This window comes from Bubalus kerabau, chromosome 2 (assembly GCF_029407905.1).
Source record: "Bubalus kerabau isolate K-KA32 ecotype Philippines breed swamp buffalo chromosome 2, PCC_UOA_SB_1v2, whole genome shotgun sequence".
NCBI lineage: Eukaryota > Metazoa > Chordata > Mammalia > Artiodactyla > Bovidae > Bubalus > Bubalus kerabau.
This window is the reverse complement of record NC_073625.1, coordinates 82,306,706-82,595,063: the sequence shown is the minus strand read 5'-3', so window position 1 is coordinate 82,595,063 and position 288,358 is coordinate 82,306,706. Positions and strand designations below refer to the sequence as shown.

The window sequence follows — 288,358 nt, the reverse complement described above, 5'->3', positions numbered from 1 at the left end:
AATAGTAAGAAAAATCCTATCCTACCTGTCATCCTTACTGGCTTACCTTGTGACCCACCACCTCACTATGCCATTGCTGACATCACACAAGTGTGGCAAGCAAAATTTCTAAAATGCATACCTGCCCACACCCACACCCCTGCCACACACACACACACAGATGTCTCCCATAACCCCAGATGACATGTGATATGATATCATTCCTGCGCTTATGTTATGCTCTGTGAAAGTTGACTTTAAAGCAGGGAGATTATCCAGGTGGGCCTGATCTGATCACATGAATCTTTTAAAAGCAGAAAGCTTTCTCCAGCTGATAGCAAAAAGCCAAGTCAAAGAGACCTGAAGTGTGAGAAGGACTTGCTGCTTATGAGGATGGAAGGAGCCACCCTAAGAAGGACTGCAGATGGTCTTCTAGAGATAAAACCAGAAGCCCACTGATGGCAGACAAGGAAACAGAGGCCTAACATAACTGCAAGGAATTGAATTTTGCCAATAAACAGGGAAGACGCCATGCTCCCGTTAATTACAAAGCCTGCAAATACCCTCTGTTCAGCCTTGTGAGACCCTGAGCAGAGAACCAGCTAGGCCATCCCAGATTTCTGACTTACAGAACTGAGTGATAAATGGGTTTTGTTTTAAACTGCTAAACTGGGGATACTTTGTTATGCAGCAACAGAAAACTAATACAACTAGTAACAATCCTAACATTTACCAAATGACTCACTGAACTTATATGATGATTTGGGTCTGTAACAAAGTACTTCAATTTGTCATATGTTGATATCCTAACCACTGAGCAAGCATACACATTAAGACAACTATAGTCTGCCCTGGTCTTTTAAGTTCCTTTTTCAGCAACAATAAAATTTCTTATCATTATTTTTAAAAAACTGAACAAAATCTATATTCTAACAACTCACAATTTACTAATAATATGACTGAAATTTGAAGAAATATTGACTAAAGCTACTTTCTTTGAAGGGAGATTCCATTTTCACCCCAGATAGATCCATATTAGGAATCATTTTTAATAGTTTGATAATACTGCTTGTCAGCAGCAATATACATTCTTGTTCTAAAATGTACCTCTATCATCCAAAATATTATTCACAATTGCCCACATGTGCCTGCTACACATCTGTTTTCAGCTTTTCTATCCCTATTCCTAGATTCTACTCTAACTTTTCAATGCAGTGATTTCTTAAAATTTCATCAACCACAAATTAACCACCCTTCTCCCCTCCCCCCATTTGCAAATGATTATCCACACCTGAAGACTTTACAACTTAACAGTACTTCTCTGCTTGCCTGGCATTTCTTTTAAGACTATTTTCAATAATCCCAGCATCTTAAAACAATTTAAAAAATTGATATGGATGTGAATGACTTATTAGCAGTCCAGTTGAAAGAAATTAACAGGTGATTTAATCTGAATAAAGGGAGAAATAAAAAATAACACGAAAGTTTCGAGTAGATGACCTAAAGGAAGATGCCAGTAACAGTAACAACAACAAAAAAAAATACAGAAGAAGAAGCAAATCTGGAAGGAAATAGTGAGTAGATTTTAGATAATTTAATGTTTATTCAAATACTGAAAGGAGAGATTTGTACTAAGATTTAAAATTTTATACAAAGATTTACAACTTTATACTAAATCCTAATCTCCTCTCCCAAATTTTGGATTCAACTCTCTTTTATTAAGTAAATCTGTACTTTTCTTTATACCTAGAAACTTAATTTCATTTGTATGTAATAAACTATACTTAATGTGAGTATAAGCCCATACTCTCATGTAAGAAATCATCTTCTACTATATTTCTCTTGGTAATTCAAGGATTGACAATCTCCTTTAGGAAATATTTTTCCAAACTTTATAGCTAGTTTGCTATTATGACCAAGCAAGGAAATTTCACTTCCAAGTATAACCACAAACCCAGCTACTTTCCTCTGTAAACTATTGTTCCAACATATTTCAGCCTGAAATTTTCCAGCTGTGCTCAAGGGCTTCTCGCAACCACATGGAAACTATTTCTTGGGGCTTATTTTTAATTACAGCCTTTGCTCTTTTTTGGTTCTTCAGATAGTTCTGCTCCCAAGGTTACATGATGCTCTAGAGACACAACATTTGTGGCACCACCACTGTGCGATATTCTACAATAAGGAATATCATAGGGCAGATGGAAGCATTACCACAGAATTTGGATTTGTTTCTGTACTTTATTCAGAAGGATGTCCATATTACCATTAATATGTGTGCTTTGAACTCATCAGATGTTATTCATTCAGTTAGATGCCTGTAAATATACCACACACTAGGATCCCACAAAATGTCATGCTAAGCAAGATCCATACCCTTAATGACAGAAGTGGTAACATACATTACACATCCTTCCAGTAGGAAAATGTAGTAAAGAACATTGTGTAACATGTCTGTCTTAAGAAGCAAGCGCCTACTGATTGATGTGTCTTACTGGCGAAGCTTTCACGTGAACTCTCAAGTGAAGTCCTGTTTATTTCTCATAAATCATCAAAAGTAAAGCCAAAAGTTCAATAAGGTAGATATAAATGTTTTCAGTTTAGTCTGAAATAATTATAATGGATATATTCCTAGTTCTTCCTCAAATTACTAGAATCTCAAAAGTTAAGGTTAATTCTAAAGTAAATCCAGAATTTGTGTATTCCAAGAAGGGGTTAAAAAGATCCAAGATGTAGTCTATCCAACAAGAATGCAGGGCCCACCATACTGCTTAAGGACTATTCAAGAATTGGCCAAGAAAATTAAAATGATTTCTTTATGTGGCTGTCTGGAACATAGTATCCTGCAGTGGCTTTTGCCTTAATTTTTAGAGCTTTTTTTAATTAAAAGGATCCATACACTATATTCAGTATAATTTTTTTTCAGTGAAGTGTGTATGAGGAAAGAGGTGGAGTGAATGTAGTGTTTATTAACTGAAAATTAGTTAAAGTAAAAGTGTTACTTATACAAGGTAGCTAATCATATAGGATAATTCCCTTTCTACAGATGATGAATCTGAGATTCAGAGCCACAGAATGACTTTCCAGAAAGGGCTGAGGAAGATTTAAACTAAGGTGTCTGTTTTCATTTTGAAATTCCAGTTCTCATACTTCGACTATATAACACATGGTCCTCTCAAACTTATCACATTATTAATAGAATTTTTGTTTGAAAAATTACTATTGCCAGAGTTAAATAGCAAAAATAACTGTGCCACAAGACAGTGGTTTCCAAGGTGGGGCTCCCTAACTAGCAGCAGCTGTATCATCTGGGAAATGGTTAGAAATAGTCTTACACTCTAGTCCTAATGAATCAAAGTCACAGGAAGTGAGCCTGGGCAATCTGTGTTTTTACAAGGTTTCCAGCTGATTCTGGTACACATTCAAGTTTGAGCTCTAGAATAGGAATTCTCAACATTTGATGGTGCATCATTATCACTGGCACAACTTTTCAAACTCGGATGCATTCCCTACAGTCATTGCATACGTGTAATTCTCACTTGCAGAAAAGGTTGTGTGACATTGCTACAGAAAGTTCATGAGAGCAGCGAAATTCAGTTAAACAAAGAGCTTCATTATTTTCACGTTTGGTCAATCTAATGATAACACTAAAGCAGTGGTTCTCAACAGGGGACAATTTTCCACAATATATTTTACAATATTTTCACTATTGTGAGATTGAATTGTATCTGTAAGGATTTTATGTCAGATATTTAGTTGAATATTTGTTTTGGGACCTGTGAGTGGAAATACAGTATGACTTAATATATTAGAGTAATAAAACAGATAGATCTTGCCTTCTAGATATATCTAGACTTGCCTTCTATCTATCTAGACTCTATGTATAGTTATAGAGAGATGACGTCTTTGAAGAATAATATAAACATGTATAGGAAAAAACACCAACCAGAGTGGAGAAACCTCATTGAATATACTGGTTTCATGGACTGAATTGTGTTGCCCAATATTCATATATTAAAACCTTATCCCCCAATGTAACTGTATGTGGAGATAGGAAATAGAAGTAAATGATTAAGGTTAAATGAGTCATAAGGGTGGGACCCTAATCCGATAGTTTAGTTCAGTTCAGTCGCTCAGTCGTGTCTGACTCTTTGCGACCCCATGAATCACAGCACGCCAGGCCTCCCTGTCCATCACCAACTCCCAGAGTTCACTCAGACTCACGTCCATCGAGTCAGTGATGCCATCCAGCCATCTCATCCTCTGTTGTCCCCTTCTCCTCCTGCCCCCAATCCCTCCCAGCATCAGAGTCTTTTCCAATGAGTCAACTTTTCGCATGAGGTGGCCAAAGTACTGGAGTTTCAGCTTTAGCATCATTCCTTCCAAAGAAATCCCAGGATTGATCTCCTTTAGAATGGACTGGTTGGATCTCTTTGCAGTCCAAGGGACTCTCAAGAGTCTTCTCCAACACCACAGTTCAAAAGCATCAATTCTTCGGCGCTCAGCCTTCTTCACAGTCCAACTCTCACATCCATACATGACCACAGGAAAAACCATAGCCTTGACTAGACGAACCTTTGTTGGCAAAGTAATGTCTCTGCTTTTGAATATGCTATCTAGGTTGGTCATAACTTTCCTTCCAAGGAGTAAGCGTCTTTTAATTTCATGGCTGCAATCACCATCTGCAGTGATTTTGGAGCCCAAAAAAATAAAGTCTGACCAGTCCAATAGTACTGGTGTGCTTATGTATAAGAAGAGGAAGAGACACCAAAGAGCTCAATCTCTCTCAGAACATAGACAGAGAAAAGGCAATATGACAACACAGTGAGAATATGTCCATCTACAGGACAGGAAGAGAACCCTCACCAGAAACCAACCCTCCTAGCACTTTGATCTTGGACTTCTAGGTGTTAGTTAGTACTGTGAGAAAATAAACCTATGTTGTTTAAGCTACCCAGTCTGTGGTATTCTGCTATCACAGCCCGAGAGGACTACTACTGCTAAGGATGACTTAGCAGCAGCAGCAGCAGTCCTGGAGAATAGCTACATTTACCCACCCACAAATGACTGAAAAGCACTTACTGGTAACTAATGTAACTTGCCAGAACACAGTATAGAACTTGTTAAAGGAATGCAACAAAATCTAGCACTCAACAACAAGAAATTGACCATGTCTAGCATCCAATCACGGAGAAGGCAATGGCACCCCACTCCAGTACTCTTCCCTGGAAAATCCCATGGATGGAGGAGCCTGGTAGGCTGCAGTCCATGGGGTCTCTAAGAGTCGGACACGGCTGAGCGACTTCACTTTCACTTTTCACTTTCATGCATTGGAGAAGGAAATGGCAACCCACTCCAGTGTTCTTGCCTGGAGAATCCCAGGGACGGGGGAGGCTGGTGGACTTCCATCTATGGGGTCGCACAGAGTCAGACACGACTGAAGCAACTTAGCAGCAGCAGCAGCAGCAGCAGCATCCAATCAAAAACTTCTAAATGTGCCAAGTAGTAGGAAAACATGAATCTTACCCTGTTTAAAAAAAAATGTATTGATATAAACAGGCCAAGAAATGATAGGTATAATTAAAAGACCTTAAAACAACTACAATAAATATTTTAATATGCTCAGAATTTAAGAGAACATAAATATAATTAGGAAAGAATTGGAAGATATAGAAAATACTCAAATGAGACTTCCAGAAATGAAAAATCTATTATCTGTCATGAATATGTCACTGGATGGGTTGTCAGCAAATTAAACAATTCAAGAGGGGAAAAGAGAAGTAAATGGAAGACACTGCAATAGAAACTATCACCAGAAAAGCACAAATAAAATTTTAAAAATATATAGAATCTCAATGTCCTGTGGGACAGTATTGACCAGTCTAACCTGTGTTTATGGTGTCTCTGAGTGGGAGGATGGTATGTGAAAGAAAAGAGTAGAAGAGAAAAAATATTTGAAAAAATAACTTTTTCCAAATTTGATAAAAACTGTAAACCCAAAGACTAAAAAAACTTATGCAAGATTTTTTTAAAAAGGAAAACTATATTGAGAACATTATAGTTAAATTGCTGAAAATAGGTAATAAAGAGAAAACCTTAAAACCAGCCAAAGGAGAGGAAAGATTTGTTATGTATAGAGGGCAGTGATTAGAATGATTTCAGACTTCTCACTGTCAAAAATAGAAGGAAAATTACATTTTAACATCTTGAAAGAAAACAAAAAGTCAACCTAGAATGTTTTACTCATATAAATATCTTTTAAAACTAAAAGTGAAAGGAACTTTTCAAAAAAGCTGAGAGAAGTCATATTAATAGTTTCCAGTCAGGAATTAGGAAAAATGAATAGAACAGGCAGAAGAAAAATGATACCAGATGAAAATGAATCTGTATGAAGCAGAGAAGAGCATCTCAAAAATGGTATGTGGGCAAATAAAAAATACCTTCATCACCAATTTTAATTTATTTAAAATGTCATTGAAAAAATTACATACATTAATCCCTCTAAACCTGTATATTTTTTAAACAAGTTTCCCATGTATTTATTTCTGTAAATTTTCCATTTTTTACCCTGAGGGTGGATTGCAAGTAGAGTAAATGTGAAAGAACTCTGTATCTTAATTTCATCCCTATAAATTATTATTCACTCTTTATCATTTGGTTTCTTTTCACTTTAATATTGCAGCTTTGTGGATGTGGATGACATTTAACTATTTTAAGACCAATTAGCCAGTTCTGAAGCACCTTCAGTGATTTCAGCAAATAACAATTGCTCTTCAGGACACACTGGTGCTGGAATTCTCAGTCTGGAAAAGAATGTAAATGGCTTATATTGAATGACATAGCAAATTCACTCAATAGGAAAGAGCCTCGTATTTTTCACTGTCTGCCAAAAGATACTCAGCACAGTTTAAAGGATCTACATTCTTGCAAATTATGTACTGAACATAATCACTGGGATTTTTTTATTCTTTCTTTCCCCTTGAATAATAAATTCAGTGAATATTGCTAAAACACAGTTCAGTAACTGAATGATCAAAATGTTTTTCAAATGAAGTCCTTTCAACTATCAAATTATCAAATTCATGGCTGACTGGAGAATTATGTTGCAAAAAACTAGTGAAATATCACCAGAATCAAACATTTTTAATGGATTTCTTACTCAAAAAGCTCTATTCCTTAAACACTAAGCATATCCTGTGCAAAGTATTTTCTGAAAAAATAAATATAAAATTAAAGAAAAAAGAAAACTAATAAAAAAATTCTTTAAAGTTTTTAATGTTTAGAGTTGGAATTTTCCTTGTAGAGCAGGAAGCAAAAAACCTTATCTTGTACTTTCTTATAAACCCTTCAATGGCTTCCCACAAATTCAGGAATAAAGTCTACAGTCTGTCATTTCACTCACCCAGCTGAATGTTATGCTGGGCTGGAAGAAGCACAGGCTGGAATCAAGATTGCTGGGAGAAATATCAATAACCTCAGATATGCAGATGACAGCACCCTTATGGCAGAAAGTGAAGAGGAACTAAAAAGCCTCTTAATGAAAGTGAAAGAGGAGAGTGGAAAAGTTGGTTTAAAGCTCAACATTCAGAAAACGAAGATCATGGCATCTGGTCCCATCACTTCATGGCAAATAGATGGGGAAACAGTGGAAACAGTGTCAGACTTTATTTTTTTGGGCTCCAAAATCACTGCAGATGGTGATTGCAGCCATGAAATTAAAAGACGCTTACTCCTTGGAAGGAAAGTTATGACCAACCTAGATAGTATATTCAAAAGCAGAGACATTACTTTGCCAACAAAGGTCCATCTATTCAAGGCTATGGCTTTTCCAGTGGTCATGTATGGATGTGAGAGTTGGACTGTGAAGAAATCTGAATGCTGAAGAATTGATGCTTTTGAACTGTGGTGTTAGACAAGACTCTTGAGATACCCTTGGACTGCAAGGAGATCCAACCAGTCCATTCTGAAGGAGATCAGTCCTGGGTGTTCTTTGGACGGACTGATGCTAAAGCTGAAACTCCAATACTTTGGCTACCTCATGCGAAGAGTTGACTCATTGGAAAAGACCCTGATGATGGGAGGGATTTGGGGCAGGAGGAGAAGGGGACGACAAAGGATGAGATGGCTGGATGGCATCACCGACTTGATGGACATGAGTTTGAGTGAATTCTGGGAGTTGGTGATGGACAGGGAAGCCTGGCGTGCTGTGATTCATGGGGTCGCAAAGAATCGGACACGACTGAGTGACTGAACTGAATTGAACTGAACATAAAAAAATCAAGACCATCCCCAAGAAAAAAAAATGCAAAAATGCAAATGGTTGTCTGAGGAGGCCTTACAAATGCTGAGAAAAGAAGAGAAGCTAAACGGGAAGGAGAAAAGGAAACATATACCTATCTGAATGCAGAGATCCAAAGAATAGCAGGGAGAGATAAGAAAGCCTTCCTCAGTGATCAATTCAAAGAAATCGAGGAAAACAATAGAATGGGAAACACTAGAGATCTCTTCAAGAAAATCAGAGATACCAAGAAAACATTTCATGCAAAGATGTGTACAATAAAGGACAGAAATAGTATGGACCTAACAGAAGCAGAAGACATTAAGAAGAGGTGGCAAGAATACACAGAAGAACTATACAAAAAAGATCTTTATGACCCAGATAACCACGATGGTGTGATCACTCACCTAGAGCCAGACATCACGGAATGCACAGTCAAGAGGGCCATAGGAAGCGTAACTCTGAATAAAGCTAGTGGAGGTGATGGATTCCAGTTGAACAATTTCAAATCCTAAAAGATGATGCTGTGAAAGTGTTGCACTCAATATGCCAGCAAATTTGGAAAACTCAGCAGGGCCACAGGACTGGAAAAGGTCAGTTTTCTTTCCAATCTGAAAGAAAGGCAATGCCAAAGAATGCTCAAATTACCGCACAATTGCACTTATTTCACATGCTTGCAAAGTAATCCTCAAAATTCTCCTAGCCAGGCTTCAACAGTACATGAGCCGACAACTTCCAGATGTTCAATCTGGTTTTAGAAAAGGTAGAGGAACCAGAGATCAAATTGCCAAAATCTTTTGGATCATCAAAAAAGCAGGAGAGTTCCAGAAAAACATCTATTTCTGCTTTATTGACCACACCAAAGCCTTTGTGTGGATCACAACAAACTGTGGAAAATTCTGAAAGAGATGGAAATACCAGACCACCTGACCTGCCTCTTGAGAAACCTGTATGCAGGTCAAGTAGCAACAGTTAGAACTGGACATGGAAAACAGACTGGTTCCAAATAGGGAAAGGAGTACATCAAGGCTGTATGTTATCATTCTGCTTATTTAATTTACATGCAGAGTACATCATGCAAAATGCCAGGATGGATGAAGCACAAGCTGGAATCAAGATTGCTGGGAGAAATATCAATAACCTCAGGTATGCAGATGACACCACCCTTATGGCAGAAAGTGAAGGAGAACTACAGACTCTTGATGCATATGAAAGAGGACAGGAAAAAAAGTTGGCTTAAAACTCAGCATTCAGAAAACTAAGATCACAGCATCCGGTCCCATCACTTCATGGCAAATAGATGGGGAAACAATGGAAACAGTGACAGACTTTATTTTCTTGGGCTCCAAAGTCATTGCAGATGGTGACTGCAGCCATGAAATTAAAAGATGCTTGCTCCTTCGCAGAAAAGTTATGACCAACCTAGACAGCATATTAAAAAGCAGAGATGTTACTTTGCCAAAAAAGGTCCATCTAGTCAAAGCTATGGTTTTTCCAGTAGTCATGTATGGATGTGAGAGTTGGACTATAAAGAATGCTGAGCACCAAAGAATTGATGCTTATAACTGGGGTGTTGGAGAAGACTCTTGAGAGTCCCTTGGACTGCAAGGAGATCAAACCAATCAATCGTAATGGAAATCAGTCCTGAATATTCATTGGAAGGACTGATGCTGAAAATGAAACTCCAATACTTTGGCCACCTAATGCCTCATTGGAAAAGTCCCTGATGCTGGGAAAGATTGATGGCAGGAGGAGAAGGAGACAACAACAGAGGATGAGATGGTTGGATGGCATTACCAACTTGATGCACATGAGTTTGAGCAAGGTCTGGGAGTTGGTGATGGACACAGAAGCCTGGCGTGCTGCAGTCCATGGGGTCGCAAATGGTTGGACATGACTGAGCGGCTCAACTGAACTGAATTGACATGACAGGTCGTCTCCTGCCTTTCTCAGCCCACCGTGCTCAGTGTGCTAAACAGTTTCAAGGCCTATTAACCTAGTAACATCATTTCAGTCTGTTGACCTTGCCAAACTCCTTCCCCCTGAGGACCTCCCCAGATGCTGTTCCCTCTGCCTGGAATGTGTTCTACCCGTCTAACATCATCTCCCTCCTTCTTCTCTTCTCATCTGTATCAATTTAAACTATTATATTCTTTATTTTTTGTTCATTGCATTTATTTCACATAGTAATTGTATCTTTTTATATCTTTGGACTGACACTGTATTCCAGTAGGGAAATATCACGTTGATTCAGTCTCTATCCTCATGTCTAGGAAGTGCCTGGCACAGAGTAGGAACTTCATGTTTGTGGAATGAGTGAACAGCTTGATTTGCACATGAATTTATGAATGCCTTTTACCACAAATGCCATTTCATTCTTAGATGAAACCCACAAACTGTGGTGGTATTTGCTATTATTTTATATGCGTTAGTGGGTCTTTCAAGAACACTGTATACTGAAATTGATTCATTTGGCATTACATGGATTCCGCCTTGTAATATGGAAGAGCAGTTAAAAGCATCATATGTGAACATTTAGAGGTAACAGATGCATAGAAATTCTAATGTTCCTTCCCAAAAATCCAGTGCCATACACATGTATGAACTTGTACTAGAAAATGGAAGCACTTATTTATGATAAGATGTTATAAAATGGAAAGGAAAATCAGTGCGGGCATTGTAAAATCCCCATTTCAGTGTGAGAACTCAGCAGTCCACCAGCATGGCGAGGTGAATCTGTGCTGCAACATCTCCACACTGTGGCCAAATCTAGAATCATTTACTTTTCCTTGGGAACACAAGCTTTTCAGGTCTTAAGTAAGGGTAATGCACACAAGCATTCATTTAATATTAAATGCAACTAACTTGAATAATTCCTTGAAAATTAATCTCTAAGAATTTTATTAGTACCCCTTAATCATCATGGCTTAATGTCATGCTGGCACAGTTTACTGTGGTTGCTTTTCTAACGGCTCACTCCTCTGTTTTGCATCCTACTCATATCCAAAACCAATTTTTTTAAAAACTCAAATGCATGATTTAGAAAAAAATGGAAACTATACTGTATCTCTCTTCCTCTATCCTAGCAGAAGTTTCCTCTATTAACCATTACTCCTTTCACCCAAATTTCTCTAATACACAATAACCTGAATTCTAACCTTAAGCTTAAATTTTACAGTTACTTCAAAATTTTGTGCCATTACATTGAATATTTAGATCAACTGTTTTCAATATATATTCACTTCAAAGTGCTTTGTGTACACCTCTCTTTTTCTAGTATTGAGTGAGAAGTAAAAAGAGATTTCCTAAATGAAGGGAAAAGGGAGAAAAATCTATCTAAATTTCCCAATTCTGCTTGGTCAAACTTCTGTGATGAAAAAAAAATTGAGTTGATGTGCTTTCTCAAAGAATTTGGCACTTGATAATGAATTCTACTACTTTGCTTCAAAAATATTAATCTATAAAATCTCTTGATTGACTTGTCTGTTAATACTTTTACTATGTAATAGAGAAAAGGCATTTTGTTACCTAAAATCATTCTGCATTTTTACTTCATCCAACACTGACAACTTTCTATATTAGATTCTATAGATGGTATACTAAAGATTTTTCCCAAGTAAGTCCCTCCTCAGTTCAGTTCAGTTGCTCAGTCGTGTCCGACTCGTTGCAACCTCATGAACCGCAGCATGCCAGGCCCCATGTCCATCATCAACTCCCAGAGCCCACCCAAACTCATGTCCATTGAGTCGGTGCTGCCATCCAACCATCTCATCCTCTGTGGTCCCCTTCTCCTCCCGCCCTCAATCATTCCCATAATCAGGGTCTTTTCAAATGTGTCAACTCATCACATCAGGTGGCCAAAGTATTGGAGTTTCAGCTTCAACATCAGTCCTTCCAATGAACACCCAAGGGTTGGATCTCCTTGCAGTCCAAGGGACTCTCAAGAGTCTTCTCCAACACCACAGTTCAAAAGCATCAATTCTTCGGCGCTCAGCTTTCTTCTCAGTCCAACTCTCACATCCATACATGACTACTGGAAAAACCATAGCCTTGACTAGATGGAACTTTGTTGGCAAAGTAATGTCTCTGCTTTTGAATATGCTATCTAGGTTGGTCATAGCTTTCCTTCCAAGGAGTAAGCGTCTTTAAATTTCATGGCTGCAATCACCATCTGTAGTGATTTTGGAGCCCCAAAAAATAAAGTCTGACACTGTTTCCCCATCTATTTTCCATGAACTGATGGGACTGGATGCCATGATCTTAGTTTGCTGAATGTTGAACTTTAAGCCAACGTTTTCACTCTCCTCTTTCACTTTCATCAAGAGGCTCTTTAGTTCTTCTTCAATTTCTGCCATAAGGGTGGTGTCATCTGCATACCTGAGGTTATTGATATTTCTCCCAGCAATCTTGATTCCAGCTTGTGCTTCATCCAGCCCAGCGTTTCTCCTGGTGTACTCTGCATATAAGTTAAATAAGCAGGGTAACAATATACCACCTCGACGTACTCCTTTTCCTATTTGGAACCAGTCTGTTGTTCCATGTCCAGTTCTAACTGTTGCTTCCTGACCTGCATACAGGTTTCTCAAGAGGCAGGTCAGGTGGTCTGGTATTCCCATCTCTTTCAGAATTTTCCACAGTTTATTGTGATCCACATAATCAAAGGCTTTGGCATAGTCAATAAAGCAGGAATAGATGCTTTTCTGGAACTCTCTTGCTGTTTCAACGATCCAGCAGATGTTAGCAATTTGATCTCTGGTTCCTCTACCTTTTCTAAAACCAGCTTGAACATCTGGAAGTTCATGGTTCATGTATTGCTGAAGCCTGGCTTGGAGAATTTTGAGCATTACTTTACTAGCATGTGAGATGAGTGCAATTGTGCGGTAATTTGAGCATTCTTTGGCATTGCCTTTCTTTGGGTTTGGAATGAAAACTGACCTTTTCCAATCCTGTGGTCACTGCTGAGTTTTCCAAATTTGCTGACATATTGAGCGCAACACTTTCACAGCCTCAACTGGAATTCCATAACCTCCACTAGGTTTGTTCGTAGTGATGCTTCCTAAGGCCCACTTGACTTCACATTCCATGATGTCTGGCTCTAGGTGAGTGATCACCCCATTGTGGTTATCTGGGTAATGAAGATCTTTTTTGTATAGTTCTTCTGTGTATTCTTGCCACCTCTTCTTAATATCTTCTGCTTCTCTCAGGTCCATACCATTTTTGTCCTTTATTGAGCCCATGTTTGTGTGAAATGTCCCCTTGGTATCTCTAATTTTCTTGAAGAGATATCTAGTCTTTCCCATTCTGTTGTTCTCCTCTATTTCTTCGCATTGATCACTGAGGAAGGCTTTCTTATCTCCCCTTGCTATTCTTTGGAACTTTGCATTCAAATGGGTTTATCTTTCCTTTTCTCCTTTGCTTTTCACTTCTCTTTTTTTCTCAGCTATTTGTAAGGCCTACTCAGACAGCCATTTTGCGTTATTGCATTTCTTTTCCATGGGGATCGTCTTGATCCCTGTCTCCTGTACAATTTCATGAACATCCATCCATAGTTCATCAGGCACTCTGTCTATCAGATCTAGACCCTTAAATCTATTTCTCACTTCCACTGTATAGTCATAATGGATTTGATTTAGGTCATACCTGAATTGTCTAGTGGTTTTCCCCACTTTCTTCAATTCAGTTCTGAATTTGGCAATAAGGAGTTCATGGTCTGAGCCACAGTCAGCTCCAGGTCTTGTTTTTGCTGACTGTATAGAGCTTCTTATATTATAAAAATATAATCAATCTGATTTCAGTGTTGCCCATCTGGTGATATCCATGTATAGAGTCTTCTCTTGTGTTGTTGGAAGAGAGTGTTTGCTATTACCAGTGTGTTCTCTTGGCAGAACTCTAATAGCCTTTATCCTGCTTCATTCTGTACTCCAAGGCCAAATTTGCCTGTTACTCCAGGTGTTTCTTGACTTCCTACTTTTGCATTCCAGTCCCCTATAATGAAAAGGATATCTTTTTTGGGTGTTAGTTCTAAAAGGTCTTGTAGGTCTTCATAGAACCATTCAACTTCAGCTTCTTCAGTGTTACTGGTTGGGGCATAGACTTGGATTACGTGATGTTGAATGGTTTGCCTTGGAAATGAACAGAGATCATTCTGTTGTTTTTGAGATTGCATCCAAGTACTGCATTTTGGACTCTTTTGTTGACCATGATGGCCACTCCATTTCTTCTGAGGGATTCCTGCTTGCAGTAGTAGATATAATGGTCATCTGAGTTAAATTCACCCATTTCCTTCCATTTTAGTTCGCTGATTCCTAGAATGTCGACGTTCACTCTTGCCATCTCCTGTTTGACCACTTCCAATTTGCCTTGATTCATGGACCTGACATTCCAGGTTCCTATGCAATATTGTCTTTACAGCATCAGATCTTGCTTCTGTCACCAGTCACATCCACAGCTGGGTGTTGTTTTTGCTTTGGCTCCATCCCTTCATTCTTTCTGAAGTTATTTCTCCACTGATCTCCAGTAACATATTGGGTACCTATCGACCTGGGAGTTTCTCTTTCAGTATCCTATATTTTTCCCTTTTCATACTCTTCATGGGGTTCTCAATGCAATAATACTGAAGTGGTTTGCCATTCCCTTCTCCAGTGGACCACATTCTATACCTCCTAGAGGGAAGGAACAATGTTTTCACCTCCTTTTGTTTCCTCATAAGCTCCTAACATAATTTGATGTCTATAGTAGGAATCTAATATATTTAGAATGAGTAAACAGGCAAATAATTATTTAATCATTTTATCAAATGTTGATCTTTGTATAGCTCTGAATCATACATGATGTGCTAATATGCCATGTGATTTTTACCTAGTTTCTTAATTTTTCTGGGATTTTCATTGCTTGTATATCAAATGAAGCAGGTAATTTTCCCCAAGGTCTTTTCAAGATTTAGGATGCTATGATGATTCTGCAAGTGAAAATAATAATAATTTATTACATTAATAATTATCAGATCAGATCAGATCAGTCACTCAGTCGTGTCCGACTCTTTGCGACCCCATGAATCACAGCATGCCAGGCCTCCCTGTCCATCACCAACTCCCGGAGTTCACTCAGACTCACATCCATCGAGTCAGTGATGCCATCCAGCCATCTCATCCTCTGTCGTCCCCTTCTCCTCCTGCCCCAAATCCCTCCCAGCATCAGAGTCTTTTCCAATGAGTCAACTCTTCGCATGAGGTGGCCAAAGTACTGGAGTTTCAGCTTTAGCATCATTCCTTCCAAAGAAATCCCAGGGCTGATCTCCTTTAGAATGGACTGGTTGGATCTCCGTGCAGTCCAAGGGACTCTCACGAGTCTTCTCCAAAACCACAGTTCAAAAGCATCAATTCTTCGGCGCTCAGCTTTCTTCACAGTCCAACTCTCACATCCATACATGACCACAGGAAAAACCATAGCCTTGACTAGACAAACCTTTGTTGGCAAAGTAATGTCTCTGCTTTTGAATATGCTGTCTAGGTTGGTCATAACTTTCCTTCCAAGGAGTAAGCATCTTCTAATTTCATGGCTGCAGTCACCATCTGCAGTGATTTTGGAGCCCAGAAAAATAAAGTCTGACACTGTTTCCACTGTTTCCCCATCTATTTCCCATGAAGTGATGGGACCAGATGCCATGATCTTCGTTTTCTGAATGTTGAGCTTTAAGCCAACTTTTTCAGTCTCCTCTTTCACTTTCATCAAGAGGCTTTTTAGTTCCTCTTCACTTTCTGCCTTAAGGGTGGTGTCATCTGCATATCTGAGGTTATTGATATTTCTCCCAGCAATCTTGATTCCAGCTTGTGTTTCTTCCAGTCCAGCATTTCTCATGATGTACTCTGCATATAAGTTAAATAAACAGGGTGACAATATACAGCCTTGATGTACTCCTTTTCCTATTTGGAACCAGTCTGTTATTCTATATCCAGTTCTAACTGTTGCTTCCTGACCTGCATACAAATTTCTCAAGAGGCAGATCAGGTAGTAACAAATATAAATTTTTTAACCACATGCCAAATATTTAGGATTTACTATGACTTTTTCTAGAGAAATACGTGAAGGAGAAAGCTACTGAGAGTCTATAAAAATATGAACTAGACCATACAAATGTTATTGACAAAAAACTTGAGTACACAGAACACCAAAGTTATATTTGTGTATCTGAGCAACTGGTTATGTCACATGCTGACAGGTTAGTTATAAAGAAGAACAAAACTAGAACACATCTAATCCCATTAATCTAATGGATGCAGCTAAAATAGGTAAACATAATAGGTATTATCCCTAAACTTGCTGGCACAAAGTCGTTTTTAAAACTTTAGGACTTTAAAACCTTACCTCTGTCCATGGGAAAAGTGAAGCTAGACTGTTGGACTACACTTCATTTGTCCTGTAACTGTTTCTGGAAACTATTGTTTGGTAAATGCCCTAGAGATGAAAAAATTCCTACAACAATGATAAATAGTAAGGGAAAAAAAAAATCAAAGACTTGGAATTAAATTACATAATTAATTAAAATAGCATTAGAAATGAATTAAAACTAAGTCATAATCAGAACTTCATTAGAGTTTTTAAACATTTTTAGCCTTTCTTTTAAAACCGTTCTCTCAGTAGGCACTGGTGACCTATGAATCATTAAATTCAGTTCTATCTCCTTTACCTTGCTTTAGCATCATGTTATGACCACCTACTTAGTCCCTTTCTTAGCACTGCTTTTGCACCTATTCCTGGTTCTCCTTCAGCATACTAAAAACAGTCATTCCAGAAAATTCTATCCCACCAGTATTTTCTTGTTTCCTTTGGATTCTGTGTCTTTTAATATCATATTGACTAGATACATGGTTCTCAGCTGTCTTTTTGGTATCTCTATAAGGAATAGATAAAATTCAGTGTGCTTAAAACTGAACTTTCTTTTCAAAATCAGCACATCCTCCTGATATTTCTGTTAATGACATTGCAGTTATCTGTGAATCTTACATGTTATCCCACACTCCATACTCAGTCAGACTCTGAATATTTTCATTCTTATCTCAATATTCTTTCTCACACCCATCTTTTCTTCCCCACTTCCAGTGCCAGCCTCCTAGTTACAAGTACCTCTCCTTCATCTCTTGCCGGGAATGTTGCAGTGGTTTCTTAAGTATGCTTCATGTATCAGATCGATCATTTTTACCACACAAGTCTTGATTTATTTCATACAATTTTAGTGTTTCTAAAAGCACACACCAAATCTTTTAATGTCCTGCTGAAAAAGCCATATATATCTTTCCACTGTAGGTAAACAAAATCGAAAACTCTAATGGTCAAAGCTTTTCCTGAGCTTCCTAAATAACATTTCCTCCTGTTTTCTACCTGTCTCCACATTCAGATGGAACCGAACCACCCTCAGTTCTCTTCGTTTGCACCTAATTTCAGGGCAGAAACTCATGGTGTTGCCTCTGGTGCCCTCTTTACCTCCATCCCAGCCTTTCATCCTTTTGCTTCTTCAGACAGCTTGTTACTTTCCTTGATTCCCTCCAGTCAAATTTGATATACTCACCCAACCCAACTCTTATAGTCCTTAAAAAACACATATTTTTAAACTATTTCAAATATATAAAAAGATATATAGAAGAATGGGGTTTCCCAGGTAGCTCAGTTATATAGAATCTGCCTGCCAGTGCAAGAGATGTGGACTCAAACTCTGGGTTGGGAAGATCCCCTAGAGAAGGAAATGGCAACCTACTCCAGTATTCTTGCCTAAAAAATTCCATGGATAGAGAAGCCTGGTGGTCTATAGTTTATTCTATAATTTAATTACAATATATTGTTTTACTTATTCTATTTTATTAGGTACTGTTGTTACTCTCTTACTGTATCTAATTTATAAATTAACTTTATCATAGATATTTATGTATAGAAAAAAACATAGGATTTGCTACTGTCCACTGGGGGTTAGAAAAAGGAAGAGAGTTCCAGAAAAACATCTATTTCTGCTTTATTGACTATGCCAAAGCCTTTGACTGTGTGGATGACAATAAACTGTGGGAAATTCTGAAAGAGATGGGAATACCAGACCACCTGACCTGCCTCTTGAGAAACCTATATGCAGGTCAGGAAGCAACAGTTAGAACTGGACATGGAACAACAGACTGGTTCCAAATAGGAAAAGGAGTTCATCAACGCTGCATATTGTCACCGTGCTTATTTAACTTCTATGCAGAGTACATCATGAGAAATGCTGGGCTGGAAGAAGCACAAGCTGGAATCAAGATTGCCAGGAGAAATATCAATAACCTCAGATATGCAGATGACACCACCCTTATGGCAGAAAGTGAAGAGAAACTAAAAAGCCTCTTGATGAAAGTGAAAGAGGAGACTGAAAAAGTTGGCTTGAAGCTCAACATTCAGAAAACGAAGATCATGGCATCTGGTCCCATCACTTCATGGGAAATAGATGGGGACACAGTGGAAACAGTGTCAGACTTTATTTTTTTGGCTCCAAAATCACTGCAGATGGTGACTGCAGCCATGAAATTAAAAGACGCTTACTCCTTGAAAGGAAAGTTATGACCAACCTAGATAGCATATTCAAAAGCAGAGACATTACTTTGCCAACAAATGTCTGTCTAGTCAAGGCTATGGTTTTTCCAGTGGTCATGTACGGATGTGAGAGCTGGACTGTGAAGAAAGCTGAGCGCCGAAGAATTGATGCTTTTGAACTGTGGTGTTGGAGAAGACTCTTGAGAGTCTCTGGACTGCACGGAGATCCAACCAGTCCATTCTAAAGGAGATCAGTCCTGGGATTTCTTTGGAAGGAATGATGCTAAAGCTGAAACTCCAATACTTTGCCCACCTCATGCGAAGAGTTGACTCACTGGAAAAGACTCTGGGATACTGGGAGGGATTGGGGGCAGGAGGAGAAGGGGACGACAGAGGATGAGATGGCTGGAGGGCATCACGGATTCAACGGACATGAGTTTGGGTGAACTCTGGGAGTTGGTGATGGACAGGGAGGCCTGGTGTGCTGCAATTCATGGGGTCGTAAAGAGTCGGACACGACTGAGCGACTGAACTGAACTGGGGATTAGTGGAATGAATCCCCTGTCGATAAAGGAGGACTACTGTATTTGCTGAAGTATTTAAGGAAGGATGAAATAATATATCTGGGATCTGCTTTATAAAAGAGAAAGAACTTTTAACAACTATAGTTGCCGGCACAGTAAATGAGCTATCTAGGGATACAGTGATTTCCATCTTACCAAATATGGTCTAAGAAATTTGGGTGCTGTAGAAAGAATGTCTGCCTTACTTTTTAGAGAGGAATAGATAATCTCTATGATCTCTTCAGACTCTCAAACATATAATTATATGATGAAATGCATTATTTTTATTAAATGTGATTTTAATTAAAGATATTTAAATTTCCAAGAATAATTTCTGATTGAAATCACGAGTAATATAAAAACATAAACAAATATCTATTCATATATAAATGATAGACATGAGTAATGTCATTAACTAAAAGTCTGTTTATATATCATAATTATGATATTAGAAATACAGTTTGCAAATTATTAAACCAAACCCTTACATATAATCACGATAATCACCATGGAGGATTTTGCATAAATAATCATCTCCCAATACCAGAGGCACTATATAATATATCTGCATGACAAACTATTGAAGAATATATCCCACATTCATGAAACACAGTAAAATTTAATTGTCAAATAAAAAATAAATGTAATTGAAGAGCTGAGAGTATTCACAAATGTCAGCTTTATGATTCAAGGACATGGCCCCCTTTGAAGAACATAGAACAGAGACTGCATTTACCATGAAGCACAGAAGACATCTAGATCTGAGATGATGGTTGGATTTTACTTCTCTTTCTAATGTCAATTGATTATGAATGGTGCCTGGAAAAATGCACTGAAGAATGTGTGACCCTCTTTGAGCTCAGTGGGAAAAAAATGGGAAGATTGATGACTGGTGTCCACTACAGTTTGGGGATATAGGAGGGTGGATGAGTTAAGTATTTGCCAATCCTGCAGTAGACCATTAAACATTGACTCACCACAAATCTTTTTCCTCCCACCTCTACCACTTTGACTAGCTATAAAAACTTTCACTGATATTTAAATTGTTACCCATTCTTTCAGAATATATCCTATTCCAGCAAAGTAATAGTTATTTTGAGTAGGCAGAATCCTTTTTTTTTTTTTTTTAATCTTGAGAGTGCATAAAACAGGGTGGCATTCCAGACTTCTTTTCGGCAGATACCCTTCATCCATCAGACTTCTTTTCAGCAGATACCCTTCATCCAGTATAACAGAAAACATTAATTTGGAAAAGAGAAACCAGGATGATGTGGATAATAATAGTACCCCCCCCCAAAAAAATGCTGATTCAATGTCCCTCCTTCTGTCTGGGTCCCATGCTGTCCCTAGACTCGTCCTGAAGCTTTCCCTTGTTGCAGCATCACTGCAGCTGTTAACTCCCACCGTTGGCATCTGCCCCAGTACCCTCTCTAGTCCTTGAACATTTTGTGATTTTGATGTCTACTTTATATTTTCATTCTTATTCTTTTACTGTTAATTGTAGTTATAATCATTTTAATTTTTTGTTAATGTCAGTTAAAATCTCTGAACTTTTAAGTAGTTGATTTACAGTATCATGTAGTTTCAGCTATTACACCAAAGAGATTCAGTTATATTATATTTGGTTTTCAGATTATTTTCCATTTTAGGTTATCTCAAGATATTGAATATGTGTTGTAAATCTTTCTTGGTTATCTGTTTTATACATATTTATTGTTCTTATTATTGCCATACTCCTAATTTATCCTGCGCCCCCTTCCCCTTTGGTAGCCATAAATTTATCTTCTGAGTCTGTTTCTGTTTTGCTTTTACAAAGTTTATTGATTATGTTTAAAATCTATGTACTGGCTTATTCAAATGATCTTCAATCCTTTTTAAAAAATTTATTGGAGTAGAGTTGATTTAAAGTGTTGTGTTTCAATTCTTTTATGTATTTGCCTATCCTGTTGTGATTTTTCCCTTTCCTGTAGATTTTTGCTCCTTTTCTACTTAGAGATCTTTAATATGTCTTTTAGCGTAGATTTAGTATTGGTGAATTCTTTCTTTCAGTTTTTGCTCATCTGAGAAATTATCTCTTTCTGTTCTAAATTATAATCTTACCGGGTAGAGTATCCTAGGTTGCAGATTCTCCCTTTTCAGAACTTTGAATATGCCATCCCACTCTCTTCTGGCCTGCAGAGATTCTGCAGAGAAATCTGCTAATAGCCTTATGCAGGTTCCCTTGTAAATAATTCTTTATTTGTCTCTTGCTGCCTTTAGAATCTTCTTTTTGTTTCACTTTTGTCATTTTAATTACAGTAAGTTTGGTGTGGGTCTGTCTGGTGTCACCTTGTTTGGGGCCCTCTTTGCTTCCTGTACCTTAATATGTTTCCTTCTTTAGGTTGGGAAGTTTTCAGCCATAATTTCTTCAAATACATTTTCAATCCTCTTTTCTTTCTCTTCTCCTGATACCCATATTTTGGATAGATTTACAAGCTTTATAATAACCCATGAATCACGTATGTTGCTTTCCTTCTCTTTCATTTGTCTTCCTGTCTGATATTTTGAGTGGTTGGTTTCCATTATTCTGTCTTCTGGATCACCTATTCATTCCTCTGTGTCATTTAGTCTGCTATTCCTTGCTTCTAAATTGGTTTTTATCTTGGTAGTTCAATTTTCTAATTTTCATCAGTTCATCTTCATAGTTTCTATTACCTTGTCACAATGATCTGCACTTCTATCAGTAATCTTTCTTAATTTTTTTTAACATTTTTATCACCTCATTTTTGAACTTGGAGTGTAGTTGACTGGTGAGGTCTGTTTCATTATTTGTTCTTTCAAGGGATTTCACTTGTTCTTTCAACTGGCAGTAGGCTCTTCTGCCTTTTCATTTTATTTAAATTTTTCTGTCTTTATGAATTTAGAAGAAACAGTTATCTATTTTGGTTTTGAAGGAGTGTTTTTATGTGGGAGCACCTCTGTATTGCTGTGTGTCCAATATTTTCGATATGGGGGCTGATTTTGGTATGGATGTCAGCCATCTCTTTCCTCGGATTATGCTGGACATTGTCCCCTTGATGGGTGAGTAGTGTTGCAGTGTGTACAACCCAAGCTGGATGTGCGTTCAGGCTTCATCTTTGCTCCAAGGTGTCACCACCCTGTCCAGGGCAAAGTCCGCTCTTGTTGGAGTAGAAGTCCTGTGGGTGGGTTGGATTAAACTTGCCCTTGAGTGCATGCCCTGCCAGAAAGAAGGTGATTGGTGAAGCAAGTCACAGCAGACCTAGGCACCACCTGTAGAGGCATTGGCAGTTCCACCCAGAAGCAGCATAAGGTTTCATCCCTTTCTCTGTTGTGTTCATCCCAGGTCCAGTGCAAGGCTATGGTGTAGATTAGGCTGAATGTCAGGGTGTTGTGCCTGCAGCAATTGAGGTGACTATCCTGCTGCCTGGACTCTGGGGTGCCAGTGTGTAGACTTCTTCCAGAATCTGCCTGCTCCAGAGCTAGGGTAAGTTGCAGAGTGATGTGGGTGGAGCCAGGGTACTCTCTCTGGGAAATGAATCTCTGTGTTCCCCTGCCCAGGGGCTGTCAGGCTGAGATTCAGTGCTTATTTGCAGCTCATTCTTGTGACGCTGCTGTGGCTCCACTCAGGCCCTTCAGTCTGCTTCTATGGAACTAGATAGAGTGCTCTCTCTGCCTGAGACGTAGTGCTTAGCCACTGCGTGTTCTATGGCACCACCCACTGCATGCATTGACAACCGTCGGCCGGGCCTAGCCTGCTACCCCCATGTACATGCTGACCATGGTCTCCAGGGTTCCTCTTGGATCACACCCTAGGTGCCACTGTCTCTCTTTGTATCTAGATTGAACTCTGCCCTGATCTAGCACCAGCCTGTGGTATGGAATGAGCAGAGCTGAGGTATTTGGCTTTTCAGACTGAGAAATGTGGTGAGGTGGCAGCCACCGGTGCAAGGCTCTTTCTGCTGACTTAGCAAGCCAGCACATGCACGCTCCTCACAAGTAGAGTCTAGGGTTCTCCAGACCTCTGTCTGTCTCAGCAGATTTCTCAGCAGGCAAAGAAAGGGCTTTGTTTCTCCATAGGGTACCCTATTACTGGGATGCCTAGATTGTGAGTCTACATGCCCCCTTCTCTGGGCAAGGAGCCACCCATGGAGACCACCTCTTCCTTAGTGATCCCTCCCAGAGGTGCAAGTCCCAACCTAAGGCCTTTTTTTTTTTTTGTCCTGCCCAGTTACATGGAGATATTTCTTGCACCTGTGGTATGTGGTAGATCTGCCAGTTTCTAGTTTTCTGTGAGAAATTGTTGCACAGGTAAATGTACTTTTAATGTGTTCATAGGGAGAGGTGAGCTCTGTCTGCCATCTTAGTGACAGTTTTTTGTCTCTTTTGTTCACTGCTCTTGCATTCACCACCAAGAATGGTGCTTAGATCATAGTAGGCAAAGAATAAATTCTTAGTGAATAAATGCTTTAATAGATGATTAAGCTAACAACATTGCATTCAAGTGGGCATGTTGTGATTGGTTTAATTTCACATTTGGAGAGATGCCTTACTATAAACAAGGTTCTGTATAACAGATTTGGGTCAAGTTATGTGAACTAGACCTAGGATAAAATTCAGATTAAGATATATTTAACATTTTATTGCTATCAATTATTAATAATTATTAGAGTTAATTATGTTTCTTTCCATTCCCAAATCACCACTGAATTCTAGATATACACTGCCTTAAATTTATACCATTGTTTTAATCTTCTAAATTGCTTCTCTACTCCAGTTGTTAATACTGTATTTTCATCTATTTTACAAACTGCTGCCAAATTAATCTTTCTAAAGAGCACTATGACAATCATGCCCCAGAAATTGACTGTGGCATCTTGATGCCTAATGCAAAGTCTCTCAAACTGGCCCTAACCCACCTCTATAGACTTTTCTTCTACTACTTCTACGTCATCACCTTGTGCTCCCACCACCGAGCCTTTGTGAGTGTCACCAATTCACATATAAAGATGATCCTCTACATCAGAAACAGGCAACCATTTTGTGTTTAAAAAAAAGATCAGATAACAAATACTTTAGGCTTTGCAAATCATACAGTCTCTGTTACAACTACTCAGCTCTGCCCTGTAGATACAAAATGAGCCCAACAGTAAGGGAATAAACATAGATGTGCTCCAGGAATATATGAATTTCACATAATGGTCATGTGTTACCAAATTTTATTTTTAAAACCATTTAAAAATATATTATACAAAACAGATGTTGAGCGAACTTTGACTCCGGGGCCAATTTGCCACCCTTTGTTCTACATGGGTGTAAATCCTGCTCTTCATTGACAGTTCAGTCTATTCTGTGAGTGCTTCCAAATTGTTAGTACCAACTATGCCATCTTCTTCCTATCAAACTTTCTTCTGTTTAAAAAAAATGACCACATTCTGTACTTCTGTGTAACCGCAGTAGCACATTATGCCAATACTAGACACTCAGCATTTGCTGTTTTCTGTCACTACTGATAATAACTTTGATGAACATTAGTTATATCACATTTAACCGTACCTTATAAAAAGAAAAATTAAAGACTTGCTATTTTTTAAAAACATTTTTGTATTAGCTTATTTCTTTCATCCTAAGATATTTCCTCAGCCCCTCCACATACGCTAACTCTATATATCCATTGAGTGTGATGCCAGGCTTTGGTACCAAAAAGTAATTGAATCAGTGGTGCAGCTTAGAATCAATGGACTCTTCAGTTCAGTTCAGTTGCTCAGTCGTGTCCGACTCTTTGCGACCCCATGAACTGCAACATGCCAGGCCCCCCTGTCCATCACCAACTCCCGGAGTTCACTCAAACTCATGTCCATCGAGTCGGTGATGCCATCCAGCCATCTCATCCTCTGTCGTCCCCTTCTCCTCCTGCCCCCAATCCCTCCCAGCATCAGAGTCTTTTCCAATGAGTCAACTCTTCGCATGAGGTGGCCAAAGTACTGGAGTTTCAGCTTTAGCATCATTTCTTCCAAAGAACACCCAGGACTGATCTCCTTTAGAATGGACTGGTTGGATCTCCTTGCAGTCCAAGGGACTCTAAAGGGTCTTCTCCAACACCACAGTTCAAAAGCATCAATTCTTGGGCACTCAGCTTTCTTCACAGTCCAACTCTCACATCCATACATGACCACAGGAAAAACCATAGCCTTGACGAGAAGGACCTTTGTTGGCCAAGTAATGTCTCTGCTTTTGAATATGCTATCTAGGTTGGTCATAACTTTCCTTCCAAGGAGTAAGCGTCTTTTAATTTCATGGCTGCAATCACCATCTGCAGTGATTTTGGAGCCCCCAGAAATAAAGTCTGACACTGTTTCCACTGTTTCCCCATTTATTTCCCATGAAGTGATGGGACCAGATGCCATGATCTTCGTTTTCTGAATGTTGAGCTTTAAGCCAACGTTTTCACTCTCTTCTTTTACTTCCATCAAGAGGCTTTTTAGTTCCTCTTCACTTTCTGCCAGGACACTTCAATTCTAATCATAAAAAGGAAAAATAATTTTTCTACAATTTTTTCTTTTGATTATGAGCTTAGCAGACCACAGCTTCCTAGATCTAGGAATATGGTTTTTTTTTTTATTTTTAATTTTATTTTATTTTTAAACTTTACAATATTGTATTAGTTTTGCCAAACATCGAAATGAATCTGCCACAGGTATACCCCTGCTCCCCTGGTTTTGATTTGAAATATTCTATACAGCACTCAGATTTTGTCATATTTTTAGTTTCAGAAAATACTACCATAATCTAAAGCACATATTAAAGTGATTTTCCTCCCAAATATCTGAGTCCATGAAATAAAAGTCAAGTAGAAATGATATGAGTCCTGCCCTTCAAACTTGTTTGTCTGCATATCCCCTGAAAGAATGCTTGTAAAATTTACTCACTCACAAATTTTGAGTTGACATCAGAAATATTATATTATTAAATAGCTGAAAAGAAGTAATTTCTATTTTAAAATAAGTGTTAATTTTTAAAAATGTATCCAACTTAATTGTTTTTCTACCGACCAGTATCTATTTAAACATTTACAGACTTTTACACCTGGAAATTTTACTTGCACTCCTTTAATTTGTACTTTATTTCCCCGCTTTCTTTTATTGAACATTGATTTACAATGTTTCAGGTGTCAGCAATCAGCTATATATAAATATTCTCTTTCAGATTACTTTCCATTATAGGTTATTAAATACTGAATATAGCTCCCTCTGCTATACAGTAGGTCCTTGTTGTTTATCTGCTTTATATATAATAGTGTGTATCTGCTCATCCAGGCTTGGCGTGCTGCAGTCCATGGGTTGCAAAGTCAGACACAACTGGGCAACTGAACATTTGTTCATCCAAAATCCCTCATTTATCCCTACCTCCCTTTCACCTTTTGTAACTATAAGTTTGTTTTCTATGTCTGTGAGTCTACATCTGTTTTGTAAATAAGTTCTTTTGTATCATATTTTAGATTCTGCATATAAGTGATCTCACATGTTACTTATGTTTATCTGACTTAATTGACTTAGTATGTTAATTTCTAGGTTCATCTATGTTGCTGCAGATGTCATTATTTCATTCTTTATATGGCTGAGTAATATTTCATTGCATATGTATTAATTTGTATTCCAGTTGTCACATAGAATTTTATCTTAATATATTTTATTTTTTAAAAACTTATTAATCACTATATAACACTTCTATGCAGGAAAAAAATTCACAATTTTTAAAAATTTTACTATGTTTAAAGTGTTAAACATGTCTTCTGGTTATTATAATTTTTAGTTTTATATAATTGACCAAAATTCTGTAACTAATTCACACACGTCACTGAAAACCCATGATTTAATGAAGCAGGTTATTTCTTATATAAATCAGTTTGTCATCAGTTTTGTCTGTTAAATAAGCATGAGAAAGTATGCTTACACTAATAAGTAGAGAGGAATGAAATTATAATAGTTGAGACATTTTCTAAGAGTTGTACATTTTAGTGTATATAAACTTTAGATCAAAAGGCAAAAAACATGTGATTTATTGCCAAGATTCATTTTAATAAATGATCAGATGACAGATCATCATCTGATGATGTTTTTCTTTAATTGTGTTGAAACCAAATTAATTTTAATGAAAGCTTAGCAACCACCTGACTTGCAAAGCTTTTGTTGAATGAAAATTGTAGTGATTCCCTTTCCCTACACCAGTTATTTAAAAATTTTGATTTTTAAAATTTGAGGTTTTGATACCACAGAGTAATGCACTACAGTGAAGCGCAGGAGCGGTAAGAGTAACTGTAAAAGGAAGGTTGGAAAAAAGGAAATGGCATAGTGCCTAGACCATAGGCCTGGTCCAGTTAGTATAGGGAGAGGGCCAGTACTGAAGTTTAGGAAATTGGTTGCCTTAAGACCCTTTGTTGCTGCTAAGTCACTTCAGTCATGTCCGACTCTGTGCGACCCCATAGACGGCAGCCCACCAGGCTTCCCGTCCCTGGGATTCTCCAGGCAAGAACACTGGAGTGGGTTGCCATTTCCTTCTCCAATGCATGAAAGTGAAAAGTGAAAGTGAAGTCGCTCAGCCGTGTCCGACTCTTAGAGATCCCATGGACTGCAGCCTACCAGGCTCCTCCATCCATGGGATTTTCCAGGCAAGAGTACTGGAGTGGGGTGCCATTGCCTTCTCCGTAAGACCCTTTATATCAGTTTAAATTTTTGGAGTCTTCAGGTACTCTCAGAGGTACATTTTCCTGTTGGAAGTCCACTAGTACACAGCCCATTCTATGACAGACATAGAATACTCAGAGAAAAGCCTTGGCCACAAGATGTCACTAAAATTCCATGTTCTACTTTAAGATGTTATTACAAGCTTCTTTACTTCAAAATAATCAACAGCAACATTTGAGTTTTAAACAAGAGGGGGATAAAGTATTCTTAATGCCTTCTTAATTTCAAAGAAAAAAATGTGATGGGGAAAGAAAGGATGATGAAGACAAGCAAGTTAGTTTTTGCAGTATTATGCTATCTGAGCCTATACTACTTTGTTTCTAGCAAAATGTAATCCAATAAACTTTAAATGGAATTAAAATTTAGTAATTTAAAGCAGGGTACTCTTAAAATGGAACATCTTGTAAAAATAAGTATTTTATTAAAACTCCTAGAAAATTAATACATTTTGTGGATGAAAATAAACCTATTCATTTCATCAGATTTACCTTAGAAAATCTGTTTATTCATCTACATAGCTATGCAGCCCCTAAAACTTTTTATAATGCAAGTCCACTCAGATTTGAAAACTTAGCACTTAGCAATTGCTTAGTTTTTTAAGAGTGATGTATATTTATAGTACTCACTATGTACTTTAGGTATTTTGAGAACTTGTTTATTGGCATGCTACATTTATTACCAGTAAAAGTTATACTAATCACTATGCAAAGTCTAGCAGTTAGGAACAGGCATATTTTAAAGTTACCTGTGTATAGTTCTTGGGACTTTCTCTAACATGCAAACCCAAGAGTTTCAGAAGACCCAGCTTTATAAGGACTAACTTATAAAATGAAGAAAGATATCACAACAAGCCATCTGAATGTAGGGATATAAATAACATAGATTTGCCTATTTACTAATTATAATGAATGAATATATAATAACTAAAAAACTAAATATAATGAATGAATGCTTTATTTTGGCTAGGAAATAACAAAGAATATGAAAATCATCTGATGAAAATATCCACCCCCATCCATGTATCATGCAAAAACACACCCTTGCTCAACATACATCTAAAAGAATATGTACTGATTAATGATAACATTCTGAAAATGTTGATAATTGTAATTCATAAAATGTGAATGAAAGAAAATAGGACTTTTTTTATGTCATCTCTAACTTTTTATTGAAGTATAGTTGATTTACACCATTGTGTTAGTTTCAGTTTTATAGCAAAGTGATTCACGTTTGGGATTTTTCTTTTGCAGATTATATTTCATTATAGGTATTATAAGGTATTGAGTGTAGTGACCTGCGCTATATAGTAAACCCTTGTTGCTTCTCTAGTTTATGTATAGTAGTTTGTATCTGTTAAACTCATACTCCTAATTCCTTCTTTCTCCCCTCCCTTTCCCCTATGGTAACCAAAAATTTGTTTTCCAAGTCTGGAGTCCGTTTCCATTTTGTATATAGATTCATTGCCATTATTTTTTAGATTGCACATATGAGTTATATCATATAGTATTAAATTTGTTTTCTAAGTCTGGAGTCTCTTTCTGTTTTGTATATAGATTCATTGCCATTATTTTTTAGATCACACATATGAGTTATATCATATAGTATTTGTCTTTTCTCCAATTTATTTCACTAAGCATATTCTTTAAGTTCATCCACATTGCTGTAAATGGGAATAGCTCCTTCTTTTTCTTAGCTGGGTAATATTCCATCGTGTGTGTATAGAACCACTTCTTCCTAAGTCAGTTGTCTACTGTGGACACTTAGGTTGTTTCTGTGTGTTAGATATTGAAATAGTGCTGCTATGAACATTAGGGTGCAAGTATCTTTTTGAATTACAGTTTTCATATTTTCCAGATACATACCCATGAGCAGGATTACTGGATCGTATGGAAGGTTCTATTTTTAGTTTTAAAGGAACCTCTGACAGTTTTTCACAGTGGCTGCTCCAGTTTAATTCCCACCATGTTAGAGGGTTCCCCTCTACTCCATACCCTCACCAGCATTTATTATTTGAAGACTTTTTGATGATAGTCTTCTGACTGGTGTGAGGTGATACCTCATTGTGGTTTTGAGTTGTATTTCTTCAATAATTAGCAATGTTGAGCATCTCTTCATATGCCTGTTGGCAATCTGTATGTTTTCTTTGGGAAAATGTCTATTTAGGTCTTCTGCATATTTTTTGATTTGGTTGTTTTTTTGATATTGATTTGTATCAGCTGTTTGTATATTTTGGATTTTAACCCCTTGTTGGTAACATCATTTGCCAATATTTACACCCATTTCATAGGTTGTCTTTAGTTTTGTTAATGGTTTTCTTGCTGTGCAAAAGCTCTTAAGTTGGATTAGGTCCCAGTTGTTTATTTTGCTTATATTTCTTTATCCTTAAGATCTAAGAAAATATTGCTATGGGTTTACATTACAGAATGTTTTGCCTATGTTCTGTTTTGAGTCTTATGGTGTCATGTCTTATAAAGGTCTTTAAGTCATTTTGAGTTTATTTTTGTATATAACATGAGGGAGTGTTCTAACTTCATTGATTTATATGTGGTTGTCCAGCTTTCCCAACATCAACTGCTGAAGAGACTGTCTTTCCTCCATTGCCTGTTCTTTGTCACAGTCTCCTTTGTCATAGATTAACTGACCCAAGGTGTGGGGGTTTGTTTCTGAGCTCTCTAGTCTGTTAAATTTATCTATACTTGTTTTTGTGTCAATATCACACTATTGTTTTAAAAACATTTTATTTTACATAAAAGTAAAGCCAATTAACAATGCGATGATAGTTTCACAGCAAAGGGACTCAGCCATACATATACAAGTATCCATTCTTCTCCAAACTCCCCTCCCATCCCAGGCTGCCACCTAACACTGAGCAGAGTTCCCTGTGCTATGCAGTAGGATCTAGTTGGTTATCCATTTTAAACAGAGCAGTATGAACATGTGGATTCCAAACTCCCTAACTGTCTTTCCCCCCCATTCTCTCACCCTCCCTGGCAACCATAATTTTGTTCTCTTAAGTCTGTGAGTCTGTTTCTGTTTTGTAAATATGTTCATTTTTATCATCTTTTTAGATTCTTCATATAAGGGATATCATATTTCTCCTTCTCTGTCTTACTTCATTCAGCATGACAATCTCTAGGTCCACACATGTAGCTGCAAATGGCATTATTTCATTCTTTTTAATGGCTGAATATTAATGGAATACAATATTCCATTATATATGTATATGTACCACACCTTCTTCATCCATTCCTCTGGGATGGACATTTAGATTGCTTCCGTATCTTGGCTACTGTAAACAGTGCTGCAGTGAACACTGGGGTGCAGGTTTCCTTTTGGATACCTATTTCTTTTCTCTGGGTATATGCCCACCAGTGGTATAGCAGAGTCATATGGTAAAACTTATTTTAGCTTTTTCAGGAACCTCTACACCGTTCTCCATAGGGGCTGTATCAGTTGACATTCCCACCAACTGTATAGTAGGGTTCCTTTCTCTCCACACCCTCTCCAGCATTTATTATCTGTGGATTTTTTTTTTTTTATGATAGCCATTTTGCCTGGTGTGAGGTGATATCTCATTGCAGTTTTGACTTGAAAGTGAAAGTTGCTCAGTCATGTCCAACTCTTTGCAACCTCATGGACTATATAGTCGATGGAATTCTCCAGGCCAGAATACTGGAGTGGGTAGCCTCTCCCTTCTCCAGGGGATCTTTCCAACCCAGGGATTGAACCCAGGTCTCCTGCATTGCAGGCAGATCCTTTACCAGCTGAGCTACCATGGAAGCCCTAGAATACTGGAGTGGGTAGCCTATCCCTTCTCCAGTGGATCTTCCCAACCCAGGAATCGAACAGGGGGTCTCCTGCATTGCAGGTGGATTCTTTACCTACTGAGCTATCAGAGAAGCAGTTTTGACTTGCACTTCGCTGATAATTCGCAATGTTGATGATCTTTTCATATGTCTCTTGGCCATCTGTATGCCTTCTTTGGAGAAATGTCTATTTAGGTCTTCTGCCCATTTTTTGACTGGATTGTTTTGATGATATTAAGCCTTATGAGCTGTCTTGATTAATGTTTTTAGTCTGAAGTCTAGAAGGGTTATGCCTCCAGCTTTGTTCTTTTACTGTTTCTAAAATTTCATTACACTATAAAGAAATGCAACAGATTTTTGTATCCTGTATCCTTCAACCTTGCTAAACTCATTTGTTACTTCTAATAGATTTTGTATGGAGACTTTAGAGTTCTCTATATATCATATCTACATATCTCTATATATCACCAGGGCTTCCCTGTGGCTCAGCTGGTAAAGAATCTGCCTGCAATGCAGGAGACCTGGGTTTGATCCCTGGGTCAGGAAGATCCCCTGGAGAAGGGCATGGCAACCCACTTGAGTATTCTTGTCTTGAGAATTCCATAGATAGAGGAGCGTGATGAGCTACAGTCTGTGGGGCAGCAAAGAGTCGGGACACAACTGAGCGACTCTTTCTCTCACACACACACGTCATCTACAAATAGTAAGTTCTATCCCTTTTGTTGGGTTTCTGTCACTAAGATTTCTGACACTATGAGAGTAGGCATCATGAGAAGCTATGTGTAGCCATCCTTGTCTTGTTCCTGAATTTAGTGGGAAGGCTCTTTTTTTCACTGTTGAGTATTACGCTGACTGTGGGTTTGTCATAAATGGCTTTTATTATGTTGAGCTATATTCCCTCTGTATCCACTTGGGTAAGAATTTTTATCAGGAATAGATGTTGAATTTTTTCAAATGCTTTTCTGACATCTTATTGAGATGATCATGTGTTTTTTATCTTTCCTTTTGTTAATATGATGTATCACATTGACTGATTTGTGTATGTTAAACCACCCTGTGACACTGGAATGAATCCAACTTGATTATAGTGTATGATATTTTTTATACACTGTTGGATTGTTTGCTAATATTTTGTTGAAGATTTTTACATCTACAGTTGTTAAAGATATTAGTTTATAATTTTCTATTTTTGTGGTGTTTTGGTATCAAGGTAATGGTGGCCTTATAGAATTAATTTGGGAATACTCCCTCCTCTTCAATTTTTTGGAGTAGTCTTCAGTGAAAACAAGCTCAAATAAAATTTCAGGATCATCACCCAAGCAATGAGATCCAAATATCTGAGGAGAACTCACCAGAACACCTGAGGAGTACCAAGAAGCCAGAGGGGCACAGTGGGCCCGTTCTGGTACTGAGCGCCAGTTCCAGGTAGACTCCAGGTGTCCTCTGGTGAATGTCTCTGATATCCAGGCAGCTGCACCAAGCATATGTCAACAAAACAATTAGTCAGTCTAAGAAAGAAATGGAAAATTTTGAGCCAAATTTGAGGACTATAACCCAGGAAGAATATCTCACAAAGTTCCAAGAACCATTCTACCCATCAGAAGGCAGTTATACAAATTTTTTAAGACAGAAAGCTGTACATTGAATGATAGGTTATTGACAGTTTACACAATCCAGAGCTAAGCACTCTGTAGCTCCTTACAAGATCAAGAAGGAATGTTATCTTTAAGGAGTTATCTTGTTGATGCTAGGGGAATCTTGCTCTTTATGGTTAACCAACTATTTCTGCTGATGGGGTAGGTTTGGTTGATGCATAATGTAGATACATAATGCACAGTAGAGAGGAGAGAGGAAGTCAAAGGGCAGAGAAATAAATTTGTTTAAATCCTTGTTTTCTATAAAATGAATTTTATTTCATAACCAGCATTTCCACACTTTTCGTGAGTCTACACATCTTGAGCCCTTCTATCTGTCCCAGTAGTTCTCCCCAGCATCCAAGGGGGCTTGTCTGCTCCGTGGAGGACCCTGTGACTGGGCTGCCCAATCTGTGGCTCAGCCTCCTTGCTCCCCAGGGTGAGGGTCCACCCATGCAGACTGTTTCTTCCTTTCACATTCCTTTCAGGGTCTGAGGTCCCAACCTTACTCTTCTTCTTCCATCCTACCAGTATGTGATTTTTCTTAAAGCTTCTGTTGTAAACAAATTCCACAAGTTTCCAGTTAGTTTTCCAAGAGAATTGTTCTGTATGTGGACGTATTTTTGATGTGTTTGTGTGGGAATGTGAGCTCCATTCTCCTACTCCACCATCTTGATCTGAACCCTGAAAATAGGTTCTTTTAAAATTTTTTCACTCTACTACTGAAAATGTTTCAAAATAGCTTTATTTGGATGGAGAGTAAAAAGAGATAGTTAAATTGATCTGACAAACTGCCAGAATATGGGTTATAAAAGGACAGAAAATAAGAGCATTGACTAGCTGCTAAAAAATGATGGATGATTCCAGTTGTTAGCGAGAAAAGGTGATTACTCTGTTTTGTTTTTTTTAAACAGTATAGTCAAGGCTATGGTTTTTCCAGTGGTCATGTATGGATGTGAGTTGGACTATAAAGAAAGCTGAGTGCCGAAGAATTGATGCTTTTGAACTGTGGTGTTGGAAAAGACTTGCGAGTCCCTTGGACTGCAAGGAGAGCCAACCAGTCCAATTAGTCATTGGAAGGATTGATGTTGAAGCTGAAACTCCAAGACTTTGACCACCTGATGTGAAGAGCTGACTCATTTGAAAAGACTCTGATGCTGGAAAGATTGAGAGCAGGAGAAGAAGGGGAGGACAGAGGATGAGATGGTTGGATGGCATCACCGACTCAATGGACATGGGTTTGGGTGGACTCCGGGAGTTGGTGATGGACAGGAAGGCCTGACGTGCTGCAGTTCTTGGGGTCATAAAGAGTCAGACACGACTGAGCAACTGAACTGAACTGAAAATCAGGTCAGCATAAGCTTTTAGTGTACAACTTGTTCTATAAGAATGATATATAAGCAATTTATCCCATAAATCTGTTCTGTATTACCATGTTCATAACAGAGGAAGCTTGTCACTGCTTTGGTATTCTAATAGACATGTGAGGCCCCAAACCTCCTGTTTTTATGAATACACATACCAAATTTCTTTTTAGTCATATATTTTCTCTCACAATAATCTTCTTGAGTTATCATAAGAAAAATCTACCTGCAGATAATGTTAAATGGGTTCCCAACCTGTCCTCTGCATGCAGCTCAAGAAAGAACTTTTTCATGTTATGTTGCAATACCCTAATATACCTAATGTTTCTGAATTAAGGCAAGAAAATAAGATGGAGGTTAGGTGGGGATAAAGCTCTATACAACTAAGCCATTTGCAAAAGACTTCTGTATTACAATTAACATTATGGACCTGGAGGAATGTCTCTTCAAGAAAGTAGGTCAACAGGTTGAGTATGCCACATGAGCAAGGCACCTAAAATCAAGGAAAAGCCATTTACTGACATTAACAGTGTCTGAAAGAAATATTTTTAAACTCTGCTCTGATCTCAAAACCTCATGTGAACACCTTTCCTCTAAAAAAGGAAGTATCCAGGAAAAAGTTTTCACCTCATGCCCATTATAAAAATGGTGTAGACTTAAAAAGATAAAACTTGCTCTTTTCTTTCCCCTTCGGCATTGGATCAACATCTAGACAGGTCATAGTTGATAATTAACTGTTCTTTTTTAACAAGATGAGTTGTTTGACTTTTTTTTGCATAACACTTTAATTTACCTAGCCACCACCTTCATAGCTGCCCTAAGAGCTGGCATTCCATCATTAAAAGATCATGCTACATACTTTCTGTGTGTGTCTGCTTAGTTGCTCAATCGTCTCCGACTCTTGTGACCCCATGGACTGCAGCCTGCCAGACTCCTATGTCCATGGGGATTCTCCATGCAAGAATACTGGAGTGGGTTGCCATGCCCCTCTCCAGGGGATCTTCCCAACCCGGGACTCAAACCCAGGTCTCCTGCATTGCAGGCATTCTTTACTGACTGAGCCACCAGAGAAGCCCACATCCTGTACTGAAAAATAAATTTTGGTGAAGACATCCTTTTTAGTCTTCACCAAAATTTATTTTCCAGTATATTATTATTTTCTACAGATTTTCAGGGATGAATTAGGACAAGTTAAGGACTTCTCTCTCAATATATGTAATACACATATACCCAATAACGGGTCTGAAAACATCCTCTAGAACACATATGGAAGGAATTACTCTTCTGTGTTGTCACTAAATTACAGAACTTTCTGATAGAACTTTTCCAGTACTTTTGTCCTGATTATATGTTATTAATGTTGAAACTGGTTTTAACAAGCTTTCAACAAGTCTTTTTTTTATATTATTATTATTGCTATTACTGTTACAGATTTGATGTTTGAACTGAGTCTACAAGTTCAGATCCACATGTAATGGATTGCTTCACGGTTGTTGGGAGGCTAGTGTTACTATATAATTTTATACATAAATAACTCCTGAGGATTACATCTGATGGCAGGAAACACAGGACAGATGGATATAATCATTAAGAGATGCTAAAATGTGCCTGAGTGTCCAAGAGACTTATCTAAGGTAGGGACCCTCCTAAGGCAGGGACTTAAGTTATTAATCTTAAGTGACACGGCTTCACACTACTAGGTGCTGAGTGAGCTGTAAGCCAGGTGCCTGGGACAGAAACTGACAACAGTCTCTTACACTTGGCCTTAAGGAATGCAATTCAGGATGATGCTTCTATAATTCTGGACTCTCCTCCATCTTGTATAACATTTTAAACTGAGATATTTTATAATTACTCAGAAAAAATAAAATTACCTAACTAAATTCATTTACTAGAGAAATCAATGTTTTAAAAGGATCTGAAGACTTCAGCAACATGCAAATATATGTGCTACTGACCAATGGTAAATAGATTCAGTCCAAAAAGTTTTTTCAGATGTTTATTACTGTTCTTTCTTATATGGTTTAGTTGATGTTTTGAAGACATCACACAAAAGCTCCTGCACAGAACATACAGATTCTAACTCCATTCACGCTGAAGTTCTTTCTACTATTTACATTATGGAATTTTTATGAATAGTAGTATTCATTACTATTCAATCATTTTTCAGTTACTTATTTTTGTGAATTGGAAATAAGTATCAACTGTAAGATGCAAGTCTAATTAATTTACATGAAAATTAATAGAAAGTGCCTTAGTGAAGATGAACACCTTGTTGACTTCATGCAGGCTAAAGTAAATTGACCAACAGTCCTTGTATACATATGTATCTAATAATTAGAAAGAACATAGTTAAAAATGAGATTTTCTATGAAAACCATATCTTACATTTAAAATTTAGAAAACATGAATTGTGTGCAAAAAATTATAAAAATACATTTGAAAAAATATTTCATTTTTTTCCTTCTGAACTATGAAACTGTTTACTATGGTCTCCATTCTTTTAGCAGCATTGCTCTAATCTGAAAATTAGGATTTTACCTACAATTCAGATTAAGCACTAAAATATGTCAATGGTTAAAGTAGTAAGGGTATCAATGAAAAATCACAGAGAACCACCTTCTAATAATAATAAAATAAACTATTAACCAGTAATCATTGCTTTATACAAGTTAAAGTGAGAAAATAATTAAGAAACTAGAACAAATAAGCTACTTTATGAACCAACTGTCTTCTGTTAAAATACCTGCTACATAGTAAGAACTCAATAAACGTTCACCAAATTCAAAGAACATTTAAGAGAAAAAACCGATGTTATTTAAAATCAACTTTCCCCCTCAGTCCTAAACTCTTGCTCTAGCATAAGGCTGCTCTCAGAATTAAAATAATGGCTTATTCTACGTTTCTGATAATTCCTAGGAGCCCACTGTTCATTAATTTTGATTGTCCTATTACTAGTTCCAGCATTAAAGCTCCTGATATGCTAAAATTTTCTAATGTTATCTAGTTTCTGCACTCTAAACTCATTTTATCATAAAGCTGTATTTCTCTAATAAGTGCAATCTACTGCAAAACCTTCTGTCTGCTCTACAAATGCTTTCCATTACACTTCCTGGAATAACTTAACAGCAGGAGCCACTACCCATCCGGAGCCATGCTTCCCTCAGCAAAATCCTATCCCAAATCTGCCACTTGTCTTCAGTGTCACTCCTACCACTAATCTCTTAAGAGTCAAAAATACTTGATTATTAACATCTTTATTTTTACTGGGGATTACTGGCAGTCTCCGTGCAAGAAGCACGGCTGAGCTACCCCATGCCCAAGGTCAGGGGTGGCGACCCAGAACGCCAGGTTGCTATGGTGCAGGAACAGCAGAGAGGAGCAACCCCACGTCCGAGGACGGGCGGCTGCGTGGGCGCAGGAGGGCCAGAGGAGCTACTCCACGTTCAAGGTCAGAAGGGGCGGCGGTGAGGAGATACCCCTCATCCAAGGTAAGGAGCAGTGGCTGCACTTTGCTGTAGCAGCCGTGAAGAGATAACCCACGTCCAAGGTAAGAGAAACCCAAGTAACACGGTAGGTGTTGCGAGAGGGCATCACAGAGCAGACACACTGAAATAATAATAGCAGAAAACTAATCAATCTAATCATACGGACCACAGCCTTGTCTAACTCAACGAAACTATGCCATGCCCTGTGGGGCCACCCAAGACGGGCGGGTCATGGTGGAGAGGTCTGACAGAATGTGGTCCACTGGAGAAGGGAATGGCAAACCACTTCAGTATTATTCTTGCCTTGAGAACCCCATGAACAGTATGAAAAGGCAAAATGATAGGATAATGAAAGAGGAACTATCCACGTCAGTAGGTGCCCCATATGCTACTGGAGATCAGTGGAGAAATAACTCCAGAAAGAATGAAGGGATGGAGCCAAAGCAAAAACAACAACCAGTTGTGGATGTGACTGGTGATAGAAGCAAGGTCCGATGCTGTAAACAGCAATATTGCATAGGAACCTGGAATGTTAGGTCCATGAATAAAGGCAAATGGAAGTGGTCAAACAGGAGATGGCAAGAGTGAATGTTGACATTCTAGGAATCAGAGAACTAAAATGGACTGGAATGGGTGAATTTAACTCAGATGACCATTATATCTACTACCGCGGGCAGGAATCCCTCAGAAGAAATGGGAGTAGCCACCATGGTCAACAAGAGTCCAACATGCAGTACTTGGATGTGATCTCAAAAACAATAGAATGATCTCTGTTCGTTTCCAAGGCAAACCATTCAGTATCACAGTAATCCAAGCCTATGCCCCAACTAGTAACACTGAAGAAGCTGAAGTTGAACGGTTCTATAAAGACCTACAAGACCTTTTACAACTAACACCCAAAAAAGTTGTCCTTTTCATTATAGGGGACTGGAATGCAAAAGTAGGAAGTCAAGAAACACCTGGAGTAACAGGCAAATCTGGCCTTGGAGTACATAATGAAGCAGGACAAAGGCTAATAGTTTTGCCAAGAAAACGCACTGGTCATAGCAAACGCCCTCTTCCAACAACACAAGAGGACTCTACACATGGACATCACCAGACGGCCAACAGTGAAATCAGATTGATTATATTCTTTGCAGCCAAAGATGGAGCAGCTCTATACAGTCAGCAAAAACAAGACCAGGAGCTGACTGTGGCTCAGATCATGTACTCCTTATTGCCAAATTCAGACTGAAATTGAAGAAAGTAGGGAAAACCACTAGACCATTCAGGTATGACCTAAATCAAATTCCTTATGATTATACAATGGAAGTGAGAAATAGATTTAAGGGACTAGATCTGATAGAGTGCCTGATGAACTATGGACGGAGGTTTGTGACATTGTACAGGAGACAGGGATCCAGACAATCCCCATGGAAAAGAAATGCAAAAAAGCAAAATGGCTGTGTGGGGAGGCCTTACAAATAGCTGTGAAAAGAGAAGCGAAAAATAAAGGAGAAATGGAAAGATAAGCATTTGAATGCAGAGTTCTAAATAGCAAGGAGAGATAAGAAAGCTTTCCTCAGTGATCAATGCAAAGAAATAGAAGAAAACAATACAATGGGAAAGACTAGAGATCTCTTCAAGAAAATCAGAGATATCAAGGGAACATTTCATGTGCTGAAGCTGAAACTCCAGTACTTTGGCCACGTTATGCGAAGAGTTTACTCATTTAAAAAGACCCTGATGCTGGGAGGGATTGGGGGCAGGAGGAGAAGGGGACGACAGAGGATGAGATGGCTGGATGGCATCACTGACTCGATGGACATGAGTTTGGGTGAACTCCGGGAGTTGGTGATGGACAGGGAGGCCTGGCGTGCTGCGATTCATGGGGTCACAAAGAGTTGGAGACGACTGAGAGACTGAACTGAATTGAACTGGCAGTCTGTAATTTGGCCTTCTATCAACCACTTTACACTTTTCTTGACTAAGACATGGACTTATATTTTAAGCATATGCAACAAAGCAAAAGGTTGTATAGAACACTTTTTCACATTTAAACAGTTATAGTGATTAGAAAGTAAGACAGTATTTTAAAGGCTTCATACTTTTTTCCTTTTCTATTCTAGATATGATCTGTAATGTTTTTATGTATATTTCCTCTGTAAACAGAAGTACATACTGCACAGACATCCTTAAAAATGTTTGGAAAAAACAAAGAATGCAGAGTATTTTTCAATGAGCATGATTTATGAGGAAGCAAAATAATTTCCTTAACAATGAACTGCAAATTCAGTTAAAATATTTGTAAGTTGCTGAGAAGGTATACAGTCACAAAATCATGTGTAACTTTTAAAAAAATTGTAGCAGACCTTAGAAATCATCTGGTTCACTTTTACATGTGAAGCAATTGAGTTGAAATTCCTTCAAAATAAGGAAGTAGCAATAGTCAGACTGGACTTAAAGTGCAAGAAAAAAATAGGCTTTGTAATTTAAAAAGAAACTAAACCAAAAAAAATAAATAAAGCCAGAGTGAAAAAAAAGTCTCTACAACAAAACTATGTGAACTTTGGCACATTATTTAACTTTGGGGGCCTGTTCTTCATCTTTACAAAAGCATAGACTTTAATAATTCTGTCGACCAAAGTGTTGTTAATTTGAATTCATATTCAGGAAAATAACTTTGGCTTTATTCATTAGAAATTTACTGAGTATCTAATATATGTGCTAGGCAATGTCTTTAGCAGATACACAAAGGACTAGGAACCTATAAAGCTCTGAATAAAAACTAGCATTTGTTCCCTTACTTATATCTTTAATAAACATTATTGAATACTGTGTGTGCAAAGCAATGGAAATACAATGGAAAAGTAAAACAATCCCTGCTTTCAGCTTAAAATCTTAGTACGGGAAATTCAACTAACAATAATATCTAAAGTGCTAAAACTTTATAGCAGAAACAAAGTGCTCTGATAAATACCAATATTATAAAGAGGGTCCACTTTTGAGAAAACATTTAAGCCAAATCCTCAAAGATGAAAAAGCAGCCATACAAAAAGCTGGGGAAAGATTATTCGTGATAAGACAAGGTACACAAAACTCAAGAGAAAATAAAGTTTGACTTACGGAGAAATTTTGTTTTTAAACTCCATTTCTATTAGAGTCCTTTTCTTTCTACGATAAGGCTGTCTGAAGCAACAAAAAAATTAAATTTTACAACTTTGGATACTTTCCAGTAAAAGCAAAGAGCTAAGTAAGCACAGGATAAATACAAAGACTACATAGCTACAGATGTCCGCTGGACCAAACAGTGTGTCCAAATGAATGCAATCAAAGCTAGACAGTGATAAAAAGACCGTGAAATTCGGATTTTATTTTGTAGGTAATGTAACACCAGTGAAATATCTGAATGTGGAAGATATGATGAAAGCTGTAGTACTTTAAGGAAATTTTAATGTCACAAATATGCAAGAAATATTAAAGCAAATAAGAAATTATTACATAACAAGGGTTAGGTAAAGAGGGTCTAATTTCAGCAGCTAAAACAGAAAATAGTACTATAGATATGCTACATCCAGAAAGAGCAAGAAACTGCACGTATGAAACAAAAGACTATCTCTAAGGCCAAAAACACAACGGTGTCACAACAGGAAGGAAAGAGAACCAGGGCTTGTGACACAGGGAGTTCAAGAAATCTGATATAAATTCTTACATTTTTAAAATTTTATTTTTTTAAATTTCCCAATTATCCAATTTATCCTTTTTCATAAGTAATACTGTCATACATTAAGATTCTTTTATCTTTCTTCCAAGTGGTTTTATACCACTAAACAAGCAACTCAAGAGGTAGAATATAATTACAAGAGGAAACAGTACGCATGACCGCTCCCGCCAAATCCAGGTGAACAATTCAAAGGCATGTTTGCTTTGGAAATGTGACAGCAAATGACAGTTAGTCAAAAAAGATTCACCAAAAACTACTTTAGGGACTTAGCTGGTGGTCCAGCTGTTAAGACCCCATGCTACCACTGCAATGAGCAGAGGTTCGATCCCTGGTCGGGAGCTATAAATAAGATCCCACATGCTTCTCAATGCAGCCAAAAACACAAAACCCACAACCTACTGTAGATACAAGGCACTATGTACAGTAGTTACCACACACTGGCTCTCAAACTCTAAAATTTGGGTTTAACCCTAGGCTCTACCATCAGCTCTGAAAGCTCGGGAAATTACTCAACCCTATTTTCCAATAAGTGATAGCTATCCACAGGATTAAATGAATTAAAACACACAATATGCACAGAAAAGTAACTGCCATATAATAAATATCCCAATTTAGCTATTATTTATATTATGCAAGGCACAGGTGGGAATGATTGTGAAATAAGGAAGAATCTTCAATTCCAGGAACTATTTAGGGAGACAAAAGTACCTTTAACAACTTGAGAACAATTAGTATAGTACAAGATCAGAAACAGAAAAGATTAATTCAAGTTTATGAAATGCTTCAAGCAAAAAGGCTGTAAGTAGTTATGATGCTTTGTTCAGAAAACATCCCATCAGATAAGTAACACAGCTGGCAGTGAACAGCAAGAGATTCCCTCAATGCTTAACTCATTAACTCAAATATTACTAATTTCATACTTGAGATTTAAGTTGTTTTATAACTTAAGATGAAATCTGCCAACCAAAGAACCCTCACTAAGTGACTCACTGAAAAAGTAAATGAGATTAGACCAGGGATTCCAGTAACAATTCATGACTATACACAAGGAACTCTGGAGTTTCTGGTTTAATAATGTGGGGCACATTATAATTCACAGTAAATATCACTCAACACTTTACTGAAAGACTATAAGAAAGGTTCAAACTAGGAAAAATAAAGCTGAAAGGATTTAGTGCACTCTTCAACAACACAGAAATATTTTCCTTCCAGCTCTAGCAAAGGGCCTAATGCAGTTCTCACCTTAAGACATCTAAAACCAGAGAGCTGAATTCAAAGTAAGTTTAGGTAAATCAATCTATTGATGTATTGTTTTCTCGTATGCTTGATTCACTGACTTACAGATTGCAGATGTTCAATAAATACATGCATATAAACCCAGATGTAGAAAGTCTCATTTTCCAGCACCACAGCTGTGCTACGTGCATTCAAACTGGCTAGATACACATTTCATCACTTTCTCCAAAGCATGGCCATTAAACTTATCTTGTCAAAATAAAATGAATTCTGCATTAATATTTTTGTTTCACTTGATACTATTTTAGTAGGTTTTGTCATAACATCTAACACCTACTGAAAAAGAAAAACTCACAAGTTAACTATCATAAACAACAGACTTTCTAGAGAGTATTCTTAGTAAGATTTAGCCTTTTAGCTTAAGGACTTTGGTAAGAGCACAAAATCTTCTAAAAATAATTTAAGTCTGCAGGAAATAAATTATTATGGCAGGATTTGGATATTAAATATAAGGATCCCTACAGGACTCACAGATGTGCTTTAGGGAAGTCCAAGAATTCCCTGAATTATGCAAAAATTATAATAATATATGCAGAGGATGAGATAGTTATCACCGATTCCATGAACATGAATTTGAACAAACTCCAGGAGATAGCAGAGGACAGAGGAACCTCTAAAGCCCACGGGATTGCAAAGAGTTGGACATGAATTAGTGACTGAACACCAACATATGCAAACATATTTTTTATAGAGACAGAATATACCTCCCTTTTTTCAAAAGGTCCCCCACAACCCAAATTTAAAAAGGGGCATCTACATTTGTGAAAATAGATGCTGAGAAATGGTTTTCACTCATTTTTATGACTTTTTAAGCCATAAGAGCTATTTTGCTAAAATCCAATGTTTCTGATTATCTTTTTTATTTAGTTATACCATTATTCTTTCAATCCTTTTCTGGAGTGCTACTACACTAACTGGGCTTAACTAACTAGTCTTCCTTTGGCATAAAAATGTTGCCTTTCTGATAGCCCAAGAATGTTTTCCTGTGTTTGCCATTTTCAAGTTGATTTAATAAAACTAGAGAGGGTTTTTTCTATTACTTGATATTTTAGTAAGACACATGAAATATGTTTTTTGGTATTTTAGATACTAGTAAAACATCCAAACACAACAAATACGTTTTCATTTTAACAAAAAAGGATATTGATGTGTCACTGTCAGCTACAGCAAATCAGCCTCCAGTAAATAGACCAGGTATCCCCTGGTTTGACCACTGAATTACTATGAATTAAGTGCACTTTTAGATGTTCTCAAAGGCCTGGCCAAGCTTTAACTGTCATGAACAAATTTCAATTCCTCTAGATCTTTCTCTGAACAGAAATACACACTTCCCCAAAACTGTTTCTAGGCATCTTGCTGGTGGTGGTGGTTTAGTCACAAAGTCATGTCCAACTCCTGCGACCCCATGGACTGTAGCTAGACAGGCTCCTCTGCTCATGGAATTCTCCAGGCAAGAATACTGGAGTGTGTTGCCATTTTCTTTTCCAAGCCATCTTAGGGCCCTCCAGTATATCCTACTCTGACCTTTATGTCAGTAAATTTTAATGGGAAGTTAAAATTTTATCCTAATTTGGGGCCTAAAAGTTTGTGCATCTACATATTAAATTCCAACAGATTATATAACCCCAAGACCACCACTAATGACTAGAACCAAAGACAAAATCTAGATGCAAAAAAAGTCTTTTATACAGTAGGTTAAATGTCTTTTACTCATTCATTCACCCATTCACTTGGACATTAGATCCCACTGTGTAGCCAGCTGTGGGGATTCAAAGGAAATAAAATATAGCTCTAATTGTGCTTAGTCACTCAGTTGTGTCCAATTCTGTGTGACTCCATGAACAGTAGCCCTGTTTGTCCATAGGATGTTCCAGGCAAGAATACTGGAGTTACCATTTCCTTCTCCAGGGGAATTCTCATTTAGTGTATCAGAAAGATTTCACATTTTTAAAGGGTGACTGAAGGGACATGCAGCCTAACTTGTACATTACACATTCAAAAATTCAATACTGAACATACCTACAGGTAATTTCTGCCCATGCTGAGCATCTTCCTTTGGTATTATCTCTACAGTATTTGACAGCAATAGAACAAAGAAAACGTCAATAATTTTAAATTTTATCCTTTACTAAGGATATCTATCAATTACATGTTAAAATGATACTTCAATCTTAAAGAACAAAAAAAAAACCTAAACAAAGCACTATTCTTACAGCAAACTAAAGGGATTTCCCTCCTTTATTAAGTTCTTATTTGGGGATGTATGAATTTGTACTCTTCATAAGAGGCATGGCACTAAAAAAAATTACAAAGATCATTCTTTTCCTCCTGTTTCCAAAATTTTGTAAGTCACCCTAGATGATCATGAGCTGAGCTAAAGTTAAAAAATTAATATGTACAAGCACCTCATCACGACATTTCCCAGCTGAATTTTTTTCCAAATGACATTTCTGCAAATTAAAATTATTAAATAAATTCAGATTCAGCAAGCAGCTGCTGGGTGATAAGGAATTTAAACTTGAAAGCAACTGTGTAATCTGGCAATCTAATCTTGTAACTCAAATCCAGTAAAACAAATTAGAAGTGAAAAAATCCTAATAATTTTATGATGTGGGAATATATCTCAATATATGTTTAATGTGGGGTATTGGTCACCTAAGGTCATTCAAGAGAAAAAATTCATTTAAATTACAAACTGGGTATACCTTTTAAAAAATTTCAACAGTATAATAAATGCTCTATAAAACTGTTAGCTGAAAGCTTAAAGAAAAAATTCTGTTTTAAGAACAGCACTTATTACCCAAAATACTTCACAAAACGTTGCATATTATAAGATATTTAGCTTGGACAATAGTTAACTCTGAAAAACGTTCATTAAATATTTTAAAAAGCAAATGAAATTTTTCTCCACCAGCTAAATTTCTGTACTTTTTCTATGAGAATGTCATTCAAGTTTCTAAAATAACCCCTGACTTTAAACATCTCTAATATATGTACTTCTTTTTAAAGCAATACTGTCATAAGATGCATTTGTAAAATTACTTAGATTTAGACAAAAGTAACTGAAAAACTTAAAGGGGAAGCCTTGAACACTATTAATTTTTTCCCCACATGAAAAGTACAGATAGCAGCAAAATACCCACTAAGTGAAAATATTAACCAGTTTCGAAGGCACATTGTTAGTTACAACATCTGAAGTGGGATTTATTTGACGAATTGCATGAAATTTTCAGAATATCTGCTGCAACTCAAGTAGAAAAGAGGCAAGTGTTCACATACTATGTTAGCTTGTAGTCAAGAAAGCCATTTCAACTAAAATATGTCAACCCCCCAATATGAAATCACTTAGACATTGCTGATGTAGTATTTGGATGAATTTCTGTATAGAAGATTTTTCAGACTGACAGTGTACTCAGAGCTTCAAGGGCTAGGTAAAATTAGTTCTCTTCTGGTCAACAGTGCCTAACTTCCACTAGGTGAATCTTGGTCTCCAATCCCACTGTCCAGTGCCTGCCTTACATGGAGTTGTACTTCATGGGACCACACAAAGTGTTTACATTATAAAAGGCTTCTAGGTCACTTGGTTCAAATGTAATAGCCGGTTTCATTAATCTTCCAGGAGCAAGGGAACTCTCTCCTGTAATTCTCAGGTTGATAAATTTGATTTTCCAAGTATTCTCCACGAAAGGGCAGCGGATGAGTCCAAAAATTTGTTCAAAAATGCCCAAACAAGTGTTTCCTCGGTGGACAGTCCCAGCAACTCCAACCATAACGAGACCATGGGGAGAAGCAGCACATTTTAGTCCATGGGAATCTAGGTTGGGACTGAGAAAAAGATACTCCTCTTTCACTAGTGACAGCAGACGAAGGCTCACAATTTCTGCTCCATGGTAGTCTATCACATTTTGTTCAGATGTGTTGTAATAAAACCTAAGCTTGACATCATGCCAGAAGTGCTGTGGCCCCCATTCATCTTGAGGTGGTCCCAGAAGAGGATTCTGAGAATTCAGAAGTTCAAAGAACCACTGACAGAATTCTTCACCTAATCGACGAAAATCAACCTTTTCGGCGTTTTTTTCTTCTTTCTCCTGCTGATTAATAAAACCAAGGTTAATTCTCATATCTATTTTCTATCTAGGCTATTTCAGAGTCAAGTTTTCATGTACTAGTTGTAGCAGAAAGGAAATGAACCACCTATGAACTCAATGATAGTACATTCTTTCTCAAAATGGGGAGGTCATTTAAGAAACTCTCAGTTTAAACTTCTGACACTAAGAAATTAAGATTCAACCAAGTCTCTTAAAATATCAGCATAAATTAAGTCAATAATAATGATTTACATAAGCATTTTCTCTTGATTGTGGCAGTGAATCACAGGTATGTTACCTGTCAAAACTTTCAAACTGCTTTAAATGAATACACCTATTGTGGTATATTTCATATGCAGCCAACTTTACAATAAAACCAGTCTTTAAAAGACACCTCTAAATTTGATTGAACTACATTATTTTCTATGATTGGGATTAATTTCATACACAGGAAATATGTTTTCCAAAGGAAATACTGTAAAAATACACCTGACAGACTACCATTCTATTCACCATGTATTCCAGAGCAGAGTACTTCACCCAGATGTTTAACATCTTATATTTACTGGGCACATGCTACTACTAAATGTACTGGGCACTGTGCTCGCCACTTAAGTGCTATTTCCTTCTATCTTCACAAGTCTTATGACACAGATTTATTGTTATGCCTGTTTTATAAAGAAAACAAGGCCCCCTAATTTGAAGTCACATCTACATGATTTCAAAGTTAACACTCTTTTCAGTACATTAAGGAAGCCCTAGAAGATCCTTTCCTAATGTGAAGGCAAACATCTCTCACTTAATTTAATGTGAGTGTGTAGTTTAAAAACTTCAAGTTATCTAAAGGGTCAATAGGTATTTAAATATTCACACAGTATTTAAAATGCACAGTTGAAATACAAAGAAATACAAACAGTCAATGTCAGTTGGAGGAAGTTACTATAACAGGGACTTTTTTCATAGATAACAAAAATTTCTTTCATTTTTGCAATCTAATGCCAAAGAAAGTCTTCAAAATAAGAAAGGGCTTACAACAGCATTCTTTTAAAGAAGGAGAAAAAAAAAATTAGAGAACCAGAGGCTAAATTAAAATTAAATTGACCCTGCAGTCTATCTTGGAAAGGGGCATGGCAACCCACTCCAGTATTCTTATCTGGAGAATTCTTCGGACAGAGGAGCCTGGTGGGCTAGTCATAGGATCATGACTGAAGTGACTTAGCATGCATGCATGCAGTCTATCTACTGTCTTTAAAAATCAAGTCTCCATTTGATAAAGGGCTGCAAAACATTTTTCCCTCACAAATCAACAAAATATCACATATACATTACTAAATATTAAAAAAAAAAGGTTCAAAAGGTAGGGGATATATGTATACCTATGGCTGGCTGATACATGTTCAAGTTTGACAGAAAACAACAAAATTCTGTAAAGCAATTATCCTTCAATAAAAACAATTTTTTAAAAATACTTTGGTGCTTTACTGCTCTTTCTTTAGGATGCAAAAGACATAAAGCTAAAATTATAAAAAATAAACATTAATTAACCATGTCACCCCATATCTATGATTAGCTAAAGATTCTTACACAAAACTATGGTTTAGGATATCACTATGAAATCTGTTTTACCTGTTCAGAGAGTCTAATGTCCTCTGTCTTAACTGGCTCTGGTGTTTCCTTCAATTTTGGTTGTAACTGCTTTTTCCAGTAATCCTTTGCATGCTGAATAAGATTGTGTTTTTCAGTAGCTGGAGGTATAATAACACCCTGTGTTGCCAAGTACTTAAATATGATTTCTCGGTGGACTTTTCTTCGCCTCAAAAGTTCTTCTACACTTTGACTGTAGACTAATATTGCACGAATGGCATCTAAAAGAAAATTGTAAAGATTAGCAGAAAATCATGAGTCACTTGTAAATTTGTCCAGGGTTAGCAGAAACACTATCAAATGATATTTTATAAACTCTTCTCATGGCATTATTGCTTTTGAATGAGATGGTTATCATTTTTAAAAACCAGGAAGTGGGTTGTCAGGTTTTGGGTTTTAAAAAAAATTTCTTTATAAATTTCCCTACCTAAAATTCCTCCTTCCTTTTACTTCTCGTGAGAGACTGTGAATTTAAGCATTTTAAGGAATAGTTGCATTTTAAGAAAAAAACTGAATAAGAGAAAAAAAAATTCTTTCTAATAAGGTCAATAGACCAACATTCATTTACAATCTCTAAAAACAGACAAAATTACAATTCTTTTCAGTTCAATCTCCTTACTCGACAAATAATGAAAGTCAGGGATACATAATGCATCAATCATCATACTTGTAAGAAGTGGCAGAGCCAAGACCGTCTCTTTTTTTTAGAGAATTTCTGTTAAACAGACTAAACATTATTTTTATATGTATGAGGTATGAAAGTAGTGAAAGTCACTCAGTCGTGTCCGACTCTTTGTGACCCACTGGATTATACAGTCCATGGAATTCTCCAGGTCAGAATACTGGAGTGGGTAGCCCTTCCCTTCTCCACGGGATCTTCCTGACCCAGGGATAGAATCCAGGTCTCCGGCATTGCAGGCGGACTCTTTACCAGTTAAGCCACAAGGGAAGTCCAAGAATACTGGAGTGGGTAGCTTATCCCTTCTCCAGGGGATCTTCCCAACCCAGAAACTGAACCTGGTCTCCTGCATTGCAGGTGGATTCTTTATCAACTGAGTTATCAGGGGAGCCCATATGAAGTATACAGAATGGCAATAAAATGAACTCCTATATGCACACCACATAGCTTAAGACATAGGAATAATTAGTATCTTTGAGGTCCTCACTTTACCTTTCCCTACATAATGCTATTCCATCTCTCTCTTTACCTTACATGTAGATACTCTCCTAACTGCTATTTATCATTTCCTCGATTTTCGTTCTTTTTGGCTCCCCCTCGGGGCTTGTGGGATCTTTGTTCTTCGACCAGGAATTCCAGGGATTGAATCCAGACCTCCAGCTGTGGAAGCACAGAGTCCTAACCACTGGACCACCAGGGAATTCCCTCAATTTTCTTTATAGTAGTACAACGCAACCATGTATCCCTACAGAATATAGTTTGGTATTTCTCTGAATGGTCTATAAACCTAATCCATCATTATATTACTGTAATTTTATTGTTTCTGAGATTAAGCTATGTGGATAAACACAGCTGTAGTCAACTGATTTTCAGTACTGTACCTAAGATAATTACAGACTATATCACAAGATATTTACTTTTGTTTTATAGACTTATTATGTGTATCCAAGTACAAATACTATTGCTTTGAACATTCCCACACTATTGGTGAATGTGACTAAAACTGTAATAGATTAAAATGCTGAATATAATTGATGGTGGATCTAAAAGCAAACAAGAAATGAAACTACCCAGTACACTAATGTCTCCCAGCCCAGAAGGGCAAGGAGAATGATCATCACCTGGAACCTGTTACAAAGGTAGAATTTCTGGGCCTGCTCCAAAACTACTGAATCAGAACCTGCATTTTAACAAAATCCCCGAGAGATTCATGGGCACATTTAAGTTTGAAACACTCAGGTAAGCAATCTTCCATTTTAGGAGATAATATCAAACTTGTTTTCCAAAGTAGTAGTTCCAATTTACACTCCCCAGTAGTTATCAAAGACTTACTTCACAAGATAAACAATACTTGAAGTTTATATGTTTAGTTTTTGGAAATTTGGTACATATAAAAGAGACCATGTATTTTCGGATTTTATTCCATTGCTTTCTAAAGATGTTGACTATATTTTCTTATGCTCTTCCCGCCCCTTCCACCACCCCAGAAATCATTCTTCACGTCACCTTACATTTTTGTATGGGGTAGTTTCATTTCTTGTTTGCTTTTAGATCCACCATCAATTACATTCTAATCTATTCATCAATAGTGTTAGAAGGTGATTACCATGTAAAATACATAAATGCCAAAGAACTACATTAATTCTAAAATTATTTTCAGTCTAACGTCTTAGAAATTCATTTGGTGTTCATGGTTCACTTTCAAATGAATCCTCTTAAACGGTGAAAACGTAAAAGGTCTTAAAAGAGAAAGGCAGTTTTAAGAGGCAGACTCTGATACTTAAGTCATAAGCTAATATAGGAGTCAGAAATTTTCCCATTTTAAAGTAAATTTCAGCAAATTTAAAATAAAACTAGTCAGGTAATATACAACATGATAAAGGCTTACCGCTTAAGCTACTCATTACATTACAACCAAAGAATATTTGTAATCCATGAAATCTACTCTATCGAAATGTTTATTTGGTTCTGAATGTAGTCCTAGTACACAGAATCATCTCTGAAAAAATTTGAGTCCAAAAAGAGACTTAGATTCAAACTGTCTACTGCTCTTTTATCACAGCAGTTGTTTTAAGCTCATAAAGCAGCAGACTGATAGTGTTTATGATATCCTCCCCAAGCTCAAGCAAATAGGCAGCAGCTGATACTCTTCCCCTGATCGAAACTGAAAAAGGAGAACAGCCGACTTCCCGGAATTTCTTTTAAAAAATCACTATTCACGTACCTTGAATTTTCGAAACGAAACAAGCAGCATCTGCCCATAACATTTAAAGGATTAAAACCTGGAAAGCAGCGCCATTTTCAGCCCACCATTTCCCCCAGTGCTTGGCGAGGCGGGGGTGAGCCATGGATGGCTACGGGGCAACACAGCAGCTATACTGGCCACGATTCCCGGGGGTTCCGTCCAAGTGCAGTCGCGGACCGGCCGTGAGCGAGACATACCACGGCCTCCACTCGCACACTCAGGCAAGCTGGGGAGCCTGAGGATCTCTCCGATGGCCACCCTTTGGGGGTTGGAGGGTGGGGTCTACCCCTTACCTTGGCGGTCCTCAGGCTGCACCAGACGGTTGGTGATAGTGTCGCAGAGGGCCATGATCTCATCGTTGTCCAATAGGCTGAGCAGGTTACGACAGCCCTCCATCTCCGTGTAGCTGAGCCCCGTCATCTCGACCCCCAGAATGGGGGGAGAGGACGCCGCCAACAAAGTCGCTTCCTTAGGCCCAGCGGGCCGGCGCCTTGGCAACAGATACCGGAAGTGCCTTTCCGGCCGTTCACGGCTAAAGAGCCTCGGGTATTCCAGACCCGTGGGCGGAAGCCGTAGTAAATGAGGGCACTCAGGAAACTCGGTGCTCCGATCGGTGGTTCCGGGCTGCTGGGAACTGAGAGAAGTATCTCGCATCTCTCTTCAGGGAAGCTCCGCGTTTACACCGGAACGCCGGCATTCTACAAGATAAAACGAAACCCTCAATTCCTCAGGAGTCACGCCTCCAAAAGAGCGCCTGGGAGGCCTGCGCAGTACAGGTGCGTGGAAAGCTGGCGGCGGCCCCAGCGCAAGGCGAGCTCCCGAGATGCAGCGGGGCCGACCAATGGAGGCGTCTCCTCCCCGCCCGCGGGGCCGGCCCCTCGGCAGCGCTCAAAAGTTATCTGTGGCTACTTCAGAATTGGGTGGTACACCTGAAGTTTTATATTCTTAAGTTACATAGTTGTGTGTTGAAACAATCTGGCGTTGTTTAACGTTGTACTTGGAAAAGTTTAGGAAGAAAATCACCTACCCTATGCTACGCGGGTCCGCCTTTCAGCTTCACTGGCCAACAAGCTGGGGTCTGCTATTGCTTCTCTTCTGATCCTCGCCGGCTTGGCTTTAGTCGAGGCAATATTGGGAATGGTTTAATGTTGGGGACTCTGAAAACCAGATTGCCAGAATTTTATTCCGTCACTTATTAACTGTGACCTTGAGCAAGCTCTTTGGTCTCCCAGTTTTCTGTCTCGAAATAGATACAGTAGAGATACTTACCTGATGGGGTTGTTGGAGCGGGGGAGGAAGGTGAAGAACCGTAGCGCCTAGAAAGAGTCCAGTATGTATTAGTTCATCACTGTCAGTGTCAACATTTACGAGAGGGAAACTTCAGGCTTAAATGCACTGTCACTGGCTTCTGTCTCCTTCCGTTGTTTTAGCCACCGTTTAGATTTATTAACATTAATTAGATTATTGCCAGTTAGTAGCTAAAATGTGCAAACTTGCATATCCAGATGAGCAAAATTAACCTTTATGTAAATATTACAGCTAAATATCAGTCAAAATGTGCTGTGAATATAGTCTTAAAGATAAGGCATTCGAAGCATATTTAAACTGACTTGCCAGTGGATGTCATTTAGGGTACATTTCAGTTATCAGATACCAATTCTTCGTTTTTCATTAAGCGTTGATCGCCTACCGTGAGAAATGACACATACCCTTCTTTGAGAAGCCTTTGGGAGTGTTGCAAATAAAGAGATAAGTGCTCATAATCCTGGTGCGGAGCCACATGAAAGACATGCCCAAAGTGTGTGTGTGTTTAACGTATTTACTGAGCACTACTCCCTCACTTTAACTTGCCAGGCACTGTTCTTTATGCTGGGAACAATTATAGGTCTTTTCAATTCAGTTCAGTGGCTCAGTCGTGTCTGAATCTTTGCGACCCCATGAACCGCAGCACGCCAGGCCTCCCTGTCCATCACTAACTCCCGCAGTCCACCCAGACCCATGTCCATCGAGTGAATGATGCCATCCAACCATTTCATTCTCTGTCATCCCCTTCTCCTCCTGCTCTCAATCTTTTCCAGCATCAGGGACTTTTCCAGTGAGTTAGCTCTTCACATGAGGTGGCCAAAGTATTGGAGGTTGAGCCTCAACATCAGTCCTTCCAGTGAACACCCAGGACTGATCTCCTTTAGGATGGACTGGTTGGATCTCCTGGCAGTCCAAGGGTATCTCAAGAGTCTTCTCCAACACCACAGTTAAAAAGCATCAATTCTTCGGCGCTCAGCTTTCTTGATAGTCCAACTCTCACATCCATACATGACTACAGGAAAAACCATAGCCTTGACTAGATGGACCTTTGTTGTCTAAGTAATGTCTCTTTTTAATATGCTGTCTAGGTTGGTCATAACTTTCCTTCCAAGGAGTAAGCGTCTTTTAATTTCATGGCTGCAATCACCATCTGCAGTGATTTTGGAGCCAAAAAAATAAAGTCTGACACTATTTCCACTGTTTCCCCATCAATATGCCATGAAGTGATGGGACCGGATGCCATGATCTTCGTTTTCTGAATGTTGAGCTTTAAGCCAACTTTTTCAGTCTCCTCTTTCACTTTCATCAAGAGGCTTTTGAGTTCCTCTTCACTTTCTGCCATAAGGGTGGTGTCATCTGAGTATCTGAGGTTCTTAATATTTCTCCTGGCAATCTTGATCCCAGCTTGTGCTTCTTCCAGCCCAGTGTTTCTCATGATGTACTCTGCATATAAGTGAAATAAGCAGGGTGACAATATACAGCCTTGATGTACTCCTTTTCCTATTTGGAACCAGTCATGTCCAGTTTTAACTGTTGCTTCCTGACCTGCATACAGGTTTCTCAAGGCAGGTCAGGTGGTCTCATATTCCCATCTTTCAGAATTTTCCACAGTTGATTGTGATCCACACAATCAAAGACTTTGGTATAGTCAGTAAAGTAGCGATAGATGTTTTTTTGGACCTCTCTTGGTTTTTCGATGATCCAGCGGATGTTGGAAATTTGATCTCTGGTTCCTCTACCAGCTTGAACATCTGCAAGTTCTCGGTTAATGTATTGCTGAAGCCTGGCTTGGAGAATTTTGAGCATTACTTTACTAGCATGCGAGATGAGTGCAATTGTGCAGTAGTTTGAACATTCTTTGGCATTGCCTTTCTTTGGGATTGGAATGAACACTGACCTTTTCCAGTCCTATTGGAGCTTGCATTTTAGTAAGAGACAGAAATGTAATAATGCCAGGAAATTCTATGGCGAGAAGTCAAGAGGGATGGAGGAGAGGATGTTGATAGTATATACAGGCTGTGAAGAAAGGCTTCTTTAAGTGACACTGAAGAAAAATCTGAAAAAAGTAAGAGACTGAACCACAGAAGAGTGTTCTAGGAAAAAGCAGCAATAGAGGTTCTGAGGAACAAACAGAATGCTTGGCATATAGGAAAGAGGCCAGGAGGCTGGAGCAGCTTGTGCAAAGAGAAGGCGGTAAGAAGTGAGGTTAGAGCTGTAGTCAAGATTGATCTGGAGCAGGGTTTCTCAACAGAGGCATTATTAACATTTTGGGCAGGATAATTCTTTTTTGTGGGTCTGTCCTGTGCATTATAGGATGCCCAACTGCATCCCTGACCTCTACCCAATAGATGCCAGTAGCACCTTCTCCACTAGTTGGGCTGCCAAAATATCTCCTTCCTCAAATAGTTCCTTGGGGTGGGGGGCGGGGTGGTGTGCAAAATTCCCTCAGTTGAGAACCACTGATACAGAACCACCTCTCCAAAAGTGCTTTCTAAGATGAAACTATTTTGCATCTGTGCTAATATAGTAACTGTCAGCCGGCCACACATAGCCATTGAGCTCTTGTAAGGCAGCTAGTATAGCTGAGTCAGTGAATTTTAAATTTTATTTGAATTTTAACAGTTACTTGTAGCTAGTGGCTACTGTATCAAATAGTGCAGTCTAGAGTCTTACAGCCCATTGTAAAGACTTTGGCTTTAATCTTTTACCTCAGTCTGTATTTCCTATTCTTAGTCTCTTCAGACTAGTCACAGTGGTTTTCTTGTTTTTTATGTCTTAAACTTACCATGCAGGTACTTGCCTCAGAGCCTTTGCTCTTACCTGGCACATTCATCATTCCCTCAGATGTCCGAGTGGCTGTCTTTCCCTTACTTCATTATTTCCCCTGCTCAGCAGTTATCAAAAGTGCTATCATCATCTCTTATCATCCTGTTTAAAATCACCACCTACAATGCCATGCTTACTTATTCTTCTCTACCTACTTTTCTCTATAACATTTATATTGTACTTTTGCACCTACCCACCCCCTGCCCCACCAAGTAGAATGTGAGTTCTGGGATTCAGGGATTTTTATGTTTTTTTTTTTTTGTTTTTTTTTTTTTTTATTGTCTATAAACAGAGGCTGGCACATAGTATGCAATAAATATTTGTTGAATAAATGAATGAACTGTAAAGCCATTGGAGGATTATCATCAGACTGGATCATCTTGGCTGCTCTTGTCTAGAACAGACTGCCAGAAAGGCAAGGATAAAGGCAGGGAACTCAACTCAAAGATTAATACAATAGTCCAGGTGAGAGTGGAAAACATGAAAAGTCAGGGATGACTGGAAAGTTTTGATTTGAGCAACTGGAATTGCCGTCTACTGAGAGGAGGAAGACTGGGAGATACAGGTTTCAATAGAGAAATCCAGAATTATCAAGAGAGATCTGCTTTCTGGAGAGTGTAATGATGCTCAAGAAGATTAAGCAAAGAATGAGTGAAGCAGAAAAAGTAGTACAGGTAGAGGGAGTAGCAGTGAAAAATGCATGGAACAACATGGCTGTTTTTTGGCTAGAACAAGGACAGTACAGGAGCCATAACATGAAAAGAAAGTAAAGTCAGTAAAATTGTAACAGGAAGGGCTCAGCACTAGGCCCTTCAGGCACTTAATTCTTAAACTTTGAAGATTGGCTCTCCCCTTTTAACAGACATGTAAGTCTGAACTCTGTGGGATGGGCTTAGTTGCCTTAGCTATCATGCTAGAATTTGAATACATTTGATCTCACATCTTTGAGCTTTTCTCATTAAACTACATTCTGGTAGTTTCACTGAATACTTCATGGGGAAAAAAAAGTTTTCTAGATTAGCAGATTTGGGGTATAAGATCTGGTAAAAATATTCATTCAACAGTAGTTGTTTAAAACCTATTAAAGGTGACTTCCTTAAATGCCCTGGAAATTGGGTTTCTAAGAAGGCTCTATACATTTAATAGTTTACATGCTAGGGAAATATGAAGAACCTTGTTGATTTAGATCTGTGGTTTTCAAACATTAGTGTGTATCAAACCCACCTAGATGACTTAAAGACAGATTGGTCCCTCAGCTGATCAAAAATTTAGCATTTCTGTTTTCTTGGGGACAGGGCACAATGTGACTTACGGAATCCTGTGAAAGTGCCAACTCCTAACCACTGCACTGCCAGAGAAGTCCCCCAAATTTAGCATTTCTAATAAGTTCTCAGGTGATAATGCTGCTGTTGTGGGGACCACACTCTTAAGAATCACTGCTAGTAGAGAATGAAACATCAACCAGCCGTGTCTACCAGACTTCATCCCTTGTCTCTGAAATCACTGATCTTCAGGCAAGTCTAACCCTCTCCACTTGGATATTATCAGATCCACTTGTGCCCCACTTTTGTAGGGAAAACTGCATGACAGAATGGAAACTACATGACGTGGTTTTAGGAGGAAACATCAGATTTTTCATTCTCACCTCTGCGTTTATTAGCTATGTGACTAGCCAGGTTACTTAACCTTCCTGAGCCTTCGTGTCTAAAAAGCACTGCTGCTAACCATATTTGGGTTAATAATTAGAGGTAACATACATAAAGTAAGCTGATACACAGTAATTTTTTCTCCATTTGCATTACCCATAAATAAGGCATGGATCTCTCTCCCATTTTTAGTTTTTATTCGAAGTAATACTGGATTGCCTCCATTTCAGGTATGGGTAGATATACAGCCCAAATTTCTGGCTTCATTATCAGTTGATTCTTGAAATCAGTATGAATTTTATGCTATGAAAGCAATCTAACTCATTTGTCTTGGAAATGTATTTAAACATTCGATTGCTTCCCAGCATTCCTCAAATTCAGAAAAGAAAAAATAGGAAGTCGAGATAACCCCAGTAACTTTATATCTAAATACCTCAATGCATTTATTTAATCATCTAAGATCATATGACCATGAATCATAGATGGTGGATCCTAGATCTCAGCTCTGGAATGCTTTAATAACTTTCTCAGAGTGTTTTTCAAAGCATAACATTTGTAATATTTGGAAATCACCATAATTAACAGAATATCTATTCTTTCATTTGCAGTGCTATCATCGCATCAAAGAGCTTCTCTTTCTACTTCAGCCCTCATTAAGTTGAAAATTATAGCAAAAAGTATAGGAGGTTTGCCTTTGTTAGTGAGCCTAAAGAGTAGAAGCCCTCATGACCAAGGACCTCCCTTTTAGGTACAGGTTACTAACTGGCTTAAACATGTTCCCACTGAGGTGCTTCTGTAGGAACCAATTATCATAATGTACATCTTATTTCAAAATGACTTCACAGTCTTTAAGTTCCACCAGAGGCTCTTCATCTCTGAAGATTTACCAATGTAGATCAGTCCATCCACTGTCCTGGAGAGTTCTGACATTTGTCTTCATGTACTAAGTTTGCAGAGGCTACTATTTCATACTGAAACTACTTACCTGAAATAACTTTAGTAAACAGTGTTCTATCAACTTGTAATTCCCGCATATGGACATTAGTTTAAACAATGTCTAAAAATATCTATTTTGTGTAAACTTTTAGAGTTTTCTGTTTTCCATGTATTTTAAAATCACTCAATAATCTGAATATAGTAATATTAACTGAAATACCTCATTCTCTTATGAAACATAAATTTCTTAACATTTACCTTAAGCCTAATTCCTTTTGAAGTAATGTGCTACATAAAACTGAACACTTCATTACCAACAAGGACAATGTTTTATTGAACAAATCTATGTACAGTACAAAAAATTTCTTGAAATGAGACACTATTGTTGATTTATTGCAGTTCAATGGCTCAGTTTTAATTTGTACTCTTATAAAATGCAAAGTAAAATAATTTAATGTTCAACAAGGAAGCACAAATTTCCTTTCTTGCTGAATCTGTAATACCTTTCACGTATTAACAATTCCAAAATGCATATGCAGCATTTAGTCATTCTGAAAAGGTGTTTTACAGTACCAAATAAATTAAAAAATAAACACTACCATTCTTTTTAGGTTTTTCCACCCATACTACAGTTTGAACCAAATATGAAAGGAGTACGGCTGTACTTTCAAGTGTGATTTGAAGAGAATCACAAGTTTGATGTTATAAGTTATCTTTTCATTATATAATTGGTGGTTTAAAAGAAAAAAAAAAAAATATGGCTAAAGCCCAAAGTACCAGTGTCCTTGTCCACGAAGGGTCTCCTTTTCTATCTTCTCCATAATATCTGAGCAGCAAAATTTCAGATTTGCTATTCTTTTGACCTTACTGAAACATGGCAGAAAGCTAGTATTTAATATTTCAATGGAAATTTTTATTTGACAATGAAGGATTGAAACCTGGTCCATGTAAGATAAACACACCCTTAAAATAGAAGGAGTAGAGAAGAAAAAGAGAAGATTTTGAGGAATAAGAAGAAAGCTTCCTTGTCTTCTGAATCCCACATTAAAACTGTTAGAAGTTTATGCACCTCGTAAAAGCAAAATGATGTAAGTTTTATAAGGCATACATAAGAAAATGCACATATTCTTTCAATAGCAATTATTTGATAAGTAAAGAGGTTAGAAATAGAACATTGTGGTCCAATAGAATTTTATAAAACAATCCCTTGATGTATAAACCAATTTGATCTCAGTCTTTCATAAAGTTTTCCCTTAGTAAAACAAAGGTAGAAATAAAACTTCAAATTAAAGACAAAAAAATAACAAGTGGAATATGTTTAAAATATTTTGGTATGAACTACAGAATGAATGAAAACAATTTGCAGACATGGATTTATGTCAATAGTTACAACTTATAAAAAATAAAAAGTTAAAAATGTGATAAAATGTTAAGCTGTGATTTTAAACTTCTGGAAAAGATACAAAGCAGAAATATTTCAAAATAACTTCATTGCCCATATGAACTAGTCTCCAAACAGGCTTTTTTATTACATGACTGAACTGAAATAGAACTCAAGTATTATATTTTAGTATCAGGAAGCATGGAAAATGGTTTTTCTTTAGTTGACCTTAAAAGACATAAAAATCTGATCAAGTTGTTTATCTTATGTTATTTAAATGTAAAATCCATAGCCTAATATAGGCTACATAACAAAACAAAAACCTGATTTGATTGAAATGGACTGATGACTATCAATTGCATAGTAGTAAATGCCTATGATAAATAATAAAATTGGGACATTATTTTAGATATCTGGTTTACCATGACCTGGAAATCCTAATTTAATAAAGTCTGGATGCTGCCCATGAAGAAAAGTCTCACTTCCTTAGTGGCTTCATTTAAGAAGCTTTAATATCCAAAAATTTCTAATGTAGGGTCTGATGAGATTATATACTTTGAACAAGAATATACCAGTTGGAATAACTGGAATATTTGGTTGACATATTTGTACGTTAATAGCTCTGTTTTTAAAGAATCTACCTTTGCAGCTTTTGTTCATTTTACCCCTGCTATAGATTAATACCCTATTAGGTAAAAGGAAGTCTTTAAGCGTCTTCTTTTAAAGACTATATAAGTGGAACACATCTGAGAGGGTATTTTTAAAAACTTTTTAAACAATTTATTGGCTATTAAGTTAAAATCTTCCTTAGGAAAATTACTGGTCATCAAAGAAAATAAATGCATCAATATATCTTAACTGTGTTCTTGCTGTGCAAGTTTTTGTGTAAATATTTCCTTTAATATATAAAAATCACTATTCAGGCCAAATTTATCAGAAATAAATAAGAAAGCATGAGTAATATGGCTTATTTTAGAATAAACTCTAATTGAATAAAACCAATGAATTCTTGACCTGATTCTTGGCTGTGTTATTTTTTTTTACAGCCAGTTATTTTCATAGGACTGTACTTAGATAACTCACATTAATGTCTAAAGGACCTTACTATGAATCATCAAGCAATGTCCTAACACTACTCTATATACAAATAGAAATATCCCAGTGTGCTTATACCATTATTCACATTGAAAAATTTGCAATTCAGTGTTTTCTTTCAACTAAGACATCTAAGACAGCCTTTAATGGTCTTACATTCCTCCCATCTCTCCCCAGAGTTACCAATAGTATTGAGGCTGCTGCTTACAGCTCATTGGTATTATAAAAATGGAAAGTGGAAGGTTCTGTCAAGAGCTCATTAGCAAAGCACTATTGTTTTGCCTCCTGTTAATTTTCAATGCTGGCATGTCATTCATTGAACTCTGACCTAATCAAGCCTCTGGAAACAAGTTACAATCTTTTATGGCTAGGATGGTGATAAGTTTTATTCTTTCAATTTCTAAATAATAATAAACCAAATAGAAATGGTTCTTTAAAGCATGTTTGATCCAAAAGAAGGACAAAATCTGATTACGCATGACAAGAATCCTATTTGTAGAATACTTTAAATTGTTTATTGTAAACCACTCCTTCTTTTATATATATATATAATGGGTTAGTTCTTCCCTTTCTGTAAGGCCATAGCTGGTTATTCTTTTTGACTGGTTGCCTGAACATGTTTCTCACATAAGCGAAACTGAACATGCTGCTATTGATCATCATCAACTTCTTTAAAAAAAAAAATGTGGTTTCTCTGGATAACTGGTACTTTGGGAGTTTTGTAATAACCCTTTTGGAGTCTAAACCAGCACATCTCCTCTGTGGGTTCATTCTAGAAAATGTGCTTTGTCTTTATCTTTAGTAATCCAAGATCGCTCTAAAATTAAGGCCATCAGGGAAATAGCAAACTGATGATGCATTTTCTTGTAGTGCATTTTGCACACTACTGCTTGATCGACAGATCTTTCTGAAACATTTTTATCAGGCACCTGTAAAACAGAACACGTCTGTTAATTCATATTTTATAGATGTTCATCTAGTATTCTAAGTTAGATTTCCTGTTTGTTTATACCCTTACTCATTCAAAGAATATTAATATTAGTAGAAAAGCATGTTCTTCTTTAGCTCAGTTTTTCAATTATTTTGTTTTTATTTTTTGTTTTTTTTTAAATTTTTGTTTTTGTAATAGAGGCTCAGCTTCACTTGTTTTATATTCTGGCATGCAGATGAAAAACACTTTCATCTTAATTAGTTTGTCTTCAGATTTCTTATTACATAAAAACATAGAATGAAGAAAAGCCTCAGGTAGTTAAAATGTATGATCCAAAAAGTATGAAAAAACTGTGTTTACGTTCTGGCTTCCACAAGTTCATAGGCCTATGCCTATGCAAATTACTTGTGAATGTCAGTTGTTTGATATATAAAACAGGAACTTATGGTGCTTATATGGATTACACGAAATAATGTATGGAGTAGTGCTTTATTATCTGTGTTATACAAATGTTAATTTTTTTAACCTTATGACGATTTATGGCATTTTCTACTTCTACAGATATACCTACTGAGAAGACAGCAGACTTACTTTCATCATCTGAATCAAATCCAAAGAGGGTCTGACATTTCTTTTGTGCAAGGTGAGCCTCAAGTGCTTCTGCATTACAGTAGGTGGTCAGGCATTTGCCACATCTTAATCTTTTCACTGATTTTTTACAAACGTTATCTTGATCAGAACAGGCATCTACCCTATCAGTCAGAAATTTTCTGCGTTTTGGCATACTAAGGTACCGTTCATCAAGGTAACTGGGAGGCAATGGTCTGACATATGGCTTTGTTAAAATTAAGCCATATGAAGTGTGTTCGCTCGTCGGATTTGGTTTGGAAGGTGCCTGAGATACTGGCAGGGTATTGTGTTCTTGTGGTACAACACTGGGTAAAATGGAACCGTTTTCTGTCCTGATTCTATTTGTATCAATTTTCAAAGCAGGATCTGATGAAACTAAAGGTGTCTGCTCTATTCCACTGTGTCCATTGACTAAATCATTAATACTACAATTATTTTCAGAATTTGGCTCTATGTCAGGCATCTTTTGGTCTGTCAAGCTTGTATCAGAAACAGTGTCATCAGAATGTTCATTTCCATTCTGAATTAAACTGTCTGTTTTCTTTTCCATACTTTCTATACAGGTCTTTGGTTCTGTAATATCTTTCCTTGATTTGCTAGTAGAAACTGGCAGACTAGTAGTCTGTCTCTCATTACCAGATGAGTCTTTTTCCTGATGATTAGATTTTAAGTCTGTAAGAACATCCCAAAGAATTGCTTCACTTGGTTGTGCAGATGATTCTGGTGTTTTACTTAAATAATGCTGAGCTTCATGTTCATATAGCAGAGGAAGATCTTCAAAAAGCTCATGGCATTCTGGAAAACTACACTGAGCTTGAAATATCCTGTGACTTTTTGTGTGCTGAGCAAGTTGGAATGGCAGCTTAAATGCTTCATTGCAATTAAAATGCAAACAAAAATACACATTTGGATAGCTGTGTCTATTAAGGTGATCTATAAAATGTTGAGAATCTTCAAATTGCCTTTGACAAAATTTGCATTTTCCTTTGCTCCACTTCATTACTGTTTGCCGCACATTTAAATCAGTTGGATGTACAGTCCTTGCATGCTTATTCAGAAATCCAATTCTTTTAAATATCCTGACACAGCCAAGAGCAGGGCATTTAAAATTTCCTTCTTGATCTGTTGCATATATGTCTTTTGGATGGCACACAGCTCCATTGATTTTATGAAGTACTGAACTTTCTTGATTCAGGTCATAGTCATCTTCTTCATAATCACCTTCCTCATCTTCTTCCTCCTCATAGTCATCCACACAGATAGGTAATGGCTCTGAGACATTATTTAAAGAAGTATCAGGGCTGCCATTTTCAGTAATGTTTTCAATAACATCTTCTGATACATTTACAGGAATTTCAGTGAATTTACCCACATGTGCAGGGATGACCTCTTTGTTTCTGTCACTGGAACCGGTAATAGTCTCTACTTCCAAATCTTTATTATCAGAATTCCCATTTTCAAATGAAATGAAAGTATCAGAACAATTCATTTCTTCTAAAGCAGGATTTTCTTGATCCTCTTGCTGAGCTGCAGCAATTTGCTGTCTCTGTATTTTCTTAACGTGATTCTTTAAATGCTTCTGCATAAGTCCTCTGTTTCTAAATTTCCTGCCACATATCACACATGAAAAACTGCCCTTTTTCTGATGAGCCTGGGCATGCCTTACAATGTGACCACCTAGAAATTCCTTGTTACATAACATACACCGATGCCTTGGGACATTGTGATCTACTCTGGAAGCATTAAGAGCTGTAAGGTTTTTCTTTGCGTTAATAGGGCCTTTTGGTTGCACTCCAGATATATCATCAGGATCAAGCTCTCCAAGGCTCTGATCTGTAAGAGAGTCAAGCCCTTCCTCTAAACTGTGCTGATCCAATGCCTTTTTTACATTACCTGCAGAATTTTCCAGTGCACTTTCATTTAGAAATCTAACTGCTGACTTATCACTCAGTAATGCTACACAGTTTTTCTTAATCATTATGAAATTCCAGAATTCAGGATCAAAAAACAATCCCTTTTTCAAAATTGGAAGTAATTCAAAACGAACACGATTTTGAACACTACTTGTGCCTTCATTGTATTCTTCATCTGGACGTTTGTAAAGCTCTTCAACAGTATGATAAGCTTCCAAGGAGCGTTCAAGAAAAAATATCGAGAGTGCACAAATCCTGAGAATCTCCAAATCATTTGGTAAAAAATGTGCAATTGTTTTATAAATTAGACATTTAGTTTTGGGATCATCATGAAGATCTAGTTGTAGAGCACAACCACATATTTCAACACAAATTTGTAAGCCTTCTTCTTCAACCTGTAAAAGAAAAATATTACCACTGAATACCTTCTAAAAAATCAACACTTACTAGTTTATCTTTTTAAAATACAACTCTGAAACAAAAGCTGAATAAACAAACATAGTATTCTAAACATGCAATTTTCTTCAATGGGTAGCCTTGTTTACTCTTTTTTAATATATAAAGAAATTTATTTATTTTACTTGAGAATAATCTGGAAAAGATAGCATTTTAGCTTCAATTTATTTAATTTTCAAGTTTATGAGCCTTACTAACCATAATACAAAATATTATAACCTTATGGTGATTAAAATATAAATGCATCATAAACTTATGGTGATTAAAGTTTATTACAAATCTAGATTTTTTTTAAAAAGGATGGCTTATGGAAACTCTTTCATAAAGCTGCACTAAATATTATTTTACTTATTAAGTAATATTATTTGTCAATATAAGCAGAGAAATGTAATCCATATAAAGAAGGCAATTACCAACTTTCCAAATCAGTAAGGTATCAGAATAATGAACGTACTGAAAGTTATCTGAAAAGTATTCAAGCTTTGAAACTTTAACTAATGACTCAAGTATAACTGCATCAAGCTTTTAGTTGGGAATTTGTTGATTATCCACCTGAATTCAAGTTATAAATAATGCCTCTAGTGATTTGGAATGATCTGCTCGTTTGAATAGAAAGAAATGAAATAGTCTGTTTTTAACAGTTGTGTGTGTGTATCATATCGGCTGCATATGGTAAATTACGGATGACGGGGGGAACACAACTTTGCCAGCCTCGTGTCCTCTATGTTCCTTACATGCTGTGTAACCCTTACTTACAGTTCTACAAGCAGACCTTAACTTTGCATATCACTTTACCTAGATGGTAAATTCCTACCTATCTCCTACTCATTCTTTGAGAATCCTAAATAGCAGGGACAGTATCTCATGTGGTTACTATCTTCTGTGGTTAGCACAGGAGTTGGCATATAAAGACCTTTGAATAAGTGTTTGCAGAATGAATGAGATCAGATATATTATACCAATTTTAGTCTTCTGTAAATCTACCATTTACAACTTGGAATCCTTTTCTGAATTTAAATTTCTTATTTCTTATTGTTACTTATAATTTCTAATGGTCAGTTACAAAACCTGCATAAAATTTTCCAGATACAGCAAATGCAAATCCACTACTTCAAGACAATTCATTCTCTTTCTCCAAAGTTCTATCTACATCCTCTACCTTTCTTCATGAATTATAATGTACTTAGTTGCTGAGGTTTAAAAAAAATTCAGGATCATCACAAAAGGGAACAGGCTAAGGCTACTTTCTAACCTGAAAGCCTTTAACAATTCCACTACATTTAGGAATTGTTTCAAGTTTTAGTGTAATATTCAGTCCCTTCTGAATCTCTAGCAACCTGAACCCCACAGTAACTAAACTCTTTGATTAGTTTCCCCATCCATACTCTCCTGTTAATGCCACTGGACAGTTATGAGAACCAAATAATAAAATGAAGAAAAGAGGCTCTGTAAACTATGAAGTCCTCTACAAATATTAGTATTATCCTATTTTACCATTTAACACCCAGCTGAAAGCAGCCTCCTTTGTGAAGCTTTTTCAGATACACTATCTGTAACGTCTCCTTCTGAACTCATACAGCATTCATTATCTGTGCCTCCTTTCACAGCACTGAGGCATATGAATGATCTATTCCATCAGATAAAAATGTTTTTAGTAGAGTGTATAAGAAATTAAGCACATTGTAAATACTTACTTCATCTTTGAATTTTTCTTATCATGTATTCTTAGGTTGACCATGCATGTGACATTGAGAAATTTCTAAGATAATTGACTGAACTTCACCTATATTTTAAACTTTCTGTAAGAGTCTCTCAGTTTTTGGTGAAAAGTGAAAGTTTTAGTCACTCAGTCATGTCTGAGTCTTTGCAACCCCATGGACTGTAGCCCTCCAGGCTCCTTTGTCCATTGGATTTTCTAGGCAAGAATACTGGAGTGGGTTGCCATTCCCTTCTCCAGGGAACTTCCTGATCCAGGGACTGAATCCAGGTCTTCTGCACTGCAGGCAGATTCTTTACCATCTGAGATGAGAATCATTTGTTTAAAAAATATAGACAGAAATCTTTATTTTTAGAAAAGTTTTACAGGTGATTCTGATGCACTTCAAATATTAAGTGCAAAATTTGCACTCTATAGCATAGATTTTTTTTTTTCCATTTTTTGGTGGCACAAGAGGTTAACTTTGATGATGCATTTAAATGACAAATCACTATTTAATAATGAAGCTATTAGTTGTAGTTAGCTAAAAAGAACCTAAGAAGTCCTCTGATACAATGCTTTATATCATGGGAATATGATACAAAACTTTGTATCAGGGGAATATGATCATTACATGGTCATACATCTAATGAGTGATGCAGTAATAAATATGATAAATGCATAAATGTATAAAAAATTAAAATATATTATTTAATGGATGCTTCCTTATGTATTTAAAAGTAACCCACATAAAGATTCAGTTAAATGGAGCTATCTAAAATGTAAGGTAGCTTCATCTTTCCTATCTTTGTCTTCAAAGTTCTGTTAATATTTGAGGAAAAAAAGTAAAAAGATCTATAGGATCTACTTTCATGTCTATATAAGAATCTTATGTAGAACTGTACACACTTGCCAGTAGCCCATGAAAAACTTGCTTCACAAACAGGTCATGGGTTTTTACTCTTATTTTAAATAAACATTTTAAAAATTTGTCCTTAGGTTTCAAAAATGCCTCAGAATTAATTGTTCCTTTTCATTCTAAACATCAAACTTAAAACTATGAACTGTATATTTCTCTATGACAGTGAATTAGGTATTACCTATAGTTACACAAAGATCATCTGCAAATTAGTTAAGATTATATAAACAGGATTTAGAATAATGTTAAAAATGACAGGCTTATTTAATTTTAAGAAAAGACAGAACAGCTTCTTACAGAAGCAAGTTGTTCCCACATAAAACTTTATGTAACACTAAATTGGCTTTTTATCTCTTTTTTTTTTCCCAGTTATTTTCATTTATGTATAAGCTTTGTGTCTTGGGAGTTTGAGGTTAGGGGGAGGGGAGTATATAATATATGGAGAACGTGGCCTTAAAATCTTTCTTTACTTCAATTACATGATCAAATAAATTTTATGAGATGCAAGTTTCCATGAACTGTCATTTAAATTTAACTTAAAATGAAGGGATAAATATATACTATTTACCTCATCTTTAATGATTTTCATGAAAGGAAATATGACTCTCACATTAGTTGCTGTTCTTAAGAGCTGGTAGCACTGATCTACAAAAACTTGTTTTGAAGGATTAGACTTTAGCTGAAGTTTACTCCATATGAAAATCAACTCCCTGTAAATGAGAAAAAAAGAGAAATATTCAAAAATAGTTTATTCAAATACAGACATTACCTGTCTTTCCTTTATTCTGTAGTGCCCTGGCTGGGATATATACAAAGTGGGTGTAAGTGGATATTACTTTAACTCCAAGCTACTTCCAAAGCTACCTGTTTGGGACTAACAGAAGCTGGGGGAAGAGGAGAGATCAGAAATTACAACTTGCAATGGTACAGAATGTATCCCAATCATATGCCAACAAACCTAAGGCATCTCTAGTACTTGATCAAAACACATTCTAATTTCAATATACCAATATTAATGAGATTACTTAAAAAAATAACCTTGACCTTTAAATTAATATCCACTTGCAAATTTAGAAATCAATGTTGTACTTTCTGCAAAGAAGAAATGGTTCATACTTTTAAGATACCAAAAGTACTACATATTAAAAGTATTAAGTATATTATAGCACTGATTCTGAAATTTTATGTTTTACACCATCTACTCTTCCATTACAGTGTAGTACTTTTAAAGGAATAAGCTATGGACCATTTAAAATATTTCACAGGTAGATTCTTTTCTAAAATATGGAGGGCAGAGGAATCTGGTGTGCTGCAGTCACAAAGAGTTGTACACGACTAAGTGACTGAACAACAACAACAGGAGTGAGGAATGGGTTCTGAGACAAAGGAAATTGTAAGGTATAGTTGAAATGTTTGGATATTAAATTTCAGCAAATTAGAATTCCTTGAAAAGTGTCATAAAAGTTACATAAAGCATCTTAGTCTAGAAAGTATTAAAATAATTGATGAAAACATATTTCTTTTAAAAGCAATATACTGGTCTTACGTTTAGATCTTTAATCCATTTTGAGTTTATTTTTGTGTATGGTGTTAGAAAGTGTTCTAGTTTCATTCTTTTACAAGTGGTTGACCAGAGTTCCCAAAAACTCCTAGAGGAGAACATAGGCAAAACACTCTCTGACATACATCACAGCAGGATCCTCTATGACCCACCTCCCAGAATATTGGAAATAAAAGCAAAAATAAACAAATGGGACCTAATTAACCTTAAAAGCTTCTGCACATCAAAGGAAACTATTAGCAAGGTGAAAAGACAGCCTTCAGAATGGGAGAAGATAATAGCAAATGAAGCAACTGACAAACAACTAATCTCGAGAATATACAAACAACTCCTACAGCTCAACTCCAGAAAAATAAATGACCCAATCAAAAAATGGGCCAAAGAACTAAATAGACATTTCTCCAAAGAAGACATCCAGATGGCTAACAAACACATGAAAAGATGCTCAACATCACTCATTATCAGAGAAATGCAAATCAAAACCACTATGAGGTACCATTTCACACCAGTCAGAATGGCTGCGATCCAAAAGTCTACAAGTAATAAATGCTGGAGAGGGTGTGGAGAAAAGGGAACCCTCTTACACTGTTGGTGGGAATGCAAACTAGTACAGCCACTATGGAGAACAGTGTGGAGATTCCTTAAAAAACTGGAAATAGAACTGCCTTATGATCCAGCAATCCCACTGCTGGGCATACACACTGAGGAAACCAGAAGGGAAAGAGACACGTGTACCCCAATGTTCGTCGCAGCACTGTTTATAATAGCCAGGACATGGAAGCAACCTAGATGTCCATCAGCAGATGAATGGATAAGAAAGCTGTGGTACATATACACAATGGAGTATTATTCAGCCATTAAAAAGAATACATTTGAATCAGTTTTAATGAGGTGGATGAAACTGGAGCCTATTATACAGAGTGAAGTAAGCCAGAAAGAAAAACACCAATACAGTATACTAACGCATATATATGGAATTTAGAAAGATGGTAACAATAACCCTGTGTACGAGACAGCAAAAGAGACACTGATGTATAGAACAGTCTTATGGACTCTGTGGGAGAGGGAGAGGGTGGGAAGATTGGGGAGAATGGCATTGAAACATGTAAAATATCATGTATGAAATGAGTTGCCAGTCCAGGTTCGATGCACGATACTGGATGCTTGGGGCTGGTGCACTGGGACGACCCAGAGGGATGGAATGGGGAGGGAGGAGGGAGGAGGGTTCAGGATGGGGAACACATGTATACCTGTGGCAGATTAATTTTGATATTTGGCAAATCTAATACAGTTATGTAAAGTTTAAAAATAAAATAAAATTAAAAAATAAATAAATAAATAAATAAATAAATAAAAGCAATATACTGATTATGTACTTTGAGCCCAGCACTTAAAGCTATTAAATCTAAGGACAGTTTGACTACTATCATAAAGGTGCACATACTGTATTTAGAGAGACAATACAGAGAACACAAAACAAAAAATGATGGCAAGCAACACAGAAAGTAAAACCAAAATTTCACTTCCATTTCACACTAGCTGTGTGGGTGTTCCTAAGTTTCAGTTTACCGCCACTATTTTTTTTTTTTTTTTTTTTTTTTGCACACAGAATTCCTTTGAGAAGCTCATGAGGTTTCATACCATGCTCCCAAATCTCTAGCTCTGACTTCTCCAGTTTGCATAACTGGTTATTTCAATTTAATTGGTTTTTATCACTTTAATCCATTTCAGTTCAGTTCGTTGCTCAGTTGTGTCCAACTCTTTGCGACTCCATGGACTGCAGCACGCTAGGCCTCCCTGTCCCTCACCATCTCCCGGCATTTGCCCAAGTTCATGTCCATTGAACTGATGATGCCATCTAACCATCTCATCCTCTGTCTCCCAAAGACACTAAATATTCCTCTAACCTGTTTGGTTCTAACCTGTTTGTTTTTCATAGTCTCTAATTTTTATTATACTTTTGCCCACAATTTTATCATTCTCAATGTTACCACCTTAGACCCTTTAATTTTCCATATGTACTTCTATAGGGGTTGCTAAACTAATCTGCTACCAGTCTCCTAGATTATTTCATTTAGTACTTGTTCAGTATGCTTTCTGGTATTAAAAGCAACAGAAACATGGGTTTAGGAGTCAGAAGGATCAGGATATGAATCCTGGGCATTCTTCTAGGTTGGTTTCCTCAGTGTCAGTTAATGTGCTTTATTTATTCTCTTTTTTGTTTGTTGATTGCTCTACTTGGAAAATAATTATTTCTAAGATGAGCTTATCTGTCAAAGTCCTTATCAAGTAACTCATGAAAACTTTCATGAATACCCCAAACTAAAGTGATAATTATTTCAGAACAGATCTTATCTCTCTTACTGATTTCATGCCTTCGTAAACTTCCTTGTTTTAGAAGGCCTGTTTCCTCACATATTAATGCATTGTAAATCTTCTCAATGACACACTGTATGGTGGAGCTAATGGAAAAGAACAGGGATTGAGAATAAATGAGACCTACTCAACAGGCCTGTGTCTCAATCAGGTATTACATACCAATTGGGATGGTACGGCCCAGTCCACAGTGAACCATCATTTTCTAAGAATAGCCCTAATATACAGGGTTGGAACCTCAGTGGCCATGCCTTCTATATGACCCTCCTCACTGTTCCTGAAATATTAATCTAAGGATGGGAAACTGACCTCAGTTCAGTTAGAACCCCTGAAACGGTCTCAACTCTAAACTAGGAAGCCTGGGGAGTGTTGCCATTCTTCTGGTCTACAAAAAGAAAGACTGAAGCCAACTGGCAGATCAGAGATACTTTTAAAAAACCCCAGCAATCTCAACATCCTTGTTAGCAGTTATTTTTGAGGACCACCCATATCTCTGCCCTTGATGTGGCTTGTGTAATATATCCCAGTATTCATTCAATAAATGCTACCTTTTCCCTGAACCAGTTATTCCAACTCCATTTTGTTATTATTAATAGCTGTGTGGCTTTTACTTCTTTTATCCAGAATTTTCTTACACATAAAAAGCATTAAGACAGATAAGTGAAAACACCTAGATAAAATGTCTAGTATATACTGATGTTTAATAAATTGCTCACTGATAGTCTTCTTTGTGAAGACCAGAGGGAAACTTTAATGAAGCTTCTGTTTTCTTTTCCCAAAAAGGGTCCGTACAAAAAACATAGCACTGGGACTTTCCAGTGGTGTAACAATCCGCCTTCCAGTACAGGAGATGCAGGTTTGATCCCTGGTTGGGAACTAAGATCCCACATGCCTTGGGGCAACTAAACCCCCTCACCGCAACTAGAGAGCCTACATGCTGCAGGTTAGAGAGCCCGCACCCTTAAGAGCCCGCGCACCACAGGTAGAAAAGCCTGCAGGCCACAGTGAAGAGTCTGCAGGCCTCAATGAAGACCCAAGTGCAGCAAATAACAAACAAAAAGCCTCACAGCACTGATTTGGTGTACAAACACATTTCCCAGGTAGCTCACTGCTAATATAACCATCAAGTTATCTAATTGCAGAGAGACTATAAAATGATTTATAGCCACCCTTACCACATAGATTTTTTTCATACTATACCCATTTTATAATAAGTAATATTTAATAGTAGAGGCTGCTCAGGTTTGAATCTTGGCTTCATTTACCCCATAAGATTGCTGGAGTAAATGAGATAATAAATATATAAAGCACAGACTAATGAAAGCACTCAGCCAATACAAGCAGCTGTTATTATTATATTATTATTGATGGTGAGAGAACTAGATTAGTAGCTTGTTTCATTGGCTTGAGTCAAGAATAAAAACTGGACTGTACATCAAGTTTTGTCCTCGGAAAGGAGAGATGAAGAACAAGCTGAAGACCAAAATGAAACAGACAACACAGACCTTGTAAGCTGGAAGAATCCTGCTATTTAAGTTACAGTGAAAATCAACTTTTACAAGAAAGAAGACCCTAGCACTCAGAAATATAAAGGAGAGAGGTAAAAGAAGTAAGAGGACAGGCAATCAGAACTCAGCCTACTCAGAAGGAAGGACAAAGAAGCAGGCTAAGGAATCCTTTTTTGTTAGGCAGCTGGGAGGCACACACCCACCTTCTATTTTTAGAAGGTGACTGTGGCCAGGAGCAGGAAAGATAGGCTCTGTTCTATTTTTGAAGTTCCTCTCTAAAGAGTAGAAATTGGTTAGCCAAGAGAAGACGAAAATAAAATGTTTTCCTGGTTATTTTTTGGTTTGTTTATAGGTGATTCCAGTTTACTTATGTCAAAATGAAAGACTAAAGATAGTCTTAAATAGTTTAATAAAGCCAAGGGTAGAGAACATTCCTATCACCATAGAAAAGATATATTAAACAGTAATGACTATACATTGTTTCAAAATAATTACCTATCAAGAAATGATAATACTTTGAAAACTACTTAGAAGTGTAAGTCTTAACCACTATCTCCTGATCCTCTTCTCTATTTGCAACTCCAATTTACATAGTACACTTTTGAATAAAAATTTGTATAATCTAACTTATAGTCCCACAGAAGATAAGTCCGCTAGTTTCTAGACCTAACTCTATTAACTAGCTTTTGACTCCATCTCTGAATCTAAAGATTTTAATCTATAACATCTATATTAAATAAGTTTATCTTTACACCTCCTTCAAGCTATTCTTTTAAGTATCTAAGAACTTAAAATTTGAAAGCATTCATTAAAAAATATTTATAGCCCATACCATTTCATATTATTTTGTTAGGTAAATGAGACCTAGTTTTCTCTCAAGAATTGGTGACATGTCAAAGTGGTAGTATTGTGTCTGTGTGTACTGAGGTAGAGGAGGCAAAAGTTATTAGGATTTTTTTCTAATTATTTTTGATTTTATCTAATAGTAAAATACTCTCAAATTAAATACTCTTAAATTAAAATACTCTCAAACCACATTCTGAATTACATGATTACTTGGATCATGTAATTGGATGCTTCATATGTTCTAACAACTTTGTAATGGCTTTTTAAATGCTCAGAAAAACTAACAGTCACATAATATCATTTATATTAGCACCCCCTCACCCCCTAAATGAACTACTTAGCTATGAATCTAGCAAAATATGTATGAGATCTACATGAGGAAAACACAAAACTCTGATGAGTGAAATCAAAGGAGTAAATAAATGAAAAGATAGTCCATGTTCATGGACAAGAAGACTCAATATTATCAAGTTATTAGTTCTTCTCAGCTTAATCTACAGATTCAACCCCAATCTAAATCCTGGTAGTTATTTTATGGATATGGACAAACAGATTCTAAAGTTGTTATGGAGAAATAAGAGACCCAGAATAGTGAATATAATACTGAAGAAGAACAAAGTTGAAGGACTGATACTACCTAACTTCAGGACTTAATATAAACTAACATAATGCAGACAGTGTTGTACTGGTTTAAGAATAGACATATAGATCAATGGGAGAGAACAGAGAGCCTAGAAATAGATGTACATGCTGCTAAGTCACTTCAGTTGTGTCCAACTCTGTGTGTGACCCCATAGACGGCAGCCCACCAGGCTCCCCCGTCCCTGGGATTCTCCAGGCAAGAACACTGGAGTGGGTTGCCATTTCCTTCTCCAATGCACGAAAGTGAACAGTAAATACAGTCAATTGTTCTTTGACAAAGCAGCAAAGGCAATTGGAGCAAATATCTTTTCAATAAATGGTGCTCAAACAACTAGACATTCACATTTAAAAAAAGATGAATCTAGACACAGATTTTGTGTGTTAAGTGGCTTCAGTCATATCTGACTGTCTGCAACCCTATGGACTGTAGCCTGCTAGGCTCCTCTGTGGGATTCTCCAGGCACAGACCTTACACCCTTCACAAAAATTAACTAAAAAGGGATCATGGTCTAAACAGAAAACACAGAAGACCTTATGTATGGTGATGCCTTTTTAGATATAACACCAAAGACATGATCCATGAAAGAAATAACTGACAAGCTGGACTTCAGTAAGATTGAAAACTTCTCTGTGAAAGACAGTATCAAGTCACAGACTGGAAAAAAATATCTGTAAAAGACTCATCCAATGGATGATTGTTATCAACAATATACAAAGAACTCTTAAAACTGGACAATAAGAAATCAAATAACCCAATTAAAAAACAGACTAAAGATCTTAACAGATACCTCACCAAAGAAGGTATACAGATGGCAAATAAGCATGTGAAAGCGTGCTCCACATCATATGTCATCAGGGAAATGCAAACTACAACTAAATTAAAACAGCAATGAGATACTACTACATATCTATTAGAATGGCTAAATCTGGGACACTGAAAATAACAAATGTTGGTGAGGATGTAGAGCAACAGGAACTCTCATCCATTGTTGGTGGAAATGAAAAATGGTACAGACACTTTGGAAACCAACTGGTCAGTTCCTTACAAAACTAAATATACTCTTACCATAAGTTCCAGCAATCATGCTCCCTGGTATTTACCTAAAGGAGTTGAAAACTTATGTCCACACAAAAACCTGCACACAGATGTTTACAGCAGCTTATTCATGACTGCCAAATCTTGGAGGCAACCAAGATGTTCTTCACTAGACAACAGATAAATAAACTGTGGTACATCCAGAAAATGGAATATTATTCAGCACTAAAAAGAAATGAGCTATCAAGCTCATTTGAAAGCTATCAAGCTCACATGGAAAGACGTGGAGGAAACAAAAATGCCTATTACTAAGTGAAAGAAGCCAATCTGAAAATGCTGTATACTATATGATTCCAACTATATGATACTCTGGAAAAGGCAAAACTATAGAGATAAGGGGCAGAGGTGGGAGGGAAGAGATGAATAGGTTGAGCAAAGAGAATTTTTAGGGCAGCAAAAATACTCTGTGCGATATTATACTGATATATATCATTATATGTTTGTCCAGATACATAAAACAGTTAACAGCAAGAGTGAACCCTAAACATAAACTGGACTTTGGGTGATTAATATATGTCAATGTAAGTTCATCTTTGGTTTAAAAAAAAAAAAAGTACCACTGTGGTGAGTGTTTTGATAATGGGGAAGGATATGCATTTGTGGGGACAAGGAGTATGTGGAAAATGTCTGTACTTTCCTCTCAATTTTGTTGTAAACCTAAAACTTCTCTGAAAAATAATCTCTTAAAAAATTTAAAAATAACACTCTAAATGTAATGTAAAACATAATTATTTCATTATAACACATTTCTTAAATATTAACACTGTTTATTACTGGCACATGATCATTTTCTTTTTTAACCCTTAGGTCTTACAACCCATTGTTTCTTGCACAATAAATGTGTGTGTGGGGGAAAATGGCTTAACATCTTCACATAACTTTTAAAAAAATAAGGTATAAATTCTGCTAACGAATTCTCCTTCTGCATCCCAGCTCACCATTTCTTTGTCTGTATTATGAACACTTACCAGATACAGTACATATCCCCATTCTGGAGCTGTGAAATAAGAAAGGATTCACAGAGTTGCAAGGCTAACATAGTCTTGCCTTCTTTTTCAGTGTTACAGATGATATCAATTCCACTCTTACAATCAGTTTTCAGTAAATGCTATAAGATGGAAAGAAAACTCAGTTCATATCATTAAAAATATCTAGAAAGATAGTTGTAATAAATTTTTAAGCATTCAGAAGAATTTAGATTTCTAATTTTCTTCTACAAAGACAATGAATTATACAGAACTATTTTTATGGTTTTCCATAGTTTCACTATATAGTACCTACAGTTGATAATGACCACTTTTAACCTCAATGTCCATAGCTTGTAGGTACGTAGGGTCCATATTAGGAAAAGATTAATTCTTTCATCTTAAAAAAACACCAAAGTAACAAACATTGGAATTTAATTTCTTAGTATTTTAAGATGCAAAATCCTGATGCTTCTCAGTTTTTATTTAACCTGTCACACCAGAAACTCACTCAACATGAATAATGCTTATCAATGAAAATTTTAATTTCATCATTTGTTAATATGAGCTAATTCAATATGAGCTTAAAAATGGTATCAAAGGGAATAAATCTAGATAATGTAATCTTACAGCCTTTGATAGTACTGTAAAAGGAATTTACCAAAAATGGGCTACGTATTTTTTGGTAAGTTTAATAGGCAAACAATCTCAAACAATACCTCTCGGAATAGGTGATCTTCTACAGGTGACATAAACAGACAGGTGAAGAGTGCTTGATGGAAGTACAAGTCTTTACTGATTTCTGGGTGATTTATACAACATTTAATAAGAGCCATTGCTTCAGGTATGCGTTCACAAGCAATTAGGTATCTGGCACGTAGTTCAAAGAATAGTGGATTTTCAGAACTTAAATATTTGTTCACTATATTAAAAAGAAAACAGACTCTTATTACTCTCAAGAAAAGACTGTCTCAAACATTTTTCTTTGACACTTCAGCACTAACATGTAGTATCTAATTAAATCAACTATTTAATTAAATAGCATTTTCCTTATTAGGAGTTTGTGAAAAGAATATATCAGTTAAATGATTGAAAAAATGGCAATAAAAGACAACAAAACTGTGCCCAAGAAATATTTGCTGATTCTTTCTCAATCTAAAGAAAGAAGCAAAATTAGAAAAACAAACAAACATGAAATACTCTTTTTTTGTGTTCTCTAATGTTAAAATATGTTTCAAATGGCACAGGATCTGGAATTTCTTTCTAGTCTAAGATTATGAACTTTGTCTTCTTACCATTATTTTCATTACTTTAAGATTAGAAGGCTAAATCCTAATCTGCCATTAAAACCATATTAATTCAGATTAATTATAGCAAAATATAATTTGAATTAGTGAAAAGTTCAGTCATAAAAGAAATATTTTATTACTTTCTAACAAAAAAGTAAGCTAAATGTAATGTCAAATAGGACTGCTTATTAATATATGTCCATTAATATATGCCCAAGGATAATTACTAAACTTAATACTTGCTTTTACACAGTTTTAAAATATATAAACACCTTTACCTACGTAAGTTTATTCAGACCTAACAACAACCTCATGACAGATATAATACTTGTTTTACAGATCACAAAACTGAGTCTCAGAGAGGTCAAATGACTTGCCCAAGGACAAAGAATTAATTAAATAAGTGGCAGAGCAGGAAATGGAACCCATATTTCATAATTTCAAATACAAAAATGTTTTAGTTAATTATATATATTTAATCAATAGCTTCTAAAATGCCTATGAGTAATGTTTTATTTGGGCTTCAACATTTGCCTTGCAACTCTGTTTATAATATATGAGCAGCATACAAATATGATTTGTATAGTTAATGCAAAAATAAACTTCAGACTAATCTTTACCCTAATGATCACGAGTCGAGTCATCCACATTAATGAGCTTCTAGAGCAGCTTTTCCCAAAATGAAGTATGCTAGGGTAAGTATAAAAGGAGTACGTATCAAAGAACTACACATAGTATGTGCTGTGCTGTGCTGTGTTTAGTTGCTTAGTCGTGTCCGACTCTTTGCAACCCCATGGATTATAACCCACCAGGCTCCTCTGTCCATGGGAATTCTCCAGGCAAGAATACTGGAGTGGGTTGCCATGCCCTCCTCCAGGGGATCTTCCCAACCCAGGGACTGAACCAGGTCTGCGGCATTGCAGGCAGATTCTTTACCGTCTAAGCCACCAGAGAAACCTATAACTGTGTATATAAAGGTACCAGCCTCACACCGACCAACAATGGGTTTGTTCTAGCTCCTACTTAGAGAAACCTGTAAGTTATCTGAAAAATCCAAACTCTTCTCTCTTGTTCTCACTCCCTATGAATCTGTCTTTGCCTAGCTCCTATCCCCTCTGGCCACATTCCCCAGCTTCCTCAGAGATTCCTTCAAAGCTGTCACCCCTGCCTTCCCTAAATTTGATGGTTCATACGTTCCCTCAATAACCCTACTCTTCCTCCTCCAATGCAACTACTGCCTCTGTCTTCAGTTTTGGTTTTTTTTTAATTCCTTTCTTAGACCTTCACATCAAGTGCTAGTTCTCCTTTCTATCCCTTATATTTATACAATGATACCACTGCCACATGTACCTTAGCTCTTTCCTTCTAGTCTTGTCCTACTTCCCATCTCATTCCACCACTCTCATTATTTCTCCTGGTCTTATCTCTTTTCATCTTCTCTCACATCTTTTCTTGTCCCCTATGCTTGTATCTGGGGGTCAGCTTGCTTGTAAGCCCTAGAATCATAGCCCCTTCCCCACTCAGTTCTACTCACAACCCACTCCCACCCCTTTACCTAGGACAAATAGAAAGATCCTAACATACTCAGGCAGTTGGTGGTGGGCAGTGTTTTCTCCCCAATGTCTGAATGGTTCCAGAGGTCTTGTCTTTTCCCTCTGGCCATGTTATAACTGTACTCCATAGGCTCTCTCCATGCTCTCAAATGTGTCCAGACTTTTGTGCTTATTCTAAATTTCAGTGACTCAAATGTTCTGGGGCTCAGAAATAATACGGCAAATATATATATATATATATTTTTTTTTTTTTTTTGAAGAATTAATTAGAAATAGTTGACAGAGCTTCCTGGAGGGAGGAGGGTTCAGGATGGGGAACACAGGTATACCTGTGGCGGATTCATTTCGATATTTGGCAAAACTAATACAATATTGTAAAGTTTAAAAATAAAATAAAATTAAAAAAAAAAAAAAAAAAAAAAAAAAAAACACCAGGCTCTGCCACCCTTGTTCAGGATTTGTGACCTGGGTTACAAGCTTTGGCCTTTCCTCTGGCTACCAACCTGCTGAGGCCTAGGGAAGACCCCGTGCCATCCAGCTGTGTCCCGGAATGCAACCAGCACTGACCCAGGGGACCTGCACAACAGAGCTACGAATCGATGGTGGCTTTGACTGAGAACAATTTGATCAGGAGAAAGAAATTTTCAGAACCCATGGACTAAGCGAAAATGCCATTAAAAAAAAAAAAAAAGAAAGAAAAAAAAGGAGATTTTGGCTCATTGGAATCTAGATTAAAGAGAAGGTGATGTCAAAAAGGTATGCAGATAGTAAGGGGATGAGGCAAAACTCCTACTGATGAAGGAAGTTTGGGAAATACTGCTCTAGAGTATTTGGAACTGAAATTTACTTACTCATTTAATTAGTCAGACATTCACTTATGCATTCATGTGGTCATTCATTCAATAAACAAGTACTGATACTGAGCACCTACTACTCTGTACCAGGCACTGGGCTAGGTGTAGGATATGTTAGTGTTTATCAAAACAAAAGCTAAAGGACCTCCATCCTTCATAGAGTTTCCTGTATAAGGGAGATTCCATGTGCTTAAGCAGGGTGTTGCTTTTTTTTTTAAGGGTGTTCCTACTTAAATAGATTTTAAAAACATAACTGAAGTGACAAATACAAACTCTTTGTAAATAAGTAGCATCTGGATACTAAATATGTTAACACTCTGAATTTTAATAGGGAATTACTAGAGATAGTTTTACCTAATCTTGTGTCAAATCACTCTTGGGCTGGGTTAATATAGCAAATTAAACACACTTCATGTGAAAATACATTACTCTTATTCAGTACTGTAAATAAAAAACACTAATACTGCTCTAGTTAGAAAATGAAATTGTGTTTGTTTCTCACAAATGAAGGTTTAGATTTGAGTCTCCTGTAGTACCTATCTCCTGAGATGCTGGCTGGGCTTTTAGAACAGCTTGCAACACAGGATCTTCCCATGGGCCACCATCTCTAATGATTCGAGTCACCAGTTCCAGATTCACATTTCCATATCTGCGGAGGTGATTCTGGCATTCCTAGGAGAGAAAAATCATTTTGGCTTTGTGAATTTAAAGGGGTTAAAAACTAAACTTGATCATCATTGTCAATAAAATGACTGATGGTCAATAAGGCAGCTGTTAAACTATAAAAGAGAAAGGGTTGCTTTAGTAACCTAATTAGGGTGTCAAAACCCCATTAGTACACAAATAGGCTTTAATGCCAAAGGTTACACAGTTCATACAAAATTGGACTTAGAAAATCCCATTATAGCAGGGATAAAATGTAACCGAAGGGAAAAACATAAGGGATGCATCATTCCTAGGAAAAGAACCAGGTCGCAAAAATATAAAAAGTGTATGTTCAGTTATGTGAGGGCTCATAAAGTTTCCATTAACAATGGCAGGCCTGACAATAAGAAGGGAATAAAGAGGTCCCTGTCCAATGCAGACTCTGGCTGGCAGGTAGGTACAGGTCCTTGTCCCTGATCCCAGATGTAGAATCTTAGATGTGGCAGAGGCTGGAAGATGGAAATTCTATTCCACTTTGTTGTATAAGTAGATTTATAGTCTTGAGATGAGAAATGACAGGTTGAAGGAATGAATCTAGCCTATAATATGAAGACTTTGCATTAGATTTAAGATAAAGATACTATTGATAAGTTGGGCATTAACTGATAATTTGTCTATGCATTTGTGTGGGTTACAAAAGATATTTGAAATGTTTTCATAGACTGGTGATTAAAATATGAGTTATATAACATAAGTTTGTAAACAATGTTAAAGAGAACTTGGTTTACTGAATTTATTTATTAGACTTAGATTTACATGATTTAATCATTTGATTAGGCATCTTAGATTCATTATGTACTTTGTCAGGTGTTTTTTAAAATGTTTCATGGAATCTGATAATTTAAAAAGATTAACTGAAAATCTAGTGAAGTAATAGATAGATTTATTTTTTAATGCATAAATTGAACTTAAGGCCTTAAGAAAAAACTAGATACTGACATTGGCAATGCTAAAAACTGGAATAAAATGCACATCACTTAAAACACAAACAACTGTCAAAATTTTTTTCTGTGCTCAAAAAATCCCTCAGACATGAAAAACTTAGTTATAAAGCGAAGCTTAGGATAAAACCACATACATTTACAAATTTTACTTAGATGAATCATTAGGCTACATATTCAAGGTGGCAATTAACATTTTGCTTTTATTGGCACTTTTCATTCATTGTTAAAATACATGAAAGAGGCTTTGTCTTCTAAGAGAACAAGGCAGCAGAAGAAATCAAGTTTCAAGACAAAGAACCATTCCAAGAAGTACCACTAAGTCAAACATGAAAATAGCCTCTAAAAGTCATTTATGGAATTCCCAAATTAAAATAAGCAGGCAAGCAAACAAAAACCCTATAAACAGTGGGCAAATTACTTAACCTTTCTGCTTTTTCAGTTAACTCTTCTACAAAATGGATACTAAAAACACCTACTTCATAGGATTGTTGTGAGGATTAAACAACACCTAGTACTGAAAAGTGCTTGGGACAATGCCTGGCACATAACAAATACTTAATAAGTGCAAGTTACTTTTTTTCTAGTATGTTTAAAGATTCTGAATAAATATTTAATTTTAGGACACCCAACTGCTTAGCATAAAATTAATTTCTATATTTCCATGTGTCAGCATGTTATAGCACTCATAAAAATAAGGTATAAAGTTATTGATCAGCCATGATTTTTTTAACACATGGAACACAGTAATGATCTGGGCAATGACTTCACGGATAAAAATTATAATCAGTTTCAAACCTCAAGGTAAATAAATTCCTAAATTGCTCTAGACATACGTATCATTGCCCATACAAATTAAGCTACTGTAAGCTGGCTTTTGGTCCAAAGCACAAGAAATACGGTAAGCTGGATGCCAGCCCATGAATCACTGGTGAGGCTTTCACTCTGCTGTGGAACTCTTGGTGAGGCACCAATAATATAGCACTTAGCACTGTGGGACCTAAAACAGGACTTGGGTCTCAAGTCAAAAGATGATGAAACAGATCTACTGCTAATATCTTAAACTTGGCAGAAAATAAGAAACACTTGGAGGTCTTGTTAAAAGATGATTCCCAGACCCCAATTCAAACCTACTGTTTTAATTATTAAACCTACTATTTAATTATTATAATTTAAAGTTTCTAAGGGAAAACCCTAATAACCTGTATGTTTAACAATAGCTAGCCCTCAGTCAGCTCTGGCATATGTTTTCATTGTACTTCCTACATTTAAAGTGCACTGTCATAAATGTTTATACTATAAAGTATATACTTGCACTCCTACCAATCCTTCTATTAAAATTAGTAAATTAGATTAAGTTCATTTTCTAAGATACAATTATATTTAAGTGAAAGTTTTGTTTTTTGGTGCATGCATTCCTTGAGTCAAATACAACATGTTTTGGAGACCACTTCTATGGGGAAGTAAATCTGGATAGGAAATAGAGATGAAATAAAGATTTCACTTTGGTCTATTTAATAAGACACAGAATGAAAGAAAAGTTTTTAAGTATCTTTGGGCTCATTTTTCCTTAAATAGTATGGTGAATGGTTTTCAATTTAAAAGCTCTCAAGTGAAAAAGGAAATACTTAAATCACTCTAGATTTACAACTTATCTTTTCTAGAGTATATTTATATTGTATTTTTTAGGAGGTTTATTTAATTTAAAAACCTATATATTAACTTGGACCTATATATTAACTTAATCCTTTATTTACTCACTGCATTGTACTAAATATAATTCCCTTGGAAACTTACATTCAGCCTTGTGTCTTTGCCAAAGTAGAGAGAAAACATAATTTCTTCACTCTTCTTTTATAATCTGTTTAGTTCCAGAAGACTTTTCTTTCACAAACTTGCTGTCACTTTGCATGTCTGTGTAGCTGCAGGTCAGTGTTCTGGTCATTACACAAACTTAATCTGAATCCTTTCGTTTATCATAGTATAAAAGTTCTTAATACTTAAACTTCATATTTAAGGACCTCTGAATTTACCAACCTAACTCATTCACCTATGAATGAACACCATGACTCCGCTTCTCCAGCCTGGTTTTTAATGTCTCCTAAGCTTATCTCATACTTCCTTGCCTATGCCTTTTCTCCTACCACTCTCCCCTACAACTTTCTCCTGTCTTCCCACTGAGAAGCCTCCACTAGCTACCTCAATCCATAATAATTCTCCAGCAGTACTGAAAATCTGTACAACTCCACTCTTCTGGTACTCATTATATAGGAGAAAGGCCATGCATTACTGAGTAGGTGTTGCCATCATCTTACTTCCTAGGTAGTTAGAAGTTTCTTCAGTCAGAAAAGGAAAGTATACCAGAGAAGACATATTCTTAAATAATAGATAACTTTTAAAATCAAATTAGGATTTTATAGAAATCTGTGAAAGCAGAAGCATTATGAAATATGTCTTATTTTGAATGAAATCAGATTCCAGAATTAAGTATAAAATACCACGTCAAATTCATTCATAAGCAAGATATTGCAGCAGATCAGAGCAAAAATGTAAAAGGTATTCAATGTGATTGATTTATAAAACCAAAGACTTTAAAACACAGCAAACTCTTTATAATTTATAACACCTGGAAATGAGAATGATCATATCTTTTATTATTATATTTTCATTAGCTGTGGTAAAGTACTTCAAAAGGGGTAAAATTCAAAGATGTTATGCAGTTTTCTTTTACAAAAAGACAGTTCTCACAAATTTGCTGTTCTTCTCTGTGATAGGTTTCTGAGAAGTATTTATCTGATGTTTTTGAAAAAATTAGCATTCTGAGTTTTCTAATATAGAAAGAACAGTATACAGTGAGAAAGTTATTACTCTGAAAAAGAAAGTTCTTAGGAGATGATCATTTAAAATAGATGCTTGGATGTATTTACATCATTACATGACTGTTGTTGCCCCAATTCAATACCAACTATAATGCTTGTATTTATGACATTAAAAAAATGTAATTAGAATTTTCTGTTTAAAACATGCTTCATTTGGAGCATTTTAATGAGTTTTCAGTTTATTTGTTTAAAAATGGTTACTGTTCAAGAAAACAGTGATTTCAGAAACAACAAATTTAGTCAAATTTAGTCAAATTGCAAAAAAATTGCAAATTAAAAAAAAATTTTTCAAATTTAGTCAAATTGCAAAAAAATTGCAAATTGCAAATTTTTTATTAAAAATTTTTCAATAATATTGTCATGTGAGTGTATGTTCCTCGGTTCTTTGTTTTGTCACAACAAAGATTTGGAGTGACGATATGAACTTAAAATTTTTTAAAAATAAAGCACATTTAGTCATACTGGTGTCATTAAAGTTTTACACTGTTAAAATATTATTTTACTACATATTTTTATGTTTTATAATAGTTGTTGTTTAGTTGGTAAAGTCATGTCCAACTCTTTTGCAACCTCGTGAATTGTAGCCCATGAGGCTTCTCTGTCCATGGGATTTCCTAGGCAAGAACTTTGGGGTGGGTTGCAATTTCCTCTTCCAAGGGGTCATCCCGACCCAGGGATCAAACCCATGTTTCCTGTATTGGCAGGCAGACTTTTTACCACCGAGCCACCTGGGAGCCCATACAGTATTAATGAAAGTGAAAGTGTCCATCACTCAGTCGTGTCCCACTCTTTGCAACCCCATGGACTGTAGCCCACCAGGCTCCTCTCTCCACGGGATTCCCCAGACAAGAATACTGGAGTGGGTTGCCATTCACTTCTCCAGGGGATCTTCAGGACCAGGGATCGAACCTGGGTCTTCCACATTGCAGGTAGATTCTTTACCATCTGAGCCACAGGGAATATTTCCAAATACTATAGTATTTGTACATGTACATAAAATAACACCTATACACATATTGGAGATATATGTTCAAACTTAAAAAGTCTGAATGGGTATGATATCAGAAGTCTAAGGATTCCTAGTTTTAGGTATTATTTATTTATTTTTGTGTTTGGTATCAGTTATAAAACTCATCTTCTTCTATTGATCCTAATGGCTTGGCAGTTTTCTTCAACATCTCCTGGTCTGCTTCTTCCTTGCCATTATTACAGTTTGTACTCTAGTCGATGCCTTCATCTGCTATCACTCAGATAGCCGCAGTAAAGTTTCTTATTTCTCTCTCTCCCCATTAGGGTGGTCTTGAAAAGGCTTTAAAATGTTAAGACTATGAAGCATTTAAGATAGTATAAATAAAAACATTTCTTTAAACCTGTTCTTTTGACCCATACATTATTGCACACACATGGTTGCATCATTTAGATTAGGGAACACTGGAAAGATGGCTGAGTTGAGAATAGGATTCTATAAACCTCAACTCATTTGAGCTTAAGTTTCTGATCTATAAAACAAGGAATTATTAGATTAAATTTCTAAGGTGACTGTCATCTTAAAATTATAAAAAATTCACTATTGCATATAAATTATCCATATTTCACTTTAAAAATAACTAGAAATTATGTACTTATAAGTGAACTATTTGGAGAAGGCAATGGCACCCCACTCCAGTACTCTCGCCTAGAAAATTCCATGGATGGAGGAGCCTGGTAGGCTGCAGGTCATGGGGTCGCAAAGAGTCGGACATGACTGTGAGACTTCACTTCCACTTTTCACTTTCATGCATCGGAGAAGGAAATGGCAGCCCACTCCAGTGTTCTTGCCTGGAGAATCCCAGGGATGGCGGAGCCTGGTGGGCTGCCATCTCTGGGGTCGCACAGAGTCGGACACAACTGAAGCAACTTAGCAGTAGCAGCAGTGAACTATTGGGGCTTTTGAAAAAATAAAAATATTAATGAGTTATTGTCTCCTATTTAATAAACCTGATTAAATTTTTTTACATTTAAAATTTTTAGGTAACAATATAAATGTTACTTAGTTTTTTTCTGAAGGGGAAATCAATCATAAATAAAGTAAAACCACCAATTCAGAGTATAATCAGATTTCAGAATTAATTGGTAGTTGCCGTAACAGGCTTCCCTCGTGGCTCAGATGGTAAAGAATCCACCTGCAGTGTGGGAGACCTGGGTTTGATCCCTGGGTTGGGAAGATCCTTTGGAGGAGGGTATGGCAACCCACTCCAGTATTCTTGCCTGGAGGATCCTCATGAACAGAGGAACCTGGCAGGCTATAGTCCATGGGGTCACAAAGAGTAGGAAATGACTGAGCAACTAAGCACAGTACAGCACAGCACTTTCAATTTAAAGACAGAAAATTTAATTTCTGCATATCTTATTAAGAAACATTTACTTCTAATTTAGTTCAAAATTATTTTTACATAGAAAGTCTGAAGATTACAAAGAAATATATTTCTATGTGTGTTATCTGAGTATGAAAGTACAACCTACCCTACTATCAATAATTTAAAATAAGTAATGAAATGATATGGCCATCAGAGAAGTGCTATTGTTACAGTTCTAACCTGTAAGACAGACCCTGAAGCAGAATTAAGGTAGCTGCAAGATTTACTTGAGCACAGGTTCCTAGGCAAACTAAATATAAAATATGACTCCGTGAATAGGTCAGTCAAGAGAACAGGTCACAATATGGGTTATGCTACAAATTGACAAGTTACTAAAGCTCCAATAAATATTGTTGAATGAATGAATAAAATTTCTCAAGTCTTTGGTTTAATGATTTATTTAGAAATATTTTATCTGGGAAAATATATATTACTTTAGGTATTAATATGGTCAGATAATATGGGAACACAATTTTGAAACTGCTTCTCACAGAAGGTCCTGCTCTTAAGCTGATATTTGTTGTTCAGTTGCTCAGTTGTGACTGTTTGCAATCCCATGGACTGCAGCATGCCAGGCTTCCCTATCCTTCACCATCTCCCAGAGTTTGCTCAAACTCATGTCCATTGCATGGAGTCAGTGATGCCATCCAAACATCTCGTCCTCTGTCATACCCTTCTCTCCTCCTGCATTCAATCTTTCCTGGCATCAGAGTCTTTTCCAATGAGTTGGCTCTTTGCATCAGGTGGTCAAAATATTGGAGCTTCAGCATCAAGCCTTCCAATGAATAATCAGGGTTGATTTCCTTTAGAATTGACTGGTTTGATCTCTTTGCAGTCCAAAGGACTCTCAGAGGTCTTCTCCAACAGAGAAGGTTCGAGAAAGAATCAATTCTTGGGCGCTTAGCCTTCTTTATGGTCCAGTCTCACATCCATACATGACTACTGGAAAAACCATAGCTTTGACTAGATGGACCTCTGTCGGCAATGTCTCTGCTTTTTAATACACTGTCTAGGTTTGTCATAGCTTTTCTTTTAAGAAGAAAGTGTCTTTTAATTTTATGGCTGAAGTCACTGTCCACAGTGATTTTGGAGCCCAAGAAAATAAAGTCTCTCACTGTTTCCATTGTTTTCCCATCTATTTACCATGAAGTGATAGGACTGGATGCCATAATCTTAGTTATCTGAGTGCTGAGTTTTAAGCCAGCTTTTACACTCTCCTCTTTCACTTTCATCAAGAGGCTCTTTAGTTCCTCTTCACTTTCTGCCATAAGGTTGGTGTCATCTTCAATAATTATGAGGTTATTAATATTTCTCCCTGAAATCTTGATTTCAGCTTATGCTTCACCAGCCCAGTATTTCTCATGATGTACTCTGCATATAAGTTAAATAAGCAGGGTGACTATATATGCAGCCTTGATCTACTCCTTTCCCAATTTGGAACCAGTCTGTTGTTCCATGTCCGGTTTTAACTCTTGCTTCTTGACCTGTATACAGATTTCTTAGGAGGCAAGTAAGGTGGTCTGGTATTTCCATCTCTTTCAGAATTTTCCACAGTTTGTTGTGATCCACACAGTCAAAGGCTTTAGCATAGTCAATGAAGCGTAAGTAGATGTTTTTCGGGAATTCTCTTGCTTTTTCTATAATCCAGCGGATGTTGGCAATTTGATCTCTGGTTCCTCTGCCTTTTCTAAATCCAGCTGATACATCTGGAATTTCTCAGTTCATGTACTGTTGAAGCCTAGCTTGGAGTTATATTTTAAAACCTTTTAACCAGAGTTACAAAGGTAGTTTTGAATACCAAGATGAGAAATTTGCCAAATCTTTGGGAAATTTATTCCAATTAGTCTAGGGAGGGGACATGATCTAGGTTTTGAGAAGGTTTTAGTGGAATGTCAATAGTTCTAAACTTATTCCTATTAGCTAAAATAATAAAATCTGGGAGACACACTGGTCTTATGAAGATGATGAATATATACTCTCACTTCTTTTTGTGTGTGTGTTAGTTGCTCAGTCATGTCCGACTCCTTGTGACCCCATGCACTGTAGCCTGCCAGGCTCCTCTTTTCATGGAATTCTCCAGGCAAGAATACTCGAGTGGGTTGCCATTCCCTTCTCCAGGGGATCTTCCCAACCCAGAGATTGAACCCTGGTCTCCTGCACTGCAGGTAGATGCTTTACCATCTGAGCCACCAGTGAAGCCACTCTAACTTCTCAGGGGAGATCAACACTTGCCCCAGTAAAACAGGGTGGACATAACAAGCTATTTACACTCCTCTCTTGTGGCTGGTTCTTTTACTTCTGATTATTTTTTGCCCTTCAAGATGCTATTACAGTAAGATAGCCTTGGGCCTCCTCCTGTTTGTGAGTTTTTGTTCCCTATTTCCTCCCACCTCCTTTCCCTACTCACACAAAGAAGGTCAAACAGATGGAAAAATAGGGTAGAGTACCAAGAAAAAAAAAAACTTAACTAAGACCAACTTCTCTGCTCAGTCGCTCAGTTGTGTCAGACTCTTTATAATCCTGTGGACTGTATCCTGTGAGGCTCGTCTGTCCATGTGATTCTTCACACAAGAATACTAGAGTGGGTCGCCATTTCCTCCTCCAGGGGATCTTCACTGACCCTGGGATTGAACCCTGCATCTCTACAGAGCTCTAGCAGTAATGCTTTTAGATTACAGGTTGGGGTTTTGTTGACTACTTCAGGGTCAATCTCTTCCCCCCCCCCCTCCTAAATTAACAAGTGAACAAAAATCTATATAACATTTATTTTTCTCTTGATTAATAAAATGATACATGATCTTGACTTGAAACAAATTAGGGAGATATACATAAAAACCCATAAATCTACCATTAATTGGGCATCATTCAGTTCAGTTCAGTTCAATTGTTCAGTTGTGTCCAACTCTTTACAATCCCATGGATTGCAGCATGCCAGGCTTCTCTGTCCATCATGAACTCCCGAGCTTGCTCAAACTCATGTCCATTGAGTCAGCGATGCCATCCCACCATCTCATCCTCTGTTGTCACAGTCTCCTCCTGCCTTCTTCTTTCTCAGGATCAGGGTCTTTTCCAGTGAGTTGGCTCTTGGCATCAGCTGGCCAAAGCACTGGAGCTTCAGCTTCCGCATCAGTCCTTCCAAGGAATATTCAGGACTTATTATTTCCTTTAGGACTGACTAGTTTGATCTCCTTGCAGTGCAGGGGACTCTCAAGAGTCTTCTCAGTTCAAAAGTATCAATTCTTTGGCACTAGCCTTATGGTTCAACTCTCACATCCATATATGACTACTGGAAAAACCACAGCTTTGACTATATGGACCTTTGTTGGTAAAGTAATGTCTCTGCTTTTGGGTATCATTAGTACTTGGATATTCCAAAGATATTTAAAACTCTTGTGTCTAGAATGGAACTTATCTTCTTTCTAGATCTTCCTCTTCCCCATATGATCAATGCTCAGTTAGTGAATAGCACTACTCTACGTGGTTATTTGAAAGGAAATGGCAACCCAGTCCATTATTCTTGCCTGGAGAATCCCATGGACAGAGAAGCCTGGTGGGCTGTGGTCCATAGTGTTGCAAAGAGCTGGACAGGACTGAAGTCACTTAAGTACATACATGGTTACTTCAGCTTAAATGCCCAAGAATATACTTGATTCCTCTCTCTTTTCCTTACTTCCATCCAATCAGTACTATAATCTGAGATCTTAGTTGTTGATTATTGTGTGTGTACTTTTATTCAAAATTTATAGTTTCTTTTTTCAGAATCATTTCTGGTATTAATAGGATTTTCATAACAACATATTAACAATAGTGTGCTTACTTTTACTTGTTTCTTCAGATCAGTCCTATTTTTTTTTCCCATAACCACTCTGTGTAAATTCTTTGCTTTGATCACTTCTAAATCAGCTGGTTTCTTTCTTTCATTTTCCTGATAAAAGATATGTAGCTGGTTGGTCTTCTAAGTATCTGGACTATTTATTTCTGTTGTCCTCTCTCATAAACTACAGGGCTTGCCATCTGTATTATTAAATAATACTTTTTCCCTTTAAAAACTCAGGATATTATTTGTTCTGCCATTTGTTACAATGAAGAAGTTCACTGAAGACCTGATTTTATTCTTTCCTTTGTGAGAACCCTAGTTTTTCTATGTGAGTCCTGCATCTGTAGGAGTTTTTTTAATCCTAAAAACGAAGACTGTAATAAGATATGGCTGTATGTAACCATGAATTGAAAATTAATTTTTAAAAATTATTTACTTCACTGGTTTGGTTTTTCTTAGAGCTAGTCTGCTGTTGATAGCCTTCACTACACTTTTAATTTAGTGGTTTCCTCTCCATATAGTATTTTACTTCCATACATCCTTGAGGTTGTCCTTTCTTTTAAATTTCACTTCAGTTTCACAGAAGATACTTGAGACTCAACCACAGCAAGAACATAACTGATCCTTAAAAAACAAACAAAAAAAGAAAACACCTTTTATCTTACCATGTAACTGATGGTAATTCATGTTATTTAGTCTCTTCATTCATCTCTACCTAGAGTATTTACAACAGAGAGCTGTTTTACTAATGGATAAATAGGTCTTTGTCAAATTTTTCAAGTCCAAACAGAGAAGGTAAAAGTTTCTAAGTATGATTTGTTAAGAGTAATGGCCTGTGAGGCAGTAAACTATGAGGAAGCTACAGCTGGAGCTGTACAGCTGAGCTATTCAGAAAACATTCTTAACCTCTGGGTACTGGGACAGGCTGCATTTAGTTTGGGTCATACCATCATTCTCTCAATGAAAGGAATGCTCTCACGCAGAGCCATACATGCCATTTTTAATGTAGATTTAACAGTCACATCACAATTCCTGTTCTGTTGGTTCTGCTGCATACCTAGTGTATTTTCAGGAAGCACCAACCGGAATGAGATTGCCCACATACCAAATGACCCACTATTGCTATTTCCTCTGGCCTCTATTGTTACAAGCTGGTGGGGGGAGCCACATATTACTGGATAGCACTGGATGGTTCTCTCTTTTATCTCTGTCCCTCATTTCCCTATTTAATCACATTCAGTTAACCAACTGCCGATTTTATAGCATTCACAAGGAATTTTTTTCCAAATTTTACATTATTTTTGTCATTTCATTGAGAGTCTATTTAAATAAATTAACAGATTTTGGAGACCAAGTGTAATGAATTCAATTACAAGCCTATGGAAAGCTCACCAATGAACAGATTAAAATAAAAATAATAATAATGAAGTTGGTGCATCACACAAGAAATGTGTCATCTTCTTATGTTGAGGTAAAGAAAAATTACCAGAGGCCAAGTTCCAAGAAAGCAAGCTTTTAGGAGCCAGCACAGATCCTCCTCATCTTACGATGGGGTTAAGGCCTAATAAACCACCGTAAGATGAAAATACCATAAGTCGAAAATGCATTTAATACATCTAACCTCCCAAACATCATAGCTTAGCCAAGCCGGCCTTAAAAATGCTCAGAACACTTCTACTGGGCTTATAGTTGGGAAAAGTCATCTATCACAAAGCCTATTTTATAATAAAATGTTGAACACCTCATGTAATTTATTGATTATACTGAAAGTCAAAAACAGAATGGCTGTCTGGGTACAGAATGGTTTTAAGTGTACTTGTTGTCTACTCTCATGATAGCATGGCTAATTGGAGCTACTGGGAGCTGCTGCCACTGCCCAGCATCATGAGACAGCACCATACAGCATATCATTAGCCAGGAAGAGATCAAATTTCAACATGTGAAGTACACTTTCTACTAAATGGTACGCTTTCACACCATCGTAAAGCTGAAAAATCCTAAGTTGAACCACTGTAAGTTGGGGACAATCTGTATATGGAACATCTGGCTCTAAGAATGAAGTTTCCTCTTGGAATAAAGCACAGAGTAAAATACAGTCAATGGATAAGAAGAATAAGTAATTTCTACCTAAACAACTCAAGGTTTAGGAAATCTGAAATTCACAGAAGAAAAGAATAAGCTTAAGAGGTAGGTTTTGATTTCATCATGAAAAACAGAAATCCTAATAATATGACTTCATGAGTTCACATACTTCACCAGACAGGCTACAGGCCTTCCTTAGACCTTAAACCTGATCATTTTTCTAAGAACAATGCCAAACGGAGGACCCTATACAGCAAATACAATTACTGTTTCCACTTTACAAACAATGAAACTGACACTGAAATTATGTAACTTGCCCAAGATGACAGAGTGGCAAGTCGGGAAATGGGAAGGAAATGGGTGGGGGAAGAGAATGAACAATTAACTCAAATCTGCCAAGAATGTTAGTCCCTTGCTAATTCAAAGTGTGATCTAGGGACCAGCACCATCAGCATCACCTCATAGCTTGTTAGAAATGCAGATTCTCAGGTCCCAACCCAGAACTACTGAATCATTAACTTGGATTTTAACAAAATTCCCATGTGATCTTTATGTACACTAAAGTATGAGCACCTGTGTTTGTCCTACTTCTTGTAGAGAAGAGCATGATCTTAGCTGGTATGAATCTGTATGAAAGATGGATAGAAATGTACCACTTGGGAACTAGGGCTTGCACTAGTAGAAAGTATTAAAAAAAAAAATTCAAAAGGTGACATTGGGTTTGTCATTGGATTACCAAAGGTTGGTCTAAAGCCTGGAGAATTCACAAGCTTACAAATGTGAGGTTTTAAAGGAGTATACATGATGGACTACATATTGTCCTTTCTTGAGTCCCTTAGGGCACATGGCTGGGGAAGCACCAGCAGCAGCGGTTCAGTTAGAAAATGAAGACTATTCTCCAGATAAAGCTAAAATGGGTACAAAAGGTGAAATTTCTCCAAGGAAACAGAAATTAGAGGCTTAGGAAAATTTAGAGTAGGAGTGGGCCACAATATCACAAGTAGCAGAAATGCAGAGATTGAAAACAAACAGGAGAAGGGGTGGGTTTTAGAATTTGTTGAGGAAACAGAAAACTGTGCAAACCTATTGAGGTTGAGGAACTCTCTCTATTGAGTAATTAATTATTTAGATAACTGAATGGAAACTCTGTTGACAAAGCGAAAAAAGGATATACCCTTCACAAATAGTATGATTTCACACATTTAAAACAGAAGTCAAATACTGTCTCTTATCAACTCTAAAAACACTTCAGTATTTCCCACTGAAGTCATTTGTCACTTTCTAAAATACTTGCAATTTACAAAGGTTTGACTTCTTGTCTTTCTGTCTCTAAACTAGAATTAAAGCCCACAATAGCAAGGTTTTTCTGGTTTTGCTTATTATGGTTTTTTCCCAGAGCTTAGTGCATAGCGCACAGTGGGAACTAAATAAATATTTACTGAAGCAAAAATTCAAGAATAGATTGCTAAGGACACAAGTGTCGAAGGAAAAATGGAATGGAAAATTATTTTAAAATACCTGAATATAGACTCTAGTTAGAATGCAGTTTCCATGAGAACAGGTATTTTTACCTCTTTTGCTCAATGTAAGGATGGATACAATAGAAAGTTCAATATAATGTAACTGATTCTAAGATGTGTTTTTTTCATATTTTTTTTAACACTAAGATCATATTGTTTTACAATACTATCTGAATCCATGTCAGCCTGGTAATGTAACCATGTAGTAATGTAACCATGATGTACTTGTCATTCTGAACCCAAGGACATCAAAGACAGCATGAAACCTTGCCAGACGGTTTACTGGTGACTCAGAATAAAACCCAAGAGACTAGCAGAGCACTCTTTTAACTCTTGGATATCAAATGGTATAGGTATAGATAATTAATCTAACTTAATACCCCTGAAGCAGGAGTCAAAAGGTGACTAAACAGAACTTACTGTAAGTCATTTTAAGCTTTTAAAAACCCAGTACAAATAACTTTTAGTTCTTTTATTAACTATTTTAGGAAATGCTACATCACCAACACTTTCGATGCCACTGAAGACAAAATAGTGTAGAAAAACAGACACTGATGACTGGCGAGGAGAAGCAATTCTAGAGTCAGATTCTGAGTGTGAAGAAGTTTTAGATGTACTTTAGCCAATTAAGTTTGCTTATAGTTTTCCTATTTTAGGACTTCCCTGATAGCTCAGTTGGTAAAGAATCTGCCTGCAATGCAGGAGACCCTGGTTCAATTCCTGGGTCGGGAAGACCTGCTGGAGGAGGGAAAGGCTACCCACTCTAGTATTCTTGGGCTTCCCTGGTGGTTCAGCTGGTAAAGAATTCACCTGCAATGTGGGAGACCTGGGTTTGATCCCTGGGTTGGGAAGATCCTCTGGAGAAGGGAAAGGCTACCCACTCCAGTATTCGGGCCTGGAGAATTCCATGGACTATATGTCAATGGGGTCACAAAGAGTCGGACACAACTGAGCGACTTTCACTTCACTTCCTATTTTATTTATGTACCAGAATGATCAATCATAAAAATCTGTTTTAATTCAACCTTAAACTCTTCAAGTAAACATGAAATACAAATTATAGGGAAGAGAAAGCACTGCACAACTTCTCTGTGACTCTGATGATTTCCTTCCTCAATGTAGAATGCAGTCTGTTGTCTCAACAGTTATACCCCTAGGGGGAGCTCAAAGTCCATCTTCCTTTACGTGTGTGTGCTCAGTCACTCAGTTGGGTCCGACTCTGCAACCCCATGGGCTGTAGCCCACCAGGCTTCTCTGTCCATTGGATTTCCCAGGCAAGAATACTGGAGTGGCTTGCCATTTCCTTCTCCAGGGGATTTTCCCGACTCAGGCATCAAACCTATGTCTCCTGCATTAGCAGGAGGATTCTTTACCACTGCGCCACCTGGGAAGCCCCACATCTTCCTTTATTCCACCCCTAAAAAGGGCAATGAGATACTGCCAAGGACACATTAGTGAGCCACAGTACTATATATTGCTTCCCAACAAAATGGTAAAAAAAAAAACATCAAATGATCTTGTATCTACAGGTGAGGTCTTAGATCTTTAGTCATTCCCTTCTAGATTTATTCTTCATTCATAAAGTGTATGCAAAAAGAAAAAGAAAAAAAAACCCTGCCTCCTCTCTTGGGAAGGCTATTAAGGAAATAGATGAGAATATCAGAAAATAGCCAAGGGAAAAAGTGGCATGGGGACAGACAACCTGCTTCTAGTCTAGGCAAAAAGAGTGCTTTTTCTATGGCTAAGGGCTATGCATGGGGTTTTGCAATGAAAGCCTTTAGCAATAAAAAGCATGCTAGCAATAAAAGGATGTGCTTGGGAAGCTACAGGGGGTGGTGGCAGCAGGCTCCAGTCTAGCAAATAAGGAATTAAAATCTAATGTATGAACTGCTTAGAAGTACAGCTAAAAGTTATTTTAAGAACTTTCTTTTCTGCTAATGTAACAGAATCTTAAGCATTGTCACATTAGGAAATCTAGAAGCTTATAATCAATAAATAATCAATATACTATTTTCAGGTGGAGCAAAAGGGCCTGTTTCAAAGGTAGATTAAAATGAAATAAATAAACTGTTTTACCTGGAATGATCCAAGAATATCCTTTAAGGGCTCTTCATAAAATTCATCTCTTCCAAAGAACAGCAGCAACTCAAAGAAACTCCTAGAAAGAATAAGCGAATGGATTGATTTTTTTTTTGCCCCAATTTAAAGACTATCAAGAAATAACAGTTACATAATATCAGATATTTAGTTTTAAAATAGTTGGCTTTGAAAAACTATTAATCATTTGAAGTAAAGTGAAGTTAAAGTCACTCAGTCGTGTACGCCTCTCTGCAATCCCATGGACTACATATAGTCTATGGAATTCTCCAGGCCAGAATACTGGAGTGGATAACTTTTCCCTTCTCTAGGGGATCTTCCCAACCCAGGGATTGAATCCAGGTCTCTCCGGCACTGCAGGCAGATTCTTTACCAGTTGAGCTACAAGGGAAGCCCATTAATCATTTAGGATTCATGTTATGTTTTTGGTAAAATTATAATAAAAAGAAATATACTGAAGTTCTATATCAATAGAATTACTTGAGTCTAGTAGTAGGAGTAGTGTTAGTCACTCAATTGTATCCAATTCTTTGTGACCCCATGGACTGTAGCCCTCCAGGCTCTTCTGTCCATGGAATTCTCCAGACAAGAATACTAGAATAGGTTGCCATGCCCTTCTCCAGCAGATATTTCCAACCCAGGGATCAAACCCAGGTCTCCCGCATTGCAAGAAGATTCTTTACCATATGAGGCACCAGGGAAGCCCTAGAACAAGGTAGGACTCCCCAAAATATAGAGTAGTCTAGAGCAGAGCTGGAAAACTACTGTTTTTGTTTTTTATTTTTCATAATACATGAGACAAGAACACTTAAATTTTAAATTGTTAAAAACCAAAAAAAAAAAAAAAGGCGGGGGGCAAGAGAATAGTATTTCCTAACAGGTAAAAATTACATGAAATTTAAATATCATTGTCAGTAACTACATTATTGTTCAAACAGAGCCACACCCATATATTTACATATTGACTATGGCTGTGTTCACACCAGATAAAAAAACTGAGTAGCTGCAACTAGACCTTACTAGTTAAGCCTAAAAATATTTGCTATCTGGCCCTTTACTCAACCCTGGTCTAGAGCCAACACTGGGTTTCAATCTCAGCTCCACTATTTCCTTTATATGTGACCCTGAGCAAGTCACTTAGTATCTCTGTGTCTCAGTTTCTTTATTTATAAAACAGGAACAATAATAATAGCTATCTCTTGTAAAGCACTTAAAACAATCCCTGGCAATGCTATATAGGTGCTTGCTAATAATACAGAACTATTTTTATTATTAATATTGCCATCAAAGTTTCCTTCAACAATCTAAGAGGAAACCTAAAGTCTTCACAGATGAGTTTTTCCCAGCTGTGCATATGTCAGTTTTGTTGAAATATAAGACACCAATTTTTCCTTACTTAAATTATGAAGATTTTTAAGATATCTAAAAAAATTCATCAAAATGTTTTTCTTCAAAAATGTATTACTGTATAATGTAATACTGGAAATGTTGAATGTGTTTCATATAATGCTTAATATTTAGATAAACTATATATTTAGTATAATGCTTAATATGTAACTGTCTATACATTAGCCAATTATAATTAGTACTAGTCCTAATTATAGGTTACCTACAGTTCATTTAACTAAACTTAAATAATTATTCAAATTAGAAATACCTAAATAAAGTTAATTATATAAAAACAAATTATTTGCAGTGGGATGAGTATATTATAGATGGCATGCCTTTTTAATTAAAAAAATTATACCTTTTATCAGAGAAGGCAATGGCACCCCACTCCAGTACTTTTGCATAGAAAATCCCACGGAAGGAGGAGCCTGGTAGGTTGCAGACCATGGGGTTGCTAGAGTCGGGCACGACTGAGTGACTTCACTTTCACTTTTCACTTCCATGCATTGGAGGAGGAAATGGCAACCCACTCCAGTGTTCTTGCCTGGAGAATCCCATGGACGGAGAAGCCTGGTAGGCTGCAGTCCATGGGGTCGCACAGAGTCAGACACGACTGAAGCAACTAAGCAGCAGCATACCTTTTATAGTCATTTTTACTTTTATCAAACAGTATATTCCTATTATCTATGTAAGCTTAAATAACTAGAATACCACTAGAGTCCCCATTTATGAAACAAACTATATTCTGGTCTTAGAATTCAGATCATATTTTCACATATACTACAAGGGGTAATAAGGTACTTCCTAAAATACACAGGCACACAATAATAGACTGTGATAATTATGACCAGATTTACTTTTCGTTTCTGGGTCTCTGAAGCAGATTAAGTAATTTTCACAGTGAAATACAAGAATGTGGATTTCTGCATTTATGTACCACAAGAAAATTCCACTAAATTATAATGCTTAACTACCCAAATACAAGAAATCCACTTACCAATTTAAGCCAAATAAAATTAGGTCTATTCTACATGAATTAAAGAAGAATAGAATAGAATGTTATAAACTCTCAATTTTTAACAATTTCTTCTATGATAATTCTAAATCTTTGATCATATAGATATCTCAACTTAAATGCTACTTAAGCTTAACAGAGAGCATTTAGTCATACTCAACCATTTGAATGCATTTATCTTCAAAACAATTTCTTCAGTAATGTCTTTACTGAGGAAAGAAAAGGTCTGTATTTTTTTTTTTTTCAAATATGTACAGATAAAGAAACTGTACATTATTTTTTCTATATTATGAATCACCACTTTTGGTGATTCATCCTCTGAAAATAAGTAAAATGCTGGCTAAAACAGCTGGCTTTTGCCTTGACTAAAAGTTAAAAGTTATACTAATAGGCTCCTCCGATCAGTTTCATCACATTTCTAAGCCTGTAAGGAAAACTGCCTGCTTGCACACTGAATTACACAGGAAAAGGAAAAAAAAAAGACTGATTTTAAAATCCTCTCATATAGGTTTTCACCTGAATTCATATTCTGTAGATGGTCCAAAAATTCTCGGGCTAAGACTTTAGCTAAGATTGGTCCTGTGCTAGTAGTATCTCCAGGTCTCTGGTTGAAACAAATGTAAATCCTTTCTAAATATCCACTTCAAACCCAGGCTTCAATTTTTACAAATAAATTTATTCCAAGAAAATACAAATTCACAATTTGTAAATATTGTAGTATTTGTAAATATTAGTAATAATGATGATGTCAATAAAAATCATAGCCTATATAAGGAAAGACAACACCATAAGCAAAAGAAAATCCACAAAGACTTTATATATTTAAGCCAGATCTAGAATATAAAATGAGGATAATATAGTTGAAGGAATATTATTCAGTCACTAAGTCATGTCTGACTCTTTGCAACCCCATGGACTGTAGCCCACCAGGTTCCTCTGTCCATGGGATTATACTGGAGTGAATTACCATTTCCTACTCCATGTTTAAAGAATAAAGAAATATTAAAAATTATAAAAAAAGATAATAGCAATCAAAAACTTACAGAAATAAAATCAACAAAATTAAAAGTCAATGAACACATTTAACTGCAGGTTAGACACAGGTGAAGAAAAAAACTAGTAAAACTAGTATACTGAAAGATCTGTAAAAAAAAATAAAGTGCAATACAGAGAGACAAAGAAATGGAAAACACACACAAGGGTTAAAGACATGAGGAATGGAGTGTACAATTCTAACATGACTAATCATACTTCCACAAAAAGAGAGAGAGAGAGGGAATGAAGCTAAGACAAAAACTAAGTAAGAATTTTTTATAACTGATAAAAGATATCAGATCTAGAAAGCCCAAGAAATTTCCATAATGATTAATCTATACCTACCTAATCATAGTATTTATAAAACGCCAAAGAACAATGTATAAACAACCAGAAAAAAATAAAGACTATTTAAAAGACATGGGAAATTAAATGAGCAAGAAGAGTCTAAGATGCAAATTAGTAAGGTGTGTGTGTGCTCAGTTTTGTCCAACTCTTTTGCGCCCTCATGGAGTATAGCCCACCAGGCTCCTCTGTCCATAGGACTTCCCAGGCAAGGATAGTGGAATGGGTTGCCATCTCCTTCTCCAGGGGATCTTCTGGACCCAGGTATCAAACTAGCTACTAGCGTTTTCTGTGCCTCCTGCATTGGCAGGTGGATTCTTTACTGCTTGAGCCATGAGGGAAGCAGATGTTAATTCACTAATGCAAATTAATAAGCATATAATGACTAAAAAATCTGATAGCATGAAGCAATAATAATAATTTCATCTGGGCTTTTAAAAATCATAGTAAAAATATAAAACATCAATAGCATTAAAACTGGAATGAGAAGTTTCAGTCTGTGTGTTCTAGTGCTCTTGAGCTAAAGGAAGATAAAAAGCATATAAAATATATACTTCAGTACTAAGTTCTTGTAATTCATATATTAGTATACCTGAAAGTAGAAAGTTGATTACAAAACTAATATCCATGAAAACCATGAAATAGCATGAGCAACGAAAAGCAACTAGCCAATATGAAAACATTTTGAAATATTAAAACATTTGAAACCTTTATAATTGAACTGGCATTATATTGGCATGTTAACAAACAGCCTAATGAAATTTAATGGAAAATCCAAAAATAGGACAGCTGCATGGGAGAAGTGAATATGTGACAGAAGCAGCATCTCAAATCAGGGAAAATGTTGGCTTCATATCAGATAGCCCAGTATTAAAAGACAAAATTGCTTCACTCCAACTTCCAAACATAAGAAAAAATTCAAAACGGATCAAAAAATTAATACAAATATCGGAAATAATCACATACAACTTGGTTATAGAGAACATTTTCTTAATCATGATTCAGAAGTCAGGAGCAGCATAAGAATACTGATGAAATTTTCTGTCTGGCATCATACTTGTGCTACATCATTTTGTAGTTCACATCTTCTGGGAATAAAATCTTTCAGCTTTTGCTTCCCTGAAAACATCTTTATTTCTCCCTCAAGAATTAATAGTTGAAAGACTTGTTCCTGCAGTACTTTAGAGATGTCACTTGACTATGTTCTGGCTTACACAAATTCTGAGATGTCTGCAGTGGTATTCTAAATTAGGTAATGTCTTTTTTCTTTGGTGGGCTTCAAGATTTTTTCTGTGATTTTCCGAGTTTAAATGTGATGCATCTAGGTGATATAGGTGGCAGGCTGAGAGAGAGTTTAAAATTATTCTGTTTGTTGTTCTTTGTTCTGAGATTTTTAGATCTATGGTTTAATGTCTTTCAGTATATTTGAAAAAATTCACGGCTACTGTCTTGTATTTCTTCTGCCTCATTTTGCTTCTCTTTCTGGGATTCTAACAAACTTATGTTATACAGGTTCATATTTTCTTAAAGTTCTTAGACCCTCTGTTCTATTTTCTTTTTTTCTGCTTGACATTTAGTTTAGGTAATTTCTTTTGACCTACACTTGATTTCATTTATTCTTTCCTTAACTGTATTGTGCCAACTCTATGATGAGCCCATCAGAGGCATTCTTCATCTGTTATTGTATTTTTTATTTCCAGCATTTTCATTTGAATCTTTCTTAAAGCATCCTAGCTCTTTGGTGAAATTCTCAATATATTTAAACCATGTTATCCATTTTTACCACTAGATCTTTATATGTGAATTTGATTCTACAACCTGCTTTGTCCCTTGATAGTGCATTATTTTTTCTTTTTCTTTTTCATGTGTCCATAATTCTTGGCTGAAAGCTAGACTTCATGATTGTGAAAGTAAAGACAGATACTAATAAAACTGGTGCCTGGAAAATGCCGTTTCTTCTGCTAGCCTTTATTGTGGGCCATTTAAATAAATCTAGTCATGAGTTAAGTGGGCTTGTTATTGCTACCATGTGGGCTGTTGCTATCATGACCTTCAGTGCACCACTGGCTTCCAATTCCTCCACTGTCATATTGTGCTGAAGGTGGAGCCTGGGTTGTCAGATAATACTTTAGGCTTTCTGAGCCACATTAAGGTCTCTCTCCCATTTTTTTTTCCTCGCCCCTTCCCCGTCCCCACTGCCACCAATGTCACATTTTTTTTTTTAATACCATTGTTTAAAAATATAGTATGTCTTAGCTTGGGAGCCATATTAAAAAAGAAAACAGAAACAGCTATGGACAGCATTTGACCCCATGGGCCACAGTCTGCCAACTCCTGAGGTAAAGAATAATCATGTTAAGCAGAGAAACAGAACACATAAGACCCAACTGAAACTTTTATAAATAAAAAAATACAATGTCTGAGATGGAAGATACATTGTATGGGATTAATGTCAGATTGGACTGCAGAAGACAGTGTCAACACACACACAAAGACTGAAAAAAATGAACAGAACAGTCAGTAGCATGTGAGTCAACTGTGGATTTCCTTCAAGTGGTGTCCTTTAAGAAAACATAATGGTTGTTTCTAAAAAAATTCTCAAAGGAATTTTACAAATTTGGGGAAAAGTACAAACCCAAACTTCCAAGAAGCTTAATAGTAATAAATGTGAGAGAAACTACTGTGTAAAATTACAATCAAATTTCTTAAAACCAGTAATAAACTTCAAAAGATCAAAAGACAGCAATAAGAAAATGAAAAGGTAAGCCACAGTATAGGGAAAAGTATTTACAAATCACATATCTGATAAAGAATGTATAACTAGTATAAAGAACCCTTAAAACTCAAATAAAGTAAACAATCCAATTTTAAAATGGGCAAAAGATTAGAATACACATTTTACTAAAGAAGATAGGCACCGAAGAAAGGTACATGAAAAGATCTACCATCAATAGCACTGAGGAAATCCACCAAAACTGAGATACCACTAGGCAACTACTAGAATAGCTATCATGAAAAAGACAAATAGTAAGTTTGTCAGTGAACATGCGGAGACACTGATACCCTTATAGATAGCTGGTTAGAATTTTAAAGGCATAGTCACTTTAGAAAGAGTTTGGCAGTTCTATGTTAAACATAAAGACGGTCTGCAATGCAAAAGACCTGGGTTCGATCCTTGAGGTAGTAAGATCCCCTGGAGAAGGGAATGGTAACCCACTCCAGTATTCCTGCCTGAGAATTTCACAGAGGAGCCCACCAGGCTCTTCTTGTATGGAGTCGCAAAGAGTTGGACGACTGAGTGACTAACACTATCAAGAAAGTAAAAGTCGATCAGTTGTGTCCGACTCTCTGCAGCCCCATCGACTATACAGTCCGTGGAATTCTTTAGGCCCGAATACCAGAGTGGGTAGCCTTTCCCTCTCCAGAGCATCTTCCCAACCCAGGGATCAAACCCAGGTCTTCCACATTGCAGGAGGATTCTTTACCAGCTGAGCCACAGGGGAAGCCCAAGAATAGCTGGACTGGGTAGCCTATCCCTTTCTCCAGGGGATCTTCCTGACCCAGGAATAGAACCGGGGTCGCCTGCATTGCAGGCAGATTCTTTACCAACTGAGCCATCAGGGAAGCCCACAACACTATCATAGGATACTGCAATTCCATTCCTAAATATCTAGTCAAAGAAAATAAAAACATTTGTCCACTTGTAACAAATGTTCATAGCCAAAAAACTGCAAACAGTCCAAATATCCATCAGTTTCTAGATTTTAAAAACAAAATGTACTGTATCTATAAAATGGATTACTATCCAGCACAAAAATGAATGACCTACTGATGTGCTAAAACATGAACTTCAAAAACGTTATTCTAAATGAAAGCACTCATATGTAAAAGCCTACATGTTATGACATATTATTTACATGGAATGTCTAGGTATAGCAGCTATAATATTAAGATAGAAATCAGATGTTCCTTGGGCTGGGGAGAGACTAAGGATTGTTCGAAAATGTGCAAGAGGGATATTTTAGGGGTGGAGAATCATAGTAATACTGGATTGTAGTAATGGCTGCACAGCTTTACAAATTTACTGTAAATCATTTGCTGTTGTTGTTTAGTCGTTAAATCATATCTTATTCTTTTGCGACCTCATGGACTGTAGCCTGCCAAGCTCCTCTGTCCATAGTATTTCCCAGGTAAGAATACTGGAGTAGTCTGCCATTTCCTTCTCCAGGGGAATCTTCCCAACCCAGGAATCGATTAATAATACTTAAATTGCAAGAACTTAGTGGAAATTATGCCTCAATAAAGGTATAAAAGAGATAACTAGCAATGGGTAAGGAGTGCAGAGGTAGACATAAAAGAAGGCTGATGATATATTCATAATTATTAAAGCTGGTGATGGGCAATTCATTATACTCTTCCTTTTAATTCTGTGTAGGTTTGAATTGTTATAATCTTAAAAATTTATAAAATGCCACATTAACAGAGATGTAGGGAAATAGGTCCCATCTTATATGGCTGGTAATATTATATTTTGGCTTAACTTAAACAGAGAAAATTTGGCACTAACTATCAAAATGATAAACCTAACATACTCTGATCCAGCAATTCTACTCCCAGGATACCTGTACAATATGCAAAAATCCTTGAAGTCAGATATTTCAGATTCAGGTCCATATCACCACAATAAGGCAAACATTGCAATAAAGCAAGACACATGAATTTATTTTTTTGGTTTCCCAGTGCACATAAAATTTATGTTTACACTATAATATGCAGTCCATTAAGTGTACAACAATATTATGCATAAAAATGCATATAGCTTAATTTAAAAACACTTTATTGCTAAACAGTGCTAACCATCATGTGAGTCCTCAGTGAGCTGTACCAGTAACATCAAAGATCACTGATTACAGATGATAACAACAAATATAATAATAATGAAAAAGTGTGAAACACTGTGATAATTACCAAAATAAGACAAAGAGACAGGAAATGAGCAAATTCTGTTGAGCACTAACAGACCTGCTCAATGCAAGGTTGCCAGAAACCTTCAATTTGTAAAACAATAGTTACATATGAATCAAATGAAGCAAAATACAACAAAACAAAATATGCCTGTATATATTCCTAGGGCCATTCATACATGGCAATTAATTAAGGGGTTGCTGATAAAGGGTTCTTGATAGCAATAGATCAGAACAAAATCTAAACACTAATTAACAGAGTACCAGTTAGTTAAAACTTTTACATTTCCATAACATTTAAATACTCTACAATCATTTTAATGACTGATGATAGTCCTCTATAACGGGAAAAGATATCCAATGAAGAAAGGGTGCATACTATAGCACCTTTTAGCATTTTTGTAAAATGGAGGAAAAGGAAACATGATTTTTTTTGTATATGCATAAAATATCTCTGGAAGGAAACCCAAGACAATGATTACATTGATTGCGTATGGAAGTGGAAACTAGAGGACGTTTTCACCATAAACAAAATTGAAGAATATAAATTGAACGATATCTCTTTGTGTGTTCACCATACTTCTTGAATTTTGAACCACAAACATGTATTATACGACCTACTCAAAACTTAAAAAATGATACAAAGAAAATCTTAAAAACAGCTCCCCCAAAGGGTGCATTATATACAGGGAAACAAAAATAAGGATGCCAGACTTTTCATCAGGAAAAAAAAAAAAAAAAATGAATCACACAAGCCAGAAAACAATGGATAGACACCTTTTAAAGTACTAAGGTAAAAAATCCTATCAATCAAATATAAAAGCAGTGGAAATACCTTTCAAAAACAGAGGTCTTTCATCTCCATGACAATCAGCACACCACCACACCACAGTATCATATCTGTTTGAATGCTGACAACATTGTGATGAACCTACAGGATGAAAGCTTCACCCAGGGAAGCTTTATAAAGGGTAAGAGGAGTTTGCTGCTGGAGAAGAAACAAATCTCTCCCTTCCTTGGTGTTTGAGGAGTCAGCTTGGGGTCCAGCAAACCCCACCCTGTCCCCAGTTCAAGTGATGGTCCTCTCTGCTCTAGTCTTCTCCACCCTTCTTGGATAAATGAAGACTGACCCATTTTCAGAGGAATGACTTTCCTTCTCACTGTGGTGGCCTGAAGTGTTGGAACAGCATGTTATTTTTCAGTGACTTCCTACAGTGGGAGTTCCTCCCTCAAGGTTAGGAGGCAATAACCACCATCCCAGGACTTCTCAATACATTTTTATTACCTAAACTGAGGAGAGTAAAAACCCCAGACGTCTCTGTCAGTTATGCAGAAGGCAAATGCTTAATGATTAGGTTTGACCAAGGAGGCAGTGGTAGAAAATTGAAGGAGGAAGGGAGCAGCAGTAAGGTCTTTTCCCCCTGCTCTTCTTCTTCTGGGTCCTAGTTAGCAGTAATTATATCTCTTCCAAGGTCTCCTCTCACAAAGGTCAATACATCTTCCTCTCATCAACCATCTCCAGTCTCTGAGTTCTAGCATTCCATCTTTTGTTCCTCTGTCCTTCTATTTCCAGGGAAACAGCAACTTAACTACTAGTTGCTAAGTCTAGGTTCCTCCTCTCTGTGGTCTATTCTCTCAGATCTTGCAACAACTATGAAACTGGTTCTATAAATTAAATCAAATTCCCTCTACTGAATTATCTAGCATGATTAATATTTCCCTAATTAGATCTTGATTTAAATAAACTATAAATCTTACACCTGCTAAACCTATCTTTGGAGAATAAAATGGCAACCCACTCCAGTCTTCTTGCCTGAGAAATCCCATGGACAGAGGAGTCTGGCAGGCTACAGTCCATGGGATTGCAAAAGAGTAGGACACGTCTGAGCGACTAAACAACAATATAAATCTATCTTAATCAAAAAGAAGACAGGAGACAAAAATAAATTTACTTGTGATTATTCCCTATATCACCAGCAGGAAATTATATTCCATCCTCCCAGTTCCAAAATTAGAATGGAAAACTTTTTCAAAAGTCAATGGCTTAAGAAAAATATAACCAATAAGATACAGCCAAGATGAGTCACAAATTTGTTTTTATGAAATATTTTAAAAATATGTGTGTCTTGGTGTGTTCATTCTGGAATTTTTTTAAATTTAGATATAATTTTACATATAACATTATATTAGTTTCAGGTATATAATATGATAATTCAATACTTGCATATATTACAAAATGATCACCTCAACAGTCTAGCTTAACGTCCATCACCACATATAGCCACAATGTTTTTTCCCTATGGTAAGAACTTGTAAGATCCACTCTCTTAGCATCTTACAAATTTATAATAAAATATTAGCTAGTAACCAAGCTATACATACATCCAATGACCTGTTTATAACTGGAGTTTGTACCTCTTAACCATCTTTACCCATTTGGCCTACCCTCAACCCCCACCTATGGCAACCACCAATCTGTTCTCTATCTATGAGTTCAGTTTTGTTTTAGATTCCACAACTGAAATCATTATGATGTTTGTGTGACTTACATCACTTAGCATAATACCCTCAAAGTCTACACATATTGTCACAAATGGCAAAACTGCATTCTTTTTTATGGCTGATGAGTTAGTGTTTATAGACATATGAATACACATATACATACATATCACATCTCTTTATGCTTTCCTGTACTGATGGACATTTAGGTTGCTTTCATATCTTGGCTACTGCAAATAATACAGCAATGAACATAGGGGTGATGATATCTTTTTGAGCTAATATTTTTGTTTCTTTCATATTAATACCCAGAAATGGAATTGCTATACCATGTGGTAGTTTTTTAACTTTTTGAGGAGCTTCCATAGTAGTGCTTTCCATAGTGCTGGTACCAATTTACATTCCCCAAAACAGTGCACAAGGATTCCCTTTTCTCCTCATCCTTGCAATGCTTATTACTTCTTGTCTTTTTGATAATAGCCACTCTAACAAATGTGAGGTGATATCTCATTGTGGTTTTGATTTGCATTTCCTTGATGATTAGTGATGTTGAACACATTTTCATATACCTGCTGGCCATCTTCATGTCTTCTTTGCAAAACTATCTATTCTTATCTGCCCATTTTATTTTAATCTGATTATTCTTTTTTGATGTTGTATGCATTCTTTATACTTTTATATTTTGCATAACAACCCCTTATCAGACATATAATTTGCAAATATTTTCTCTCATTCAATAAAGTTGCTTTTCATTTTATTGATGGTTACCTTTGCTGTGAAGGAACTTTTTAGTTTGACACAGTCCCACATGTTGATTTTTCCTTTTGTTTCATTTGCTTTTGGTGTCAAATCAAAACAAAATTATCACTAAGAAGAACATAAAAAAACTTACGACTTATGTTTTCTTCTAGTTTGATAGTTTCAGGTCTTGCATTTGATTCTTTAATCCACTGTTGGTTGATTTTTGTGTATGGTCCAGTTTTATTCTTTTGCATTTTGCTGTCCAGTTTTCCAAAAACCATTTACTAAAGAGACTCTCCAATCCCCACTGTATGCTCTTGGCTCCTGTGTTATACATTAATTGACTATATATGTGTTGATTAATTCTGAGCTCTCTATCCTGTTCGATGACTATATGTCTGATTTTATGTCCATACCATACTGTTTTGATTACTATAATTTTGTAACATACAGTTGACCCTTGAACAATCCTTGAACTGCACAGGTCCACTTATACCTGGATTTTTCTCCCCTAAATACATACTATAGCACTACACAATCTTTGGTTGGTTGAAATCTGTGGATGTGGAACTTCAAATGCAAGGGCTGATGGTAAAGTTACTTTTCACTGCACAGTGGATGGGAGAGTTGGTGCCCCTAACTTCCTCGTTGTTCAAGGGTCAACTGTAGTTTGAAATTAGGAAGTATGATGCCTTCAGCTTTTTCCTTCTCAAGTTGCCTTGCCTATTTGGGATCTTTTGTGGTTCCATACAAATTTTAGGAATGGTTAGTTCTATTTCTGTCAAAATTTTAATGTACTGTTGCAACAATTAATGTATTGTTGCTAATATCTGATTGAGGATTTATACATCTGTTTTCACTGGACATTGACCTGTAATTTTCTTTCATGATATCCTTGTCTGGTTTTGATACTAAGGTAATGTTGGCCTCATAAAATGAGTCTGGAAATGTCCACTTCTCTTCTGTTTTTGGGTGAGTTTGAGAAAGATTTTTATTAATTGTTTGAATGTTTGGTAGAGTTTCCCAGTAAGGCTGTCTGGTCCTGAATTTGTGTCTGTTGAGAGGTTCTGAATTACTGATTCAATCTTACTGGTAACTGTACTGTTCAGATTTTCTATTTCTTCATGATTTACTCTTAGTAGGCACTATGATGATGATAAGAATTTATCCATTTCTTCAGTTGTTCAATTTATTGGGGTATAATTCTTCATAGTACATACAGCCCTCCATATCCATAGGTACAACACACACAACACATCCATGGATTCAGTCTACCACATATGGAAAATATTGGAAGGGAAGGGAAATTCCAGAAGGTTCCAAAAAGCAAAACTTGAATTTGCTGAACACTAGCAACCCATTCCAGTGCTCTTGCCTGGAGAATCCCAGGGACGGTGAAGCCTGGTGGGCTGCTGTTTATGTGGTCGCACAGAGTCGGACATGACTGAAGCAACGTAGCAGCAGCAGTGATTTACACAGCTTTTACTCTGTATTTACAATGATCTACATAGCATTTACATTGTACTATATATTATAAGTAATCTAGAGATGATTGCAGATACCATGTTATTTTATATAAAGGACTTGAGCATCTGTGGATTTTGGTATCTCTGGGGAAATCCTGGAACCATGCTCCCACGGATGCAGTGAGACATCTGTAGTCTCCGATGATCCTTTTCATTTCTGTGGAATTGGCTATTACAACTCCTCTTTCATTTCTGACTCTGAGTCCTCTCTTTTTTTTCTTGGTGAGTCTAGTTGAAAGTTTGTCAATTTTATCTTCCCCAAGAACCAGCTCTTAGTTTGATCAATCTTTTTAGTTTCTATTTCATTTAGTTCCACTCATCTTTAGTTACATGTTCCCTTCTACTGACTTTGGGCTTCATTTGTTGTTCTTGTTCTGATTTCTAGGAATATAAAGTGAGGCAACACTGTTTGAGATCTTTTTTTTCCCCTTGATGTAAATATTTATTGCTATGAACTTTCCCCTGAGAACTCCTGCCATATACCATAAGTTTTGATATGCTGCATTTCTATTTTCACTTTTCTCAGTACTTTTTAATTTTTCTTTGAATTGTTCTTTGACTGTCAGTAGCATGTTGTTTAATCTCCACATATTTGTAAATTTTCCAATTTTCTTCTTGTAATTGACTTCTACTTTCATATCATTGTAGTTAGAAAAGATGCTTGATATGATTTCATTTTTCTAAATGTTTTAAGACTTGTTTTATGGACTAACATGATCTATCTATCCCATGCATTTGAGAAGAATGTGTATTCTGTTGCTTTTAGATAGAATATTCTGTATGTCTGTTAAGTATATCTGGTCTAAAGTGTCATTCAAAGCCAATGCTACCTTATTGATTTTGTCTGGATGATCCACCAATTAATTAAAGTCCTTCACTATTGTATTGCTTGCCTATTTCTCCCTTTAGGTCTATTAATATGTGCTCTATGTATTTCGGTGCATCTGAGGGAGTTTACAATTTCTGTATAAGGAGCAATGAGCAAAATTTTGTCAAATTTTCAACAACCAAAGATGTATTTCTTATTTGTTTTTTGTTTTTTCTTATGACTTCATTCCACAGTGAAAGCTGACAGTATAATGATATAGTCTAGTTCTGTCAACCAAAGTTACTGTGGGAAGGAAATCAAAAGAATTATCAAGCTTTCCTTCCTTTAGTTAGAAAAAAATAAAGACCATTTTTAAAACTACACACATTCATCCTTCTAGATTTTAATAGGTACTATAGGTGAGAATAGAGGATGTCATCTGATCACTTCACCTCTGTGAAAACAAATATACCAGTTAATAATCCCTATATCTTTTTGCCTTTAAGATGACTATAGTCTCAACGACTTCACTCCAAAATTAACAAAAGGAGTAATAAAAACCAAAATTACTAGGAAAAAAGATGCTAGTCCACATATAGCACCAAATGAAATGCTGAACATTTAAACATGGCCAATGTAAGTAAATGCATATAGGTTTGTCTAATTTGACTTTAAACACGACAAATCCTGAAAACAAAATATTCTAATGTAATAGCAAAGAAAAAACAATGTTGAGAGAATTTAGTAAGGGAATTTAAGTAAGACCCCCAGTGAGCTCAAAAAGGATTTCTTCCTTAGAGAGAGAAAATAAAGAAATAGAAGGCTAGACAATCTTCATTTCTCTATAAAATAAATAAAGTTCACCTGCCACAAATGATTAGTAAAGATAATGAATACAAAATTGGAGAAGGTTCAAAATAGTTGAAGAGTCAAGAAGTAATACAAGTGTTACATGTTGTAGAGAAAGGATATACTGACTGAGGCCTACAAAATTAACAGCTTTAATGGAGCCTTTGTTGTTGTTTAGTCACTCAGTTGTGTCCGATTCTTTGTGACCCAATGGACTGTAGCCCACCAGGCTCCTCTGTCCATGGGATTCTCCAGGCAAAAATAGTGGATTCGGTTGCCATTCCCTTCTCCATTTGTGGGGCCTACCATCACCTCCCCCCCCAAAAAAAAGTCCTTTCGAATTAGCCTTTCTTCCTTTGATTTCTAGGCTATCCCCTAAATTAGTTGAAACCTGGCCTTAAGTCATAAATGCAACCAAATAAAACATAGTTTAACACAGTAGAGACTGAAGTTAGGCTCAAAGCCTATGTTTGAAGTATGGTACAATACAGCAACATAATCAGAAATGGTCACTGATCTCTCATTTTATGTGTGGCCCATGACAGTCTGCTGCTGTTGCTAAGTCACTTCAGTCATGTCCGACTCTGTGCGACCGCATAGAAAGCAGCCCATCAGGCTCCACCGTCCCTGCGATTCTCAAGGCAAGAACACTGGAGTGGGTTGCCATTTCCTTCTCCAGTGCATGAAAGTGAAAAGGGAAAGTGAAGTCGCTCAGTCCTGTCTGACTCTTAGCGACCCCATGGACTGCAGCCTACCAGGCTCCTCTGTCCATGGGATTTTCCAGGCAAGAGTACTGGAGTGGGGTGCCATTGCCTTCTCCTCATGACAGTCTAGCCACTCTTATTAAGAGGCACAGTATACCCACTTAGTTTCATGAAAAAGAAGGCCCTTTGGTCTTCTCTCCCTATGCAAATTGGCATATATACTTTTAATGTTTGCCAATGTATATACTAAATGCTGCTAGCTGAACTAGTTCTTGCCTCCAGTAGATCATGTGGGTCCTTTTAGACCTAATGGCTGCCAAGCAAATTATTACTTCCATTACTGAACTCTACCTGGAATGCTGAAATTATCAACATTTACTTTCTGCCCAGATAAAAGAGGCTAGAAAGGCAACATTAAAGTTTGCTTTTATATAAAACTGATAAAGTTTACATTGTCTGTCTGAAGGCCCACTTAGTTAAAGGTGTTTGGCTTCGTTCTACTTGGAAAACTTAGAAATCAATATTTAACTGATCTAAAACAAGAAAACGATAGGAAAAAATAAACAGAATTTAATTAGCTTAGATGTGCAAAAATCCCCAAACTTCTCAGGTCTCAGTTTTCTTATCTATAAAAAGGAATTAATTTGAGGTCCTTTTTAGTGCCAACATATATGTACACACACGGCAAAATTTTCATTTCTTTAGAAAATACAGCTTACAAGGAAAGTCAACCCAGATAAAAATTATAATTAGTCCATTTAAGAAAATTCCCTACATGACTATTCATTTCTATAGAATTTAAAAAAACACTCAGGTAAGAATCCAAAAAACAGAATCCAGTTTCTTCTCTATAAAGAACATCTTAGAAAAATTATAGTTTTTAGAATCTCCCACCCTATAGAAGGTAGATCTTCACATATGTATTAATTTACAAGGTGTGTATTGGTTTTTATGAAAGTGAACATATATAGACCAGGACAATACTACCAGAGAATATAGTGATTTTAACATATTACATATATACATATTAGCATAAAACATGTTATAGATATTACTACTTTAGCTTGCCTATACATGTTTTGTTAAGTGAATAAAACTTTGAAAATACATAATATATATCATAAATAAGAATTCTACAAACAAATATGAGTTATAGTGAAATACATTAATATCCTGACATCCTGTCCAAGCACCTTGAACATTGTTTGCCATTCCTGGAAGTTTCTTTTGCTTCTTTAATCTACTCCCATCATTCCTTTAAAATTTAGCTAAAGTACTAACACCAAGCATATTTTCCATGACCTCCCAGACCAGGTCAGGTCCCCTGTTATATTCTCTGACTGTACCATGTAATTCTTTTATACTTATAATATATGCTACTGGAGTTGCTTATGTAGTAAGTCTGTAAGATCTTTTAAAATAAGACTTCATCTCTTATTTTCTATTTATCTCTTAGAATGAAGCACAGAGATTTACAGAAGGAATGAATGAATAATTATAGAATAATTGTTAGAATAGTTTTCTGGCTCAAATATTTCAATAAAATAGAATACTGTTACAGACTCACTGTTCTTTTAATGGTACCACCATGTGGTTATTTCTCCATTTTTTTTTTTCTGGTATTAAAAATACAATTATCTTTCCTGCTAAAGTAAATTCAAATAATGCAGAAAGTTTCCCCTATATGAAACATTACTATTTAACAAACCACTAAGATAATTTACTTTCTTTTGCCTAGCACTGTCCATCTTAGATACGATTTACTTTTGCTTAATACATTATTCTTTTCATGTGTGGTAGTTAAAAAAAAAAAAAAAAGCTAGCAAGGAATAAAAGTCAACAAATGACTTTAAAAATCTGTTTAAGTACTTTTGAAAACTTTAAAAGCATTTTCACATTACAATAAAAAAGTGAAATATTATATAGATGAAAGTGAAATAATCCAAATTGGGAGAAATAATCCAAATAAACACTGAATCAAGAATAGTACTTCTTATTTAAAATTAATCTATTTCTATCAGTATTTATTTTCTTCTCTTCATAAATCAGCAGAGAATAATTGAAAATGTTTTGGTAGCTTTCAAAGTATCATATACAAATATTTTTTGAAATGACATCCATTAATTGTCTACCTACCTAGCCAGCTCTCTATCTCACTACCTCATTCACTTCTTGAGTAAACTCCTTACCTTCCAACAAATCTATGGTCCTCATGTGGTAGCCAATGAAGTATCCTCCTTTCCACTTTTTCCCCTAGCTATGGGGTGTGTTAACTATCAGACAGGGAAAACTCTTATCACACTCTCCTCAACACAGTGATTACTTCAAGCAACAGGCAAACAACCTCAGCCAGGCCTGAGTTCCCAAAATGTTTTGGGAAATAGAAGTGGGAGCAGAGGGTTTCTTTTCCTTTGGTTAAAGTAACTTAATCCCAGAACTGTCAGCAGCCCCAAGAGAATGAAGCCAAAAAAGGAGTGATGGAAAGTGACCAATTCTAGATATTTTATTCTCTGAATTCAGAAAATCCTGAAACTAGTTCTAGTCCTTGCTTTTCCATGGTTTAGTCATCTAATAAATTCCTCCACACCCTTCTTATTTTGTTTAAGCTAGCCTGGGTAAAGATTTGTCAATTATAATCAAGAAGTCCTAATATTTCCCATATCCATTTAGGTATCACAAAAAATAAATGTTATTAAGTTATACACACACACACTTTTATAACTGCTATGCTCTTAGAAGTCTACATAACGTCATACTCTAAACTCTTCTTCCTACCTACAATTTTTTTTTCCACCTTTCCTAGGGTAAAACTGAGGAGAAGGCAATGGCACCCCACTTCAGTACTCTTGCCTGGAAAACCCCATGGACGGAGGAGCCTGGTACGCTGCAGTCCATGGGGTCGCTAAGAGTCGGACACAACTGAGTGACTTCAGTTTCACTTTTCACTTTCATGCATTGGAGAAGGAAATGGCAATGTTCTTGCCTGGAGGATCCCAGGGATGGGGGAGCCTGGTGGGCTGCCGTCTGTGGGGTCGCACAGAGTTGGACATGACTGAAGAGACTTAGCAGCAGCAGCAACAGCAGGGTAAAACTGACAAATAGAAATTGTATATATTTAAAGCATACAACAGTAATCAGAATTAAGCCAGTTAATATATCCATCACTTCACATAGCTCCTATGACTTTAAATACATATAAACTTTTAAAGAAGCATAATATACATGCTCTCTTTAAAATGTATATGTATATATCATATATATAAATCAAAAAACCATAAAGTTCGTATATATGAAATCTACACATCTTCGAGATTTAAAAATGCTAAGTGTAGAGAAATGCTTCAACCCTGTCTCTTACTGCCAATGCCCCAGAATTAACAACTTCAGTATTTTTAATAGTTACTGACAATAAGCTTTGCTAGTATTTCCTGATTTACCAATTTTAACTATTATCTCTTAACTTCTTGCTATGATAAAAAAGAATTTAACTCCTCACACAACCAATTTCATCCTCCCAACAGTTACTCATTATTATTCCTCTATTATTTATCTCTGTAACTTTACCTACACTTTTATTTATGGTTTCCTGTACTACTGAAACTCCATTTTGTAAAATACAAAATAAAGGAAGGCTATTAGTGCCCTTGTCCTTCATTTTCAATTCACAATTTCCACTAAATGTCTTACACTGAAAGGCTAATAATTTTCCTCTGTTCTGTAACTAGAACTATTTGTCCTTTTATAAGCTTAAAGTCAATAAGCATCATGTATGTGTACATGTGCACTAAGTCACTTCAGTCATATCTGACTCTTTGCGACCCTAAGGACCATTACCCGCCAGGCTCCTCTGTCCATGGCATTCTCCAGGCAAGAACACTGGAGTGGGTTACCATGCCATTCTCCAGGGGGTCTTCCCAACTCAGGGACTGAACCCACGCCTGTTATGTCTCCTGCATTGGCAGGTGGGTTCCTTCCCACTAGGGCCACCTGGAAGTACCCTAAGCATCATGTATATGAAGAATATATAAATAATATTTATATAAGTAACATTCAGTGCATATTTAAGTAAGTGAGTTATCACTCTATCCTTTTCCTATTCAGATTATTTTTAATTTTCCTGGAGTATCTAATTGCTTTTTTATTTCCTTTACCTTGTCTACTTATATAATTACCTTGCTGCTGCTAAGTCGCTTCAGTCGTGTCCGACTCTGTGCGACCCCATAGACGGCAGCCCACCAGGATTCCCCGTCCCTGGGATTCTCCAGGCAAGAACACTGGAGTGGGTTGCCATTTCCTTCTTCAATGCATGAAAGTGAAAAGTGAAAGTGAAGTCGCTCAGTCGTGTCTGACTCTTTGTGACCCCAAGGACTGCAGCCTACCAGGCTCCTCCGTCCATGGGATTTTCCAGGCAAGAGTACTGGAGTGGGGTGCCATTGCCTTCTCCATATAATTACCTTAAATGGTTCCAAAATCTCAAGGTTAGTTTCAAATCTCCTACTGAATACTTTGCTCTTGAAGTGACATACCTGTAAGACTTCCTATTCGGCAGTGACCCTGGAACTTCTCTCCTATCTTAAGTAAAAAATACTGTTTTCTAGATCCACTGTCATATGATCTCAAGGTTAGTTTCAAGTCTCTTACTGAATACTTCCCTCTTGAAGTGACATATCTGTAAGAACTACTATTTGGCAGTGACCCTGGAACTTTTCTCCTCTCTATCTTAAGTAAAAAATACTGTTTTCTAGATCCACTGTCATATGATCTTCTTATATTATAACCCATTTTTCTGGAGCACATTCTCTAACAACTTAAGAAAGAAAATGTGGACAAATCAATCTCCCAGGTCCTTACATGCCTTGAAATACTGTTTCTACTGTATACTTCACTGACAGTTTGGATGAGTATAAAATTCTACACTGAAAATAAGTCCACATTAAAACGGTAGAGACACTGATTTATTATTTTCTACCACCCACTGTTGGCTGTATGAAAATTGATACCAATCTGATATTCGTTTTTTTTAGGTGACCTAGTTTTTTCTCTCTAGAAGGTATTCAAATCTGTTTTTTCATTCTTGGTATTTCCAAGTTGCAAAATGATGTATTTATCTGAGTATTTTTTTCTAGTCAATGTGCTAAGCACTTCTTGGACTCTTTCAATCTGGAAGTTTAAACTTGTTTCTGGGAAATTCTTTTATTGTATCTCTGAAAATTTCCTCCAACATATATTCTGTAAATTCTTTTTCTGGAACTCCAACTAGTTAAATAATGAACCTCCTACATGAGGTCACTGCATCAGTTTTTTTCTGACACATTCCTTCATTTTGGTTTTGTTTTACATTCTGGATTATTCAACTTTCCAACTCCCTAGAGAATTCTAAATTTTAACCATCATATTTTCTTAATTTCCACACACTTATTTTTGGTATCTCAGTATTCCTTTCACACAGCATGATATGTTGCTGTTTTAATGTCCTACAAATCTCAACTCTCTCTGAAAAGGCAAATTACAGATTTTATATTTCCCTTCTAATTTTTTTGTTTTCAACATTAACAGTATTTCTCCCAGAATTTTTTTAGTTTGTTTTCATTGTGTTTTTTCCATGATGAAGTCATCCCCCAAATGTCTGATAATTTTTGAATATCCATTAATATCTAAGGATTAATTGGGAACCCTATGAGCATGTTTAGAATTTGGTGATTGATAAGTTTTTTCTTTGGGGTAATTAAGTGATGAGGTAGCTGTCTCAAAGAAAAACCTTTAATTGCCAGAATACAAAGGTCACTGCTCCAAAATCATTTAATTTCTTTAGAGAAAAAAAGAAAATATCAATGCTGTTTCCCTACCTGACAGGCCCTAAGGTCTGGTGAGTAACCTGAATGGAAAAACTGCAATTAATTCCTTTATCTGTATTCTCCCAAAGTATCTCATTCCCTACTCTCTATTTCACGCCTATATTCAAAGTCTATACCTCCCTAGGATTCCAAGGGGGAGGCATGACAGATAGTCTTCCTCCCATCTTATAAGGCTAGGATAATTTTGTTTTATAAGCTACCCACAGTTTCAAAAAATGTTTTACAAATAATAAAGTATACACATACATAAAAGTAAATATACAAAACAACAAGAGTTGCACAAAGTAATACTTTTCCTATGAGACACACTCTGATATTTTCTGTTGTATTTTGCAATGCTGATAAATGAATTCACAACCCACTAATGTGATATGAGTCTAATTTAAGGAGCCAAAAATAATTTAAAAAATTAAGTGGTGACTTGCTCTGCCATCTTTCAAAGACCACTCCTCTATTTTCTTTCCCAAAGAAAACTGCTGAAATCTTTTCATTCACTGATGACTCTTCTCTATTTTCTTTTCACTGTATTTCCCTCTTCTACTTCTTTACTACTTTAGTAGGATCTAGGAGGGCAAAAAGGATAAATACAAGTACTCAGTTTGTGATCTTTAACTCAAAGTCCTTTACAAGTGTTTTTAAAAACCAAAGTTTCCTAACCTCTTTCTGACCTAAGTTCCCTCTGCTAACTATGACGGCCTCAACTGCTACTGGGACTTACAATTAAAGTTTGCCAAGAGACTCTGGAGAATTAAAAAGGAAAGGAAAGTGCTAATAGTAAACCTAAAAATCCTTATGACTATTCCATTTAACTCTAAAGCTAAAAGTAAAATTATGGCTAAATGTTCAAAATTAAATCTAAACCCTTACATGAAGAAATGGAATTTTCTTTTTGAGGGAAGACTTTAAGAAAGGTTCTGTCTGCAAAAAAAAAAAAAAATCAAAAACCAATTCTCAGATCAAAAAAATACTTTGATGAGAAGTAAAGAGTACTTACAAAGCAAGGCTACTCAAAACATATTGTACGTGCTCACATTCATCTGGGAATGATGCACTGGCTGATGTAAAACAACAAAGTGCCGTCTGAAGAACCTGAAGCTGTGGCAAAGGGACCTGCCATCTTCCAGCATAATCTTCTACCACCTGATAAGGAAGCAATCCAAAAAGTACATTATTAGAGAAAATGTTAAATTTGGATAAAACTTACCATATAAAACATTAGTTCAGCATGAACACAAATGATTTAGGAGGGGAAAAAAGTTATTGTTTGTTGTTGTTTAGTTGCTAAGTTATGTCCACTCTTTTGTGACCCCATAGACTGTAACCCACTAGGCTCCTATGTCCATGGAATTTCCCAAGCAAGAATACTGGAGTGTGTTGCCACTTCCCTCTCCAGGGGATCTTCGAACCCACATCTCCTACATTGGCAGGTGGATTCTTTACCACTGAGTCACCAGTGAAGCTCCTCTTTATTGTTTAGTTTCATTGTATACATCTGAAAATAAAATGAACTATTATCTGAAAATGTGGGAAAAAATTATAATATATAAAAGACTATATGGTTCAACTGCCAAATCTTTACCAAATGTTTTAATAAATGCTTTCACATCCTATGTCTAGCTTTTTTCCAAAGTACAAATTATCAAATATTAAAATAGCTAGACAGCAGAAGATAGTAATAAATAAAATTAGAAATAAGCATCCATTATTATAATTTATATAGGACTGAACTAAACATTCTGGCAACAAATGAGTATTAAAGATATAGTGGTATGATACTCTTTCATAAACTGTACCATATTATGGGGAAAAGATTACAAAATAAAATCAGTCCTGGCTCTGTCACTTAACTAGTTTATGAATTTGGATATGTCATCTACCTTCTTTATGCATTAGTTTCCTTATCATAACATGAAGATAACAATGCTTATCTTGCAGATTTACTCTAAGGCTAAACTGGGAACAATTTATGAGACAACAATTTAGAATTATCAATTGCTATAAAATGTTAATCATGATCTCTCACATGCAAGACTACTGTATGCAAACTATTATATTCTAGAAATTCATCTTATAAAACCAGTTGGCAAACTATGGCATGTAGGCCAAAGTCAGCCTACCACCATCTTTGTATGACCTACAATCTAAGAATGGGCATTACATTTTCAAATGGTTGAAAAAATATTTGTGATGCATGAAAATTACATGAAATTCAAATTTCAATATCCATAAAGTCTTACTGCAGCATAACCAGGTTTATGCATTTACATATTATATAATCTATGGCTGCTTTCCTGCTATAACAGGTTGAGTCGTTATGATGAAATCATATGGCTAACAAACTCTAAAATATTTAATATCTGCCCCTTTACAGAAAAAGCTTGCCAACTCCTGATTTAAAGCTGGTAAAACTAGAGAAGAGTACAACAGCCAAGAACATTTAGAGCTCAAGGACTTTTCATACTCATCACTTCCTGTTAGAGGTAATTTTTCATGGGTCCTTGTATTTCCAGTTTTAAAAGAGACCCAGACTGCCTTCATCCTTTCAAAGAAGTTTATAGGAAACAGCCTTGAAATACAGAGATGATGTCTCTCTTCAAAGCAATGGCTCTCTCTGGAGCAAAGGTCAGGCAGATATGCTTGCCCACTATTATAAAATATTGCTGTTGTTTGTTGTTGTTTAGTTACTAAGTTGTGTCCCACTATTCTGGGACTCTGTGGATTGTAGCCCACTAGGCTCCTCTATCCATGGGATTTAAGATTAGGAGTCCCTTGACTCATTGGAAAAGACTCTGATGCTGGGAGGGATTGGGGGCAGGAGGGGAAGGGGACGACAGAGGATGAGATGCCTGGATGGCATCACTGACTCGATGGACTGAGTCTGAGTGAACTCCGGGAGTTGGTGGACAGGGAGGCCTGGCGTGCTGCGATTCATGGGGTCACAAAGAGTCAGACACGACTGAGCGACTGAACTGAACTGAACTGAAGCTTGGGTTCCTAAGCTGTGATATAAATGTACTATGAGTTCAGGATTCACTTGGACCATTCACATAACCTTTGTGACACTTGAGAAGCAAAGGGAACCACCATGAACTTGAAGCTCATGTTGTTTGTTGTGCTATAAAAGTAACAGAGTCTGCTATCTCCAACCCAGGAGTTTCACTTCTTTGGCCAGCATTTGTGAAACTATGGCAATCTACCTTAGATAAAATCCCTGACTTTTCACAGTTCTTTGACAATTCCAAATTTTCACATCAGGTGCTAGTATGTCTCCAATGTTTCTAGGAACATGTGTGGATAAAGGAGAAAGCTAGAGAAAGCTAGAGAGCATTAGCTCTATGAACTTGTATCCCCCTTCTATTATCCAGTACTTCTTAACCTGGGAATTAAAAACTACTACTAACTATGATGATCCCAAGTAGGACAGATTTTTCCAAACCACCATAGGCAAAAAAAAAAAGGAGGAACATGTAAATGGTGGTTTCCTGGATTTAAATTTTCTCTTCTCTAAAGTGTTTGACCAACTTTATTGCCTTTTTTTTTTTTGGCCCACATAAAACTTCTCTGGTGCCACATTAAAAATAGGTACCTAACAAACTCACATTTTTCTATCTTTAGTTTGCCCTAATACATTTCTACTTAGAACCTTATTCACTTCCTATTTATGGGCTGGGCTTATCTCCTTAGAAGAGAACCTTTCTACTTTTTCAGGTTCTATGATCATTGTAGCTTCCCTTATTCACCAAGATTCAGCTATTAATACCCCATCTGATCCATCTGAATCCAAAATAATAAAACTACTTGTGTGCAGTACTTCCAATAGGCTTCCCATAATACACATGAAGGAAAATAAATAAAACTAGTTGAAATTTACAAGCAGTTGGCCCTCAGTATCTGCAGAGGTTTGGTTATAGGATCCCGCAGTTCAGTTCAGTTGCTCAGTCATGTCCGACTCTTTGCAACCCCAAGGACTGCAGGATGGAAGGCTTCCCTTTCCATCAACTCATGTTCATCGAGTTGGAGATGCCTTCCAACCATCTCATCCTCTGTCATCCCCTTCTCCTCCTGACTTCAATCTTTCCCAGCATCAGATCTTTTCCAATGAATCAGTTCTTTGCATCAGGTGGCCAAAGTATTGGAGTTTCAGCTTCAGCATCAGTCCTTCCAATGAAAATTCAGGACTGATTTCCTTTAGGATGGACTGGTTTGATATCCTTGCAGTCCAAGGGACTCTCAGAGTCTTCTCCAACATCACAATTCAAAAGCATCAATTCTTCGGCACTCAGTTTTCTTTACAGTCCAACTCTCACATCCATTTAGATTACTGGAAAAACCATAGCTTTGACTAGATGGACCTTTGTTGGCAAATTAATGGCTCTGCTGTTTACAATGCTATTTAGGTTGGTCATAACTTTTCTTCCAAGGAGCAAGTGTCTTTTAATTTCATGGCTGCACTCACCATCTGCACTGATTTTGGAGACCAAAAAAATAAAGTCTCTCACTGTTTGCATTGTTTCCCCATCTATTTGCCATGTAATGATGGGAACAGATGCCATGATCTTAGTTTTCTGAATGTTGAGTTTTAAGCCAACTTTTTCATTCTCTTTCACTTTCATGATTCCAGCTTGTGCTTCATCCAGTCCAGCATTTCTCATGATTTACTCTGCATATAAGTTAAATAAGCAGGGTGACAATATACAGCCTTGATGTACTCCTTTCCCAATTTGGAACTGGTCTGTTGTTCCATGTCCACTTCTAACTGTTGCTTCTTGATCTGCATACACGTTTCTCAAGAGGCAGGTCAGGTGGTCTGGTATTCCCATCTCTTTCAGAATTTTCCACAGTTTGTTGTGATTCACACAGTCAAAGGCTTTGGCATAGTCAATAAACCAGAAATAGATGGTTTCCTGGAACTCTCTTGCTTTTTTGATGATCCAGCAGGTGTTAGTAATTTGATCTCTGCTTCCTCTGCCTTTTCTAAATCCAGTTTGAACATCTGGAAGTTCATGGTTCACATACTGTTGAAAGCCTGGCTTGGAGAATTTTGAGCATTACTTTACTAGCATGTGAGATGAGTGCAGTTGTGTGGTAGTTTGAACATTTTTTGGCATTGTCTTTCTTTGGGATTGGAATGAAAAATGACCTTTTCCAGTCCTGTGGTCATTGCTGAGTTTTCCAAATTTGCTGGCATACTGAGTGCAGCACTTTCACAGCATTATATGTTAGGATTTGAAATAGCTCAACTGGAATTCCATCACCTCCACTAGCTTTGTTTGTAGTGATGCTTCCTAAGGTCCACTTGACTTTGCATTCCAGGATGTCTGGCTCTAGGTGAGTGATCATACCGTTGTGATTATCTGGGTCATGAAGATCGTTTTTGTATAGTTCTGTGTATTCTTGCAATCTTTTCTTAATATCTTGTTAGGTCCATACAATTTCTGTCCTTTATTGAGCCCATCTTTGCATGAAATGTTCCCTTGGTATCTCTAATTTTCTTGAAGAGATCTCTAGTCTTTCCCATTCTATTGTTTTCCTCTATTTCTTCGCACTAATCACTGAGGAAGGTTTTCTTATCTCTCCTTGCTAGTCTTTGGAACTCTGCATTCAAATGGGCATGTCTTTTCTCTTCTCCTTTGCCTTTTGCATCTTTTTTTCCCTCAGCTATTTGTAAGGCCACATCAGACAATCATTTTGGCTTTTTGCATTTTTCTTGGGGATGGTCTTGATCACTGCCTCCTGTACAATGTAACGAACCTCCGTCCACAGTTCTTCAGGCATTCTATCAGATCTAGTCCCTTGAATAGATCTTTCACTTCCACTGAATAATCGTAAGGGATTTGATTTAGATCATACCTGAATGGTCTTGTGGTTTTCCCCACTTTCTTCAATTTAAGTCTGAATTTGGCAATAAGGAGTGCATGATCTGAGCCACAGTCAGCTCCTGGTCTTGTTTTTGCTGACTGTATAGAGCTTCTCCATCTTTGGCCGCAAAGAATATAATCAATCTGATTTCAGTATTGACTATCTGGTAATATCCATGTTTAGAGTCTTCTCTTGTGTTGTTGGAAGAGAGTGTTTGCTATGACCAGTGCGTTCTCTTAGCAAAACTCTGTTAGCCTTTGACCTGCTTTGTTTTGTACTCCAAGGCTATATTTGCCTATTACTCCATATCTCTTGACTTCCTACTTTTTCATTCAAGTCCCCTATAATGAACTGCCGTGTAGGGCCACTCAAGATGGACGGGTCATGGTGGAGAGTTCTGAAAAAACGTAGTCCACTGGAGAAGAGAATGGCAAATCACTTCAGTATTCTTGCCTTGAGAACCCCATGAACAGTATGAAAAGGCAAAAAGTTAGGACACTGAAAGATGAACTCCCCAGGTCGGTAGGTGCCCAATATGCTACTGGAGATGAGTGGAGAAGTAACTCCAGAAAGAATGAAGAGATGGAGCCAAAGCAAAAACAGCACCCAGGTGTGGATGTGACTGGTTATGGAAGTAAAGTCTGATGCTGTAAAGAGCAATACTGCATAGGAACCTGGAATTTTTGGTCCATGAATCAAGGCAAATTGGCAGTGGTCAAACAGGAGATGGCAAGTGTGACATCGGCATTTTAGAAATCATCAAACTAAAATGGACTGGAATGGGTGAATTTAACTCAGATGACAGGATCGCCTACCCCATATCAAAATTTACAGATGCTCAAGTCCTTTATATAAAAGTGTATTTGCATATCATCTCTGAAATTACTTATAATACATAATACAGTGTAAGTACTATGTAAATCGTTGCAAGCACACAGCAAATTCAAGTTTTGTGTTTTGGAACATTCTGGGTCTTTTTCCAAGTATTTTTAATACAGTTGGTTGAATCCACAGATGTGGAACTCACAGATATGGAGGACTGACTGAATCTTCTTACGCCGTTTAATGTCATGCCAGATACTAATATTGTACTATAACATTCACTATAACACTTCTTTATAAATATTTTCCTTAAAATATATAAAACTTTACATTACATTGTCTTTTTATTCTGAAATGTTTCTCCTGCACTATAACTTATTAGTAAGCGCTTAACTAATGAGAGCTGATCCCATGACATTATAATATGAAGGTACTCTACTCAGCCACTGTGCAGCGAGGAACACACCTTATTATATTTGTCATTTTCTTTGGTATTCTAATAAGTAACAGTTTTTACTGTCACTCTATAAAGAACTGCTGTATAGAGAATTACATACTTTATTTAAGAACATTAAAATACATCATCCAAATTACTACAGACTGAAATGTGTTCCCCTAAAGTTCATGTATTGAATGATGTCTTAACCCCAGTGTGACTGTATTTAGAAATAGGATATTTTGTTATAGCAGCCAGGGCTGCCTAACACACAAATGTATAAAAATAACACAAACGCAGCAGTTTAAGAACCCCTAAAATGTAAGGTGATCAACTAAAATAAGATTATGTTTCTTAACTGAGTTCTCCTTTTTTCTAACACAACAGTGAGACTGCCAAACACTAGTTTGTCACAAAGCAAAGAATCCTGATATCTAAATCCAGGTTATAATAGACTAATATCATTAACACAGTATCCAGGATGACTTTACTTCTATTAGCTGGCCATCTGCACCCATGTCACTCTCCTACCTGAAACCTCCCACTGTCATCAACATTATTTCATATATTTCACAGGGGTCAACAGAGCTGTTCACTAATGTTAATTTCATTACTTGCTTACAGTGAATCCACCCACTTTTTAAATCTAACATACCATGGCCATGATCTTTTAGTGGTTAGTACTCTGTCATGTGATTAAGCCACATCACAATCATTCTAAGAGCTTCAAAAAATGGTTATAATACATCCCAATCTATGCACTGAATAAATCTTTTAATCTTCTAAATACCTAAAATAAACATTGTAACAAATATTGTTAGTCTTTTCCCCAACCCTTTCAGTATCATTAGGTTATTCATTTATAATATAGCTTATATACACACATATATTTATGTGTGTATATATAAATATATTTCCTAGCTCTGTCCATTGAGAGGGCCTAGGAGCAATGACACCTCAGTAGCAGTACACATACTTAGGACCCAAATCTTTGTTTCTAAACACTATTCTCCAATATCCTTGGGTCTCCTCAGGCACAAAGAACTTGGGCTGCTCAAGCCCTCCTCCAGCAGAGATGGAACAGGGAAAATATCAAGATAAGACTCGAACACTTTGTGCTGCCAGAAAGTAATGAAATGCTGAAACGGTGATGGAATATAAGAACATGGGAGCCAACCTGAAGGTGCTCCGAGCAGTTAAAGCTAGAACAATTTGAGCAACAAAATAAATGATGGTATCCATGAGTCTCTACTGATAGAAATAATCTAATTAATCAATAAAAGTTAGGGATGAGACTGCTTTGCCTCACAGCAGAATGCCAATTAATACATATCAATAAAAAGAGAGAAACAGAGAATCACCGTTAGGCAAATACTATATATAGCAATGAATGTTGCAGACAAGAACCACAAATCTATGCTATTATTAGTGGGTGAAAAATTTGAGAAGTTTCAAGATTTGCCATCTCAAAGCAATTCCCACAAGACAGTTATCAACTAAAAACAGAAAGATAGTATCTTTAAGTGGAGAAACCTCACAAACTTAACCAAGCCATCAAGGTAAACAGCACCAATAACTAGTAAAGCATACTATCATAAACCTCTTGATATCATGCCCCAAGAAAGACAAAAGCATTTTTGTAGTAATTTTGCCAAAAATGCAAAAACCTAATTCTAATTATGAGAAATCCTCAAACAAATCCAAACTATAGGATATTTTACCAAAAAAAAAAAAAAAAACACCACCCTGACCCTCTTCAAACATGCAAAGGTCATGAAAGGAAAAACTGAAGAACTGCTAGAGTGGAAGACACTAATAACTAAACACAATGCGAGATCAGAAATAACATCCTGAAACAAAGGAAAAAAAGAGCAATAGTGGCAAAACTGGTAACTTTCTAATAAGGTCTGTAATTTACTGGATATTATACAATGTTACTTTCCTGAGCTTGATAAGTGTATTCTTTTCTACAAATATAAAATTAGTTCACTTTTTAGGTTTAAAAACAAAATTTTTTGTTCCAAACTTTCCCCTCAGATTTCAATGTTCTCACTTATTTTCTGGATGCTATTTTATAATATAAATACATTTACTTTCCTTATCTTATTACCTAACTACACACCAAGATTTACCCTCACCTATGGGTTTCATTTGTAGTCAGATAGAAAAATAAAACAGGTAGATTGCCAGCACTGTGGGGAGAATACAGGTTTTGGAATCAAGACAGATTAGGCTTTGTCATTTATTAGCTGTGTAACATTAGCGAAGTTATTAACCTTCTCAATCTAAGTTTGCAGTAAAATGAATTTAATATTAATCACAGAGCTATTGAAGAACTAAGGTAATATGTCAAAATCCAGGATAATTCTGGGCATAACAAATAGCTATTATTACCAGTACACTTTGTTTCAAAAAATAGCCAGCAAGCTTAAGCTTACTCTGGTGACTATTTCAATGCATCAGTATGAACTGGTTAACTGTTTCCAGATGTAAAATTACAACAAATTTTACTATTATTAGCAAGCATATAAGTCACTCACAAATAAAACCTATTCAAAAGCTATTGCTGAGTTTCAACTATTTTGTTCAATATTCATTGACAAATAAAGTATATCCTAGATACAGCAATACAAATAGAATAACTTCATGCCTGAATAGATATTAATAGATTTTGGTACCTGTCAATTTTTCATTTGATTCCAAACTCACTAGGGAAAGCAATATACTAAATGCTCCCTGTATAAACATGAAAACTGGCATAAAACTCCCTGTGTAAACATTAAAACAAGGGAACTCCAAAATATGTGGAAATGTATATGAATATCAAATTAACATGTGGAGTGAACAGACCTCTTCATTTGTCTGCAGCTGGTGATATCCACAGATGTGTGTGTACATGATAAAGTCTTAACTAGCATGGGCTAAGCAGAACCCTGCATCTGACTTCAATTTGGCATGGCCACTAAGGCAAAAGAAGTAACAGCAAAAATAAACAAATGAGACCTAAACTTTTTAAAAAGCTTTTGCACAGCAAAGGAAACCATAAACAAAAGGAAAAAATCTACAGAACTGGAGAAAATAAATGCAAATTATGTGACCAACAAGGGATGTGCAAAATATACAAACTGCTCATACAACTCAATTAAAAACAAAAATCCAATCACTAAATGATCAGAAGACCTGAAGAGACATTTTTCCTAAGATATACAGATGGCTAACAAGCACATGAAAAGATGCTCAATAAAGATAATTATAGGAGAAATGCAAATCGAAACAATAATGAGGTATCACCTCACACGTGTCAGAATGGCTATCATCAAAAAGTCTACAGGTAACAAATGTTGGAGAGGATATGGAGAAAGGGAAACTCTTCTACACTCTTGGTGGAAATGTAAATTGATGTTGCCAACATGAGAAACAGTGTGGAGGTTTTTCGAAAAACTAAAAATAAGAATACCATATTACCCTATGATCTAGCAATTCCATTCCTAGGTATATATCTGGAAAGGAAAAACAAAACTTTACTTTGAAAAGATAAAGGCACCCCAATATCCACAGCACTATATGCGGTAACCAAGATATGAAAGCAACCCAAGTGCCCATCAACAAATGACCAAATTAAGATGAGACATATATATACAATGCAATATTATCCAGCCACAAAAATATTTAAAAAAATACTGCTATCTGTAGCAATGTGGATGGACCTAGAAAATATTATGGTTAGTGAAATCTGTCAGAAAAAGCCAAATACTATATGATAATATTTCAAATACTATATAAGGAGTCTAAAAAATAATACAAATGAATGTTTATGCAAAACATAGACTCACAGATATAGAACCAACTTGTAGATACCAAATGGGAGAGGGAAAGCAGGAGGGGCAAATTAGAGGTGTGTGATTAACAGATACAAACTACTATATATAAGACATAAGCAACAGAATATACCATAAAGTGTAAGGAATTATACCCATTATCTTGTAATAACCTATAATGGAATATAATCAGCAGAAATATTGAATCATGCTGCACATCTGAAACTATCACAAACTACTGTAAGTCAACTATACTACAATTTTAAAAAATCAGCCTGACCTGGCATGATGGTATTGCAGGTGTTGTTGAGGCAATAATTTTATTTTGAATTTTTCAAATGTCCTTTAGTTATACAGGTTTCTTAAATACTAGTAGATGGAAATCTTTTTTTGTTCCTTCTGTCTGGTTTCTCAACAAAGTCCACAAGCCAAAGAATTAAACTGAAAAAACAGTTTTAGAACACTACTAGTGTGTGAATGTCTAGACTTTAAATTATTAATATTAGTCTTAGATGAGCTGACTTATTTTGATCCCTGTTAATTTTGTTCTCAGCGAAGAGCTCTTATATTCATGTGACTTGCCCAAAGGCTTCTAGAGTCACTGTCATATGATCTCTAGTAACTTCTGAGAATGATATGTACATGAACTTAATCATTAAGTTATATATATCAAGATTTTATTTGAGTTCAATGAAGATGTCCAGTGGATTTTATTAAGTGCAGAAATAAAGAAAGGTCAATCTTAATTATTATTTAGGGCATAAATCACTTTCCTAGACTGACGCAGAAGAAAAACTCAATGGAATTACTACACATTCAAAGCAGAAACTAAAAAGGGTAACAAAAACTAACTTTAGATACCAGGTATGCTTAGTCTCAAGAACTAAATTTGTTTCTAAAAGATGACTAACTTTCAATCAAAATAACAGTGAAAGAGTTAAAAAAAAATAAAAGGAGGTCATGTTAAGATGGAAGAAAAGTGGGACTTTCTTAAGAATGAATTCAATTTCAGAAACTAAACTAGTCAGATATGAAAAAAGAAAACAAGAATATACTGATATATACCAGAACTATGCATTCTTAAAGATGGAATTGAGGGGGAAATGTATTTTAGCTGTTACTCATCAGAAAGGAAGAGTGACTGACTCCAAAAGTATCTAACAGAGGTACAGGAGGTAAACTGAAGCGTGGAAGTCACAGTGAATCAGAATGGAAATCCAACTACGGTAAAACAGTATTTTAAAGAAATAGAAAATACATAATAAGAGTAAGTGTAAAAACCACACACCATGAAGACTGAGACTGCTATTCAGTAACATAAAATCTGTACAGATGTGAAAGGTTAAAAAAAAAACAAACACACACTGAGAGATTATCATTGAATACCTGAAGCATTTCAGATGCGTTTCAAATTACTAGTTATTATAGGAGGCAATGTAGGATATGGCACAGTGTCACAAAGAAAAATGCCCCAGGAACTCAAAGTTAGGCCTCAGGAAATGGACAGGAAAAGCAAAACTGAAGAAAAGCAAAATAAGAGGTTAAACCTTGGTTTGATGTTGAGCTGGTAAGATTTCCTTAAATCTTGGAGATAAGAATGGGCAAAATCTGTTTCACGGTGAATGCTTTTCAGTAAATTCCATATTCCTTGACTTTCATCTCTGGTATTACAGGAGATCTTACTGAAGATAAGAGATAACTGAAGAACAATAAAACCTAAGCCCAAAAGAAAACAGAAAGGGAAAGGAAGACAGGAGGAACCAACTTAAGAATAGGCTGAAATATAAACAAAAACAGAAACCAACTATGTTTATATGAAATGGCATATCCTATCATTGCTGAAGGACTTTCCTGGTAGCTCAGAAGTAAAGAATCTGGCTGTCAATGCAGGAGACGCCCTGGATCAGGAATTCTGGAGGAAGAACTGGCAACCCACTCCAGTATCCCTGCCTGGAGAATCCCGTGGACAGAGGAGCCTGGAGGGCTACAGTCCATAGGGTCACAAAAAGAGTCAGACACAACTTGGTGACTAAATAACAACAATCACTGCTGAAAGGAATGTGACAAAAAGGAATGTTTACACTGCCAGTGAGGTAGAATAAATCATGCAAGGTCTAGAACAGTTAAGGAGATTGAACCAGTCCATCCTAAAGGAAATCAATCTGAATATTCATTGGAAGGACTAATGCTGAAGCTGAAGCTCCAATACTTTGGCCACCTGATGCAAAGAACTGACTCATTTGAAAAGACCCTGATGCTGGGAAAGATTGAAGGTGGGAGGAGAAGGAGACGAGAGAGAACAAGATGGTTGGGTGGCATCACTGACTCAATGGACATGAGTTTGAGCAAGCTGCAGGAGATGGTGAAGGACAGGGAAGCCTGGTGTGCTGCAGTCAACGGGGTCACAAAGATTCGGACATGACTGAGCGACTGAACGACAACAACAGAAGTTAAAAGCAGAATAAAGAAAGGATTTAGAGGAGCAAGTGGCAGAAGACATACTATCTTCAATGAGTACAGACATCAGAAATATTAAAAGTAGCTTTATTTCATTATGGCTATTGTCCAAATAATACAAATATGTGGCACAAGAGGAGTACTTTTATGATTTTAGCTCAATAGGCCTAAGAATTTCAGGGGAAGTGGCAAAAGTCATGGTAACACAAGGCTAAAAATGTTTTGGCACAGGCTGGGGACAGAGAAATCCAGAGACCAGGGCAGAACATCAGAGCTATGGTAATGGCAAGGCTCGAGTCTTGTGGAGCCTTGCAGAGATTGTACTTTGAGCTTTCCACACTACAAGTAAGTGATATACTCTTTACAAAAGTCAGTAAAGAAGCTATACCACTAAACAGAATCTATACTTACTGTAGCACAGGAGTTCCAGGACAATACATAAAAAAACAGAAATTAAAAGTTTTTAATATGAAGGAAACCTTAAGAAAGAGACATCAAGTATGACCTGGTGCTTGGGGCTGTCATTCATGAAATGTATAACTTTGCAAGACAGAAAATCAGAAACAGCTTTCAAGAAAGCAGAAATGTTCAGGTAAAGTGCTTCCACCTCTCAAAAAATTATCATAAGCATAGAGTGGCACAACTGTTTGATGAATATTCCCACTAAAACTTTACAAGTTACAGACACTGGCAGTTGCTGTAACTTGCTGTAACTGACTAGCACCCTGGTGAGGTTGAAACCAAAACTGACTTGATACCTTGATTTCTGTGCACCCATCTTTCCTTTAATATTCATCTTTAGTGATACCACTAAATCCTACTGGCAAAGTGATGTGAGTCAACTGTACTATGTACTAAGTTCAAGGAATTACTAGTGTTTCTAAGTTTAATGGGTGTTGGCTGGGTAGTGTAAGGAGCGTTTGCCCTACTGACCTTCTGGATTCTTAAAAAAGTATGGTTGGAGGTTAAACGATTTTCCTTTTGAGGTGCAAAAGAAGCCACTCCCAGTGAGAAGACAACCAAGCTACAGCTCCTGAAAACTCCCCAGCCCTAACCAGACAGGCACAATGGCTCTGATTAAGCAATATTCCAGGAAGGCAGAAATTTGGTATCGTAACCTGTTTGGGACTCTAGTCTTTAATTTCTCTTAGTGAAATTAATCATAGGAGACCATTCATTTGATCCAAATGAAGTGTTTCTGGCAGACATAACAAGAGGCAGGAGAATACTTAATTCAAGCTGAAGGAGGGGGCAAAAACACTAGAGTAGCTGAAGGTAAGTAGCAGAGACAAAAAGTAATAGGAGACAAGTTAAAAAGCTAGACAGAGGCTAGATCATGAAGACCTGCAGTCCACTGCAAGAATTTTGGCTTTGACCCTAAGACAGAAAAACATGGAAGGTTTAGTTTAGAAGAGACCTCACTCTTATGTCTTTAAAAGGATCACTTGGCTATGTGGAGAAAAGAACCAAGAAAACTAGAAGCAGGGAGATAAATTTCCCAGAGGAAGGATGACTATGGCTTGGATCAAGGTCGTGACAGTGGTTACAGCAGTCAGATAATCTTTTTCTCCCTTACTAAATGATACAGTTTCTTGAAGGAAGGGGATGTGAACTTTTCCTTCTTTAATCTCCTATAATCATTAGGATGAAACTTTCCACATAGTACACAGCCAATGTTGTTTTTGTTTTGTTTTGTTTTGTTTTTTAGGAATACCTTCTACAACACTTTATGTACCTAGATCTATGCCTAAGATAATTAAGGATAATTCAATAGATTGATATTAAGAAAAAATAAGTTATATATATATATATACTGTCAGACAGGCATATATGCAGCATTTTATAAATACCTATTAAGTTATGAGCACTTACTAGTTATTGAAGTTAAGTTCAAAATATAAAGAGAATACAAAGAATCTTAAGAGTTAAAGGGCAAAACATGTGGAATCTAAAACATGGCACAAATGAACCTATCTACAAAACAGAACTAGACTCACAGACATAGAGATCAGACTTATAGTAGGGGAGAAGGACAGGGGAGAGGAATGCACCAGGAATCTGGGGTTGGTAGATACAAACTATTACATATAGAATGGATAAACAACAAGGTCTTACTGTATTGCACAGGGAACTATATCCAGTCTTCTAGGATAAACCATAATGGAAAATAATATTTTAAAAGAATGTATATATGTGTAAAACTGAGTCACTCTGCTGTTCAGCAGAGATTGGTACAACACTGTACATCAACTATAATAAAAGAAAAGACTAGCAATTCAAAATAATACAATTTTAAAACAATAATAAAAAAAAAGGAGTTAAAGGACAAAATGGCTTCAGTTAATATAGAGTTTTAAAGAAACTACCAATAGAATATTTTTTTCAAAAAAATTAAGTTAAGAAAGGACTGTATAGTAAGAGTTAAGTCCCATAAAGGGAAGCAGAAATTGAATATCTGCTCTTCACAAGCACGGGATGAAATGGAAGAAATTAAAATAATAAAAAAGGATGAATGAGTTTTAAGATTCTAACTCAGTTCTACTTTTTTTTCAACTGCGTCCCCTCTTGATAAATTATATACACTCACTGTAGTAAATCTGGATTATTAAAAAAATCATCCATCATTTTCTGCCCACATATAACCACTATTAACATCTTGGTAATTTCTCTTTTCTAGCGTGTGACTTGGGGTTAGTTGCTTAACCTCTGAGTCTCATCTGTGCCATTCATAAAATGACGATTAAAAACAGTACCTATCTCACAGGATAATAGAAAGGAATCAATAAGAAAGTAGCACAGGGGCTGAGATACTTTTTTTTGAAAAGGCCAGAAAGCTGTTTATGAGCCACACATTGTCCATCTCAACTACTTAACCCTGTTATATCATGAAAGCAGCCATAGAAAATACAGAAGTGAACGGGCAAAGTCCAATAAATTTTTATTTGCAAAAGCAGGCAGTGTTGCTTATGTCACAATGGCTTGCAGCAAAGGTTCATAACTTGTTGGTGTGTCTGAATGACTGTGGTCTGTGTTTGTTTAGTAAGATTTGAAATTCCTAGGAGAATCTGATAAAAAAGCAAAAACTTTACACTTGCTCACCAAGGAAATGCAAGTACACTTCTTTTGCAAATACTTTTAGAGTTCACAGACTTCCTGAAGTCACAAATGACTCCTATAGTTTATCTTCAAGAAATCCTGTCTCTAGTGAAGTAGCTCATTTGATTTTTATTTACAGCACCACCCCCCTCTAAAATACAGTGCATCTGGTGAGAATGGACCAGCCTATATTCAAACTGTATAGTCTTCCTACAAACAAATTTTTCCACCTAATTTTTTCATCAGTATATTTTATCTTCCTAGTCATTGAGAACATTTTTTAAGGCTGAATAGTTTATGAGGTTGAAAAATGTTCAGCTGTTTTAGATGTTCTGGTTCCGTTTTCATTTTCAACTCATTCCTTTAATTACAGTTAATATTATGATGAATTGCTTTATATCCAAATTTATATTTCTTAGAAATTAATGTTGTAAGTCAAAAAGTACAAATTATTTTTAATGTAATCTATTTTGATGAATTATGGTTCAGAAAGCTTGTGGTGATTTCTGCTCCCATCATTTGAACATGAGATATCCATTTCACCACACCCTCATGAGTATGGAATACAACTTTACTGATGAGTTCTATAACCCGAGAGATCTTTGGCAAGTTTCCAAAACATGGCAAAGGATAATAAAGTCTAAAAATGCACAGCCACTGCTCTGCGTTAGTAAAATTTCAAGATATTCAAGGTTAATCTAAATAATATGGAGAGACAAACTTTAAAATTTTAATCATTAAGAAAAACATCTGAAATATATTCCATAACCCTCCAGCCTTCAAACTACTAGGTAATAACACGAAGTAACTGGTTTGTAATCATCACTAACTCTTGCATTTTAAAAATGACCACTAAAGTGAGCCACTGCTTCAGAGAGAAGCATATCCCACTCAAGTGGGTTGGGGGAAAAAATAAAAAGTTTGAAAATCACTTATTAGAGAGAACTTCTGATAGCTTAAGTTTAGTTTTTTTCTCTTTTTCGCATTCATGAACATCTTTAGTTTCTGCTGCCTTGAGTATTTTTAAATCACTACTTCCACTCAATAATTGCTTAAGTATAGTATATACCAATATATATGCACAGATACTATAATAGATACTGAATGCTTATTCCTAGATATAATATATATGTATACTTGAATGGTTAAGTATACAGGCTCTTGACAGACTGGCCAAGATTCCAATCTGACTTAGGCCATTTAATCTCTCTTAGTCTAAAATTTTCTAAACTTTAAAATGAGAATAATGGCACATACCACATAGGGTAGTGGATTAAATGAGACAGAAGAGGTAAAACACTTATCACAGTATCTGACACACAGAAAACACTCAAAATATCACTTATATTCATAAACTCCAATAAAATAAGTAAACCTTTCTGATAACTAAAAATATAACACACACAGAGCAAATCATTGACAAGTGGTTAGTGAATATTTAAAACGTTTTAACTTCAGGGTAACTAAAACAGATATGGGTTAATTTTAGTAAACTCCAGTTATAGAACTATGTATTAGTAAATTGTGTACATGTTTTATCAGAGTATCAAATACATACACACATATCTAAGGTACAAAGAACAATGTTGTGTACCCATCTATTAATATCTACTGATACAACTACTTCTCTAATTTCTTTCTCTTTTCACTTCTCTGTTTTACCATAAACGTAGCCAGAAAAGGAGGATGTCCCCTTCTCTCTCAAAGTTAATTAACTAATCAATTATAGTGTATCACTCAACACTGAATAAATACAGCTAATCAAGTTCTCCATGCCTTTACCTACCCAGACAAGCCCTGAGGAACAAAAATACAGACTAATGGTCACTCTGTTCTCAAAATCAGCAAACTCAAATGGTTCTGCAGGTCAATTAAATCTATCTCTTTAAGAAGCTACCATTTTAGACTTCTGTTCACTTTAAATCTCTAACCACCCCCATATACTCTCAAGAGATGAAGCTTCCACCTACCCCAAAACTCCTATACAAAGCACCTCTTCCATTTGTGCTTTGAATCTTGTCATCCTTTCCCTTTTAGGATCTTATTTTACAGATTATCTCTTCTTTCATTATTTCTTCCTTTCAAATGAATCATTCTCATCCAATTTTAAGCACAACAAATTCTCAACTATTTTAGGAAAAATAAAAAAAAAAAACTTCACCTTCAACCCACAATTTCTCCAGTTTCCACCCATATCTTCCCATCTCCTTTATAAATTATCTATATTACTATTTACATCTTTGCTTCCCACTCCTCAAACTACTCCAGTCTGACTCCTGCTCCCATCATTACATGAAAACAGAGCTTTGCTTAAAGTCACCAAAGATCTCCATGTTAATTCAATGGTTGGACCTCAATAGTTTTCGATGCCAATTACCATTCACTTCATCCTTCATTCTTATCTTCTGTTTCACCATAGTTACCTGGTTTTCTCCAAGTTCTTTAATCTTTCTCAGACTTATCAAGTGTCAATATTTCTATCAGGCCATTTAACTGTGGAGTTTCTTCACTTCTAAGTCTTTTTCTCTATATTATCTTTTTATGTGAGCTCATTCACATGCATGGCTTCAAATACCATCCACACAACTATGATTGATCAGACCTCACTTCTGAGCTCCGGATTATGTAAAGCCAATCATCTTTAAGATCTCTCCTTGGAGACACCTTAAATTCAACATGTTCAAACTAAAGCAAAGAATCTCAGTCAAAGTCAACTTGCCCGAGAATGCAGGCGCCTGCATTTTATATATACTTTTTCTTCATAGACCTGATCAAAGTTATAGCTATACACTAAAACAGGGACAGTGCCTGTTTGATTATCACTCTATGACCAATGCCTTATATAGTCATTCATCAGGATTTGGGAGACTGGTTCCAGGATCATTTCCACAACCTCTACCCCACCCACAGATACCAAATCTGCAGGTGCTCAAGTGTTTCATTTAAAATGGTATAGTATTTGTATATAACCTACACATATTCTCCCGAATACTTTAAATCATCTATGGATTACTTAAATACCTAATACAATGTAAATGCTATGTAAATAGTTGCCAGTGTGCAGCAAATTCAAGTTTTGCTTTTTGGAACTTTCTGGAATTTTCCCCCCAATATTTTTTCATCTCTGGTTGGCTGAACTCGGGGCTGTAGAGCCATGGATATGGAGGGCCAATTTTATAAACAATAAGCATCAACCCTAACATCAATCACTTTTTTTTCTACTGTTTAAACACAAAGCCTTTCAACTGTTTTTCACGTTCACCACTGCTTTGGGGAATTGAAGGTATTAAGTGGTTGGTATATGAGTGTCAATATACTGAAGTTTAGGATCTTATGTCACACATTATACAGATTGACCTCCTCTCATATTTAGTTGCCACCAAGTGTTCCACCACAGTGCTAAACAGGTGATGCTGATTGGCTCTCATCCCAGAGAGCCGACCTATTACTGAACAGAGTTTACCACTGAAATGATGAACCAACCTGTCAGAGATAAGCTAAAAAATAAAGGTGATACATATTACATGGAAGCTGAAGACTTCCTTGTATTAGATTCCTTTGAAATTACAAACTTTAAAAATACTCTCCAAATCAGACTAGGTATTGTAAAAATATAACTAGAGTTAGTATTTTAATAAATTATATTAGATTTCAAATGGCCAAATATCCTTTTCATTACATATTAATATATACTTTATTAAAACAACAACTTTTGGCTATAAGCCATGTGGTATCTTAGTTCCCTGACCAGGGATTGACCCCATGCCCCCTGCAATGGAAGCATGGAGTCTTAATCACTGGACTGCTAGGGAAGTCCCAATATACATTTTAAATAGCATATTAATTGACCATATTTTATTGATGTTTTATTTTTCAAATACCTCACCATATACACCTTTTACCATATCTTTCTTTAAAGTTTTCTTTTTTGCTTTTATTTGTAATTGCTAAAGGTATAGTTTATCAAATTTTGGCAAGAAAATAAAGATCAGTGCCAACAATAACAGTACAATTGGTGCCTTAACGTCTGTTTGGCAGAACTGTAAAATAATGGTATCACTCAAAGTTTTAAAGCAATGACTTCATTTAAAAGTATTTTCTTCTACCATTTTATCTACAAAAACTGAAATAAATTTCTTTAACCCAATGTTATGGGTGATTATTAGAAAGCAGTAATGAATATATATTTTAATGCAGGACTGTATATAAAGAAGTTATTTAAGTTTAGGCTGTCATTGGTCAACCTAAAATTATAAACCAATTCATTTTTTTAAAAAAGCATTTCACATATTTTTGAGAAACAAAGGAGTTCAAATTTCATCATGCTCAAAATATTCTTGCATTTATTCACAGAAAATAAGCAATCTGTGAAATAGGGAGAAAATAAAAAGTACTTTTTATATTTTATTTTTCCTCTGATTATAAAGATAGTAGATTTAATGAAGCAAACACAAAAAAATAAAGTAAATGTAAAGAAAAATATTCATCTATAAACATATCACTAATAAATTATCCACTGTTTACAATTTGATTTTTTTTTTGGTCTTTTTATTTACAAAAGTGATATCACCTGCCTTCAGTGTCTTTTTCTGTTGTTATAATGCGACTAACAATTTCCCATATGAATAAATATCACTTAAACAATGACTCTTAGGGGCTTCCCAGGTGGCTCAGTGGTAAAGAATCTGCCTGCCAAGGCAGGACACATGGGTTTGACCCCTGGGTCAGGAAGAGACACTGGAGAAGAAAATCGGAACCCACTCCCATATTCTTGCCTAGGAAATCCCATGGACAGAGGAGCCTGGCAGGGCTATATTCTATGGGATCACAAGAGTCTAAACAACAACACATGACTGTTAGGAGAAAGGATTCCATTAAATTTAACATTTTCCTAACTTTTGTTATTAGCTAATTTTTAATAATGTGCTATTACAAATAATGTCATTATGAACAATTAGTAGTATTCAACGCATCACTGACTTGATGGACGTAGGTTTGGGTAGATTCCGGGAGTTGGTGATGGACAGGGAGGCCTGGTGTGCTGCGATTTATGGGGTCGCAAAGAGTCGGACACGACTGAGCGACTGAACGAACTGAATGCTGAAAGTCAACCTTTCATAATTGAAAGAATTGAAAGTTAACCTGAAAGTCAACCAAAAAAAGCATACTGCTAAGTTGCTTCAGTCGTGTCCAACTCTATGGACTATAGTCTGCCAAACTCCTCTGTCCATGGGATTCTCTAGGCAAGAATACTGGAGTGGGTAACCATTTCCTTCTCCAGGGGGAAAGAAAAAGCATAAACAATAGCAAAGTATTTGGCTCCCTAAATACAGCCAACAAGGTCTAGGATTCACTTTGTTTTGTTTTTCATTATTACAATAATTATAATAAATAAATAACATGGAGGTAAACATCATACTTGATAAAAGAATTGCAAGTGACTACTTCCGGGGACTACGTGGGGAAGGAACAGGACAAGAGTATGACCACTATTTTTTTTATTATAATCTATGGCAAAATAGGAAAAAGAAAAATAAAAACACAAACAAAAAAAGGTTGCCTTTACAATATCCATTCTTATTTTCTTCCTTCTTTATTAACAGAATCATGTGAAAGTAAAAGTCGCTCAGTCCTGTCAGACTCTTTGGAACCCCATGGACTTAGTCTGAACTGAATTCTTCAGTTCAGAATACTGGAGTGGGTAGCCTTTCCCTTCTCCAGGGGATCTTCCCAAGCCAGGGATCAAACCCAGGTCTCCCGCATTGCAGGCACATTCTTTACCAGCTGATCCACAAGGGAATCATAGGCACGTGTTTATCCAGGAGAAAAATACAAAAATATATCCTAACATTCTTTTCAGATGGGACTAGCTAACAAGATGGAAATCAAAGCTACTGAGTAGAATTTACAGCAAGATGTTTTTGGCTTACCCCAGAGACACCCCATTCCTGCTACATGGAACTGAGATCTGATGCTTGGAACTTCAGCAACTATTTTGGATCATGAGGCGAACTTGAGATAGACGATAAAGATGACTAATAAGAAAGAACAAATGATGATAAAGCTACCATATCATTCCTACTAACCATTCAAGACTTTTCATTTGAGAAATAAATATGTACTCATTTAAACTATTTAAGTCAGGTAAACAGTAGAAACAGCGTCAGACTTTACTTTTTGGGGCTCCAAAATCATTGCAGATCGTGATTGCAGCCATGAAATTAAAAGATGCTTACTCCCTGGAAGGAAAGTTATGACCAACCTAGATAGCATATTCAAAAGCAGAGACATTACTTTGCCAATAAAGGTCCGTCTAGTCAAGGCTATGGTTTTTCCAGTAGTCATGTATGGATGTGAGAGTTGGACTGTGAAGAAAGCTAAGGGCCGAAAAATTGATGCTTCTGAACTGTGGTGTTGGAGAAGACTCTTGAGAGTCCCTTGGATTGCAAGAAGATCCAACCTGTCTATCCTAAAGGAGATCAGTCCTGGGTGTTCACTGGAAGGCTGATGTTGAAGGTGAAACTCCAATACTTTGGCCAGCTCATGCAAAGAGTTGACTCATTTGAAAAGACCCTGATGCTGGGAAGGATTGGGGGCAGGAGGAGAAGGGGACGACAGAGGATGAGATGGCTGGACTGCATCACTGACTTGATGGACATGAGTTTGGGTAAACTCCGGGAGTTGGTGATGGACAGGGAGGCCTGCTGTGCTGCGGTTTATGGGGTTGCAAAGAGTTGAACATGACTGAGCAACTGAACTGAACTGAACTTCTAGCAGCAAAATGCAATAACTCAATTTTAAGTCTTATATGACTTATTAATAAACAAAGCACATGCAAAACATAAAACTAAATCAAAAAATAATTCCAGGAATAGTAAAAATGTATTATTATACTCCTAGTAACTGCTCAAGAAACTATATTATGTGAACTTTATACCAAGACTAAGAGATAGGTTTGTATTTTCCTAAAACAATTAAATTTTAATTTAAAGAGGCATGAGCATGTAGTTTGTAAAACTATGAAGTGAACTCTTTTTCTGTTAGATTGTTTATCTGTTTAAAGTGCCTGTTACACACTGTGCTGTGCTCAGTTGCTCAGTTGGGTGGGACTCTTTGCTACCCAAGGGACTGTAGCCCGCCAGGCTCCTCTGTCCATGGGGATTCTCCAGGCAAGAATATTGGAGTGGGTTGCCATGCCCTCCTCCAAAGGATCTTCCCAACCCAGGGATTGAACCCAGGCCTCTCACACTGCAGGCAGATTCTTTACCATCTGAGCCACCAGGGAAGCCCAAGAATACTGGAATGGGTAGCCTATCACTTCTCCAAGGAAACTTTCCAACCCAGGAATCAAACCGGGGTTTCCTGCATTGCAGGCAGATTCTTTACCAGCTGAGCTACCTGGGAAGCCCTTCTTGCTACCCAGGATGCACACTAGCTGCTTAAAATTATTTGATGAGATGATTAAATACTTTCTTTCAAGACAGAGTATCCACTAAGAGTTCCAAAGTAAGGTTATAGCAGGGTTTCTCAACTTTGGCACCAGATAGTTCTGTCGATGATTCTATTGACCACTATGAACCAGATAATTCTTTGCTGTTAGGGCTGCCCGGTACATTGCAGGATGCTCAAAATCTCTGGCCTCTTCACACTAGATGCCAGTAGCAAGCCCCCAAGTAAGACAATCACAAATAGCTCCAGACATTGCCCAATGTCTGCTACAAGAAATAAAATCTGAAAAACAATATAGTCATTTTTGCAAATCAGTTAGTGCTTCATTAGGAACATTTGGCTTTTCTAGTTAACAATTTAGAATTGTAACATTTCTAAATTCCCTCTCAGGTTTACTGCAGGATACAAACTTAAAGTGACCTACAGATTAGATTATCTCTAATGTTCCTCTTAAACCTTCAGAGGATTTCACATGTGAGAAATATTAATAGCCTCTATCTATTTAAGCCTATCTATGTGCTAGGTATAGTACTGAGAACCTTATGTTCATTCTCTCATTTTATACTTATGACATCCTCATGGGATGGCTATTTAACCCCACTATAATAAGAAATGATTTTAAAGTCTATTTTAATCAACATATTGAAGTGCTTTCAGAAATACTTATATATCATTCACTATATCCATTCTAGCTCTGAACTAAGAAGGGTATCTTTAACTTACTTAATTTATAATTTGTGATACAGATTTTCAATGTATCTAGCAACAAAATTAAGTTGAATTACCACAACCTTCAGGTATGGGGGACATGTTCACAGCCCCTAAGAAATCAGAGATAATTAACTGTTACTTGGAATATTTTTTATACTGTGGCATAATGAAAGAATACCTTAAAAATTTTCCATCCATTATTCCCTGAGTTCTTCAGTAAGTTTTTCTTCTCTCTTGTGCAACTTGACCAAAAAAAAAAAAATAAGTCACTTTATAATTATTTGAGGATTCATTTGTAATTTCAATCTATAGTTCAGAAGAAATTGAAGGCTGGGTCCAAAAATCCCAGCTTGTTCACCTGACAAATTAAGTTGCTCAGGCCTCAATTTCAACAATATAACTTGCGTAACAAGACCTATATGAAGGCCTTAAGAGTTAATAGGCCCTCAATAATTACATTTCTCTTCCTTTCATCCCCAAATTAAATATCAGCTAAGGGCCAATTCCAATGCAACTGGAAAAGAACATTTTCAGTCTCCCAAATCCAACATCTCAAAAATCAGTTATAGGCTAAGGGATTATCCCCTTAGTTTGAGATTTAAAATTACTAGTATTGTTTCTCAAATAGAAAGTTTATCATCAAATGCATTGAGTGCATGCATAATTTTTCACTTCTATTATCTACAGTCTTCTGTTTTACTCTTGCCTGTGGTAAGACACAAAACTATTCTTGAAAAGAAGTGTTCCTTCCTCTCCTTTCATCCACACAACTAACTGCCAAGAAATTTTGATTCATATTTCTCTCTAATAGGAGGAAGAAAAATTAGAGCCTTTCTTCTCAACTTTACAAGGCTGTGTGTTTAATTCATATATTGAGTTAACTGTCACCAACTCAAGTACGTGTTATCCATTTTATGGATTACTCACAACTAGTAATTTACTAATGAAGGCAAGTTACCCTTAGCGAATATTAGGATACCAAATATTTAAAAAGAAACAATCTTTAGGAATTACATTGTATTCCCTTACTAGCAAATAAAGCATAATTATTATACTAGAATTCTATTAATCAGTCTTAAATGCAACTTAATTCAGGTAATCTTTTATTCCATCTTAAAGTTTTAACACAAAAAAATACTTCACAAAGCTCACCTGCAAGGTGGAACCAGGATAGGAACCCTAAGAAGAGATCTTTTGGTAATGTAGAGTATTATAAAATATGTTATGAGATTTCAGGTAAAAGTTGGTAACATGAAAGCATGTCAGTATAACACTCATAATTTAGCAATATAAAGCTCTTCCTGTTTACTTTTATTTCCTTGGATATTTTAGGATGTAGTGGGGTTTTATAAAATAGTCAACTTCTTTTGTTCTTAAAATAATTTACTGTCACTATTCAGACACTGTATTTCACAAGCTAAATTTATTCATTTGTTCTTAAAGTTAGTTTCAAGAAATAGAAGGAAAGTAATTAAAAGTTCTCCAAAAATGTTCTGGCCCTCAAACTAAATTTTGCATTCTACAGCAAATAAATTTACAAAGCTAAATGTAACCAAAGCCAAGATGCTCATTAATGATATAAAAAGCCAAATATAGATAAAGATACTTTCTGTCTGTGATGCTATTAAAAAGATCAATTGTAACATAATTTTACAGCAGTTTAAAACTCCTACAGGTAAATAATCTACTGAAAACATGGTTTCTACATGTAAAATATAGAGGACAAGCTCTGTAAAGACACAACCTCTAAATTCTGAATGTCAATACAAAAAAAAAATGTTTTTTTAAGAAAGTTGTTAAATAGAGAACAATGCCAAAGAAAACTCACATATCCCATATAACAAGACAATTTCCACCATCAAACAAACTTATCTATTTTGGAGAAGAGGGGGATGAAATCTCCCTGAAAATGTCAACCCCACCCTTTTTTCTAAGCAATCTCTCAATGCTTGGAAAGACATAAAATCAAATTTCAGCAAACACGATGCTCATTTCTGCTTAGCTTTATTTCTTACTTGCTACCAGAATGAAATTAATGGCTAACTTTAATATGTAAAGGATCCAAAGGATTTTACATATTCACTCGTTTAATTACTATCCGGATTTGAAGGTAAAGAAACTAAGGCACAAAGCGGTTAAGTAATCTGTTTAAGATAACACAGCTAGTAGTGGAACCAAGATTTGAATCCTATACATCCAAGATAATAAACAAAGGAATGAGATGGAAAAGGAGCAATTAAATTTTTTCCCAAGAGTTTGCAAAATAATAGTGCTATGAAAGAGAACAAAATGTTAAACTATAAATATATGCAGATGTAAATGTATAGGTTACATAAATTCTACCCCTGCACAAATATGGTACTTTAATATTTGATTATGCTTAAACGTTCTAAATACATCAAATCGTTGTGGCTGTCGACCAAGTAAGTAATTTACTGTCACTGTTCAGACACTGTTTTGTTGTTTTTTTTTCACAGGCTAAATAAAATACACTATAATTTAAAGGAAGAGGGGGTGGTGGTGATGTAACCAGAGCAATAGTTTCAGGAAAGCTACTTTCTCTATTAGCAGTTTATTAGAAAAGAGCTTGTGTGTATAGGGGAAAGGGGTAAGAAAAGGAAAGATGACAATCCCATGGCCTTAGCCCCACCTCCCAAAAAAGTAACTAAATCACTGTGGGTCAGCGCCTAAGCCAACTGGAGAACTAGCCCAGCGGGATCTCGTGAGGGGATGACAGGAGACCCTAGCAGAGGGGGAGGGGTGGCGATGACAGGAGAGGGGGCGGTAGAGAGATGGCACGCCTTCCATATCCGAAAAAGGGGAGAATACGGGGGGCAAGGGGCGGAGAAGAAAAGGCAAGATATGTTGCCAGAGACTCCAAATGAGGTGACAAGAAACAGGATAGGAAACACAAGAAAGGCGGGACCCTCGGGCAGAAAGGGGTCTGTCTGGGGCAGGGGAGGCATGTCAGTACAGAGCTTTCCTGCCAGCTGACCCTCCGGTACAACCCCTCCACCCGGGACAAACTCTCACTTTCTCCGCAACCCTAAACCTGAGCGAGTCATCCCGAACCCGCTCCCCGCCCCCCACCCCAAGCCGGATAGGTGGAGGGGGGAGCTTCATCCTCAACGCTCCTCGCTGCGCCGGTGGCGCGAGCGCCGGACACAGCCCAGATTCGGAGACGAAAAGAGTAGGAGAGGCAGGGAGGCCCAGGACCGCTGACAAGTCCGGGCGGGCGGCCGACGGGCGCCTCACCTGACAGAAGCGTCGGCAGTAATCCCGACTGCTGATCCCGACGCCGCCACCACCGCAGCTGCCGCCGCCAGCGCCGCCTCTGCCGTCGCTCGCAGCTCTAAGGCCGGCTGGGCCTGGCGGGGACTCCACAATGGCCACGAGCTCTTCTCCGAGGCGTTCGGCCTCTTGGTCGCTCTCTTCCTCCGCCATGAGGCTCTCGCCGCCCAGCGCGTACCAACCCCTGCGCCGCCGCCGCTGTAGCTGCCTCGGCTAACCTCCTCCTCCTCCTCTAGTTCCCTCCCCCTTCTCTCCTCCCCAGCCGGACAGGGGCCTCTCGGCTAGCTCTACTTCCGGCTCCGCCCACCCACGCCCCCGGTTTTCATTGGAGGACGCTAGCCGCCAATCATGCACATGTCCGCCCTTCTACCACTATTGGTCAAATTTGCCGTCTGTTTGATAGACTTGCAGTCCGTTGGTCAATGTTGCTCGGCGGTTGCTGGGGGCCGCCTACGAGCTCTGCCACTGGCAGCACAGGAGGACGGGGCGCGGCGGGGGACACGGCGGCCGCCGCGGGGCTCGTTCGTGCAACAGCGGCGGCGACGGCGGCGGTGGCGGCGGCGGCTGGTCCTCCTCCCTCTCCCTATTGCTCCTCCTATTCTTCCTCCTCCTTTCCTTTCCGGCCGTGTATCGTCCACTTCCCCTAGCGACGGCCCAGATCCTACGGTACCGAGGAGCTAGGGAGGCCGAGGGTGGGCCCGGCCGTTGGTGCGGGCTTTGGGCCCGGGGCCTTCCGTCCCGAGCGGGAGCCGGGGGCGGGGCCGGGGCGCCGTTGTCGGCGGGAGGAAGAGGGAGGGGACGGGAAACCTGACAGCAGCCGCCTCCGCCAGGCGCCTGCCGCCTCCTCCCTTGAGACTGCCGCCAACTCGGCTGTTGAGTTCCCGGGCCCACGGCCGGCAGCTGGGACTCGGCCCTGCCCAGCTAGCGGGCAGGGGCGGTGAGACGCCGGCGTGCTGGGCTACGCGCGGGAGGAGGGAGTCTAGACGCCGGGAGCGTCGCGAGCCCCGCCTTTCCCTCCTCCCGATCCTTGGGGCTGGGGCACTCGAGGAGGCTCAGATCGGGGCGGACGACTGAGGAGGGACTGGGCTGAGGAGAGCTGGGGTAAACGTTGGGATCCGGATTTATGGACTTAACTAGGATGATTTTAAACACACCTGCGTGGTGGCTGTTGTGGACGTTCTTCGTTTTTTTTCATCCACTCTTCTTCCCCCCCTCCATTTTTTCTTTCCATTTGTTTTTCGTGTTTTACAGTAAAGGCATGACTTCCCAGCACCTCAGGGAAAATAGGGTGCAAGCCCAGAAACTGTTTCCCCATCACCACTTGTTGAAAAACTGATTTGAAGGCATATCCGGGTTTGAACAAACGGAAAGTGCCAGGATTTAATGCGTCTTTGGTTTTGCGCTGGAGACCCTTCACTGCTAGGTATCAAGACGAAAAAAACGAAACTCATCCGGTAAACATTTAAACTTGAAAACTTCTGATGAGTTTTATTTTTATCCAGTAAATGATTTGCTTCTTTTCTTTTGTTGGCCAATTACTGGCCTTACTTTTTAACTTCCTCGTTTAAAATATCTTTACTTCTATGGTAAACACTTTTGTTCTTCGGTTCTGTAAACTCGAGCAACCTCTACTGGGTAGATACTTGCCTCTGCAGTAACAAAAATGTACTAAAAAACTTACAAGATTTTGTAATGAATAGGCCTTTCATACTAACACAAGTGATTGCGTGTTTTATGCTTCAGAGAATAACGAACAAGGTAATTGTTTACAGGTTGAAATCCAAAGATAGACTTTAAACATAGAATGATTTAAGCATCACTAGTCACAAATATGTAATGTTTTCCATAAAGAGGTTGGAACCATTCATTATAATTGGGACTGACTTGGTATAAGATTCTACAACACATACCATAAAGTACAAATATGTGTAGTGGTAATTCACTGTTAAGTACGCAGGAATTGTCTTCTGCAATTGAAAACCTATAGCCTAAATAATATTTGACACATGAAAGCCTTGGTTTAACAGATTTTTATTGGAAAAAAAAAGAATTAAACCTATTAAAAGCCTAAACTTTCCAAGAATACTGGGAAATGTTGAGGTCTCTGAGGTTATGTCCACAGGTGTCTAATACATAAATTCTTTTGAGAGAGATTTCATATTAATCAGCTGTGAATTCTGTAGCATAGATTAATGGAATACTCCAATGTTTTTTATTATGCTCATAAAGCATAGTTCTTCAGAACACACCTGGGAATTTTTCTCTAGTTTATTTAAACGGAACAGAATTCCGTCCTGAAATCTATCAAATTCACTTCAGTTTCTTTTATCTGGACTAATTTAAGAGTTTAATCCAACAAATGGTTATCATTTACAACCTTTGTTATCTCAAGATTTCAGTGGCCATAACCTTATGATTTTGGCAATAATCAGAAAAATCTGTTGTTGGGATAAATTGAGAAATTATTAAGTTATTTCTGAGTTAAATATTTGTGAAAATGATCACTTATTATCCCATATCAAACAAATTGTGATTGAGCATCCATCATGTACGAGATACTGTGTTAAGTTCTTAGTTTTGATCTAACTTAATAGTTAATAAATGAAATAAATATTAGCAAATGTAAACATTACTGTTTGATGTAAACAAAAGTGTTAGAAAAGCTACTTTCCATAGCTTGACTATCATCACCTTTTGGAAAGGTGTCTTAGTAGAGGCGTATATACATTAAAAATGACTAATTTGAGCTCTATATTTTGACTGTAAAATTTAATGTCATTGTTGCTGCTTTTAATCACATTTGGCCTGTGTCCTTTCTTGACTTTTACTTTCTTTATTCTCAGAACTTTAGAAATTATATTCATCTCCATATAGAATTATACCAGCTTAATGGCTCACCTGTTTGAATAAATTTTGTACATAATTCCTTGCAGTTGTTTTCCTAAAATCTGTTGCTCCAGAATTGTGACAGGAACAAAGTTCTTTTAAAATTGAACACACATCTAAATTAGATGAGATTCATACAACTGATACCATTAATGTAGACCTGTGGTTAGATTTTTCTAAAGGATAGTGACATGTATGATAGTTGGAGTTCTTTTTTAATGGTTAGAATTTAATGTCATCAAAATCAAGGGATGGACTTAGTTGTTACTAGTAATTTGCTCTGGTTTTCCCTTCCCTTAACATATTTCAGGTAAGTTAAAACTTAATAGACAAGTCTATTAATAATAATTTGAATTAAATTTTCTGAAGCCTTTAATCTTAAAATGTTTAAACCTACCTTTTATTTTTGCTTCCTGCGTGAAGTGTTATAACACTTATCTTTGTTTCTCTTGTCTTAAAAGAACCCCATTCAAAGTCAGAATGGAACGATTTGTAGTAACAGCACCACCTGCCCGAAACCGTTCTAAGACTGCTTTGTATGTGACCCCCCTGGATCGAGTCACTGAGTTTGGAGGTGAGCTGCACGAAGATGGAGGAAAGCTCTTCTGCACTTCTTGCAATGTGGTTCTGAATCATGTTCGCAAGTCTGCCATTAGTGACCACCTCAAGTCAAAGACTCATACCAAGAGGAAGGCAGAATTTGAAGAGCAGAATGTGAGAAAGAAGCAGAGGCCTCTAACTGCATCGCTTCAGTGCAACAGTACTGCGCAAACAGAGAAAGTCAGTGTTATCCAGGACTTTGTGAAAATGTGCCTGGAAGCCAATATCCCACTTGAGAAGGCTGATCATCCAGCAGTCCGTGCTTTCCTGTCTCGCCATGTGAAGAATGGAGGCTCCATACCCAAGTCAGACCAACTGAGGAGAGCATACCTGCCTGATGGATACGAGAATGAGAATCAGCTCCTTAACTCACAAGATTGTTGACAAGGAGGTTACCACCATTGTGATCAAGATAAATAATGTGGAGTATTAAAAGTTATGTGTTGATTGTGTGGTTCATTTTTATATTTATTTCATTTTAAATCATGTGATGCAGAATAGTTTTGCAATGTATATACAGTTGCAGGCAAAAAATTAAAAAAAAGAAAAAACTCACTGCAAAATGTATTGTTAATTTTAGTCACCAATGGTGTAAAGCAAAACTTAGGGTTTAGAGTGTGCTAGGATACCTGAAACCTGATGGTTATCTTTAAAATTGATGGTTTTTCTCCTGAAATGTTTGTGCATGGAAGAACTGCCCTGCTTTTTTACCCTGTTGCCATGTATAATTATTCCTTGTGAGATTACTTAATTACTTGGATTGATGACTAGCTTAGGAAATTGAAGCTGCTGCCAGGCAATACCACTCACAGTAACTTAAAGAAATTATTTCCCTGATTATAGGATCCTCAAAAAAGAAGGGAGGGTGGGAAACTATTCTTACATCTTCAGATTCCTAGCAGAAAAAGACTGTTTATTGCAGACTGTGCTTTACTTGTATATGATATAGTTACCTTAACTATCCTTCAGTTCCTCACTGTCTTTTTTCCCTTTTTTTTTTTTTTTTTTAAGGCTTCTTGTTGTATTTAGTAGCAGCTTCAAGTGACCAAAAGACTGAAATCTTACTGGCAGTGCCAAAGCCACTGGGAATTCTGCAGTGATATGATTTTAGTCTCTAACTATAAACAGATTTTTGAAACATAGCTTTCATTTCAAGTGTCATCCTTAATTTGCAGACTTCTTTTTTTATGTCATGGTATTAAAAGACTTCAAGATTGGCATTTTCATTTAAACAAGTAGATGTTTTATGATTGAGTTTCCTGTTTTTACAGAGAATTAGCAATTACTTTTTGGCTGACAAATCAGATAATAAGGAGATTACTTTTTATGCGTTAATTTTCCATATGATTTTATAAAAGTTTATTTAGATAAATAGACTAGAAATAAGTTTACTTACTTTCACTTCTACATGCTTTGCCTCTGGTGGTACAAGGTTTTTAAACATAGGTGATAAACCATTGTCTAGAAATACTGGCAAGGTTTTTTTGTAGTGGCGATCTGGCAGTATCCTGCATAACTGTTTGGGTGAGGAAATAAATCAGTTCTGTTAAAGGTCAACCATGTTCAGGAAATGAGCTCTATCTGAACTTCACTATCCTGTAAGGTTATTAAAGTAGCTTAGCCCAGTTGTCATCTTTGTTGGATACCCAAAATATATTTTTTAAAAATTGAACAGCTGAAAAGTTGGACTAGAGCTTTAAGAAAAAAGTCTTAAATTCTTTGAAAACATTCAAGTTAAAAGGGTTTATAAAATATATTTCTATTAAAGTACTGATAATTGATGCCCTATGTGATGTAGAGGGAGCTATCCTTGAGCTCATTTTACCACAAATCTTCATTTTAAAAAAGCCAAAGTGAGTAAGAAAAAGATGTTTTTCAGAAACAGCTTTCTATATCTTTTTTGGTAGATTTAAGTTCCTAGTTTGGGTTGTCAAAGTGCCCATCTGATTTTAGATTTATGTGAGGTTTTTTGGTTGTTTTTAAATAAGCCTGCCACCAAAAAAAAAATCACTTGTCAAAATTCGAGCTACCAGATTTTCTCATGTTCAGTTACGTTAAAGTAGCACAATTAACGCCCAGAATAGTGCTCTCATTGATAGAGCACATGCAAGAGGAGACCAGCAGCAAAACAACCAAAATGTACTTTGTTTTTACTTCCTCTAATAAAAGATTTGCAGGCAACCATGTTTGATTTGAATTATCTAAGATGGTACAAGATCAACAAAGCTAGGAAAATAATTGAGTTTTATAGCGTTCTTTTTGGAATACAAAGATAAGGTTAGATAAACAATCATTCTAATTTTTTCAAGACTCATGAATCAGACAGCTCCCTATGTAGATACTAATTTGCACTAACAGCAAACACGTAGTGGCAGAACAGCTCTGAGTAGTCCTCAGCAGTAAACTGGATGATGATGTACCAGAAAAACCAATAATTCACATTTGAGTATTTAGTAGTTAAAACTAATTTGGTAATCATTTAGGTCCCCTATAGTTTGATGTATTTCTCCAGGCTCCTAACTTGTCACACATTCACTGTATCTAGAGGCATAATCTATCCTCCTGTTAGGATTATATCATGTCCTTAGAAGCGTTTTTCATCCTGTTGCGGAGGTTTAATATGTTTCTTTACTGATTGTGAAATTTTTCGTTCCCTGAAACTGGTTAACTTTACTTCATAGTTAAATAGATAAGGCAGAATGATTGTGTTAGCCTGCTCAAACTGGTACAAATCTGTGAAACCATGGTTGGCATACGTTGGATAATGAACAGACTAAGAGGCATATGCTGCAGTGGCGTGTAGTGGACATGTGTACAGACGCTTTCAATCTTAACTATAGTGTTAGTGTGATGCTATACTATTGGAAAAAAATAGCACATTTTTTTTTCTATTTTATAAGTTGTATGCATAAACATAAGATTTGTTACGTTTCATTTATAAACTGCCTTCAACACATGCTTACCTGTTAAAATAGCGTTTTCTCAAAGTATGGTAGTATGTCTTCCAGAATTTCACTATATGCTTACAGTAAATAGTTCCTAACTTGTTGAAATGTTAAATTCCTTGTTGGTTTCTTTTGATTCTCCGGGGCATATAGCAAGCCTGAAAGACATTATAATCATTTCTTACAGGGTGAAAATTTAGAAAGATTGCGTATTGGAACCTAAATAGTTATTTTATTCATTATCATCTTTGAGTAAGACTTATTTTATTTTAAACAAATGCTACTTCCAGTTAAGGCATTTGGCCCTAATGAATTTTCAGGGACCAAAATACTTTAAAGTTCTGCATCTTAAAACTGTAACCAATTAAGTATAGGCTTGGGATTGTTCAGAAGTATTCATTGCTTAAAAACCTTTGTAAGTGACAGTTGGCAAGATCTTCAAGCAGAAAGTTCCACAGTCAGATCTTTTGCCTGAAAGAATCTGTATGTAAATGTTAATGGAAAATACATTTTAAAAAACTGTAAGGTGGCCCAAAACAAAAGCCACAATTTGTCATTTGGTGCTTAGTCTTTGTAAGGGCTCTCTGTGGTTTGACTTGCCCCAGCTGCCTTTAAATGAGTACAGATCACTTTCAAACATGTTTATTAAATAGAAAATTCATTCTATAATTTAATTGAAAATCTTAGCCTAAAATGTTTTGGCTTCTAGTCCACCCTGATTAAAATGTGAATAGTGAAGTGACTATCCTAAGCCTGGTTTATCTCAATCCATACTACCATAGATTTCTGAGGTAAATACAGTTCTTACGTAGTGGTATTCTACTTATATCCAGAATACTGTATTCATTAAAATTTTACTATGTTCATTTGTGTATTCCCTTGCTTATTTTTTTTGCTCATGCATGTATACTTAGTATAAATTGTTGCTTTTAAAGTTTTGTCTCTGTGACTTTTAGAAATAAATTTCAAAAATTATTTCAGAATTTTTTGAAAGCATGTTTTGTTTTGTGGGTCAATAGCCCCACTCCAGTACTCTTGCCTGGAAAATCCCATGGACGGAGGAGCCTGGTGGGCTGCAGTCCATGGGGTTGCTAAGAGTTGGACACGACTGAGCAACTTCACTTTCACTTTTCACTTTCATGCATTGGAGAAGGAGATGGCAACCCACTCCAGTGTTCTTGCCTGGAGAATCCCAGGGATAGGGGAGCCTGGTGGGCTGCCATCTGTGGGGTCGCACAGAGTCGGACACGACTGAAGTGACGCAGCAGCAGCATGTATTTCATAATTCCAACAGATAATAAAATTTTATGAGTATAGATTTATTTTCCTACGAGTTACATCTCTGAAAGATTATTGGTCCTTACCCCCAGTATCAAAGCATATATTCTGTCAAATTCACATCATAGCTACAGATAGCCCCTTTCCCCTAAAATTATATAGGTAATATTTAAATACACTTAATCAGTACTTTTAATTGGAAACATACTATAATTTTCTACCTTTAGAAATACTAACAATGGAAGACAAGGGCCTAATTTGCATCTCATAAGTTTTAGTGGGATTTTGAAAGATTTGCTTATCCTTATTCAGCACTGGAGGAAAATGTATAGAAGTGGAAACTGTCTTATTTTACATAGTTTTGAGGGCAAATAGTCCTATTTACTGCTATTTGTAAAATATTAATGAATTTATGTTTTTGGTGATTCCCTGGCAGCTCAGTCGGTAAAGAGTCTGCCTGCAATGCGGGAGACCCGGGTTCCATCCCTGGGTCGGGAAGATCACCTGGAGAAGGAAATGGCAATTCACTCGAGTATTGCCTGGAAAATCCCATGGACGGAGGAGCCTAACAGGCTATATAGTCCATGGGGTTGCAAAGAGTCGGACACGACTGAGTGACTTCGACTTTTCGGTGAATTTATAAAGTAATTGTTTTTTTTTCTGAAGTCAAAATGGTAGGTAGGGCCTTAAGAAATTTGTCAATACTCTTGTTTCCAGTTTAGTATCTCCAAACCATCAGAGACTTATCTTCATTTTGCCTAAAGAATCTCATCATAACCTTTATTAAATGTAAACCAATTGAATGTATGTGCTTTTGAGTTTCCTTTTCTTTGTAAATTGAGTTGTATTATGCACCTATAACGGAGAAGGCAATGGCAACACACTGCAGTGCCTGGAAAATCCCATGGATGGAGGAGCCTGGTGGGCTGCAGTCCATGGGGTTGCTAAGAGTCAGACACAACTGGGCGACTTCACTTTCACTTTTCACTTTCATGCATTGGAGGAGGAAATGGCAACCCACTCCAGTGTTCTTGCCTGGAGAATCCCAGGGATGGTGGGGCCTGGTGGGCTGCTGTCTATGGGGCCGCACAGAATCGGACACGACTGAAGCAACTTAGCAGCAGCAGCAGCAGCAGCAGCATGCACCTATAATATGGTATCTCATGATGCAAAAATGTTCCTGGGATCAGACTAGCTAGCCTAGCCCAGTGAAGATTAAAACTAGCAAATAGAACAGGACTTGTGATGCATTTTATATGTATGGCATGACTTCCATCATGTTACTTGATTTCACTTGTTTTATATGTATACTAAGGATGAACGCTTGGCGCACTCTTGTTTAAATGTTGGAATCATAAAAGTTCATGGCTTCAAGTTCTTGGTTAAACACGAGTAATATGCAATCAACTAGTACTTAGTTCTTATCGTGTGCTTGAAGCTACTCTAGCCACTGGGGATACATGAGAGAAAATAAAGATTTGTTGCCACAACACAGCGATGAGGGCAGAAGAGTGGAAGAGTGCATGTCTTTTCTAGCCAACCTCTTTAAACCAATTCCTTGTAAGACTAGTAAATTACCAACAAAACACTTATCATTGATTTTATCTTGATTGTCCCAGTCTTATTTTGTACAGAAGCAATAAAAATTGAAAATTTGCAAATTAAATTGTCTGCATATCCTTTGAAAATCTGGTAGTGTGTTTTATCCATAAAATATGAATTTCTATATTAAAATCTGTTAAACAGTGAAAGTGAAAGTGTGAGTCACTCAGTCATGTCTAAATCTTTGTGACCCCATTGACTGTAGCTCACCAGGCTCCTCAGTCCATGGAATTCTCCAGGCCAGAATACACTAGAGTGGGTTGCCATTCCCTTCTCCAGGAGATATTCCCAAACCTGGGATAGAACCAGGGTCTTCTGCATTGCAGGCAGATTCTTTACCATCTGAACCACCAAGGAAGCCCTATTAAACAATGGGACCGACCAACATAAATGCTGTAATATAAGAACCTGCCACATTTTCCTGCAATGCCCATGATAAATCGTGTCATTGAATACTGGATATCAAGATAGTCACTGGTGTACTTCATCGATTAGACACTAACTAATGATGATTATGATCCAACCTCCTGAGTTGATGTGTATATCAGATGACAGATTCCACAATCTTGTCTGTTTAAGCATACAAGGAATCAGTATGTAATAGAACACAGTGACTTTTTTATTTTTTTCTTACTATGCTCATTTAGTACCTATTCAGTAGTAATAATAATTTTATGCATTCCTTTTAATCTAACAAATTCCACTTTTATGAATATATCAGAAAGAAAATAGCAAATGTATAAAGATAAACGTTTAAAAGTTCATTTTAATATTATAATCATAAAAAAACTGCAAGTGCTATGAATCCAGCAGTACTGGCTGATGCTGCTGCTAAGTTGCTTCAGTCATGTCCAACTCTGTGCGACCCCATAGACGGCTCCTCTGTCCCTGGGATTCTCCAGGCAAGAATACTGGAGTGAGTTGCCATTGGAATGGTTCAAAAATTATGACACAGCCATGCTGTTGCTGCTGCTAAGTCACTTCAGTCGTGTCCGACTCTGTGCGACCCCACAGATGGCAGCCCACCATCATGACACTATTCAAGTGATCTAAAAGAATAGATTAAAAGAGACACAATGTTAAATTTATATATATATACACACACATATATAAATACAAAGTGTATTTTGGAGGAAAAAAACAATGTTATGCAAAGCACAATATGTTTTTATGTGGTTTAAAAAAAAACACACCAAATGATTCAGATTAAGATTACTAACAAGTGGTGGTATTGAATGGGGCTGGAGGCAATATTTACCTTGTTTTACACACTCTTGTATGTTGACTTAAAACAAGCACATGTTATCTGTGCCACACACACAGAATATATAGTAGACTTCATTGAAACATGCTACCATAACAGTTATATCCAAACTGTAAAGAGTAGCAATATCACATAATTCATCTACCTTATTAAGGAGATTACTAAAAAATTTTAATAGATGAACAAATATTTTTAAGCATCGTTTTAAATTCTTTAAAATTTACCTTCATAAAATTTAGTTGCATATTTACAAAGTAAAGTCATTTTCCTTTCCCCAAGTTATGCATTTCTAAGTATGTAATGGGGAATCAGTTTCAAAATTATGACTTTAGTATCTCTATATTCTATAAATAGCCTAAATTTTCTAGTTTTTTATAGCAGTTTATAAGGACTACTACACAATATTTCAATAATAACTATGACAAACATAAATCTAATATTAAACTGCTAAAACCCTGTAGGTATTTCCTAATCTGTCAGGTAAGGATAATAAGATGAATGTCATAAAATATCATCGGGTAGTTTCTCTATGTAACACCTTAATATCCTATTTCAGAAAACCAGCACTAGATCAGGACTGGAACTCCATGTCTGATAATCATTGGTAATTTAATTCTGTTCCTCTCCATGAAGGTTGCTATTGTGAAATGAACATTTTTCTGAATACTCTTTTTCTAGTAGGGGATGACCTAACATCTTCTTGCTTACCCCCATAGCACAACAGTAGTTTCTTTACTGTTGGGTTGGCCACTACTTTTCTTCACATTTTTCCACATTCATGGAACAAACATTGTGGCCAACCCAATACTTAGTATAATAGTAACACAAAACAAAAAAGATACAGTCTTTCCCTGTTACCAACTGCCATCAGTTCCTAAATTTTCTTTCCTATCTGATTTCCTTTTTCTCCTCTAATGCTTTTTCATTTTCTTCCCTTGTGGATTTTTATGCTATTTAAGAATAGCACAACTATTCTTTGACGAACACAGAATATTATCAACTCACTGTGAGATCACAAGAGTTGTAAGTAGGAAATTCATCTCTAGATTCCATGTAGTCATTAATTCACACTTTTAGATGTACCTGGAGTGTGAAATCAAGTGGGCCTTAAGAAGCACTACTACAAAGCTACTCAAGGTGACAGAATTCCAGCTGAGCTATTTAAAATCCTAAAAGATGAGGCAGTTAGAGTGCTGCACTCATATATAAGCAAGTTTGGAAAACTCAGCAGCCACCACATGACTGGTAAAGGTCAGTTTTCATTCTAATCCCAAAGAAGGGCAGTGCAAAAGAATGTTCAAACTACTGTACAATTGCCCTTGTTTCACACACTAGCAAGGTAATGTTTAAAATCCTTCAAGCTAGGCTTCAGCACTGTGTGAACTGAGACATTCCAGATGTACAAACTGGATTTAAAAGGCAAAGGAACCAGAGAAAAAATTGCCAACATCTGCTGGATCATAAAGAAAGCTAAGGAATTGCAGAAAAACATCTATTTATGCTTCATTGACTATACTAAAGCCTTTGTGTGGATCACAACAAACTGTGGAAAATTCAAGAGATGGGAATACCAAACCACCTGACCTGCCTCCTAAGAAATCTCTCTGCAGGTCAAGAAGCAACAGTTATAAAGGGACACTGAAAAACAGACTGGTTCCAAATTAGAAAAGGAGTACATCAAGGCTGTATATTCTCATCCAGCTTATTTCACTTATATGCAGAGTACAACATGTGAAATGATGGGCCGGATGAAGCACAAGTTGGAATCAAGATTGCCGGGAGAAATATCAATAACCTCAGATATGCAGATGACACCACCCTTATGGCAGAAAGCGAACTAAAGAGCCTCTTGATGAAAGTGAAAGAGGAGAGTGAAAAAGCTGGCTTAAAATTCAACATTCAAAAAACGAAGATCATAGCATCCGGTCTCATTACTTCATGGCAAACACGTGGGGAAACAATGGAAACAGTGAAAGACTTGATATTTTTGGGCTCCAATATCACTGCAGATGCTGACTGCAGTCATGAAATTAAAAGACACTTGTTCCTTTAAAGAAAAGCTATGACCAACCTAAACAGAATATTAAAAAGCAGAGATATTACTTTGCCAACAACCGTGTAGTCAAAGCTATGGCTTTTCCAGTAGTCACGTATGGATATGAGAGTTGGACTATAAAGAAAGCTGAGTGCTGAAGAATTGATGCTTTTAAACTGTGGTGTTGGAGAAGACTCTTAAGAGTCCCTTGGCCTGCAAGGAGATTCAACCAGTCCATCCTAAAGGAAATCAGTCCTGAATATTCATTTGAAGCTGAAACTCCAAACCTTTGGCCACCTGATGCAAAGAACTGACTCCTTGGAAAAGACCCCAATGCTGGGAAAGATTGAAGGTAGGAGGAGAAGGGGACAACAGAGAATTAGATGGTTGGATGGCATCACCAACTCGATGGACATGGTTTGAGCAAGCTCCAGGAGCTGCTGATGGACAGGGAGGCTGGCGTGCTGCAGTGACTCTTAGCAGAGTCACAAAGAGTCAGACATGACTTAGTCACTGAACAACAACAAGGACAGTGAAAAAACGTTCAAAAAACAAAGATCATGGCAGCTGGTCCCATCACTTCATGGCAAATCAGATCAGATCAGATCAGTTCAGTCATTCAGTCGTGTCTGACTCTTTGCAACCCCATGAATCGCAGCACGCCAGGCCTCCCTGTCCATCACCAACTCCTGGAGTTCACTGAGACTCACGTCCATCAAGTCAGTGATGCCATCCAGCCATCTCATCCTCTGTCATCCCCTTCTCTTTCCCCCAATCCCTCCCAGCATCAGAGTCTTTTCCAATGAGTCAACTCTTCACATGAGGTGGCCAAAGTACTGCATGGCAAATAGAAGGGGGAAAAGTGGAAGTAGTGACAGATTTTATTTTGTGGGGCTCCAAAATCACTGGGGATGGTGACAGCCGCCATGAAACTAAGACACTTGCTTCTTGGAAGGAAAATTATGACAAACCTAGACAGCATATTAAAAAACAGAGACATCACTTTGCCAACAAAGGTCTGTATAATCAATGTTATGGTAGTCATGTACAGATGTGAGAGTTGGACCATAAAGAAGTTCTGAAGAATTGATGCTTTCAAGTTGTGGTGCTAGAGAAGACTCTTGAAAGTCGCTTGGACTGCAAAGAGATTAAACTACTCAATCCTCAGTTCAGTTCAGTCTAGTCACTCAGTCATGTCCGACTCTTTGCAACCCATGGACTGCAACACACCAGGCCTCCCTGTCCATCACTAACTCCTGGAGTTTACCCAAACTCATGTCCATTGAGTCAGTGATGCCATCTAGCCATCTCATCCTCTGTCGTCCCCTTCTCCTCCTGCCCTCAATATTTCCCAGAATCTGGGTCTTTTCAAATGAGTGAGGTCTTCCCATCAGGTGGCCAAAGTATTGGAGTTTCAGCTTCAACATCAGTCCTTCCAATGAACACTCAGGACTGATCTCCTTTAGGATGGACTGATGGGATCTCCTTGCAGTCCAAGGGACTCTTAACAGTCTTCTCCAATACCACAGTTCATAAGCATCAATTCTTCAATGCTCATCTTTCTTCACAGTCCAACTCTCACATCCATACATGACTACTGGAAAAACCACAGCTTTGACTAGTCAGACCTTTGTTGGCAAAGTAATGTCTCTGGTTTTTAATATGCTATCTAGGTTGGTCATAACTTTCCTTCCAAGGAGTGTCTTTTAATTTCATGGCTGCAATCACCATCTGCAGTGATTTTGGAGCCCCCCAAAATAAAGTCAGACACTGTTTCCACTGTTTCCTCATCTATTTGCCATGAAGTGATGGGACCGGATGCCATGATCTTAGTTTTCTGAATGTTGAGCTTAAGCCAACTTTTTCACTCTCCTCTTTCACTTTCATCAAGAGGCTCTTTAGTTCTTTTTCACTTTCTGCCATAAGGGTGTTGTCATCTGCATATCTGAGGTTATTGATGTTTCTCCTGGCAATCTTGATTCCAGCTTATGCTTCATCTAGCCCAGTGTTTCCCATGATGTACTCTGCATAGAAGTTAAATAAACAGGGTGACAATATACAGCCTTGACGTACTTCTTTTCCTATTTGGAACCAGTCTGTTGTTCCATGTCCAGTTCTAACTGTTGCTTCCTGACCTGCATACAGGTTTCTCAAGAGGCAGGTCAGGTGGTCTGGTATTCCCATCTCTTTCAGAATTTTTCACAGTGTATTGTGATCCACACAGTCAAAGGCTTTGGCATAGTCAATAAAGCAGAAATAGATGTTTTTCTGGAACTCTCTTGCTTTTTTGATCCTAAAGGAAATCAACTTGAATAGTCATTGGAAGGAATGTTGCTGAAGATACAATACTTTGGACACTTGGTGCAAAGAGCCAGCTCTTTGGAAAAGACCCTGATGCTGGGAAAGACTGAAGGCAAAAGGCAAAGGGGATGGCAGAGGATGAGATGATTAAATAGCATCACCAACTCAAGGGACATGAATTTGAGCAAACTCTGGGAGATAGTGGAGGACAGAGGAGCCTCGCATGCTATAGGCCATTGGGTCACAAAGCGTTGGACACAGCTTAACAACTGAACAATAACAATTGTATTGAATCTACAGAAAAACAGGTTCAGGTTGGCACAAAAGGAAAGACGGCAAGGAAAGAAGGTCTCCAAGGAAACAAATGGAATACATATTATTTTGTATTACATTCATATTATTCTTTGATAATTTATTCTCCTTCATTTATTCCATCCTGTTTTTGACTTCTAAGACCTCTATCTTGTTTTCTGAACATTTTCTTTTCATAGCATCCCATTTTAGGTTTATGACTGCAGAATTTTATCGTGTGACAACTAATTTTTTAAAAGCTTTCTTCGGCTCTTGCACTGTCTTTCTTCCAGCCTCTTCTATTTTGACTGCTTAAATTTAATCTATCTCTTCCTAATTGGAAACATTATTTAAGTAGATAGTGATTCATACATGCTCATTCGTATTTGAGAACTAAATAGCTGATTGGAATCCATATGTGCATAATTGGCACCTGGCAACAAGTAATCAGAAACAATTTTTGAAGAACTCAAAAATCAAGTTGTTGAAAATCTCTTATCTAAGTACTTTAAGATTCTTTAAACTCACAGAGAGAAGGGTGACAAATTTAAAAATTAATAAAGAAATTAATGAAGAAATCAAATAGAGCCTAAAGATCAGAAGGGGGAGCTCTCAAAGCCTGTAATGATGGTAATGATGGCAGAACCCAACAGGAAAAAGAAAGACACCATACTTTCCTAGCTAGGACTCAGCCAATGAAAAGCCATGAATGCTCTAAGACAATCCATCCAACTTCCTTTCCCTTTTATAAAAAGCATTCTCATTCCTTACCATGTGCACAAATTTTTGTTTTGAGTACATTTATTTTTATAGTTAAGTCCTATTCATGGATATTTCACTTTGACTTTCCAACTACAGTTTTAATAGCTTTCTTTTTAAATAAATCTTTTGAAGTATAAAAAGCAAGTGAATGTAAAACATACCAAGGAAATAAAAGCACTTGTAAGACTCAGGTACAGCAAAATCCTCAAAGGTACCATGTAATGCTACACAAATATTACAAAACACAAAACATGATGTGGCACAGAATGGCTAGCTGCTTACCAAACCTGCAGACAGGGAACTGCAGATCCCAGCCTCCCTGCCCAGGTGATGGAATCCTGGACTGGAAGTCAAATTTTAATCTCCGTCATGCAACCTTCTATTCTCTTACTCCTCTGATGACTGAACTCCAGGCTCTAGTTAAAGGACAAGTTTGGGAGTTGAACTGTGTTCCTACAGAAGTAATAGCAAGAGGTTAATTTTCCTGGATGACAAGGCATATTGATGTGTGCTGCTTTGTCAACTAGGAAGATTTCCCTCTAGAAAGTCTTTAGGGCAGTGAACTTTCAGTTCAGTCACTCAGTCGTGTCCGCCTCTTTGCGACCCCATGAATCGCAGCACGCCAGGCCTCCCTGTCCATCACCAACTCCCGGAGTTCACCCAGTCTCACGTCCACCGAGTCAGTGATGCCATCCAGCCATCTCATCCTCTGTCGTCCCCTTCTCCTCCTGCCCCCAATCCCTCCCAGCATCAGACTCTTTTCCAATGAGTCAACTCTTTGCATGAGGTGGCCAAAGTACTGGAGTTTCAGCTTTAGCATCATTCCCTCCAAAGAAATCCCAGGGCTGATCTCCTTCAGAATGGACTAGTTGGATCTCCTTGCAGTCCAAGGGACTCTCAAGAATCTTCTCCACCACCACAGTTCAAAAGCATCAACTCTTTGGTGCTCAGCCTTCTTCACAGTCCAACTCTCACATCCATACATGACCACTGGAAAAACCATAGCCTTGACTAGACGGACCTTTGTTGGAAAAGTAATGTCTGTGCTTTGGAATATGCTATCTAGGTTGGTCATAACTTTCCTTCCAAGGAGTAAGCGTCTTTTAATCTCATGGCTGCAGTCACCATCTGCACTGATTTTGGAGCCCCAAAAAATAAAGACTGACACTGTTTCCCCATCTATTTCCCATGAAGTGGTGGGACAAGATGCCATGATCTTCGTTTTCTGAATGTCGAGCTTTAAGCCAACTTTTTCACTCTCCACTTTCACCTTCATCAAGAGGCTTTTGAGTTCTTTATCACTTTCTGCCATAAGGGTGGTGTCATCTGCATATCTGAGGTTATTGATATTTCTCCTGGCAATCTTGATTCCAGCTTGTGCTTCTTCCAGTCCAGCGTTTCTCATGATGTACTCTGCATAGAAGTTAAATAAGCAGGGTGACAATATACAGCCTTGACATACTCCTTTTCCTATTTGGAACCAGTCTGTTGTTCCATGTCCAGTCCTAACTGTTGCTCCCTGACCTGCACACAGATTTCTCAAGAGGCAGGTCAGGTGGTCTGGTATTCCCATCTCTTTCAGAATTTTCCACAGTCTATTGTGATCCACACAGTCTAAGGCTTTGGCATAGTCAATAAAGCAGAAATAGATGTTTTTCTGGAACTCTCTTGCTTTCTCCATGATCCAGCAGATGTTGGCAATTGGATCTCTGGTTCCTCTGCCTTTTCTAAAACCAGCTTGAACATCAGGAAGTTCATGGTTCACATATTGCTGAAGCCTGGCTTGGAGAATTTTGAGCATTACTTTACTAGCATGTGAGATGAGTGCAATTGTGCGGTAGTTTGAGCATTCTTTGGCAGTGCCTTTCTTTGGGATTGGAATGAAAACTGACCTTTTCCAGTCCTGTGGCCACTGCTGAGTTTTCCAAATTTGCTGGCATATTGAGTGCAGCACTTTCACAGCATTATCTTTCAGGATTTGAAATAGCTCTACTGGAATTCCATCACCTCCACTAGCTTTGTTCGTAGTGATGCTTTCTAAGGCCCACCTGACTTCACATTCCAGGATGTCTGGCTCTAGGTCAGTGATCACACCATCATGATTATCTGGCGCAGGAGGGCCTAGAGGAGCTATCCCACGTTGAAGGTCAGGAAGGGCGGTGGTGAGGAGATACCCCTCGTCCAAGGTAAGGAGGAGCAGCTGTGCTTTGCTGGAGCAGCCTTGAAGAGATACCCCATGCCCAAGGTAAGAGAAACCCAAGTAAGACGGTAGGTGTTGCAAGAGGGCATCAGAGGGCAGACACACTGAAACCATACTCACAGAAAACTAGTCAGTCTAATCACACTAGGACCACAGCCTTGTCTAACTCAGTGAAACTAAGCCATGCCTGTGGGGCAACCCAAGATGGGCGGGTCATGGTGGAGAGATCTGACAGAATGTGGTCCACTGGAGAAGGGAATGGCAAACCACTTCAGTATTCTTGCCTTGAGAACCCCATGAACAGTATGAAAAGGCAGAATGATAGGATACTGAAAGAGAAACTCCCCAGGTCAGTAGGTGCCCAATATGCTACTGGAGATCAGTGGAGAAATAACTCCAGAAAGAATGAAGGGATGGAGCCAAAGCAAAAACAATACCCAGCTGCGGGTATTTATTTTTATTACATTTTGTACAATAACTAGGTCTTTTAATCAGCATTTGAATAATCAACAGAATTCATCATATAACAAGATAATCTAATTTCTGAGGTTTTAACAAAGAATTTAATACAGGCAAGGGAACGCTCAAATTACAAATACATCTCATCTGTTCATTGTAGCAGGTGCATAGTGGGCTTGAAAGGATTTGGAAGCACCTTCTTCAAGTTTTGGGTGTATGACCATAAATTAGTAAAATCACGTAAAAAAATTCCAAGGTTAAAGATTTTCATTACTTAAGACTGACCTTTATCCAGTTAGTACCAAACAGAGTTCCTATAATGAGGGAATGAATGAATTTCTTAATATTACTTATGTATGTGTGAATTGTTCTTTTGTGTGCATGTGTATTTAACAAATTTCTAATCCTGGGTGACATATACTCACTATCTATTATGTTTCTTGACTTATATTTTATGATGTCACTTTCATTTATTCAACACATATTACTGGGTACAAACTACTCAGGGGTTGTGAGAGCACTCTGCTCTAGACCTAAGGGGATGCAAGACTAGGCAGTTATTCTCAAGAAGAAGCTCTAATAGGGGAGAATATGGAGAGAGAAGAAAATTGCAGTATAGTACAATAGAGTTTCCCAGGTCGTGCAGTATTAAAGAATCTGCCTGCCAATGCAGGAGATGCAAGAGACACAGGTTCAATCTTTGGGTCTGGAAGACTCGCTGGAGTAGGAAATGGCAACCCCCTCCAGTATTCTTGCCTGAACAATTCCATGGGCAGAGGGGCCTGGCAGACTACAGTCCATGGTTTGCAAAGAGTTGGACATGACTGAGTACACGTGCACACAAGCACACAGCACAAGTTCACTCTAGTCAAATAAAGGAAAATTAAAACATTAGTGAGGTAAATATTTCTGGCTGGTAAAGATGATACTATTTTTTAATGTTAGTGTATGGGAAGAATGAATATCTCAAATTGCTAAGACAATACAAATTACAGATTCTAGATACAATTTTGGAATAAGCTATAAAAACATTAAAATGTGCAAACCTTTTGGTCCCGAGATTTCACTTCTTTGATTCTGTCATAAATAAATATTCATGAATGTATGCAACCAATGTGTTTCTAGAATATTCACCCAGTGTTGCTATTAGTTAAAAAAAAATTAAAATGGTTAACAATTAGTATATTTTTCCAAACCAGCCATAGGATTGAATGCTGCACAACTTTTAGAAAAATATACTGTAGAAGAGGATTTAGACATGAAAATTATTTCACATCATGTTTTTAAATGAAAAAAAAAAGGAAATTACAATATATCCACCCTTAGGTATTTATATTTATCTCTGGGTAATACAGTCACAGGGATTTTTATTTTCTGGTACATGCATATGTGTACTTTCTAATCGGGAAATATCCCTAGAGCAAACAACTGACATTAGGTAGTGGGAGCCTATCAAACCCATTACAAAGAGAATCTGTCATATATGTTCTGCTTTTATGAGTGTGAGAGGTGCCTAAGGTATGGCGGTCATATTAATTTAGAATTATACTCTGAAGGATATGCATAAAAGGTGTCAATTGCTTCACTTTATGCTCAATTCTCTGAAAATTCAGGCATCACTGATGCTTTTGATAATCTTTTTTATAAATTTGGCATCGTCCCTCTTTACCCAGCTGCTTCTATGACACACTAGCATGTGTATGGTACTTAGTAGCCCTTCTTTTAAAAGAATTTTGTCTATACTTTCAGTCTTAAAACACCTAGAGCTGATTGACAGTGAACTCATAAAGTAGGTGCTATATCCTCAGTGATGAGAATAGTCTACAGGAAAAGTACTGTCAAAATTTTTTAAACTTGATCCGGTCATTTGAGAGAGTTGTTTGTCACCTTGATTGAATGAATTTGTCATTTCCTTCGAGTGAGATTTCTTATAATAACTGAATTTCTCTTCAGTTCAGTTCAGTTCAGTCTGACTCTTTGCGACCCCATGAATCGCAGCACGCCAGGCCTCCCTGTCCATCACAAACTCCCGGAGTTCACTCAGACTCACGTCCATCGAGTCAGTGATGCCATCCAGCCATCTCATCCTCTGTCGTCCCCTTCTCCTCCTGCCCCCAATCCCTCCCAGCATCAGACTCTTTTCCAATGAGTCAACTCTTCGCATGAGGTGGCCAAAGTACTGGAGTTTCAGCTTTAGCATCATTCCTTCCAAAGAAATCCCAGGACTGATCTCCTTTAGAATGGACTGGATGGATCTCCTTGCAGTCCAAGGGACTCTCAGGAGTCTTCTCCAACACCACAGTTCAAAAGCATCAGTTCTTCGACGCTCAGCCTTCTTCACAGTCCAACTCTCACATCCATACATGACCACTGGAAAAACCATAGCCTTGACTAGACGGACCTTTGTTGGAAAAGTAATGTCTGTGCTTTGGAATATGCTATCTAGGTTGGTCATAACTTTCCTTCCAAGGAGTAAGCATCTTTTAATTTCATGGTTGCACTCACCATATGCAGTGATTTTGGAGCCCCCCAAAATAAAGTCTGACACTGTTTCCACTGTTTCCCCATCTATTTCCCATGAAGTGATGGGACAACATTTTCTGAATGTTGAGCTTTAAGCCAACTTTTTCACTCTCCACTTTCACCTTCATCAAGAGGCTTTTTAGTTCCTCTTCACTTTCTGCCATAAGGGTGGTGTCATCTGCATATCTGAGGTTCTTGATATTTCTCCCAGCAATCTTGATTTCAGCTTGTGCTTCTTCAGTCCAGCGTTTCTCATGATGTACCCTGCATGTAAGTTAAATAAGCAGGGTGACAATATACAGCCTTGACGTACTCCTTTCCCTATTTGGAACCAGTCTGTTGTTCCATGTCCAGTCCTAACTGTTGCTCCCTGACCTGCACACAGATTTCTCAAGAGGCAGGTCAGGTGGTCTGGTATTCCCATCTCTTTCAGAATTTTCCACAGTCTATTGTGATCCACACAGTCTAAGGCTTTGGCATAGTCAATAAAGCAGAAATAGGTGTTTTTCTGGAACTCTCTTGCTTTTTCCATGATCCAGCAGATGTTGGCAATTGGATCTCTGGTTCCTCTGCCTTTTCTAAAGCCAGCTGGAACATCAGGAAGTTCACGGTTCACATATTGCTGAAGCCTGGCTTGGAGAATTTTGAGCATTACTTTACTAGCATGTGAGATGAGTGCAATTGTGTGGTAGTTTGAGCATTCTTTGGCATTGCCTTTCTTTGGGATTGGAATGAAAACTGACCTTTTCCAGTCCTGTTGCCACTGCTGAGTTTTCCAAATTTGCTGGCATATTGAGTGCAACACTTTCACAGCATCATCTTTCAGGATTTGAAATAGCTCAACTGGAATTCCATCACCTCCACTAGCTTTGTTCGTAGTGATGCTTTCTAAGGCCCACTGGACTTCACATTCCAGGATGTCTGGCTCTAGGTCAGTGATCACATCATCGTGATTATCTGGGTCGTGAAGATCTTTTTTGTACAGTTCTTCTGTGTATTCTTGCCACCTCTTCTTGATATCTTCTGCTTCTGTTAGGTCCACACTATTTCTGTCCTTTATCGAGCCCATCTTTGCATGAAATATTCCCTTGGTATCTCTAATTTTCTTGAAGAGATCTCTAGTCTTTCCCATTCTGTTGTTTTCCTCTATTTCTTTGCATTGTTCACTGAGGAAGACTTGCTATTCCTTGGAACTCTGCATTCAGATGCTTATATCTTTCCTTTTCTCCTTTGCTTTTCACTTCTCTTCTTTTCACAGCTACTTGTAAGGTCTCCCCGGACAGCCATTTTGCTTTTTTGCATTTCTTTTCCATGGGGATGGTCTTGATCCCTGTCTCCTGTACAGTGTCACAAACCTCTGTCCATAGTTCATCAGGCACTCTGTCAATCAGATCTAGTCCCTTAAATCTATTTCTCACTTCCACTGTATAATCATAAGGGATTTGATTTAGGTCATACCTGAATGGTCTAGTGGTTTTCCCAACTTTCTTCAATTTAAGTCTGAATTTGGCAATAAGGAGTTCATGATCTGAGCCACAGTCAGCTCCCAGTCTTGTTTTTGTTGACTGTATAGAGCTTCTCCATCTTTGGCTGCAAAGAACATAATCATTCTGATATCGGTGTTGACCATCTGGTGATGTCCATGTGTAGAGTCTTCTCTTGTGTTGTTGGAAGAGGGTGTTTGTTATGACCAGTGCATTTTTTTGGCAAAACTCTTTATTACTTTGCCCTGCTTCATTCCGTATTCCAAGGCCAAATTTTCCTGTTACTCCAGGTGTTTCTTGACTTCCTGCTTTTGCATTCCAGTCCCCTATAATGAAAAGGACATCTTTTTTTGGGTGTTAGTTCTAAAAGGTCTTGTAGGTCTTCATAGAACCGTTCAACTTCAGCTTCTTAGTTATTTATAAAATCAATTAAATGAATAAATGCATTAAGTATAAACCTTGGTGTAATAATTTTATCTACTCAAGTGCTATTTATCACCTGTATCCTATAACCAGGCAAGCAGCCTTAGGAAAACTAAATTTGCCAATAAGTTAAGATGAAATCTACAGTTGATTTGCCTCTTATAGGTTCTTTAAGAGGGGTTAGTTTTCCACTAGATATCCGAGGTAGTGACTAACCATCCAGTAGGTTCCTATGGAAGGAAAATGCATTCTATTCAACTGGCCAAAAATTCATTGAAATTTTTCCCAAAGATGTTACGGAAAAACTCAAATGAATTTTTGGCCAACCCAATATCTTCCACAAGAAATTATCCTGTAAACAGTCAAGAGTCAGTGGTTGCATAAGGCTAAAGTGACCCAAGCCAGGCTTCAGCAATATGTGAACCGTGAACTTCCTGATGTTCCAGCTGGCTTTAGAAAAGGCAGAGGAACCAGAGATCCCATTGCCAATATCTGCTGGATCATGGAAAAAGCAAGAGAGTTCCAGAAAAACATCTATTTCTGCTTTATTGACTATGCCAAAGCCTTTGACTGTGTGGATCACAATAAACTGTGGAAAATTCTGAAGGAGATGGGAATATCAGACCACCTGATCTGCCTCTTGAGAAATTTGTATGTGGTTCAGGAGGCAACAGTTAGGACTGGACATGGAACAACAGACTGGTTCCAAATAGAAAACAGAGTACGTCAAGGCTGTATATTGTCACCCTGCTTATTTAACTTACATGCAGAGTACATCATGAGAAACGCTGGATTGAAGAAGCACAAGCTGGAATCAAGATTGCTGGGAGAAATATCAAGAACCTCAGATATGCAGATGACACCACCCTTATGGCAGAAAGTGAAGAGGAACTAAAAAGCCTCTTGATGAAAGTGAAAGTGGAGAGTGAAAAAGTTGGCTTAAAGCTCAACATTCAGAAAATGAAGATCATGGCATCTGGTCCTATCACTTCATGGGAAATAGATGGGGAAACAGTGTCAGACTTTATTTTGGGGGGCTCCAAAATCACTGCAGATGGTGACTGCAGCCATGAAATTAAAAGACGCTTACTCCTTGGAAGGAAAGTTATGACCAACCTAGATAGCATATTCAAAAGCACAGACATTACTTTGCCAACAAAGGTTCGTCTAGTCAAGGCTATGGTTTTTCCTGTGGTCATGTGTAGATGTGAGAGTTGGACTGTGAAGAAGGCTGAGCGTCGAAGAACTGATGCTTTTGAACTGTGGTGTTGGAGAAGACTCTTGAGAGTCCCTTGGACTGCAAGGAGATCCAACCAGTCCATTCTGAAGGAGATCAACCCTGGGATTTCTTTGGAAGGAATGATGCTAAAGCTGAAACTCCAGTACTTTGGCCACCTCATGCAAAGAGTTGACTCATTGGAAAAGAGTCTGATGCTGGGAGGGATTGGGGGCAGGAGGAGAAGGGGACGACAGAGGATGAGATGGCTGGATGGCATCACTGACTCGATGGACGTGAGTCTGAGTGAACTCCAGGAGATGGTGATGGACAGGGAGGCCTGGCGTGCTGCAATTCATGGGGTCGCAAAGAGTCGGACACGACTGAGCGACTGAACTGAACTGAACTGAAAGTGACCAGAATTGTGTTAAGAGACAGGAAGGATGTAACTAGGTAATCAGAGGAAATTCAATCATTTCTATGGCTTGGTGTTCTGAAATTGGTTAATTTGGCATTTAAAAATAGTTTTCCCTACATAGCACAGGGAACTCAACTGAATATTCTGTAATGACCTATATGGAAAAGAATCTTAAAGTTGATATAGGTATATGTATAACTGATTTATTTTGTGTACCTCTGGAGCTAAGACAACATTATAAATCAACTATATTCCAATTAAAATTTTTAAAAACTTTTTTAGTTTTCTAATAAAATTCCATTTGAAAAATATACCAACAAAAAATACATATGCTATTTGTACAACTAAAGAGGATCAATGAACCCTCAATGTTACTTTAGGTTCATCCATAAATTATTTGCATGATTTGAACAAGCTTGTGTAGACTTCTGTGAGCCTTAGATTTCAATCCTGTGAAATGCCAAATTTGGTCTATGTGGTTCCCAAAATACTTTGGGGTTTACATTCTATCATTTAATGATAATGAGAAAAAGTCTGTGCATGCTGAGATGCTTGTAATTGCACACTCAATCTGTTTTAAAAGAGGAAAGAGACTGGAAGTATTTAAACAGTGGGAGGCAAAGAAGCAAAGAGTGAGGACTAAAATGAGCTTTATGAAATTTCTGCCTTCACTTTTCATTCATATTGGTATAAAACAACTTGGGCATAAATATAAAATATCTTAGTATAGACTTTAGAAGTGGTGATTAAACTATATTTAATATTTAAATATATTAAAATATAGACAGTAGCATAATATAAGGTACAGTGTAATATAGCTATAGCAGTATTAATCTGAGAACAGAGAGGAACAAAAAGTTTCTTTCTTTTGGGTACTGAAAAAATATATTTAAGAATGTCATTTATATGCAAGAATTACTGAATGGTAATTGGGCTGTTTGGTAGATTAAAAATGACTCCTAATTCTTTGACATTGTCCTAAAACTGTGATACTCAGATTGAGACTTGACCCTATAGTCTTATAACTGAGGTCATACCTGGTCTCAAGACTTAATGAAGCCTGGGTTCTTGATGTCCCACTGCAGAAAGAATCCAGTGAGAGACAAAGTAATAGGTAAGACGTGGACTTACCTAGAATCACACTCCACAGACAGAGTGTAGGCCATCTCAGAAGGTGAGAGCAGCACCAGGATATGCGGTTGTCAGTTTTTAAACAGGCAGGTAATTTTATAGGCTAATGCGTGGGAGGAGTATTCTAGATATTTGGGGGAAGGGGTGGGGAGTTCCAGGAACTGGGTCATGGCCCACTTTTTGACCTTGATGGTCCACCTTGGAACTGTAATGGCACGGCACCTGTTGTTGTTGTTGCTGTCATTCAGTCACTAATTCGTATACAGCTCTTTGCAATCCCACGGACCAAGCTCCTTTGTCTTCCATTATCTCCTGGAGCTTGTTCAAATTCAAGTCCATTGAGTAGGTGATGCCATTCAACCATTTCATCTTCTGCCATCCAGTTCTTTTGACCTCAATCTTTCCCAGAATCAGGGTCTTTTCCAATGAGTCAGATCTTCACATCAGATGGTCAAAGTATTAGGGCGTCAGCATCAACAACAATCTTTCCAATGAATAATCAGGGTTGATTTCCTTTAGGAGTGAAACTGGTTTGGTCTCCTTATAGTCAAGGGACTCACAAGTCTTCTCTAGCACCACAATTTGAAAGCATCAATTCTTCAGGGCTCAGCCTTCTTTATGGTCCAACTCTCACATCTGTACATGACTACTGGAAAAACAATAGCTTTGACGATATGAACCTTTATGGGCAAAGTGATATCTCTGCTTTTTAATATTCTGTCTAGGTTTGTCATAGCTTTTCTCCCAAGGAGCAAGGGTTTTTTAATTTCACAGCTGCAGTCACTGTCCACAGTGATTTTTGGAGCCCAAGAAAATATAATCTGCCACTATTTCCACTTTCTCCCCTTCTATTTGCTATGAAGTGATGGGACTGGATGCCATGACCTTAGTTTTCTGAATGTTGAATTTTACTCTCCTTTCACATTTATTAAGAGGCTCTTTAGTTCCTCTTTAATTTCTGCCATTAGAATGGTATCATCTTCATATCTGGGGTTATAGATATTTCTCCTGGAAATCTTGATTCCAGCTTGTGGTTCATCCAACCTAGCATTCTGCATGATGTACTCTGCCTATAAGTTAAATAAGCAGGGTGACAATATATAGCCTTGTACTCCTTTCCCAATTTTGAACCAGTCAGTTGTTCCAAGTCCAGTTTTAACTGTTGCTTCTTGACTCACATACACTTTTCCCTGGAGACAGGTAAGATGATCTGGAACTCCCATCTCTTTAAGAATTTTCCACAATTTATTGTGATCCACACAGTCAAAGGCTTTAGCATAGTCAATGAAGCAGATGTTTTTCTGGAACTCCTTTGTTCATATGTTCATAGCACCATTGTTCACAATAGCCAGAACATGGAAACAACCTAAATACCAGTCAACAGATGAAATGATAAAGAAGATGTGATACATATATATAAATGGAATATTACTCAGCCAGAAAAAAGAATGAAGCATTGCCATTTGCAGCAACATGGATGCAACTAGAGATTATCATACTAAGTGAAGTTACTCAGAAAAAGACAAACATCATATGATATCACTTACACGTGGAATCTTAAAATACAGCACAAATGAACCTGTCTGCAAAACAGAAACTGACTCATAGACACAGAGAACAGAATTTGGTTTCCAAGGGGAAGAGGGGAGGAAGAGGCATGGACTGGGAGTTTGGGGTTGGTAAATGCAAACTATTACATTTAGAATGGATAAACAAGGTCCTACGGTATAGAACAGGGAACTATATTCAAAATTATGTGATAAACCATAAAAGATAAAGTCACTCAGTCGTGTCTGACTTTTTGTGACCCCATAGACTATACAGTCTATGGAATTCTCTAGGCCAGAATACTGGAGTGGGTAGCCTTTCCCTTCTCCAGGGGATCTTCCCAATCAAGGTCTCCCACATTGCAGGCAGATTCTTTACCAGCTGAGCCACAAGGGAACCCCAAGGATACTGGAATGGGAAGCGTATTCCTTCTCCAGAGGATCTTCCCAACCCAGGAATCGAACTGGTGTCTCCTGCATTGCAGGCGGATTCTTTACCAGCTGAGCTACCAGGGAAGCCCCGTGATAAACCATAATGGAAAAGAATATTTAAAAAAATACAATTTATGCATGTATATAACTGAGTCACTTTGCTGTACAGCAGAGATTGGCACAGCATTGTAAATCAACTATACTTCAATTAAGAAATATTTTTACAAAACAGAGAGAAGCTGCCACAAGGACAGTGAACTGACAGCCCCCAACAGCAGAGCCTTCAGGTTACACTCCAGGGTTCCAATTAAGGCCAAGCGGTCTTCAAACAGCTCCCTGGAGAGACTAAACACAGCAGGTTAGCATAGCACGCAATTTCTTCCCAATTCAAAACTATGGGCAATTTTGCACCAGCGTTCCCCACTGGGCTGACAGAGACTTTCTCAGAGCTGCAGCGTGGTCTGAGGCTCTTCCTCCCCGATCTTGCTTCCCCTTTCACTTTCACATGTGTCAGACTTGCATTGTAAGTTGTAGACTTTCTTTGGCCACTTTTGGTCCCTCTGCTTTTGCTCTTACACATGTGTGGTCTCCACTATAGCTCTTGCATTTCTAACTCCATGTTGGTGTTTGTTTCCAGGACAACACAGATAGAAGAAAATTAGTGTGTGTGTACTTAGCACAGCATAGCGCAGCACAGTATTTATTTAAGAAGAAAGCCCAGCCCAGAAGACTTACAATCTGGTTCTTCCCATATGCTGCTACAGGAAATAGACTACTGTTACCTACCATACTCTGCTTTCCTTATTCCTTGTCCCATCGAGGCCTGCAATGAAATGAATTTTGAGCTATCAAAAATAGATATATTTTTAATATACATCAATAGATTATTTTTATTATAGCCTTCCCTGGTTTGACATAAAGTATATTAATAGTATAAAAAGAATAAAAATACTATTAGCTCTTTAACTTACTTGTAGTTAACCAAATAGTATCATTTTGTAGATCACAACTTAAGATATTGGCTTGGCAGCACCAATTAGATCATTCTTGTTTACTTTTTTGGCTTTAAGAAATCTGTGAGTGGTTTCTGATTTATTTAGAGTTAACATTTTCCATTTTCAATCTGTTGCTACTTTACAAAACACTGAAACTGAACAATTCAGATAGGAATAATTCACAGGATCTCTGAAGACTGTATAAGCACATTATAAAATAATACAAAAATATAAAGAAAAGAATTGTTTTTAAAAACCTGATGAATTTTGGAAATGCAAATATAATTTCAACATTTTAATTTTTATATTAAGGCATATTGACTTGGTAAAACATAAAGGACCTCTCTAATTACACTTAATTTAGCTGTTAAAACACCACAATTTTTTTGTTAAAACATCAAGAGATTTATAGGTACTCCTCTATCTCAGTCGATCAAATCACTGGAGTTTATAGTAGAGAGTCTGTATTTCTTTAGACTGTAATCTCCAATTACAGATACTTAGCCTGACAGTTGGAGAAGGTGATGGCACCCCACTCCAGTACTCTTGCCTGGAAAATCCCATGGACAGAGGAGACTGGTAGGCTGCAGTCCATGGGGTCGTGAAGAGTCGGACACGACTGAGTGACTTCACTTTCACTTTTCACTTTTATGCATTGGAGAAGGAAATGGCAACCCACTCCAGTGTTCTTGCCTGGAGAATCCCAGGGACGGGGGAGACTGGTGGGCTGCCGTCTATGGGGTCGCACAGAGTCGGACACGACTGAAGCGACTTAGCAGCAGCAGCAGCAGCAGCCTGACAGTTAAGTATTCAAATTGGAGACATTTTATGAAAAACATGTGGTTTGTACTGGTGTGACTCTGATTATTTACATTTCAATTTTTACCGTGTATTAATCTGCATACTGACTTTTTTGCTCTGTGGTTAGCATCAAATGTTTGGCACTGGCATATTTATATAAAATACACTACTGTGCTGATACATTTCTGAGTTCACTGTTTATTTTTTTTGTCCACAAAACCCACAGAGCTACTAGGTGTCACATGACAGCTGCATTGCAACAAATTTTTGCTCAAAGCCACACTTACTTTTGCCCCAGTTTAGTAGATTCTTATTGTACATAATCCAAGGCTTGTCCTTGGAAGAAAAATGCCTGGCTGCATATCACAGGCACTTTCCTGTGATTGTTTTTTTTCTGAAATTGTAAATGTTCAAATTAATTTCAGTGTAATAAAGACAAAAAATAGCAACTGACTTGTTACCTTGCATAGTATTTTTTAATTAAACTTATCTTGCCAACATTTTCTTCATTGCACACAGCCTTAAAAAAACAGATGTCAGAAATCTTTGAGATATATTTTATAAACAAAGTAAGAATATAAACAAATTTCTGGTACAGGAGTTAATTCTGCATTAAAGGGGCTCAAGCTATTTAGTAGTAAAATAGAAAATGTAAGAAATCACTTGATAAGACTAAGAAAATAAAGCATTTTAGTAGCTGAAAATATACTAGAGATACACTGGTATCCCCTTAGTCCTTGTTTCCATTAGACATATTCTAGAGGAGGAGACAGACAATAAGCAAATATTTTATGACTTAGTGTCAGATAGTGAAAGGAGCTATTAATAAACCATGTACTCAGAGAGCAACTATTTTAAGTAACTTAAAAAAAAAATAGCTGGTCCTTGAAGAAATGGCTGATTTCAGATCTTGGGCAGTAATAATAAAAGGTAAACTTAGAGTATCTTCTTACACCAGAAAGTAAGAGAATTATTAAAGATTACACAATATTATATCAAAAGGCCTCAGAGGCCAACTTGAAGAACCTCTTTATCAGTCTAGATTCAACTAGGAGAAGAGCCACACAATTATTATGGGAATATAAATATAAGAATCTGAATTTACATGAGTGTGGAAAAGCTGAGAAAGCAGCTGGAGGATCACATCTCTAATTCTTCAGCATGAAACTGAAATCAGTTTGAAAAGAAAGAATTGTAGAAGAGTTTGAGAAGCTGTCACTCCACCTACAGTGACTCTGAAGTGTGAGCTCATGGACAGATCTGTGAAGCCAATGAATCTGGCCACAGCAAACTCCTGCAAATAATGGCTTCTGCCTCCATTTTCAACTTTCACATTTTGCATGCATTCCTGTCACTGACAAACTCTGACCTAAAACCACACAAGAAAGGGGAATCTGGAAAATGTGGTTTCCAGACTTAGAGAATGTGGCAGGGCTTCCAAGCAAATGGTGGCTCCCACTGCCCTAATACAGACAATTTGAATGCAGTATAACTACAACTGCTAAAATACATCAAATAGGATTAAACCCATGAGTTGATAATGATCCTAAGATTGATTGCAAAAAACAGCCTCAATTATTTCCTTTCCTTATGACATGACTGCAGTTCTTCTACTCAGAAGGGAGAGTATTTTCCTCCATCCCTTGAATCTGGACTGGCCCTCCAACTCTCTTTGACCAACAGAATGCAACAGAAAGGACAATGTGCCAGGTCTTAGGCCTCAAGAAGTAAGCATGCTTCTGTCTGCTCTCTTACACAGCTGTGCCTTCTCCTTTGTGCCACCCTCCTACCGTATTATGAAAAGGCCCAGGCTAGCATGCTGGTCGATGAGAGAGTACAGGTAAAAGAATTAAGTCATCTCAGCTGACTGAGGTCATTCCATGCCAGCCAGCTGCCTGCTGACCAACAAAGATCAGCCTGGAGAAGTTGAACTGCCCAGATTACTTTTCAAGCCTATTTTTTAAACAGTTTTATTGAAATATAACAGATATACAATAAACTGCACATATTTAACCTGTTCAACTTGGTAAATTGTGACATATGTGTACACACATAAAACCACCACTGTGAACGATTTGACAGATATATCCATCATCCTCATTTAATTCTATTTATGATCAGAGAATATACATTGTATGACTTTAATCTTTTTGAACTGAAACTTGTTTTATGGCTCAAAATATGGTCTTTCTTGGTAGATGTACTGTGTGCATCTGAAATGAATGTCTTCTGTTACTGTTGAATGGAGTAGTCTATAAACATCCATTAGGTCAAAGTAGTGATACTCTCCTAGTCTTCTCTGTCATGCATTAATAGACTCTTCAATAAAGAAAAAGATGGTAAAAATATTAGGCTTTGCAGGCCATAGAGTCTTTGGCACAATTATGCAACTCTTAAGGTGGAAATTAATTTATCTGAGATCTTTCTTTTTTTCTTTATTTGGCTCTTAGTGCTATAAATTTCCCTCTAAGTAATGCCTTAGTGGTGTTTCACAGAGTTTGATGTGTTGGTTTTTATTTTCGTTCTATACAAAATATAGGCACTGAGTACTATAACTTTTCCCCTAAATACTACTATTTTGGTACAGTGTGTAAACAGCCATAGCCACCTTCTGTTGTGATGCAAAAGAAGCCCACAATACATACAAGTGAAAGAATGTTAACATAATAAAATATTATTTACAAAATCAGGTGGGACAGACAGAGGGTGGATTTCACTCTCAGGCCATAGATCACTGAACTCTAAGGACAATTACTGATTTTACATCTACACGTTACATTAATTATTAAGACAATGGTATTAAACTCTCTATATATACTTGTCGACTTGCCAAGTTCTGCTTATAGTTATAAATTTTGTTTCATGTATTTTAAAACTTTCTTATTTGGTGAATAAACATTTAGGAATGTTTTGTCCTTTTGATAAATTGCCAATTTTACCACTGTGAAATGACATTCTTTACCCTGGTAAAATGCTATGTGCTGAAATTTATTTTGTATGATATTAATGCATGCATACTAAGTTGCTTCAGTTGGGTCCGACTCTTTGCAACCCCATAGAATACATCCGCTAGACTTCTCTGTCCATAGGATTCTCCAGGCAAGAATACGGGAGTGGTTTGCCATTTCATCCTCCAGGGGAGCCTCCTGATCCAAGGATTGAACCAGGGTCTCTTATGTCTCCCTCATTGGCAGGTGGGTCCTTTACCATTAGTGCCACCTGGGAAGCCAAGTTTGGCTTTCTTTGATTATTAATAGCATGGTATATCTTTCCATTCTTATACTTTTAGCTATTTCTATCTTTATGTTTGAAGTGTGTATTTTTGTAGGTAGCATAGAGTTGGGTCTTGATTTTTTAACCCAATTTGACAATTTTATCCTTTTAATTGGGGTATTTAGACAATTTGCATTTAATGTGGATAGTATGGGTAGATTTAAATATTTTTTCTACTTTATTCATCTGTTTTTTCTCCCTTTTCCTTCCTTCATTTGATTTAATTAAATATTTTATAAAATTTTATTTCCATTATTTCCTTATTACCTGTAACTTACTGCTTTGTCATTTTTGTGGTTGCTTTAAGTTTTATTGTATATACCTTTATCATCCTTGCCTTGCATGCAAGCTCAGTCGTGTCCAAATCTTTGTAACCCCATGGACTGTAGTCTTCCAGACTCCCCTGTCCATGGAATTTTCCAGGCAATACTAGAGTGGATTTCCATTTCCTACTCCATTGCTTTAGCATATGCATCTTCAAGTATATCAAGAGAACTTTACAATAGTACGTACCTCCTTCTTCTCGCCTGACCTTTGCATTATTGTGGTCATCATATTTTTTGTTATATAGTTTGTCTGTTATAAACTCAACACTGTACTGTTATGATTTTTGTTTAAATAATCAATTATCTTCTAAAAGATTTAGATAATAAAGAAATACTTATTTACCCATGAATTTACCATTTCTGGAATTATTCATTCCTTAGTGTTGGTCATATTTACATCATTTTCCCTCTAACTGAAGGATTTCCCTGAATATCTCTTACAGTGTAGGTATACTGGAGATCTTTCAGCTTTCGTATGTCTTTATTTTACCTTCATCTTTCAAATATTTTTCACTGTGTATAGAAAGGACACTTTTTTCTTTTCAGCACTTTAATGTTCTTGCTTCACTGTCTTCTTACTTGCACTGTTTCTGACAAGAAATCTGCTGTCACATGTATATACTGTGTATTTTGCATTTTTTCATGTAGTTGTTTTTAAGATTCCCTTGGTTTTGAGCAATTTGATTATGATGTACCTTGATATATTTTTACTCATGATTCTTGTGCTTAATATTTGGAGATGTAGCTTTATAGTTTTCATTTAATCTGGAAAGTTTTAGCTGGGTTTTTCATTTAAGCTGGAAAGTTTAGTTTAGGTTTTCTTCAAATAATTTTTCTATCTCTTCCTTTCTGTCCTCTCTTTCAGGGACTACAAATATGTGTAGATTAGTCTGCTTCAATTGTGCTGCAGCTCACAGCTCTGTTCATTAAAAAAAAAAAAAAATCCCTCTTTTTTATGTGCTTTATTTTGAATAGTTCTATTGTGGTATCTTCAGGTTTATTAATCCCTAAACTTTTCTTTTAGAGTCTCTAACTCCAGTACTCTTGCCTGGAAAATCCCATGGACGGAGGAGCCTGGTGGGCTGCCGTCCATGGGGTCGCGCAGAGTCGGACACGACTGAAGTGCCTTAGCAGCAGCAGCAGCAGCAGCCTACCATTAACTACATTCAACATTTTCATTTCACACACTGCAATTTTACAAAGTTGGTTTGGATCTTTTTAATGTTTCATATATCTTCTTAATTTGCTTAATGTATGAAATAAAGTTATAATAAATGTTTTAATGGTTTTGTTTACTAACAGGTATGTCCATTCTGGATGGGTTTTGATTAAGTAGCTTATAGCCTCATAATAGTAAGTCTTACTCTCTCGCTTCTTTCCATACTTAGTAATACTTTATTGGCTACCATATAATCTAAACTTTGTCTTATTGGGTATTGGGTATTTTCTGCATTCCAAAAGGATTCTTGAACTTTGTTCTGGGTTACAGTTTTGTGACCTGAAAATAGTGTGACCTTTCAAACTCTTGAATTTAAGATTCTTAAGTGAGATCAGTTCAGTGCTTAGTCCATTGCCATGTAATCTCTAATTTGAGACAAGACCCTTCCATGCACTGTTCCTAACACTTTATAAATTATGGGTTTTCTAGTCTGTTAGTGGGAACAAGCACTATTTGTGGCCCTGTCTGAGTGCTAGGCACTGCTGCCTCTAATCTTTTCTGTTGATTCTCCTCCAACCTCAGGTAATTTCCTCACATGCATATACTGATCAGTACTCAGCTGATACTTGAGGATATACCTCTACTTATTCCCACAGTTCTATCAATGAACAGTTCTCTCTTCTCTAGTACTATCTCCTCTGAACTCTAGTTTCTCTGGACTCACTAAAATCTTGCCTGCAACTCCTCGATTCAGGGAGTATGCTGGGATCTGCCTCAGCTTTCCCTTCCTCTGCTGTGGCCTCTAAATTCCCCAGCATTAGTACAGTGGGACATCCACTGAGCTTACCTTGTTTGTTTCGTGTCTCTCAGAGATAACTGTCCTTTGTTGTGTAATGTCCAATGTCTTACAAATTGTTGTCTCATATATTTTATAGTTTTAAAAATTGTTTTAGGCAGGATGATAATCTGGACCTTGTTTCTCCATCTTGGCAAGATTCATAAGTGCTTTATTGTTTTAAGCTATTGAGTTTGTAGGGGTGGGGAATGGGAGAGTTTTTTCAACAAACTGATATAAATCCCACAGAGGAGCCTAGTGAATTACAGTCCATCTGGTTGCAAACAGTCAGACACGACTGAGCAACTTTCACAACTGGTAACTGCTACAAGATGCTGAGAAACTCATTATTATGAAACTTCTTTTTTTTTTTTTTTAAAGAGAACCAATCAAGCATTTATCTCACCTTTCCTGTATGAACTCTACTGCTGGGTAAACAAAAAAAATGATCTGGTGAAGTTTTTCTTTATAACAGTACTCTAGTTAATAAGATACAACAACAGAATTGAAGTTTATCATTTTAAAACTTCTAGTGCGTTAATGGATCAAATCAAGACCAATCAATTTCTGCCTGTGTCACTAAAGTAGATAATATAATTTCTGTTGGAAGAACACCACAACCCCTATGAAGCAGTTTCACCAAGAAAACCACATATGATCCAACCATCACTTCACAGGAAATACCAAAGAGGAAACTAGTAATGAAACTCATTAGCAAAATCCAGAATGGGAAATGATACAGGACAAATGATCAAGTTTGTTTTTCAATAAATAGACTACCGAGGGAAAAGGTGGGGAGAGAGAAAAGGAACTTATCAACAGATCAGTTATATAGCTTATTTAAACACTGATTCAAACAAAGAAAACCTGATATTAATGAGTAACTTGGTCCTTTAAGCACTGACTGAATATTTGCTACATTAGATCATTATTATATTTTCCCAGTTCTATTGATAAATGATTGACATACATCAGTGTATTAGTTTAAAGCATACAACATGATAGTTTGATTTATATATATCGTAAATGATGACCACAATAGGTTCAGCTAACAACCATCTACACATACAGATGCAATAAAAGGAAAAGAGAGAAGAAAAGAAAAAAAAATTCTCCTTATGGAACTCTAAGAATTTATGCTTACAATGACTTTTTATATATCATTCAACAGTATTAAATATGGCCATCACAGTGTTCATTACATTGCTAGTATTTGTAACTGGAAGTTTGAACTTTTGACCACCTTCTTCCAATTTACCCTCCCCCACACTCAGCCTTCGGAGAAGGCAATGGCACCCCACTCCAGTACTTTTGCCTAGAAAATCCCATGGATGGAGGAGCCTGGTAGGCTGCAGTCCATGAGGTCGCTAGAGTTGGACACAACTGAGCGACTTCACTTTCACTTTTCACTTTCATGCATTGGAAAAGGAAATGGCAACCCACTCCAGTGTTCTTGCCTGGAGAATCCCTGGGACGGGGAAGCCTGGTGGGCTGCCGTCTATGGGGTCGCACAGAGTCAGACACAACTGAAGCAACTTAGCAGCAGCAGCAGCAGCAGCACACTCTGCCTTTAGCGACCACAAATCAGATCTCTTTTTCTGAGTGGTTTTCTCTCTCTCTTTCTCTTTTTAGATTCCACACATAAGTGAGATCACACAGTATTTGTCTTTCTCTATATGACTTATTTCATTTAGCATAATGACTTCACATTCCATCCATGTTGTTGTAAAAGCTATGATTTCCTCTTTTTTATGACTGAATAAATATTCCATTGTGTGTGTGTGTATGTGTGTGTGTGTGTATATATATATATATATATCTCAAGACTTATTATCCTTTTTCCAGTTTTGATAATGGTATTATGGTTGCTTAACAAAAAAAACTCCATATAAAATATTCATGGATGAAAAGATATGTCTGGAAACTACTTCAAAATAATATAGGAGGGGAAAGTTAGTGAGGAACAAGATAAAACAAGCTTGCCCATGAATTAGGTAACTTTTGAAGCAGTTCAGTTTACTTTCCTATGTCTGGGATTTTTAAAAAATAAACATAAAAAGAGGATAACATAAGGAATACTGACTGCACGACAATGAGCACTGTTTTATTTGGGGGAATTAAGAAAGGTTTCTCTTCTAAGAGAAAGCTTTTGATCAGGAGACTTTTGAGAAGAGGTTTGATGGAAATAAAGTTGCAAAAGGAGAATGAAAGTAAGGTTATAAGATTTTTCCGTTAGAAAGCCACTGATGACATTTATGATGGGTGAAGTGTAGGGGATGAAGTTTGAGTGCAAAGAGTTGAAAATGAGCAAGAGGAGACAGCACTATTCTTTCCAGTAGCTCACTGAGGTCAGAGGACAGACAGAGACAGGGGATCTCTGCCTGGAATTACCTTCTGACTCTTAGATCCCTTCCTGGGGCCACTTTTTCTGATCCTGTTCTCTTTCAGCTTCAGGTACTTTTCTCCCACCTAGCTGTCGGTTGCAGCCCTGCATAATTCCTCTATGGAGCTGCCTTTAAGCCCCATATCACATACCAGGTGCCATAATGGGGCGATTGCTGGAACTCTTGTGCTGATGGAGGCTTTTATTTCTTCAGCTTTTGCACAAAGTCTTTTTTCAATTGCTTCCTCCTTTTGTCTGCTCTCTCCTATCCTGACTTCTGCCTTCATTATTCACTTTCTATTTTCAACCTTGTCTTGCCTTTTAGACTAGATTTTTAGCATTGTCTTCTTATCCATAATCTTTTTACCTGTTTACTAAGAATTAGGTCCTTTCTGTACACTGTTTGGGGCTGCCTATCTCAACCCAGCCCCTGGAGATATGGGGTTTCCTGATGATATAGCAGAGGAAACCACAGATTCAGTTGTTAATCTACAGTTCTGGATCACCTCCATGGCCATTTCATGCCCAAATTAAAGTTCTCCATGGAGAGCCAACCTGGCACTAAAGGTAGAACATTACTCAGAATCCCTGGGCTCATTAACCATTAACAGAGACGAGGGCAGAACTGCTGGCTCTGCGTTCAGAAGCCCAACCCCCTTCGCTGAGAGCCCTCTGGGCTCTGTGCTGTGTTCTCCTGGAAGTTCAGTCCTGCTGCTCTCTAACTTCTGTGTGATAACATGGAAAGTGTGCACAAAAAACTTTTGCTGAATAATGATGTATTATGATGGTTATCGTGACGAAAGAGCCTGGGCTCTGGTTTCCACTGCAATCTGAATTAGCTGCTGCTCTTCAAGGAATGCCATTTTTACCTGAAAGAGTGACTGGTAGACAACCCCCGGTTATCCAGATGTAGAAACTTGAAACATATTTTTTCAAAAATAAAACTATCCCTTCAAGGAAATTAACTGACTGTATTTGTTGCCAATGATAACTTTCAAGTTTTCAAGCAAGGGAGAGCACCTCACACATGAGGCTTGTTTTAGTACTTTCCCTACTTAACTTTTCTCCACAATTATCCAAACTGAAGGCCAGAAAACTGCTTTCAATTAAGTGACTCATCCCATATGCTACTCAGTATTTGAGACAATTCACTTGTGTAATTTCGTGTGTGTGTGTGTGTGTGTGTGATAAAGGGGCTATTTCCTATAAAATCTGATTTCAATGCCAACAACTATACTTTTAAAATGTGATTTAGCAATTTTATTATCTTACCAGTAAGGGGCAGCAAACAACAATGTTTGTTTGAAATACTAAGCTAATTTAGAACTTGTCCTCTTATTTTTTGCTTTATGAATACATCTCTGAACCCTTTCCCACTCTTTCTAGTAATGTGAAGCTGCAGAGATGGATGATTAAAAGGTCACCCAGAAAATAGTAAACTGTAACATTTAAAATATAATTCTAAGAAAAGATAAAATCTGCCAGCCCTTTGTGTTGACACATGGTGAAATCTCTTATAATTTCCAAATTACATCCTAGGAACTGCCACACACCAAGTATCCATAAAACTTACTCATAGTCTATTAATGAGACGGAAAAGGTGAAAGTAGTATTTTGCCTTAATTTTGTCTCACAAAATACTGTTTCTCATCTGAGCTTTAGTCATCTAATTTAAAAATTATTTCATTTTAATGATTATTTATTACTTTGGTCACCAGATGAGAAGAATTGACTCATTGGAAAAGACCCTGATGCTGGGAAAGATTGAAGGCGAGAGGAGAAGGGGACGACAGAGTATGAGATGGTTGGATGGCATCACCGACTTGATGGACATGAGTTTGAGTCAACTCCAGGAGTTGGTAATGCACAGGGAAGCCTGGTGTGCTGCGGTCCATGGAGTCACAAAGAGTCAGATATGACTGAGTGACTGAACTAAACTGATTAAGCATGTACCATAAGCTAGGAACCATTCTAGGCAGTGGAGACAAATGATAAGCAAAACTGATATAATACCTGTCTTCCTGCTGCTGTTTTTTTGAGTAGGGGAAAGTTATCCAAACTAAGGGGCTAAAGGTAGACAACATAAAGAGAAACTCTGGACACCAAGTGTGAACAAAGACTAAGATGCTAGTGAAGGATGGACAAATGCCAAGTCCCACAGCTGGAGAGATTTATTCAGAACCTTCGTTTGAATCTTTCACTCTCTTTCAGTGAATCTTTCACTTTCTTTTTTTTATTTTTATTGGAGTATAGTTGATTTACAATGTTGTGTCAATGTTGGTTTCAGGTGTACAGCGAAGAGAAGCAGTTACACACGTACATATATCCACTCTTCTTTAGATTCTTTCCCCATATAGGTCATTGAGTCATTCACCCTCTTTCAGAACCTTCACTTAAATCTTTCTAATCACAAATGCTGGTGTGAAAACCAATGCTAACTTTATTTTTCTTGTATCTCGATGAGCACTCTCTTAAGAACCCATTCTTCTGAAGAATAAAGCTTAATTTCCCGTAAACTCTATTGCTCCAGGGATTTCTGAGTATTTCGTGCTTTACTCAAATCCAGAATCTACCCTCCACGCCCCTCTTTCTTCCTGTGTTTGGGAAAGTACATCTACTTCTCTTGCTTGGTCTGTGTCAATGCCATGTCGTAATCTTTGAAATGTAACTCATGTTATAAGGTACTCTGACACCTTTTCTCCATCGTGGCATCAATATTAAGATGTGATTGCAGCCAAGATCTGATCTTCTGTAGTGTCTTCCTGTACTCCTAGGGCCCCTGCAGGGCAGATGCTTCTCTCTCTCACTTCTACATCTACAGTCTTTCGAAAGAACTCGCATGCCACCAGTGGCTCTAGGATGCTCCCTGGGCCTGCGTCAGTCCCACTTCTGCCCCCGTACCCTATGCACCTATATTTAAGAGATTGCTACTGTACTTTTCTAGAGTAGCTAATTCTGTGGGAACTCAGCTGCTCAGGGTCATAGTGGAAAGTAGGTGCAAAAGCCTTTCACTCTCAGTCCCCTCAATACATTTTGGATTTTCTACCCCATAATTTACAGTCTAATCACTGGGGACTAAATGAGGCAAATATTCTCTTCTAATGCTATATATTATATTTGCATCACAGTTTCTGAATCTGAAGGGCAATATTTAATATTTATTCCAGAGAAATTTCCTTGAATGAGGGAGGGTCAACTAGCAAAAGAAAATGCAGGGGAAAAAATAACATCAAGAAATATTTCATATATGGACCTCTAGATTGAACTGTGATTTAAGAATCAAACCCAAATCAACATTTAATTTCTACCTTAAGCATACTTCTTTTTTTTTTAATACTAAACTCAAAAGAGGTCTCCATTTCTCAGTCATCTAACAAGTAATAGTTCCAAGTCACATGGCATCTAGGCAGCAGAAATAGAAATACTTTGTAAGATTTCATGAGCATTCTTGGTTCAAGTTCAGGAATATACATCTGTACTGGAATATAGGGGGGTTTTGCTTTTTCCAGAATTTCAATGTTACCTGTAAGTTTTACGTCAGCCTGCAGAGGGCAGCAAATACGCTTGCAGGAGGAGTTGATTGGCAACAAAGCTTGAGGGCTAGTTCACAATGTGGCTTTTTTGTTTAAGTAAAAATAAGTGCTTGGTTGCTTGTTAGTAAAAAGGAAGCACTCAAATCTATGTTTAGCACTTATTCCTCTGGTACTTCTAGATCTTTCTTGCAGACAACCAGGACTTACTCTATCTTGGCTCTCCCAGTAGGATATCACATATGCCAGGCACCCAGAATTATACCAACAAAAATAATTTTCTTGTATCCCTGCTTGTGTCTTCTTCTATGGGTAGTGATAATTTATATAGAATGCACAATATCTTTAACAAACATACATTATTAAAACCTAAGTATCTAAAATAAAGCCATTAATAAAAAGAATAATTTGTATTGCAGGGCTCCAAAATCACTGCAGACAGTGACTGCAGCCATAAAATTAAAAGATGTTTGCTCCTTGGAAGGAAAGCTACAATAAACCTAGACAGTATATTAAAAAGCAGAGATATCACATTGCTGACAAAGGTCTGTATAATCAAAGCTATGGTTTTTTTCAGTAGTCATGCATAGATGTGAGAGTTGGACCATAAAGAAGTCTGAGCACCAAATAACTGATGCTTTTGAACTGTGGTGCTGGAAAAGACTATTGACAGTCCCTTGAACAGCAAGATCAAATCAGTCAGCCCTAAAAGAAATCAACACTGAATATTCACTGGAAGGACTGAGGCTGAAGCTGAAGCTCCAATGCTTTGGCCACCTGATGTGAAGACCCAACTCATTGGAAAAGACCTTGATGCTGAGAGAGATAGAAGGCAAAAGGAGAAGCGGGTGGCAGAGGATGAGATGGCTAGACAGCATCACTGACTCAATGGACAGAAATCTGAGAAAACTCTGGGAGATGGTGAGGGACAGGGGAGCCTGGCATGCTGTTGTCCATGAGGTTGCAAAGAGTTGGACACAAACTTAGCGACTGAACAACAACAACAATTTTTAAAGTAAGGTTTACTTGGCTAAGGACAGCGGAATGAAGCAAGATTCCCCAATATCTAAATCAATAATCAAATAAATAACAACAGCAACAAAAACCTACAAAAGAGGGGAGGATAAAACTTAACAGCAGCAAGAAGACAGAGGATCACAATCTAATGCCATAAAGAAATGGGGTCAAAAAAAGACAAAGAAAATGCTGTCATGTTGTTTTACACCTCTTAACCTTCCCTTCATCTCCCAGAAGAATTACTCATGAAAAATGAGTTTAGAGTATTTCTCAAGTTCTCATTAATGTCATTTAATTTAGAAATACATGCACAGAGAAGTAGGCATCTCTGAGGAAAATGAAGGAGAGATGCATAAAAATAAAACCTAAGTTGAAAATTCATTAGTGATAAGAAAGGTTGATAAGCTGACTATCTTGAACAGAACTGTATGATGTTGGAATGACAGCAACCCAAGAATTCTCTCATAACAGAATCTCTGAAAAGAACTCAGATGCCAGGTCTACAGCACGGGTAACACTTATCCACAGCAGGGCTCCACCCTGCTGTCCCCACACATGCGGCCTGCACCTCGGCCATCTCTGCATGCCTATAAGCTTGAAAGAAGACCGACTGGGTACAGGAAAGACAGGAAGTGATTCAAGGAACATCTACACTATGTTCAGTTGGGTAGCAGTATCTGATGATAAATGTGACCAAGATAAATTACATAGTAATTACAGAACTATGATAGAGCAAAAAAGAAGGGAAAAAATGGAACGGAGGGCTGGAGAGGAAAATAGAAGAAAGGGAGGAAAAAAAGAACAGAGACACAGTTCATAAAAAGCAAAAGTCTGGAAGTAAGCATATCGAAAACTACAGAGTGCCCAATGCTTTATGCTATTCAATAACATAATACCAGTAAATAATCCAATAAAAGCCAAAATCAAGATAAAATTAAAAGGTTAAAAAAAGATTCAGAGATAAAACAACCTGAACACTGATGTATAATTGTAGATGTTACCAATAAACCATAATATCAGAAACACAATGTACTAAGTATCAGACTGGCCCTAACTGCTGAGCAAAACTATCTTTAAAAATCTTAAACGTATGCAAATATTAACCAAGAAAGTTAACACTACTTAGGCTAAAAATGAGTTAAAGGCAGGAACTCCAAAAGGTAAGTAAAGCACTGAGGTTACTTTTTGCCTTAATGGCATTGCTGAGCTCAGATGATCCGAGGTATTAATTTTTAAGGTTTCAGGGATAAGAGACAAAGCTCACACTCCATTCAAATTAGGGATTATATTAGGAGTCTCCCTTTTAAATGACACTAGACTCCCGAAATGTTATACTCTCAGTTTAAAAATGAACTAGAACTATACACTGACACCAATCTGGAATTTGGAAAAAAAAAAAAAGAAAATTGCCCATCTTGAAACATGAACATCTTAATTCTAACTGGAGGTGAAAAAAGGACTTCTCCTGAAAATTCATAACCACAATCTGACTTCTATTTAATATTGTATTTTGAACACAGATCACATGGTATTATGAAATACACACACACACACACACACACACACAAACTCCTCCAGTCAACAAGTAGTTCAGTTTAAACTGATATAGCACTGTAATGCCCACAGATGTCTCATGGAAACAAATGCTAATCCTCCCATGGAAGAATCCACCTGCGTCCCAAGCCTCAAAGAATTTTCACAGATCAAGTTCAAATAAAAACGAGAGCCTGAGGTAAAAAGAAAAAATGTCAATGAACACATATGGAAACAAGGCACCATAAATATTAAGGCTCAAGAGTCTTCAGATATAGGATTGTCAGATAGAAAAAATAAAAATCAATTTGTTTAAAATGTCCAAAATATAAAAGGCATGAAAGTCATGCGTAAAGAATACATATTTAAAAAGACAAGACTTCTAGAAATGAAAAATTAATAGAAATTTAAAATTCCATGGATGGTTTACACCAAATTATCTGTAACTGAAGTCCAGAGATACAAAGAAGCAGAAAAATATGAAAGAGACATGAAGGACAAAATAAGATGGCCTAACGGATATCTAACTGGAATTCCACAAGAATGAAGAGGAGGCGGGGAGGAGCGAGCATGAGGTAGGGACTATATTTCAAGATACTGACTGAGAAGTTTTCACAATTGGTGAAAGAAAACAAGTATTAGAAGCAGGAACTCCAATGAACCGCAAAGAGGACAACTTAAATCCGAATTTATGATCCACTACAGTTAAATTGTAGATTCCTTAAAGAAAAAACGGAGAAGGCAATGGCACAAAGGGCTTCCCTGGTAGCTCAGATGGTAAAGAATCCACCTGCAATGCGGAAGACCTGGGTTCGATCCCTGGGTTGGAAAGATCCCCTGGCGAAGGGAATGGCTACCCACTCCAGCACTCTTGCCTGGGGAATCCCATGGACAAAGGAGCCTGGCTGGCTACAGTCCATGGGGTGACAAAGAGTCGGACACTACTGAGCGACTTCCACGTTAAAAGAAAAAAAGAAAGGAAAAGATGATGGAAAAACATCTTTAAAGTTATATGGCAGTTTTTTTTTCAGAGGAGGAAATTGATCCAAATCTCATTCTCTACCTTATCTCTAAGAAATACTTTGTCTTATTCTTTCCACAAATACTTGGAAAAGTATATAGAGAAACCCAGGCTTTTTGTTTGTCAATTGGAACAGTTCTACTTTATTTGAACGGTTCGATTTTATTTCAGTTGACACCCGCAAGATCTTTTAAGACCACTGTCAAGAGGTGATATGAGCATCTGTATCTTTAAACAGGCAAACGTGGTATTCCGACTGCGCTATCACCACAAAGTTAAATTCAGCTGATTTAGGCTGACAAAGTACAAGACAAAGTTTGCTCTAAAGACTCATCAAGGAGGTCCACTGCTGTAGCAAAAAATCATTACCAGCAAGCTGAGTAGTCTGAAGTAAACTCGCCAATCTTTTACACTCAAGTTAGTTCTGCACGAACCCAGTAGCTGACGCGGAGCGTAGACGTCTGGGTACTCACGAACTCGCGGGCTCCTGTGACTGCGCATGCTCCAAACTCCGAGCCCTCGAACTTCCGGAATGAGGACGAGACCGCAGGCGAACACAAGGGGGCAGGTGTGGCTGTGGGCTTGTCTCAAGTAGTGGCTGCAGGTTTCGATTAACACTGCAGCAAGCAGGGCTCCGAGACTCTCGAAAGTTCCATTGTATAAATCGCAGCTGAGTAGACTAAATTGATAGTGTCATCTAAAGAAGGAGAAGGATGGAGAATGCGGAAGAGAGGGAGGAACGAAGAACCAAGTAAAATCAAACAACTCACATCTCTCCAGGAAGTACAATACCTATTTACAAATATTTGAGAATAGGTGCAGATGTTTGGGTTTTTTTCTTATTATTTCCTTCTAATATAGTTTTAATAACTAGTGAATATATACCTTTATGGAATATGGGCAAACAGGTTTTATTTAATCAGCACTGTAACCTTTTCTTCCTGTCCCCTTAAGTGCCAACGTTTTTTTCACTTCGTCTCTATTAAGATTTATTTTGAGAGGGAAAAGGTGAAACAAGCTGTATCTCAAAAATCTAACACATACATACAATGTAATTACAGTCACAACTATTCTTAGGAACTCAAAAATTAGAACTCATTGCAGGAATGAAGAAAATTCCTGTCCTTTTTCATTTGCTCTTGAATGTTACTTAGTAACAACACACCAGTAACTACTTTTTACTGATATTTTTTTTTAATTCAAGAAAATAAAAGGAATTGTCTTCACGCTAAACAGAACTTTACAAATGATAATGTGAATTCTTTGAGCTAACTAAAGGACCAGAAGTGAACTTATTGTAGGTTATATTGTCAAACAAAGGAGACTCATGCTATAGCTCAGTCTTCCATAAACACTGTTTATGTTTTATGTTTACTTCCATAAACATAAAAACATTTGAACACTTAAAATCTACGTCTGCTTCATATTTTTACTCTTCCTTTGTAGTTTTTAAATAGAATACTATAGGATGTTCTGAAATGATAAAGTGAAAGCCAACACATTATTTGAAGGATATGGTTTATTTCACATTTTACTGTTTTGGGGCTAAGCAACATCAAATTCCAGAATATATTTCTTTTTATTACCCTTTAATAGCAACAAACTGAGCAGACTTTCATATTTCATAGACTTCAGAATTCATGTTTGAACATTTTCTATAGTTTGGGCAATTGATATTAAAACTGTTAAATGTAAGTGGTTTTCATGGTTGTTTTTTTGTTTTTTTACTAACGATAATAACCATTATATATTATTTTTTATCATGGGAAGATTTGAGAAAAACACATTTAAAGTTTTGGCTCAGATTTAACAGTATACATATAGAATTCTAGTTCATTGATTACTCAGTGGAAAATACAAACATAAGAAGCCAATTATCCAACTTGAGCCACTAGATGTTTTGCTTATGACATACTATAAGAACAGGGAAAAGGACAGAAGATTCCTAAAGCACACATGCATTTATAATTGGAATTATTTTTGTGTAAGTATGGCAAGTAGAATAGATAGTATTTAAACTTTAACAGGGAAATACAACAAAAAAGAAAATCAAGCTTAAAGTTATTGCTGGGTTGGGGTTCTATACTTTGAAAGATCAGCATAAATGAAAATAGACAAAAATATGAACTCACAATTCACCTTTTATTCCCTTCTTTAGGAGTATGTAACTAGAACCTGAGTTTGTGGATGAAGATGGACCCTTGGACAACAAGGGAAGTTCAGTCGGGCATCCAGAGTTAACACACTGTGTTCCCCTCCATTGGAGTTGATTCTCAGGGACTTGCTGTAGAGCTGGGCAGTTTTAAAGAGTTGACATTTCTGTGTCTAGTCAGCCTAAAAGTGCCTGTACCATAATAATATGGGATAGTGAGGTACATACAGGCCCCAATTACTTATTATCTCTTTTAAGATGCTTGGGATAAGTGAAACTGTTAAGAAATGTTTCTCTGGCTTTTAAAAATATACAGAGTCATTTCTAGAATTCCCCAGGAAGTAAGAACTATTCCTTTTGAACTGAAGAACATATTGCATCTTCTACTTCACTGCAGAGATATTTCCTACTCTAAAATGCCATCCTCTTTTCATTCACATACACATTTTGGAGCAGAAGGGGACTGAGGCTGGGCGAGGAGTAGGAAGAGGAGATATTCATGTCAGGTGGGCAGGAAACCAATAGCTGAGTTCTAATATGACTAAGTATTTATTTATATCTGTTTTAGAATAGCAGTTAAAATACTGTCTTTAGAATAGGCAGTTTAAAGCATTTTTATATAGTGCATATATGGTTTACAATGTATAATTACCAAACAGCAAATTTTTCATAATGCATAGATATTGCCAAAAGTTAATGTTCTATGAATTTCATGTCTTTCGTGATCACTAAGATATTATCTAATCATTGAAAAACAAGAACTAGCTTTCTATTTCTAGCAAAACACACTAATTACTTCTCAGTTTGTTTTTTAATAATAAGTGACTGGTATTCCTTTTTATTAAATTTAGGAATAAAGATAAATCAACTGTGAAAATATCTAGTTACTAGGACACAGTGGAATGTACCAGGCCCACTTAGAGAAGGAGATCAGTATTCAAAAATTTTTGTCGTTAAGTATGGAAGGAATATAAAGAAATAAACATATGTCCCTTAAGTAACTTGAATTACTTTTTGGTTGGTATGAATACCAAACACTAATGAAGAAATTAATGATATGAAAAACAAATAAGGAATTATTGAAGACCATATTGTGTCCTTACAGTATTGAAAAGGAGTAAAAATTTAGTTTCACAGAGGAAGTGGAATTTCATCTGTGCTCTGAAATATGAATTGCATCAGCAGGGGAGATGGAGGGCACTTCATGTGGGAAGGAAAAAATACTGAGAGCAATTGAGAGGAGAATGAGCAAGACACAGTGAGAACACAGTGAAGAGAAGGACTGGGTGGAGAAGACAGCAAATGTTGGGGTGAGAGAAGATAGTGGGGAATAAGGTCCTCAGAGCAGGCAATGGCACCCCACTCCAGTACTCTTGCCTGGAAAATCCCATGGACAGAGGAGCCTGGTAGGCTGCAGTCCATGGGGCCGCTAAGAGTCAGACACGACTGAGCAACTTCACTTTCACTTTTCACTTTCATGCACTGGAGAAGGAAATGGCAACTCACTCCAGTGTTCTTGCCTGGAGAATCCCAGGGACGCGACAGCCTGGTGGGCTGCCGTCTATGGGGTCACACAGAGTCGGACACGACTGAGGTGACTTAGTAGCAGCAGCAGCAGAGAGTGGTTATCTTTTGTTAGTAATATTAAGGCCCTAGTACTAGGACCAAGCCAGAGAGTCTAATGCAATGTAATAAGCAATAGGGAGACATTATTGAATAGTTGCTTTAAATTTAATATTTTTATATACTAGTGTTTTTTCTTACACTCAAAAAAATTTAAGCCTCCAGTCTTATTTTCATCAACTTAAAAGCTCTCGTTTCAGAAGACGAGTTCTCATGTCAAATGCTGTCTTCAAATATGAAAATCCTTTAGTAGTTAAAGGATTAAACTAAACCCCTAATCCTGAAACATATGGGAAGTCACCTTGAATATATCGATAGAAGAAATCCATGCTGGAATAATTGCAGTTCTGATTTCAATACATAGAATTGTATTGTATCCTTCAAGAAAGCTAACCAGGTTTCCATAGTGCCAGGCTTTAGTAATAGGGATGGCAGGATACAGCAAGGAAGAGACTGCTCAGTGCCCAGCAGGGCAGCTTTCCTGTAGCTTCAGATGGGGTTATTGAGAGTTATTGCTCTACTAAGGACAGAGTGCCCAGGGAGAGCCAGAAGCAGGAGGCCATCAGTTACTCACTTCTCTCCAGATACAGACGAAGCAGTGTATAATCCAGAACACCAGGTTCCCTGTGGTGTGCTCTGACTCATTCCAGACCTACCGTAGAGAATAATGATAATGCTAATTTACATTTTGTGGTCCATTAGTGTTTTTCAAGGGTGTTTGCTTTATCTCTACTTCCTTAGTCTTTCAACTCAAATTTGAGGCAAGCAGTATAGATAAAACTTGCTTAACATCAAGTCAATGATTAGCAGAGTCAGGGCTCCCTTTTAGACTTTTCTGATTTCAAATCTGGGTGGCTCAGCGGTAAAGAATCCACCTGCAATGTAGGAGACCCAGGAGACCCAGGTTTGATCTCTGGGTCAGGATACCATGGAGGAGGAAATGGCTACCTACTCCAGTAATCTTGCTGGGAAATCTAGAGACTATTTGACTCTTTTAAATTATTTCCTATGTGATAAAAGCTTCCATTCTTTGTCATAAAAAATTTAAATAATATATTGATAAATAATTTGTTTAATTTAGTGCTTTAGAATCTACTTAGCAATGCCGGTTTTTAATTCTGTTCAGTTTTGCATTAGGCACTTTTCATATAGTAGCAATTCTGACTGGACCTAACAAAATGGTGGCAAAATTTCATTTTCAGTTATAAATGTGTGTGTGTGTGTGTGCACAAATGCGTGAGCTCAGTCATGCCTGACTCTTCGTGACACCAGGGACTGCAGCCTGCCAAACTCCTCTGTCCGTGGAATTTTCTAGGCAAGAATACTAGAGTGGGATGCCATTTCCTCCTCCAGGGGAATCTTCCTGACCCAGGGATCAAGCCTGCCTTTCTTGTCTCCTCCACTGACAGATGGGTTCTTTACCACTGTGCCACCTGGGAAGCCCCCAGTCACTGTAACTGTGTATATGAGTGTGTGCTCAGTCATTTCCAACTCTTTGCAACCCTATGGACTGGAGCCTGCCAGGCTCCTCTGTCCATGGGATTCTTCAGGCAAGAATACTGTAGTGGGTTACCAGGCCCTGCTCCAGGGGATCTTCCTGACCCAGGAATTGAACCCACATCTCTTATGTCTCCTGTATTGACAGGTGGGTTCTTTCCCCCTAGTGCCACCAACTATACCCTATAAAATACTTAACTAGCTAGCTGGGAGCTTTCAAGCAATGGTTTCTGAAAAAGCTCCTAGCTCCATCTTCATTAGAATAGCTGGAAAACCCTGCTAAAACTCAGATTCTGGGTCTCCATTCAGAACTCACCAACTGAGAGTCTTTGGAATCTGCCTTTGTAGCCAGCATTTCAGGTGATTCTTCTGCATACTGGTTTTTAAAATCTCAAATTTAAAGGACTCCTTTTTGTGCTGAAATTTGACCCTCCTTTCTCTTTCAAGTTCAGTAGTGTGCTGTGTGCTAAGAAAATTATTTATTTTTTTCCAGTTCAGTCCTTCTTGAAGATGTGAAGTGAAGTGAAGTGAAAGTTGTTCAGTCGTGTCCGACTCTTTGTGACCCCATGTACTATACAGTCCATGGAATTCTCCAGGTCAGAATCCTGGAGTGGGGAGCCTTTCCCTTCTCCAAGTGATCTTCCCAACCCAGGGATCGAACCCAGGTCTTCTGCATTGAGAGTAGATTCTTTACCAACAGAGCCACAGGGGAAGCCCTCAGTCCTTCTTAACATCTGCAAAATCACACACACTCACTACTAGGGTCTGAGATCCACTCAAATCCTAGCCAGGCCAACTAACACAAAGAAGAAATTTTCAATGTGTGTGTGTATGGGGGGATGTGGATGAGTAAAATTTTATTTTATTAGTAAGAGTTGGGACAGGGAAAACTCAAAGGCAGCAAGACCTAGCAATATAATGCAATTATAATTATATAACAATTAATGATGCAACATATGAAATATAATGATATAGTAAATTATAATGTTAGGAATGAATGTTAATTACATATGATTTAGGATTATTAACAGGATATAATGAAAAGTTTATTGGAGAGAATAAGAAAAAAGACATAACAAGTTTTGCTGTATCTTCATAAACCAGTAAAATCATTTTACTGTCCTTGCAGACCTAGAAACACTCCATGATAGAAATCAGAACTATGACTAAACTTGAACTTTACTGAAATGTAGTTTGACAAAATTTATTTTTAATCAAAATAATATGATACATTTTTTCCTCAGAATTTATCATTTCTGGACTAATCAGGGAGTGAAAATTCTTTGAAAAAATTTTATCTTTCTCAGGCAGATTTCAAGTACTATCATGTTTTGTGAAGATTTATTATGATGTTGGAAAATATTTATCTCAACAAGTTTCTCATTTAAATGATAGAGGAAAGCATATTGATTCACAATACCATGAAATTATCACAGTGCTGTAAGAAAATATTACTTTATTCAAGACAGAAATATTAACTTGCCTTTGGAACTACTTTCTGGCAAAATAAAGGTCTAAATATAATTACTTTAGTTATTAGGAGGGTATTAGAAACACATTTTCTAAAACAGTTTCATGTGGACACATTTTTAATTGAGCAGGATTATTTTTGAAGGACTTTAAAATATATTAAGGAAAAATCCTTCAAGTTTCCTTTCTACTGCAATGCAGTAAACTTGATTTTCTGACCACAAGTCAAAAAAGTTCTTGTGTAAATTCATGAAGAAGCTGTTCACTCCGTGAGGTAGAGGAAAGCATGTCACTTGGAAGCAAATAACCACTCCCACTTTCATGATATTTGCTGGAGCAAATGTTCTAGTAACTGGTTTCCAGTTTTTCTCTATTTCTTTTTGACATGAAACTCTTGATACAGAGTTTAAGAGTTGAACTCTTAAGATTAAGATTGAGCCTGTGAATATGGGGATTATGCTTTACAAAGGAACTTTAAAATTTGGAAAGGCTAGAAGAATTTGGAAGTGAGTCCAAAAGAAGCTTTTCTTCACTGGGAAACAGGAAACTAGAGTAACCTAGAGCACAGGGCGGGGTTTGAGGTAGGAGTGGAGGTGAATCAAGTTCACCAGGAAAAGGAAAGGAAGATTGTTTTTAGAGATTCAAAATGGAAATGCATCCTGTACAGGAGCTGACCCATCAACTGCTAGTACCTGGATAAACTGTTTACGCTATGGATTTGACTCTGAGTGGCGGTGGGGGTGGGGGCATCTACTGTGAAACAAAACAAGCAATTAAGGAGGAGGGACACAAATTCTCATACCAACCCTCTAAAACAGACCATATTTCATAAACGGAAGTGAACTTTCAAACATGATTTGTACATGGCTATGCCAAATGGTTGGGCTGAATTTAGTACTCTGTAGCTTGGCTTCCTATGTTTCTTTGGTGTTTTGACCTTGCCATTTACACATCCTTCATTTGCAAATATTTAGAAGATATTAGATATTTGGAAATATTAAATATTTAGAAATACTAGAACAAAAACAAATCCTCCACTTACTTTTCTGGTGCTGATATATTTAAAATTGTAGCAGGAACTTAACCTTCATTAGCTCATATTTAACCATTTTCCGTGATATTTATTGGGCTTCCCAGGTGCACTAGTGGTAAAGAACCCACCTGCCAAGGCAGGAAACATAAGAGATAGGGGTTCAATCCCTGGGTCGATATTATTTTCTTCTACCTTATAGTTAAGTGTATGCATTATTATATCATTACATTTGTTGTGGGTGTGAAAATTAATTTTATTCAGGAGAAATCATCAGCTTTTAGTATCTTGGAAAATTTTCATTGAGAGAATAAATAATCCTAGGTATTCAGAGAAGCATATTATGTTATATGCTATCTGTTCTTCATACAATTTTTTTAAGTGCAAATTACAGGTTATTAGCCCCTACATACCTACCGTTTAAAGACACTAAAGGGAAATCACTCATATTAGTTTATGAGGAATGGCATGATGTACATCTTCATGTGGGAGAAACATGTAGATGGAATAATTACTGTAACGTGTTGTGATCCCCTTGGAATAAAAAAATGCTTCAAACACATAGAAATAAACTTCTAACTCTCTGTTACTTAGAAAACTATTTTCCTAGATTTGAGCTTTAGTTCAACTCAGAGAACGTAGTACATGCATATGGGTGAGCCTCACCCTGCTTGAAAATTCATCCTATGGGTTGATGGACTATATCTCTTAGAATTCTCTAATATTAATATATAAATTTCTGAGGTGGGTGTAAATAAACTAACAGATTATTTTAGCTTTAGCAAGGTCTTTGGATAAATAACAGAATCAAATTTTGGTGAGAAGGAGAAAAAGAAATAAGCAGAGAATGACAGGATCTCAAGCAGGCTTTGACTGTCAACACAACACACTGGGAAATAAAGAGAAGAGGGTAAAAGAGGCGTCAAGAGCTTTAGATAAATCTCATCTGCTTGTTAGTTTGGCCTGGGCCAGACTGCTCAGAAGGCACCTGTGGGCTTTCACATGTCTTTGTGTGCCTGGTTGTACCCAAAAGAGAAGTCATCACTGCACTAATAGGCCCCTTCTCATGAGCTCCTCATTTCTGTTGAGAACAAGTTATCTCAGTGACTCGTGTCTGTCTGTCTGTCCATCTGCTTATTAACATGTTTGCTGTAGATTCTGCCTCCATAATATCTCTCTTCTGTTTCTTCCTTTATGTTCCCCAATGTCAGAATCAAGTTCAGGACATTATCACCTCTTGTCCACAATAATGATTGCTTTCTAACAAAAAGTTATTATGTACTCTCTCTGCTTAAATCATTCAGATTTTTTTTTTAGAATTGCCTTAAACTTGTAATATTTCTGCTAAAAAGCATCAGTGACCACTCACTGACAGACAGCAACCAAACTGACTGTAGACTTTTTCTAACATTCAAAATCAGTCACAGTAATGACCAATTTCTCTTTTAATCTCTTCTGCATTCTAAGTAGCTGCCAAACTCATTGTTATTTTATGAGCATGTCCCACTAAATACTTCCAGGATGCAGTCTGAAATCTTGATCTTGCCACCACTTGAAGTATGCTCTTCCATATCTTGTGCTCAAATGTTGTTTCTTTGATATTCGTTTTGGATAAATTATTTATAAAACTTTCCTGATTTTTCTCAACCAGATGCGGTTTTTCCTTTGAATTATCATAAAAATATAAACAACTTCCATGCCAATCTTTTTCTTTTCTATTATAGTGTCATTTTTTAGTTTCACTTTTTAGATTGTAAACATTTTAAAGGAAGAAATAGTGTATTATTTCCTGTATCTTCTATATAGTACATCTCAATGCCTTATGCAAAATTAAAATTCTGTAAATACTTATTAGATTGAGAGTAATGTGTCATTGATACATAAAAAAATTATGTACTCTGAATCACATGACTGGGAAAGAATATTTACAATATACATAAAGGTGCACCTTAGAACAAAAGGGAATGTATTATTGTTTTCAAATTATTTTGCTTGATGGTAGATTAAAAGGTAGCATATAACCATGATGGTTCAAATGAAGTGAAATCTTCTCAGAAGTATGGTTCTTTTGTTTTCAAATCCCTGTATAAATATGGTAGATAAACTTATGAAATTGCTTTGGCTCACTGAACTTGTGAAGTGGACTAATTAGGAGACTTATACATTTAGTATATAATTAGTATAATGTGAATCTTTGCTTGTTCATTTCTATCAACTGGAAAACTACAGAGAATTTTTTGAAGTCAGTGGAAAGTTCTAAGAATTTCTATCACATTCTCTCTAACAAAAAGGAAATATCTGCTAAAGTGCAAAGTACCATAGACATTTTAGTTGGCAGCTGAGCTTATTAACATTGACAGAAATGAAATATGTCATATTTTTAAAAAGACAGGCATATAATATCTATGGCAAGTAACGTAGGGTACTAAGTGACTTCAATCTGATTCCTAAACATGACAAACTTAGAACATCTCCCCCTTGACCCTCCCTGAGTTATTTCTACTAAAGGTAAGGCTTTGATTTCAAATGTTGATAATGTATGATTAAGGAAATATTCTTCTAGGTGTTCATATTAAACAAAAAGAATATGTTAAATATTCAGAGTTCAATATCCAGAATTATTCTGCAGTACCTAACTCATTTTATGATTACTCTTTACTATCTAAATACAAACAGTATCGACCTCTGACTTTCACATCTCCTGCTGTCACACGAAGTCTTTTTTAGCTTTCCCCTATCTCTTTTGCCCAGGGTAAGACAGAGAGGGGACAAGGGTTAGGTAGGAGAAATGTGTGCTTTGTGGTGAATTTAATCTTTTCTATAAAATAATAGGATTATATAATAAAGCAATAGGATTATATAGAAATTATGGATGGAGGTATGTTGTTAATAGAAAATTCTTCTATAATTGTTATAAGACATAAACCTGAAAAATCAGTTATTAATAATATATATTTTTCCAGTTAGCTTGTTAGGGACTTGGCATAGGCAAAATATTGTTTACAAACAATAAATTATATTCTAATTTCACATACTCTAGAATGATGGTCAAAAATGTCTTTAAATCAGTACATTTTCTATGCATGTTGCTATTAAAATATATATTAATATCATCTTAGCAGCTTTAATTCCTTCTAAAAATTTAAATGCTTTATTTAACCTTCATTTAGTTACTTCTCCTCAATAGAATCCCAACCTTTTCATAATAAACTTCTTTGAACTAACATCGACATCGCACAAGTTTTTGGAATGCTTTCTTGAAGTCTTCATTAAAGATTGTATAAATCAGTGGGTTTATAAGAGAATTGAGATATCCAAGCCATGTCAAAAAATTTGACATTTCTTCAGAAATCTTACACTTTTCACAGACATTAACAACCAATTCTTTTACAAAGAAAGGAAGCCAACAGATTACAAATGCACCCAAGATTAATCCCAGGGTAGTGGCTGCTTTGCGTTCTCTTGTGCCTGAGATCTTTTGCCTTCTCCAAGATCTCTCATGCTTGAATTCAGACCTGGGACTTTTTACTGTGCTATGAATTTTATCAAAGTCCGTTGATGGATCAGATAAAGACTTATCTAGCATGTACGGTGTGGAGACCAGTCTAGTGCTTTTCTCACCACTCTCCAAAAGGACTTGGCCATTCATTTCCTCCTTGGCAATCCTACTTGCTTGCCTCTTGTGGTATAACGTCTTTGCTGCCTTATATATTTTGTAATAGAGGATCAAAATCAATGTTAATGGGATGTAGAAAGCTCCAAATGTTGAGTAAATAGTGGAAACGATGTGGTCGTGTTTGATGATGCACTCATCCTCTTGACTAGTTCCTTGGTGCCTCCAGAATAGAGGAGGCATAGAGATAAAAATAGATATAATCCAAACTATGGTAATCATAATGCCAGCATGCTTGGGAGTCCTTTTCCTGGCATACTCAACAGCATCAGTGATTGCCCTGTACCGATCCAAAGCTATAGCAGAGAGATGCAAGATGGAACACGTACAGCATGTAATGTCAACGCTCAGCCAGATGTCACAGACCACTTGTCCCATAATCCAACTCTCTCTCACAATATACACAATGCTGAAAGGCATCACCAGAACGGCTACAAGGAAATCTGTGACCGCAAGGGAGCAAATTAAGTAGTTGGCTGGGTGATGCAGCTTTCGGGTAACAATAATTGCAGCAATTACAAGTGAGTTAATGGTGGTTGTCATCAGTGTGAGCCCGGAGAGAATGAAGGACACCAGAATTTTGGATGGCATTCTGTTTAACAGTTCTTCTGAGGTCAAGTTTTGATCAGATGAATTCAAGAAATCCATTTCTTTGTTGTTTTAGAAGATTAATAGAGCTGTTGATACCTGTAACAGAAGAGGGGGAAAACAGTTCAGAGAAGGTTTCAAAGATTTTTTTCTTCCTTGCTGAATACTGTTTGTTCGTTTTTAAGTATACATGTACTCTTTCTCAGAATACTCTATGGATTTAAAAAATGGAGTTGAGCTTGCAATTTTCTTTTTCATTTAATTTAGGAAATCCAAAGGCAACAGTAACAAACAATAACTTTAAAAACGTTTCTTAAAATAGGGCTCAAATAAAACAATTTTTATGAGTCAATTAACCTATCAGTAAAATCTCTATTATAAAATTGTGTTTAAAATCTTTATTAATCTTAGGGGAGGAGAGGGTGAGATGTATGGAAAGAGTAACATGGAAACTTACATTACCATATGTAAAATAGATAGCCAATGAGAATTTGTTGTATGGCTCAGGAAACTCAAGCAGGGGCTCTATGTCAACCTAGATGGGTGAGACGGGGAGGGAGATGGGAGGGAGGTTCAAAAGGGAGGGGATATGTGTATACTTATGGCTGATTCATGTTGAGGTTTGACAGAAAACAAAATTCTGTAAAGCAATTATCCTTCAATAAGAAAAAATTTTTTTTTAATCTTTGTTAATCTTAGCTATGTTTTTCTTTGTCTACAGAAAAGCTTTAAAAGCACATTTCATTAGTATATATTTGTGTACTATATAATGTAATATAAGACAATATCATTTTAAAAGCAGTATTCAAAATCATAAGCAATTTTGTACTTAGCTCAAAGTTATGTTGAAAACATTATCATTGGGCTTGTGGAGACTAAAGGAAGTTTCAGTGTATTTTATGTCAGGATATAAAGGTTATAAAAAAGTAAAATATGCAAGAATAAAATATTTTTAGTGTATCTCTGGCATTCCATGATCATTTTATGAAATTAGGAAAATTTCACAGTGTTTAGTAGCCTTTGTGGATATAAGAAGTTAATTTGATTTAAAGGGACAAAATAAAACTGATTGGAACCAAATAACCATACAATACTGCCCATTATTACAAGGACGTATATGACCTAAAGAAAACACTGAACAAGGTGAACTTGCCAATAAGAAAAACTCATAATGGCATGCACTCTGAAATGGAAATTATTCTTTACAAGACCTTACTTATAACCTTATTTTTGAAAGGGAACCCTCCAAACTCAGCTTATAATTTTTACTTCAGTTCATGCTATTTAATTGCAAGTCAAATAAGAGCAATTAGAGTGTAATGAAATGAGATTAATCTTTTTTTTTGCATCAGCCCTTCTCTCTTTAACAATTCTTTGGTAACAAACCACATCTTTGGAAAAGACAGAGAAAAGATGGAAACCTGAAACTTTATTCTTGTAGTTATAACTATTATTGTACCTCTATGTTCCTTCTTTTTACTTTAAAATGGTTATGTTTCACTTATTGAAACTGATAGAACAATAATTCAAAATACTTGCTATTTTTACATCAAATGCTTCTTATGGAGTGTGTGTATGTATATATACATACTATAAAAACTTGGAGTGCATCATATTTTAATTTCCTACTTGTGTTTGAGTTACCAGTACTAAATTTAATTTCTCTTTTCTCATATTCATTGAATGTAGGTGCTGATGGCTTGCTCCTAAGCAAAGTGAATGGCAGAAGAAATCTGAATACTACTCATAAAATAAATATTAATAGTTGTCAGTATGTAACTGAAAAAGAGTTGTATGTATATCTAAATTACTTATATCAACACTTAACCATTTGTAAAGGGCAACTAAGATAACTCCAGATAAGAATGGAGGCTACAGCCTCCTTAGAAATGCTAAACCAGTGGTTCTGGAATTTAGTTTGCCCCAGAGTCACCCTGAGGGCTTTTCAAACAGGAGTTATTGGGTCCCTCCCTCTGAGTTCGAGACTCAGTAATTCTGGTGACTGCAGCCATGAAATTAAAAGATGCCTCTCAGAAGAAAAGCTATGACCAACCTAGACAGCATATTAAAAAGCAGAGACATTACTTTCCCAACAAGTTCCGTCTAGTCAAAGCTATGGTTTTCCCAGTAGTCATGTATGGATGTGAGAGTTGGACAATAAAGAAAGCTGAGAGCTGAAGAATTGATGGTTTTGAACTGTGGTGTTGGAGAAGGCTCTTGAGAGCCTTTGGACTGCAAGGAGATCCAATCAGTCCATCCTAAAGGAAATCAGTCCTGAATATGCATTGGAAGGACTGATGCTGAAACTCCAATACTTTGGCCACCTGATGCGAAGAACCGACTAATTGGAAAAAACCCTGACGCTGGGAAAGATTGAAGGGAGGAGGAGAAAGGGACGACAGAGGATGAGATTGTTTGATGGCATCATCGACTCAATGGACATAAGTTTGAGCAAACTCCAGGAGTTGGTGAGGGACAGGGAAGCCTGGTGTGCTGCAGTCCATGGGGTTGCAAAAGTTGGACACAACTGAACTGAACTGAAGGCTGGGGCAGGCCCCTGAAATCTGCCTTAACAAGATCTCGCAGGAGCCTGATGCTATTGGTCCAAGGAGTCAGGGTTCTGGGGGATAATTCATACGGTTGTTCCTCAGTGCTTTGATCCTTTCACCTCTATGAGTTCCTTTCTGTTGAGAGCAGCTCTGGCATTTCTGCTATATAACTTTCTTAGCATCTCTCTTTCTTACATTCTTAATTTATTTCTTAGAGTTTCTCAAATAAATGATCTTTCTCTAGCTTTTCTTTTGACTATTTTGAATCCTGACTTCCTGCAGCTCTTGGACCCTCAGCCCTAGACCTGTTAACTCCCCTTCTCCAACATCATTCCTACTCTTTTCACCCTCTTACGAGAGTTACACCATATAATCATATGTCCTAGATCAGTTTTGCACTACAGGACCTTGTAAGTAATGATGTGCTAATCTATACCATCAGGATGTCCAAGAAAATGCTCGATGTGTGCTTTCAATTATCAGTGGACCTCACAGTCTTTAGTTTTTTCCCTGGAAACATCTTTAAGGGGTCAGTGGTCACAAGTGAATTGCTTACTCCAAAGCCAACTAGACATTAAAAACATGGTAGATTAGGGGACTCCCCTGGTGGTCCCGTTATTAAAACTGTGTTTTTAATGCAAGAGGTGCCAGTTTCATCCTTGGTCAGGGAACTAAAGTCCCACATGCTGTGTGGTGCAGCCAAAACTAATAATAATTTAAAAATTAATAAAAAAAAAACCATGGTCGGTTAATTAATTTCTACACTTTTTCCAATCTCCTCATTCTTTCGTCATAAAATCTGCACTATATAGTCAGTAAAAACCTAAATATTTTCTTAATTGGTTAATTCCTTTGCAAAAGTGTTATTTAGTGTTATGAGAATTGATTTAAAAGTGCTGACATTTTTCCATATTATAGGTAAAAATAACTTTCCACTTTAATTCTCCTGATAAACAGTTTTGGCAAAAGAGCCTCTTCAGGAGATAATCCTGAAATTACATTTTGAATAGAGTATTAAACAAGAAAAACTGTTTGGAAATAGTTATGTGTGTTTCCATAATAAAAATTAATTCTGTAGGAAAATGGACCAGCTTAAAATTAAAGGTGAATTATTTGATAATTCACCTGATTTCTCTAAGCATCACACAGTAGCATTTAAATAGGCTCAATAAAATGGTACTTAATGCTAAGGAAAAAACTAAAATACATCATATAAATTCTACTAATTATATAAGCATTTTTTTCCATTATTAAATTTAGAAAATTAATCTTATTATAATTGTTTTTGTAGAAAACAAAGAAAAGAGGGAAACAAATGCAGCCGATCACAATTGGGTTTCTTTTTGTCTTATTTTCTTTGCCACTTACAATTAGAATTTCAGTAAACCATCTACCTTCGTTAATTAAGATACAGTGTATGATCAGATTATTTCTTATTCCTCCCTTAACATTTTAAGTTCCTGCTGTGAATCCTTGTGGTACTAGGAACCACCTCTGGGTTACTGCACAGAGACTATATCACACATTTATTCTCAAAGTATATTCTGTATTTTGAATGTGTTCATTGGGAAATAGGATTGTAAGTAGAGCCTGTAGTCACCATTTATGTGTAGTCTTCTTCATAATAACAAAGAAAAACTTCCCCAGGCTTTACTGTGAATGAATATCTGCTGATGTATTGATTCAGCCATATGACACATTTTACTTTTCTTTTCCAGTTCAGTTCAGTTCAGTCACTCAGTCTTGTCTGACTCTTTGCGATCCCATGAAACGCAGCATGCCAGGTCTCCCTGTCCATCACCAACTTCCAGAGTCCACCCAAACCCATATCCATTGAGTCGGTGATGCCATCCAGCCATCTCAACCTCTGTCGTCCCTTCCCCTCCTGCCCCCAATCCTTCCCAGCATCAGGGTCTTTTCAAATGAGTCAACTCTTCGCATCAGGTGGCCAAAGTATTGGAGTTTCAGCTTCAACATCAGTCCTTCCAATGAACACCCAGGACTGATCTCCTTTAGGATGGACTGGTTGGATCTCCTTGCAGTCCAAGGGACTCTCAAGAGTCTTCTCCAACACCACAGTTCAAAACCATCAATTCTTCTGTGCTCAGCTTTCTTTATAATCCAATGCTTACATCCATACACAACTACTTGAAAAACCATACCCTTGACTAGACAGACTTTTGTTGGCAAAGTAATGTCCCTGCTTTTTAATATGCTATCTAGGTTGGTCATAACTTTCCTTCCAAGTAGCAAGCATCTTTTAATTTCATGGTTGCTTCTCTGCTTAAATATCGTTTTTTAAATCTAATGTTGATTTATACTCAGGTGTCTGCTTGATCTTGATGTCCAACTGTACTGTTCTCATTCAGGTTAAACTATAAGCTCATTAGGGCATTGCTTAATTTATATTGTAAACAAATAGTGGGACTATACACAAATAATTTTAATAATAAGGTTGTAGAGAGGCAAAAAAGCAAAATTTAATTCTATCAAAACCTCAAAAGAACCTACAACTTAGCTGCTCCAATTAGAATAATAATAACAGTAATATTTATCTTTTCTGAGTATTTACTTCTGTAGAGACTATGCTAAGTGGCTCCCAGTCCTGTGGCCACTGCTGAGTTTTCCAATTTTTCTGGCATATTGAGTGCAGCACTTTCACAGCATCATCTTTTAGGATTTGAAATAGATCAGCTGGAATTCTATCACCTCCACTAACTTTGTTTGTAGTGATGCTTCCTAAGGCACACTTAACTTTGCATTCCAGGATGTCTGGCTCTAGGTGAGGGATCACACCATCGTGGTTATCTGCATCATGAAGATCTTTTTTGTATAGTTCCTCTGTGTATTCTTGCCACCTCTTCCTAATATCTTCTGCTTCTGTTAAGTCCATACCGTTTCTGTCCTTTATTGTGCCCATCTTTGCATGAAATGCTCCCTTGGTATTTCTACTTTTCTTGAAGAGGTCTCCAGTTTTTCCCATTCTATTGCTTTCCTCTATTTCTTTGCATAGATCACTGAGGAAGGCTTTCTTATCTCTCCTTGTTATTATCTGGAACTCTGCATTTAGATGGGTGTATCTTTCCTTTTCTCCCTTGCCTTTCACTTACTTCTCTTCTCTTCTCTTCTCAGCTATCTGCAAGGCCTCCTCAGACAACTATTTGGCCTCTCTGAATTTCTTTTTCTTGGGGATGGTTTTGGTCAATACCTCCTATACAAACGAACCTTTGCCCATAGTTCTTCAGGCCCTTTGTCTATTAGATCTAATCCCTTGAATCTATTTGTCACTTCCACTGTATAATCATAAGTGATTTGATTTAGGTCATACCTGAATGGTCTAGTGGTTTTCCCTACTTTCCTCAATTTCAGTCTGAATTTTTTAATGAGCAGTTCATGATCTGAGCCACAGTCAGCTCGCAGTCTTGTTTTTGCTGACTGTATAGAGCTTCTCCATCTTTGGCTGCAAAGAATATAATCAATCTGATTTCAGTATTGACCATCTGGTGATATCCAGGGGTAGAGCCATCTCCTGTGTTGTTGGAAGAGGGTGCTTTCTGACCAGTGTGCTCTCTTGGCAAAACTCTGCTAGCCTTTACCCTGCATCATTTTGTACTCCAAGGCCAAACTTACCTGTTACTCCAGGTATCTCCTGACTTCTGACTTTTGCATTCTAATCCCCTATGATGAAAAGGACATCTTTTTTTTGGTGTTATTTCTAGATGGTCTTTTAGGTCTCATAGAACTCTTCAACTTCAGCTTCTTAGGCATCAGTGGTTGGGGCATAGACTTGGATTACTGTGATGAGAGCATTATAGAGGTATGTATAAAGTGTCCTAAAAATACTGGTGAGGAGGAACTAGTCTACCATGGTGAAACAGTGGAAATCTCCCCAGGCTGAGGGAAAAGTATGAGCAAAATAAATGCAGGATGTATTCAGACATGTGAATTAGTTGAATGTGGATACTGCAAGGGTATGTTAGAACCAAGGCTGGATGTTAGAGATGAGAGTTAACTGAGGAAGACAATAAAAGGGCTGGGAAGATATGATAAGGACACTGGATTTTATTTTATATGCAATCAGAATATTTCAAAATGTTTAAGAAGCTAAGTGACAGGGGACGATCTGCTTTGGCAGAGTGAGGTGCACAGGTAGGGTGATAGGGCTTGATGAGAGTGGAGCACCTGATCTAGGGAGGAGGCATAATCAAGATTACAGAGCACTCGTCTTGAGGCTTTCAATTTCTAAGTCAAAGATCTCTCAGTAAATGTCACATTTGACTTGAAAATATGTGGGTTATCTTCAAATACCTTTTGATATTGATTTCTAACATAAATCCACAGGTGTAAGAACACAGACTCTGTATGATTTCAATAACTTTAGACCATCAAATTTTTACACCTGGTCTTATGTCCCTGGATATGTTCCATTGTCTCCTAGTTTATAGTCTAATTGGTTCATAGTGCTCTTCAGGTCTACTATATCCTTCTACTTCTCTGTATATCCCTTCTATTAATTTGTGTGAGTTTGATATTGAAACTCCAAGTAAAAAATCTTTATTTATCTACTTAAAAAATAATGTACAGTGAAATGTACTATATGTAACTTTGTTCTATAATTTTCCAAGTCTCCTGTAAATGTGTCATCGTATTTCCATAATTAAAAAAAAATTTTAAAGGCAAAAAATTAAAAAAAAGAGTTGAGAGCCTAAAAAAAAGATTATAGAACACTCTTAAGAATGTATGGTAGCTGAAATTAGGACCTTTATAAGGTCATTGGCATAAAATTGTCCTAGGTTTTGGTTATCCTTCAACAGTGCTCCACAATGATGGATTATATATCTCAGAGAAAAAATAAATTGAATTAGGATTTGGATCAGGAATTGGGATGCAAACTCTGGTCAAAGGCCAAGGGATGATGTTAGTGACAACGCTAGATCAATGCTAGTTTCAGAAAAGACAAGACCACAGAGGGCAATTCTGCACAGAAACAGATCAGGGTCTTAATGAATTTAAAAGAGTAGGTTTAATGCAGGCTCAGGTAATGTGCAAGGATGAAAGAAAAGGACAGATTGCAGTTACTTTCAAAGCCTGAGACTGCACAGTTTCAAACATAAGAAGTGATTCCAAGGCCTGGATATGGAAATAGTACGAACTGCTGTAACTCCTTCAGACCAGTAAAGACTTGCTTACATAGAGCCCCATGGATCTGATTATCACAAAAGCTTTACAGCACTTCTAAAGTCAGTGAAACATTACTCACATTTATGTGTATAAATTTTCTCTTCTATATTTCTTTATCACTGCCAGCTAGATTTGATCTCTAAGTCTCTTGAATTTTGGCTCCTGATATACTCTGCTCAGATTTGTCAGCTCATCTTCCTTCTTGGCATGAATACTCACTCCTTCCCCACCACATCTTGCTTCAACTCAAATCTGCTCATATTCAACTTGGGTGATGTACCTGCAAATTTCCAGATGTCTGGCCTAGTCTGACCCTTAGTCGGTACATTACCTTTTGTTTGTTTGTCTGCTGGATCCAATTACTCCTGTTTCTCTCATATTCAAAATACATTCACCTTCTTTCCTGGTCTCCCAAAACTCACAATCATGGCCCAGTCTCATATTTTGCATGAGGTCAAGAATCAGATGAGGCTCCTTGAAGCCACAGTGCCTCTTGATTCAGAGACCTGTGAACTAAAAAGACAAAGTTATCCGTTCCCCAATCCCCAATATAATGGTAAGTCAGGGACAGGATGATGGCAACAGACATTCCTTTTCAAAAAGATGAGGAAACTGGTGGCTCACAGTGGCCACTGATCTGAAATTCACCCAGAGAAGTCAGAGTACTCTATGCTGAGGATTAGAAATGCACCTTCATTAGGCCCACTTGGGCTGTCTAATTCAATTCCCTAATCCACTGTACTCTGTGGATTTTAAATCTCCTCTCTGAGCCCTTAACTCTATTCTTGGAAAAGTCCTTTCTTTTCTATGAGAAACAGTCTGGATTTACAGTTAAATAGACCTCTTGGCTTGCTTTCTGCCTGTAGAAAATCTTTTCATTTCTATCTCTTTTCCCTTTGATCCAAGTTACTATTAAACTTCGTGTTTCCCTATGATTCTGCTCGGAAACACTACAAGCCCCAACATGCCACATAATAATTTTTCAAGACATTCTTCTCTGTACCTTGCACAGAGTGTGAAGGCTGTGGGATGACACTTAAGATTCTTAAGGTCTTTCTGTCTAGTGCTACTATGGAAATCTCTCTTAAACCTTTCGGAGCCTTATTAAAGGACTTTATAGTCAGATCCTTACTCTGCTTTACCCTTAGGCCATTTTTACTTTGAGAATCATTTGCTACCCAGAGATGTCAGTGGTAGGAAATAGCTTTGTTTTCTTATCTGCAAGCCTTGGCTCTTACATATTTCTTCTAAATTTTGCTTGCAGACTTTAATTTCTCTCTTTATTTCTACACTATATTATACACAGATAAGAAACTGTCAATTACCACTTTAAACATTCTGCTTGGAAATCCTCTTGGGCAGATGGACAATTTCATGAATCACATTTTATCTTTCCTGGAGACTACACATCTACAAGTTTTTTTGCTTGTTGTCCTCTTTCTAGTCTCTAAAACAGTTTCATCACCTCCTTTCTAGCCTCCACTAAAAGTTTGTTTGCTAACAGTCTCCTCACTCTTTTTTCAGTCTCTACCTGTCAGCTGATCCCAAAGCCAATGTCATGTGTATCAATGCAGAGTTCATAAGAATGAAATACCCTGGATTGTTGTCAATCTTGTATTGCTATGAGCTCCCAACCCCTGAAATGTAAAGAAATAGGGAACTACATTTCCCAGAATCCCCTTCTCTAAAGAGTCTGATTTTGGAGTTGGTAAGAGAGGAATTCCCACAAGGTTTGGGAGGCAAAAGAGGGGAGTTCATGATTCTCTGAAGGTGGCTGCAGCCAGATGAATGTGCAGACACTGACAGAAGCTTCTGTGTGCTCTTGGAAATAGTCATTGGGAATTTTCTGATATTTTTGAGGTCTAACAAGTTTCCAATGAACCCTTTGAGAACTACCTACTTTGCAGCTTTAGGCTAAGGTGCTTCATTGTCTGCTTCTTTAATTGTATTAAATTAAAATTTGACTTCCCTGACCTTTTCCCCTTAGCTTTCCCAATATTAATGTAAACCCCAATATCTTCATTAAATTCCTTTGTTCCAGGAATATTTTGAGTGACTCTATTTCCCTGATCAGTTCTAGACTGATGCAAGCAGTTATTTTGCTAAGTGGTTATTGAAAACTAATAACTAAAGCAGCTTTAACCAAATCTTTAAAAATATTAAGAATATTTTCATTAAAACTATTAATGAAAGCAAATTTAACCAAATCTTAAAAATATGTAGAAAGAGAGGAATTCTAAAATTAAATTCAATTTACATATTTACACATTTCATGGTTAGAATGATTCAGACTATTGTTTTCATAAGACACCTGCTTGTCAGTCTGCTACAACTGGGGAAATAGTTAAATTAAAATTCTAACAATGAAAATCCTGCACTATATTCAATGGACACTGAAACTAGCTTAGAGGCACCTGCTGTAGAAGAGGAAGCAAATATATGCACAAACTCAGTATGCTGTACTGCTTCCTTTGTTGCTGAAACCTAAAGAGGAAGGAAGCTGAGTATGTGTGGGAGTGAAGGAGAGGTGGGGGCATACAGGAAGATTCAGGTTTCGAAAGCAGTAAGAACTCATGTTTATTCCTGAGGCTGACACTTCAGTTTATTGAAGTCGGTATTGTGAATAAAACCCACAAGTTCTAGAGTTAAACAGAATATCACTTAAAGACGGTCTTTCCTACTAATTTATTAGTGTGAGCTTAGGAGAACTGTTTCAACTTTCAGAAACTAAGTTTTAATACCTGTAAAATGAAGATAATAAAAGTGAAACGTTATAAAGTGTTTTTGAAGATTACGTAGAAATCCTTTAAGTGCCTGGCACCTAATAAACTCAGTGTTTATAGTTGTCAACTGTAGTAGGGGTCTAGAAACTTCTACATTTAGGAGGATTAGAGAAATAATGAAATGATCTAACAGTGTAAAAAGTATTATTTTTATTTTTACCTCAGTCTACATCTTATAGTGTCTAATATGAAGTTTTCCACTCCAGTACTCTTGCCTGGAAAATCCCATGGACGGAGGGGCCTGGTGGACTGCAGTCCATGGGGTCGCTAGGAGTCAGACACGACTGAGCGACTTCACTTTCACTTTTCACTTTCAAGCATTGGAGAAGGAAATGGCAACCCACTCCAGTGTTCTTGCCTGGAGAATCCCAGGGATGGGGGAGCCTGATGGGCTGCCTTCTATGGGGTCGCACAGAGTCGGACACGACTGAAGCGACTTAGCAGCAGCAGCATGAAGTTTTCTAATTTCACTAAAGGAAGGTGGTGTGGGAAGGAAATAATGTACAATCACCATGAATGAGGAATGATGTACTCTCTCAATATTTGAGTTAAAATAAAAAAGAGTAATATGTTAGCAGATTGGAGAAGAAGTTTTTGAAAGAACATGTTCACAATCTTTCTCTCCTCTGGCCTAGCAGTTCCTCTCCTTGAGTACTCAGTATAAGGTGAAAAGTTCACTCTGCAGTGACAATGGATATAATAATATCTTATGTAAGTGGTTGTCACCAGGAACTAAATAAAGAATATGAAAATTCTGTACCCTTACTGGATAGTTACTGAAAAATTGAGTTTTAGCTATATGCTAGATGTGAAGAATATTTTTAAAAAATTATTTCTCAAGTTAGTTATGTTCAGTCAGTTCAGTTCAGTTCAGTCACTCAGTCGTGTCTGACTCTCTGCGACCCCATGAATCGCAGCACGCCAGGCCTCCCTGTCCATCACCAACTCCCGGAGTTCACTCAGGCTCACGTCCATCGAGTCAGTGATGTCATCCAGCCATCTCATCCTCTGTCGTCCCCTTCTCCTCCTGCCCCTAATCCCTCCCAGCATCAGAGTCTTTTCCAATGAGTCAATTCTTAGTTATGTTAGGTAGTTAGAATAGGAAAAAGGAGTCCAGGATGACGGTGGCTAAAAGACAAGGAAGGGAAAAGCCCGTGAAAATAGAACAAAGGAAGGTTCAAGGACCGGAGTGAGGACCTCAGGTAGAACAAACAGCACTCCTGGCTAGCCCAATTTACATAGAGCAGGCCCAGGGGGAGGAGAAAAACATATAAAAAGAGGAGCCAAAGGGCCGGAGGTTTCTCTCTCTCTCTTCTCTTCGTGTCTTTTGGGTCGGCATGCCCTCACACATCAAGGATGTATTTTCCTTTATTGTCTAAATAAAACTGAGCTGTAACACACAGCTGTAACACTGGTCCATCCGAAAGCTGTGACAATGGTCTGTCCGAGATCTGTAACACTGGCCCTTCTGAGAGCTGTAATGCCAGTCCGTTGCTTTAAATTTTTGTTGTGTCAAGACAGAACCGAGGAAATTATACACTCCCCCGACAGTTAATTATTAACAACTTGGTAAATATTTTAATCTAGATTTTTTATTCTTGGTCTAGAATAAAATATTGGCTTGGACAAATTCTATTTCAAAATTTGGGACAACAATATCTACGTATATCTGCTGCTAAGTTGCTAAGTTGCTTCAGTTATGTCCGACTCTGTGTGACCCCATAGACGGCAGCCCACCAGGCTCCCCCATCCCTGGGATTCTACAGGCAAGAACATTGGAGTGGGTTGCCATTTTCTTCTCCAATGCGTGGAAGTGAAAAGTGAAAGTGAAGTCACTCAGCCGTATCCGATTCTTAGCGACCCCATGGACTGCAGCCCACCAGGCTCCTCCATCCATGGGATTTTCCAGGCAAGAGTACTGGAGTGGGGTGCCATCGCCTTCTTTGAAGTATATCTAAACAAATAAAAACATAATGATAAGTTATTTGGAAAAAAAAATCACATGCTTAGGATGTATTAAAACTCAATGGAAGCTATTATTATAAGGTTAAAAGAGATCTAATTTTAGTAATAATATTTGATTTAGCAATGTCCATTTTTATTGATGAATAATAACTAGTTGACCAAGCTAAGTTGGCAAGATTTAAGCAATTTTAAGCACAAAAATCTCTTTCGTGTTTTTTTTTTTTTTTTTTTTTTACTTTTTGTTGTGGTCTTAACCAGCTTTTAAAAAGCATCACTGTTACTATTACTTATACTTTATGCAAATATAACTAATGGAACTAAAAAAAATTTTTTTCACTTGATCACAATATATGAGCTTCCCATTTTATTTGCCTTTTGTAAATATGTTAAACTGGAAGTATTTCTCTTCCTCTTCTTTAATCTTTAATCCATGTTTTCTCTTTGGGCTCCTTCACTTAAGCTTTATAAAATACTTCTTTACATCTGCTAAGTTTAATAAGTACCAGCTAATTAACTGAATCTCGTAAATAAAACAAATAATTATTATTGACATTTATTGGGCACCACTGGCTTGGTAGGATAGGTACATGAAGCAGAAATCTTGTAACATAGTGTGAGTGCTTAATTGCTGTCAGCTGAAATTAGATAGATGATTTGTCATATTTAATTAATGATATTATAGAATGTTCAGCATTGAAACACAAGGCAGATGTTATATACCCATGATCTGAAGCTCTGCTCAAATGCAATCTGGCCTTCTAGTCTGCTGGTTAAACAAGGCTATCAATACCAATTAAAATATGAAAAAAAAAAAAAACCCTTAACTTTAAAATTTGGATAAGACAGGTGGTGATTAAGACATATTTAGCCTAAATATTCACTGGTTTTATTTAAATACAAAGGACAAAGTAGTCGCAGTTTTAAATAAGAAGGGTATCTTTTTATATTTTAAAATTAAGTTGGATTTACTTAATGCTGTAGAATATAATACCTTTTTTTTTTTTTTTCCCACTCTTTTGCACAGTAAAACATCTTGGACTGCCAAGGTACAAACTGAAGCAGAGTAAGGTTTAGACAGTAATTCATCTCCAGGATAATTATGGGAAATCTGTCTACATCTGAATGACAAGAAAGAACTACTCATGTACTTTGGCTTAACATGTTTTTCCTTCTGAGATACTGAAATTCTACTATCAAATAACTTTTCTCTTCTTCAGGATTTAAAATAGATTTTTTTTTCTGACTGTGCCTCAGGGCATTTGGAATTTCAGTCCTCTGATCAGAGATCCAACCTGCATCCCCTATACTGGGAAGCACATAGTCACTACCAGGGAAATCCCTCCTCAAGATTTTTAAGCTAGATTTTTATAACTTAAAAAACAAGTTCTCATTCAGTAGTTTCAATTACTTCTACCCTTTTTAAATCTTAGTGACTACTATATTAGTAGCTATTATAATCTCTAGATTAAAAGTATTTTAATATATGTATCTGTTTGGAATACCAGATGACCTCACCTGCCTCCTGAGAAATCTGTATGCAAGTCAAGAAGCAACAGTTAAAACTGGACATGGGACAACAGACTGGTTCCAAATCAGGAAAGGAGTACCTCAAGGCTGTATATTGTCACCCTGCTTATTTAACTTATATGCAGAATACATCATGAGAAATGCTGGACTGGATGAACCACAAGATGGAATCAAGACTGCCAGGAGAAATATCAATAACCTCAGATATGCAGATTACAGCACCCTTATGGCAGAAAGTGAAGAAGAGCTAAAGAGCCTCTTGATGAAAGTGAAAGAGGAGAGGGAAAAAGTTGGCTTAAAGCTCAACATTCAGAAAACTAAGATCATGGCATCCGGTCCCATCACTTCAAGGCAAATAGATGGGGAAACAGTGGAAACAGTGACAGACTTTATTTTGGGGGGCTCCAAAATCTCTGCAGATGGTGACTGCAGCCATAAAATTAAAAGATGCTTCCTCCTTGGAAGAAAAGTTATGACCAACCAGGACAGAATATTAAAAAGCATAGACGTTAGTTTGCCAAAAAAGTTCCATCTAGTCAAAGCTATGGTTTTCCCAGGAGTCATGTATGTATGTGAGAGTTGGACTATAAAAAAAGCTGAGAGCCAAAGAATTGATGCTTTTGAACTGTGGTGTTGGAGAAGACTCTTGAGAGTCCATGGACTGCAAGAGGAGACTCAAACAGTCCATCCTAAAGGAAATCAGTCTTGAATATTCTTTGGAAGGACTGATGCTAAAGCTGAAACTCCAGTACTTTGGCCACCTGATGCGAAGGATTGACTCATTTGAAAAGACCCTGATGCTGGGAAGGATTGAAGGCGGGAGGAAAAGGGGGCGATAGAGGATGAGATGGTTGGATGGCATCACCGATGTGATGGACATGAGTTTGAGTAAACTCCAGGAGTTGGTGATGGAGAGGGAGGCCTGGCGTGCTGCAGTTTATGGGGTTGCAAAGATTTGGACATGACTGAGCTACTGAACTGAACTGAATATGACTATCTGGGACTGATACTAATAAAGTCATGTTTTTTTGAGAAAAATATTAAAAAATTATAAACAATGTTTTGATATTTTTAAAATGACATGGTTAAATGATGATGATTTATGTTACCTATTGAGATTTGGGACTTCTGTATAGCTCAGATGGTAAAGAATCTGCCTGCAATGTAGGAGACCCTGCATTGAGTTGTGGGTCTGATCCCTGGATCAGGAAGATCCCCTGGCAGAGGGCATGGCAACCCTCTCCAGTAGTCTTGCCTGGAGAATTCCATGGACAAAGGAGCCTGGCAGGCTACAGTCCATAGGGTTGCAAAGAGCTGAACACAACTGAGGGACTAGTACCCACATTGTGAGTTAGCATAGAACAAATCTAAAGTGTCAATCAAGTAGAATAACAAAACATCAGAGAACTCAATGGTTGAACTTCCTGATTTGTTTCCTAAGTTCTGAGCATGAATCAATAAATATTTATCAAGCAACACAGCATGTGTTAAGTTCTAAAGGTGATACATATTCATAAAAGACACAATTCATGCCATGGAGAAGTATATTGAGAATCACATGAACACAGGAGCCTGGTAGGTTATAGTCCATGCAGTCACAAAGAGTTGGACATGTCTGAAGCGACTCAGCAAGCCTGCCCAGAGAAAGGAGACATAGACCTATTCAGCAAATGTTTATTTAGTTTCAGCACTACAGTTGGCACTCTAGATATAAAAAAATATGTATAATATCATGTATGAAACAAGTTGCCAGTCCAGGTTTGATGCACGATACTGAATGCTTGGGGCTAGTACACTGGGACGACCCAGAGGGATGGTATGGGGAGGGAGGAGGGAGGAGGGAGGAGGGTTCAGGATGGGGAACACATGTATACCTGTGGTGGATTCATTTTGATATTTGGCAAAACTAATACAATTTTGTAAAGTTTAAAAATAAAATTAAATTAAAAAAAATTAAATTAAATTTAAAAAAAAAGAAATTAAGATGAGGACAACATATACCCTTTAAATATGTGCTTCTGTAGACACAGAAGCAAGTGAACTCAGTTTTACTGCTTTTATGATTAAATTCTTTGGATTAAGAAGTAAAAAAAAAAAAAAATGAATATGTCACAAAACATTTTCTCAAAAAGTTCACTCTCATGTTATATGAATCAGTGTACTATGACAGTACATTATAGTAGTCAGTAAAAAAAAAAAAATTCCAAACCTTTTCTTTCTATAATAGTAAGACTGTTAACAGCATAATTGTTGGCTAATATATAATAAAAAATATTGAAATGTTTCTCTACCAGTCAGTAAATAAAATATTAAAACTATACTAAGCAGTAAGTCTAATATACATTCTAAAATAATCTCATTGGTTCAAGTCAATCGAGAAAACTACTGAAAATTGTCTTTTTATTTTACATAGAATTGACATTAGAGATCTTGAATATGGAAAAATATTGGGCATAATTTTGAATATAATTGCTATCCGTTCAGCAGAGGTTGAAGGAGGATTTGGCATGATGAACAATATTGCTACTGTTAAGAAATCTTTTCCAGACTATGAGTTCTGCAAAGATGTTGCCCATTGGTGCCACTGAGGTGGGTAACAAGGTGTGGCTATGGTGTCTGCATGGCAGCTGGTTTCCTCGGTTGGGCGCTGAGGAGACAGAGGTGACAGCAGGGGCAGTTACTGCCCTGTGCTCTGGGCCTGTCCAGCGTGCTGAGGTGGCGCTGTTGTCACTGAGGCCAGTCTCTGAGTCCAGGTCATGTGGGAACCTGACATCTAGGTTCGTCCCTGACCACGATGCCCAAGCAGGATGCCTAGGAGTGTTGATTATGGTTCCCCTACCCACACCACATCTTTTTAATTAGTCTCTATGTTAATAAATCCTTTTTGAATTATTCTAATTTGCAAATGCCATCTATTTCCTGTTGGGAACCTGACTGATAATAAAAGTCATAACTCCCTGATAATGACTGTAAGTAACAACGATTAGTTCAGTAGTGGGCATGTCTCCAACAAGTGAATCCAGACAAGGAAGTTTCCAGTAGGGAGATTTATTTTTAATTTTATTTTTCCACTGGACATATGTATTTAAGCTTGGATCTCTTGAAATGCCTTTGCCACCACATGAAGCCTGAGAATGAAGCCAGTCCTTATAGCCTGAAATGTACTATATGATACATGCATTTAGTAAGTGTACAATAAAGAAGCAATGATTATTCATACAAGTTTATCATAGTTCTGTCTGAGACTCAGGGACAGAGAAGCCTTTACACTGGAATTTAAATTTAAACTAAGGCTTGAAGATCAAGTTCATTGGGTCAACAGATGGTTGGGGAGTATGCTGCAGAGAAGGGTTTTTGGGAGAAGAAATATCAGGAAGAATATGGTAGGAAAATAACTTGCATGGGTATTAATTATAGTTGAGGCTGAAGAGTCAGACAGGATGTAAAACCTTCATATACCACAATCCTGCAGACCATGGAGAGCCACTGGAGAAAATGAAGCAGGACATTCAAAGAATAGAGGCCATGACAGGAGATCACTAGGTATTTAAGGTGACAGATAGTGAGTCTCTAGCCAAGGAATGAAATAGAAGGCTGGAAAGAGATAAATCCCTTTTTAATGTATGACAAAATGTGGCAGTTCATTTGGTTTGGGAGGAGGTGAAGCTTGAAGAAGAAGAAGGGTTAGTGTTAGAGTGACTGCTGTGTTCTGTGATGGGCAACCAGTTGAATGATGATGCTATAATACATGTGACAAGGAACACAGGAAAAGGAGGTTTGAGGGACATAGAAAAGGATAGGATCATGGTGAAAGTAATAGTTAAAACACACTGAGGCTAACATATGAGACAGCCTATATGAAGTTGTCTAGAGGCAGACCTGGATTGGAAATTTAATTTAAAATTCACACATTATTAGTTGAAATCCTGTGTGTCTATAAAATCACCAGGGATTGGTAAAGACAACACATTAAAGAATGAATGGAAGATGAAGAAAGGGAAAAAGTTAGTGTGAAGTAAGGAAAACATAAAATTTAGAAATTTATGAAAGGCAAAAAATATTTGGACACTCCAAGTAAAGAAATGTAATTTTTTTAACATAAAAATATTTTGATATATTTATGCAGCAAGGAAGGAAGCTAAAGCTCTCAGGCAAAGTAAAAAGTTTAACTGGCATTTGTTTATTATGTCTTTCCTTATTAGAATATAAGCTATATAAGAGGAGAGAGACTTTAATCCCTGGGCCTGGGACAAAATTTGTCTCATAGAGTTGCTCTAAAAATATTTGATGAATGAAAAATGAGTGAATGAATGAAAAATACTCTGTGTTAATTGAGAGCGAGGAAAAGCATGCACTCTTGCACAATGCTGATATAAATGGGTCCAACCCCATGTAGGCAAGATGGAAATAATCTTTGATATAATCATTCTAAAAATTTATCCTGAGATAAATAATAAATATCTAAGAATTTTCCATCTATGAGAAGTAAATATGTACATCAATACAGATAAATTATGTACATCCTTCAGTGAACATAGAAGCTCTTTATATTCTGATATGAAAAGATTTCCAAAACATATTTTAAAGTCACAAACCAGAGTGTAGAAAAGTAAGGATAGTATGTTACTATTGCTGTAACATAAAGAACATTTATGAATACACTTGCTTATTTGTACATAGAATATCTCTGGAAGGATACACGAGCAACTGGTAACTGCTGTAATGAAAACAGAAGTATTTTCTCCCTTAACTGAAGGGAGAAGATTGCTGAAGATGGAAATGGAAACTACAATTGTTGATAGCCCCAAACAGTGGTCATCCACAAATTTCTTTGTGATCAGTGACACTCCCACAGCTTAGAAGAAAGCAACAGAGAGAATCTATCCTTTAGTCTGTTACTTTGTTTGTTATCAAGTACTTGGGTGTTGGCACTATGTAGAGACATCCTTCAGAACCCATGTGCTATCTTTCTTATTCAAATACTTACATTATCTGTACACTATCGAACATGTCTTTGCTCCAATATTTTTGAAGGAAATACAAAAACCGATGGTGAGAACTGCGGTTGTCTTCAGGGAATACAAATGTATGTCTAGTGAAACAGGGTTTGGAAAGAGATTCTAAAATTTTTATTTATTCTTAAATATTTATTACCTGTTTTATAAAAGAATATGATAAAAAACTAAACAATCTAAAAACAAATTTATTGAGCACATTAGCTTGTGTCAAACACTTTCCTAAGTACTTTGTCTGTGTGGTGTTATTTGAGACCAGGAGGAAGGAGATAAACGAAAGGGAAAAGGCTATAGCTAGTGAACACGTGAGCTTGTATGTATTGGGGAAGGGGGTGGAAGTGGCAGAGACTTGGAGGTTTTCATGTTTTATAGATTCTGTTTTTTCTTTGAATAAGAGACTGTCATCTGTTGAGTGGGAGGAGGCAGGGATCATGAAGACTAAGATGAACATTTGGCATAGTTGTTATAGAGAATAGGAACGGAGGTGATCAAAGGCGGATAAAAGAATTTTGTGTATTCTTTAAAGTTGCATAGGCATCAATCTTTATTGCAGTGCTATTTTTCTTCAGAAATGCTCAGTGGCTCTGGTATAAGAGTGGGAAATGAACATTGTTAGATTACATATCTTGTTGTGAGAGAATGATAAAGTAGTAAGGGAGCAGGGAGTTGGGAATACTAGGTAGAAAAGTTCTTGTTTAGTTTCTTCAGTTGTGTCCCACTCCTGGAGACTCCAAGGACTGAAGCCAACAGGCTTCTCTGTCCATGGGATTCCCCAGGCAAGAATATTACAGTGGTTGTCATTCCCTTCCCCAGAGGATGCTCCCAAACCAGGAATCAAACACAGGTCTCCTGCATTGCAAGTGGGTTCTTTACCGCTGAACTACCGGGGAAGCCCTTAGGAGAAAAACAGCTAAAATCAAATGCTAAATGAAGACACCAAAACGGAACTTCAATTCTCCCATAGCCTATGGCCACACAGTTCCAGAAGGTAGGCTTGCAGAGTGAAATTCTTTCAGAAAGGCTCCAGCTAGCTCTGAGGGGCCCTCATCCACTCGGGGAAACAGCTGCAAACACCCTGCACATCTCTAGCTTTTCCTCCAGCTCACGGATTCTCCAGTGCCACCCCAGTTCAGCAGCAGCAGCTGGGAACTTTTTGTAATGCAAATTTTTGTTCCTTCCCTGACACTGAATCAGAAACTTTGTGAGTAAAGCCCAAGGATTGTGCATTAATAAACCCTGGGGAGAATTCTGGTGCTAACTAACCTCCAGAGGATTCTGGTACAGGTTCAAGTAAGCCCAGCTGCTTTAGCCTGAGACAAGCACTTGGTTAAATATAATAATTCTATCGCTTCCTTCAAGTCTGTGCAAAATTCCTACTACTCTGCTTAATATTTCAACCCACTTTACCTATCTTCCTCTTTATGGTACCCTCCCCCCACCTCCCCATCTTCCTGCTGCTAAGTCGCTTCAGTCATGTCTGACTCTGTGCGACCCCAGAGACGGCAGCCCACCAGGCTTCCCTGTCCCTGGGATTCTCCAGGCAAGAACACTGGAGTGGGTTGCCATTTCCTCATCTTCCTAACCTGCTGTAATTTTTCTTTTGTTCCTTATCAATTATAATCTTCAATATTATATACTTGTTATGAAAGTTTTTGTCTATCTCTACCCACAAGGATGTAATTGAGTGTGGACATCTTTGTTTTGTCCATTAATATATTCCAAGTTCCCCGAACAAGTGCCCGATGTCTAATAGTACAGTCTAGTTCAGGCGCTCAGGCATGTCCTAATCTTTGCAACCCCAAGGACTGCAGTATGCCAGGTTTCCCTTTCCCTGTCCATCACCAACTCCTGGAGGTTGCTCAAACTCATGTCCATCGAGTTGGTGATGCCATCCAACCATCTCATACTCTGTTGTCCCCTTCTCTTCCTGCCTTCAATCTTTCCCAACATCAGGGTCTTTTTCCAATGAGTCAGTTCTTCACATCAGGTGGCCAAGGTATTGGAGCTTCAGCTTCACCATCAGTCCTTCCAATGAATATTCAGGACTGATTTCCTTTAGGATGGACTGGTTTGAACTCCCAGCAGTCCAAAGACTCTCAAGAGTCTTCTCCAACATCACAGTTCAAAAGCAGGAACTCTACTTTCTTTATGGTCCAGCTCTCCATACATGACTACTGGAAAAACCATAGCTTTGATCAGACAGACCTTTATCGACAAACTAATATCTCTGCTTTTTAATATTCTGTCTAGGTTTGTCTTAGTTTTTCTTCCAAAGAGCAAGCGTCTTTTAATTTCATGGCCGCAGTCACCATCTGCAGTGATTTTGGAGCCGAAAAAAATAAAGTCTGTCTCTGTTTCCACTGTTTCCCCATCTATCTGTCATGAAGTGATGGGACCAGATGCCATGATCTTAGCTTTCTGATTGTTGAGTATTAAGCCAACTTTTTCACTCTCCTCTTTCACATCAAGAGGCTCTTTAGTTCCTCTTTGCTGTCTACCATAAGGGTAGTGGTCATCTGTATATCTGAGGTTAGTGATATTTCTCCCAGTAAACTTGATTCCAGCCTGTGCTTCATCCATCCAGGCATTTTGCATGATGTAGTCTGGATATAAGTTAAATGAGCAGGGAGACAATATACAGCCTTGACGTACTCCTTTCCCAATTTGGAACCAGTCTGTTGTTCCATGTCCAGTTCTAACTGTTGCTTCTTGACTTGCATACAGGTTTCTCAGGAGGCAAGCAAGGTGGTCTGATATTCCCATCTCTTTAAGAATGTTTGTTGTGATCCACACAGTCAAAGGCTTTGGCGTAGTCAATAAAACAAGAGTAGATGATTTTCTGGAATTCTCCTGCTTTTTCTATGTTCCAGTGGATGTTGGCAATTTGATCTCTGATTCCCTTGCTTTTTCTAAATCAGCTTGAACATCTGGAAGTTGTCGGCTTATGCACTGTTGAAGCCTAACTTGGAGAATTTTGAGCACTGCTTTGCTACCATGTGAGATGAGTGCAATTGTGCGATAGTTTGAACATTCTTTGGTATTGTCTTTCTTCGGGATTGGAATGAAAACTGACCTTTTCCAGTCCGGTGGCCACTGCTGAGTTTTCCAAATTTGCGGGCATATTGAGTGCAGCACTTTCACACCATCATCTTTTAGGATTTGAAAGAGCTCAGCTGGAATTCCATCACCTCCACTACCTTTCTTCGTAGTGATGCTTCCTAAGGCCCACTTGACTTTATATTACAGGATGTCTGGCTCTCGGTGAGTGATCACACCATCATGGCCATCTGGGTCATGAAGATCTTTTTTGTATAGTCTTCTGTGTGTTTTTGCCACCTCTTCTTAATATCTTCTGCTTCTGTTAGGTCCATACCATTTTTGCCCTTTATTGAGCCCATCTTTGCCTGAAATGGTCCTTTGGTATCTCTAATTTTCTTGATGAGATCTCTAGTCTTTCCTACTCTGTTGTTTTCCTCTATTTGTTTGCACTGATCACTGAGGAAGTCTTTCTTATCTCTCCTTGCTAGTCTTTGGAACTCTGCATTCAGATGGATATATCTTTCCTTTTCTCCTTTGCCTTTCACTTCTTTTCTCAGCTAATTGTAAAGCCCTCTCAGACAACCATTTAGACTTTTTAAATTTCTTTTTCGTGGGATGGCTTTGATCACTGCCTCCTGCACAATGTCGTGAACCTCCGTCCATAGTTCTTCAGGCACTCTGTCTGTCAGATCTAATCTCTTGAATGTATTTGTCACTTCGACTGTATAATCGTTAAGGGATTTGATTTAGGTCGTACCTGAATGCCCTGTGGTTTTCCTTACTTTCTTCAATTTAAGTCTGAATTTTGCAATAAGGAGTTCATGATCTGAGCCACAGTCAGCTCCTGGTCTTGTTTTTGCTGACTGTATAGAGCTTCTCTATCTTTGGCGGCAAAGAATATAATCACTCTTATTTCAGTATTGACCACTGGTGAGGTCCATGTGTAGAGTTGTCTCTTGTGTTGCTGGAAGAGGGTTGTTTGCTATGATCAGTGCGTTCTATTGGCAAAACTCTGTTAGCCTGCACACCAGGCTTCCCTGTCCTTCATCATCTTCCAGAGCTTGCTCAAACTCAGTCCATTGAGTTTGTGATGCTATCCAACCAGCTCATCCTCTGTCATCCGCTTCTCCTGCCCTCAAGCTTTCCCAGGATCAGGGTCTTTTCCAGTGAGTCAGCTCTTCACATCAGGTGGCCAAAGTATTGTAGCTTGAACTTCAGCATGCATCCTTTCAATGAATATTCAGGGTTGATTTCCTTTAGGATTGACTGGTTTGATCTTCTTGCTATACAAGAGACTCTCAAGAGTTTTCTCCAGCACCACAATTTGAAAGCATCAGTTCTTCAGCATTCAGTCTTCTTATGGTCCAATTCTCACATTCATACATGACTACTGGAAAAACCATAGCTTTCACTACATGGACCTTTGTTGCCAAAGTGATGTCTCTGCTTTTTAATATACTGGCTAGATTTGTCATAGAAATCAGAATGTTTAATTTTTGTTGCATGGTCTTCTTGCTTGGCTTTTACAGTTCTTTATGTTGAGACACAGTGAGCATTTAAAAGCATGACTAGATAATTTTATTCTGCTCTTCAGAATTGAAGAGCAGAAAATGATGACTTTTCATCATACTCACAATAAATTCTCAGAGAAGGCAAAGGCACCCCACTCCAGTACTCTTGCCTGGAAAATCCCATGGACGGAGGAGCCTGGTAGGCTGCAGTCTATGGGGTCGCTAAGAGTCGGATAGTTGTGCTACTTCTTAAATTCAAACTCCCTTCTAAATTAGGGCCTTTGTACTGCTTATCCCTTTGCTTGGAAGATTCTCTCCTAGAGAACTTGCTCTTGTTTTCATTAAAGTTTCAGACTCTATCATACTATTTTTCTTCATAGTATTTATCACTACTGGAAATTCTTATATTTCCTGCTTGTATGTGATGTTTCCCCCACTAGAATTTAAGGTTCATAAAGTAAGGATCTAGACTTTTTGACTCAATGTGGTAACTTCAGCACCAGGAACAATATCTAATATGTAAGTTTTCAATAAATACTTTGACATTTTATTGCATGCTTCTCAGGTGCCAGGCTGTATATCGGTAGCACAATTTTAATTAAAAATTTAGTCTCTGCCCTTAAGAAACTTTCAGAGTATGAAGAACAAGAAAAAGAGCCAAATTTTCATAGTTGTAAGCATTATATAAGAGCAAAGTGTAAGAGCTTCTATGGGCTATACAGTAGGTCCTTGTTTACCTATTTTATATATAGTAATTTGTATATATCAATCCCAAACTTCATTACTTGTACTGTTTATAGGAGTTTTCAACATCAATAAATTATATAGATAATTCTGAAAGCAAACTTCACAAAATAATAAAATGTATAGGAGTTATTGTATTTGAAAGGTTTCCTAAGCCCTGTCAAATCAGTCATCATTTTATGAGTTTTAAAAAGCACTAACATAATCTAATTAATCAATAACTATTTATTTTATTCTTAGTAACTAATGAAATTGTTTTTTTGCCATTTGGGTTGAGTCAGTTGAGTCATCAACTTAAAATTAAGGCATTTACCACTTTTTGTCAGATGTCACTTGTCAATACAATGATAAAATTACATTGCAAAAGATGTCCATGTGACAGACCATTATTTTTCTATCAAAGCTTAAGTTTCACATGCAGTAGAAATCAAACACCATATTTAGCAATCAATCTTCTCCTTTAGAAGGAAAGAGCTCACAAAAGTGGAAGAAAGATTGATTTAGGAGTTAATTATGCAACAGTTCTGATAACTCTCTTGGTGTTCTACTCTGTTTAGGAAAGGGAAAGACATAATATGAAGTCCCTAAAAGATATTTTAGTAAAGAAGGTGTAAGGTCATCTGAGATGCAGAGGAACTAACATGGCTTTAACCTGGGTAGGGAAAGACTTAAGTCATTAACCTTTTGGCACTAACTTTAATAACAACTCATAGACACATGGATCTTCGTTGCTTTGATCTCTCCTGGCTAATTTTCTATTGCACAAGTCATCTAAAATAACTGTTTTGTCAGTATAGTCCTTGACATTTGCGTTAATTCTGTGCTTGTCATATCCTCAAAATGCTTGCTTTTCTTATATTACTCATAGGGAATGTTGCCACTTAGTCTCCTAAAGATAGCATTATTATCTGGTATCCTTAGAATATGTCTATTGACTTTACTTTTAAGAAGGCAGCACATGATCAAAATGTGTTTTTATCTTATACAGAAGGTCCAGAATGAAATGGCAGCCTCTCCTAAGTCTTCCTTTAGTTTTATAAGATCCAGTTCAATCTTACCATTTTCACTGTCCTATGTAATGATTTGACATTACTCCTTTGGGCTGAAGTTCATTTTATGTGTGTGTATATATATATATATATATATATATATATATGAACAAATAAGTGAATAGTTCCAAAAGTAATAGGAAATATCTATTAAACAGCTTTTGGAACATCTTTTTAAAGATCATATAATGTAGCATATTATTTGCATAGAAACAGATGCCACTAATTCACAGAGTTCGTGCAAATTCATGTTAACTGGAGTAATCTCAATTTATGAAGGACATGTCCACTTATTAAAAAAAAAAAAAAGAAAGAAAGAAATTGAAATAAGCCAGCTTAATGAAAGGGGACCATTAGTACAAGTGACTTTATTCCTCATGAGGGCTACTCAGGGAAATGGAGAGGAATGTGGAAAGGAGATTCTCTTACTTTGCTTCCAGATTTAAGTAGTCTGTCGCATCGGCATTTTTCTTTGCTCTTTCCTGTCTGTGCTTGCATGTCAACCAACATGAGATCCTGGCTACAGTGCTGGATAACCTTTTCATACAAGTCCTGCTTCACCCAGCAGTTAATGGACTCAGTATCTCCTTCCCTATTGATAAATTCTGAGGACTTTGAATCAATTTCAGAGCAAAGTGTTTGGGTGACTAAGTTGCCAGAACTGGCACCAGATCCTTGCTGAAAATCCACTACTCCCCACCTCTATTGAAAGTGAAAATAAGCGCCACTCATTTGTGTCTGACTCTTTGTGACTCCATGGACTATCAGTTCAGTTCAGTTTACTCGCTCAGTCGTGTCCGACTCTTTGAGACCCCATGGACCACAGCACGCCAGGCCTCGCTGTCCATCACCAACTCCCAGACTCTACTCAATCTCATCTCCATTGAGTCACTGATGCCATCTAACCATCTCATCCTCTGTCATCACCTTCTCCTCCCACCTTCAATCTTTCCCAGGATCAGGGTCTTTTCAACTGAGTCAGGTCTTCCCATCAGGTGGCCAAAGTATTGGAGTTGCAGCTTCAACATCAGTCCTTCCAATTAACACTCAGGACTGATCTCCTTTAGGATGGACTTGTTGGATCTCCTTGCAGTCCAAGGGACTCTCAAGAGTCTTCTCCAATACCACAGTTCAAAAGCATCAATTCTTCGGCACTCAGCTTTCTTTATACTCCAACTGTATAGTCCATACGTGACTACTGAAAAAACCATAGCATTGACGAGACTGACCTTTGTTGGCAAAGTAATGTCTCTGCTTTTTAATATGCTATCTAGGTGGGTCATACCTTTCCTTCCAAGGAGTAAGCATCTTTTAATTTCATGGCTGCAATCACCATCTGCAGTGATTTTGGAGCCCCCCAAAATAAAGTCAGCCACTGTTTTCACTGTTTCCCTATCTATTTGCCATGAAGTGATGGGACCGGATGCCATGATCTTAGTTTTCTGAATGTTGAGCCTTAAGCCAACTTTTTCACTCTCTTCTTTCACTTTCATCGAGAGGCTCTTTAGTTCTTCTTCACTTTCTGCTATAAGGGTGGTGTCCTCTGCATATCTGAGTTCATTGATAATTCTCCCAGCAATCTTTTTTTTTTTTTTTTTAAACTTTACAATATTGTATTGGTTTTGCCAAGTATCGAAATGAATCTGCCACAGGTATACATGTGTTCCCCATCCTGAACCCTCCTCCCTCCTCCCTCCCCGTACCATCCCTCTGGGTCGTCACAGTGCACCAGCCCCAAGCATCCAGCATCGTGCATCAAACCTAGACTGATGACTCATTTCATACATGATATTATACATGTTTCAATGCCATTCTCCCAAATCTTCCCACCCTCTCCCTCTCCCACAGAGTCCATAAGACTGTTCTATACATCAGTGTCTCTTTTGCTGTCTCATATACAGGGTTATTGTTACCATCTTTCTAAATTCCATATATATGCGTTAGTATACTGTATTGGTGTTTTTCTTTCTGGCTTACTTCACTCTGTATAATAGGCTCTAGTTTCATCCACCTCATTAGAACTGATTCAAATGTATTCTTTTTAATGGCTGAGTAATACTCCATTGTGCATATGTACCACTGCTTTCTTATCCATTCATCTGCTGATGGGCATCTAGGTTGCTTCCAGCTTGTGCTTCAGCATTTCTCATGATGTACTCTGCATATAAGTTAAAAAAGCAGAGTGACAATATACAGCCTTGACGTACTCCTTTTCCTATTTGGAACCGATCTGTTGTTCCATGTCCAGTTCTAACTGTTGCTTCTTGATCTGCATATAGATTTCTCAAGAATTATGTCAGATGGTCTGGTACTCCCATCTCTTGAAGAATTTTCCACAGTTTATTGATATACACACAATTAAAGGCTTTGGCATAGTCAATAAAGCAGAAACAGATGTTTTTCTGGAACTCTCTTGCTTTTTAGATGATCCAGCAGATGTTGGCAATTTGATCTCTGGTTCTTCTGCCGTTTCTAAAACCAGCTTGAACATCTGGAAATTCATGATTCATGTATTGCTGAAGCCTTGAGCATTACTTTACTAGCGTGTGAGATGAGTGCAATTGTGCAGTAGTTTGAGCATTCTTTGGCATTGCCTTTCTTTGGGATTGGAGTGAAAACTGACCTTTTCCAGTCCTGTGGCCACTGCTGGGTTTTCCAAAATTACTGGCATATTGAGTGAAGCACTTTCACAGCATCATCCTTCAGGATTTGAAATAATTCAACTGGAATTCCATCACCTCCACTAGCTTTGTTCGTAGTGATGCTTACTAAGGTCCACTTGACTTTATAGTCCAGGATGTCTGGCTCTAGGTGAGTAATCACACCATCGCGATTATCTGGGTCGTGAAGATCTTTTTTGTACAGTGCTTCTGTGTATTCTTGCCACCTCTTCTTAATATCTTCTGCTTCTGTTAGGTCCATAACATTTTTGTCCTTTATTGAGCTCATCTTTGCATGAAATATTCCCTTGATATCTCTAATTTTCTTGAATAAATCTCTAGTCTTTCCCACTCTATTGTTTTCCTCTATTTCTTTGCATTGATCACTGAGGAAGCCTTTCTTACCTCTCCTTACTATTCTTTGGAACTCTGCATTCAAATGGGTATATCTTTCCTTTTCTCCTTTGCTTTTCACTTCTCTTCTTTTCACAGCTATTTGTAAAGCCTCCTCAGACAGCCATTTTGCTTTTTTGCATTTCTTTTTCTTGGGGATGGTCTTGACCCCTGTCTCTTGTACAAAGTCATGAACCTCCGTCCATAGTTCATCAGGCACTCTGTCTATCAGATCTAGTCCCTTAAATCTATTTCTCACTTCCACTGTATAATCGTAAGGGGTTTGATTTAGGTCATACCTGAATGGGTGAGAGTTGGACTGTGAAGAAAGCTGAGCACCAAAGAATTGATGCTTTTGAACTGTGGTGTTGGAGAAGACTCTTGAGAGTCCCTTGGACTGCAAGGAGATCCAACCAGTCCATTCTGAGGGAGATCACCCCTGGGTGTTCTTTGGAAGGAATGATGCTAAAGCTGAAACTCCAGTACTTTGGCCACCTCATGTGAAGAGTTGACTCATTGGAAAAGGCTCTGATGCTGGGAGGGATTGGGGACAGGAGGAGAAGGGGATGACAGAGGATGAGATGGCTGGATGGCATCACTGACTCGATGGACGTGAGTCTGAGTGAACTCTGGGAGTTGGTGATGGACAGGGAGGCCTGGCATGCTGCGATTCATGGGGTTGCAGAGAGTCAAACACAACTGAGCGACTGAACTGAACTGAACTGAACTGAATGGTCTAGTGGTTTTCCTTCCTTTCTTCAAGTTAAGTCTGAATTAACCATGGACTACAGTGTATGGAATGCTCCTGGCCAGAATAATGGAGTGGGTAGCCATTCGCTTCTCTGGGAGATCTTCCCAACTCAGGGTTTGAGCCCATGTCTCCTGCATTGCAGGTGGATTCTTTACCAGTTGAGCCGCCAGGGAAGCCCTCTATTAGGAGTTAACATAAATCTTTATCCTAGTCCCAAAGTCCAGAGATAAGAAGGGGAGATAGAGGAAGAGAAAAACGAAAGCCAGAGAGAACTAGATGGAACTAAATTGGTGAGAAATATAACTTCCAAGAGATACTGGGTCTCATTATGCACTGATTTTATCACATTAGTGCTTTAATGACACATCCACAGAAGTTATGACTGGAAATCAAGGATCAAAAACAGGTAACAAGAGAGTGCCACCCCACTCCCTTGGAAAGCCTTGGCCCTTCCCCGGGAGACTAAAGCCTATGTCTCCTATCTCCCCTTCATTAGCCCTATTCCTCCTCCTTCTGTCTCCACTCTTTAAAATCAAATTCCTCTTGCTATGTGGGCCAGAAGTTGATGCGTGAACTAAGCTATGGCTTCTCCACTCTTTGGCCATTAAGTAAAGCTTGCGCTGCACTGATCTCAGCTTTGATTTTGTTATTTGGCTACAGAAACCCTAAAGTAAAAACATCTTTTTCTTCTGAGGCGGCAGAACTTGGCTAAGGCTAGGCCCTGAGCTGAGGTCAATATAACATAGTCAATAATCCTGAAGAATTATATATTACTCCATGTTAATGATACTTGCTGATATGTTTATGTTAGGATAAAGAAATGACATCAGAACTTTAGGAGTGACTTACTTTGATCTGAGGTATACTCAGTTGAAGATGAGTGAATTGTGTATGGATAAGAGGTATCAATATAGTGCATTTTTATACTCTCATGAAAGTGAAATTTGTTAGTCACGCAGTCATGTCTAACTCTTTGTGACCCCATAAACTGTAGCCCCTCAGGCTCCTCTCTCCATGGAATTATCCAGACAAGAATACTGGAGTGGGTTGCCATTTGCTTCTCCAAGGGTCTTCCTGACCCAGGGATCCAACCCGGTTCTCCCACATTGCAGGCAGATTCTTTACCATCTGAGCCATCAGGGAAGCCCTTTATACTCTAATAGTTGTGGACAATTTTATGGCATATTAATTCCTACTTGTTATTAGAAGATCCTTGAAAGAGACTGAATACCTGGGCATTCTTCTTAGGCAGGGTGAAAACTAGATTAGATGAGTGTACCTGATGGGTGTATTTTGGGCAAGTGGTACAGATGCTGCTCCAATCTTTTTGAAATGTAGTTAATTCTTCCTTTCTAGGTAACCTTGTATTTGTAGGACTGTATCAAGGCAGTTCCAGAGGAAATAACTCTAATTAAATGGCTTTTTTATAGTGCCTGGTGTTTTGCCTGCCCTTCCTCTTGCTTCTTTCAAAGAAATTAGTCTACTGATAAATCTTCAAGCAGAAGTGGGTAAGTTAGTAGAAGTTCTACCGTACAGTCCATTTTAGGGGAAAAGAACCTCAAAGGGCTTGTGTGGGTATTGGGGGGAAAGAAATTGGTTTGAGTTTTGCATCCTGCTGCAAAGAGGAAAAGGAAGGCCCAGAAACTGGCCTGGACTGGAGAAAGGTCATGTCACTAAACAGAAGAAAGATGCATTTAATTCCTTAGTATTAATCTCTAGATGTTTAAGGAGCTCCTGAAAGTGAAAGTGTTAGTCGCTCAGTCGTGTCCAAATCTTTGAGACCCCATGGACTGTAGCCCACCCAGGCTCCTCTGTCCAAGGAATTCTCCAGGCAAGAATACTGCAGTGGGTTGCCATTCCATTCTGCAGGGGATCTTCCCAACCCAGGGATTGAACCCAGATCTCCTGCACTGCAGGCAGATTCTTTACCATCTGAGCCACTAGAGAAGCCCATACCAAGCCCATACATGAGCTCGTATCAAGTATGAAGTCCAGTGCTCTGGTCTATGAAAAAGAACTAATTGCTTTCAAAGAGTTTACAACTCAGCTGGAATAAAACAGCACACATATTGCTAGATAGGTTTGGATAAGATAGACCATGAGTTTATACGGGGTTAAGATCACAACAAACTGTGGAAAATGCTTAAAGAGATGGGAATACCAGATCAGTTTACCTGCCTCCTGAGAAATCTGTATGCAGATCAAGAAGCAACCAGACATGGAACAATGGATTGATTCCAAATTGGGAAAGGAGTATGACAAGAACGTATATTGTCACCCTGCTTACTTAACTTATATACAGAGCACATCATGAGAAACCCTGGGCTGGATGAAACACAAGCTGGAATTAAGACTGCTGGGAGAAATATCAATGACCTCAGATATGCAGATGACACCACCCTTATTGCAGAAAGCAAAGAGGAACTAAAGAGCCTCTTGATGAAAGTGAAAGAGGAGAGTGAAAAAGCGAACTTAAAACTCAACATTCAAAAAACTAAGATCATGGCATCCAGTTCTAGCACTTCATGGTAAATAGATAAGGAAACAATGGAAACAGTGACAGACTTTATTTCCTTGGGCTCCAAAATCACTGGAGATGGTGACTGCAGCTATGAAATTAAAAGACACTTGCTCCTTGGAAGGAAAGGTATGACCCACCTAAACAGCATATTAAAAAGCAGACAAGGTCAGACCTTCACGCAGGAGGTTTCAAAAAAAAAAAAAAAAGCAGACATTACTTTGCCAACAAAGGTCCATCTAGTCAAAGCTATGGTTTTTCCAGTAGTCATGTAGATGTCAGAGTTGGACCATAAAGCAGAGTGCTGAAGAATTGATGCTTTTGAACTGTGAACTCTTGAGAGTCCCTTAGACAGCAAGGAGATCAAACCAGTCAATTCTAAAGGAAATCAGTCCTGAATATTCACTGGAAGGACTGATGTGGAAGCTGAAGCTCGAATACTTTGGCTACCTGATGAGAAGAACTAACTCATTGGGAAAAGACACTGATGTTGGAAAATATTGAAGGCAGGAGAGGAAGGGGACGACAGAGGATGAGATGGTTGGATGGCACCACAAACTCGATGGACATGAGTCTGAGCAAACTCCAGGGGTTGGTGAAGGATAGGGAAGTCTGGCATGCTGCAGTTCTTAGGGTCACAAAGAGTTGAACATAACTGAGTGACTAAACAGAACTAAAGATCTCTGGTCCTGAGATGCAAGCATAGATACTTTCTCCTGAAACCTTTCAACATAATGGATTTTGAGGAGTCACAAGCCAGAAATTGTTACAAAACTGAAATACAAAATTATGGATTTTCTGTACAGGAACCAATGTTGCAGGTTAACACTTTAAGGCTGACAGACATATCAAGAGAGGCAGTTGCAAGGTTTTCACCTTACAGGTGAAAGGTGAGTGTTGTAATGTCACGGTGGAGTATGATACACAACCAGTGGCTCATTGTTTTCCTCTCTGTAGGCTTCATTTTAAGGACAAATAAGATCTAGTGAGCTCATCTCTGGGTTTCTTAAGTTCGTCACATTTAGGTAATTTGGAAGATCAAGACAATCCAGAACCTCCTTCCTACCTAATATTCTTGTATATTATAAGAAGCTTTCCTAGAGAGAGTAGTAGCAGAAACTTTTTCTACAATGTGATACTTTTCCATAAATGTAGCATAACTTTCTGACTATTGTCCGAGTGCAAAATTTATTGAGGAGTCACTGCATGTTAGTTCTATCCACATTCCAAATGTTTGAAGCAAATTAAGACTTTCTTAACTGTGGTGGATTCTTCTTCTTCTTCTTTTTTTTTTTTTTTTTAATGTCTGTGCCACCAGGGAAGCCTGCAAATTTGCCTTATCTATTAAATAATCAAGTATGAAAAATAAATCCAGAAAACAAGGATGTTTCAAAGAATAAGAAGACCAATAATTCACACTTGGTAGATTTATTTGGTTTGAAAGTTTAAATGTGTTACAACCTTTGCCAGTAGTAGTCTTACTACTATTTTTTCCTATTTGTTAAAAAGTTCAGTAAAATATCATTGTTTCAATCAGAGTACAAAATCACTGTTTTAATTAACTTTGAGGAAATTACTGAAAAGTATGAAAAACATAATTTTTTGATCTATCAGGAATTTGTGAAGAAAGTAAAAAAACAAAATAGTTTTTGGTGTTATTAAAGTGACTATTTATTGCATGCAATGTTAAACTGAAGTATTAAAGAGAGAATATTTGGTTTGATTGGAGAAGGAAATGGCAACCCACTCCAGTACTCTTGCCTAGAAAATTCCATGGATGGAGGAGCCTGGTGGGCTACAGTCCATGGGGTCACAAAGAGTCGGACACGACTGAGCGACTTCACTTTCACTTTGGTTTGATGGTGGAGTGAGGAGTTATCTGCATTTGTTTAAGAACTATCTGGAAGGAATCTAATTTTAATTATTTTTAAATGCTTGTTCCAAGTAAGAGCAAAGCAAAGTGTTACTTGTATTCTCTTTTTCTGTTTTTTTCCTCATTAGTTACATACTACAGAGATATAAATCTGAGAAGTATTGAATATAATGAAATAAGATGCCAATCAATGCAATTAACAGAATTGTTTTCGAAAGATTCTGATTATTTCATATATTTAAATATGAAAGAAAAAATCTATTATGTTTGTAATGAATTAATTCATAATACAGATATTCATTTAGCTTACTTTATTTTTAGAAATAGCTCTCTGACAGTACAATTCTCCTACGTTGACTTAAGTATAATTAAGTTCATGCTTCCTCTTTGCATAAGAATTTCTCATTTGCCTTATCTTTAGTTTTAAGATGAAGGAATGTTATATTTATCAAATAAAAGCTGTTTTGGAGTCTGTGAGTTAAAAAATCTGCATTTTAAATAGACTTTGTGGCTGTTTCTCACACTATCAATCTCTATTTCCCAAAGCAGTTTCTGCAAAATTTAATTAAGATTTCCTTTTTTTCCATTTTATTCTCCTTAAATACTGCTGTCCTAAATACTTGCCAAACTAGCAATTCTGAATTCCTATACAGATCTAGTCTGTATTATCTGTTTGCAAAAAATTGAAATTGTCTCTTTTTCATTGTGGCATGTCAGTATTTGAAAGCTAAAAAATGCTTTTCATCATTTGTAGTCTCTGTGTGCTTTGTTTGATGCTATTTAGATATTTAGCACATTTAGGTTGCCAGACAGACTTAACAAACAAGAAAGCAGAGAATATTCAGCTAAATTTAAATATTAAACAAAGAATACTTTTAGTACATCTGGAATGCTTATAATGACAAAAATATTCATTGTTTACCTGAAATTCAAATTTAACTTGGTGTCTTTTACTTTATCTGGCAACTTTAACACACTTCATATTTCATAGGATTTGTGTAAACATTCAATTTCTTTTTAGATCCTATTTCTTCTCTTTTATACTATCTTCATTATTTCCCATTTTTCAGATTACAAAATGAGAAAGAGTGAATTCAGTTCCATAATTGTTGCATACAGAGAAGCTGTCTTGCTGGGTAAGATACTAAATACTATGCTTGTAGACAATACATTAAAATTATTAGAAAAAATCAAAAGCACAAGTTGTCATAACCCTGATGACATTTTCAACTCTAAATCTCTAGTCTAACTTTTCATTTCAGAATTTACTTTTAACCTCTCCCTCTCACCCCCACCTCCCATTTCCAAACACACACACAGCTTTTAGGCTTCCTCTCTTGATCAGATTTGGCTGGGATGGGCTCTCTTCCAATGACAAGGAGGGATACATTATTGACATTAGTTTTCTGGCTTTTGGCTAGTCATCATAAAAACCATTCAACAGTATTCTCAGCTTTGCTCCTTAGAGCTGGCTCACTAAAACTATTAATGGGTATCCCTATGGGGTTCAGTTCAGTTCAGTCACTCAGTTGTGTCCAACTCTTTGTGACCCCATGAATCACAGCACGCCAGGCCTCCCTGTCCATCACCAACTCTCAGAGTTCACCCAAACTCATGTCCGTCAAGTCGGTGATGCCATCTGGCCATCTCATCCTCTGTCGTCCCCTTCTCCTCTTGTCCCCAATCCCTCCCAGCATCAGAGTCTTTTCCAATGAGTCAACTCTTTGCATGAGGTGGCCAAAGTACTAGAGTTTCAGCTTTAGCATCATTCCTTCCAAAGAACACCCAGGATTGATCTCCTTTAAGATGGACTGGTTGGGTCTCCTTGCAGTCCAAGGGACTCTCAAGAGTCTTCTCCAACACTACAGTTCAACAGCATCAATTCTTCGACACTCAGCCTTCTTCACAGTCCAACTCTCACATCCATTCATGACCACTGGAAAAACCATAGCCTTGACTAGACAGACCTTTGTTGGCAAAGTAATGTCTCTGCTTTTGAATATGCTATTTAGGTTGGTGGTCAAATAAAATTGGGACATTCTGGATTAAAGGCATATATCTACTGTAGAACTTCTCTGAAGCTTAAGTATGCTTCTTTTTACTACAAATCCGTAAGAGGAGGGCAGAGTGAGACAGGCTGGGACCTGGGACCATTTGCCGAGGTGCTTGCACTTAAACAAACATCTCCCGCAACAGAATACAAAGAAAAGATAAGGGACTAAAAATAACTTTGCACATGAGAAGTGGGTCAAATTAGGAGCAAGATACAAAAAGAGGGAAAACCCAACTGCTGCTTCTGAGGTGGGTATCACACATGCACCCTGCACATAGCACCACCTAGAGGGTGGGGAGACCACTTAAGCCACCCTTCCAGCCTGACACATGAACTTACCCTTAACCACTTAAGAAACCAGTTTGCACCCCCTCAGGGAGCAAATAAGGATTTGTTGTTGTTCCCTTGTGCTCTAGCATGAGTCCCAATAAAGCCTTGACTGAATTTCTCATCTGCTCTCTGATCAATTTCTATTGATTAGAGTCCAAGAAATCTAGTTGATAACAACAATATACTGCTTTTCCCTATTTTTTTCATATAGTCAAAGTTATGGTTTTTCCAGTAGTCACCTATGGATGTGAGAGTTGGATCATTAAGAAGGCTGAGCATTGAAGAACTGATGCTTTCCAACTGCGGTGCCAGAGAAGACTCTTGAGAGTCCCTTGGGCATAAGGAGATAAAACCAGTCAATCCTAAAGGAAATCAACCTTGAATACTCATTGAAATGACTAATGCTGAAACTGAAGCTCCAGTACCTTGGCCACCTTGATGCGAAGAGCTGACTCATTGGAAAAGACCCTGATGCTGGGAAAGACTGAGGGCAGGAGAAGGAGATGACAGAGGATGAGATACTTGGATGACATTATCGAATGGATGGACATGAGTTTGAGCAAACTCTGGGAGATAGTGAAGGGCAGGGAGGCCTGGAGTGCTGCAGTCTATGGGGTCGCAAAGAGTCCAATATGACTGGGCAACTGAAAGACAACAGACCTTTTTGTGTGTATGGCACCACAAGTACTTTTTTGTGAGACACTGAGTTTTGGGAAACACAGTTTGAGAATTTTGAATAAGGTTACAGCTCATTTTCATCTGACTTCAATATCTCAGGGCTTCCCTTGTGGCTCAGTTGGTAAAGAATCCGCCTGTAATGCGGGAGACCTGGGTTCAATCCCTGGGTTGGGAATATCCCCTCAAGAAGGGAAAGGATACCCACTCCAGTATTCTGGCCTGGAGAATTCCACAGAATGTATTGTCCATGGGGTTGAAAAGAGTCAAACATGACTGAGTGACTTTCACTCAATTCAATATCTGAGGTGGTTTGAGAACTAGAATAGTGTGACAATTCAGTCTGCTGCAGTATCAATCAGGTTGCATCAACAGAGAAGATTTCAAATGGCCCACTCAGAGCATTGCTGGATTAATTTAAATTAAATAATCTCATATTAATAAAAAACAGGGACTAGGGAATCACTGATACAATGGACATGAACTTGGGCAAACTCCAGGTTAGGGACGCCTGATGTGCTGCAGGCCATGGGGTGGCAAAGACTAGGATATGACTGGGCAACTGAACAACAGGGAACAGGGAAGGTACAGAGATCAGAGTGAGGGAAACCTGGAAACAACCTTTGTTGAGCATCTACATAATCCTAGAAACTCAGTAAATGTGCTGCACTCAATATGCCAGCAAATTTGGAAAACTCAGCAGTGCCCACAGGACTGGAAAAGGTCAGTTTTCATTCCAATCCCAAAGAAAGTCAATGCCAAAGAATGCTCAAACTACTGCATAATTGCATTCATCTCACACACTAGTAAAGTAATGCTCAAAATTCTCAAAGCCAGGCTTCAGCAATACATGAAACGTGAACTTCCAGATGTTCAAGCTGGTTTTAGAAGAGGCAGAGGAACCAGAGATGAAATTGCCAACATCCACTGGATCATAGAAAAAGCAAGAGAGTTCCAGAAAAACATCTATTTCTGCTTTATTGACTATGCCAAAGCCTTTGACTGTGTGGGTCACAATAAACTGTGGAAAATTTTGAAAGAGATGGGAATACCAGACCACCCGACCTGCCTGTTGAGAAATTTGTATACAGGTCAGGAAGCAACAGTTAGAACTGGACATGGAACAACAGACTGGTTCCAAATAGGAAAAGGAGTACGTCAAGGCTGTATATTGTCACCCAGCTTGTTTAACTTCTATGCAGAGTACATCATGAGAAACGTTGGGCTGAAAGAAGCACAAGCTGGAATCAAGATTTCCGGGAGAAATATCAGTAACTTCAGATATGCAGATGATACCACCCTTATGGCAGAAAGTGAAGAGGAACTCAAAAGCCTCTTGATGAAAGTGAAAGTGGAGAGTGAAAAAGTTGGCTTAAAGCTCAACATTCAGAAAACTAAGATCATGGCATCTGGTCCCATCACTTCATGGCAAATAGATGGGGAAACAGTGGAAACAGTGTCAGACTTTATTTTTCTGGGCTCCAAAATCACTGCAGATGGTGATTACAGCCATGAAATTGGAAGAAAAGTTATGACAAACTTAGATAGCATATTAAAAAGCAGAGACATTACTTTGCCAACAAAGGTCTATCTAGTCAAGGCTATGGTTTTTCCAGTGGTCATGTATGGATGTGAGAATTGGACTGTGAAGAAGGCTGAGCACTGAAGAATTGATATTTTTGAACTGTGGTGCTGGAGAAGACTCTTGCGAATCCCTTGGACTGCAAGGAGATCCAACCAGTCCATCCTAAAGGAGATCAGTCCTGGGTGTTCATTGTAAGGACTGATGCTGAGACTGAAACTCCAATTATTTGGCCACCTCATGCAAAGGTGGACTCATTGACTCATTGGAAAATACTCTGATGCTGGGAGGGACTGGGGGCAGGAGGAGAAGGGGACGACAGAGGATGAGATGGCTGGATGGCATCATCGACTCGATGGACATGAGTTTGGGTGAACTCCGGGAGTTGGTGATGGACAGGGAAGCCTGGCGTTCTGTGATTCATGGAGTTGCAAAGAGTTGGACACGACTGAGCATCTGTACTGAAAGTTCACTGAGCAAAAAGAAAACTATCAATAATTTCCTCTTAGACTTAAAATTGTAATAGTCGGAGAGGATAAATTTACTTTTATTAAAATTTTGTTAAAGAGAGAATTATTCTAATGTTCCCCATACAATCAATTTATCTTATATCCCCAAGTCACCTTTTTTTCTGTACTTTATCTAACTTAAAGACAATTTGAAAGCAAAATACATCTATTTTTAAGCAATATATTTTTTTCTTTCAAATTCTTTTTTGGCTGCACTGCACAGTATGTTTCAAATTAGTTCCAAAGCAGAAATTGAACCCTTGCATTGGTAGCATTGAGTTTTAGCCACTGAACTGCCAGGGAAGTCCCAAGATACCTATTTTAGCACAGTCCTTTCAGTAATGAAAATTTCAAATTACTCTGAATAACAAGAAGACAATATTGTTATAGCATTAATATTATTTTGGTAACAAAAGTAATTGTATTAAATAATACAACTGCTGATATTAAAATACAAGTTTCAGCTCAATCTTAGCTGTACAACTCATTGAATTTTTACATACTTTTGGTGGGTTACAGTCCATGGGGTTAAAAAAGAGTCAGACACGACTTACTTGGGGCTTCTCTGGTGGCTCAGTGGTAAAGAATCCGCCTACCAATGCAGGAGACACGAATTCAATTTCTGGGTCAGGAAGACACACTGGAGAAGAAAATGGCAACTCACTCCAGTATTCTTGCCTGGGAAATCCCATGGAGAGGAGGCTGGTGAGCTACAGTCCATGGGATCACAAAGAGTCAGACATGACTTAGCGACTAAACAAACAAAAAACCGTATCTGTGTAACCACATCCCAGGCAAGATGTACATAGAAGACTCCAGCACCCTAGAAATGTCCTTCTCAGTCCATAATTCCTTCAAGGATAACCACTGTTTTTTGAATTCTGTCACCATTATTTGACTTTGTTCTTGAACTTCATAAAAATGGAATTAAGCAGAATATACGCTTCTGTATGGTATCTATCACTTAGCATAATGTCTGTCAGACTCATCCATTCATTAGTGTATCAGTAATTCTTTTTTTAAATTGCTCTGTGGAGTCCATTGTATACTGTACGACTAATTTACCCTTTTAAATGTTGAAGAACATTTGGGATATTCTAGATTTGGTTGTTGTAAATAAAGCTGTTACGAACATTCTGTCAGCTTCAATTGGCACTCTCCATCTAGTAATGCCTTCAAGGATTAAATCATGCGCTGCTGCACTGCTCATTTTCAACACCCCTTGAAAAGAGTTCAGAGTGGAGAGCAGAAATGAAGCGCTTGGTGTTTTGGGCAAAAGCTGGCAGGACAGGTCTTCAGACAGTTACATATTTTCAGGAGTTGATTTTATAAGCCCAATTCTTGTATCTCCTCCTATTTAGACAAGCACTAAAATTGTTCATGGTGACAGCTGTTTCTTATGACTAGCAGAAAGCTTCACCAGACTAGCAGAAACCTTCTGGAAAAATATGTGCTTGACTGCATGTAAATCACATATATACCGACCTCCCCCACTGCCTCTTTGGAGCAGTTCCTCAGAGTTATCTGAGGTGCTGTCTCCCAGGCTGCAGTCCTCATTTTGCCTCAAATAAAACTTAGCTTGCAACTTTCATGCTGTGCATTTTTTAAGTTAACAATTAAAAAAATTAGAATAAAAATAAAATACATATTTCATTTTAAACGGGGGTTAAAGACACTTATTGAAAGAAATACTTGAAAAAAAGCCCAAAGATGCCCCCAGACATCCAAAATATCTATGACCATTTTAAATACAACCATTAAATTATAAAATTAACGAATCAGAATACTTTGGGACATAATAATATTGTTTCTCTCCTTTTTACTCTTTCTCTAAGAGTATACATGTGAATATATGTATTTATATATATTCATACATACATATATATATACATATATACATACATACATATATATATGTATTTCTCTCCTTTTTACTCTTTCTCTTTATCAGTATACATGTGAATTATCTCTATCCTTTTATCCATATTTATCAGAAGCATTCAACTTTCAGTGTAAATAGGTATGTAATTTTAGAAAAGTTAGAAAAATTTTATTCATTTTATTCTTTTCAAAAACAATCAACTACATACATTCAATTACTATAGTGTACAGACTCTCTTATTTGATTACATTTTTTCAATAGTTTTCAAAATCTTAGGATTTAAACTAAGAACAAAATAAATCAATGGACTAGGAAAAAGAAATTAAAGTGGGCCCTGCAGTTTTAGCTTCAACTCTCTCTCATTTTTTTTTTACTTTCTGTATCTATGAAAGTGAAAAAGTTAAAATGAAAGTCTCTCAGTCGTGTCCAACTCTTTGCGACCCCATGGACTACACAGCCCATGGGATTCTCCAGGCCAGAATACAGGAGTGGGTAGCCTTGCCCTTCTCCAGGGCATCTTCCCAACCCAGGGATCAAACCCAGGTCTCCCTCATTGCAGGTGTATTCTTTACCAGCTGAGCCACAAGGCAATACTGGAGTAGGTAGCCTATCCCTTCTCCAGGGGATCTTCCTGACCCAGGAATCAAAACAGAGTCTCCTGCATTGCAGGCGGATTCTTTACCAACTGAGCTATGAGGGAAGCCCTGTATCTACAGAAAAATACAATAATAATTGACTTTTACAATAACTTTGAGACATTTCCAAATTCTACATAGTCTGTTAGAACAGAGTATTTATTATGGAAGTTTAAGTAAAATCCTTTTAAACCTACTGGTGCTTATGTTCAATATTTTCAAGTTGCATTTCTTTGCTTCTTACTCAAATACTATGAAGAGGCCAATATTTACATAGTTTAAATGAATGAAAAAGATATGCCAGTGTTTCCCCAAATATGAATAAATTAAGAATTGTCAAATATGAATAAATTAAGATTCCATAAGTGTTTTTAACTTTGTGAATCACTTAATCATACTTCACATTTTTTAGAAGTTTTTTTTCTAGTTATTAAAGACACATTACAAAAAGTATGAAAACTACATATTAGGATAAAGGAAGTGGGGCTTCCCTGGTAGCTCAGCTGGTAAAGAATGTGCCTGCAATGCAGGAGACCCCACTTTGATTTCTGGGTGGAGAAGATCTCCTGGAGAAGGGATAGGCTACCCACTCCAGTATTCTTGGGCTTCCCTGGTGGCTCAGACTGCAAAGAATCTGCCCACAATGTGGGAGACCTGGGTTGGATCCCTGGGTTGGGAAGATTACCTGGAGGAGAGCATGGCAACCCACTCCAGTATTATTGCCTGGAGAATCTCCATGGACAGAGGAGCCTGGCGGGCCACAGTCTATGGGGTGGAAAAGAGTTGGACATGACTGAGCGACAAAGCACTGCACAGGGGAAAGGAAAATTAAATGTCCCATAATCAATATTGATTTTCCACTATAGACTATAATAAAGATTTACTTTTTTAAGGTAATTAAGTACATGACTTAAAAAATTTAGTAATTTTTCCTTCTTAAAACACTCTAGTTTAAGACTGACCATGGAACTGGGAGGCAAAATCTGATGATTTTAACCAAATGTTGCAGCAGAACTTCTGAAAGGCAGTAAGTTATAAAATATAAAACAAAAGATAGCTGGAGTGAACTTTGAAGCACAAAAAATACATAATTTAAAATTGATTTCATACATGAAATCATGGAACAGAAACAACTAAAAAATTTTTGCTTGGGGTTCATAGGTACCAATGATCTTAATAGCAAACCTGCTTTACATGGGGATGTGCAAACATACAAATCTGTTTGATTAAGATGCTAATTTTACCTTGAAAATTCTCCATTGTGTAAAACTTGTCAGAATATTAATACATTATTTAGAATGTGTGACAGACAGGGGAGATTGGCAAAAACTCACGAACCCTAAAGATGTGAGGAAAATGTTATTAAGCCTAAACTTCTCAAAGATATTAATTTCTTTGCCTAAATCATTTCATTTGTAGCCATTAAATGAATATATAACGTGGAGATATTTAATGAAACTCTCACAATTTTATAATTTTAGGACAATTTTTAACAAAACAAAATTAATGAAATACCAAAATGTTTTATTTCCATATTATTTCATAGTTTCTAAATTTTAATTGGAGTACTTTTGGGAGAATATCTGGAAGCAAGCAGAACCATCCAGTCCACCTCCCCCCAGTATAAAATGGATCAACTAATGATTAGGACAGTAGAGTCACAGACCCAGTGTCTGATACACATTCCTGAGCTGTTTCACAGATACTATAACTGCCACCAGAGTACATGACATAGGCTGTTCCATCTTGAGTAGTGCTAAATCTATAGCTAACACAATTCTAAGAACTGCCCTCAAGAGAACGGGATTAACATTACCGCTCATAATGATCTATATAACTTTCTGGGCATCAAAATAATTGCAGCTTGCTCTGTCCATATACGTAAGTGGGCAACTAAAATTGTCAGAAAAGATATGCTACAAACCCATGTTGACATCTTCCACTCTGAGAATATACACCGTATGTCAGTGTGAAGACATTATAGAAGATGGACCTTCAACTCCTAATCCCATAGAAACAGAATGAGGTTTGACAGTGGGAAATTGAAAGCAGCTTTCTTGCCTCTTTCCTGTTTGCCCATTTCTGTCCCCCTCTAACCTCAAAAGAACCTAATTAACCTCTTTTCCTTTACAAAAAGAAGTAAGAATGAAGTAGTTAAAAAATGACTAGCTCTCTACCTCCAACACCTCCCTTAGCAATTCTGCATGTAGATCATGCAGGCAAGATAATGTATGAAGAGAGAGTCAGCCAGCCTGTATGTAGTGGAGAATGATGCAGAACCCAACCTCCTGCCTCAATGAATGATTCACTGAGATTCTTCCCCACTTTTCTCCTTTAAAAACTGTCATGGCAGAGCAGAATCTTCAGGATTGGTCTCTGGGCATTAGTTTACCTTCCTCCCAGATTGCAAACTTTTCTGATTAGAGCACCTTTCCTTTCTACTGACATTCTCAAATAATTGGCTTTTGAGTGGTGAGTGGCAGAACCTGAGTTCAGTAACAAATATAATCCAGTTTGAAATTTTCAACTTGTAAGTTTCCAATTTGGGAGTAGGCCTTATGACTGAATAAAGCAATTTGATTTAGTAAGAAAGCCTTAGTGAGTTCAGGGAAGTTGTAGGAGCCTCACACTGGTAGAATTATTTAGCTGAAAACTGGGACAAGTTGCCTGCCCTCTTATCTTCTGGGAGAGGAAAGGGGGTGAAAGTGAAAATGTGAAAGTGAAAGTCACTTAGTCATGTCCAGCTCTTTGAGACCCCAGGGCCTATACAGTCGATGGAATTCTCCAGGCCAGAATGCTATAGTGCATAGCCTTTCCCTTCTTCAGGGGATCTTCCCAACCCAGTGATCGAACCCAGGTCTCCTGCATTGTGGGCGGATTCTTTACCAGCTGAGCCACAAGAGAAGCCCAAGAATACTGGGCTGGGTAGCCTATCCCTTCTCCAGGGGATCTTCCTGACCCAGGAATCAAACCAGGGTCTCCTGCATTGCAGGTGGATTCTTTACCAACTGAGCTATCAGGGAAGCCTTAAGAAGAAACAGAAGCCCTAAGGAGAACATCTCACTGACTTAAGAACAGTCAGTGAGATGCCAAGCTACCAAGAGATGGAGCCTGGTGGCAAGGAGCTGTGACATGAGTATGGAGGAGATCAAGTGCTACCCACACTCCAGGTCTTTTTTATTGATGGTTTTTGGCTCCTAGTCAGTACTCTTCACATTGCTGTGCTTTTTGTCTTTGTTTTGTATTTTAATTTGTGCTAGCTCTTCTAGTGTCATTCAACACAAGTGTTGATTTTTGTGGATACCAGAGATAATCACTCAAGACCCATATAATTAAACTCAAAATCTACCAGATGGTTTACAGACAAGCAGTCAATTTTAAGGTAGAATTATAAAGTGAAAGAACTTTTAATAAGTGATATTAATATAGTGCTTTTCAGTTTACAATGGTCTTTCATGTTATCTCATTTGAATTTCAGCAGAGTTCTAAAAATCCTTCTCATATACAGAGGAATAAACTGAAGCTCAACAGAGGTAAATAAATTGCCGAAGGTATTAACTACAGTTAGTAGGAGCAACTTTCTCAGCTTGTAATGAGCATATAGTAAATAGTTGCTAAAATCTTAATAAAAGTGGGGAAATATTTCTGATATTTCTGACAAGATTTCTGATTCCAAATCTTTACTATTACATTTGGTTTCATTTTTAGAAAAATATTTACACTTCTTTTATTTCTAAGACTGAACTTTACTGTTGGTGCACCAATAAAACTTTGTAATTCTTGTGAAAAGATAGTTTCTAAAATTTTATGCTCAGATGCAACCTTAATATTATCATCTGAAGATTACAGCTTATTTTGGATTTCAGATCAGAGTCTTTAAGGTCTGTAGAGGGCACACCTAACCAGTGTCCAGTAAGGATGAGCTCTCAGCAATTCAGATTAGCTGAATTGTCCAGAGACAGAACTATGCCCAGAGCTGGACCAATCAGACACTCTTCTCCGGGACCCTTAAATATTTGAAATGAGAGATACAGACACCAGAAAAGTTTGGTGGCTGAGGCCTGTTGATGGCAGTGTTCTAGGGAGCAGATTCCTGAGGATCTCAGAGCTGCCTTAGTTTCTGATGTGGTCATTCTTTCTTGGTTTTTGTGAGAGATCCCAGTATCCAAACATGCTTTCTGGCCAAATTGCTATAATTAATTTCTGTTGATTGAAACCCAAAGAATCTGAATCAACAGAATATGGTAGAAAATGCATTGAGTGTGTAGGGTATCTGGGTTGAAGTATAGAATATCATTTCATATATGAAAGATGTTAAGAGTTGGGAAAGACTAACAAAACGGCTAGGCTTCAGCAATACGTGAATGGTGAACTTCCAGATGTTCAAGCTGGTTTTAGAAAAGGCAGAGGAACCAGAGATCAAATTGCCAACATCCACTGGATCATCAAAAAAGCAAGAGAGTTCCAGAAAAACATCTATTTCTGCTTTATTGACTATGCCAAAGCCTTTGACTGCGTGGATCACAAGAAACTGTGGAAAATTCTGAAAGAGATGGGAATACCAGACCACCTGACCTGCCTCTTGAGAAACCTGTATGCAGATCAAGAAGCAACAGTTAGAAGTGGACATGGAACAACAGACCAGTTCCAAATTGGGAAAGGAGTACATCAAGGCTGTATATTGTCACCCTGCTTATTTAACTTATATGCAGAGTACATCATGAGAAACACTGGGCTGGAAGAAGCACAAGCTGGAATCAAGATTGCCAGGAGAAATATCAATAACCTCAGATATGCAGATGACACCACCCTTATGGCAGAAAGTGAAGAGGAACTAAAAAGCCTCTTGATGAAAGTGAAAGTGGAGAGTCAAAAAGTTGGCTTAAAGCTCAACATTCAGAAAACGAAGATCATGGCATCTGGTCCCATCACTTCATGGCAAATAGATGGGGAAACAGTGGAAACAGTGTCAGACTTTATTTTTGGGGGCTCCAAAAAAACTGCAGATGGTGATTGCAGCCATGAAGTTAAAAGATGCTTATTCCTTGGAAGGAAAGTTATGACCAACCTAGATAGCATATTCAAAAGCAGAGACATTACTTTGCCAACAAAAGTCTGTCTAGTCAAGGCTATGGTTTTTCCAGTAGTCATGTATGGATGTGAGAGTTGGACTGTGAAGACAGCTGAGCGCCCAAAAATTAATGCTTTTGAACTGTGGTGTTGGAGAAGACTCTTGAGAGTCCCTTGGACTGCAAGGAGATCCAACCAGTCCATTCTAAAGGAGATCAGTCCTGGGGGTTCTTTGGAAGGAACGATGCTAAAGCTGAAACTCCAGTACTTTGGCCACCTCATGCGAAGAGTTGACTCATTGGAAAAGACTCTGATGCTGGGAGGGATTGGGAACAGGAGGAGAAGGGGACGACAGAGGATATGAGATGGCTGGATGGCATCACTGACTCGATGGACGTGAGTCTGAGTGAACTCCGGGAGTTGATGATGGACAGGGAGGCCTGGCATTCTGCAATTCATGGGGTCGCAAAGAGTTGGACACAACTGAGCGACTGAACTGAACTGAACAATAGGCAACCAGGGAGACTCTTCCTTGCCCTCTCTGACACCACGTTGTCATTGACACATCAAAGTCAGAAACAGGAAGTCGCTCTGCCCTGATGCAGGACCACTGCATTTTCTCTACCAGTAAAGTACCAGGTGCCACACGCTTTCTGTTCACGGCCATTGTTTACTGTTGTACTCACCACAGCCACCAAAACTGTATGAATGGGACCCACCTGAACCATTGAACCTCCTTCTAGACCATAGCTGATTCCTGTTAGATTTAAGTTCTCACTCATCAAATCTAAATCCATCATGCCTCACATCCCTGTTCATCTCCAGTTGACAAGGCAATATAAAAAGTTAAGATGTTTAGTTTCTCTGAACTCACACACTGCAATCTTGCCAATAAAAATGGATGTGTTATCACATTATCACCAATAGAGCTGCTCTGAGAAGCTGTTGGACTCAGTTCTTATTCACTCATAGCTTTCCTAGCAACAGGATTACATGGAAACTGATATGTTGCTTCATACACAAAATATATACTTCCTCTTGCTCTTTACAAAGTGAAAGTGAAGTCACTCAGTCGTGTCTGACTCTTTGCGACCCCATGGACTGTAGCCTACCAGACTTCTCCATCCATGGAATTTTCTAGGCAAGAGTACTGGAGTGGGTTGCCATTTCCTTCTCCAGGGGATCTGCCTAACCCAGGGATTGAACCTGGGTCTCCTGCATTGCAGGTAGATGCTTTACCATCTGAGCTACCAGGGAATCACTCACTCTTTACAATTTAGTGTTATCTTTTTCTTCTCCTGTTGAGTAGTGGTCTTGCCTGGTTTCTATGTTTATTATCTTTCAGGAGAGATGGTAAGCTGATAAAAGCCAAAAGGCATAAACAGAAGAATAAATGGACTGAAATGGAAACAGTGAGGAGAATCAAAACCTATGGAAAACAGTTCATTTTAGCAGTGCTTCTAGTCAGTAGTAAAATTACATATGCACCCTGGCAAACAGCAGGATTTGTTTCTGGTATATGGATTGACTCCATATAAGTGAGTGGTATTCCTACAGGTGAAAATATTACTTTAGGGATACAAAAAATTAGATTTAATCATGAAATGTAAAAAAGTATATGGACAAGTGATCTTAAATCACTTAAAGTATTACTTAGAACTGCTGCTGCTGCTGCTGCTAAGTCACTTCAGTCGTGTCCGACTCTGTGCGACCCCATAGACGGCAGCCCACCAGGCTCCTCCGTCCATGGGATTTTCCCAGCAAGAGTGCTAGAACTGCTAGAGCCATTCAAATACAGCATATTCAATTCACAAATTTCATTATGTAGCCACCCTCCCACATATGTGTAATTAATTAGAAGTAAATGAGGATTATATGAACTACTTACATGTGTGCATGCTCAGTCAATCTGTCATGTCTAACTCTTTGTGACCCCTATGGACTGAAACCTGGCAAGCACCTCTGTCTGTGGGATTATCCAGGCAAGAATACTGGAGTGGCTTGCCACTTTCTCCTCCAGGGAACTACTGATATAAGTACTACTAATATAAACACAATTTGTGACATAAAAAGTGATTTTACAAAACAATTTATTAAGAAACTAGTAGAGATTATATATTTCATGATTACCTTTGATACAAAGTTTTAAAAACATGCTTTAAAATTAATGCAGTATAGAATCACCGTCTGTAAAATTCTTTATATTAATGATATATTAATGTGCTGTCAGTTCACTGAAGACCTATTTGCTATTCACTGTTCCCTGTCTTAAATACTTGTGTATGCAGTATCTAGCACTGTGCTTTATACAGGGTAGGCATCAATGAACTTCTGTTGCATAATAAATTAGCAAATACAGTAGTAATACAGTCAAAATGTTTGCAAATCCCAATTTGTATTTGTACAAATAGCACAAATGGCTAGAAAGGAGAAATCAGAAAAAATTTGAAGAAAAAAGGTTCATATTTGTTTTTGCCTTTTCTTATTCAAAGAACAATTTCTTTTATAAAATGTGGCATTTGGGAGCCTGATTTTTCTATGAAACATTGTCTGGGTCTACTTTACACGTAATTCTTTTCACTGGTAACATTCAAAATATAAACTGCTAAGTGGATTTTTTAAATTTCAACAAACCATTTTCACAAGAGGAAGACAGATAAATATGTCCTGTAATAGATGTGAAGGATCTTGCGTTCCCTTTCTTTCATAGTCTTTTCTTACCCATACTAAGAAATTATTGTCTTTTTATCATTCAGCTGTATTTTAGGCACTTGCTTTAACTATTAATTTATTTCCTTTGCAGGCCCACCAGTGATAATTTGCTCTTTTAAGAGTTTTAAAATATACCCATGGTACCCATTTTCTGCTTGACAGGACAGAACCCTTGCATCTGGATAAGATTTCTGACTGTCATTTTTCTCTTTTATCTTCTAGTAAAAGCAATGACCGAATTTACTATTGCCCTCCTGGCTGTCACTTCACCCAGTTGTTGAATTTAACTCTAGGCCATTTAAACTAGCTTGCTTCATAGTAGATCCTCCAGGAAAATATTTAACTGAGTAATCTTCAGAATAGGAGACAGTAGTGTTAGGAAAATACATCTCTGGGAATTCCTTGGTGGTACAGTTGTTAAACTCAGTACAGGGCCTGGGTTCGATGCGGTGTGGCCAAAAAAAAAAAAAAAAAAAAACAGAGGAAAAGTCTTTTGTTAGACAGCTATGGTAATAACACTTTTCCTATGTGACACAAGATTTTTTTCCACTTCATAAAAGTTAGTAATATGAACCCCAAGTGAACATAGTCACAATGCATATTACTGGAGAGGTCAGTGAATCTTCTCTATTTTAAAGATCTTTCACAGTATAAAATCAACTGGAAAATATGTGAGCAATATTTAAGTTGGGAGAATAAGAGAAAATAAATTAATGTTACCTCAATAATGACTTCCCTGGTGGCTCAGACGGTAAAGCGTCTGCCTACAATGCGGAAGACTGGGGTTCAATCCCTGGGTCTGGAAGATCTCCTGGAGAAGGAAATGGCAACCCACTCCAGTATTCTTGCCTGGAAAAATCCCATGGATGGAGGAGCATGGGAGGCTACAGTCCATGGGGTCCCAAAGAGTCAGACACAACTAAGCGACTTCAGTTCACCTTTAATAATATATGTTCCATAATCTCTTTGAAATGTAATATGTAATAGATGTTGTTATTGTTGTTTAGTTGCTAACTCGTGTCTGACTCTTTATGACTCCATGGACTATGGACTATGTGACTACCAGGCTCCTTTGTCTATGAGATTTCCCAGGCAAGAATACTGGAGTGGGTTGCCGTTTCCTTCTCCAGGGGATCTTTTCAACCCAGGGATCAAATCCGCATCACCTCCATTGCAGGTAGATTCTTTACCACTGAGCCACCAGGGAAGTGGCAGTCTAAAATACAAGAGTTAATGAGAAATATTTTATCAAAGGAGGTCCACAGAATAGGGAACATGTAAATAAACTAATAATTAGAATGCTATCAGTGTTTGTCGATAAAGAGGAAAATAAAGGCTATTGCAGCATATAGGAGAGGCACCTACCTGAAGCTGTGCTGGTAAGTGTGAGGCAAGAAAAAGATATTGTTCCCTGAAAAGTTTCGCCTATATACATATCCTACTTTTATCTGCTGGCTGAGATCAAGTATCTGGTTAATCTGAATTTCCTGTTGAACTTGAGAGTCAGCAATGAGTCACCTGTAGGGAGGACCTTTTAAGGGAATTGTGTACATACCATCCAAAGCTCAACTACACATAGAAGATCTATCAATGCCAATTTAATCCACTTAGATACTCTCATTTCAGTAATGTCAAAGAAGTATGAATATGAATATCTGAATGACTGTGTTGTTGTATAAGGCACTCATAAAAGCTCATGACTTAAAATATAAAATGAATGTATGTGGTTTTTGAGAAATCAAAGAATATATATTTCAAGTTAAAATTTTCACAACCTTCTGGAACTCGCCTTGCATACAAATTACATAAATATTAGTTACACATATTACATTTGCTTTGTGTCAAATTACCAGCAAAAACTCAATTCTTATGATAAATTATAATATCTTTACATGAAAGAGTGTAAGTTAAAACCAATCAATATATACTTAAACACTAGGTATTCTGTCATTTTCTATTTTGATAGCAGCTGTTAACATAACAAAAAGAGTTATGTCCTGATATGTTATACTGACTTAAACCTAGCATTAGATACCTTCTATTGGTAGGGCAATGGCACCCCACACCAGTACTCTTGCCTGGAAAATCCCATGGATGGAGGAGCCTGGTGGGCTGCAGTCCGTGGGGTTGCTAAGAGTCGAACACGACTGAGCAACTTCACTTTCACTTTTCACTTTCATGCATTGGAGAAGGAAATGGCAACCCACTCCAGTGTTCTTGCCTGGAGAATCCCAGGGACTGGGGAGCCTGGTGGGCTGCCGTCTATGGGGTCGCACAGGGTCGGACACGACTGAAGTGGCTTAGCAGCAGTAGCAGCAGCATGTTATACCGACTTAAACCTAGCATTAGATACCTTCTATTGGTGGGGTACCTTCAAACACGAAAGATAAACTTTTTTCAGAATAATAATGAAAAACTCAGTTGTGTACTTAATGCAGGATTTCCTCAAAGATCAAGTATTGAGCTATGGAAAATACTGTGTAAGATAGTAAATTAAAACCTAAGGAAATGTATAATCAGAAAACAAAGATGAGAAGCAGGAGGGAATGGTATCATTTCAATATGGAAGTTTCAAGTTGTAATAGGTGCCAAAAGGATTTGGAATCAAAAGGATCATTGAAGTACTGAGAAAAGAGAAAAATGTGTAACATTTAAGACAATAATATTAATATGCATATGAAGGATGAGCAGGAATAGAAGTTAGATTTTAACAAGTTAAAAATATTTATATAGAAAATTATTATAGCCAACATAGACTAGAATCTTTGGCAAGGAGTGTGGCACAGATCATAGTAGCCACGAAACATTTGTCTCCCTCCTAATTCTACCTAAAAGATTGTACTTCCAGGCTGCATTTGCAGGTCAGTAAATTCACAGGACCAAGTTCTGGCCAATGAGATATAACAGTGTTGTGAGGGATTTCCTGGATAAACCATGAAAGCTGACTGAAGAAAGCTGGTTGGGCTTTCTTTTGTCATTTTTCCTTTTTCTCCAACTACAGGTCTGGGTGCCAGTGCAATAACTAAAGTTATAGTAGCTATCCTAGGCCAACATGGTGACCTTGAAGATAAAACCTTAAACTGAGAAAGGCAGAACAGAACAGACTCCAACCAGGATTCCTGAAGACACTATGGATCTTCCACACTGGACCTAGATTTCAAGCTCAGCTTCTTTTACATAAAAAAATAAACTTATCCATGCTTAGGGAAATCTTTTTTTTTTTTTAATTTCTGTTTCATGCAGCTGAACTTAACCCTTTTGACAGAGACTAATTCTGTATCTCCAGGGCTCTTGAATTTCTTTTTATTTTTACTTTAGAAAAAAAAAATTTTGGTTATGCCATGTGACATATAAGATCTTAATTCCCTGACCAGAGATTGGGAAATCCCCAGAGATCCTGAATTTCTATAGTGCCTACCACTAGTAGGCTTCTACAGGGAAAAAGAAAAGGAAAATATAATTTGATACAATGAATCCTTTAAATATATCATATCAATAAACTGTTCCACTTTTAAGTCAAGCAGATGAAGTATATCATGAATACCAATCTACTTGTTTTTTTTACCCCTGTTAGTGAATGTACATATGGTCTTGAAGAAAGTTCCTGTACCTACAGACTGACCAGCAGTATTCTGAAGCAAACAAGCTAGGTTGCACTGTGGCTATGCATAAATGACAAAATTCCCATGTCTTAAAATAAAATTTCTTGCTCTCTGTACATGGCAAAAACAGGTTCATGATGGGCCCTTTTCCATGTAGTCACCCTACACTATATGAAAAGTTTGTTTTTTTGCAAGAAGCAAAGAATGAGTTGGATAGTTGGGCACCAGTATTTACTGCTGATGATACACATCTCCCTTCATATTTAATTGGTCAGAACTAGTTATATGACCATGATTAATTTCAAAGGTAGGGAAGTATAGACTTCCTCAAATCCAGAAACAGAAGAGAACCAAATATTGGGAAACATGAATGGTATTTAATACCCTACTAAAATGTAAAAGAATCTATGTGAAAACTTTTAATGCACAATAATAATGTTTTTACCTTTTGGTCACAAAATTTCACTATAATTAATTCAATTTCTTTAGAAAGATTTTACACCAGAAAGAAAAAATAAAAGAGTTTCAGATGATAATGTCTATAAGACTAATCTCTCTTTGGCAGGTGTGAGGCAATTTGACTGTGATACAAGTCTCTTTGCTTGAGAAGATGAGACTAAATCTTAAAGATTAGCAAACACCCACATGTTCATTCATCCATTTATTTAGCAGACACAGATGGAACATCTGTTAAGCACAGTTCAGATAAAACCTTCTAAAATGAGGGCATAGTAAGAAAAGTTTTAGAAGGGAAATGGGCATGATTCTAAATATTTTTAGAATTCTCTCTCAAAATATAATTTTTTTCGGAATATAGCAACTACATTATAGCCTCCAAATACCTTTAAGTTTTCAGATAGCTCTTGAAAATTTATTATATCATCATGATTAAAATACTTCTGTGACATTTATTCCAACTGGGGAATTTTAAAAAAGAATACATCTGAGTAAACAAATAAGATTTCTCCACAGATAAGCTCTGAAGGCTTTCCTGACCAGCTGACACTAGCTAGCTGCATAAACATTTTGAAATAATATAATTATGTGGCTATTTTTCACCAGATTCAAGCATTTTAATTCAAGTCATCAATCTAATTTATTTCCTTAAAATGGTATATACTGAGCTGCTCTAAATATTACTGAACCAGAATCTCTTATAAAAGTTTCATAGCAATATAAGGCAACATTTTTAAATAACTTGAGAAAAAAATCTATGATGGGAAGTATCTCAATAAGGAAGTTGCGAATTATATGTTTATGTTCTAAATGTGTTGGTACAACATTTTTGGATTTATTTTAAAAAGCATTTTCCCAAATTCTGGTTATTTCTTTAGGATAGATGGCCCAAAATAAAAATATTAGTTCAAAATGTATAAACACAAATTTAAAAGAGTAAATTCAACATAGTTTCAAGCTGCTTCCAGAAACATACTAATTTACACTCTAATATACCACCAGTATATTAATAGCTCTTCATTTTAGTTTTAAAATCTTATAAAAATTATTCTATTTCTTTGCTATTTTCCCACTTCTTTTATGCTGAAAAACTCTCTCTTCAGAAACCACATTATTTATTTATATTATATTCTAGTGATTATAATATTGTTTTACTCTTACTTTTCATCTATTAATAATTTACTAATATTTACTTTATTCATTCCTTCTTTCCTGCACAGCTTTAAATCTAGAATAGGCCTTTCTCACAGTAGATATGATATAAATGTTTCTAGTATAAATGATCAATACATTTGTTTTTACCTTTAAACATGCATGTGGTATGGCTTAACAGGATCTTCCAAATCAATTTTGTTTTAGACAACTGATTATTTTTTATTATAAAGCACAGTTACATTTTTTTATTTGTGTTCAAACCATTTGATTAAGAATGTCATTAACTCTTCATCCTACAAATTAAAACTGTTAACAGTCCGGTTTGTCAAGTAATATTATCAGTAGACTGTCAACAGAAAAACATTTTTATTTCAAAACTGAATGTGAGAAAACAACTTTGGCATAGCATTCCTACAATGACTTATTCAATAGCTATTATTTCTAGTTCCTGGAAAGTAGTTGCTTTTTACAAAGCGTACAGTTTGATATCAATACAGATACCAAAGGTCAGGTAAGTTTCATAAGACCCTATAAATAAACAGTTTCAATGAATGCTAGTGCTACCAAAAAAAATGCTTTTATGCAAAGGCACATTTAATACTGTGCTTCCCTTCTCTTTCAATGAAGTGTTGGTCCCAGACCCAGTTCTTGGATGTCTTTCCTCTCCATGTGTATTCATCCCTTGGTGATTCATTTTGTGTCTTTTTTTTTCACCCTGCATGTATATGTCCTGATGACGTAAGTTTTTATCTCCAGATTTTTTCCTCAGGATTTCATACTTATACACAATTATTCACTCAATATCTCTCCATGGATGTCTGATATACATCTCAAATTTAACATGTCCAAGTTCAAATTCCTATTTTTCTTTCTCCCCAAACTTGCTTGTCTTGTTGTCTTCTGTGTCTTAGTTAGTGGCAACTCTGTCCTTCTAGCTGCTCTAGATAAAACCCTAAGGCTCTCCTCAGCTCCTTGTGCTTTGTACTTACTACATCAGCAAATTCTATCGGTTCTAACTTTAAGATACATTCAGAAATGAACCCTCACTACATCCTCCATAATCTCTCCAGTCCACACCTCCATTATCTCCTGACCAGGTCAGTGTTATAGTCTCATTGCTTTCCTTGCTTCAGCCCTTGTCACACTCATCAATCCAGGAGAGTGAGCCTGGTGAAACGTAAGTCAGATCATGCCCCTCCATCATTGCAACCTCCAATGACTCTCTACCTTAAGCAAAAGCTGAAGCCAGAACACTGTCAAAAAACCTACTCCCAGATATGTATGTGGCCTAGTCTCTGACAACTCTCCCCACTCTCACCTACTTGGCACAAGCTACATGGGCCCCTTTGCTATTTTCTGGGCAGAGACAGGGAATACACCGCTTGCTTGCCCTGCCTTTAAGAATCCTTTCCCATACATCTGCATAACTTAATTTCCATTGCCTCCTTCCAGTTTTGTTCAAGTGGCATCCTCTAGGTGAGGCATTCCCTGACTCTGCTAAACTTAGGCTACTCCCTATCTTCCTTCTTTTTTTCTTTATACCATTTTTATCACCACTAAAATACTACACAATGAAGTTATTTATTTTGCTTTATACATGCCTTTTTTGCACACACATGTAAGACAGATGTGGACAGGAATTTTCATTTATTTAATTCAATGATGGATTCCACGCATCTATCTATAAATGACATGTGTGTGTGCTTGTGCCAAGTCGCTTCAGTCACATCTGACTCTTTGTGATCCTTTGGACTGTAGCCCACCAAGCTCGTCTGTTCAGGGGATTCTCCAGGCAAGAATATTGGAGTGGTTGGCCATGTACTCTCTTCAAGGCGACCTTCCCCACCCAGGGATGGAACCCATGTCTCTTAAGTCTCCTGCATTGGCAGGAGGTTCTTTACCACTAATGTCACCTGGGAAATTCATAAATGATATACTAATTCTTAATCCAAATATTTGTATTAAGCTATTTAAACTGTTCAAAAATTATAAAACAATTTACTTTTTCTCTATGAGCTTTCATTTTTATAAAGAGTCAACCAAGTGCTTTGTAAATTAATAGGTAGTCAGCTGGTTTCCATTTTATTACAAGTAAAATAAAAATTAAGAAACTGGCTACCAACAACAGATAAGTGTAAACATTTTTTAAAAGCTGTGTTAATAAAAGAATTCTGGTAGTATTTGTAGTGATCAAAGAAAAGTACACCTAAAATATACCATGGTATATTAATGATAGTGATGACATAAAAACTTGGGGCATTTCCTCCTTTCTATCTGAGACTAGAAAATAAATTGTTTTGATTTTCTTAGTACATTACTTGGCTTGGCTAGCACTGTTAAATGGCAATGTTTACTTGTGATATTTTTAATTTTGATAAGTGAAAAATTTATAAGGTTAAAGAGGACAATTCTGTCACAGAAAACTTAATGTCAGTACTTACTTTGGGGCATATTAAGTATATTCCATGTGTTGTTTCTTATAGCAAATCTTTTTACAATTTCAGATCAAGGGGCATAGTTCTCTTGTAAGAGACTGACCAGTTACCTCAGTAGGTAAAACAATGCAGAGTAAGCAAATATCTTGTTTGAGAAATAGCTGTTAAATCAAGCTTTCAAATATCCAAAGTTCATTTTTAACAATATAATGTGAATTTCCCTGAGTTATTAGTAAGCAACATTATTTATATGAATAACTTCAACAGGCAAATAATTATAACTCAGAAGAATGAATAAAAATATTGTATTTATATAAATCAAAAGCACTTTTAAAAAAGGTAAATGGAAATAGTCTTCAAGAAAAAAAGAAGGTGATAAGCTATCATATCTTAGTAGTAATACCAGCCAGCCTAGCACATGATAGGTAGTGATTTCATATTTTTAAATTAAAAATAAATTCATCTTCCTTAATAGATTAATTTTTTTTCTAGTAAAAACTAAAGGAGTAGGAAATGGTAACCCACTCCAGTATTCTTGCCTCGAGAATTCCATGGACAGAGAAGTCTGGCAGGCTACAGTCCATGGGGCTGTCCACAGTTGGACATGACTGACTGACTAACACCTTCACTTTCTTCAGTGAAAACTGAAGTGTTACCCAAGAAATGAACTGTTCTGCAATAACATACTACCTTAATCTTACTACTAGTTATTAGTAAACTAGTGATTTAACTTTATGACATGTGCCAATTTATTCCTACCCATTCTCTCTGTGTCTATAGGAAAAGCATCAGTATGAGTTAAAACTTCCAAAGGCTAAGCGACTTACCCAAGGCCTCAAGAGATTTCATATATCTGGGCCTTATTTTCTATATTTTAAAATGACAGTCTAGGACGAGAAGACGTAAGATGAATTTCAGGCTTCACCATTCCACAATTCTAACAGTGGACAATTATCCCATCTGATAAAGATCTGTATTCATCTTTCTCGGAGTTCTTTTTACACTGCATTGTAATTTGGATTCTTTCACTTATAATATTTTTAGCTCATCGTGTTTGTAATTTACCTTGTCTGAATTCTCCTTGCGACTGTGAGCACCCGGAAGTTAAGCACCGTACCTGATGTGTTTATGTCCCCAGTGCCTGACACCTTACCTAGTACACCAGAGGTGTTAGTCAATGATCCACACTTGTAGAAAACTGTGTTGGTTATGCTCTTACATTCTTTATGCTTTTTTTTTTTTTTCTGATCTTAAGTATATAAAATTCCATTAGTCAATTCTATTTCACTAGACATTTTAAGGAAGATGTCATCACTGCCCTAACATTCAAAGTAATAAAAGGAGTATGCTAAATGCAAGGCTCTTGATATTTTAAGTCTCTGGATTGGCTAAAGATCATTACTAATTCTAAAAACCCAAGTACCCCATTAAGGAGAATGTAAGGAATATTCACCAATAATAATAATAACATAATATAATACAGTGATAACATAGTGGAAATTTTAAGTACTAGGCACACAAATACGTTGTCTTTAATTCTAGTAAATATACAAAACAATTAATTTAACACATAATAATGATGCATATAATTTTTTTCATGACTGATACTTATACACAAATATAAACAGTTCATATGACTATAATTAGAATAATTTTTTCTTCTTTACAAATTTTTTTCCAGTGCATAAAATCAGTATCAGTGTTGATCATTTCTCTGATATTAAATATTTGGCTATGATGCATATTTCTACATATTCCTCTCATTTAGAGAGCATAATCTTTGGTTTTGCTTTAGAATAAACAGAGTTCCTTTTTCTCCAAGACTCCCACTCTGTCTTGCTTACACCCATTCAACTATGCATCCAGTCTATATTCATCAACTTTTTTCATCCATTTATTCTACCACTCATCATTCATACACTGATCTATCCATCCATTCATTCATTCATCAGCTAATCGTAGAGCACTTAATATGTGCAGGGCTTACAGTTGTGAGGGGGACAGACATTTAATCCAATTGTAACATACCAGATAAGTATAATCAACAGTTTGCAAAAAAGTATATGCATCAGAAAGTTGATTTGGAATAGACAGCAAAAAATTCCAGGAAGAGGTACTAATAAGAGTTTGGGGATGGTGTGGGAAGATAGATTGGAAGAGAAGAAATGAGATGTGCAGGAGTTTAAAAGAATATGAACACTGCATAAAGCAAACTTGCTTCTGCAAGAGGCTGTAAGTGTGTATTTGATGGTGAGGTGCTGGGGGTGGGGGCAAGAAACACGAGGTAACAGGAATTAAGGCTGGAAAAATGGGCACCATCAGATCGCAAGGGGTTCTATAGGCCATATTAAGTACTACTGAGTTAAGGTATCTTCACAGGGCTGGTAAGAGTGAATGAGCTCAAAAAGACTAATATTTTCATGTGGTCACTATATCCACTAGGAAATTAAAAATTCTTTTCACTTTTTACTTTCAAACAAAACTGAATCAACATTTCTGTCTGACAACTGAACAGATATGTGATCTCTCAATTGAAAAAGTTATTTAAAATGATGTGATCTCTTAATTGAAAAAGTTATTTAAAATGGAAGAGCTATAAAAAAAATTATCCCCAAATAGTTCACATATTAAATGAAGGGATTTAACTCGTAAAAATAAATCACCTAAACATAAAGCCAGTAAGACCGATTAACAATGGTTATTTGTCTGGAGGTGGATTACAGAGGACTTTTGTATTCTTGTTTATACATCCCATGGCTTCCTTGATGGCCCAGTGGTAAAGAATCCATCTGCCAGCACAGCAGATGTGAGTTTGATTCCTGGGTCAGGAAGATCCCGTGGAGAAGGAAATGGCAACCCACTCCAGTATTCTTGCCTGTGAAATCCTATAGACAGAGGAGCCTGGTGGGCTACAGTCCACATGGTTGCAAACGGTTGGACACAACTTAGTGCCTAAACAACAACAACAGTATTCATAATTTTATGTCAATAATAGTACATTGATTTATTTAATCAGAAAAAGTAAAATTGTTTTCAATTTGAGGAAAAGTTTGAAAAGAACATTAATGACTTATAAAACTTAATAAAGTATTAAATTTTTAAAAGTTGAAACTTCAGCTTTATTAAATTTTAGAGAATTTAAATTTTATTTATTGGATAAAAACATGTAGCCTTTCTTCATCAATTTCAGCAGCACTTCAAACACAAGGTCTCCTCTTACAGCTGAGCTATGATGCACTTAAACAGTTTTAATTAAAATTCACCTTAGCAAGCATTCAATATTATTTGCTATAGAAATAAGAACTCCGAAATCTAAAGATACAAAATAAATCCTTTGCTTAATTAAAATGGCAGTAAACATTCACCAAGGAGATCCAACCAGTCCATTCTGAAGGAGATCAGCCCTGGGATTTCTTTGGAAGGAATGATGCTAAAGCTGAAACTCCAGTACTTTGGCCAGCTCATGCAAAGAGTTGACTCATTGGAAAAGACTCTGATGCTGGGAGGGATTGGGGGCAGGAGGAGAAGGGGACGACAGAGGATGAGATGGCCGGATGGCATCACTGACTCGATGGATGAGAGTGTGAGTGAACTCCAGGAGATGGTGATGGACAGGGAGGCCTGGCGTGCTGCGATTCATGGGGTCGCAAAGAGTCGGACATGACTGAGCGACTGAACTGAACTGAACTGAAACATTCACCAATAATATGAACCAGTGCAGACAAACTAATTTAGACATAACTCTTATTAATTTCATGGATCAATCAAAACTACTGTTAAGATTCCTTTCAGATGAAGACACTGTTTTTACAATACCATTTCTAAAATAAACGTATAACAGACTGGAGAACAGATCAAATTTTAAAATTGTAATATTTATGCCAAAAATATTTTTAATGTCATTTATAGAGTCTTAAAATTGAAGTTAGGTAGATGCAGTTTTAAATCATTTAGTGTTCTTTCAGTTAATGACTTTGAATAAAAATACAAAGAATGGCCTATCTTGGGCAATTTAACATAGTGATGTCTAGCACTGTGCTTGGCACATAAAAGGCAGCCAGACAAAATGGTAGATGGCTGGTAAACCCCTTCCCTGAAGCCTGATTAGGTTCCTGTTCCCTTCCCATGCTTCACAAGGATTTCCAGGCTGCTGCTATGACTACTAGCATAGGTATTATAGTTAATGGCTCTGGGGTGAAATACACTGGCAGGTAAAGATGGGTCGTAGTTTAGTAGCACTGGGAGAAAGCGGCATTCAGAGGCCGAGAGGCCATCTGGTGTTCTCTAGTAATGTCATTGTCCCAAAGTAGAGAAAATTAAAGATTCACAACAGATTCTCCTTCCCATTTTAATTTTTTAAGTATTTACCATTTAGCAAGACAGGTGACATTTAAACCACTCTTCTAGTATATACATCTTTTGGAAGACATTCAATTCATCACGACTATAAATCACTTACTCATCACACCACCTCCCAGTGTTTCTCTCCCCCCACCTCTCTTTTTTGGTGTCAGTGCTATTAACCCATATCTTATCTGTACCACATTTTATGAACTGTTAGAAAAATTTAAAAATTATCAATGTCTCAAAATCATTCTAACGAATTTTTTAAAATGATGAGTGAGTGAAAGTCACCGAGTCATGTCCAACTCTTTGGGACCCCATGGACTATACAGTCCATGAAATTCTCCAGGCCAGAATACTGGAATGGGCAGCCTTTCCCCTCTCCAGGGGAATCTTCCCAACCCAGGGATCAAACCCAGGTCTCCCACACTACAGGGAGATTCTTTACCAGCTGGGCCACAAGAGAAGCCCTTAAAATGATGAATGTTCATGAAATAAAACCCTTTTTATCTATAAGGACAATATGATATATTCACTCACTTAATCTGGAAAATAACAGGCAATTTGAAGATAATAGTTGAAAACTACAAAAAAAAGAAAACATATACTGGAATTTAATTCCATTTCTCCTATAAGCTGAACTTGTTATTAAGTTGATAAAATTCAAAGATGTATTTTGTATGGTAGGGAAATCAATGCCAACAGTCAAAAAATGTTTTAACAGGAAAGGGTAGGAAATAACATTGTTGAAGTACCTACTCTCTGCTAGAGAAACAAACCTTGTTGTTTCTGTTTTATATATAGTAGTGTGTATATATTATTTCCAATCTCCTCTTGCTGCTGCTAAGTCCCTTCAGTCGTGTCCGACTCTGTGTGACCCCATAGATGGCAGCCCACCAGGCTCCCCGGTCCCTGGGATTCTCCAGGCAAGAACACTGGAGTGGGTGGCCATTTCCTTCTCCAATGCATGAAAGTGAAAACTGAAAGTGAAGTCGCTCAGTCGTATTCGACTCGTATGGACCCCATGGACTGTAGCCTACCAGGCTCCTCCATCCATGGGATTTTACAGGCAGGAGTACTGGAGTGGGGTGCCATTGCCTTCTCCGAATCTCCTCTTGCTGCTGCTGCTAAGTCGTGTCAGTTGTGTCCGATTCTGTGCGACCCCATAGATGGCAGCCAACCAGGCTCCCTCGTCCCTGGGATTCTCCAGGCAAGAACACTGGAATGGGTTGCCATTTCCTTCTCCAAAGCGTGAAAGTGAAAAGTGAAAGTGAAGTTGCTCAGTCATGTCCAACTCTTAGCCACCCCATGGACTGTAGCCTACCAGGCTCCTCCGTCCATGGGATTCTCCAGGCAAGAGTACTGGAGTGAGGTGCCATTGCCTTATCCTCTTACTCAACCATAAAAAAGGAAATAATGGCATCTGTATAAATATGGATGGACCTAAACATTATCATACTAAGTGAAGCAAGCAAAACATAGAAAGACAAATATTATATAATGTCACATATATGTGAAATCTAAGAAATGATATAAATAAACTTATTTACAAAATGAAAACAGACTCACAGTTAGAGGAAACAAACTTATGGTTACCAGAGGGGATAATGGGGGTGGGAGAGGGTGAAAAGAGAGATAGTTTAGATATTTTTAACTTCTGGTTCAGATCAGATCAGTTGCTCAGTCACGTCTGACTCTTTGCGACCCCAGGAATCGCAGCACGCCAGGACTCCCTGTACATCACCAACTCCCAGAGTTCACTCAGACTCATGTCCATCGAGTCAGTGATGCCATCTAGCCATCTCATCCTCTGTCTTCCCCTTCTCCTCCTGCCCCCAATCCCTCCCAGCATCAGTCTTTTCCAATGAGTCAACTCTTCGCATGAGGTGGCCAAAGTACTGGAGTTTCAGCTTTAGCATCATTCCTTCCAGAGAAATCCCAGGGCTGACCTCCTTCAGAATGGACTGGTTGGATCTCTTTGCAGTCCAAGGGACTCTCAAGAGTCTTCTCCAACACCACAGTTCAAAAGCATCAATTCTTTGGCACTCAGCCTTCTTCACAGTCCAACTCTCACATCCATACATGACCACAGGAAAAACCATACCCTTGACTAGACGAACCTTTGTTGGCAAAGTAATGTCTCTGCTTTTTTTTTTTTTTTTAATTTTATTTTTAAAATTTACATAATTGTATTAGTTTTGCCAAATATAAAAATGAATCCGCCACAGGTATACATGTATTCCCCATCCTGAACCCTCCTCCCTCCTCCCTCCCCATTCCATCCCTCTGGGTCGTCCCAGTGCACCAGCCCCAAGCATCCAGTATCGTGCATTGAAACTGGACGGGCAACTCATTTCATACATGATATTTTACATGTTTCAATGCCATTCTCCCAAATCTTCCCACCCTCTCCCTCTCTCACAGAGTCCATAAGACTGTTCTATACATCAGAGTCTCTTTTGCTGTCTCATACACAGGGTTATTGTTACCATCTTTCTAAATTCCATATACATGCGCTAGTTATTGGTGTTTTTCTTTCTGGCTTACTTCACTCTGTATAATAGGCTCCAGTTTCATCCACCTCATTAGAACGGATTCAAATGTATTCTTTTTAATGGCTGAGTAATACTCCATTATGTATATGTACCACAGCTTGCTTATCCATTCATCTGCTGATGGACATCTAGGTTGCTTCCATGTCCTGGCTATTATAAACAGTGCTGCGATGAACATTGGGGTACACGTGTCTCTTTCCCTTCTGATTTCCTCAGTGTGTATGCCCAGCAGTGGGATTGCTGTGTTGTATGGCAGTTCTATTTCCAGTATTTTAAGGAATCTCCACACTGTTCTCCATAGTGGCTGTACTAGTTTGCATTCCCACCAACAGTGTAAGAGGGTTCCCTTTTCTCCACACCCTCTTCAGCATTTATTACTTGTAGACTTTTGGATCGCAGCCATTCTGACTGGTTCGTGAAATGGTACCTCATAGTGGTTTTGATTTGCATTTCTCTGATAATGAGTGATGTTGAGCATCTTTTCATGTGTTTGTTAGCCATCTGTATGTCTTCTTTGGAGAAATGTCTATTTAGTTCTTTGACCCATTTTTTGATTGGGTCATTTATTTTTCTGGAGTTGAGCTGTAGGAGTTGCTTGTATATTCTCGAGATTAGTTGTTTGTCAGTTGCTTCATTTGCTATTATTTTCTCCCATTCTGAAGGCTGTCTTTTCACCTTGCTAATAGTTTCCTTTGATGTGCAGAAGCTTTTAAGTTCAATTAGGTCCCATTTGTTTATTTTTGCTTTTATTTCCAATATTCTGGGAGGTGGGTCATAGAGGATCCTGCTGTGATGTATGTCAGAGAGTGTTTTGCCTATGTTCTCCTCTAGGAGTTTTATAGTTTCTAGTCTTACGTTGAGATCTTTAATCCATTTTGAGTTTATTTTTGTGTATGGTGTTAGAAAGTGTTCTAGTTTCATTCTTTTACAAGTGGTTGACCAGATTTCCCAGCACCACTTGTTAAAGAGATTGTCTTTAATCCATTATATATTCTTGCCTCCTTTGTCAAACATAAGGTGTCCATATATGCGTGGATTTATCTCTGGGCTTTCTATTTTGTTCCATTGATCTATATTTCTGTCTTTGTGCCAGTACCATACTGTCTTGATGACTGTGGCTTTGTAGTAGAGCCTGAAGTCAGGTAGGTTGATTCCTCCAGTTCCATTCTTCTTTCTCAAGATCGCTTTGGCTATTCGAGGTTTTTTGTATTTCCATACAAATTGGGAAATTATTTGTTCTAGCTCTGTGAAGAATGCTGTTGGTAGCTTGATAGGGATTGCATTGAATCTATAGATTGCTTTGGGTAGTATACTCATTTTCACTATATTGATTCTTCCAATCCATGAACATGGTATATTTCTCCATCTGTTAGTGTCCTCTTTGATTTCTTTCACCAGTGTTTTATAGTTTTCTATATATAGGTCTTTAGTTTCTTTAGGTAGATATATTCCTAAGTATTTTATTCTTTCCGTTGCAATGGTGAATGGAATTGTTTCCTTAATTTCTCTTTCTGTTTTCTCATTATTAGTGTATAATGCAAGGGATTTCTGTGTGTTGATTTTATATCCTGCAACTTTACTATAGTCATTGATTAGTTCTAGTAATTTTCTGGTGGAGTCTTTAGGGTTTTCTATGTAGAGGATCATGTCATCTGCAAACAGTGAGAGCTTTACTTCTTCTTTTCCCATTTGGATTCCTTTTATTTCTTTTTCTGCTCTGATTGCTGTGGCCAAAACTTCCAAAACTATGTTGAATAGTAATGGTGAAAGTGGGCACCCTTGTCTTGTTCTTAACTTTAGAGGAAATGCTTTCAATTTTTCACCATTGAGGATAATGTTTGCTGTGGGTTTGTCATATATAGCTTTTATTATGTTGAGGTATGTTCCTTCTATTCCTGCTTTCTGGAGAGTTTTGATCATAAATGGATGTTGAATTTTGTCAAAGGCTTTCTCTGCATCTATTGAGATAATCATACGGTTTTTATTTTTCAATTTGTTAATGTGGTGTATTACATTGATTGATTTGCGGATATTGAAGAATCCTTGCATCCCTGGGATAAAGCCCACTTGGTCATGGTGTATGATCTTTTTAATGTGTTGTTGGATTCTGATTGCTAGAATTTTGTTAAGGATTTTTGCATCTATGTTCATCAGTGATATTGGCCTGTAGTTTTCTTTTTTTGTGGGATCTTTGTCAGGTTTTGGTATTAGGGTGAAGGTGGCCTCATAGAATGAGTTTGGAAGTTTACCATCCTCTGCAATTTTCTGGAAGAGTTTGAGCAGGATAGGTGTTAACTCTTCTCTAAATTTTTGGTAGAATTCAGCTGTGAAGCCGTCTGGACCTGGGCTTTTGTTTGCTGGAAGATTTTTGATTACAGTTTCAATTTCCGTGCTTGTGATGGGTCTGTTAAGATTTTCTATTTCTTCCTGATCGAGTTTTAGAAATTTGTACTTTTCTAAGAATTTGTCCATTTCTTCCACGTTGTCCATTTTATTGGCATATAATTGTTGATAGTAGTCTTTTATGATCCTTTGTATTTCTGTGTTGTCTGTTGTGATCTCTCCATTTTCATTTCTAAGTTTATTGATTTGATTTTTCTCCCTTTGTTTCTTGATGAGTCTGGCTAATGGTTTGTCAATTTTATTTATCCTTTCAAAAAACCAGCTTTTGGCTTTGTTGATTTTTGCTATGATCTCTTTTGTTTCTTTTGCATTTATTTCTGCTCTAAGTTTTAAGATTTCTTTTCTTCTACTAACCCTGGGGCTCTTCATTTCTTCCTTTTCTAGTTGCCTTAGGTGTAGAGTTAGGTTATTTATTTGACTTTTTTCTTGTTTCTTGAGGTGTGCCTGTATTGCTATGAACTTTCCCCTTAGGACTGCTTTTACCGTGTCCCACAGGTTTTGGGTTGTTGTGTTTTCATTTTCATTCATTTCTATGCAAATTTTGATCTCTTTTTTGATTTCTTCTGTGATTTGTTGGTTATTCAGCAGCGTGTTGTTCAGCCTCCATATGTTGGAATTTTTAATAGTTTTTCTCTTGTAATTGAGATCTAATCTTACTGCATTGTGGTCAGAAAAGACGCTTGGAATGATTTCTATTTTTTTGAATTTACCAAGGCTAGCTTTATGGCCCAGGATGTGATCTATCCTGCAGAAGGTTCCATGTGCGCTTGAGAAAAAGGTGAAATTCATTGTTTTGGGATGAAATGTCTTATAGATATCAATTAGGTCTAACTGGTCTATTGTATCGTTTAAAGTTTGTGTTTCCTTGTTAATTTTCTGTTTAGTTGATCTATCCATAGGTGTGAGTGGGGTATTAAAGTCTCCCACTATTATTGTGTTATTGTTAATTTCTCCTTTCATACTTGTTAGCATTTGTCTTACATACTGCGGTGCTCCCGTGTTGGGTGCATATATATTTATAATTGTTATATCTTCTTCTTGGATTGATCCTTTGATCATTATGTAGTGACCATCTTTGTCTCTTTTCACAGTCTTTGTTTTAAAGTCTATTTTATCTGATATGAGTATTGCTACTCCTGCTTTCTTTTGGTCCCTATTTGCATGGAAAATCGTTTTCCAGCCCTTCACTTTCAGTCTGTATGTGTCCTCTGTTTTGAGGTGGGTCTCTTGTAGACAACATATGTAGGGGTCTTGTTTTCGTATCCATTCAGCCAGTCTTTGTCTTTTGGTTGGGGCATTCAACCCATTTACGTTTAAGGTAATTACTGATAAGTATGATCCCGTTGCCATTTACTTTATTGTTTTGGGTTCGAATTTATACACCGTTTTTGTGTTTCCTCTCTAGAGAATATCCTTTAGTATTTGTTGGAGACCTGGTTTGGTGGTGCAGAATTCTCTCAGCTTTTGCTTGTCTGAAAAGCTTTTGATTTCTCCTTCATACTTGAATGAGATCCTTGCTGGGTACAATAATCTGGGCTGTAGGTTATTTTCTTGCATCACATTAAGTATTTCTTGCCATTCCCTCCTGGCTTGAAGAGTTTCTATTGAAAGATCAGCTGTTATCCTTATGGGTATTCCCTTGTGTGTTATTTGTTGTTTTTCCCTTGCTGCTTTTAATATTTGTTCTTTGTGTTTGATCTTTGTGAATTTGATTAATATGTGTCTTGGGGTGTTTCGCCTTGGGTTTATCCTGTTTGGCACTCTCTGGGTTTCTTGGACTTGGGTGATTATTTCCTTCCCCATTTTAGGGAAGTTTTCAACTATTATCTCCTCAAGTATTTTCTCATGGTCTTTCTTTTTGTCTTCTTCTTCTGGGACCCCTATGATTCGAATGTTGTAGCGTTTAATATTGTCCTGGAGGTCTCTGAGATTGTCCTCATTTCTTTTAATTCGTTTTTCTTTTATCCTCTCTGATTCATTTATTTCTACCATTCTATCTTCTAATTCACTAATCCTATCTTCTGCCTCTGTTATTCTACTATTTGTTGCCTCCAGAGTGTTTTTAATTTCACTTATTGCATTATTCATTATATATTGACTCTTTTTTATTTCTTCTAAGTCCTTGTTAAACCTTTCTTGCATCTTCTCAATCCTTGCCTCCAGGCTATTTATCTGTGATTCCATTTTAATTTCAAGATTTTGGATCAATTTCACTATCATTATTCGGAATTCTTTATCAGGTAGATTCCCTATCTCTTCCTCTTTTGTTTGGTTTGATGGGCATTTATCCTGTTCCTTTATCTGCTGGCTATTCCTCTGTCTCTTCATCTTGTTTAAATTGCTGAGTTTGGGGTGTCCTTTCTGTATTCTGGCAGTTTGTGGAGTTCTCTTTATTGTGGCATTTCCTCGCTGTGTGTGGGTTTGTACAGGTGGCTTGTCATGGTTTCCTGGTTAGGGAAGCTTGTGTCGATGTTCTGGTGGATGGAGCTGTATTTCTTCTCTCTGGAGTGTAATGAAATGTCCAGTAATGTGTTATGAGATGTCTATGGTTTTGGGGTGACTTTGGGCAGCCTGTATCTTGAAGCTCAGGGCTGTGTTCCTTTGTTGCTGGAGAATTTGCTTGGTATGTCTTACCCTGGAACTTGTTGGCCCTTGTGTGGTGCTTGGTTTCAGTGTTGGTATGGAGGCGTTTGATGAGCTCCTGTCAATTAATGTTCCTTGAAGTCAGGAGTTCCCTGGAGTCAGGGTTTGGACTTAAGCCTCCTACTTCCAGTTATCAGTCTTATTTTTACAGTAGTCAAAACTTCTCCTTCTATACAGCACCATTGATAAAACATCTACATTAAAGATGAAAAGTTTCTCTACTGTGAGGGTCACCCAGAGAGGTTCACAGCATTACATGGAGAAGAGAAGTGGGAGGAGGGAGTTAGAGGTGACCCAAATGAGATGAGGTGGAATCAATAGTGGAGAAAGTGGGCTAGCCAGTAGTCACTTCCTTATGTGCGCTCCACAACTGGACCGCTCAGAGAGGTTCACGGAGTTATACAGAGAAGAGAAGAAGGAGGAAGGAGGCAGAGGTGGCCAGAAGGATAAAAGGGGGAAATGAAAAGGAGGGAGACAGATCCCTCCCTAATCAGTTCCCTAAGTGTTCTCCACCGTCTGGAACACACAGAAATTCACAGAGTTGGGTAGAGTAGAGAGGGGTTAGGGAGGAGATACAGGCGACCTGGTGGAGAAAATGGAGAGTCCAAAGGGAGAGAGAGCAGTCAAGCCAGTAATCTCGTTCCCTAGTGAAAAATGGGTCCAGAAGATTGGGTTCTTAAAGGTACAAAATTGGTAACAAATACATAAAAGCAAGAATTAAAAATCTAGAGTAGAGTTTGGAATTTCAAAAATGCGATGTTAATGAAAAGAAGAAGGAAAAGAAAGAGAGAAAAAACGAACAAAGAAAAACAAACAAGGTTGTGAAAATTATAAAGAAACTACAGGTACAAAATTGATAACTAATACCAAAAAGCAAAAATTAAAAATCTAGAGTAGAGTTTGGAATTTCAAAAATACAATGTTAAAAAAAAAAAAAGAAGAAGAAGAAAAATAAAGAGAGAAAACAAACAAACCAACAAAAACAATGTCGCAAAAATTATAAAGAAAATACAGGTACAAAATTGATATCAAATACCAAAAAGCATAAATTAAAAATCTTGAGTAGGGTCTGGAATTGCAGATATATGATGTTATATAAAAAAAGAAGAGAAAGAAACAGAGGGGGAAAAAAAGAAAAAAAAAGTCACAGAAATTATAAAAAAAAAAACTATATGTACAAAATTGATAACATATACCAAAAGGCTAAAATTAAAAATCTAGAGTAGAGTTTGGAATTTCAAAAATACGATGTTAAAGAAAAGAAGAAGGAAAAGAAAGAGAGAAAAAACGAACAAAGAAAAACAAACAAGGTTGCGAAAATTATAAAGAAACTACAGGTACAAAATTGATAACTAATACCAAAAAGCAAAACTTAAAAATCTAGAGTAGAGTTTGGAATTTCAAAAATACAATGTTAAAAAAAAGAAGAAGAAAAATAAAGAGAGAAAACAAACAAACCAACAAAAACAATGTCGCAAAAATTATAAAGAAAATACAGGTACAAAATTGATATCAAATACCAAAAAGCATAAATTAAAAATCTTGAGTAGAGTTTAGAATTGCAGATATATGATGTTATACAAAAGAAGAAGAGAAAGAAACAGAGGGAAAAAAAAGTCACAGAAATTATGAAAAAAACTATAGGTACAAAATTGATAACATATACCAAAAGGCTAAAATTAAAAATCTAGAGTAGAGTTTGGAATTTCAAAAATACAATGTTAAAGAAAAGAAAAAAAAAAAAAAAAAAACACGGTCAAAAAATTATAAAATATATATATGAAGTTTGCTGAAGAAAAAAAAAATAGGGTCTTTTTTTTTTTTTTTTTGCAAAGTATTAGTTATAAAAGTGAAAATTAAAGGACAATAGAGGACTTAAAATTTTTTTTTAATTAAAAAAAAAGAAAGAAAGATTGATCGTAAAAATAGTAAAAATATATCTAGGTCTTTCTCTGGTTTTCTTGTGAGTATTGTGGGTTCAGTTCATTTTTGGCTAGTTCCTTGGTCTGACTTATATTTCTCAAGCTCTATAGGCCCCTTCCTATGCAGTTCGTAGTAACCACAGGGTTTTAATCTATGGCCTGTAGCTTCCAAGGCGTTTCCCTCTGTTATAGCTTCTTCTGTTTGCTGGTCTCTTCAGTGTCTGGTTCCCACCCTGACACAAAGGGGACGGTGGAGGACACTATTTTTTTTATTTTATTTAGGCTCACTTGTTCAGCCGCGCTGTGGGGAGGGAGGGAGGGATGCTGCAAACAGATAACACTGGCGTGCGCTCGCAGTGCCTCAGCCACACTGGGTCTGCCCCCGCTCATGGCGCGTGGAGCCTCCCTGCCCACACTGCTCGGGCTCTAGGTTGTTCTGCCAGGAACAATCAGAGGCCAGCCCTGGGCTGAGCTCCCAGGTCCAAGCCGCTCAGGTTCAGGCACTCGGGTAGTCCTCAGAGGCGCAGACTCGGTTGGGCCTGCGTTTTGTGCTCTTCCCAGATCCGAGCAGCTCAGGTGATGTGTTTGGCGGGCGCCAATGCTGCGACTTATCGCCTCCCCGCCACTCGGTTATCTGGGTGTAAAACCGGAGCACCTTCTTGGTCAGTTGTTGACCGACCAGACCCCCAAGAAGTTTTAGTTAGCAAAGAAGCCTGCTTACAGTTTTATAGATAGTGTCTCTCTTGGGCTGCGATTGCCCCCTTACGGCTCTGGCTGCCTGTCACCGGAGGGGGAAGGTCTGCAACCGGCTACCTCTGTTCAGTCCTTTGTTCTGTGCGCGGGCCTGGCGGTGTCTTAGGTTAGGGCTGGCTTTTTGCGTGGTAGATATCCCACAGTCTGGTTTGCTAGCCCAAATTATTTCGCTCAGATAGCGCTCAGGACATTCGGGCCGATTCTTACTCTAAGGGACACAGCCCGCGCCCTGCTTCCCTGCCCAGCCCCCGCTTGCTAATGCCGTGTGCAGGCATCTGCGCTGCTTCTCCGCTGGGGGAGTTACCGTAGGGCTCACAATCTGCGATTTTTAATTGTTTATTTTTTTTTCTTCCTTTTATGTTGCCCTCTGTGCTTCCAAAGCTCGGCACAGATTCGGCAGTGAGAAGGTTTCCTGGTGTTTGGAAACTTCTCTCTTTTTAAGACTCCCTTCCCGGGACGGAACTCCGTCCCTCCCTCTTTTGTCTCTTTTTTTGTCTTTTATATTTTTTCCTACCTCCTTTCGAAGAATTGGGTTGCTTTTCTGGGTGCCTGATGTCCTCTGCCGGCATTCAGAAGTTGTTTTGTGGAATTTACTCAACGTTTAAATGCTCTTTTGATGAATTTGTGGGGGAGAAAGTGTTCTCCCCGTCCTACTCCTCCGCCATCTTGGCTCCTCCCTCCTGTCTCTGCTTTTTAATATGCTGTCTAGGTTGGTCATAACTTTCCTTCCAAGGAGTTAGTGTCTTTTAATTTCATGGCTGCAGTCACCATCTGCAGTGATTTTGGAGCCCAGAAAAATAAAGTCTGACAGTGTTTCCACTGTTTCTCCATCTATTTCCCATGAAGTGATGGGACCAGATGCCATGATCTTCGTTTTCTGAGTGTTGAGCTTTAAGCCAACTTTTTCACTCTCCACTGGTTACCTATAAAGAAATCATTGCTAGCAAAGCCAAACCCTATATCTATTTAATATTGAGCCTGTGCCCTTTTCACCACTGCTGCGTCCGAGCAGACAATCCCTTAGACTAAATACCTAATTCATCATTTTAAATCCATAGTAGTGAATAATGTATTAGTTATATTAATTGATCCTTAATTATGAGCCATGAACCAGGCAACATGCTAATAGGTGCTATTCACACTATTCTATTCTATTCTCTCAAAAATTCGTAGTAGTTGTTGTTCAGGTGTCAAGTCATGTCCAACTCTCTGCACCAACCATGAACACTTGTGCAGCCCTTCTAATGTGTTCTTGACTATTCTCAGCACTTCCCACATATTCATTCAATCCCAGGTGGCAGTGATTACTTAATCCTCATTTTAGGGTTGAGTAAACTGAGGCAGAGGAGATTAAATTTCTTGGTAAACATAACCCAGCTAGCAAATGCAGAGAAGACACTCACAATCCAGACAGTCTGATTTCAAAGTCTATTCTCTTTATTTTCTTATGTTGAAGATGAGCAAACAACTCAGAAAAGTTAAGTAACCAGAAGATTATTCAGGGGTAAGTGGTCAAGGAAGGCCTGTAAGATAATGTCATTTAGAATGAATATAATCTTTGTCTTGTTAGATACTATGCAGAGCATAATGTTCTCTAAATAATGTCCTGAAATGACTCAGAATGAGTGTCTTGAAAGTGTTCTGGTTACTGTCATGTACTGCAAAGCACTGATCCTAAAGGGTCATTGCAAGTGTCAGTTTTTGTATTAACATACAATTTATGTTAATAGGCTAAATGGTTCCAGGTCACTGTACTTGATAACTTCTTCATGGTGTCAAGCATTTTATGAGCCTCTGTGTGCTGTGCTGTGCTTAGTCGCACAGTTGTGTCCAACTCTTTAAACCCCAAGGACTGTAGCCCGCCAGGCTTCTCTATCCATGTAATCCTCCACATAAGAATATGGAAGAGGATAGCCATTTCCTTCTCTAGGAGATCTTGACACTGGACTTAAACCTAGCAGTCTTCTAATTTCATATGCTGGAGTGAAGGGTCAAAAAATAGACAATTGGTTGGTATTTCCCAAAGCTACAAAACTCTGGCATCTAAGGATGTATTAGGATTCTTGGAGGATTTTTTTTTTTTAAAGATTTGATGGTGTGATCAATCACTGAGAGCCAGACATCCTGGAATGTGAAATCAAGTGGGCCTTAGGAATCCTCACTATGAACAAAGCTGGTGGAGGTAATGGAGTTCGAGTTGAGCTATTTCAAATCCTAAAAGATGATGCTGTATAAGTGCTGCACTCAATATGTCAGCAAATGGAAAACTCAGCAGTGGCCGCAGGACTGGAAAAGGTAAGTTTTCCAGTCCCAAGAAAGACAATGCCAAAGAATGTTCAAACTATTGCACAATTGCACTCATTTCACATGCTACCAAAGTAATGCTCAAAATCCTTAAAGATATGCTTCAACAGTATGTGAACCGAGAACTTCCAGATGCTCAAGCTGGATTTAGATAAGACAGAGGAATCAGAAATCAAATTACCAACAACTGCTGGATTATAGAAAAACCAAGAGAATTGCAGAAAAACATCTATTTCTGCCTCATTTACTATGTTAAAGCCTTTGTGTGGATCACAGCAAACTGTGGAAAATTCTTCAAGAGATGGGAATACCAAACCATGTTACCTGTCTCCTGAGAAATCTGTATGCAGGTCAAGAATCAACAGTTAGAACCAGACATGGAACAATGGACTGGTTCCAAATTGGGAAAGGAGTAAGTCAAGGCTGTATATTGTCACCCTGCTTATTTAACATATATGCAGAGTACATCATGTGAAATGCTGGGCTGGAAGAAGCACAAGCTGGAATCAAGACTGCCAGGAGAAATATCAATAACCTCAGATATGCAGATGACACCACCTGTATGGTAAAAAGCGAAGAGGAACGAAAGAGCCTATTGATGAGGATGAAATAGGAGAGTGAAAAAGCTGGCTTAAAACTCAACATTCAGAAAACTAAGTTCATGCCATCCAGCTCCATCACTTCATGACAAACAGATGCTGAAACAATGATAACAGTGACAGACTATTTTTTGGGCTCCAAAATCTCTGCAGATGGTGACTGCAGCCATGAAATTAAAAGATGCTTGCTCCTTGGAAGAAAAGCTATGAGCAATCTAGACAGTGGATTAAAAAGCAGAGACATTACTTTGCCAACAAAGGTCCATCTAGTCAAAGCTATGGTTTTTCCAGTAGTCATGTATGGATGTGAGAGCTGGACTATAAAGAAAGCTGAGCACCAAAGAATTGATGCTTTTGAACTGTGGTGTTGGAGATTTCTGAGAGTCCCTTGGACAGCAAGGAGACCAAATCAGTCAACTGTAAAGAAAATCAACTCTGAATATTCATTGGAAGGACTGATGCTAAAGCTGAAGCTCCAATATTTGGCTGCCTGATGCAAAGACCTATGTTTGGAAAAGACCGTGATGCTGGGAAAGATTGAAGGCAGGAGGAGAAGAGGACGACAGAAGACGAGATGGTTGGATGGCACCACCGACTCAATGGACATGAGTTTGAGCAAGTTCTGGGAGTTGGGTGATGGACAGGGAAGCCTGGCGTGCTGCATTCAATGGGATCACAAAGAATCGGACACAACCGAGCAACTGAACTGACTGAACTGAACTAAGCAACTGAAAAACAACAACAAAATGAATCGCTCAAATTTATGCACTATGATTTCTGGGTATTATTATACATGAAATCTTTTTTTGAATGTGAACAGATACATGCATATACTAGAGTTAATGCTTGTGCTTCCTTGGTACCAACAATTTTGATTGTTTAGAAGTCTTTTTATCTTTCAATTATGCTTGGTAGGTTTTGGGTTCCAAATAAGTGACTTCCAGGCAAAAACATTATTAATGTTATACTGATAAATACATCACGGACTCCCTAGGTACATTGTTACTGGACTAGAAATAAAAGAGCATCTGGACCAAATCCTTTTATATTTTTAGCACTGTCTTTTACCAGTTAAGAAAATTTATCAGCTGTTTTTACAAATGTTTTTAATTCATACCATAAATATTCTTCTATATTTATAATCAATCATACTTAATATGGTCAAGAATTTCCAAGTTCATCAATGCTCCTGAATGTCTGGCATTGCTTAAATATGTTTTACAAATAATCTTAGTCAACCTGCTCAATTTATTTTTATACATTTTGATGACTTACTAGAATGTTTTATAAAAGAGATTTAGATAATAATCTATTCAAATATATGGACTTTTCCTAGGTGGCATAGTAAAGAATCCACCTGCCAATGCAGGGATGCAAGTAGATGTGGGTTCAATCCCTGGGTTGGGAAGATCCCCTGGAGTAGGAAATGGCAACTGACTTCAGCATTCTTATCTGGAAAATTCCATGGATAGAGGAGCCTGGTAGACTATAAAGTCCAGGGGGCCACAGCGTCAGACATGACTGAGCCCACAGCAGACACTGCTGCTGCTAAGTCGCTTCAATCGTGTCCGACTCTGTGCGACCCCATAGACAGCAGCCCACCAGGCTCCCCCGTCCCTGGGATTCTCCAGGCAAGAACACTGGAGTGGGTTACCATTTCCTTCTCCAATGCATGAAAGTGAAAAGTGAAAGTGAAGTCGCTCAGTCGTGTCCGACTCTTTGCGACCCCATGGACTGCAGCCTACCAGGCTCCTCCAACCATGGGATTTTCCAGGCAAGAGTACTGGAGAGGGGTGCCATTACCTTCTCCAACAGCAGACACACACACATTCAAATATGCAATGCCTGGACTGAAAATGTTTTTAATATTTAGTCCTATGCCATAAAATTTTTATATCACTGACACTAATCAACTAAAGGTTAGATTACTGTTTAGACAATATGTTAGTCACAAGTTTATACAAGCAAGATGTCAATAAAACTATGTACCTCTACATTCAAGTGAAAAGAGTAAACTATTTTAAAAAGTTTTACAACTCTTTTATCAGAATTCTTTTTGCTTCAGTTCAGTTCAGTTCAGTTGCTCAGTCGTGTCCAACTCTTTGCGACCCCATGAATTGCAGCACGCCAGGCCTCCCTATCCATCACCAACTCCCGGAGTTCACTCAGACTCACGTCCATCGAGTCAGTGATGCCATCCAGGCATCTCATCCTCTGTCGTCCCCTTCTCCTCCTGCCCCCAATCCCTCCCAGCATCAGAGTCTTTTCCAATGAGTCAACTCTTCGCATGAGGTGGCCAAAGTACTGGAGTTTCAGCTTTAGCATCGTTCCTTCCAAAGAACACCCAGGATTGATCTCCTTTAGAATGGACTGGTTGGATCTCCTTGCAGTCCAAGGGACTCTCAAGAGGTCCAGATGAGAACTAACTGCTCTTCATTGGAGGACAAATGAAAACCAAATAAAGTCCCCAAAATGTGCAAAATAATACAATTTTGCTTTATTTTAAAAATGTTACATTTGAGTATGTGTTGAGATGGTAGCTCAACAGGAAGATGATGTTGATTTAAAATGTCTGTTTTCCCCACCTCCTGGCATTCTACAGTAGCCAAAAAAGATGAATAACAAACAATGCTAATTGTAGTGTTGATAACTGAGTTTAAAAATTCCCTGAAATAATTATGTCTCAATGAACAGAACAAAGAACTTGAGACACATGGCATAATGATTAATTGGAGTCTGGAACAGGTAATTTTATGGGCATTCCTCCATGAAAAAAAAAGCTAAATGGGTGACATATATTGAGAAGCAGCAATGGATTAGTAAAAATGACCTTAAGTGATGATGAGTCTGACTGGTAAGCAAATAAAACATATAGAGGGTTCAGAAATCAACCAGGTAACAAGCAGATTATTTTCAGTTTGCATAGGGATACCAAGTCTCAACTCTTTTTAGACAATGAAATGCTATGTTTTTATAAGAAAGGACCATTATTAAAAAGATGCTAACTAAATCATCCTGAAAGATGAACCCAGATTCCCATATGCTGGTATCTTTGCTTACTAACATCATAAATCCAGCCTGTTTTGCATTCTTCCAGGTAGTCAGCAAATGACTCTCTATGTCATTCATAGCAGTAGAAATGTTACATATTATTGAGAAAATAAGGAAGTAAGACATGTATTTATGTTAAATTTAGGAATAGATTTTATAATCTGCATGGTAACTTGTGTGTGTTTTGTTCATTAACTGTGTAAATGTTGAAGATAATTTAACATTAGAGAATCTGTCATGTTGAATTTGTCATCTTAATTTAAATGTTTAAGAAAATGTGATTGATATTAAATTTATGGGTTTTAATTTGGGATTTTCAGGATTATTTATTTGGTGTTAGAATTTAGATTTTAAGATGAAATAATAAAAGGTACACATTTTGTTCTTATGATTTTAAATTCATAACTGTAAGATAAGTTGTTTGTATACAGTATTTGTTTAACTATTTGATAGTTTAATATTCTAGAAATTTAGACTTCTTCTGTTGGTTGAAGTGTTAGTTGCTTAGTCGTGTTCAACTCTTGCGACCCAATGAACTGTAACCCACCAAGCTCCTCTATCCATGGGATTGTTCAGGCAAGAATACTTGAGTGAGTCGCCATTTCCTTCTCCAGGGGATCTTCCCAACCCAGGAATCGAACACACAACTCTTGTGTCTCCTGCAATGGCAGGCGGGTTCATTACCACTAGTGCCACCTGGGAAGCCCTCTTATGTTTAAAGTGGTTAAATGTTAAATGTTTTAAAGATTCATAAACCTTTCTTGTTAGGTGTTTGAAATGATGGAGGGATTTGGATGAGTTAAAATTTGTAATCACAATCTAAAATGTCTATGGAAACAATTAATCAGACTTATAAGTGATGCCAAATATTTAGGGGAAATTAATCTATCAAACTTACAAGTCAATTGAGCACTGATTAAAGAATAAAGAAAAATTGCATGTTTTTCATTTTAACAAAAATATTAGAATTGTAAGTGCATTTATCAGAATTTCTCTTTGCAGATTTAAGAGCTGATTTAAATTGTAATTTTAATAAGTTGAATGCAAATTAAAATATGAAGAACTACAACCATTTTTTCTGTAAGTGAAGTCACTCAGTCATGCTTGACTCCTTGTGATCCTATGGCCCGTAGCCCGCCAGGCTCCTCTGCCCATGGGGATTCTCCAGACAAGAATACTGGAGTGGGTTGTCACTTCTTATCCAGGGGATTTTCCCACTGAGGGATCAAACCCGGGTCTCCCACATTGGAGGCAGACTCCTTACCCCTCTGAACTACCAGGGAAGCCCCAGTGTATGTATGCACACATATTTTTCCTGGGCATTAAGAAATAATTGCGTTGAGGTATAGTGGGGGGAATACTTTCAGTAGGAACTCAGCTTAGTCCTAACACTGGCGTACGTGAGAACTTTTTTTTTGTTTTAAAAGTTCATTTTGGAATAATTAGGAATAGTGAGAAGTGCTCTTCTCATCCCATATCATGTATTCATCTTTTCAGAGGATATATGATATCTATTATGGCTTTTCTAGTAGTAATGTATGGATGTGAGAGTTGGACCATGAAGAAGGCTTAGCATCAAAGCACTGATACTTTCGAACTGCTGTGTTGGAGAAGACTCTTGAGAGTCCCTTGGACTGCAAGGAGATCAAACCAGTCAATCCTAAAGGAAATCAATCCTGAATATTCATTGGAAAGACTGATGCTGAAGCTGAAGCTCCAATACTTTGGCCACCTGATACCAAGAGCCAACTCATTAGAAAATACCCTGATGCTGGGAAAGATTGAAGGCAGGAGGAGAAGGGGATGACAAAGGATAAGATGGTTGGATGGCATCACCAATTCAATGGACATGAGTTTGGGCAGTCTCCAGGAGATAGTGAGGGACAAGGAGACCTGGCATGCTACGGTCCATAGTGTCACAAAGAGTCTGACACAACTGAGCGACTAAACAACAACATCAAATGATATTTCTGGTAATATTAATTTTAATCACTAAGTTAAATAGTCTTTCCAAGTATGTCCACTGTGAAGTTACTATTTTTCCCTTTTGATATTGTATTCTAAATCCAGCCCCCACTCAACAGAAAGGGTGGCCACTAAGCGTCACCTCCTAGATTGGGTAGTTATCTACATATACAATTTGGAATCCTATAAAGATTTGTCCCTTCTCTTGCAGTTACTTACTAGCTTCCGGAAAAATGCAACCTCCAGAATTATCTGTACTTGTCCCTTTAAAGGATTGCTAAGAAGACTTACAAGATCTTTTAGAACTAACATCCCAAAAAGATGTCCTTTTCATTATAGGGGACTGGAATGCAAAAGTAGGAAGTCAAGAAACACCTGGAGTAACAGGAAAATTTGGCCTTGGAATATGGAATGAAGCAGGGCAAAGGCTAATAGAGTTTTGCCAAGAGAACGCATTGGTCATAGCAAACACCCTCTTCCAAAAACATAAGAGAAGACTCTACACATGGACATAACCAGATGGCCAACACCAAAATCAGACTGATTATATTTTTTGCAGCCAAAGATGGAGAAGCTCTATACAGTCAGCAAAAACAAGACTGGGAGCAGACTGTGGCTCAGATCATAAACTCCTTATTGCCAAATTCATACTTAAATTGAAGAAAGTAGAGAAAACCACTAGACCATGCACATAGGACCTAAATCAAATCCCTTATGATTATACAGTGGAAGTGAGAAATAGATTTAAGGGACTAGATCTGATACACAGAGTGCCTGATGAACTATGGAATGAGGTTCATGACATTGTACAGGAGACAGTGATCAAGACCATCCCCAAGAAAAAGAAATGCAAAGAGGCAAAACGGCTGTCTGAGGAGGCCTTACAAATACCTGAGAAAAGAAGAGAAGTGAAATGCAAAGGAGAAAAGGAAATTATACCCATTTGAATGCAGAGTTCCCAAGAAGAGCAAGGAGAGATAAGAAAGCGTTCCTCAATGATCAGTGCAAAGAAATAGAGGAAAAAATTAAATGGGAAAGACTAGAGATCTCTTCAAGAAAATTAGAGATACCAAGGGAATATTTCATAGAAAGATGGGCTCAATAAAGGACAAAAATGGTATGGACCAAACAGAAGCAGAAGATATTAAGAAGAGGTGGCAAGAACACACAGAAGAACTGTACAGAAAAGATCTTCATGACCCAGATAATCACGATGGTGTGATCACTCACCTAGAGCCAGACATCCTGGAATATGAAGTCAAGTGGGCTTTAGGAAGCATCACTACAAACAAAGCTAGTGGAGGTGATGGAATTCCAGTTGAGCTATTTCAAATCTCAAAAGATGATGCTGTGAAAGTGTTGCACTCAATATGCCAGAAAATTTGGAAAACTCGGCAGTGGCCACAGGACTGGAAAAGGTCAGTTTTCATTCCAATCCCAAAGAAAAGCAATGCCAAACAATGCTCAAACCACCACACAATTGCCCTCATCTCACACACCAGTAAAGTAATGCTCAAAATTCTCCAACCAGGCTTCAGCAATACATGAACCGTGAACTTCCAGTTGTTCAAGCTGGTTTTAGAAAAGGCAGAGGAACCAGAGATCAAATTGCCAACATCTGCTGGATCATCAAGAAAGCAAGAGAGTTCTAGAAAGACATCTATTTCTGCTTTATTGACTATGTTAAAGCCTTAGACTGTGTGGATCACAACAAACTGTGGAAAATTCTTCAGGAGAGGGGAATATCAGACCACCTGTCTGCCTCTTGATAAATCTGTATTCAGGTCAGGAAGCAACAGTTGGAACTGGACATGGAACAACAGACTGGTTCCAAATAGGAAAAGGAGTACATCAAGGCTGTATATTCTCACCCTGCTCATTTAACTTATATGCAGAGTACATCATGAGAAACGCTGGGCTGGAAGAAGCACAAGCTGGAATCAAGATTGCCAGGAGAAATATCAATAACCTCAGATATGCAAATGACACCACCCTTATGGCAGAAAATGAAAAATAACTAACAGCTTCTTGATGAAAGTGAAAGAGGAGAGTGAAAAAGTTGGCTTAAAGCTCAACATTCAGAAAACTTAGATAATGGCATCTGGTCCTATCACTTCATGGCAAATAGATGGGGAAACAGTAGAAACAGTGACAGACTTTATTTTGGGGGGCTCCAAAATCACTGTAGATGGTGACTGCAGCCATGAAATTAAAAGGCGCTTACTCCTTGGAAGGAAGTTATGACCAACCTAGATAGCATATTCAAAAGCAGAGACATTACTTTGCCAACAAAGGTCCGTCTTGTCAAGGCTATGGTTTTTCCAGTAGTCATATATGGATGTGAGAGGTGGACTATGAAGAAAGCTGATTGCTGAGTAATTGATGCTTTTGAACTGTGGTGTTGGAGAAGACTCTTGAGAGTCCCTTGGACTGCAAAGAGATCCATCCAATCCATCCTAAAGGAGATCAGTCCTGGGTGTTCATTGGAAGGACTGATGTTGAAGTTGAAACTCCAATACTTTGGCCACCTGATGTGAAGAACAGACTCATTTGAAAAGACCCTGATTTGGGAAAGATTGAAGGTAGGAGGAGAAGGGGACCACAGAGGGTGAGATGGTTGGATGGCATCACCAACTCAATGGACGTGAGTTTGAATAAACTCCGGGAGTTGGTGATGGACAGGGAGGCCTGGCGTGTTGCGGTCCATGGAGTCTCGAAGAGTCAGACAGGACTGAGCAACTGAACTGAACTGAAGAGTATCCAAAATGGATATAAGTAGTAATGAGTTTTATGAAGATTGAAAATTTTAATCAATTATTTGCCCTCAGGTATATGTTTGAGGTTGTTTTAAAGTATATATTTAAAATTAAGAATAAATCTTATTTAACTGTCTTAATATACTAAGTACCATCTTTAATTATTTTTGCTTCTGAGATGTCACAGAGACCAAACTCCTGATCAACTAAGTCAGGTTTTGCCTTATTGATCGGATAACACAAACTCTTTAAAAGGAGCATACTGGGTGTTATTTACGATTACATTATATTACCTAGGTCTCTGACTGACAGTTCAGGATATAGGGTTCATAAAATGTAAGAACTAAATATTCTTTTTTTTTTTTTTAATGGAGGAGAAATAAAGAGTGGTTTTATTACTTTGCCTGGTAAAGGGGGAACACAGTAGGCTAGACACTCAAGAACTGTGCACCAGCCCCCCACAGTGAATAGGGAGAGGTTACATAGTCAGGCAGGTTTATGTGATAAGGATCAAAGCAGTAACAATCTTCATTCCTTCTTCAAAGTTTCAAAAGGGTGGGGTCGCCGACAAGATTAAGGTGTGTACAGGGTCTTAGGTGGTCCTCTCCTAAACTTGAGACTACATATATTCTAAACCTACCATTAAAATCACAAGATCATCTTTGTCATAATTGTCTTTTGATAATTTGATACAAGGAAATGTTAAGGAGACTTTAAACTATTTTATTATTTCAATGAAATCCAAGTTCTGTTTTTAACAGAGGTCCCTGGTATAAGACATGTGATCTAAATTCAAAGCTTATAATGTCTAAATCACAGTTAAATTATTAATCTCATTTTCATATCAGAAATTCACTTATCACACTCAGCAGGCTGACAATTACTCAGCACAATAGGTTTCCATTTATTAAATAATCATATGGTAATTGTCAAACATCAAACATGGGCTCATTTAAAGGAAATAAGAAAACAACCAGTTTTGCTGTAGTATGGATTATTAAACAGGATAGCCTCATTTTTGAAGAACTTTTAAACTAACATTTTCCTTGTAGCACCTCAAACCCAGATATATTTGACTTTTTTCACCTTCTACCCAATAAAAAACTTGAACTACTTTGGAGGAAAAAAGACAATTTTCTCTACTTAAAATGATAACATTATATCTTTTATGTTTTAGAAATGCCAAAGTCTTTTTGGAACAACTTAAAATCTAAAAATGAAATAGTCTTCCATTACAATTGGGGAATGACATATTTTAGGATGAAAAATATGAATCTTTTTATACTGTAAATTTAGTCATTCTATCTCCTTTAGTTCCTTCTAAAATAATAGTAACTGTAGATGCTAATATTTCCTGAGTGCTTATTTTGTACTAAGTACTGTGTTAAACACTTTAAGCTCATTATCTCATTTAATCTTTAAAACATCCTTGAAGAAACTACTTTTATTCTCCCATTTTATGCATGAAGACACTGAGTTTTAAGGAATTTAAGAAACCAAGAAGGAACAGACTGCAGAGACTATCCTCATAGCCAGATAATGGCCTCCCAAGGATGTCCATATCCCAATCTTTGGAAACTATGAATATGTTTAAGTTACATGACAAAAGGGAATTAAGGTACCATACAGAAGTAAAGTTGCTAGTCATCTGACCTTAAAAAAGGGAAAATCTTCTGGATTATATGGATGGGTCCAATGTAGTCACAGAGTCCCAAAATGTGGAAGAAGGAACCAGTAGAGTCAGTTTCAGATGATGCAATATGAGAAGGACTAGACCAGCCATGGCTGGCTTTGAAAACAGAAAAGGGCCATGAGCCAAAGAAAATTAGATTGGTTTCAAGATACTAAGAAAAAAGAAAAAAAAAGATGGGGTTGCTTGTATATTTTTGAGATTAGTTCTTTGTCAGGCACTGGGATGAACCTGAGGGATGGGATGGGGAGGGAAGTGGGAAGGGAAGTTCAGGATGGGGAACACATGTACACCCATAGCTGATTCATGTGAATGTATGGCAAAAAGCACCACAATATTGTAAAGTAATTAGCATCCAATTAAAATAAATAAATAAATAAAAAGATGGGGGAGGGGGCTCCAGAAAGAAATGCAGTTTTGCTAACACCTCAGTTTTATGTCACTGAGAACCATTTCAGACTTCTGATGTCCAGAACTGTAAGACAAATTTGCATTGTTTAGCTCACTAGGCTTGTAGTCATTTTTTACACAAGCCGTAGAAATCTAATACAGATTTTGGTACTGGAAGTGTAGCGGTGCGGTAATAAATCCTTAAAATGTAGAAGTGACCTTGGATTGGGGTAATGGATTAAGCCTGGAAAAAGTTTCAGGAAATGTCTAGATTACCTTGACAGCTGGTTAGTAAAAATATGGATGTTAATCACCTTGCTAAGAAGACTCAGAAGGAAATAAGCAACATGTTATTGGAAACTGGAAAAAAAAGGGGATTACAGTGGCAGAAAATGTAAGTAGAATTGTGTTCTACAGTTATATAGAGAATAGAACTTGTAAATAATGAACTCAAATATTGAGTTGAGAAGATTTCCAGTCAAATGACTAAAGCTGTGGCCTGATTTCTTTTTGCTTCTTAGAGTAAAATGTGAGAACAGAGACACAACAATGACAAACTATCATACAACAAGGATCAGGATTTGACGACTTGGGATATTCTCCATCCATCCCGATTGCAACAGACACTAAAATTAAGACATTCACTGTCAGGAAAATGTGTTCTAGTAAAAAGAAAACAAGTGGGGGTGTAGCTAGACAATCTTTTGCTAATGCTTCCAAAAAGATTTAAAGGTCATGGAATTCATTCATGTAAAAGGTTCTTTAAAAAGACTGTGTATGATTCAGATCCTCTCAGCCCCTCATGCACGTGTGCATGTTTAATCATGTCCAACTCTTTGCGATCTCACCAACTGCAGCCCATCAGGCTTCTCTGTCCATGGGATTTCTTTCAGTAAGAATACTGGAGTGGGTTGCCATTTTCTCCTCCCAGGGATCTTCCTGACCCAGGGATTGAACCCATGTCCCTTGTCTCCTGCACTGGCAAGCAGATTCTTTACCACTGAGCCACTTAGGAATCCCTTTAGCCATCTCAGCAGAAGATA

At 37.4% G+C, this 288,358-nt stretch overlaps 4 protein-coding genes and 2 long non-coding RNA genes across 15 annotated transcripts in view; 2 read left to right on the top strand and 4 right to left on the bottom strand.

Annotated features, from left to right (window-relative positions):
• Positions 1-46,573: 46,573 nt before the first annotated feature.
• Positions 46,574-52,865, bottom strand: C2H3orf38 (chromosome 2 C3orf38 homolog). 2 transcript variants are annotated; one of them, XM_055567851.1, is made up of 3 exons: positions 52,347-52,865; positions 49,112-49,350; positions 46,574-47,485 (listed from the first exon to the last, which is right to left on the bottom strand). In XM_055567851.1, exons 1-3 carry the CDS (start codon positions 52,705-52,707, stop codon positions 46,913-46,915), a joined length of 1,173 nt encoding a protein of 390 aa, XP_055423826.1. In that variant the 5' UTR covers positions 52,708-52,865; the 3' UTR covers positions 46,574-46,912. The 2 variants fall into 2 exon arrangements, with proteins under 2 accessions (XP_055423826.1, XP_055423825.1); XM_055567850.1 differs by having other exon boundaries at positions 46,574-47,488; positions 52,347-52,860.
• On the top strand, positions 52,772-153,997 carry CGGBP1 (CGG triplet repeat binding protein 1). Of its 3 annotated transcripts, none has more exons than XM_055567855.1 (3): positions 52,772-52,829; positions 62,735-62,816; positions 149,931-153,997. In XM_055567855.1, the coding sequence occupies exon 3, from the start codon at positions 149,950-149,952 to the stop codon at positions 150,451-150,453; it is 504 nt and encodes a 167-aa protein (XP_055423830.1). In that variant the 5' UTR covers positions 52,772-52,829; positions 62,735-62,816; positions 149,931-149,949; the 3' UTR covers positions 150,454-153,997. The 3 variants fall into 3 exon arrangements, with proteins under 3 accessions (XP_055423830.1, XP_055423828.1, XP_055423827.1); XM_055567853.1 differs by lacking the exons at positions 52,772-52,829; positions 62,735-62,816 and adding exons at positions 147,036-147,249; positions 147,835-148,006; XM_055567852.1 differs by lacking the exons at positions 52,772-52,829; positions 62,735-62,816 and adding exons at positions 147,037-147,249; positions 147,835-148,037.
• ZNF654 (zinc finger protein 654) lies at positions 62,033-146,863 on the bottom strand. Of its 7 annotated transcripts, XM_055567846.1 has the most exons (11): positions 146,548-146,683; positions 143,471-143,534; positions 141,063-141,167; positions 119,639-119,784; positions 119,512-119,562; positions 96,894-96,975; positions 81,014-81,149; positions 77,501-77,703; positions 76,785-76,924; positions 68,356-68,497; positions 62,180-65,111 (listed from the first exon to the last, which is right to left on the bottom strand). In XM_055567846.1, coding segments are annotated over exons 5-11 (3,183 nt in total). In that variant the 5' UTR covers positions 119,514-119,562; positions 119,639-119,784; positions 141,063-141,167; positions 143,471-143,534; positions 146,548-146,683; the 3' UTR covers positions 62,180-62,633. The 7 variants fall into 7 exon arrangements, with proteins under 7 accessions (XP_055423820.1, XP_055423821.1, XP_055423822.1 ...); XM_055567845.1 differs by lacking the exons at positions 119,512-119,562; positions 141,063-141,167; positions 143,471-143,534 and adding exons at positions 62,033-62,171; positions 115,773-115,880 and having other exon boundaries at positions 62,765-65,111; positions 146,548-146,863; XM_055567847.1 differs by lacking the exon at positions 143,471-143,534 and having other exon boundaries at positions 146,548-146,685.
• A 2,645-nt stretch (positions 153,998-156,642) lies between the features above and the next one.
• On the bottom strand, positions 156,643-191,777 carry LOC129644777 (uncharacterized). Its single transcript, XR_008710981.1, has 2 exons — positions 191,623-191,777; positions 156,643-156,943 (listed from the first exon to the last, which is right to left on the bottom strand). It is a non-coding gene; the product is annotated as an uncharacterized LOC129644777 (long non-coding RNA).
• Positions 191,778-202,154: 10,377 nt separating this feature from the next.
• HTR1F (5-hydroxytryptamine receptor 1F) lies at positions 202,155-203,346 on the bottom strand. Its single transcript, XM_055570234.1, has one exon. The coding sequence runs from the start codon at positions 203,344-203,346 to the stop codon at positions 202,246-202,248; it is 1,101 nt and encodes a 366-aa protein (XP_055426209.1). The 3' UTR covers positions 202,155-202,245.
• Positions 203,347-287,490: 84,144 nt separating this feature from the next.
• Positions 287,491-288,358, top strand: part of LOC129643413 (uncharacterized) — an 18,251-nt gene continuing 17,383 nt past the window's right edge. Inside the window, exon 1 of the long non-coding RNA XR_008710297.1 lies at positions 287,491-287,709. This is a non-coding gene — a long non-coding RNA (uncharacterized LOC129643413). The remainder of the gene's footprint in view (positions 287,710-288,358) is intronic.

What these genes read in the sequence shown, in the direction of transcription:
- CGGBP1 (XM_055567852.1), top strand. Translation starts at nt 147,967, where the DNA reads ATGCGTCTTTGGTTTTGCGCTGGAGACCCTTCACTGCTAGGTATCAAG. An exon ending in AAAAAAACGAAACTCATCCG is followed by an intron (nt 148,038 to 149,930) that starts GTAAACATTTAA and finishes TTGTCTTAAAAG; the next exon opens with AACCCCATTCAAAGTCAGAA.
- C2H3orf38 (XM_055567850.1), bottom strand. Translation starts at nt 52,707, where the DNA reads ATGCGAGATACTTCTCTCAGTTCCCAGCAGCCCGGAACCACCGATCGG. An exon ending in GCAGCCTGAGGACCGCCAAG is followed by an intron (nt 49,351 to 52,346) that starts GTAAGGGGTAGA and finishes ATTTTCTTTTAG; the next exon opens with ATGCCATTCGTGCAATATTA. An exon ending in ACATTAGACTCTCTGAACAG is followed by an intron (nt 47,489 to 49,111) that starts GTAAAACAGATT and finishes TTTATTAATCAG; the next exon opens with CAGGAGAAAGAAGAAAAAAA.
- ZNF654 (XM_055567842.1), bottom strand. Translation starts at nt 146,736, where the DNA reads ATGGCGGAGGAAGAGAGCGACCAAGAGGCCGAACGCCTCGGAGAAGAG. An exon ending in AAGATCACCTATTCCGAGAG is followed by an intron (nt 76,925 to 77,500) that starts GTATTGTTTGAG and finishes TCCATCTTATAG; the next exon opens with CATTTACTGAAAACTGATTG. An exon ending in GGGGATATGTACTGTATCTG is followed by an intron (nt 68,498 to 76,784) that starts GTAAGTGTTCAT and finishes TCTCATTTACAG; the next exon opens with GGAGTTGATTTTCATATGGA.
- HTR1F (XM_055570234.1), bottom strand. Translation starts at nt 203,346, where the DNA reads ATGGATTTCTTGAATTCATCTGATCAAAACTTGACCTCAGAAGAACTG.